Consider the following 288,358-nt stretch of genomic DNA (forward strand, 5'->3'; position numbering starts at 1 on the left):
TATTGGACTCAAATTTACGTTTAATTTTGAGTCCAATAATTGGTTTTGGATTCACAATATGTTCACATAATGAACAGATCTCTCAGTGGGGCTTGTCTACAATACATGGATAAACCATGCTTGTATACCCCTGCCATGGCCTCAAACCTATGGGCTATTAGGGCCTAGCCGATCCCTGTGGAGAACACCCCCAATGGTGGTTACACCTCATGCGGTACCATTGAAAGTTGAGAGCTTCAACGCAAAACTAAAAGAACTAGGCCTAATATAGTAATATTATGTTGAATAAACCCTTAGGATCCGTGGTTACCCTGCTTGTATGGGTTACTAGGGATTGGCTAGGGTCAATAAACCTATATGATTTGACCGTGGGCTCGGGCCTAGGGCGTAGACATTGAAAGTAAAAGTAGGGGGGATATACCTCAGATGGCCTTGTGAGCTTTCGAGTGACAAATAACATCAACTACCCTGCACAAAATAACATCACCTTCAAATATTAATTAGTCTATCATCTACAAAATCTCTACAATAGATGAGAAAGAGAGTTCTAAAACTAACCTTGATAGCCACTTTCAGTTTTAATCTGAGCCGCTTGAACATATATTCAAGCACTTGTGAGCGAAAATTCCTGAAGATAGACAAAAAGAATGAGAATTAATAAGGAGGTAAAAAGGGTACTTGACAATGTGCCAAAAGAATTTCGAAACTAAGAATCAAATGTCCTCTACACACCGAGCATGATCTAGCCGCTCTGCGACTCCTTCCAACTCGGCTCTGAGCTTTGCTAGTAGAGGAAGTAATCAAAACTGTACAACGGTCTGAACAAGATGGTTTAAAACCCTCACACCCTCACACCAAGAACAAGACGGTTTAGACCACTCACACAGACCTTCTTTTCATTGTCACATAAGTTGTGACTCATAGAACATACATGCATGAGCCCCACAAACAAGAACATACATAAGCCCCAGAAATAGGTACATACTACATACATACACAACAGCCTACACAATCATGCATAAAGTACTCCAAAAAGGTCTTCATTCAGGCTTGTTCTAACACTTTTTCTGCATTGCCAAGACCTGGTCTAGAGTTACCACAAATCAGGATCCCACCTAATAAGTAAAACTTCTCTTAATGTCAGAAAATTTGATATAAAATGAATTACTTTGTTTACCTCACCCACCTTGTCTGTGAGACAAGGTGTATTTTCATCGAAATACACACTCATGTATCATACACACTTATGTATCATATAATATCATCACTTTATAAAACGTTAATGTTTTATATAAAAAATAAAAATTACTTGCATACTCTTGTTGTAGATAAGGTCGTGCCCTGAAAATTTTCACCATAGGATGATTTAAGCCCTTTATTTTTTAAGGGTTTATGTGGAGGATTTTAACGTTGTCTTTTTTTTTTACTTTCTAGGTCATCAATGTTACACTGAATTTATTATGTGTTTGAGGGTTTGTATCAACTTTTGGAGAATTATTGGGCCACGGCCAACAAATGAATGACATCTAAATATGAGGCCCCACTTTTAATTTTCTTTTTCTTTATATTAAAATAAACATCCATATTATATAAACCAGTTATATTATGTAAAATACACATCCATATTATATAAACCAGTTACTGAGGGCCCCACTTTTAATTTTCCTTTTCTTGTAGGGTATATTTATATTAAAATACACATCCATATTATATAAACCACTTATAGAACAATAAAGTAGTAGATAAAAAAATAAAGATTACTTGGATGCCCAAAATATAGGTTGTGCCCAAAAATCTATTCCAGAGGATGATTTGTGGACACTGCCACTTATGGTGGGACAAACAAATAGGTTGTGCCCAATATGAGGGCCTACCCAATCCAATGGAAAACACCATCAATGGTGGTTACACATTTCGGTCCTCACCAAAACCAAAATTTCGGCGAAATTGATCGAAACTAAATAAGGCAATATTTTAGTCGTTATCAAATTTTGACGAAATCTCTGAAATTTCGGCCGAAATTTTGGTAATTTCTGCGGTAATTTCGGGATAATATTAAATAATAAATAAATAACTGATTTTTTGGAGATATTCCTTAAATTTCGATCTAAATTTTGTAACGTTTACCCAATTTCGGTTTCGGTCTCCACCGAAACCCGAAATTTTGGATTTCGGTCGAAATTTAAACCTTGGTTACACCCCATGGAGATTGGCTGCCTTTCTTGGATCGGTTACTCTGCTTGTATAGTTATCCCCTACCTTATGTAGTGCCTTTCTTGGGTTAGGGCCTGGACCCATTGTACATATATACCTTACTTAGATGACCACTTGTGAGCCTTCAACTACCAAATAACTGCAACTACCCTGAGATAAAACTTTCAAATATTAGTCTCCTTTACCTGCAAATCAATAGAAAAAAGATGAGAAGAGAGTTCTTAAACTAACCTTAATAGCCACTTTTTCAGTTTTTATTCTCAGCTGCTTGAACAACAAGAAGTTGTGAGCTAGAATTCCTGAAAATAAATGAAAAAAAGGAGAATTAATAAGGAGGTAAAAAGGGTACTTGACAATGAGCCAAATGAATTTGAAGATTAAGAAGAATGGAAACCGTACTTTTTTACAAACCACTTTCAGTTTACTCTCAGTCGCAGAGGAGTGAAGAAATCTTCAGCTGGAACTACTGTGTTACATAAGCTGATGGTTTAAACCATTCACATAGGGTTCCCCACACCATGAACAAGATGGTTTAAACCATTCACAAGGACCTCACACAGTGATACATAAGCTGTGACTCTGACAACATTTATATACATAAACCACTCACACTAAGAAAAAAATGGTTTAGACTTTAGACCACTCACACAGAACATACAGCCCCCCCATCACCACATCCTCCCCCCCCCCCCCCCCCCAAACAAATACACAAAGACATTATATATACATAGTGCTACATAAGTTGTGCCTCAGAGAACATACAGCCCCCCACAAATACACAAACCCACAAAAACATACATAAGTTGGGACTCAAAAGAACCTAGGGTAGGGTGCTTTAGGGTCTCCATCCAAGTCTGTCACTGATTACCACAAATCTGGATCCCATCTAAGTAAAACTTTTCTGGATATCAGAAAATTTGATATAAAATGAATTACTGTACATTTTTACCTCAGCTGCTCAAGTCTCCTTGTAATTGATTTGCTCTCTCACCCATGTACCGACTTTGTTTTTGAGTCCATGTATTTCGAAGTATCATATTTTTGGGTATGCAAGCAATCTTTCTAAGTATTTTTTATTTGCTCTCAGCCATGTATTTTGCTCTCACACTCACGCATCATAAAATATCATTACACATCCAAGTATCATATAAAATCTTCACTTATAGAACAATGTAGTAGATAAAAAATAAATATTACTTGAATTCCTTCCTTATACCATAGGTCGTGGGCAAAAATCTTTTACAGAGGAAGATTCTAACCCTGATTTGTGGAAGCTTTTAAGTAGTTGTTTTTTTATATTTTTATTGAGGTTTTTATTGTCATTTTTTAAAACTTCCTACGCCTTCTTTGTTACATTTAAATTTATCTAAGGGCTTGGATCATCAATTTAAAAAGATATTTGGGCACTGCCTTGGGGACAAACAAATGAATTGCATCCAAATATGAGGGCCCCACTTTACTTTTGTAAGTATACTGATGTATCATATAAAATCATCACTTATCAAACAATAGACAAAAAATATATAGACAAAAAATAAATAGACAAAAAATAAAGATTACTTGCACTACGCCATTATCGATAGGTCATGTCCCAAAAATCTTCTCTTTAAAATGATTTGTGGATGTTTTTTTGTTGTCATTTTTTATTTTTGTAGACTCACAGTACCCCGTTATCGATAGGTCATGTCCCAAAAATCTTCTCGTTATCGATATGTTGTTATTTTGAACTTTTTACGTCATCTATGTGACATAAATATATTTTGAGGGCATGAATCATATATGGAGATGGAATTTTGGGGCATGAACCACACTTTACATGTTTTTTGTTGGGCATATATTTATGTTGGAAGTATAACATGTGTGCCTATTCATTGAGAAGAGTAAGGACATGTTCGTTCAACCGATTGGACAAATTTACGTTTAATTTTGTTTTCGTAGTATCATATGAAACCGCCATTTATAAAAAAACACTGAAGTAGTGACAGATAAAAAATAAATAAAGATTACTTGCACACCCTCGGTATCGATAGGTCATGTCCCAGATGATTTGTGTATGTTTTTATGTTGTCATTTTTTTATTTTTATTTTTGTAGATTTTTATGTTGTTTTTTTGAACATTTTAAGTTGTCTATATGACATTGCATTTGAGGGTTTGAATCATCATACGGAGATGGATTTTTGGGACCAGGCCACTCGATAGGGAGCCCAAGAACCACTTTATTGGACTCAAATTTACGTTTAATTTTGAGTCCAATAATTAGTTTTGTACTCACAATATGCTCACATAATCTCAAACGAACAGATCTCTGTGGGGTTTGTCTACAATACATGGATAACTCTACATTGAATGGCTAGTAGGACCTAGCCGACCCTGTGGAGAACACTCCCCCCACCTCGTCTGTGAGACTCCATGTATTTTCATCGAAAGACACATCATGTATCATATAATATCATCACGTTAATGTTTTATATAAAAAATAAAAATTACTTGCATACTCTTGTTGTAGATAGGTTCGTGCCCCTAAAATTTTTACCATAGGATGATGATTTAAGCCCTTTATTTGTTACACTGAATTTATTATGGGTTCGTGCCCCTAAAATAGACATCCATATTATATAAACCACTGGTAGAACAACAATAAAGAGATGAAAAATAAAGATTACTTGCATACCAACAAACCACCCCCCCCCCCCCCCCCCCCCCGGCTCGCTCTTCTATAGATAGGTTGTGCCCCACCCTTTGATTTAGGGACCTTTTAAGTTGTAATTTTTATTTTTATTTTTTGGAGGTGTTTATTTTGTCATTGTTTCCATCTTTTCAAGTTGTCTATATTACATTTAAATATATCTAAGGGCTTGGATCATCAATTTAAAAAGATTTTTGGGCAGTACTTATGGTGGGACAAACAAATGAATCACATCTAAAATGGTGGTGTACCCTATGGAGATTGGCTGCCTTTCATGGGTTGAATAAACCCTAGGATTGGTTACTCTGCTTGTATGTATAGTTACCCCCCTATCTTGTATGGTGCCTTTCATGGGTTAGGGCCAAGACATACTGCCCAGGCCCCCGGACCCATTGTCCGTAATCACAGCGGATATACCTTAGATGACCAATTGTGAGCTTTTCAACTGACAACTAGCTGCAAATATTAGAGAAAAAACCTTCAAATATTAGTCTCTTATCTGCAAATCACTAGAAAAAGATAAGAAAGAGAGTTCTTAAACTGACCTTACCAGCCACTTTCAGTTGTTGTGCGAGTGAGAATTCCTGAAAAAACCTTCAAATATTAGTCTCTCAGCTGCTTGAGAATTCCTGAAAATAGACGAAAAAAAGGAGAATTAATAAGGAGGTGAGGGAGAATTAATGAGGAAGTGAGAATTCCTGAAAATAGACGAAAATTGACAATGCACGCCAAATAAATTTCAAGACTAAGAATCAAATATCGTCAACTCACCGAGCATGATTTTGCCACTGCTGCCCTTCCAATTCGGCTGTGAGCTTTGCTGCTAGGCTTGGGTACTTTTATCAAACCACTTTCAGTTTACTCCCACTAAGAACACGAGTGTTACATAAGTTGGGACTCATACATACATAAACCACTCACACATACCTTCCACAGTGTTACATAATTTGTGACTCATAGAAGACATACATAAGCCCCACAAACAAGAACATACATAAGTTGGGACTCATACATACATATAAGTCATAAACTACTCTCACATAACTTCACAGTGTTACATAAGCTGTGACTCATAGAAGATACATACATGCATATAATAAGCCCACACAAACATACATAAGTTGTGACTCAAAAGAACCTAGTGTGGTGCTTTAGGGGTCTCCATTCAAGCTTGTTCTATAACTTTTTCTCTATTGCCATAACTCTCACTGATCTAGAATTACCACAAAACAGGACCCCACCTAATAAGTAAAACTTTTCTGGATGTCGGAAGATTTGATATACAATGAATGACTATATATTTACCTCAGCTGCCCAACAAATCTTTGAGTCCATGTATTTGATTTACCTCAGCAGCCCAACATAACTCTCACTGATCTTTGAGTCTCCTTGTACCGCACCTTTCTCTTTGAGTCCATGTATTTACGTTGATATACACACTCTCGCATAAAAAAATATCATTATCCAACAAATCTTCACTTGTAGAACAATATAGTAGATAAAAAATAAAGATTACTTGCCTTACACACCATATAGGTCGTGCCAAAAAATCTTTTCCAAAGGATGACCCTTTGATTTGTAGAGGCTTTTAAGTTGTATTTTTTTAATTTTTTGAGGTTTTTATTGTCATTTTTTTAAAACTTTCTAAGCCATCTTTGTTACATTTAAATTTATCTATTGGATCATCAATTTAAAAGATTTTTGTGGAGGGTTTTAAGTTGTATTTTTTCAATTTTCTTGAGGTTTTTATTGTCATTAATTTAGCTTTCTAAGCCGTCTTTGTTACATTTAAATTTATCTAAGGGCTTGGATCATCAATTTAAAAAGATTTTTTGGCACTGCCTACGGACAAACAAATGTATCATATAAAATCGCCACTTATAAAATAATAGAAAAAAAAAATAAAGATTACTTCCATTCCCCGTTATCGATATAGGTCATGTCCCAAAAATCTTCTCTTTCAGATGATTTTAACCCTCCTTTGATTTGTGGGTATTTTTATGTTATCATTTTTTTTTTCTTTTATGGAGATTTTTATGTTGTTGTTATTTTGAACCTTTTAAGTTGTCTTTGTGACATGAAATTTGAGGGTTTGAATCATCACAGGGAGATGATTTTTGGGACACAACCTACCTATGGTGAGGAACAACAAATGAATGGCATTTTAATGTGAGGGCACACTTCCTTTTTTGTTGGGCATGTATTCATGTTGAGGTATACATTCCAAATAATATAGGGGTTATAATATATCTCAGAGCTTGTGAACTTTTAAGTGACAAATATAACCACAACTGCCCTACACATCAGAGAAAAAACCTTCAGATAATGTCTATCATCTGAAAAATCACTAAAAAAAAGATGAGCAATAAAGTTTGTAAACTAACCTCAGAGCTTGTGAGCTTTTAAGTGACAAATAACCACAACTACACAAATAACCACAGCTACCTAGGATCGGTCGGCAGATCCTAGGTCTTATAATCAAGGTTTAAAATTTTGGTTTCGGTAGCGGTTTCGGACCTTGAAATTTCGGTCGAAATCTGGTACAAAACCCGAAAATAATATTTTATTCAATATTAAATTTTGGCCTAAATTACCGAAATTTCGGTGAAATATTAAATTAATATTAAAAAAAAGAATTTTTAGGGCAAATTTAGGAAAAAACCGAAATTTCGGCCAAAATAAATGACCGTTCGATTTCGGTGTCAGTCGGATTTCGGTCGAAATTTAAAACCATGCCTATAATTACATTAGACATGTAAAATTTAGTACAACATTAGAATTTTGAATCATGATATGGTAACCGATTTTTAGTATGCATTTTCAGTCTCCTAGAAAGAGAGAATATGATGTTTGTTTACAAACCCCTACGAAGCAGTGTGTCCATCGGCTACTCTCTAATGGAGACTTTGTGTTTAATGCGGTTACTTCGAATGACTTCCCTTTATATATATATACTAGTTGCAGACCCATGCGATGCACGGATCGGCGAGTAAATTAGATTGGTTACATGTAAGTCCGCCACAATGGTGCCAATATCCGTGTTCTCCTGTATAATTTAAAAAGGAAAGATTTTCCGGTAATTAGACCGTCTCAAAGGAGCATACCAAACGTAGAAAGAAAGATTCTTCGTAATTCGACATTTCGACGCACTCAAAAGAGTATACCAAACGTTTTAGACGTAGCTTTAGCTTTAGACGGACCCATATAGAATGCTAGATTATATTTATACAAGTCCCATGTGGGACCCATGAATATGCTTAAATTGAACGTTGTCCTTACTGATTCTAAAAAATAATAGTTGACTTCAATACAAACCATTACTTCTAAAAGCAAAAGTAAGTAATTGGTTACATTCAATGGATAGAAAGGATTCACATTGAGCGGGCAAAGGGACAAAAATTAAACTTAAGTATTCAATTCAAAAATAAAAACTTCAAACAACAATAATTAATGTCATAAAGCAATCAATAAATTGAAAGCTATAAAGGTTAAAAATCACTTACGCCAACAATATCACCAATTTTGTGGTAGCCAACATGGTTTTAAATTTCGACCGAAATCAGAAATTACCGACACCAAAATGGACCAAACCGAAACGGTCATTTATTTCGGCCGAAATTTGACCCAAAACAACTGTTTTTTTATATTAATTTAATATTTTACTGAAATTTCGACCGAAATTTTGACCGAATTTAATATTAAATAAAATATTTGTTTCGGGTTATGTACCAGATTTCGGTTGAAATTTTGAAATTCCATGGTCCGAAACCGGTACCGAAACCGAAGTTTTAAACCTTGTTAGCCAATTACACCAAATTTGTTGTTTGGCGTGTGGTGAAACTGAAAGCCACTATAAGAATATTATAAGCCCAAATAGAGGAATGGAGAGACTAAATTGGAACCTGTAAATGTAGGTAATGCAGTTCGAATAGTCATTAAAATTTGGATTTCCATATAGTCTGTATCAATCATTGCCGCACCCATGTCAATTGAATGCTTCGAAGCCAAAACGATCACGGTACGTTAAATATGTGGTAGCAACACTTCAATTAATTCTTTTTCTTAACCTCTAAGGTTTGAATAAAGTCGTAGAAGCATAAACCAATATATAAATTAATTGCAAAAAAATGCCTTTTTCTTTAAGGATTAAGACATAGCACAATAAAAAAGAGTACCTGGTGTCTGATATAATGGTGGATTTTGAGCAGAAGATATAGGGAAAATTGCAGAAATGGGATGGATGAAGGGTAGAGGCAAGGAAACTATATTTAAATAGGTGGAGTTCAGGAGGCATTTTTGAAAAGACATAACGTATGGGTGGGTATTTAGAAATTATGGATGGAAGGGTTGTGATCCTTCATAGGGTTTGATTGGAGAGAGAGAGAGAGAGAGAGAGAGAGAGAGAGAGAGAGAGAGAGAGAATAAAACGGTTAGAAAAGGTTTGTGAATAGATGTGTTAAAAAAAAGGGCTGAAATTATGGATTGAAGGGTTGTGATCCTTCGTAGGGTTTGATTGGAGAGAGACGGATAGAAAAGCTTTGTGAATAGATGCGTTAAAAAAAAGGGCTGAAATTATGGATTGAAGGGTTGTGATCCTTCGTAGGGTTTGATTGGAGAGAGACGGATAGAAAAGCTTTGTGAATAGATGCGTTAAAAAAAGGGCTGAAATTATGGATTGAAGGGTTGTGATCCTTCGTAGGGTTTGATTGGAGAGAGACGGATAGAAAAGCTTTGTGAATAGATGCGTTAAAAAAAAGGGCTGAAATTATGGATTGAAGGGTTGTGATCCTTCATAGGGTTTGATTGGAGAGAGAGAGAGAGAGAGAGAGAGAGAATAAAACGGTTAGAAATGCCTTGAGAATAGATGCGTTAAAAAAAAGGGCTGAAGTTAAAAAAAAAAGGCTGAATGCGGTATGCAGAGGGGGTGCCACGTGGCACACCCTCAGCGTACCACATCCAGCTTTATATATATATATATATATATATATATATATATTTGTGAGATTTCAAATGTCATGTGGCCTTTCAGTCTAGTACTTTTCATTTGTTGGGCCACAACGTAAATAGGTTGTACCCCAAAAATCATCTCCATAGGATGATCCTAACACGTCCATCTGTAGTGGCCACAATATTATAGAAACATTTATAGATTGGAGGGTTAGGATCATCCTATGGAGATGACTTCCATGACTTCCAGGGTGTAACCTATATATGTTGTGGCCCAACAAATGAACGGTTTGGATCATCCTATAAGGTGGGTCCCACTGTTCTTTTTGAAATATATAATATATGTTGTACACCATAATAACCCTCATGTTTTTCATATTGTAAAGAAAAAGATGGGAAGCGTAGTTTTATAATATGGCAAAACAAATTCGGACTAAAAGATTTTTCTCTAGTATCGAGATCCCATCCGAATAAAATAAAGCTTGTGTTTATGTCGCACGACACTCCAATGGAATATATCATCTGTTTATGTCCTATACTCCTATCCATTCGAATCCCATCGGACCGGATATTTATAGCCCTAGTAGATACTCTTATACCCTAGAGGTGGCTGTCTTAAGTAAAAAAACGGGCGAATATATCATTTCCCTTAGAACATAAGGACTAGATCAAATGCCACTATTTATCTGGACCATTTATCTAAGAAACCCTTTTTGGTTGGTAATATAGGTCAAATGCCACTATACTGGACAATTCTAACTCTCCAATTTTGTTCGGCAAGGTTTCTCATTCTCACCTGAATAATCAAGTGGAAGCCGATTAATGAGAATTTGCCTAAGGACTCTGAGTCGCTCTGCAGAATCTCATTTTCCAATGGTACAAAATGGAGAAAACTTAAAAACGGGCTTTGCGGGTCGGGCTTTTCGGGATTCTAAGCACTTAATTTTCATTTTCTACACCTAAAAAATACGTTGAATCTATTATTATAGTGGTTGCTGAACAAGGCCTAAATGGATGGTAGAAAAAAAAAATGTAACTATATGTATTCATCAAGAAATCCAAGGGTTAGACTTTTCCAAATTGGGTGGATTTCGCTTCATGGCCCATCCATAGCAACCCTAAGGAAATAAATGGTCTGGAAAATATGTACATGCATAGTAGAAGAACCCCCAAGAAGAGATAGGAAACAAAACTTTATATGGTAACATAAAAATTGAAAATTAAAGTATGGATTTTAAAAATCTAAAATGAATAGTCACGATTTTACAAAATCATCTTTCTTTCAGTTAAGATGTGCCTCCCCACAATGAAATCAGTTATCCCATTAATTGTATGATATTTTTCATTAATTGTGAAATATATTTGAGAGAGTAGAAAAAGTTTATATATGGTAAAAAGAAGTTGAAAGTTGAAAATTAAAATAAGTATGGATTTGAAAAATCGAAAATGAATAATCACCATGTCTTGAAGGATTTTACAAAATCAGCTTTCTTTAAGTAGAGATATGCCTCCCCACAATGAAATTACTTATCCCATTTATTGTAGGGATTTGCTAGAGTCCATCGCAAAAGGCATTTCACAGATGGTATATCAACCGTAGAGCAGCCAGGTCGTGAATGAAGACAAAACATGCCAAAAAGTGAGCCTGTGTGGCTGCTCTGACGTGTGACAAACCATTTGCGAAATGCCTTTTGCGATGGACGCTAGCAAATCCCTTTATGGGTGAAATATGTTAGAGAGTGAGTTATGGGGTGATTTCCTGTTTTTTCCGCTTGGTAGTCGAGAGCATAGTTAGCAAAATTCCGTTTTAAACACCGTTTTTTTTTGTTTGTTTCGAAAAAGGTGTTTTATTGGTTTGCCGTTTCATACTCCGTTTAAAACCTTTGCAATTAAAAAAAACTCTGTTATTTTGAGAAAAACATTTTAGTCATATTAAACTCCATTCCCTCCCCCCCCCCCCCCCCCCCCCCCCCCTTATGTTTTTGCAGAATCATATTTCGCTAACTATGGTTGAGAGTTATAAATGTAAATGGATACCTCAATATGGTAAGATTTGACGGCTGGATCATTTAAGGGTGACATTAGGCTAGCCAACTTGATTAGGTAGTTTGGTTATATTAGGCTACAAGCTAGATTAGGCACGTAGTTTAGATTAAGTTTAGGGAAATGATATTTCCCCTCTAACGGATAAAATCCCCCTTAACGTTATTCATTAAGTTTTAAGGGGAAAGAAAAATGTTAAAGGGGGTGAATTTATCCTCAAGCAGTGTACCATTCTCACAAAACTGTTAGGGGGATATCATTTCCCTAAGTTTATCTTTTCTTAATCTTATCTTTATCTCTTTCTATGTTTATCCTGTAAGTGCTTATTTAAGCACATATTACTGTTAATGAAAATTAATCCGAGATTAGTGAAAAACACAAAATTTATCACAACCTTCTTAAATTCAAGCAAGACAAGCCTCCATTCCCTACCCTCTCTCTCTCTCTCTCTGCTATCCTTTTTGTTGTCTTATATCATATTTTTCATGTCTAGAGCCTCATCTTCTCATTAATCACAACATTTCCTTCATGGGTCATGAAGGTTGGAAAGAAGAAAGAGAAGATCATCTTTATATTGAAACAGTTACTGTGATATTGGCCCGGTTTAATCAGAGCACACCCACAAAAAAAAACAGTAGTGTTTTTTGATTTAGCCGTGTCAATATCTTAGTTCTCTTTCATTCCTTCTCTCATTCCAATGCACAGATAACACTATAACAGGTTTGTATAGCATTCCTCTTCTTCTTCTAATATTCTTACTTGCTACCTCTACCTTATCTAGCGCAGCACTATTTTCCGTCGCGGAAACTCTTTTTCCACTATGGTTGTCATAGACTCCGTCGCCACTAACCATGGGATTTTCAAAGTGCAATTATTACTGACAGCCCGGGTTACGATTCCTTTTTCGCGACGGTTTCTTACAACTGTTGCTATTTATATGACTATTGTAATTTCTTCGTCCCAAGAAAATAAATTTAATTGTAGCGCCAATTCCACTGCAAGAAACTGTAGTATTAGCATTTACCCCAACCGTTTTTCAGCTACCCAATTAAAAAGGGGTTGCTAATAGTACTAATTGTGATTCATTTTCTAATGTCGTCTCCACAAATTAAAAAGATACATATTTTTTGCGACTCCAAAAACTAGCGACGGTTTTTCTCATGGTAGCTGATACTTGGTCGCAAAAAGGTGAGTTTTTTGGCGGTAAGAATTGGCTGTCTCAACGAATTTAGAATTAGAGAAAATAACACTTTTAGCGACAACTTATGATTGGGTCGCTATAGTTGTGTTATCGACGGTTTTTAATGGGGCAGCTAATAAGTGGTTGTAGAAAGTAAATATTTTAGCGCCAAAAATTGGTGCCTTGTGGCGCAATAGTATTAGCAATGAATTTTAAATTAGGGTTGCTAATAATACTTTCAGCGACAGCCTATCTTGGCGCTTGTTATTTACAGTCTTAATTAATAATTTACCACCATGGTTTTCCATTTCGGTCCTCATTTAATAATTTACCGCCATGGTTTTCCATTTCCGTCCTCATAAAAAACCAGAGGTTTTGCAACATGTTTTCGTAAATAAGTCTCATAGTATGTGTATTTTTTTCAAAGCATGTGTAAAATGATTGTAAAGTGAGACACTCGTTAAGGTGTATTGAAAATGTAAATGTACACATTTTTTTAGAAAAAAAGACTCAAAAGCCATGTAAATCCCAATGCAAATTTATTGTAAATTTATATTTTCAATGCACCTTATCGAGTGTCCCTGGAGCACTTATTAACAAAATCCTTTCTTTAACACTTTACTCTAAACTGTGGCTAACTATAAAAATGCAGGCTATTACTCTCTTTTAGCGATGGTTAGATAGCAACAACAATAATAATTCTGTCGCCGAATACTGTTTTTCTTGTCGTGACCGGACCGTCTAGGTTTGCTGACAGCTCTAGTTGTAATGCATATACAAGACAAACATGCATTGAACTTTATGCTCTAGTGGTACTTGATATATTGTTAGGGGCTTCATATATGATGGGGTGCAACTTGGGTCGGGTTGGATAGGGTTGAGGCCAACCCTAACCCAACCCGAGATAGTATTCCCTCAACTCTAACCAGACCCAACCCGAGCCTCGGGTTGAGGATGGTCAACCCTAACCCAACCCACCTTTAAATCTCTCAACCCTAACGCAGCCCAAAATCGGGTTCGCTTTTTAGGACCCTAACGTAGCCCAAAATTGGGTTGAACCTATCAGGTTCGGGTTGAGCCCGACCTAAGTTGCACCCCTATATATATGATCGATTCATTAACATATAATATGAGCTTACAAATGTGTGAGTGGGGCCGTACAAATGTGTGAGTGGGGCCGACTAGGTGAATATTCTAAAACGAAGTCCATTTCACTTACATTGTAGGTGTGTTTCCAATCAGCCCATTCACTTTTCCATTAATGGCTGAGATTAAAAAGTGAATGGGCTGATTTTGGGAGTGCGTCAGGTAAAATCGACTCTCTAAACCATTGATCTTCTAGTAAGAGTTTGCTATGGTGGGCCATAGATCAAAATCGACTCTATTGGACGATTCTAACCCTCAGGGTAGATTTTGCTCCATGGCCTATATCCATATAAAGGCCTAGGAAAAATGTGCATGCATCATATAAGAATCCACAAGAAGAGAAAGCAAACAAAACAAGAAAAATGTCTTTACATGGTAAGATAAAATTTGGAAATTGAAAATTAAAGTATGGATTTGAAAAATCGAAAATCAATAGTCACCATGCCTTGAAGGATTTTACAAAATCAGCTTTCTTTAAGTATAGAGATACACCTCCCCACAATGAAATCAGTTATCCCATTAATTGTGGAAAAAATAATTCCCTTCTTAGAAATATCTTAGAGAGAGAGAGTATTATGGGGCGGTTTCCTATATTAATGGTGTGGCCTGTTTTTCTGGCTTGGTAGTCGAGAGTTATAAATGTAGATACAGAACCCAACCTCCTTAAATTCAACCTAGAAATTCTCCCATTTCCCATCTCTCTCTCTCTCTCTCTCTAGCATTGGTGTTTCATCCTTCTTCATCTTCTGATCTTCCTCCCTCCTTCTTCCTCTCTTTGAGCTATTATTCTACTCTCCTTTTTTTGTTTTGTTTTGTCTCATTTTTTCCATAGTTTCATGAAAGTTGGAAAGGAGAAGAAAGATTCATCTTTATATTGAAACAGTTACTTTGATGTTGTCCCGGCTCATTCAGAACACACTTAGAGCCAGAAGGAAAAAAAGAAAAGAAAAGAGAAAGATGAGTGTTTTTTGATTGAGCCGTGTCAATATCTTAGTTCTCTTTCATTCCATGTCTGTCTCTCATTACCCATGCAAAGACAGCAGGTTTGTGTTGCATTCCAATTGAAGAATGTAGAGGTATGAACTATTATAATGTTGATTAATTAACTAATTATATATACTTTTATATCTTACTGTAGTTAACTTTCTTATTTGCTATTTTCTTCCTTAGTTTTTCTATTTCTTTAATAGATTTCACTTCGTCTTTTGATAATGACACTCCCCACTGTTACTTTTTTATATATACTGTGAAAAGATAAATGGGTTTTTGTTTTTTGTTTTTCTTTTGCTTTCTCCATCTGATTGGGTCAAAGCTCTCTAAACTTTAAGAAGCAGTTGGATGAGGGGCTTGTTTTTTTTTTTTTTTACTTGGATTAATATTTCCTTGGTTGGTGGGTGTGAATAAGTACAGAAAATGGGGTGGTGGTTTTTTCTTTAAATGAGGAGTAATTGCAAAAGAATCAAAACTGTAGCCATTTATTTACTAAGATTCTGCTATTAAATGTGTAGTCAGACAAAGATTCCTTGGGGTGAAGACGGTAGCGAATTTTTTTCTTCTCACTGACACATTCCTGTAATTACTGTTCACATCTCTTCTCTAAAACTAACCTTGGATACATGGATTTTATAATCCTGAATTACAAAATCCTGGATTTTATAAGGATTGAGATGATGGTGAGTAGACCTGGCAAAAAGTGACCCGGACCTGCGGGTCCACCCGGCCCGCCCGTAAATTTACGGGTCCGGGTCACCTATTGGTGACCCGTTAGAAATTGACCCGCGGGTCCACCCAGCCCGTCAAAAGTGGGCCGGGTCGGGTGGACCCGCGGGTGCCCGTAGAAAAGTGCAAAAGACGGTTTTTTTCTTATAATTGTCATATGATTTTACTTTTTTCCGTAGTTTCCTCGGTAATTGTCATATTTTATATGTAATTTTTTTACTTTTGACCTTTTTGCGGTAATTTTTCATTTCAAACTTAAGAATCTTTCAAAAATCCGTAATGATTACTTCTCTCTATTCTCTTTATTGCTAGCCACATTTGCCCAGACCGTACTTCACCAATCTTTGCAGCAAAGGAGGGGCTACAAGCCGAAAAATAGCCCAGGAGAAGGTGGCTAGCAAATCCCTAAATAAAAAAAAAACTCTTAAAAAATACGTCAAAAATCCGAGTGACCCGCGGGTCGACCCGGCCTGTACGGGCCGGGTGCGGGTCCAATGTCAATGACCCGTAGAATTTTCCGGGTCACTTTGACCCGGCCCGTTTGACCCGGACCCGTACGGGCCGGGTCAAATCCGGCCCGGCCCGCCCGTTTGCCAGGTCTAATGGTGAGAACCAGTTAATTTTCAGGAAAAAGTCAATCCTATTGTTAGTGTTTTTTGTTTCCTGATTTTTAGCCACTTCTCACCACTTGGAGCAACTAGTTTACGGGGTTGTAGCCACTTCACCCACACTCCCGCTTCTTGGAGACACTAGTTTAACATGAAAAAAAATAAATATAGGGCAAGTTTGGCTATCATGAATTTTTTTTCACGATAAATTTGTGCTCCAAGTGTGGATGAGCGTGAAGTCGCTAAAAATCAGGAAACAAAATCCGATGAGATGTGACAAAAAATCATGAAACAAAAAACTCTACTCAAAACCGGTTTGACTTTTTCCCGATTTTTAGCCACATCTTATAGCCGGAGACACTAACTCTACTCTAAATCGGATTGACATTTTACAATTTTAAGCCAAAGACTTCACCCTCATCTCCACTTTGAGACACCAATTTATCATGACAAAATATTTCAAGATAAACTTATCTAATAAGTAAGACCAATGCTTGTTTTAGGGCAGTGATATCCCTCCCTCCCCCCTCTTAAACAGCCACCGTTACCGTTTACTCCAAAAGGCTTAAAAGTTAATGAAAATGTCCATGAGAGAGAGAGAGAGAGAGAGAGAGAGAGAGAGAGAGGATATCACTGCCCTTATTTTGTCCTTGGATAGAATTGCTTTCTTATGCTTAGGCTAAGGATGAGAAACCGCTCCTAGAAAGCTCGAAATATTTGGGAATGCAGCTTCTATGGAAAGTTGTTGTTACATGCTTATTTGGGTCCCACTTTGACTGAAATAAATCGGTTGAGATATTTGTTATTTTGATATTTGCTTTGTAGTTATTTAGTTAGTTAGGAGTCTTAGAGATAAGGCTTATCTAGGTTAGGGATTTTTAATAAATAACTTGTACGTAGCTTTTCTTTGTTCAATGAGAATTTTATCCCCAGAATAGTGTGTTTTGTGCAAAAAGAAGAACAACCCTTCCTTCGAAGTGATGGAATGATTGAATTGGTCGACATCATCAAGATGAGGCTTTAGAGAGGATAAGTCTCCTACGTGTAATCCACGCAGAGTTTTTGAATTCTATTATTTCTTCATACCCAAAAGAGAATTACAGCAGCGATATAAAGACTATGCATCCCTACAATAAAGGAAAAGATAACACTCACCTAACAATAGCATCTCTACCTACCGGGATAAGATACATAGTTATCCCTTATTCAAATAACATAACCGAACTAAATAAGACTCCAAGAAAAGTAAAAGACCCAAACACGTCATGCCCATTGAGGCTGTTGCATCCCTCCCTGCCTTCCCTCTAAGAAGGTCAAAACCGTTGCGAACCGTTCCTTTGTAGAAGGCTTGGAAGCCCCATTTTTGGAAGCTCGGGAACCCAAACCTCTCGTGGAAGTCCATCGGCACCTTCAAGCTTCGGTGGGAAGCTCGAAAGCCTAATTTCACCTGTCGGTTGTTTTACGATAGGCATGTTTAGTGTTTGTCTGTTGATTGATGCTAAAGGTTTGTAAATTGAGTTTTTGTATATAGTCCATATGCAGCACTATAGTATTAAATAATGTATTCTTGGTTTCTCAAGTTTGGTAATTTATGTATGAAAAATGCTTCAATCAAAGAAGATGGGAGTTTCACCCACTGATATGTACACCAAAATTCTATATATGATTTCTCTGTAAAATATTTATATACTCTATGAACCGATAGATGGCAATGGTTTTAAGCATAGTTACTAGAGTAGGAAGCAAGTGCAAGAAGCGATTCGGGAAGCAAAAGAGGGAAGTGAGGGGTTTAGAAAAGAGAAAATGCAGGAAGCGAAAATTGCTAAAGAAATTAAAGAGAAACCGTGTGGGAAGCGTCGTTGAAAGTCAACTTGAAGCATGTAACGAGCATCATTCGAACTAAATAGAATTACTAGTTTTAGGAATTTACAATTACACAAGATTTATCTTTGTACATTTAATGTAAAGTCTTTTGGAAAAAGATACACAATTTTTATTTGAAACTTACGTGTTTTCAAGTTTTAAATACACTATTTTTTTAAATGTGTGCCTTCTATATTATCAAAAGGAGAAAATATTCTTTTAGGAAGAATTAATCACCTAAATATGAAGCATACTCGTAATTAAGAGGAAACACGTAAGAAGGTGAGAAGAACTTACCATATGAAGTGAACTTCTAGGGAAGCAAGCTTCCCATGCAACTATGAAGTTCTCGGTAACTATGCCTTTAAGTACTCTGTCAAATGGCAAAGATTGTAAGCAAGTGCTCGGTTCGTGCTTCAAAATGTTCGGTTCGTGCTTCAAAATGTTCCGACATAAGTTAGGTCAAATGTTTCATTCCGGGAACACACATTTTCTTATAAATCGAATGATGATGTTCACTCTTCCAATGAAAAAATATTTCAAACATCACACAAAGCTACTTTTTTCACAAGATTAGAAAATTTTACATAGTCCAAGTAAGCTCCACACGCACGCCCTAGCCCTACACCATCCAATCAGAAGTGTCAAATCCGTAGACCCACCCACTTCCGAGTTGGGTGATGACCCATGGATTATCTTAATTAACCATCATATGAAGTGGATTTTTCTAGGTCAATAGCCACTTACGATAATCATTCAAATCAACAAGACCCATAAGATGATTCAGACCATTTGATTGACAAGGTTTTCAGGCGAAAATGTTAGGTTTTTTCATCTGTATGAATATTGAGATCGGATTTGACCAAAGAAACGAATTTATATTGTATGAAATAACCTTTAATTGCTTATCGGAATTCATGTCTTTTTTGTGGTGCTTGGATTTGCTTTTGGCTCTGGGAGTTTCGCCTGGACATCGGGAAGCACTACTCTTCCCTTGCACTTTAGCTTGGGTGATCAAAAATTCTAATTGGTCTTAATTCACAACTCTACCAGTTGACAACTTGCCCTCTACTCTATTAGGAGATCTCCAGCAGACAAGGAAGACAAATAGTCTCCCAGTAGTTTGAATCAAAACATACAACCAAACACTAAGATCATGCCAAGTGTTTCCCCCATGCTTAGCTTGGGTGATAAAAATTTATAGTGGGTCTTAATTAACAACTCTACCAATTGACTACTTACCCACTACTCTATTAGGACATCTTGGTTCATCCAAACACACTCAATGGGCAGATAAGGAAGACAAATAGTCTCCTAGTAGTTTGAATCAACACATACAACCAAATACTATAGACGAACATGCCAAAACCGATTAAAACACCTAGTAAACCCTAAAAATTGTGAAACCAAACAAACTTAAGGATAATACCCTTATGCAAATCCAACACTGGAAGAGAGAATGAGCTGTGTATATAGGTGCTAAGACTTCTCTCAAATGTTAGAACACATGGTGGTGGCCGTCTGAATTTGCCGTTGTTTAGCGGCAAGAAATTGTAGCTGCTGAGCCACAACGGCTTAAACAAACAAGCGGATAGCAGTTTTAACGCCAGTTCCTCATGTTAGGTGCATTGCCACCTAATGCACCTACCTATATGCCTTTCTGTTCGGGTTCTGCAAAAGCAAAAGATCCACCTAATGCACCGACCTATATGCCTTTCTGTTCGGGTTCCGCAAAAGCAAAAGATCCCCCATCGGAAAAGTAAGGAGATGTGGATGGCCTTATAAAGGCTTGGGCACTCTCCCCCCACAACGGTCGAACACTTTTTATGGGGAATTTATCTAGGAACCTGTCATACCTGAAATTTTATTGTTGAATAAAAGACAGGTTTTGCTACACTTGTTAAGGAGCATTTAAATGCTCCTGATGTTTCCAGGAGCATTTAAATGCCCTTTTAAGACATGGGTTTTGTTAACGACACTCGTTAAGGTGCATTGAAAATGTAAATTTATTATAAATTTACATAAGGATTAAGAGTTTTACATGGCTTTTGAGTCTTTTTTTCTCAAATAATGTATAGATTTACATTTTCAATGCATCTTAACGAGTACCCCAGGGGTAATGGGGCACTCGTTAACAAAACTCTTAAGACGTACCACCTAGCCTCAAAACCAAAATAAAAGGAAAATTATTTACAAATGATTCTAGGGATGCCAGGACCTATTTGCCTATGTTTAAAACAGAAAACCCATAGAAACCCCAGGAAGATTGAGATTTTTACTTATGCAATATCTGAGATTTCCTCATAAAAGATGTGGGTATCTAAGTATTAAACTGGGTTCTCTCAGAAAGCATCAGTGGCATTAAAAACACATGCTGAGAAAGAGATAGTAGTCATTAAAGGCTGAGATTTTGACGCATCAAACGAGGTTGGAAATTAAATTCGAGGGTCACGAGGGAATTAATGGTAAGGCATGGGCAGGGAAAGTGTGTGGTGCAGATCGTAGTACGAATTGTTGTTGTGATATTCAAGGATATGAGCTACTACCATCATCATCAAATAAAAGTCACCATAAAAGGATGATTAAAATAGATTTTGCAAAAGAGGTGTTTTATTACTCTTACAATTCTGAACTTAATTGTGTGTGTGTGAGAGCTAGGATGGTTTTTGGGGGGCTAGGATTATCCTATGGAAATGATTTTGGGGAACAGCCTATTTACATTGTGTTCCGGCCCGTACAGTACTTTTTGAAAAATAAGGGACTATAAGGGCTTACACCATATAAAATCTCTTGAGAGAGAGACCTCAATTGCTTTCTCCAGATTGATGATGAAATTAAAAAAAAACTACACTTTAACACTCATATAAAGACTAGAATTAAAATCCTGCTAAACTTTCTAAACTTTCTAGCAATAAGGAGAGATTGTTTCACATTCGTCTGTTTTTCAGTTAGATCAATTACAATCATTCATCAAAAGTGAATGTGCTAATTTGGGGCTCGGCGGCTCGCCCGAATCAGCACATTCATTTTTTTGGCAAATCGTTGTGATTGAAAAACCTGTTATTCAGTTAGATCAATCACAATCATTCATCAAAAACTGAATGGGCTGATTTGCGTAGAGCACTTAGTCGCGACGAAGGTGAAACGACCTCCAGAAAGAAAACCAAGAAACTTCCAACCAAAATAGAAACAATCTAGTAGACTAGAATCCCCCAGACTGAAACAACTTTCTACAGAAAAGAAAAGAAGCCAACTAAAGAAAAGCTAAAAAAGGGAAAGTAACTAGGAGAGTACAAAATGAGAGAGTAGCCCTCCAACCCAAATGTTTTTTTGATTCAGCTACTACGCTAGCTAACTTGTATAGAGCTATGTTTCAACCTTAGCAGATCGTATCTCTCTATCTGCAGGATTTTGATTCCAAAGTTATTGGCAAGGATTAATTTGAACTAGCGAGGACAGAGGGCAATCCAGTGAACAAGTTTCAGGGATAAGTTTTTAATCTTCAAGCACTTTTGGTTCCATCTGTTGAGGAGAGGCAAATAGGTTTCCTTTGTTTCGAAGTGGGTGTCCATGGTATTGCAGGATTCCTCGCAAGCTTCCACTGCTATATGCCATATTCTTTTGACTAGGGCTTGGGATTGATTGAAAATTCATGCATTACAGTCCAGCCATGCATAAGAAAAATAGGAATATATGCAAACCATTTATATTAAAGTCCTTGCTATGTATGGGCCATAGAGCAAAATCTTCCCGCATTGGGAGATTCTAACTCTCCAATGTGCCCAGTCAGTTAAAAATTACAAAACAATTGTCCGTATTCACAACAAAGCAACTATATATTGTGCTCGAAATCTCTTCATCTGCAAAGAATTCTCGATCTGAAAACACAGAGACAGAGCTGAACATTGAACAGGAGACCTCCACAGAACCATAGTACGAAATCATCCCCAAATATCTGGGTCAAGGCAGGCATGAATCTGGTCAAGAGAGGCATGTGCAAACCTGAATATGCCCTTTTGTTCCTGCTTGACAGTTGGGCCTTGTAGCAAAACTCCCTTCTGCCTATGCACACGAGGGCAATCTCGTCCGGCCCAAGGAAACCTTTGCACTCCTCCGTTACCAAGAAAATCCACTTACAATGCCTTTGGAAATATTAAGCGATTGTACTTCTTTCTCGTATTCAAAATCCTTTATACAGTACCCAATAAGTTAATGGGAGATTTATGAGACATGACCAATCATATCCGGAAAAAAACAATATCAAGGTCAACTCCTTCCGGCACCTGACGCTGTGCCGGGAACTTAGGGAGGGACCTAGCGACATTGCGTGCAGTCTCAAGGTATGTTCTGTACTTGTGTTCCATGCCCCTACTATGAGACTGACTGAAAGGAGGTGAAGGCAATGAGTTGTGGTAGTTGAGATAACTACCTCCACCAAGCATGTGTGGTGCGCTGCCTAATGTCAATTTATCGAGGGCCAATGCTCGCTCCTCCCCCACCGCCTCCTTCAATGCAGTCTTACAGAATGTCCAGTCACCTGTTCTCCAGTTGAAATGGTAGAGAGGAAGGAATCGTTGGCCATAGAGAGCTAGAAACTCGAGTGCGGCAAGGATGAACTCAAACTCGATGAGGGACATGTAGTAAGAGAAGCTAATCCTTGTCCACCCGGGTTTAATCCCGATGTATCCCTGCAAATTGTTTATGAGTTAGTAGTCATGGAGTTTGAAGTTCTACAAGAGGCCACAATAGAGTGGGATTATAAACACGGAAAATAAGTGAAGTGAGAATTAGGCATAAGAGAGATGGATAAATATATTTGAAAAATTGTTTGGAAACCTGAAGCTAATGGGATCTTTTCTTTAAAGAGTGCGTGGAATTCAATCAGGAAACCTAACCCTAAACCTCCATGGACTTCCTCAGTCTGGTCTTCTGGTCATATTCCTAAATTTAGTTTCATCACCTGGCAAGCTTTGCAAGACAGGCTGACCACTAAAGATACTGTATGCTTTCTTGGACCAGCTAGAGATGTCACCTGCAATCTCTGCAATTCTGAACCTGAAAATCTAAACCACCTATTCTTCTCTTGTAGCTACTCTGCTTGGATTTGGAGATCAATTCTCTGGCGTATCTCCAAAAGGGAAAAAGCAGTTAAGATCACTTAATGAAGAAGAAGCTTGGATAAGAAATAATTTCAAAGGCAAAGGCCAATCAGCTACCCTGGTGAGAATTCTATTTACTGCTTCAATATACTTTATCTGGTCCGAGAGGAACGCAAGAATTCATGAGGGGAAAAAATGCCATAAACAATATACCCTGAGAAAAATTCTCTCTGCAGCTAGGGACCGAACTCTCCACCTTGAACTGGATGACACTCCAAGTGATCAGAGCATCACCATTGCTCAAATGATGAATCTCCGTCTCTACTCAAAGACCATTGCACCCAGGTACTGCCAATGGATGCCGCCGTCTAATCAATTCATGAAACTGAACTCTGATGCCTCCCTTCAAGACGACAAAGCCAGCATTGGAGGCATAATTCGAGATGTTAGTGGAAGACCAATTGCTATGTTCTCTTTAGATTGCCAGCCCTCCTCTATTCAAGAGCTGGAACTGGAAGCAATCTACAACGGGATTCGGATAGCTTGCAATCTCAACATCACTAGACTTTGGATCGAATCAGATTCCCTCTTAGCAGTCAACATCCTCCAAAAGAAGTCTCCTTGCCCTTGGAAGAAAGTCCCGATGCTGGAAAGTATTGATGAAAAGCTAACTCACATCCACTCATGGAAAATCTCTCACATATGGAGAGAAGGCAACAAAGCAGCAGACTTTTTATCTAAGACTACTTGCCCATGCAAAGGGGACCCTATCCCTTTAGATTCAATTCCTTCCGAGCTTTGTAAAATTTTGTTTGATGACTCCTCTGGAGTTACCTACTTGAGATTGTAATCATGTTTTTTTTCTTTTTCTCTAATGAATCTGGTGGGGGTCTGCCTAACCCCAAATTACCCATCAAAAAATAAAAAAATAAAAAAAAAATATATATATATATATATATATATATATATATATATATATATATATATAAAATAATTTTTTTAAAATGGTAATATATTAATAAATAAAAAGAAGAGAAACAGAGCCGACAGAGGGGGTCGACGAGAAAAGAAAGAACAAAGAAGAGAAAAAATATCGAAAACTCTCGACAAAAGAACCTCATGGGGGGAGGAAATCAAAGAGTTCAAGCTCTTGCCTCCCAACTCCATCTCTGGCCAAACTATTTGCCTTGGCATTTGCGGACCTTCTCACGTGATAAAATTATTTGAAAAATAATTTGTGAGCCACTGAAAAGTAGATATGTTAACGAACCCATATGGTTCGACGGATCAAAAGGATCTCAATGTTAATAGAGAAGATTTGAGCACAACAGCTGTATTCAAAACGAGTCAATTGAATCCATATCCTAAGGATGGAAATTCTTACAGATCGTGACCCAGTCGTAGCTACAAATGCGACGGCTTAAAACTCAATGCATGAAAATACCCTTTGTATTATCGTTCATTTATGTCTGTTCATAAGCCTGGCTATAAATGGGCCATGGAGCAAAATCCACCCAATTTGCCAACTCTAAGACTCCAATTTATATAAGCTTTCTTGATGAATTCAGGCCGTTGCTTCTTTTCTTTTCTTTTTTCCTTTTCTAACCATCCATTTAGTGTAATAGACGCGCATGCAGACACACATACATATGTGTAGACTGCATACATGAATGTGCAAATGTTTGCCGAACACCTAAGGTCATCTATAAAAAGTATCCATTTTACCTGTTGAATTGCAGAACGTATTGCCAAGGATTGTTCCATGTTGATGCCGAGGAGAATATGACCATATGGTCCGGCGCAAGTGCAACCACCACGTGCTTGGATACCAAAGAGATCATTAAGGAGCCTCGTTACGAAACGTCCATGGAGAGGCTTGTCCTTCTTGGTAGCATTCTCTCTCCATATGTGCATGCCTCTGTCTCCAGACTCTGTCGGTTGAGCGAGCGAGGTAGTGGTGACGAGGAAGGAGAGAATCGGCTGTCGCTTCACCAAAGTGTTCCCCAGAACATGAACATTTCCGTTAGGCAAGAGTCTCTGAAGCGCCCTATTGATCCATAGGTTCTCGCATGTGTCAATGAGATGATAACCCATGTATTCCTTCACCCAGAATGCCAATGCTGCACGGATTTTTTGAATGATCGCCGGTGTTCCGGCATCCTCTCGCTCCTTGATTTCATCATAGTAAAGGGTATTCTGTAAATCTCAAGTTAGTTATATTACTCAGCCGTTCTATTATAACATAGTAAAAGCAAGAAATTCGTGTTTTGTTTAGAGGTGTGAACTCAATGGATATATTCTGGATTTGATCAAGGTTGTAATTCTATTTTGGATTACCATAGTTATGTAAAGTACCAATAAGACAAAGTTAAATTGTTCAAGGATTGTAATTATCTTGTTGAATTCTATGAATAGGACTTTAAATAATTCACACAAACAATTGGGGGTCTAGATCAAAGTAAGCCGTTAACAATGATCAATCTAGTGTAATCTTAGAGTGGATGATGAAAGATGCAAGTTCTAAATGATAAATCAACTACATGATAAGCAAACACAAAGAAATTTTGTATATAGTAATGTCAAGACGAAGAGTTTCCACATGCAAGTTCCAAATTGGTTGTCTAATGAAGCTGAAGTATTTCTCACATGAAATTTCTGTTGAGTGATGGAAAACTACTTACTTTTTCCTCTAAATGCAAAATATACTAAGCATGAAGGCATGAAAAAAAAACTATATAATGGGAAGAGAAAAAACACTGGAACTAGTCTAGCAAAAGCTTCCTCTATGAGAATAATGAGAAGATTCTTCTCTAACCAAGGCTAATGAGGATGGAGTACAACATCATCAAGAGCAAAAAAAACTCTTGGATTTCGACAAAAACTCACCAAATGTCGCTGCAACAACTTTTCAATCAATACCTGATTGAATTGTCCAATCAACAAATTGATTGCATGAGAACCACGAGCTTTAAATGACTTGAAATCTTCTTTCTCCAAAGGATGATAATCCAAAAGTCCATTGGTTTCTTTCTTTCTATTTTGCCGCTCTCACTTTAAGACAAAACCCTCTTCCCAAAAGAGATGGTGAGTCGGCCCCTATTCCAAGTCAAAAATAAATATAGTGGCAATTAATACACCACTAACCCACATCTCAAATGAGACCAAGGGCTCTTAGCCTAACTCACCTGAACATCAGGAGGGAACCCCAGGTCTCAAATATAAGCATTTCTCAAATAATATATAACATGTACCCACAAGTATATGATTGACAGTTCTTACCAGTTAAGTAATAATCAATGAAACCATGTGGACAATTAGTTTCTATCTAATGAAAGAATGTGAATGAAAGTGATTAGAGTAATTTGCTCTTAAATGCATACATAGAACCAAATGAATGATTGACTAATATTTAGTCCTCTTTAAGTTGGATTCAAAATAAAGATTTACATGGAACCAAATGAATGATTGACTAATATTTAGTCCTCTTTAAGTTGGATTGGAAGTAAAGATTTAATGATATAAGGTTAGTCTTAATTTAATGGTTGAGACCACAATAGATCTAATAGAGCAAATTTGGAATTTAACTTCACACTACCAATAAATGAGAGAAAGAATGTATGGGTGTAAAACACATGATAAATGAAAAAAATTGTTCATAGCAGAGTGGTTTTAAGAAATTGCTTTTGGACCAATACAATATATTCAAATGATGAAAACAGAATTTGCAAGTAGAAAATATGACACTTGATTTAATTGAAATAATCTGAACTTAGCACTGGATTTTTGCAACAGATTTGGAAAGCACAGAACGAGAGCTGATTGAACAAGAGATGTTCAATTCATCTAATAGGCAATGAGGGACCTAATGAAAGACATTTTAGAAATAGACAAGTCCACAATAATTAAACAAAAAAATTGATAATATACAAATACAATGGGTTCCATAGAGATGTTTAGAAAGACCAAAAGACTATAAGGGTCAGTTTGTTTGCACAATTTTTGGGGTTTACTACGTGTTTTGGTTGTTTTTTGGATTCCACATGATCTACTAGTGTTGTTTGAATACTTGTTTTAATTCAAACTACTAGGAGATTACTTGCCTTGTCTCTCCCTTGTCTGCCCATATGGCATGTTTGATCTTGTTTTTGCTAAAAGTCTTGGGATTTAGCACTCTTCTCTCTTTCTCTCTCTATGTATTGGTAATGACACCCTTACTGCCCCTTATTTTGGTAATGAATCTGTGCCAGGAATATACTTCAGTTGACAACCAAACACTACTTGCCACTATTCTATGAGGACCACACAGCTATTACACCTGTTGAGTACTTCAGTTCTACTTCACCACTACTCTACAAAGCAACTACATGCAACCAAACTGACCCTAATGATTCCTTGACTAAATCGGACCTATGTCACAAATATCGTTCTCGGGAATTTCTCGGCAAGGGAAAATCTCAGGATATAATTATCTTTTTTATTTTATTTTCAGGTTTATATCGGGGAAAAAACGATAAAAATAAAATTATCTAAAAAATATGTAAAAATATAAAATTTATGAAAAAAGATAAAATAAAAATATTGTAAAAATATCGAGATATTATCGCGATATTTTACGATAAAATAAAAATATCGCTATATTTTTAAAATCTTGTTGATTATTTCGGGATTTTGTCGTCTTATCAACATGTCGTGATAAAAACGTGATGTTTTGAAAATATTGGAGATATTTGTGACATAGAATCAGACTTATGGTGAAAAGGATATAAATTCAACACGGAAGACAATCAAACATGATGAAATTTGCAGAAATTAATGAGTATTAAGTTTAAACATAAAGTTGGTTTGATAGTCTGTATAAGGTAGTGATTTTCGAGTCAATCTATTAGAAATATGAGGTGCAACTGCAGACCTTTTGTCTGCAACTTAGCATTCCTCTGGTGGTGATATGCAAAGGCATAGTTGAAGAAGGAGACCTTTTCGTTGAAACCATCGACAAAGATGACTGTTCCACCTCCACATGTAGAAGGAGCTGCAGACCTCAAGTAATAGAGATTCTTGCTCATTAGTAAGATCCCTGGGGTTCCTGGGCCTCCAACGAACTTGTGGGGACTAAGGAAAACAGCATCGTAGCCCTCCAATTCTCCAGATCGCATGTCAATCTGCACGTATGGCCCACTGCATGAAAATCCATGCCAAATTGGTTCAATATGAAAGAAGAAATGAAGAGAAAATTATCTTCCTAACCCAGGAATTAATTGGGTCATGAAATAAATCCTTCTCTCTCTCTCTCTCTCTCTCTCAACACATTATTGAAAGATTATGGCTTTTATTTGGATACCTCTTAAAATTATTAGCATATAACCATATGTGCAAATGTTTTTTCAAGTTACGTATGATTATTTGCAAATAATTGTGATAACAATTTTAAAAGGGAAGATGATATTTGATAAAAAAAGATAATATTCCATGTTTGTTGTCAATCACAGATCGCCTCATAATCCTCTCTCCTTCCAATCTTAGAATCCGTATTGGATACAATCTGTTACAATGTATATTTTCTTCTTTTAAGTGATTGGAATACTCCAATCATGGTGACTCTTTTTTTATTAAATGAATGGACAGCACCATCTCTTACCATGTATATCAGGATTAGCACCAACCTTAGTTGGTTACAAATTCTTACATTGTAAATTGATTTATATATATAGACATGCTCCAACCCAAAGGCATAAGCAGCAAATCACCAAACCATGGGCATTCTCAATTCTTTCTTGGTTGCTTTACAGATATTCAAAATTCTTTCTTGGTTGCTTTACATGGTATCAAAGGGCTCTCCGTCCGCTTGAGTGCCAACCATCCCCCCCACCCTCCCCCACGCCCCCGGCACTCCCTCCCTCTCTCCCTCTCTCTATGCTAATTAAGCATGGCCGGCAATGAGTCCTCACCTTTATATCCCTACCACATATTCTTTCACTCCAACTCTAAATAATATCACCCACCTTTTTTCCATCATGTTGGACCGCAACAACTTCCTCCTCTAGAGGAGTCAACTACTCCCCATTTTGTGCAGCCATGACTTATAGAAGTTGGTCGATGGATCCACTTCCCCTCCTCGCTTTCTCCCTTCCTCAGAGAGATTCATGCCCATCTCAAACCCAATGTACCAAGCTTGGGAACGACTCGAACAAATACTACTCAGCTGGCTCAACGCCACCATTACTGAATCTGTCTTAGCACAAGTCATCAACCTTCAGACGGCTCGCAATGTCTGGTGCACCTTGGAGTCCACCTTCTTGTCTCATTCCACATCACAAATTGTCCCTCACCGTAGTGAGTTGTAAGACCTAAGCCAAGGATATCTCTCGATCAACGACTATCTAAATTGTATCAAAGTCATTGTCGATGCTTTGGAAATAGCCAAATGCACCATCTCAGACTCTGATTTAGTCATGTATGCTCTGGCTGGGCTAAACCCCTCTTACTGCAAATTCACGACTGCCATCTCCATATGGTCTCTCCTTCCCTCCTTCAATGAGCTTTATTCTCTCTTGCCCAGTCATAAACTCTTTCTTGAAAGACTACTAAATTCTCTCAAGAAACAATTCACTCGATGGCCTTTGTGGCAGAACGTGGTCGTTCCCGCTATCCAAGCCATGGTCGTCGTGGTCGAGGTTCCCCTCGTGGCACTAGTCGTGGCTCCTCTAATCCACGAGCTCCTCCTACGAATCCTCAACAGGGCATCCTTGGCCCACCCCCTTACTCCTATTCAGTATGGTGTCACTTGCCAACTCTAAAGTCGACAAGGTCATGAGGCACCTCAGTGCTATAAACAATTTGATCCCACATTCCAGAATGATGATCTCTCTCAATCATTCACCGCAATGAACCTTGGGAGCATGGATCGACAATGGTTCCTTGATACTGGTGCAACCAACCACAACAAATCTTGGCAATCAAGTTGAGTACACTAGTAACTCTATTTATGTTGGCAATAGCTCTGCTGTCCCTATTACTCACAAGGTTTTAAATTTCGGTTTCGGTGTCAGTTTCAGCCACCACCGAAACCAAAACGTTTCGGTTTCGGGCCGAAATCATGTAAAAATATGATTATGATTTCGATTAGTTTTTTAATTTCGACCGAAATGTCTAAAATTTCGGTGTCGATTTCGGCGATTTCGGCTATTTCGGTGGAAATTAAAACATTTCGGTGTACATTTTTAAAATTCAGTGGAAATTCTATAAAAAAAAGTCCAAAAATGAAATTCGGTAAAATCTCGGCGAAATCTTGTAAAGAAACGACTTCATGTGAATATCGTTTCGGTATGTGCCGAAACTGAAATATTTCGGCCGAAACATTTCGTTTCGGCCAAAATTTAAAACCATGATTACTCACACTGGATATGTTGACCTCCACATCCTCAACTCTTCTCTTCCTCTTCGCAGTGTTATATGTGTCCCTACGATCACCAAGAACCTGATTTCTGCTGCACAATTAACCTGTGATTTAGATCGTACCTTCATCTTTGATGCACAGGAGTTCATGATACAGGTTTGACTAACGAGGAAAGTGCTTTACAGTGGACCGAATAAAGGAGGGCTCTATCTTGTTTTTCACGGATATTTCTGTTATTTTGTAAAAGTGATGTAAGCACCTGTTTTATACACATTATAACGTCCTGCTGAAAATGCATTCTCGCTAAAAATCAAATCTACTCAAAGCAATGGCGGTGGTGAATAGATGGGACGAGCCTTCACGTCGCTCCTCTCCGCCTATGGGATTCGCTACTTCATTTCTTGTCCTCACACACCCGAGCAAAATGGCCTTGCTAGGCATAAACATCGGCATATGGTCGAAAAAGGGGTTATCTCTCCTATGTTGTCAGTCAGGTTTTCCAATTCATGCACAGACCTACTACCACCCACATGACAGATGTCAAATGCATACTTCGCAACGTCAAAGGAATGGCCAATCACAGCCTCACAGGATTTCACCCATCATGCTAATTGAGCTGGGTTGCCAAATGACCGGTTATGATTTAGCTGACACTTAATTTATTGCTGAAACAAGTGTCATGTCGACACGTGTGTCCACACATGTCGACACTCCTTGGGACACTTTTAAATATATTGCTAGGAGTGTTTTAGTTAATGTGAGTGTGTGGACACACATTTGTGTAGTAATCAATAATTTTATGTGTATGTACGAGTCAACATTTCTAAATTTTTAGATGATGCCATGTCAGACTACTCATATCCATGTCGAAACTTGACACACAAATTCATATCGACTGTTAACTTACCAACTTCTCCAAAAGCTTCAGCTGTTGGAGAAAGGTGTTATTTATCTTTTATACTTTAACACCCCCCCGCACATGTGGCCCACTTGGCAAACACGTGGCACATGCGGGTCCCACTTTGGGCCGACCATTGCATGTGGATTTTTGCTATCCGGGAGGTTTGAACTCGAGACCATTGGCTCTGATACCATGTTTAACATACCAACTTCTCCAAAAGTTTAAGCCGTTGGAGAAAGGTGTTATTTATCTTTTATACTTTAACACCGACAAACAATGATTATATATGCTTTCTATTTTAACCGTGTCCCTGTTTCTAAATTTTGGGGGTTTACCGTGTCCGACACCGTGTCAGTATCGACATGCGACACTCGTGTCTGTGTCCACAAATCATAGCCAGTTCTCTACCAATGGTGGGTCCATATTCCTTGGCCCAAATCTTATCCTATGGTGTTCTAAAAAGCAGCCAACAGTCGCTAGATCCATCACTGAAGCCGAATATCATTGCATGGCCACCGTCACCGTCGATCTATGTTGGGTTCATGATATCCTCACCGACCTGGGAATCCACCTCCGAACACATCCCACTCTCAAGTGACAACATCAGTGTTACATATCTCATGGCGAACTCTATCTTTCATGCCCGTACCAAGCATATTGAGGTGAACTATCACTTTTTTTAGAGAAGAGCTGCTTGCGGTGCCTTACATTTACAACAATGGCCAAATCGTCGATGGCCTAACAAAGGGTCTTCTTATCTATTACTTCGTCTGGTTTCGTGGTAAACTTCAGGTGTTCCCCATGCTGGGTTTGAGGGAAGGTGATAAAAGATAATATTCCATCTTTGTCGTCAATCACAGATTCCCTCATAATCCTCCTTCCTGCAAATCTTAGAAACTTGATTGGATACAATATGATACTATGTATATTTGTCTCTTCTTTCAAGTGACTGGATTACTCCAAGTCAAATCATGGTCACCATCTCTTACTATGTAAATCAGAAATAGCACCAACCATAGATGGTTATTGACTTTTTGGAATGATATTCAAGAAAATAACATTCCAGAAAGATTCATAGAATTAGAACTATTCCTGAATTCATTTTGATTCTACATTTACACATGTCGAATCCTAGCAAGTACATATTCCATAGATATTTGGGCTGGAACTGCAACAAAAAGGAGTAAGCAGCAAATCACCAAACCGTGAGCATTCTCCATTCTTTCTTGGTTGCTTTACAGTATTTTCACTTCCTTTTGTTAGTCTTTTCATGAAAATAAAGCCATTTTCAGGAAATGACAAACAAGAGGGTAGAAATATCATTTCACTTTTAGAAATGTTATAGCTAATGACTTCGAAAGAGGCCTTTAATGTCTTGGTTTTCAAGTTAAATGTGATTATTTGCAAAAAATGGTTATAATAATTTTAGAAATGATAAACTTAATGGCTTCCAAAGATGACTCAGTCTCTCTTTTGCAAAGAAGATTAACTAGTAAGCATTTATTTGCATAAGGATCAGCTTGGTGGCATTCAAAGAGGCCCAAAGCAATTCTCGCTTACCTTGCCGCAAAGTCGAAGCAAGCAAATGCCTCATGCTCGTGTAAAAGACGCGCTAGAGCTCTAGTATCAAAATAGATCCCGGTCACATTGCTACATGCGGAGAAAGAGCCCAACATGGGACGATCGGAGTACTTCGGAGACTTTAATTCTCTTCGAAGCATGTCGAGATCGATTAGCCCTTCCGTGTCAACTCCAATCTCCACCACCTCCGCCAGGCTTTGGCGCCATGACAAGAGATTCGAATGGTGCTCGTAGGGGCCGACAAAAACCACCCATCTCTCTTCCAACCGAAGGCTCTTCACCACCCTCGACCTCATGGTGGAGGGGATTGCAATGCCCATTACCTCTTGTAGCTTCTTGATTGCCATGGTGGTGCCAGACCCGCAAAACATAAGGGAATCCTCTGGCCCCCCACCCAGACAACGTTTAATGTACGTAGCAGCCTCGTTGGTCATTTTCGTCATCGTGTGCCCCAGGAAGCTATCATCGGTGTGAGTGTTACCATAAAAAGGGAGCACATTTTTTAAGATGTAATTCTCTATGTACTGCAAACACCTTCCGGTGGCCGTGTGAACGGCACACAACAAGTGTCGTTTGCCAAAGGGGGTATCAAATTCGACATCATCTCCGATTATTTGAGAACGAAGCCATGAGCACTTCTCTTCGAGAGTTTCAGTTTCATTGGGCGGCATCCTGAATGACACCTCCCCAATCTCAAAATCATCACCATGGATGGAGTGTTGGAAATTTATTGAGGGTACTGTTGATGATAGAAAACAGAAACTTGTTGCTTCAAGGCGTGATATCACTTTCCTTAAGACAAGATTCGCCCCCACTAGTAGTGTGCAAAGGGGATCCGCGAATTGCCTCCAAGATACAATGAAGCCTAGTAGGGAAGCCCTACTAATGTTTGATGACGCATAGCACTAGCGGAATCAAACCCGAAATGCCCTTCCGAAATTTCAAGCCTTAGAGAAATCTCTAGATTCTGTTTCTGCAGAAAAACAGTATCTAGAACAGTAAACAAAAGAAAAACAGTATGTAGAAATACTTGGGGATTTTTGTAGGAGTGTAGAAGAGAGTGTAAAATCAGTCAGAATTGCCAATTCGATTTCTATATTAAATGACTGAAGTTTGCACATATTTTATAGACCATCTGGTGACTTTTCAGTGTGAAAAACACCTCTACACATGACCGTTGGGGGAAGGGACACAACCCATTTGATCACACCCTTTGACCGTTGGAGTCATGGGCCCGTTGGGCCGACCGTTAGGCCCGAACCGAAGCCCAACCCAACTGAACCATTCGGCTTGATGGGCCTGCGAACCATTTGACCCACCCATCCGACCGGTCCACCTTCATCTTGATCCAACGGTGCAGATCAAATCTGGAAAAATTAAAGGCTCCAATCGCTCCTCGCGACGTTGCGTACGTGCGCCTAAAAAAGCGCCCTATAGCCCATTGCCCACGCCGCGCGCGCGTGCGCGTGTGCGAACGGTGCGTTGCACCGTCCCGCGGGTCCAACCATGGGTTCAACCCAATGTGCAATCAACAAGAGTTAGAAAAGGTAGTGCTTTATAAGCCCTTCTCTTTCTTTTCTCTCATCCGATGTGGAACTATCTTTTTCAACTACACTTCTACATCCTTTTGTAAAAGCAAATATTTCCAAGAAAACATTTTCTTTTTCCCAAACGTTTTTGATAAAACATTTTCCAAAACACTAAAACATGTAATATACATGATTTTGAAAATGCAAAATCACTAACATGGAGCTCATCTTTTATGAACTATCAAGAACATTGTGGGACTATAAATGGCTCACACTCCTTACCAATTACCTCTCTTATAAGAGTCATTCTCCCTGTCTATCACTCTCTGTTGGATGATGATACACCAAGAAGTGAGTAATTGTGGGAATACTAAGAGCAATCAAGACCTAGTTCTTGTATCATGCGGCAACCCACATCATTTTGGTCTCATGCTGAATGGATATCCCATGAGAAGGTGTTCTTGGTGTTTGACTGGAGTTATGATCTCTTGTCGATAGTAAGTCTTTTGTTTTCCAAGTGATAAGGGAAAATTTAATGTGGCTCCACTCCATTGAAGAGAAAGCACCCAACTAAAAGGCGAAGAAATAAAAGCGAACTGCACCATTAAATGTGGGTCCACACCATTAAGGAGGAAGAAGATAGCTAAGACGAAAAGTAAGAAAAGGGATCTACATCTGCAACTAGGGGTGCAAGTTGCCCTGTCAGCCCTGACCCGCCCTGAGCCCGAACAGGGTCTGCGTTGGATTTTCCAACGCTGAGGGCGGGTCAGGGTTCATTTTTTAGGCCCTGACTGAGAGCTCGGTCAGGTTAAGTGTTACCTCAGGTCGGCCAGCCCTAAGTTTTCTACTATGGAATTTAACCATCTGTGCATATTTCTTTTGCAAATGTTTTCTATTATCTTGGATTGATATTTCTTTAGATTATTATTATTAATTGTCTCTATTGTCCGTCAAGTTGTTGAATTCATATTGTCTTATTTTGTTCTCTTTCTCGGTTTATTGATCATTTTGTTCTATATGATATGTGATTGCTTTATTTTTGGGACTCTTAACATGTATTTGCACTAGGGTCAATCAGGGCCAGCCAGGCCCGGTCCGACCCAATCAGGGCGGGCCAGACCGCGCTAAGCCCTGTAGGGCGGGCAATGGGTTGGGGTTTTCCGGCGGCCCTGACTCAGGGTCAGGGCCGAGATAATGGGATCCGGGGGGGGGGGTTGGGCTAGGGTTTTGAAAAACCCGACCATGTTGCAGCCCTATCTGCGACTGAATATTGAAAGTGGTGTTTGGATTTAGGGAAAAGAAAACTTACGAAAAATAATTTTTTCTTGGGAACTTTTTTTTATGGGCTTTTGTGCACCTTAAATTTTTTAATCTTGGAATTGAGAATGCAATTGTGCACCAATAAGTACTTTTTTCATTGGGTATATTAGATGAAAACACAAAGTGCAAAATCACATAGAAAAATAAGTATAATAGTCAATTTAGGGAAAAACAACTTAAAAACAAGGGGGGAACAGAAGAGAAGAAAAGAAAATCGATACGAATAAATACCATTTCGTGAAAGCAATCCTAAACACGTTGGAGCGAAGTAGCCTCCACTTCGATTTCGAAAGGCGCCATTGGATAAGGGATGAAGAAAACTACGAGTGTCATTCTAGAGGAGTTTCTACAGTGGACTGATATCTGCACGATAATGTTTTGATAATGGGACGAACGACTTTTGTTTTACACTTCTCTTGGTTGCGGCTAAGAAGGCATTTGGCGGCATTGTTTTACATTTTTTTTTTTTTTTAGGGATTTGCTAGGAATCATCGTAGAAGGCATTTTTGCGGCAGGGATGTTGCATGTGAGAACAGCCGCACAGTGACACGGGCTTAGATTTTGTCTCATTCATTTAATTGGGTCCCATTTTTTTTTAAAAAAAGCGTTTTGCTAACGAGTGCCCTAAAAGCTCTCTTTTGTTAAGGAGCATTAAAAGCTCTCTTTTTTACTCGTTTTTAGATGGCAGCCCCCCTTTTCCCACGTTTCATTAAATGCCCGCTACTTTTGTCAACATCAAGAAAAGATTGAAGCTTTAGAGGGGTGTCTATATCAAAAATAGCTTTCTATTATTAGCATAGTTAAATAGTAAGAATAGTTGCTTTGATATCGACACTCCTCAAAAGCATCTCTTTTCTTACCCCTACCTATAATAGAGTTAGTATACGAAAAGACAAACAAAAGGGTGGAAATTCAGGGAAAGGCTTAGAAGAGAAATCATGTGATGGGTGGCCATACACCCGTATTTTTCAAAATGTACGGTTTGGCCCACTCCATAGGATGTTCCATTCATCCATTTGTTGGGCCACAATGTAAATAGGTTGTGCCCCAAAAATCATGTCCATAGGCTGATCATAACCCTCCGATCCATAGGATGATCCTGAACCTTCAATCTATTAAAGTTTGCTATGGATCGGAGGGATTTGATTATCCTACGGAAATGATTTTTGGGGCGCAACCTATTTACGTTGTGGCCCAATAAATGGACGGTTTGGATCATCCTATGGAGTGGGCCGCATCGTACATTTTGAAAATTACGGGTTTGTACTGCCACCCATCACAGCTAGAAAAAATGGAAAATAATGACAATAGATTTTTGGTCCATTTTTTTACTTTTTACAGCCCCGTCCAGTGCATTTATGACTCATCTTTTACACTAAAGTTTCAGCTATATATATGGGGGGGGGGGGGGGGGTCAAGTGCCCCCCTCGCTCGACCCCCCCTGGCTCCATCACTGGACTCACCTTTCACTCCGATAGAAAACTCCCGTAGAATATGATCCAGCTATATATATGGGAGACCCACTTTTGTTTTGATATGGGCACTCCTCTCTTTAATAGATAGGGGTAAGAAAAGAGAGGCTTTTGAGGAGTGTCGATATCAAAGCAACTGTTCTTACTATTTAACTATGCTAATAATAGAAAACTGTTTTTGATATAGACACCCCTCTAAAGCTTCAATATTTTCTTGATGTTGACAAAAGTAGCGGGCATTTAATGAAACGTGGGAAAAGCGGGGCTGCCATCTAAAAACGAGTAAAAAATAGAGCTTTTAATGCTCCTTAAGGGCACTCGTTAGCAAAACCCTTAAAAAAATGTAAAACAGGGTCAAGGTAATCTATCCCATCTATCTACTATAATAAGCTGGGATGAAAAGAGAAGAGTTTTTTCGATTTTTTTGAAAATTACGTGAGAATTACACCTCACATTTTTTGATTTTTTTGAACAAATGCACCCATTCAACTCATATAATTTCAATCCTACCCCCCCCCCCCTCCTTTATGCTTTTAACAAAGGCACCCATTAAAGCCGTATAATTTCGATCTTACCCCCCTCCTTTATGGTTTTTTAATTAAAAAACTATAGGGTGATCTTAACCATCCGATTTAAGATAAGAGGAATTATGAAAACATCTATAGATTGGAGGGCTAGGATCAGCCTATGGAAATAATTTTTGGGGCAACATACACATGGACGGTTTGGATCAACCTATGACGTGGTCCGTACCATTCTTTGTCGGCCCGTGCATCGAACGGGTTTTTTACTAGTTCTATTAAAGAGGGAGGGGCATTTTACTGTTCATGCCTTACGTGTAAGAGATTTTTTTGAAAACCTATTAATGTAACACATGTACTTTGACCACTTTATCATACGCGTCTCTCTATGAACTCCCCACGCATGCAGTAGTAAGTCTCTGTCTAATTAAAGCACACTCAGAAGCGAAGATGTATTAATTACTGAAATATGTTATGGGAGATCATTTTTTCGCCCTCCTCTAGGATAATACACCTCTTTTAATGTAATGTAAAAAAGTGTTAAAGTAAAGGCGGTGTACCTTAAACTACTAAATTGCTTTCTAATCCCCTTCTACGTGTCCCTCTTTCTCTCCGTCCCTTCTCATGCAAAACAAAAGTATTAATTATTTCTTTTATCTCAGCTTTGCTATATAACAAAATCAAGAAACTCAAAACATCATAATTTTTTTTGGATTTGCTAGCGTCCATCGCGGAAGGCACTTCGCCGATGGTATGTTGCACTTGACAGCAGCCACATAGGCTAACTTTTCAGCAGAGTTTGTCTTCATTCATTATTCATCTCACGTGGCTTCCCTCACATCCAACAGACCACCTACGAAATGCCTTCCAAGATGGACGGTAGCAAATCCCATTCTTTTTTGTCAGCTTTCAATAGCTTTATTCAAAAAAGAGAAAATGACCAAAAAAAATGGCTTTAATGTGATAATTACGTGTCAAGGGGGGAGAGTTCTAAATGACTAATGTAGAGTGATAGTGACTGGTTTGGAATTTTTAAGACAAATCTACCCCTCAGTTCAAAATCGTAGTTTTTACCCCTCAAAAGTTAACTTTTTTATTTTCACCTCTCTCTCTCTCTCTCTCTCTCTCTCTCTCTCTCTCACCGGCCGTCGGTGTGATCTCTTCGGCCCTCTCTCGACGACGTTTCTCTCTCTCGACGACACCCTCTCTCTCGACGGAACCCTCTCTCTCTCCCTCTCTCCTGCCCTCTCTCTCAACGGCACCCTCTCTCTCCCTCTCTCCGGCCCTCTCTCTCGTGTAGCCTCTGATTCTGAGCAAACCTCTTCTCACAGGTTGGTAGTCTCTCCTTCTCAGTTAGTTTTTGATATTTTAAGTTAGGGTTTTGAGAAAAGCAGTTTAGAAACAAAAAATTAGGGGTTTTGAGAAAATCAGTTTAGGGGTTTTGAGAAAATCAATACTCTCTCTCTCTCTCAAAACCCCTATTTTTTAAAAATCTATGGTTTAAAGCCCTAAAGTTTGGTTTAAAACCCTATTTTTTTTAGAAATCTATGGTTTAAAGACCTAAAGTTTTGTTTAAAACCCTATTTTTTTTAGAAATATATGGTTTAAAGACCTAAAGTTTTGTTTGAACCATTAATTTGTTAGAAATGTATGATTTATAGCCCTAAAGTTTGCTTTAAACCCCTAATTGCTCCCAAATTTTTCACAAATTATGTGTTTAAAGCAATAATTTGTTAGAAATCATTAGTTTAAAATTGAGAAAATGAGTTTAGGAAACCCTCTATTTTCCCAAATTAGTTGAGAACACCCTATATTTTGGAAATCAGCCCCTAAGTTTTGAAAAATAATGGTTTCAACCAATATTTGATAGAAATATTTTGTTAAAACCCCTGTTCAGTTTAGAGAACCCATAATTTTTCAGAATTATATGGTTTAAACCAATAATTCTCACACATTATTGGTTTAAACCCTTAAATGTTGAATAATAAATGGTTTAAACCAATAATGTTTGAAAAATTATTGGTTTGAATTCCTTCTATTTCGGAAAACAGGTTGTATCCCTTCTATTTCAGAAAACAGCCCTTAAGTTTTGAAAAATGATGGTTTAAACCAATATTTCTTGTAAATCATTGGTTAAAACCTTTATTTTTTTGAAAATCAGTTGAGAAAACCCTTAATATTTTGACAATATATGGTTTAAACCAATAATTTCTCCCACCTTATTGGTTTAAACCCCTAAATCTTGAGTAATAAATGGTTTAAATCAATAATTTATGAGAAATCATTTGTTTAAACCCCTTATATTTCAGAAATCAGCCCTTAGTTTTGAAAAACAATGGTTTAAACCAATATTTGATATAAAGCATTGGTTTAAACCCCTAAATCTTGAAAAATCAATAGTTTAAACCAATAATTTATGAGAAATCATTGGTTTAAACCCTTAAATCTTGAATAATAAATGGCTTAAATCAATAATTTATGAGAAATCATTTGTTTAAACCCATTCTATTTTGGAAATCAGCTCCTAAGTTTTGAAAAACAATGGTTTAAACCAATATTTGATATAAAGCATTGGTTTAAACCCCAAAATCTTGAAAAATCAATAGTTCAAACCAATAATTTATGAGAAATCATTGGTTTAAACCCCTAAATCTTGAATAATAAATGGTTTAAATCAATAATTTATGAGAAATCATTTGTTTGAACCCCTTCTATTTCTGAAATCAGCCCTAAGTTTTGAAAAATAATGGTTTAAACCAATATTTGATATAAATCATTGGTTTAAACCCCTAAATCTTGAAAAATCAATAGTTTAAACCAAAATTTTATCAGAAATCATTGGTTTAAACCCGTAATATTTGAGAAATTAGTTGGTTTAAATCAGTTGTTAACTTTTTTTCATCACATTATGTTTGAACAGGTCCAAATCTGATTTAGTGGATTTGATTCCATCTTTTTCCCCTAGCGATCATCTCATCAAACCATGGTAATGCATCTGTTACTCTTTTAAGCCTTGTATTTTTTAAAATGTTGTATATATCTAATAATGGTTTGTTTTGTAGGCGTCTTATGCTACGTCGAGATGCTGTCCCTCTAAGTTTGACGACTTCTTCAGGTCCCTTAAGTTGAGGAAAGCACATACTGATATGCTAGAGAGCGGCCTATTTGGGGCCTTGCTTAATCTGGAAGGTCTGAAATTGCACAAGGCAATAGTGACCGTCCTCGTGCGATCTTGTATACCCAAGTCTAGGGCATTTAAAATATGTGGCATATTAGTCCCCTTTGAGGTCAGGGATTTAGCATTGGCATTGAGCCTAAGCCTTATAGGAGATAGAATACGAATAGACTGGCATTCGACAAAGGAGGTCGAAGGTTGGAGGTTTTCCAGTGCTTGGGCGAGATTTGGTGAGATTGCAGATGTTATAAGGGCAGAGTCCAGAGCGAATGAGATTGCATCGGTCCAGGCAACAGTGAAACACGTGTTGCTGCTTCTGTGCTGCTCTGTGCTTTTTGCCCGGGCTAACGCTGTGGATCACAGGACGAAATCTTGCCTCTTCCCCTACTTAGGAGCAGAGACCATGGGAAGAATTGCTTGGGCATACCCTGTCTACGACTTCCTGGTAGAGTCATTGGATTCATATTCCAAAAACGGGAAGACTTGATATATCACCGGATGCGCTATTGTGCTACAGGTAAAGAGTACATATATTATATACATGATTACTCTTTTGTAAGTTTGGTTTTTTGTTCTCTAAAGGCTGACTGTCTGTCTTCATTCCAGGTGTGGCTCTTTGAGCATACTACCTTGTGGGCACCTTCAGCTCCAGATGCACATCCACGCCTATCAAAGTGGATCACAGGGATCGATACACGGAGGAGTGAGCAGGCAGCCCTTATCAGACAGATCCGTGATGGGAGGTTAAAGAAGACCCAGTTTAGACCTAGAGCTTCTGTACTCCCCTAGTACTCACTTCTTCTTACCGAGATTAACTGTTCGATTTCAGGTTGTGAGGTGCCTACTACCTCTTCCTCGAGAAGAGGGCCTCCTATCCGTCACAATTACTCGAGAAGAGGGCCTGGTATTTGTCACGGCAGATGAGGTCGAAGAGGCTGATACTTTGATGGGAGAGGTAACGAACATCACTCTCTTTCTTGCATAGGGTCATTATATTCAGATCATCTAAATTTCATTAATTGTTCGTAGGTTGGTAAGACAGAACATGTCGTATCCGCCGCAGCAGATGAGGATACTCTCATCACAGTGGTAAGGAACAACCCCCGTCTTTCTTACATAGGCTCGTCATATTCAAGTTATCTAAATTTCCTCTATTGTTCATAGGTTTATAAGAAAGAAGCTTCCGTGACTGCCCCAACAGATGAGGAATGCCTCCAAGACATTCGGATTTTAGAGGAAGAAACGATAGCGTCTCTGAGTGATATGTTAATAAAGGAAGAGCATGTGTCTATAACCAAGGCTGATTTTGATTTGTTAGTGGAGAGGGTTAGAGAACTTGAAGAGAGGTCAGTACGACATGAAAATGAAATAGTCGAGCTTAAGAGGATCATTGCCTCGGGTGGAATGGAGGCTGAATGGGAGGATGAAGGAGAGGGGGAGATGATAGGAGGGGATGACCGAGGGGTGGTCGTCATTGAGAGCCAGGATTCCTTGGAGGAGGGAATACAGCGGAGTATGATTTCCATCCCCGAGAGTCCACTGAAACCTGTGGGAAAACTGATTTGGAGTATTGAGAGAGGAGTGAAGCTGGGTTTGAGGAAAAGGAAACGCTCTCAATACACTAGTTCGCCGTATACGGCTTTTGGGACTAAGAAGGTGAATGATAAAGCATTAGTGGTGGCAGAGCCGCAATGCCATCCGTTGCTCCCAAAGCTTCTTGTGCTTCCCCCAAGGTAAATCGGACTGAAGCCCTTTTGCAATATAATTATCTAGCCTTTGTAAATCCTAAACTATCAGGTGTTTTGTAGTGAACGAGTTATACAGCTCAACGACGAGTACCTGTTTGCTGAGGACTTGCTTATCCTTAACAACCCCATCGAGTGGTTAAGTTCTCCGGTAAATGTCTTGGTTAAGTTCTCCAAATTTGTTTTGCTCACTCAATTAACTTCTCTTGTATTGCTTTTGTAGGATTGTTTAACTCGCAAAGACTACACCGGCCCCGATAGTGTTAAGAAGTTCGTCAAATGCTTAAACGAGTACCCGCCGGATAGCCTAAAAAACGTCCTCTTCCCGGTGCATGTACCTCAGCATTGGATTCTCTTGGTCCTCGATATGGTGGATGAGAAGTTCTACATCTTCAACTCCTTGAAAGAGCAGGTCTACTATAAAGATGTTGTACCATTGGTGAGTTCGGGTCCCACTTTCCTTGGTTATATTTCAATGTATATAAAATCCTTAGCCTGTATGGATTGTTTTATAGATACAATACCTTGAAGGGCTATACTTAAGTAAGTGGGAGTTGGATGTAAGCAAGTTTAGAGTGGTAGAAGTCGAGAAGAGGCCCTTACAACTCAACATGTATTAAATTTCACTTAAAATCAATTTGGAAGTTTAAATTTATTGTGGAAGAGCGTGGTCAATGATGTGTTGTTGTTTTGCAGCAATGATTGCGGGCTGTTTGTGCTTAAGGAGATGGACTGCCTAGCACGTGACGTTCTGCCAGAGTTCACTCAGGCGGATATAGAGCTGATGAGAGGACAATTGTTGGAGGATTTCTTAGAAGGCCGGTGTGGCATGGTTGTGAACTTGTAGGAGTTGATGAACATGCAGGCTTGGCGAGGATGAATTCCATTTCAAATTAAGGTGTGTAAGTTAAGTTTGATATAAGAAACAATCTCCTTGTAATGATTATATTTTTTAATACTTTTAACACCTTCAATCAATGGTTATATTCTTGTGTTTCTCCAGGTTTAATTGTTTTAAGGGTTACAATTTCGTCAGCAACCAATGGCTCCCCCTGGCAAAGGTGTTACTATGTCTAGCACTTTTATTACAAACTTTTTTAATTTGCTTTTTATAATTCTAGCAGAAGACCATTACACTTTAGCATGCACCAATTTTTCTGCTTTCTCTGACCACATTCTCTTCACTTTGTGATGTGATTTTAATTTTCTGCATTACTCTGCAGCTGCTGCTCCAAAGAAAGCTGATCCAAAGGCACACGCGAAGGCTGTGAAATAGGGTGCCTCAAGCTTAAAGAAAAAGGCCAAGAAGATTAGAAGCGCGGTCACATTTCATAGGCCCAAGACACTTAAGATAGAATTGCGAGTTTTATTTTCTTTGCGCAGATATTTTCACATTGAATTTGGATCATGGGACTCATGAAGATGGGCATTTACTGAGGCTAAAGACTGGGAAGATGCCAAAAATCATTTTTCATATCAACATTGTATTTGGTTTGTCTTTCTGCATCAACAAGCAGAAAAGGCTGTTGTAAATAAGATAGGCTTTACTCGGATATGTATGTGGTACACATTCCAACACGAAAACATGTGTGTTCTTCTATATGTGGATCTTATGAAATACATGGATGATGGTTTGTACTCTGTAAATTTGTTTTAGATTTTGAGAACCAATGTGAGCCGAAAGTTGATTACTTCACTCGAAATTAAAAAAGTAAATTTCTGGCCAATAATCAGTTTTGAACCCAGACTTGGTTGCCAACATGCTAAAAAAAAAAAAACCCAACCTACAGACAATTCTCGGAACTTCTACAAAATTGTCGGAATTCCGAGCAATTTCTCGGAATTCCGCAGCAGCCATTAAAAAAAACCCAACCTATAAACACTTCTCGGAATTCCGCAGTAGCCCAGGGGTAAAAAATTAAACGCTCGGAATTCCGCAGTAGCCCAGGAATCGAGAAATTGCCTCGGAATTCCGAGAAATTATCTCGGAATTCCGAGAGTCGGCCCAGGCGCGTATATTGCCTGGACCAACTCGTTTTTCTCATTTTTTTTCTTTCTCCCTTTTCTCCTCCATCTCAAAAACCTCCCTTCTTTTTTCTTTTTTTCCCCCTAAATCCACCCATGTTTCGTCCTCCATCCTCTTCTTCCTTAGCAAAGCCTACATTTCTCTCCTAAACCCTACCCACACCATTTTTCTTGAAACCCTTTCCTCTTTCCCTCATTTTTCATCTTTTAGGTGTCCCTTCCTCTTCTTTTCCCCAATCTCTCCTCTCCATCCTACATCCAACCTTTTTTTCTTCCTTCTCTCCCCTTCTTTCATCATATTCTTCCATTTAGGGCTTCAAATCCCTCTTTTTCTATCTTTTCGTTCCTTCTCTTCAAACCCTAGTTTTCCACCCATGCCTAGAACGAAAAATCCAAACCCTGGCGGTTCCTTCGGAGGGCGAGACGATGAAGGACCATCAAGAAAGAAAGCCAAGGCTAAAGCTCCGATTCCGAAAACTGAGGTTATTCCCAATTCATACTTCTCCTCCGCCCAAGCCAAGAAGACATGACCAAAACTGGCTAATCGGGGCATCCTCACCGGTCGATTCATTGAGCCCGACGTTCTCCAACATTTGGACCTTCAAGCGCGATTTGATGCCCTTGGCTGGACCCAATTTCTTCATCTTCACAAGCTTGTCTACCCTCGGTTAGTTCCTCTTTTCTATACCAATCTCACTATCACTCCCTCTTACTTCCAAATTGAATCTTGTGTCAAGAACACCGCCATCAAACTCAATATTCATCAACTTGCTGAGATTCTCGCAATTAGTTCCGACGGCTTTGACCATTACTTTTGCCAGGCAATGGGATCCATTCCTTCCCAGATCTTGATCACGACACTGTGTTAGGCCGAATTACCAAGCGCTATCGGCCCAACATGCTTGTGCAAACTTTTGACCTCATACCCATGGCCAAAATGCTTCATAACTTCATGTTCAACAACTTCACCCCACGCGGTGGCATGACCGATGCCATCCGACCCTTTCAGGCATACCTCATATATTGCATCCTTGAGGGTCGCCGGCTTTGTCTACCATACATCATCTTTCGCTTCATGTTCCAGACTCTTTCTCGATATCGCGCCTCACTGCCGTATGCCATGCTCCTTACCTATGTATTTTGCCACTTCGGTATCACTCTGGAGGGTGAGGCCACCGACACTCCCACCGCTCCTTTTGATGATCGGACCTTTCAGCGCATGGCACTTGCGAAAGAAGTTGTTGCCGTTGACCCTGATGAAGAAATTGCCGTAGACCCTGATGAAGAAGAAGACGAGGAGGCTCCGAACACTGAGGCCCCTGCGGCACCCTATGCCTCTTCGGATTTCTCTCAGGGTTTCGCAGCCATGCAGGAGGCCCTTGAGCGATCCATGACTACGCTATTTGAGCGGCTCACTACCCATGTTGACACAGAGATGTCTACTCGTTTCCAGTGGCTCTCCACTCACATTGACGCCCAGTTCTCTACCCTTTATCAGTACCTCTCCGGTGATCCGTCGAGTCAGCACCCGGGCAATTCCTCTTCTTATCCGCCACCACCTCCTCCAGAGCAGTAGATGGATGCAGTTATTTGCTGATGGCTCTCTTTTTTGGGTCCGACTCCTTTGCTATATTCGGAGTCTCTTTGTGGATGTTTTGGGCTGTATTAGCTTTATATTTCTATAGCTGTTATATGATGGTTGGATACTTTTTGAGCTTTATATTTCTATAGCTTTATACTTTTTGACAGTGAGTGTGCTTGATCAAGGATACCCATTTTAGGCACAATAAAACTTGGTTTCATAATTGCCCCCAGTGCAATTAAGATCAAGGATACCCCATTTGCAAATGGCATGAAAGTTTTGTTTTGAGCATCTAAAATGAAACCTGTGTTGCAAACTTCATTCATGGAGAGAAATATAGAGAGTAAACAATTTTCTTACGCGCAAATCCAATGCCGGAGCTATTATATAATCAACCATTTTCTAGGTACAAATTGAAGGTTGTACATTATAGGGTATATGTGGGACCCGATCCCGCGAGAGGGTCGCGAGCGCGCGATGCGCTACACTCTCTCTTGGTCTCTCGTACCATGCGAATGGCATGTGCTTTTTGTTATTGATTTTAATTACCCAACCAAGCAGGCAGCAACCAAGCCATAGGGTGCAAACAAACGTACAACCCAGTATCCATAAGGACAGGGGTAAGCCGCCGAGCCTAGTAAGGTGTGATTTAATTCATCTTTTCCGTAAACTTGTGATCACTAAGGCAATCCGAATTTCACGCAAAAGAGAGTGACAGAGTCGCCACCTAGATGAGGGATCTAGGACCCATAATTGACCAGAAATCTAGAGTCGTTACCTGGTTACGAGAATGGAAGGTATGGGGAGTTACCACCACATGCACCATTCCTGCCCGATAATCGGTCTTCAATTCTATAAGTTAACTCTTTTGAATTTCTTTTAAATGGCTCATTTAACTCTATATTAATGTGCGAACTATGTGACATGCATCCTAAGATCTAATTTCAATGTAATTCCTAAATGTGTATCTTGATTTTCTTAATTTGTTTGAATTCAATCTAAATGAAAGTTCTCCTAAAATGCTAATTTGAGGAAAATCCTACATATTTTAATTAAGAATTTATAAGAAAACTAATATACAAAACCCCACCATTTGTGTGTGGGGCCGACTCGTGATTGGTATGCCATCAAGCATCCAAGCTGCCTACGTACCCAAGCCTCACTAGGATCAGAGTCGACGTAGTTCGGTGCACCTAAGCTAAGCTACTTATGCCTAACTCATCTAAAACACCGATCTAGACTGGATTGAGTGTTTCAACAGTTTTAAGAGAAATTATTTAGTTCAAGTTAAAGATTTTATTATCCTAGGACTTCATCTAAGATGCTATATGGTCCTAGCTAAATGCAAGACGTCCCTTAGACTAATGCAGGTTAACCTACGTCCTAGGTAACTAGGCCAGTCCTATGGGAGAAGTGGGGTAACTAGTGTAACTAGATCTATGGCACGGTTGCTATGCATAGCAAACGTCCGTGATGAGGCTGGACTCCTAACTCTAGGACTCCCTAAAACCTAGGACACGACATGACGCGAGTGTTCTTAAATGGGGCTCTAATGGTTCTTACGATTGAAACCGCAATCCAACGGTTCCTAAGACATGGAGTGAGTTAGTTCAATTTCTTGAACTTGATGATTTTCAATTTCAAGGATTTTTTATTTCTAAACATCTAAGGAATACCAAAGGCTCTATGGTTCGCAAGCTTCGGCCTTGAGTCGCAACCATGAAGGGGAATCGTGCTCTCAACACTTGTATAATTTAGCATATAAATTATAGTATGTTATTGCCTGGCATATTTCTCAGGATTTTCGTGGACAGTGGACCTCGGAGCCAATAACATACTATAATTTACACACTCAAATTATACTTGATCGATCGCAATTAGCATACGATTATGGTTACGATCTCGGCATCTAAATTATCCTAGCATGGTCGTTTTACAAAGGAAATCTAAGACTCCTAAGATTTCTGTTTCAGCGGCTTAAGGAATGAATACGTGACAGAAATTTAAAGTTTCATAAAATTTTTCATAATGATTTTGGTTAATTTCAATTTTTAATAGATTTTATCAGTTTCAGATCACATGAATGATTTTACAAATAAACTCATTGTAAAAAACCTTGAAATAAATTGAAATTTCTACAGTAACAAGATATGGATGAATATAGTCTACTGTGAAAATTTCATGAATTTTAGATACGATTTACTATCAATTTCAGATTTTTAAAGATTCAGATCAGATTATGAATTTACACAGCATCCCCTAGGAAAAAAATTCCAAATCAATTGAAAATTTTAAAGTAACATGATATTTATAATATAAGCCTACTGTAAAAATTTTGAAAATTTTAGTTATAATTTGTATTAATAAAAAACCTCACAAAATCTGGTTGTTTCAAAATAAAATATAAAACGATATACCAAATAGAATCCTAAAATCATTAAAAATTCATGGCAAAATATATCAGCATCATATTATTTTACTACAAAATTTCATTAATTTAAGAACTTATTTGGTATATTTTCCATTTTTCTTCTTCAAAAAGATGTCTTTTAAGAGTTCTCTATTTTTTAAACATGATTTTTGAGAAAATTATGACTTTGAAAGATGTCCTTTAACATTGCTCTGATATGATGAACATAAGAAAATTATAATATTCCAAGAAACAGATCATCCTAAGGTAGCTATTTTTTCCAATTTTCTAATATTCCGGTCATTATTTCAAATTAAATTTCAAACTTCATACAAATTCTAGAAATCCTTAGATCCAACGTTTGATCCAATCCGATAGTTCTTTTAGTCCCACTAAATAGATCATTGCATTAAATTTTGAGACGAATCGGACTTCGAAACACTCATGTAAACCCGATTTTGAGCCAACCCATATATTATTGGATTAAATGAGCGTAAATATTAAAACCATGCAAAAATACGTAAAAAAATACGGAATAATTCTAGAAAAATCTGAGAAGAATGAACCTACCTTTGGTATCGATCCGAGCCTAATCCGAAAGCGCGAGAATCTGAGGATGATTATTTGATGCCGAAATTCCGAGATGGAATCCGAAAGCTTCTTCCAATGTTTGTGAAAAATAACCTTTCCTGTTGAGAGAGGGAGAGCCGAAAGCTGTTGAGGGTGGGAGAGCCCTGTTGAGAGAGGGAGAGAGAGTGCTGCTCCAAGAAAAACGTGAGATGGGAGAGAGTGCTGCTCCATGTGGGACCCGATCCCGCGAGAGGGGTGGGGCGCGAGCCGCCACGCTCCCTCTCTTGGTCTCTCGTACCCACGCGATTGGCGTGTGCATTTTAATATTTATTTTAATTCGTCTTTTATGTGAACTTGGAATCACTAAGGCAATCCGAATTCCTTAACTTGATGATCATAACAACATTGGTTGTTAAAATAACCTTCCTGAGATCTTGACTGTTCCCTCGATGGTATCTCTATGCATTGGATCGAAGTAGGTTAAAAACTCATTTTCCATTAAAACGATGCGGGCCCCCCAGTTGATCCAAATTTAAACAAATGCTCGATGTGGGCCCCCTGAACGGGTCCAAATTCTCCCTTGCTCGGATTCTCGTAAATAACCCTTTTCAACACTCAGCGGAAAAATGCGAAACATGGTAGAAAAGATCGGAAAGATTAAGGAAATATAAGAGACGGACACGGGAATGAAAAATACCGAAGGAGACTGATAACAAGAACCCTAACTTCTTTGTTGATTAAAGCAGAGCAAAATGGGGTGTCTACACTCCAAGAAAAATGTGAGATGGGAGAGAGGGCTGCTCCAAGAAAAACCATGAGATGGGAGAGAGGGAGAGAGAGAGTTCTCAGAGCCAGAGAGAAGGTCCGGTCAAAGGTTCCTTTGGCAACCTTTTGAGTACACACTTGGTAAGAGTTTGCTAATTTCAGCCACCTCTCCGAGTGAGGTAAGCTTCCAATCTTATAAAACACACAAGTAGCATGTTGCTTCTCTTTTCTTTTCTTTTTTTTTTTGCCCAAATACTTGCCACGTTTCTAATTAAGCTAAATTCCTGATATTAGCACCAACTTTCCATCCATTTCAGCCCCTCCATGTTCCTATACGAGTCAGCAAGGTGGATAAATAGTAGGAACTATCAACTGTGATGGGTGCAATTGCTAATTCAACAACTTATAATTTGAGACATTCCTTATTGCCACTTCATCCGAATCATCCCTGAGAGATGTGTGGTCAAAACACTAGGATATTAAGAAATTGAGTTGCCAAATGTCAAAACATGTGGAATAGAAATTGCCATACTTTAAAATATGGCAATCCACAACATGACCGAATGCCCTTTGTGTTGTAAATGCTGCCCAAGAAAAAAACAAAACGAATTTTATTGGTGGACACCACTATGGTATACGGATATCCATGAGGGGGAGAAAGAGGAATTTGCACCATGCTATTAGAAAGAGAATGAGATATCCAGATGAGCCATTTATTTTTTTCTTTTCTTATAAAAATCTTCTCCCAAAAATAACGACACATGGCTTTCCCAAAAATAGTTACTCGTTAGGTTGGGTGGGAATTAATTGCCTAAATCTTAGAATGAAGAGAGTTTTCATAATAAGGTTGCACATGTAATGGTGGTGCCATACATGGATAATGGTGGATCCACAGACGCATAGATTGATGGTGACCCCACCCACGTCCAGTACAAGTGAAGTTGGTGGACCCTACTATAAATCATGATGTGTAGAATATGATGCATCAAAAGGTGGGTCCCACACATGACCGAATTTCCCATTGTGATTAAAATTTGCACTTGCATAAAATAATATGCCCCACTCCATAGGATGATCCGAACTGCCCATTTGACTTTCAACAATATAAATAAGTTATGCCTCAAAATCATTTCCGTGAAACGATCCAAACTGTTCATTTGATAGGCAACAATGTAAATTGGTTATGTCCTCTCAATCAACCCTATGAGCTGATCCAAACCGCCCAAATGGGTCACAATATAACTTAGTTGTGCTCCTAAATCATTTTCGCCTTGGTCGTTCCAAACCACCCAATTGATAGGCTGCAACAGATATTGGCTAAAACATGTATGGACCCCCAATGCAAAGCGTTTTTTATTTGTCGGATCCAAATAAGTTCAAAAGTCATGTTTCCCATTAAAAACAATGTGGGGAGCACTTGCTCGATCCAAATCAAATCAAAATGCTCAATGCAGGCCCACCAAATGGGTCCAAATCTCTCTTATTTAAGTTCTTGTGAATAACATTCCTCAACTCTTAGTGGAAAAATGCAAAACATGGCGAATGACCGAAAAGATTGTGAAAATGTAAGAGACGGACACGAAAATGGAAAACAGTAAAACCAATAGAAAAAACACTAACTTCTTTGTTAATTAAAGCAGAGCAAAATGGGGTGTCTACAGTATAAAACAGTAAAATTTCTCAAAAAGCATATCTACACATAATGCTAGGCCATTCCCATTTAATTTCATAATCTTCAGATGAATCCTCACTGGTTGAATTGCGCAGTGGTTCATTGCTCCTTAGACCAGAAGTTTTGGAGCTGCGTCTAGATGATGACCCTCGAAACAGTTTCTATCAACGAAATCCAAGTCCCTTCAATTCAAATGATCCCAAAAATACAAAAAAAGAATCGTACTTAAAAGAACGGAGGCGGACGGGATTGGACGGGCCTGCAATAAAATTTACAAGAATAGTTTAAAGCTGGGGCACGGATTGTATCGATGATCATAATATAAGAGAAAACATAAGTCAAAAAATTACATACTGGTTTCCCATTGGTGCGGAAGGCCCGATTGGGACCGCGTTTGGCTAAGGAATTACGATGGGCGGATTCTTGCACGATCTCTTATTATGTCCAAGTTGACCGCAAGTACCGCACTTATGGTGCACTCCTCTTTGCATCCCTCTCTCCATTCTCACTTTTTTCGGTCGGCCTGGCTGTCGTCTTGATTTTGGCGACAATACCAACGACAAAGGATGGGTAGGCTCCGGCCATTGCGATCGGTCTAACGTGGGATAAATTGCTCCATCGTAAGTCCTCCGATACGTATCGGCATGATACCATTCCTCGCAGTAACTGTATGGGTCTCGTTGGTCCAGTCCCATGGCTGCTATCGCATGGGAGCACGGCATTCCCATCGTTTGGAACAAACGACACGTACATGTTTTCTTTTCTAAGTCCACCTCATCAACGTGGTACTTGGACTTGACCTCATATACGGTCCAACCACACTGGTGCGCCATATAACCACCTGTAAGAATACATTCATCGGCCAACTAGTCTTCCGCGTTTGGGGTCAAACGAGTCGTCCACTTGCTACCTGCCTTCTGACGGTACTGAAAGAAGTCGGATAGTCTCCATCTTGTCTGTTCGACAAGTGCTGCAATAGGCAGCTCCTTTGCGCCCCTTAAAAGTGCATTGAAGCTCTCAGTTGCGTTAGTTGTCAGCACGTTATATCTAGAACCTTCAAAATACGCGTTGGCCCAATTTCGTTTAGGAATCTCCGATATCCATTTCTCTGCGCTTTTACTCATGCTTTTAATACTCTCCATCGCATCCTTAAAAGCACCCTCCCTTAGGGAATATGCAGCATTCATAAAAAAATTTCGGGGATCTTCAATCTTAAAATTTTCATGGAAGTTGGCACTGAGGTGGTGGATGCAATAGAAATGGTGCGACCCTGGCAGACCTTCCGCTACGGCTCTAGGCAACCCCTTCATCCGGTCGGACCCAATCATGATGACATCTCGTCCTGCCGAAATGAAATTCCGACGGAACAAATGCAGGAACCATATCCAGCTATCATACGTCTCGGCCTAGACTACTGCAAGTGCCAGCGGGAATAACCCATTGTTGCCATCTGTCGCAGTTGCGGCTAGCAGAGTCCCCCTGTACTTCCCTCGCAAATGGGTCCCATCAACTAAGGCAAGGGGCCTAACTGTTCGGGTTGAACGCACTAATGCTAGGGCCAAATGACCAAAAGAAACGCCTAAATGTATCATCCCCTCTTGGCCGCAGCTCTCGAGTTCGGCACAACCGCACTATTGTGCCAGGATTCCTTCTTACCAACTCATCAGCATATGTAGGCAGGATGCGATATGACGCCTCGGCATTCCCACACATAATTTCCTGTATGATCATCTTTACCATGTGGGCTTTTCGATACGACATTGTTATACTCCAGTGGGCCTTGATGTACCGTCTTATCATAGGAGCCCTAACATCTTCTGGGCTTTTGAATAAGGCTAGAGAGCACTCAGCAGCCCACTTTGTAGTGGCGATGGGATGATCGTTCCCTTTCATTGTGCTTGAGCATGTGTGCTGAGGGATAAATGTTTTTACCTTAACATAATATGTATAAGTGGTCCTGTAGACACCCCATTTTGACAAGGCCCTAAAGTCCCCAAAATTGAATAAGAACTTCAAAAATTCAATGAAATTCCCAAATTCCGAGTCCCAAAGTATTCCAAAATTAATCTTAAAAATTCCTGGGGACTGGGCCCAAAATGAGAAGAAGGCTCGGGTTTTGGGCATCTTGTTGTGCGTACTCCTGGGTACAAATTCCCCAGGAGGTTGTTAGTATTCTCAGGGATCCCCTGCAAAATTTCATGGCAATCGGGCGAAAAATGTAGAATAAGACAGGCAAAGTGTGTGCGATAATCAAAGTTGGGTTGGGATAGGGTGAATTATCAAAGCTTGGTTGTGTAGATATCGCCCTCCTTTTTTCATAAAAGGCAAGATATTTGTGCTGTGTATAAGGGTGATTTGCCATCCTTAGAAGGGTGATTGTGGAATTCTAATTTTACTTAAGGTGTAAGCAAACCTTAATGGCCCTTGGATCAAATCAAGGGGTTAGGATCATTTGAACAGAAAAGAATTTGTTACCCCATTTTCTACCCGGACCCCCCCCCTTTTGGTTCAAAATTGTCAAAAAATGCACTAGGTGGTGGCTGTCCATGGAGAATGGGGGGGTAAAATTTTCATTTCCCTTCTTATATATGCCATCAAATTAGGTCTCGGAGGGAGGGTTTTTTATTTCTGCAAAAGAGAAATAGAGAAAACCAAGAGAGAGAGAGAGAGAGAAGAAGCCGGAGCTCCACGTTCGTTCCCCATCTCCGGCGGGCATCTCCACCACCCTCGACCACTCCTTCTCCGGCCACGGCTCCACCTTGCTTTTTTTTCTTCCCCATTTCTCTACCCTCTCCTCAAACCCATATCCACCAAACCCACCTTCTTCTCCGGCAAGCCTATTCAACCTCCACCACCATCAAACCCCGTTCTCAGCCACCATCTCGGCACCATCAACTTCCCCACCCACAGCCACCATCTACTAAACCCATCTCCCTATCGTTGCCTATAACCTCCACCAAACCCACCACCACCATCAGCCACCGCACCCATTTTCTCCACCACCACCACTACCATCCCATCCTATCTCTATCATAGCCACTGTACCCCCCATTATCTCAAACCCATTTCCTCCATTTCTCCATCCCATACCAGCAACCCAACCACCCAAACCCACCTCAGATATCCTACCTTTTTCAGGAATCCGGTCCCATCTCCGGCTAGCCCAAGCATCTCCGGCCGGCCACCTCCACCATCCCCTTTATTTTCGCCCCAACCAGCTCCTCCTCCATTTTCTCCGGCAAGCCTATCCCAACCGTTCATCTTCTCCTTCGTTCGCAACCACCGCCAGCCGGAATCCGGCAAGGACAAACCCCATCTCCGGTAAGCCATCTCCGACCCCAACCTCTACAACCCACCTCTACCCAAAGCCCATTCGGTTTCCACCAAACCCACATTTGTAAACCCCTTTCATCTCCACCATCTTCACAAAACCCATTTCGTTTTTTTTTCCACCATCACAGCCACCGTACCCCCCCCCATTTCTTCCATCTCCACCACCTCCACCACCTTCGTTTATCCCCATCTTCCTCAGCCATCTTCTCCATCCTCTCCTTCCTTCACCACCATTTTTGCCACCCAATCAAACCCATTTTCATCTTCTTTGCCCAAAAAACCATTTCAAAAAAAAAACAGAGAGAAGGAAAACGAGGGAGATGGAGCCGCCGGCCATTCTTCCTTTCTTCGGCCTCTTCCCATCTTCAACCTTCGAACCCCACCACCATTGCTAGCCACCTTCTCCATCATTTCCACCAATCAACCCAAACCCATTTCATTTTATACCTCCACACCCTTGCTAATCCTCTTCCCAAAATCCAAATCCGACCCCATTTTCCTCCCCATAGCAGCCACCTCCATCTGCTCCTTCAAACCCTTTCCCTATAACCCATATTCACCTCCACTATCCCTATCAGCAAAGAGACCTTCTCGGCAGCATCCTTCTCTAGTAAAATCGCTCATCATTTTCATTGCCTCTGCCTATCGTCAAGGTGAGATACAGAGGAGTACTCGAAATTCCCATATTCAGGTAGTCTCTGCATTCTTTTCTAATAATAATCTAAGACTAGTATGTTTGCTCTTGTTTAATTTCTTCCATGACTGAATGGGGTTTGATGTGCGATTTGATTTCCATTCGATTTATTTTGACATGGCTTTAACCTGTGGTAACAGATTTCTCTTATCAGTTTCGGCTTTGCTTGGCATTTTGGTGGTCTATGATTTCCAAGTTTTTTTTTATTTTATTTTTAACAATGCTCTGTGTTAGAAACTGTTACATGGTTTGGGTTTACTCAGTAGGTGTTCTTGATGGTTGTATGAGGCTAGTCCCCCCCTTGTTAAGGCAAACAATATGTTTCATGATGTGAAATGCTTGTTTGATTGGTAATGAGATTTGATAAAGGGATTCGCCAAGACAAGTAGTGATATCAACATGCCTATTGTTTTGTGTGACTCGCGCATAGTATTAGTTTGGGTTCTCTCATTTCTCCTTATGGTAGATGCAGTCGAGTGCAATTCAATACCTGATCATGTGCATAGCTCCCATCTGAGCTCATGTGTTCCAACTCCATACATGTTTAAGTTTTTCTCCAATCATTTCTTAGAAGGCTTCTCTTTTAAAATTTTGATGTATTTGAATGGCAAAGGTATATGGAGTGAAAGGTAGGCCAGCATATCATCCTTAACATGGGAATGTTGTTGGAGGATAAAAATGTAATCCCTGGACAGGAATGTGAGCCCATGGAGTAGCTGCTCTCGAAGCCGTATAGCTGAAATTTATCTTATCTATCAGCTTGTGTTCATCTCAATGAAAGGGCTGCATTTGGGAGACATTTCTAATATCGTCGAGACATGGCAAAAAGGTTTAGAATGGGTCTCGCTGGTCAAAGTTCGTCCCCTTAAACCCATATTTGTTAAGGACTTTGCATCTTTCCTCCTTCATCAGTGGTATTTTGATCGCGATACAGATTTTCTGTCTTAATATGACTCCAATAAATTTTATCTGCATGAGAATGTGCAAATGAGAGCATGAAAGATCAGCCTGAGTAGATGAAGTAAAAGGATCCCTTGGATTCAAGTGAATATTCTTCTCGTGTAAACCCTCTTGGCAGTTGATTAAGTGACCAAGCGATCTAAATCCATGCCAAGTTACCAGTCGTTCCATCGGCCTTTTATCTTTCTTGTAGATAAAGGACATGGTTGTCACTAGTGTAGTCTTACTAGCTTTAAGATCCGAAAAGTTCATTTTGGTCTTGGCCCTGCCGCATCATCCTGTAATTTTCAATATGCGTATCTCAATCAATCCCAGAAACTGCCCTCGGAGTTCGGGCTATGACGGAATGTATCTTGAGCCAACCCCTTCCCTTCCTGCCTTAGAGTCTTCGCAGGTTAAGGGATTTCTTCCTCTTTAGAGTCACTACTAGGGTTTAGGAGTCTGTCCTACCCTTGTAGAGTTTAGGATTCTGTCCTATCCCTTCATAAAGTTTAGGATTCCGTCATTCCATCTTTCAGAGTCAGTCTTCAGCATAGGAGTCAGTCATTCAGTCTTTCAGGAGTCTGTCCTATCATCATAGGGGTTAGGATTCTGTCCATCCCCTCATCAAGTCATGTGATTTTATCCGCTCCTGCAAGGTATAGGATGCTGTCCAACCCTTGCAGAGTTGTGATTCTGTTCATTTTCCCCGCAGAGTATAGGATGCTGTCCAACCTTTGCGGGATATCTGGAGTCTATCATACCCTTATGATGATAGGATTCTATCCTCTTAAGTCAAAAACATTAAAAACATATGAAAAAACCAAAAATCTCAAAAATCTCGAGTCATTAGGAGTAGCTAGGAAAATTTCGTCCGAACTACGGATGGCTTGATCCCTAACTGAGGGGTACGTAGGCAGCTCAGGCGTGCAGCTGGCATCCTGAGTCCAGTCACCCTTTTTTTTCATCACCCTTTTTACACCATTTTTACAAATATTTCTCGCTAAATCTCGTCCGAACTACGGATGGCTTGATCCCTAGCTGAGGGGTACGTAGGCAGCTCGGGCTTGCAGCTGGCATCCCGAGTTCAGTCACAACTTTCATAACTTCACAATTTTCAAAACTTCCATAAGCTTCAAACCTTTCAAATCTTCCCAAAATATAAAAATTCTTCAAAATAACCTTGCAAACCATTTTCAAAAGATCTTCCCTTAGAGTCAGGAGTCTGTTTTAGGCGTTTGGGGTGTCTTAGAGTTAGGGGTCTGTCCTGATTGTGTTGCTTTACCGTGTCTGGTCTTGTGAGTCTCTCTAGAGTTAGGAGGCCTCGAGTCGTGGTCGGTTAGACACTTAGTCGAGCCGATGGCTAGACTAAGGTACGATTAGTTAACCCATGGTTTTCCTTAGGACACACAGCCTAGTCACACATAGGGTGTAGGGCCCACTTGCATTAGTTAGGACATATAGGGAGTCCTAAAAATCACAATTCACTTGAACTTAAGTAATGGCGCAAGAAGCTTTAAAAACTAGTCAGGTCTAGTTGATCGAGTCTAGGATAGCGGTCCTAGAGCGTTAAGCATTGTAGTTTAGCATAGGTCGCCGAACTACGTTGACTCTGATTCTTCCCGAGGCCGGGATACGTAGTGCAGCTAGGATGGATGACCATCTTGGTCCGAGTCAAGTATCGCATTAGAGTCTAGGGTTTCTCATATTGTATGTTTTGCTGTGTTTTCTTACTTTCATGCACAGATCATATACCTTTAGCTGTAGTATGCATGTGTTTGTCCACCAGAACTTAGACACCAATTAGGCATGACACTCATAACCTAGCTATTCTTAGGTGGCATGTCTTTCATTTCCTTTTGTGTGTGCTTCTTATTCATCTCCGAGACATGCATGATTAGCTAGACGTTATCTCGAGGATATTCGTTCCCATTTCGCATGATTTTTGCCCAAAATTCTTCAAAGTTAATAATAAATGGCATAAGAGACCAGGTGCTTGCACTTGGGCGAATTGGGGGCGCCTAACCCCTTCCCCATTCGTCATCAGGCACGGACCTTTTGTATCTCTGGTTATCTGTTGCGACAGAGCACAGCATGGGATCCAGGGCCTACTTCCTTGGATGGCGACTCTTTCTTTGTTTAAGGTGCGTCTCGAATCCGGGCTAGTCCCCGAATCGAGAGGTATCTCACTTTACATCGCCACTCATGCTGTGAGGGGCACTCTTTCGAGAGTTCCTTGGTGGAGCTCTCCTTCACGTGGATGATCCTGAGACTCGCGTGGGGGGCTCGTCCCCCCGCCTCTCTCGGATCGGGGTCCACCGGTCCCTGTGATATGCCATGGGCAGGTACGATCCTTGCATCTAACGCCGTACTTTGTGGGATTTGTCTCTTGTGGGACAAACACAAACCGATGCCGGATTGCGTACTCTGTGACTTTCTTTTGAAAGACTTTAAGATTTGGGAACATTGCCCCGACCGTGAAATCCTCAGGTCCCACGATCACATTTACTTCATCACCCCCTACAACCATTTCATCTGCTTCCATCGGCTGCCTTATATTGGTATTTCCCAAAGCATCGCCTAAATAATTAGTAGGTTCATCCTCCTCCTTGTCACCCATCTCATCATCGTCACCGAAGTCCTCTTCATCATAACCAAAGTCCTCTTCATCGTCGTTATTACTTCTATCGTTTGGTCGAACCAAATCAATAGCATGAATATTACCTCCAAAATTCCTACACAAGTCCCAATCGTTTTTGCCTGGTTGGGTTTTCTCAAACTCGGTCTCAGTCGCGTCGGTCTCATTCAAAGTGGGATCTTCAAAATCCTGATTCAAGTCCACTTCATACCTGCAGATCGGTAGCCAATTAAAGTTAAAGTAATTGATTTACAAATGAAACGAATGAATATTAATCGCACCCAACAATTGTTCAATACTATAATTTACCGATGTATGGTATGAATACCGCCAAGCGTTCTTTTCTCTTTTCGAGCAACGGCCGTTAGAATCGGTGATGCAGGAACCACGGGGACAGTACTAATATTCGGCCTCGAAGCCTCTGCAAATGAGGAAGGAATCGTAGGCTCCGGAGAATTGTTTCCTCCGTATCTGAACTCTTTAATTACATATAGGCTCAAAGTGTTAATGACCGTACTATCAAAGAGCATTATTACTAGATCAAGGTCGTCGTCATCTCGAATATCATATAAGATGATCTGAGATGAGTCGAAAACATATCAACACTTTATAGATAGAGAAACCTCACTTCGATTGGTCCCAATTTTGCTATGAATTAGATTGTCAAAATCTCTATATTTTGTTCTCCGACCCACAATAAGAGGCAACATCTTCCCACCGACGTATTCAAATGATACCGCATCCTTTAGAATGACGTCGAGGTGTAAGACAAAAGAAGCCATTCGTTCCTCTCTCCTGTAAAGACAAAATTAAACACTGATTAGAAGTTGTTTAAAGCAATTTAAACGTGCTAAAAATGGAAAAAGAAGAGAATGGAAAGGGAACTACATACCTTTCCATGGAAGGGAGGTTAGTATTAGTGCAATGCAATGGAATGGTACTTTGGAGTGAACCAATTGAATGGTGGTTTATGCCCCTACAAAGGAAGCAATGGAATGGTGGTTTAAACCAGTGATTTTTTAACAATTATGGGCTTTCTCAACTGATTTCTCAAACTTCTGTGTTTAAAACAACTGATTTCTCAAAAATTATTGGTTTAAACCATTATTTTTTTGTTTTTTTCTAAACTTTTGGGATTTAAACCGATAATGTGTCACAAATTATAGGTTTAAACCATTGATTTCTAAAAAATTAGAGGTTATCTCAACTGATTTCAGAAATATTATGTTTTTAAACATATAATTTCTGACAAATTATTGGTTTAAACCATTGACCTTTCAAAGTTTAAGGGTTCTCTCAATTGATTTCCCAAATACTAAAGGGTTTGAACGAATGATTTCTTAACAAATATTGGTTTAAACCATTGATTTTCAACAGTTTATGGGTTTAAACCAATAATTTCTAAGAAACTATTGTTTTAAACCACTGATCTTTGAAAAATTACAACTGATTTTAAATATATTAGGGGTTTTAAACAATGATTTCTCACAAATATTGGTTTAAACCATTAATGTGTGAGAAATTATTGATTTAAACCATTGATATTTGAAAAATTAGGGGTTTTCTCAACTGAGTTCTAAAATATTAGGTGTTTAAACCAATGATATCTCACACATTATTGGTTTAAACAATTGATTTTTCAAACTTTAGGGGTTTAAACCAATAATCTGTGAGAAATTATTGATTTAAACCATTGATATTTGAAAATTAGGGGTTTTCTCAACTGAGTTCTAAAATATTAGGGGGGGTTTAAACCAATGATATCTCACACATTATTGGTTTAAATAATTGATTTTTCAAACTTTAGGGGTTTAAACCAATAATCTGTGAGAAATTATTTGTATAAACCATTGATCTTTAACAAATTATTGCTTCAAATCATTTATTTCTCAAACTGTAGGGGTTTAAACTAATAATGGGTTAGAAACTATAGGTTTTAAACCATTAATTTTTTTAAAATCAGAGGTTTTCTTAAGTGGTTTCAGAAATATTTAGGGGTTTAAACCACTGATTTCTCCCAATTTAGGGGTTTCAACCAATAATGTCTATGAACTTATAAGTTTAAACCATTGATTTGTGAAAATGTAGGTCTTTATCAACATATTTATAAAATACTTGGGGTTTAAATCAATAATTCGTTATCAATTGTTGGTCTAAACCATTAATTGTTTAACAATTATGGGTTTTCTCAACAGATTTTTGGTTTTAAAGTAGATATTTCACCCAAAGTAGTGGTTTAAACCATTAATAGTTCAAAACTTAGTGGTTTAAATCAATAACTTGTCACAAACTGTAGGTTTAAAATATTGATTTTGTAGAAATTAGGAATTTTCCAATTGATTTTCTAAAAATTTATGGTTTAAACCATGCAGATTATGGGTTTAAAAAATAATTTCTGAGAAACTATTGGTTTAAACCATTGATCTTTGAAAAATTACAACTGATTTTCGATATATTAAGGGTTTTAAAAAATGATTTCTCACAAATATTGGTTTAAACCATTTTTTTTTCAAAACTTAGGGGTTTAAACCATTAATGTTTCAGAAATTATTGATTTAAACCATTGATCTTTGAAAAATTAGGTGTTTTCTCAACTGATTTTTAAAATATTAGAGGTTTAAACGAATGATATCTCACAAATGATTGGTTTAAACTATTAATTTTTCAAACTTTAGAGGTTTAAACCAATAATGTGTGAGAAATTTTTTGTATAAACCATTGATCTTTAAAAAGATTAGGAGTTTTATTAACTGATTTGTTGTATATTACGTTTTGAACCCAATGAATTCTCAAATATTATTGCTTCAAACCATTTATTTCTCAAACTTTAGGGGTTTTCCAGACTTTATGGGAACAATAACTGAAAAAACTGAAGGAGAAAGTCACAGTGAGAGGGGTACCAACCTCTTTTGTGCCGGTGACGGGGAGAGAGAGGGCCGGCGACAGAGGTAGAGAGAGTGCCGGAGAAGACCACCGGAGAGAGAGAGAGAGAGAGAGAGAGAGAGAGAGAGAGAGAGAGGTGGGTGTATACTGTAAAGTGGTTTGGAGTTCTCAAATTTCAAAATAGAACAGCTGAAGGTAATCATACCCTGTAATTTGATTTGATATGGGGAGAGAGAGAGAGAGAGAGAGACAGGGAGAGGGAGAGAGTAAAACGTATGGTAAGGGTATTCTTGTCAAAATAACTCTACATTAGTCATTTACAACTCTCCCCCCTTAACAGGTCATTGTCATATCAAAGCCCTTTTTTTGGTCATTTTCTCTTAAAAAAAATATGCTATTTACGTTAATTTTCTTTTTCCCATAAGCAACTTCCCAAAAAGCTACGTTTTGAGGGGCCATCAAATGGACGGTTTAGATCATCCTTTGGTGTAAGCCACAGTATATTTTGAAAATTACGGCACTATACGGGCTTACCACATATAAATCATCCTTTGGTGTAAGCCACAGTATATTTTGAAAATTACCGGACTATACGGGCTTACCACATATAAAATTTACATTAACTTTCTTTGTCCCATAGGCAATAGCCCAGAAAGCTACGTTTTGGGCCCATCAAATGGACGGTTTAGATCATCATTTGGTAAGCCACAGTATATTTTGAAAATAACAGGACCATACGGGCTTACCACATATAAAATCGTGGTGTAAGCCCTTATAGTCCCATATTTTTCTCAATGTACTGTACGGCCTGCACCATAGGATGATCCAAACCGTCCATTTGATGGACCATAACATAAATAGGTTGTGCCCACAAAATTATTTACTTATGATGATTTCAACCCTCCCATCTACAGAGGTTTACATAATATGCATTTCCTCTATAGGTCGAAGGCCTATGATCATCCTAAGGAAATAATTTTTCGGCATAACCTATTAAATTGTGGCCCATAAAATGGACGGTTTGTCTCATCCCGTGGTGCAGGCAGTATAGTACTTTTAGAAAAACCGGGACTATAAGGGCTTGCACCATATAAAATCTCTGAGATCTTATATGGTGTTCTCTTTTGTTTTGAAATGGAAAGATTTTATATCGCCTAAGCCCTTATGGTCCAGTATTTCTTCAAAAAATACAGTGCTGACTGAACCATAGGATGATCCAAACCGTCCATTTGATTGGCCACAAAGTTAGTAGGTTGCACCCCAAAAAATCACTTCCATCGAAGTGCAGATATCATTTTCTATCTATCATTAACAATGGTCCTCTAGATTTACATGCTAAAGTTTGAATGGTGATGGCTGCCATCTTAGGTCGTCTTGAGTCAATTTTACGGCATGAAAAATGATATCAAAATACCATATCAAATGTAGGGACAAATTTTTTTGCAAAACTAATTAACATTCTTCATTATATACGACTGTAAGGAATTGGATTTCAACGTAAATTTTTTCCGCAGTGATCCTGGGGTTTTACAACTTCTGCTATCAAACGTAACATTTATATTTTCTACTTATGATGAATTGTTTAGAACTTCATTATATACTATTCATGCCATTCAAACTGATTGAGAAAGTCATCCGTTTCGTTGAAATAATAGAAGTGGATTCTTTTTTTTAAATGAATTCTAAGTATATGTTTTCATTAGTCCTAATTTGGGCCTTAATATATTGGAATTGGTAATGTTGCTGCTAAAATAAGGAATGAATTATGGCTTTCAATAGTCAAGTCACATTTTCCCTTCCCATCTTTGGCCATTTTCTTGCTTTTGGTTACCATTTGAAAGGCTTTCTTATGTTATAATCATGTGCCTTGCCCCATTTTAACCTCTTTGGATCAAAATTTCCTTCATTTATATTATTTCTGATTGAAATAATAATAACCAGTGAATTTATTTTCCTTTTTTTTTTGTTAAAGAACAATATTAAGGCTTCATTTTATAACCATTAAGTTTTTTTCATGCCCGCGCATCACGCGGGGTGCTTTATTATATATAGGACCAATTACTAATGGGGGACAAACATTAGGCAGAATTATCAACTGGACCCAAGCTTTTCAGAAATTACCAATGGGGGACAAAATCTGTCTTGTCAGTAAAAGCTGGACGAAAATACCTTTGGCATATAAAACACGTTTTGACTTTGAAAGGGGGTTTTCAAGTCTCTACGATTGGGGTTATTAGGTATCAAAACGGGGTTACCAATTTCAGAATGGGCTTATTAAGTCCCTGAAAATTGGCCGAGAGTTCTGGAGTTTTGGAAGAGGGTTTTCAAGTCTTTAGGAATGGGGTTATCTAGTATAAAAAATGGGGTTACTAATTTCCGAATGGGGTGATCAAGTCCTTGAAAATTGGCCAAGGATACTAGAGTTTTGGAAGGGGGTTTTCAAGTCTCTGGGATTGGGGTTATCTAGTATAAAAATGGGGTTACCAATTTCTGAATGGGCTTATCAAGTCCTTGAAAATTGGCTGAGGGTACTGGAGTTTTGGAATGGGGTTTTCAAATCTCTAGGATTGGGGTTATCAAGTATCAAAATGGGGTTACCAATTTCCGAATGGGCATATCAAGTCCCTAAAAATTGGCAGAGGGCACTAGAGTTTTGGAAAGGGGTTTTCAAGGGACTTGATAAGCCCATTCTGAAATTGGTAACCCCATTTTGATACCTAATAACCCCAATCGTAGAGACTTGAAAACCCCCTTCCAAAGTCAAAACGTGTTTTATATGCCAAAGGGTATTTTCGTCCAGCTTTTACTGACAAGACAGATTTTGTCCCCCATTGGTAATTTCTGAAAAGCCTAGGTCCAATTGATAATTCTGCCTAATGTTTGTCCCCCATTGGTAATTGGTCCTTATATATATATATATATATATATATATATATATATATATATATATATATATATATATATATAGCAAAAGAGAAAATGAGAGAATTATTTGAATTTCTTTCAAAATTCTAACAGAATTACACATCACTTTTTTTTGCTTTTGTTAACAAAGGCCCCCATTAAAGCCCCATATTTTCAATCATACCCCGTTCACAATACCTATTTTACCCTTCTTTATGAATTTTATTATACATTTTGTCCACAAAGTCAACATGGTAGTGTTTTTTCTTTGCAAAATTACGGATTGGGTGCATATGTTACATAATACTACGAATTTTTGTGAACATATTACATAATACTATGGATTCAGGACACCTTTAAAAATATTGACAAATTCTGGGTACCTTAAAAGGAGCAACAATTATGGGCACAACCTATTTATGTTGTGTTCCATCACATGGACGATTTAGATCAACTATGATGTCGTCCGTACAGTTCTTGGTTGGTCTGTGCGATGCACGGGTGTGGACCCCGATCCGAGAGAGATGAGGAAACGAGTCCCTACATCCTCTAGATCTCCACATGAAAGAGAGCTCTACTAAGGAACTCTCGAGACGGTGCCACCCTCATAGCATAGCACGAGTGGCGATATAAAATGAAGTACCTCTCGATTCGGGAACAAGTCCAGATTCGAGACATATCTAAACAAACTCAGAGTCGCCATCCATGGATAGGCCATGGAACCCAAAACCAAATCCTCTGTGCAATGGATAACCAGAAATATATATGGGCTCGTGCCTGATTACGAATGGGGAAGGTCCGAAGAGCACCCCCAATTCGTCCGAGTGCAAGCACTTGGTCTCTTATGCCATTTATTATTAAATCCAAAGAGTTTTGGGCAAAATCACGTCAAATGAAAACAAATATCCCCGAGTGGACGTCTACCTAATCATGCATGACTCGGGGATGAAATAATAAATACATACAAAATAAAATAAAAGATGTGTCACCTAAGCACAGCTAGGTTATGAGTGACATGCCTAACTGGTGTCTAAGTTCTGGTGAACAAACACACGCATGCTACAGCTAAAGGTATAAGGTATGCGCAGGAAAATAAGAAAACACAACAAAATACACAACAAGACAACATAACAAATCCTAGGACTCTAAACGATTTAACTCAAGTCCTTGGATGGTCAGATGTTCATCCAAAGAAGCCTACGTATCCCCGCCTCCCCAAGAATCAGAGTCACGTAGTTCTTCGCACATATTCTAAGCTATGATGCCTAATACATCTAGACCTCTATCATAGACTCGATCTAAAAGACCAGACTGATTATTAAAGCTTCTTGTGCAATTATTTAAATTCCAATGGGTTGTGGATTTTAGGACACCCTATATGTCCTAACTAGATGTAGGTTAGCCCTGAACTAATGCAGGTGGTTCCTACAACCTATGTGTAACTGGGCTGTGTTTCCTGAGGAAAACAAAGAGTTGACTAACGCATCCTATTCTAGTCATCAGTCGGCGATGTGGATCGCCAACTGACCGGACGGAGGCGCTCCTATAACTCAACACAAACAGAAAAATAAACACAACAAACAAATAACAAATCAAAGAGAAACTCCTAACTCCAAAACTCTCTATCTATGACCAAATCCTAACTCTAGAGGGAGATCCTTTTGGAAACAAGGTTTGAGAGTTGTTTGAATGATTTTTGTACTTTTTTAAAGAGTTTGAATGATTTATCTACAAAGTTTGGCTGGATTTAGGACACGGATCCCAAGCTGCACTACGTACCTCATGGAAGACGATCAAACCAACGTAGTTCGAAACGAACTCTCTCACTACGCTCCTAAAACTCGACACTTTAGATTTTTTTAATGTTTTTTATGTTTTCAAATGCTTTTGATATTTTAAGATATTTCAATGTTTTTTAGAGATTTTAAAGCCTTTTCAATATTTTTGATATTTTTAAAATATTTTAGATGTTTTTGGATTATACTTTTTTTTTATAAATGCTTTCACCCTTTTGGTCAAAGACCTAAGGGAACACGAAAGCAACCCCTAAACCAGGTAAGCTAACTATTAAGGATAATGAAATTATCTAAGATCCCAAAAGATAAAGCTTTAATGAGAGCGGGCAAGTCTCCAAAGAAGAGAAACGACGACAACACTAAGGAGAAACTCCTAAGTGAAAATACTAAAGAAAAGGGGGAGAAATGAGTCAAAGACTCTCTAATATCGTTATCAAAGGATGAATGAGCCAAAGACTCTCTAATAAAACCACCAAAAGGGCAAACGAGTCAAAGACTCTTTAATAAGGGCAAATGAGTCAAAGACTCTCTAATAATATCACTAAACGGACAAATGAGTCAAAGACTCTCTAATAACTCTACCAAAAAGGGAAACGAGTCAAAGACTCGCTCAAGAAAAGGGGGGACTCTAACATTGGGCTGGATAAGTCTCCTAAAAGAGGGATTCTCTAAATGAGACAAGGCTTGTCTATAAATAGGAGCCTCCATAAATGAAGCAAGGCACACCTCCTATGAATAAACTCTCTATCAAACTAAAACAGACTCCCTAAGGGATGGGCTCTAAATGACAAGGCATGTCTCCAAAGGAGGATCACTTTAAAGAGACAGAGTGTGTCTCCTAGTATAACTCTCTAATGAGACCACATTGGTCTTCTAAACGAGGGCTCTAGTATCTAAAGATATCTAAAAGACTGGGCAAGTCTTTTAAACAAAGAGGGGAAACTCTAGTAAAACTGAGCAAGTCCCCTAAAATGATGGGCTTGGGCTAATACATTTTTACCTTGTCAAGAAATAATGATTATTCTATTTGATCCACTATCACTTCATAACTGTTATTGAAAATATTTCACAAATAAATGCCCATGAACATGCAGACCCAAATAATTCATTTGGCCCTTCAAAAGATATATTCTACTATTTATTTGGAAAACTACAATGTAAACAACATCAACTATTAATCTGAAATCATACAAAGGCAATTTCTAGTTACAAGATAAACTTTCGACCTATGCAATATGATCAAGGTGTCTTAAAAAGACATGCTCAGCTAATAACCATGAACACATCATCAGTCCTTCGCGTATGAAGCCAACAATTACCATTAGGTGAATCCTTTCATAATAGACATCTTACATTTCACTTCCAGGTTAGAACTAAACTTCCAATAAGGTCTTTTAGGATTTTATATTTGCAAACTGTCAAATTAAAATATTATATCCTTATATAAATGAAATTAAAAATCATTTTGCAAATAATGGCATATCTAAAAACATTCTAAACAAAAGTGCCTTATAACATTTTTTATTTTCAAGCTAGGATATTGAAGACTAATACATAATTTATGAAACACATAGTGCATACACACAAAGATACATCTTGTTATGTAATTGTCCTGCTCTAGCACAGAGAAAACACTAAATGGCATCTCTATTCCAAAGCAAAAATATATATACATGTGAATCACTACAACTGCCATATTTTGGATTACAATTCCTTTGATGCAAGGGCTGCTATTAACAAGGATGCATGTTAGCCACCAATACCAAAGGAGTGTGATGGCTGCCATTTCTCAAAAGGGGTTGGGGATGCTAATATCAAGGGTTTTAATGCTGTTTGTATCGAAAGGGTGCATAGGCTGATTCTAATGACTTTCAGCTCATTCAAAAAAACAGAGAAAGGTCCAAAACAGGGGCAAAATTATGGTTGACATATGCTACACATGTACACGCACACTCACATATGAATATACACATGCTCTCATACATATATATATGCGCTCACACAGACCCACACCCACACAAGTACACACCCACAAATATATGACAATACCACCCAGAAACTTACCAAAATTGTTTGAATCAAACAACAATAATCTCCGGAATATAACTATGGTATAAATCCAACTCACAGCCCAAAAGCCCTTGAGGTTATTATTCCAGCCCTAGAAAATAAAAGATACTAAACTAAAGCATGATAGAGACAAATCATTATCCAAGTTTATATCTAGTATCTTAAAATTCTCTCATGGATAACCAAAATTCTCATCATTGATCAACAGAATATCACAATCTTTTAGTACACAAAAGTGAACACTTACACAGCAAACAAGACCTCTACACTCCAGACTTATCAGTTACAAAACCCAATAGGGGGGATAGCTCTATAAATGACTACTCTACATCTCATGGAACAACAGATACATGCAAATATACACTTCCCCTTTACAAAATATCACAACATCCAGAAACATTTTATCCAATTCCAAAAGGAAAATTCATTCATCCAACTATAAAATCATGACATATTATGCAAAGCGCAAGTGTTAATGGCAAGAGAATGGGCCTTGATAATCTGCTATATAATTGACGAACCTAATGAATTGACATTGCTAATGCTCTGCTTCGACATATCAATGATAATTAAAGATTCTTATGAAAAAGACCCCTTGTACTAAACTGCTTAAGCTACTCAAACATTACAAAGCCAATTGCTATTCACTAGATTTCCACTATAAAGAAATAGTATAAACAGGCTTAACTGGACTTTATTCAGGATTTGAAATTTACTATCACAAACTTAGATAAGAGTGCAAATTAAAGTATAAAATTCAATGTAATAACAAACTACAAGATCATGTCTTATTAATAAAAGTAATAACATAGAGACTTACCTAAAGCAAGCTAAAACTCTCTTTCCTTTCTTCTACCTTCAGCTCCAATGGCACTTTCTTGTTCCTTGACCTTAGATCCCTCTTCTAAGGGAATTAAGGTCTTAAGTGTTACCTCCTTGATCTTGAGAAAACAATGGCGAATTCTTCTCTGAGATCCTTCGAATCTCCCTGCTAGACCTGAAACTCCTGATCTACAATTTCTAATCTACTATTACTCTGAATTTTATAAGAAAATATTGAATACCCGGCCAAGCAAACAGAGGAGATAATCAGATTCATAGAATATTTGGCACCAATTTGAGTTACAATTGACCAGATTTAGAGTTAAAGGCCTTGATTTCAGGTTTATGGGCTCAGATTTGTGGTTTGAAAACAGATCCAGAGCTTCCAAAGCTTAAACAAAAATCCAGCAAGATCACAATCAAAAGAAGAAGAACTTATGATTAGGGTTTGGGAAAAACTAAAATTCGAAGGTTATCAAAACAAACTATAGGACAAATTTAAGGTAGAGATCAAGGTGAAGAAGACTATAACGGAAATATCACCAGAAATTGACCGGAATCCGATCGGATTCTCGCTGGAGAAGAAAACCAAAGCCAGATCTCTCTCTCTCTCTCTCTCTCTCTCTCTCTCTCTCTCTCTCTCTCTCTCTCTCTCTCTGCAGATTTTTGCTAAAAATGGAATAAAGTTGAAGAGGGTTTGATGAGATTTGAAATGGGTTTGGGTTTTGGGAGGTGGAGGTGACAATGGTGAAATGGGTTTCGCGCGAAGATGATGGTGGAGAGGGATTTTAATGGAGGTGGTTTGCGGGTAAGGATGAGGTGGCTGGCCAGAGATGGGGTCGGTGGTGAGAAGATGGTAGGGATGGTGGTTGAAGAAGAAAATGGGTTTTTAAAAAAGGGGTGGAGATGAGAGTTAGTGGCAGATTTGGGTAGGGTAGATTGTGGAGATGGGGGTGATGGAAGAGGGTTTTTGGTTGGATTCTGGCAAGATTGCCGGAACAATGGAGGTGGTGGCTGGAAGAAGAAGAAGATGATGGAGATGGGGGTGGTGATAGAAATGGAAGTGGGGTTTGGTGTGGCTTTGATGGAGGTGGCCGGCCGGAGTTGCAGAGAAATGGGAGGTGGGTTTGGGGGTAAAGATGAGGGTTGAAATGGTGGGGAAGAAGATGATGATGGGGGTTGCTGGTCTCGGAAAAATGTGGCTGGCCGGATTTGGGGGTTTTTCCCCAGAGAAGATGGTGGTGGTGGTGGAGATTGGATTGGGGAAGATGAGCTGAAGCCTCTCTCCCTCTTCACCTCTCGTTCTCTATCTCAATGTATCTCTCTCTCTGTATCTCTCTTTTCTCTGCTTTTTCTTTCCAAAACCCTATTTCGCTGGTGGCCTATATAGGGCAGTGATAAATTCGACCCCTTTGCTCGTAGGACAGCCCCCTTCATGCATTAGCACCCACTCCTTGATTCCACAAAGGAGGGTACCTCGGGTAAAATAAGCCCAGGTAAAAAATAATAATGTAATTGACCCCCCTCCCTTTTCATGGACAGCCTACCTCTAGAACATTTTTAAAAAAAAAATTTATACCGCCAGGGAGTGCCCATGAAAAGAACAAAGGGGAGATTTTTGGAAAATATCTTCTCTTTGCTTGATCACAACCCTCCAAATCACCTTTTTGTTCAAGGGTTGGGATCAAAGGAAGCCTAACCACCTTGGAAGCTTCCTAAGATGTCTCCTAACTAATCATAGTCCTAAGCCTTTCACTAACCTAGCTTAGGGCCTAATGGTGACTTGGAGGGGAAGAAAAACATCTTTACTATTTACGAAATTGCCCTGGCTCAGGATAATACACACCCTAATTATGTTACACACAAATCTGCACACCCCTATATCTCCCTGGACAGCCTATTACAGTAAATTTGAACTGGCTTTCCAGATTCCAGCGCACCCCATTTTCTGGCTAAATCGCTACACTTATTTCTATACTACATTACTATACAAACTTCGCTCGTTTGCTAGGCAAACCGCGGACGGATTTCGATGAAATTTTATGGGGACCTAAATGAGACCCTAAATTATTCTAGGAATAAATTGGGGACATCAAAATACTAGTTTGATAGGGTTTCTTTCATAACGACTCTATTAGGGATCGGTCGAAATGGGGTGTCTACAACGGGGTTTTTCACTAGTTATCAAAATATGGTTGCAAAGATATCAATCTATTTTTTTTAGGCAAATGTTATCAGCACTACTATATTCTTTATTAAAAGTACGGTATGTAGGGGTGTAAACGAGCCGAGCTTGGCCAGGCTCGGCTCGACTCGTTAAGCTCAAAAGCCAGGCTCGGCTCGGGCTCGGGCTCGAACCAGGCTCGGCTCGGTCAGGCTCGGCCAGGCTCGCGAGCCTTATCGAGCTCGAATTATTTTAATTTTACACCCCTCATTTTCCCTGGACAGCCCTATCTAGTGTTTTTTTACTACTCTTTTTACACTAGGGGGGTGATCCAAGTAACAAATGGGGTTCCAAAAAAGAAGTGACATATTTTGCCTCCCCCTTTCACTCCCTAAACAACCCTTTTAGTGTATATATTAATATAATATATATATATTTAAACATATTAAATTCTTAACTAGCCGAGCCGAGCCTGGCCTAACTCAGGCTCAGCTCGGCTCGTTAAGGATTCGAGCCGAGCTCGAGCGAGCTTCCGAGCCAAAATTGACACCCTTAACCGTATGGCCCTTGCCATAGGACGATCCATAGATGGGCCACAACCTAAATACATTGTGCCCCAAAAATTATTTCCATAGGTTCAACCTAACCCTCTGATCTTACTGTTAAAGGGTTGATCCTAACCCTCTATAGATCGGAGGGTTAGAATCGACCTATGAAATAATTTTTGCGTGAGAAAGAGATGATGATGAATAAACAACTAAACAAGCCTCCTCTCGTCTAGAGAATCTACCCTATGCTCTTCTTCAACGCCGTTCTCTCTCTCTCTCTCTTCCCTTCGTCCCCAATTTCCCTAAAAAGAGAAGAACCCTAAGAAAAATGTCTAAATCCAAAACCTCTGATGTGGAATCTAGTCCACAAAAAGGCCCCTCCCGTCTGGAAAATCTACCTTGTGCCCTTCTCGCAATCATCTTATCAAAATTAGATAACCTTTCCCTTTGTTCCCTTGCATCCACATCTAAATTCTTCAATGCTTGTGTTTCTCTCCCCTTTCTCCCTAATTTCTATCGCCCCTCTACCACTTCTAAAATCCCTAAAAAGAAGAGAACGCAGAGGATCAGACATCCATTTGCGGAAAATTTAATGCCCTAGTGTGAAGATTTTGGGACGGATTTCGTTTCAGGCGACTGTTGATCTGCTGATTAGATTCGATTTTTGCTGGATTTTGATGCCCTAACTTGAAGATTTTCGCCGGATTTTGAGGTTCGTAGGATTGGATTCGATTTTTGCCGGATTTCGATGCCCTAGCGTGAAGAGTGTCGGCAGATTTTGTTTAAGGTCCGTAGTGTAGCTTCATTTCTTGATCGGATTTGATTTCTCATACAGATGTTTTTTTATGTTAGTTCTAAAGCATATTTTCTTTGAAAAGTCCTGATATAATGATAAGATCCTGCACTGAATCAAAAGAAGATACACAAAATAGAAGAGAAAAGAGTTCCACTTCCAGGGGAACAACCTCAATAGTTCTGTTTTAGGAAAATATTTCTCTCCCTTTTTCCAGTACAAACTAACTACATAAACATCACTTTTCCCAGATCTGAGATCCACTCATCACAAATAGTAACTACCTTGCCACATCACCCCACTACTATAAGCTGTAAAACAGTTACAGCACCACTAACTATACACATGATTGTTAACAATACACATAACCTAACTACGACATATCTAACAACAACAGACACAATAAACATAAATAAAAACAACAGACTCATACTAAGTATGGATACGTAACATTGCCACCCACTGGGCAGCAACCTTGTCCTCAAGGTTGAAAGCTTGAATATATGCAGCTCGTCCAATAATTCATCTATTATCGGCATCGGAAATTTATCCTTTACAGTCACCTTATTTAGCGCACGATAATCAACGCACATGCGCCATGATCCATCCTTTTTTTCGTACCAAGATGACAGGTGATGAGAACGGGCTAGTGCTTGACCGAACAATTCCAGCTTCCAACATCTCCTTCATCAATCTTTCGATTTCATTTTTCTGTACATATGGATATCCACCCGTGATTGGATCCCTGAATGGCCCACTTGGCTCATTAAAAACATCAGAGAACTCACTTAAGAGCTCTTCCATCTCCTTGTCAAGCATGGCGTCTTCATGACTGACTGTGGTTGTAAAAAGTTGGGCCATAGTGGCCATATTTCCCTTCTTCAATTCATGACTGGCTGTGGTTGTAAAAAGTTGGGCCATAGTGGCCATATTTCCCTTCTTCAAAATATGGTTCATGCGTTGAGACCCAACCACCTTAACTGGCCTTTCCTTGCCACCTCGTAATGTATGCTTCCGACCTTCTAATGTAAACTCCATTCTTAACCTTGCGAAATCCCAAACTACTGGTCCCAAAGTTGCTAACCATTGGATCCCTAACACTAGATCACAACCCCCAAGTGGCAACAGCTTGACGTCCGCTAGAAAAATAGTTCCTTGCATCACCCATTTCAACCCTTTGCATTCAGCCACGCTTGTAACTTTTCCACCATCAGCCACTACAACTTTCAATGGTTGAGATTTTTGTACTTCGCAAGCTGTCCTTTTTGCCGTTCCCGTATCTAAAAAATTGTGGGTGCTCCCGGAGTCTATCAAAATAATAATAGGCTGCCTCTTAATGTAGCCCCGAATTCGCATTGTTTGATGGGATGTGGACCCAGAAAGAGCATGCACAGAAATTTGAGGTTCCTCCGATTCACCACTGATTTGTTGTTCGGGTTCGACCAATTCTTCACCATCACTTCCATCTTCTTCAAGGTCCAACATAAATATCTGTTGTCTTTTGCAACGGTGTCCCGGGGTGTAGCGCTCATCGCAATTGTAGCACAACCCTCTATCTCGCCTTGCCTTCATCTCAGCATGAGTCAACTTCTTCATAATTGGAGTAGTAGTTCCAACCGGTTGTTTGTCTTGACCGCTAATCTGCCCCACAACTTTGCTTGCTCCTATTCTTTGCTTCTTTGACAATGCCTCATGATTCTCTTCTTGCAACTTAGCTAATCCAACAGCTTGCAACACCGTTTTAGGCTTAAACATTTGCACACTAGTCCGTATTTCATCTTTGAGACCGCTGAGGAAGCAACTGATGTAAAACGCTTCCGGTAGATCATTGGTCAGATTTGCCAGTTGTTCAAAACGATCCTCATATTCTGCCACCGTCGAAGTTTGTTCAAGTTTCGTAACCGGGCCGATGAAATCCTCGTACGTATTCGGACCAAAGCGTGAACGAATAGCCTCTACAAATTCTTTCCATGGCACTTGTCCTTTGAGTTTTTCAAACCATTGGTACCATTGAATCGCCTTCTTCTCCAAGTGGATGGACGCTAAAGGAACCTTTTGTTCCTCCTCGGTGTTGTTGTAAGTGAAAAACCGCTCCACTCTTGTAACCCATCCGAGTGGATCTTCCCCATTGAACTTTGGGAAGTCTATCTTGGTATATTTTGTATAAGCAGGACCCCTTCCCGTCTGTATTTTTGGAAACGAATCATGTATAGACTCTTCTTGATCTCCATTTTTGTGCATTGCCGATGCCGACAATGTCTCATATTTGAGGTCCAACGCCGCTACGAGTTGCTTGATCTGATTTATTGCCTCCATTTGTTGTTTACTTTGGTGTTCGTTGTTTTCTCGCAATTGTTTGAATTCTGCTTCCAATTTCTTCCTATCCTGTGATCTAGTTCCATCAGCCATGGTTCCTCGGTATCACAGATAAGATCGACCGCTCTGATACCACTGATAAGATCCTGCACTGAATCAAAAGAAGATACACAAAATAGAAGAGAAAAGAGTTCCACTTCCAGGGGAACAACCTCAATAGTTCTGTTTTAGGAAAATATTTCTCTCCCTTTTTCCAATACAAACTAACTACATAAACATCACTTTTCCCAGATCTGAGATCCACTCATCACAAACAGTAACTACGTTGCCACATCACCCCACTACCTATAAGCTGTAAAACAGTTACAGCACCACTAACTATACACATGATTGTTAACAATACACATAACCTAACTACGACATATCTAACAACAACAGACACAATAAACATAAATAAAAACAACAGACTCATACTAAGTATGGATACGTAACATATAACAAGATGGTGATGTTGTCAAGAAATTGGTTTACGTCTGAAACAATGCAAATTCGATCAATGGGGATGGTTGGCAGGGTATTTAAACTGTCATCTTGATGACGTGAGGCTGTTTATTTTAAGCATACCATTTCGAGTATTGCTTTAAGTGCTTCAATCTTTACACGCTTAATGTTGTGAAAAAATTGGTTTAGGTCTTAAACAATTCAAATTCGATCAATTGGGATGGTTGTCAGGGTATTTGAATTTTGATCTTGATGATGTGAGGCTGTTTATTTTAAGCATTATCATTTCAGAGTGTTCCTTTAACTGCCTCAATCTTTGTTGTAATTGTTGGACCCATCTGTTGTATGTGAAGCCTTGATTTAGAATTGTTTTCTTAATCCCAATGGTATCCCTTTTGATTTCTTCCTTTATTTCAGTTAGTTGACTGATTTTGGATTTTTTCTTGGGCTTTTCGAATTTGAGAAAGATTTTAAGACTTTATAGATTCTTGAATTCCTTTCTTTCTGATAGTAAATGGAAAGATCATGGTTCTTACTCAAAAAAAAAAAAAAAAAAAAGAAAGAAAGAAAGAAGGAAAGGCCATGGTTAGAAAAGTAATTCCAAGGAGCAAGGAATGCTCTAGACCTTCCATTAGTGGATAGTCTAAAGTATAGTTTGAAAACTCCCCTGCGTTATCGTGGACTCCTCCAAGCTGACTCCCTTTTAGCCTTTTACCTTGTCTGTGTTCTGCATTTTGTTGTCGCGTTCCTCGTTTTGCCCTACATAGTCAATAAAAACTCATTTGACTCTCCTGAATTATGACTGCGTCAACCGAGTACTTGACCGCGCCGTGCCGAGCCGACTAGGATTTTCTTAGGCCACGTTCCGCGTCACATCCGTGTTTTTCAACACCATAGTTTTAAAATCCCCGCGTCCACGTCGACTCCATTTTACCTAGGCTACGTTTCGTGTTGTGGCTCATCCGCATTCCACGTTTTGCCCTATAGAGTCAATAAAAACTCCTTTGACTCTCCCAAATTATGACCGCGCCAACTAAGTACTCGACCGCATCGTGCCGAGTCAACTAGGATTTTCTTCGGCCACGTTCAATGCCGCATCCACATTTTTAAACAGTGCAGTGAAACTGTAAAGTCCTTAAACGTATAATTCTATTGTTTTTTTTTTTAATTGCCTGCGCCAATCCTTGAAACCTCAACCTATAAGGTTAAAGAAATGTTCCAAGACATTGCGGCAAAGGAGAGAATTGGTAAAATGTATTATTCTAATTAGTCGCAAAGTCTTCTTTTCTACTTGTAATCCTTACCGATAATAACTTTTCCTCTCTAACCTACTACAATCCTACTCTTTCTATGTACTTGTTTGCTTCCAATGACGCTTGCCACATGATTTATGTTGACTTTAAATGATGCTCCCGACACATTTCTTCTTTACTTCCTTTAGAACTTTTCGCTTCCCGCATTTTCTCTTTTCTAAACTGCTCACTTCCCACATCGCTTCTTGCGTTCGCTTCCCACTCTGGCAACTGTGGCCCACTGGTCTTATCATAGACGAAATCAAATCCTTTGCTTCATGGTAGAAAACATGCAAATTATCATGTGATAACTCAAACTGTGTAATGTTGATGTACTTGAAAATTCTTATGAAAGAGATGTGTTTTACCTTTTTCAAACACATTGAAGTGGATTGTCACTTTGTTCGTGAGGTCACAAGCAATATAATATTCAATCCATGTTTGATTTCAGGAGATCGGATAGTGGACATGTTTACAAAGAATCTTGGTCAATGTCAAGTTAGTAGTGTGTGTTTGAAGCCGAGCATGGATTACAATCCACTTCAATGGTTTTGACAACTGATCCTCATCAATTTGAATCATCAAATTCAGGTACTGTTCCTAATTTCATCATCTATTCCTAATGTCCTAAAACTACTACTGCCTTATACAAGGGTAAATGCTCTTGTACTTTGTACCTTATCTCGAATGTTATCTCCTATGAGTATTTGTCGCCCCTCTTACAAAGCCTTATTTATTTTCCATTGTTGCAGATTCTGTCCTTACCAAAGTTTCAGATTTAGGGGTGCAACTTGGGCCAGGTTGGGTCGGGATGAGGCCAACCTGAACCCAACCCGAAGGATCATTGGTTCAACTCTAACCTAACCTGACTCGAGCCCCAACCCGAGGAAGGTCAACCTGAACCCTAACCCGACCTGAGCCCCAATTCGAGGAGACTGCAAAACAATATCCTAGCATCATAAAACCCTAATCCTTGTTGTAGAAACACTAATCCTAACCTATGGTAGAAATTTCATGAATCTACTATTTTTCGTGAGAATTTCTGGAGAAATCTACTGACAGAACTTATAAATCAGCAAAGGAAAGATGAAATTTGAAGTAAAATCAGTGAAACAAATCCTGATACGAAAGAGGAAGATGAAGAAAAATAGAAAAATGAAGAAAATTCATACATGGTTGTGATTTTATCTTCTGTCCTCTTCTTGTCCTTATTATACCTCTCCTTTCGATATAAGGCTTGTAGTGGGTTGCTAACTCGTCGCGCTGTTGCGGGTGGGCTTATCGTGTAGTTCCTATTCTCCTTCTTCCAATGTAAAGGTTGCCAATGAGTTTGTAGAAAGCTGAGAAATACCTTCTCAAATAAGGATCAAACACGATTTGCAGCAGGCAACAAGAAAAAGATGCGAGAAATACAATCACACAAAAGAGAAAACGCGATTTATGTGGTTCGACAGTGTTCCTTCAACGAGAGAAGATTTTCACTATTTCGGTCTCGGGTTACAAACTCTCTTACTAAAGAGAACCTTGCAAACCGTAACCCTAATATGTGGCTTATATATCAATGCCACTACATCACAAAATTACCGAAATATCCTTTTGCAGAAAACACAAAATTAAATTTTCCTTCTGGGTGCTGTCCTGGAAACCATGGCAGGGGTGCACTACTCCCCTACACCCCCAGCTCGCACACATTAGACAGGGTCATGTGACGCACACATTAGTCAGGGTCTTGTTTAATGCCAGAATACATGACATCTGCGCAACAATCTCCACCTTGGCTTGAATTTTGCAAGCACATGAAGATCATCTCTACTATGTACTCTCTGAAGAGCAGCTCCACACCTCTTGCACACGAGGTGCCTACCCCACCACATGGGCGGGCGGCTTCGTCAATAATCAACAACTGCTGATATTTGCCAAGTCCAAGCAATTCTTGAACTTGGTTGTTGTAACTAACTTTGTCAACATATCTGCTGCATTGTCATTTGTATGTATTTTCTTTAGGTTGATGCTTCCATCTAATTCCCATTCTCTTCTCTTGTGATGTCTCGAATCTATATGTTTCGTCCTGGCATTATCTACTTGATTCTTCGCTAAATGTATGGCACTTTGGCTGTCACAGTGCAACAAGACTTCTTCCTGCTTAGCCCCATTTCATGAACCAATCTAGCTTGCTAGATAGCCTCCTTGGCATCCTCACATGCTGCCATGTATTCCGCCTCAGTCATAGACAAGGAGATTGTTCATTGAAGAGAAGCCTTCCAAGAAATAGGCCCTCCTGCTAGTGTGAGCCCATAGCCTGTTGTGGATTTTCCCGCATCCAGATCTCCCACATAGTCTGAATCTACATAGCATGTCAACCCATCTTCAATTTTGCCCATGCCATACACCTAGCTAAAATTTGTAATGCCCCGTAAGTATCTGAGAATCCATTTCATTCCATTTCACTGCATTCCAATGCTCATTTCCTAGATTCGCCATTTATCTACCTGCTACACTCACTACATGAGTAATATCTTGTCTTGTTCATATCATCACATACATGAGAGATGAGACAACCAATGTCACTCTCATAAGGGAGGTTAGACACGCATGCTCGTTCCTCATCAGTAGATGGGCATAAGTATTTACTCACTTTGAAATGGCCTGCCAAAGTTGTGCTAACTTTTGCATTTTTCCCTTTGAACCTCTGTAGCACTTGTTCAATGTACTTGGCCTGCGAAAGCCAAAGCACTCCCTTTTTCCCCGTTTAATTTCCATCCCAAGGATCTTCTTAGCGGCGCCTAGATCTTTCATGTTGAATTCCTGGCTTAACATTTATTTTAGCCTATCGACTTCCTGCCTGGTGTTAGCAACAACTAGCATATCATCAACATATATATAAGGGACTTTGTGGAGGACAAAAATGGACAGACTTGTATTTTTGGTACACCCCCCATCTATGTAAGGGACTTTCAAATGAATGGTTTGGATCATCCTAACAAAGTGGGCTCCCATGTGATTGGGCAAGTTAGCTCACCATAAGTTTGGTGAGCTTAAGCTCACCAAACAGTTTCCTCATATATATATATATATATATATATATATGAGAAAACGGTTCCTACACATATGTGTAGATAAGTTATCTACACACTAGCTTAAAATACAGTGGGGGCCACATTATTTGGGTGATCCAAACCATTCATTTTTAAGGCCCTCACATAGATAGGGTGTCCACAAAAAATTAGATCCATAGGATCATCCTAACCATTCGAACTGTGGAGGCAAAAAATGGACTAATTTGTGAAGGTTTAAAGACATCCATTTTACCTCCACAAATCGTAGGGTTGGGATGATCCTATGGATCTGATTTTTTGTAGACACCCTATCTATGTGAGGGCATTTAAAATGGATGGCTTGGATCACCCAAACAATGTGGGCCCCCACTGTATTTTAAACTAGTGTGTAGAGAACTTATCTACACATATGTGTAGGAACCGTTTTCTCATATATATATATATATATATATATATATGAGGAAACTGTTTGGTGAGCTTAAGCTCACCAAACTTATGGTGAGCTAACTTGCCCAATCACATGGGAGCCCACTTTGTTAGGATGATCCAAACCATTCATTTGAAAGTCCCTTACATAGATGGGGGGTGTACCAAAAATACAAGTCTGTCCATTTTTGTCCTCCACAAATGGAGGGGTTAGGATGATCCTATGGAGCTGATTTTTGGTACACACCCTATCTATGATAAGGCCTTGCAAATGAATGGTTTGGATCACTCCCCAAAATGTGGGACCCATGTGATTAGGCAAGCTAGCTCACCAACAGTTTCCTCTATATATATATATATATATATATATATATATATATATATATATATATATATATATATATAGAGGAAAAGGATTGTACGCTCGAGCGTACCAAGCTTATGGTACGCTCGAGTGCCCCAAGCACATGGGTCCCACATTTTTTGTGGTGATCCAAAGCGTTCATTTGCAAGGCCCTATCATAGATAGGGTGTGTTCCAAAAATCAGCTCCATTGAATCATCCTAACCCCTCCAAAAGTGGAGGGCAAAAATGGGCAGATTTGTGGTCTGTCCATTTTGCCCTCCACAAATGGATGGGTTAGGATGATCCTATGGAGCTGATTTTTGGTACACACCCCATCTATGTAAGGGCCTTTCAAATGAATGCTTTGGATCATCCTAACAAAGTGAGCCCACATGTGATTAGGCACTCGAGCGTACCATAAGCTTGGTACACTCGAGCGTACAATCCTTTTCCTCACATACATATATATATATATATATATATATATATATATATATATATATATATATATATATATATGAGTTCATCAATGGATAATAAACGCAGCAATCGAAGCTACCACATATATACCCATCCCTTTTTCCAATCCCGTTGAATCGCAGATACCACACAGTCACCTAACTGCCTAGGTGACTGCTTCAACCCGTAGAGGGACCACTTCAGCATACACACATGGTCATCTTGTACCTATTCCTCATATTCTTGCTATTCTTAGAGTTTTTTTTTTTTTCATTTGTTTAGTTTTCAGGGTTTTATATTTTATTAGGTTAATATTTAGAACCTGGATGTAGGGGTTGTCCGCATCATCTAGGGTTCACAGCATCCCTTACCCCACCTCACCACCTACATTGCCCTTAGTACCGCTAAGTGATTATTATCTTCTTTATACTTAAAGAGGGGCATTTAAGTCATTCACCAATGACTTGAAGTGTGTTATAACTTATATCGAGGGTTTTAAATTTCGGTTTCGGTTTCCGCCGGTGGAAATTTCGGTGAAAGTTTTATAATTTCGGTTCCGGCTGGCCGAAATTTAAAACCGTGGTTATGGATATTGGCCCATAGAATGGACCCACTCATTTAACACTTAAATGGCCTTTCTCTTGTTTTATTGGCCAATAGAAGGGGGCCCACCTTAACCTTTTATATAAAGTGAGAAGGGGGAGATAGGAACCCTAATTTTGGAGTTCACATGAAGCATCCCCAAGCAACCGCCCAAGGTCTGCAACTTTTCCCCCAACCCCTTCTCCTCCTCCTCCCTCACGTTTTCTCTCTTTCTCGTTCTCTACTACTTCTACTTCTCCTTCACCACTATTTCTACTTCTCTTCTTCCTATCTTCCTTCCTTCTCCATTTCTTTCCCTCCCTCCCTTACTTTCTCTTCTCTCTCCTTGTCACCTTCTTTTCCTTCTTTTCTTCTTCTTTCCCTTATCTTTCATCTCCTATCTTTTCCCATCATTTGCTCCCTTTTGTTTCTCTTTCATCTCGGTTCCACCCTTAGGCAGACACGACTGTAAAAATAGTCCACGACTGCCCTATTTCTCTCTTCCCTCTTCGTCAAATTCTTTCCCCTCTTAGCTCCCTGTTTCTTCACTCCCATGTTGTCCCCATAGTTTTAAATTTCGGCCGAAATACTGAAATTTTGGTCGAAATTTCAGATTTTGGTTGGAACCGACACGGAAACCATCTAAATCTGAAATTTTGGCAAAATAATGAAATATATTTTTTTACCAAATTCCGGCCTAAATTTCGGTTTCGGCTGTGTCTGAAACCGAAATTTTAAACCTTGGTTGCCCCTACGTACATCTAGCCCTCCCCAAACCACGCAATGGCGGGAGCCTCATGCACTGGGCCGCTTTTCAAAAGCTGACCCCAACTAGTTTAGGACAAAGGCTTAGTTGAGTTGAGGTTGTCCCTGCAACTTTTGGCAGTACTGAAACCAGCAGGGTAAGTTCTTGTCCCTATTCGACAGTCTGTTTTCTTGTATAAATGATCTTGGGCTTGACAACGCAAAATATTTTGAATAATCTGGGATTTACAACTGAAATTTAGCTTTAAAATATTTAGAACTTGCAGATCTGTTAAGAAGCTTCTTCTTCATTGAAAAATAGCTGGAGAAACAAAGTCAGCTGCAAATAGCTTGATATCATTTACATTAAAACGATGATAGTACTGAGCAATAAATAATTTCTATGCTCAAATCTAGATTTGGTGTCGCAGAGGCCACAAGCTGCCGTGTTTCTATAAAACCCTAAGGGCCTCCCTAGCATAAGTATTCCAGACACCTCACAACCAAGTAAAACTATATTTTTTGGGTCTACTGTTCTTTTCTAACACCATATACTAAAACACAATTATTCAGCAGGTCAATGTAATAAATATTTTCTATAAAACGCTAAGAGCCTCTCTAACATTTGCAATTCGGGATGCCTCACAAACAAGTAGATTATTTTCTTTGGGCCTATTGTGCATCTTTAACAGCATACAATTCAGCACAAGTACTCAACATGTCAATGCATAGTTTCATACCCAGGATACTTTTGCGAGCAGCTTAGGTTTATATCTATTCTAACATTATTTGGTCTTACCCGGTAGGCAATGTCTTAAGATATTGGTAGGTGTGGCCATATTTGAGAGGATGAGAGTGAAAGTTTCTCCCAAGTGGAAACCCCCTTGCCTGGTTGGATAAAATTAGCTTTGATGGGAGTGCCAAAGGAAACCCTGGGAGGACGGGAATGGGGGGAGTATTTTGAGATGAGAAGGGTAACACTGTTGAGTCTTTTTCCGGACCAGCTGGTGTTTGTGGCTCTAACGAAGAAGAGGTGCATGCCCTATCATGGGGTCTCAGATGGTTTATAAATTACTGAATAGGGCCCTTAATCATTGAAGGTGGCTCGTCAAATGCATTGGCTTGGGCTCAAAATAAATCATTGGCCCGTAGGGATAGGCAAATGTCATCATAGGCAAATGTCATCAGAGAGGTAATAGACCTGTGCACACAAATACAGCCTCAATTCTCGCATATGAAACTGTCAGCAAATGGCATGACAGACTGTATGGCTAAGGATGGTGTGGACAAGATCGAGGTGGAAATAATTGGCTCATAAGCAAAGCGTGGAGATGGTTAGCTTCTTGGATGGGTTATGTTTGCTAGGGATAACGGCTTTGTAATTTGCATTACTGTTTGCGGTACACCTTATTCCCTTCTGATGTACTACAATCTCACTATTATTGAATAAAATCGTTACTTTCTTCCCAAAAAATATTTGGTTTTACTGATCCGTGGAATGTGGGTCATGCTGTAATTTTCCCCAATTGGGAGAGGACAAGGTCGAGTAGGTGGCGAAGTTTTGAAAGTTATCCTCTGTGTGGCGATGAATTATCGCACCAGCTTAGGGAAATGGAAGGTTGAAAGTTGAAACATCATGTTGGTTTCCTCACTTGAGTAGTGAATTGTTGGGAAAGTTCCGTTATTTCCCACTACAACTTTCCTATTTTTGACTAGGATTGTGGGCTGCATGTGATGGGAAGGAAAAACGAGAAGTCACAGAGCCATCTCCACAATGCGAGTATAGGAGACACAGATCTTTCTCCGGTGTAATTTTTTGGTTTGATCTCCCCCATTAAGGGGGTCGGATAGTGAAGCCATCAAGGAGGCAGCTTGGTGGAGTGGAGTAGGTCCTTGGCTTGGACCGCACCACTATAAATCTGGCGCACTCTCTTCTATCTGTTTCCTTTTCTTTTAGTTGTGCATTTGATTTGAGGTTTGAAATTGATTTTTTCATTAAATTTCTAATTCCGTACTTAATTTTGGGCAAAAATTGTTAAACCCAATTCACACACCAACACTCCCCCCCCCCCCCCCCCCCCCGCGCCGTGGTTGCCACCGTACCTGGGATTTCACTATGGTTATAGAGAAGAGTACACTGAAGACCTCATCACATTTGCCCATCTCACCACTATTAAGGTCGTGGGCATTCGATTGGAATTGAAGGTTGAAGGTTAAGTATTGAAAGGATGAGGTGAGCCCGCTCTTGATCCCATTGCTTATCGTCAGGTAGTGGGAACTCGACTAAGACACGTCCTAACATAACTCATGAAGTACACAATGAGACAATTTGTAATGGATCCCCATTATTAATATCTTACTATTGTTAATCATACCATCCAGGTATCTTTGAGGTACCTAGACTGTGGTCTTCTATTGTAACTTCATCTTGATTTGATTTGGGTTGGCTACCATGATGTCCAATGATCTTCTACTTGTTGTATATCTCTGGGTAATGCCTAGTTTTATTGGAAATGCAAGAAGTGGTACACTACATCAGAATCTTTTGCAAAATTTGAATATCCTTTGACATCCTCTGCATCAAGTGAGATTACATGACTATCCGATCTTGTTGTGTTTGGTGTTTTACCTACTTCGCTCAGTCCACACTTTGTTGTGGTGCTATCCAGATTGCTTATAGCTCGTCTGCCATGAGTGCACTAAACACAATGAGGTGGACTTTCATGCTATCGAGGAGAAATTTCTTGATGGACGTATCACTCTTTCTCGCATCTCTTTCAAATATTAACTTGTTGATTCTTCACGTATGAACAAAGCACATCACGCGTTTTTAATCTGCAAGTTGATGCTCTAGCATCCTCTGCATCAATTTGAGGGGGATTGAGAATAAACTGTGGAGGGTACACTGAAACCTCAATGCATATAGAAGCTTAGTTATACAGTTTGCATATGTTCTTAATGTAGATTGAGGTTTATGACCGACATTCATAATTGGAATAAGAAAATAGCTGCTAATGTGAGGAAAGATCCTAGCTAGTATTTCAATCATCACAGTTCCCATAGGCTATCAAACTCATTCAATGCATTAAGGGCCCGTTTGGATACCTCCCCTTTTGTATTTGGATTTGGAATTGAGTTTTGAATTCAAATTGAATAGATCCAGCAGCTCATTTAGAGGGAAACAGAGAGCAAAGGGGGTAATTCCTGCTGCAGGGAGAGGTTGAGGAGCAAAGATGGTGACGGAAACTGCCACATCTGTGGATTTCCAATTTCTTATTTCCACAGCAAATTTAGAAATCTATTTTTTTTTACAGTCAGCTGCTGAATTAGAAATCCAAGAATTTGATCCGATCAAAATTATAATGCAAAAAGAGCTGCAAATGTGAGAAATCCAAATCAAAATCTTCTCCGCATCCAAATGGGCCCTAACAGATAGAGACTGTGTTTCCATTTGCTGCGCTTCAAAACCCCAAATCTAAATTATGCAATAGTATGAGGCCGCCCAAAATGTTTCTTAGTGCCAAACACTGCACATAAATGATAAGAAACAGGACTGATGCGCGGGAACCCAGAAATTTGGCACAAAAGTAACTTTCAAAGCTTGAGTTTGTCATCATTAAAAGTAACTTCAACTAAACTTGAGTGTTCATCCACTGTTCTTGTAAATGTGAACTAAATGAATATGTCATCATTAACAGATACAAATAATATGTATAGGAACAAGAGTTATAGGGTAGAAGGTTTTGCAGAAAAGGAATATCAAAAAGCAGATTTGGGTTTTCTTATTTCTAAAGGAAGACAAACAAAACCCACCTTTCTATGCATCATCATCTCTGGGAAGAAGACAAAACCCACATTGTCAAATGGTGCTGTTTTAACATGAACCTCTACGAATCGGAGAGTTAGGATCATCATATGGAGATGAATTTTTAAGAAAGCCCTAATTATAATGGTGTGGATGGAGGATAGCGGAGGGAACACGTCGTCCTGGGAGAGCTGCCCTATCTCTCCGTATCTCCCCATACTCCGGTATTGTTTGCTTATTGTTCTCTTGTTCCCTTTCTTAGGGGTGTGTTTGTATATGCATTTCCTCTAAACTTGGGGCAGAGATCCGACTTCCACTGGAAAAGAGAGGTTTTCTGATTTGCCACATAGGTTAGGGCCTAGGACCCATAATCTGTGTTTTTGGTGAATTTGGGATTGTAGATGCCCTATTTTGCTAGGTTTTCGCAAACATAGTTGTTTGTTAGGTTTCCAAAGTCTATAGTCAAGTCTCTGTGAAGTCAAGTGTTTTTTCCCCCTCTTTTAGGATAATTTCCCTTCTTTTTTAGTATTCCACCACTGTCTTTATTATATGTCATTTGATGTTTTAAGTAGTTTTGCATAATTTCTAATTTTAGAATTTCTCAGGGTTATTCTCCATTTTCATATTTTTTCCACTTTAAGGGTAGTTTGGTCATTTCCACCATGTTTTCCATTATTTTCACCGATCATTGAGAGAAATTATTCATGAAAATCCAAATGACAGAGATTTGGGCTGATTTGGTGGGCCCACCTTGCTACTTTAATTAGATTTGATTCAAGCAAATGGGCCCACAACATGGTGGGCCACCCTATGATTGGCGCAAATCCCAAAAAGGGGAAGATATGGTGGAGGATTTTTGGAAATTCAAGAAAAGACAACATGCAATATTCTCCAAGAGTTATTGGTGGGCCACATCAATTAATTTGTTTCAATCATTGAGTAAGGTAGGCCCCACCCATTTTTTCAAAATGAAACGTACGCCCCACTCCATAGGATGATCCAAACCATCCATTTGATGGGCCACAACGTAAATAGGTTGTATCCCAAAAAATCAAATGGACGGATTGGATCATCCTATGATGTGGACCGTACACTTCACATAAGTTCACAACAAAGAAACTTCCCATTCTTCTCACGCTAACCTTTCTCTGTATAAACACAACTCTACACTCAATCTTGCTCTCTTGGAAAATTCGACCACCTCTCTCCCCTTCCATTGGAATTCGTCCACTCTCTCTCTTGCTCTCTCATCACTCAATCTCTCTCTCCCTTGGTCGAATATCCATAAAGTGGGTGTTCTTCACACTTTGCACGATATTTCTTCCATCTTTGGGATTTCTACATAATCTTGGAGCATATTTGGAGTCAAAATTTGGGATCTTCATCAACACAAGATGTCCCGGCATGTTAACAGTCCGTAAAATTAAATCATAACATTCATAGATATAGTCATGCATAAATATTAGTTCATACCAGATAGGAAAGGGCATTAAAATGGATAGGCATATGTTAGAATTATATGAGTAGAGCATGTCTAGAAGACAAAATAATTAGATAAAGATAATAAGTTAAGGTTCTTTCTGATATCCACGTCAGCATCAGCGCAAATGCTGACAGATATGCAGATTTAAGGACACAGAAAACTTTCATTAACATGAGCTTCCTCAATGTGCAGCGAACAGTTGATGAACTACAAATAGTCTTGTGGAATTTTAGAAGCTGACTTTATGGGTTTTGAATTACACATTTCCAAGGTTAATACAGCTTGAAATTGGGAATTCTAAACTCTCTTTCAATCATGCAAGTTCTCAGACATGGAGGATTGGTTTCTGGACATAACATGCAATTTGAAAGCAATCAAAAAGAATAAATTCTACTTTTAGGAGTTGAGGCTGCATTGAAGAATTTTCTAGTGTCTTCATGGAGCGGTCTCTTGTTATGATGGTTTATATGATAGTCCCTAATGTTTACATTTAGCTTTTGATATTGTTCTTTCGTGTTTTGCTTTGCCATTGAAATCACATATTGCTATTTGGGGTTTTTCACAACAAACCGGTATCAGAGCCTTGGGTGTTCCGTTTCTACATGGGTTATGTTCGATTAACCTAGAAATAACATTAAACGAATTGCTTTCCACCTCATCTTACCTTCCATTTATTCCCTAAATATGCACATGCCAAGGTGAATAGCCCGAACCTCGGCCTCCATGGAATCTGTTAAGCCAATCAAACCTGAAAACGCAAGAATGATGACGCCATTGTTTTCTCTGAACACGCCCCCAATTCTTGCTTTGCCGGGGTTGACAAGGGAGCAATCATCAACATTGAGTTTAGGAGTAAAGGGGGAAGGAGGTTTCTGCAAAGCTGGTGTCTTCTTCTTTGCAATGGTTCCTGACGAGATCGTCTTCCAATTCCTAATAATGCACTCAACAGAATAACCCTAAAAATCTTGATGACGACTAGCTCACACAACCACATGGTATTTGATCTTCCAAGCTAGAAGGTAGGAGGAAGAACACTTATCCTAAAAAATCCGAGCATTTCATTCAGGCCAAACCTCCCAAATAACTGCAAAATTGACAAGGCACCAAAGAATCTTTCCCATTGAGCCTAAACCAACAATGTTCCAACCTAACATGAGGTTTTTGATTGAGTCTGAAGCCACCAATTGGTAGCCAAACCATTCATAAACATGGGTCCAAAAATTATGTAAGCTTCTCTACAATGGATGAATATGTGGATGATAGACTCTTCCTCCAAGCATAGAATGCACCATCGTTCAGCATCTAACAACGATCTCAGGGTCTTGGACTTCGAGGGATTGCAGAAATCTACTGGATGAGGCCCTGAGAGTCATCAGTCATCTCTGAATTTGAAGATTTTACTATTGGATAGCTATGATACCAGGGATTTGGGATTAACATATTTGGGGCGTGAACATGAAGTGCGAATGTGCTTGAACAGTGGCTGCTAGAGGGAGAGTATCTGGTTGGGGAAGAAATGGAGTGTTTTCAAAGATCAGGGAAGTGTTGGGTTCGTATCTATATTCATGGCTATTAACTCTGTATGCTTAAACTTGCAACCCTCTACATTGATCCTTCTAATCTATTACCTGGTTCATTGGTTCACCTCGTTTGGGTTCGACTTCGACTTCATGGCTTCTTTTGTTCACTTCTTTTAATTAGTTTGACACTCTTGCACTGTCTCTGGTTGTATTTTTGAACATCATTCAAATCCTACTCAAATCCCCAAACCTACTCAAATCCCCAAGAGAGAGAACTAGGCAGATAGTATCCTCGGAATCAATGGTGACAATCAATTCTAGGGTCCTATGTAGAAATATGTATGTAATGTGCCATTGACACTGTTGACCCCACATGGTCTTGGTCTTATGAAAGAACCACAAAAACCTCCTGTTTAACTTTTGTTGGCAGAACCCTAAGGCCCCGCTTGTCATTGTTTTTGAGAATTGATTTCGCGTCTGAAACTGATTATTGGACTCAAAATTTGCGTCTTGATCCTAAGTCTAAGTCGAACAATGAGCTGCCACACTATACTTTTCCTCTTGATCCTACATGGCATTACCCGATATTTTCCTTATATATTTTTGACATATATAGATAGATAACCTTGTGGTAACTGTTTATCTTCCCCCCTTGAGGGTGTTTTCTCTTGAGTTCTAACTGTTTATTTCTTATCTGTATTTTCCGACCATCTCCGGCTTTTTTTTAATGAATTCTACCATTCAAAAAAAAAAAAAACAAACCTTGTGGTGAAAACAACTAGGATGGCTACATTTCCTTCCTGTTGTTTTTGGCTTATTCTTAGTTGGCTTATTCCTGTTTTTAATACACATACAAGTTGATATTGATCTTGTTGACGCAAATCAAGATAACATATTTTAACTTGCTCTGAGGAGAAATCAAAGCACACCAATATATTTGTTTACTAAATTCTACCATTAATCTCCTTATTAAATTTTAAGAATTTTCCTCAGTATTATGTCTATATACACATTGTGCAGGCCGCAGGCCATGTGACCTACGTGCGAGAAAGGGGATAGATGATTTTCCTTCTTGTTGAAATGTGACTTTAGGTGAGTAAAATTTCAAGCAGATTTACACAATTTCCATAGAAAGAGAGATGACGAGGAAGGAAAAGGTGATTTCAGTGGTGGTTGAAGTGTACCTGCAGTGTTTTAGCAGATGCTAAAACTATTTTCTTATTAAGAAAATACAATTACCTCATTTATTTGGAGTTTTTATAAGAAAGTCCCCATGAACATGAACAATATGTATTCTATTAGAAATTATATGGTGTAAGCCCTTATAGTCATTTGATGGGCCACAACGTAAATAGGTTGTGCCCAAAAAATCATTTCTATATGATGATCTCAAGCCTCTTATCTATACAGGAACTGTATATTATAGAAACCTCTACAGACTGGGGGGCTAGGATCATCCTTTGAAAATGATTTTTAGGGAACAACCTATTTATGTTGTGTTCCATCACATAGACTGTTTGGATCATCCTATGATGTGGTATGTACAATACTTTTTTTAAAATACGGGACTGTAAGGGCTTACACGATATAAAATCTCGTATTCTAATAACATCCTTTTAAACATGAGGATTGTATATGGTGTTTACGCCGATGAAGTCCAGTATTCTTCAAAAAGTATAGTGGGCCCACTTCATAGGATCTATGATCCTAACCATTCATTTGTTGTATCCAAAGCATGAGAACTTTAATGCACCGTATTTGAGCATATCAGCTGGATCTGAACGTGTCCATTGGATCTTAATCCTATGGTCCAATTTTTTGGATCATGGAACAGATGGAGTGTCCCAAATCAAAATAGAAGGTGCCAATGTACTCAAATAGCCTCATATTTTCATTCATTTATGTATTATTCATTAATGGTAGTTTTGTAACATGGAGAAACCTACTAAAAATGACAACTATTTTTTTTTTTTTTTTTTTTGCACTTTGGTTCTAATGACTCTCTCTCTCTCTCTCAACCTTAAGATGTAACTACCTCAATGCAGGTAGGACCTAGGACCCAGATGGTTTGATTCAAAATGGATCCTGTTCCAGACTAAAAAAGTAGGGTCCAACAAGCACTTAAGAAAATAATCCAAGGGATAAGAGATATGAGTGAATCATGACCAAGACATAGGTGGATCTGTTCGGACGTAGATCAGTTGGCATCCCTAGAAACCATATTGAAATGAAGTGGGAAAATGAAATGTTGTTTGTCATTCCTTAATCGGATCTTTTAATATTACTAAAACACTCCTCATGAATGCATAAATGAATGAAAATATGAAGGGTATTTTCATGGATCACGATCCTATATACTTACAGATCTTAGGATATGGATCCAATGGATATAGTTCGGATCCATCTCATGTGTCCAAAATCATGTCCATTAATTAACATTCGGATCCCTTGGATCCAGAGGACCTTGTGGGTTCACTGACACCTCTACTTATTCTACACTTCCTAGAAGCAACCCATAGCTAAGAAACGAACTATTTAATAAGGTAAGGACTGAGGGGTGCCATTATTAAAACATGAGTGTTTTCCTAAGTCATATCATCCTATTGGATCAGACCTTCCTCAGGTCCATGCATGCTGACTAAATAGTCAGATGTATCCAGCTTTCGTATGTAGGAGACCTGTTCTTAAATACCCTCTGATATTCTGCTTTTTCTTGGGAAACCCAACAGCTTGTTTTAATCTTTTTGTGGCCCACTTTACACTTCTATCTGTATTCTGTATCTTAAGTCCCGGCACCTAAACAACAATAAGTTATATGGTGTGAATACAGGAACAAAAAAAAGTAAGTGGGGCCTACCTATTGGGATGATCTAAGCCGTTCATTTGTTGCCCAACTGGTAGATAGGTAGTCCAAAATCTTCTTCATAGGATGATCCTAACTCTCTATAAACTGGATTGATCAGAGTTCGAAAAAAATACAGCGTGGAAAGCTCTGCAAATCTGATACTGTATTTTGATAATGGCACTCCTGATTTTTGGGGCATTACCTACTTAGGCTGTGACCCATCTAATGGACGGTTTGGATCATCCTATGGTGCGGGCCATACAGTTCCTTTTAATAATGTGAGGAGTGCGATCTTCAAAATACGGTAGTGATGATATTATTTCCCCTAATCCAAATGGTTCCTGGATAAGTTTTTTGTTTAATGATTTTCAAAATATTCTTCCAACGGTGACCATTTGCCACTTACAAAACCGCCTAGCTGGCAATCGCATCTCCCTAGGCATATCCACCTCTTCAGCCTCTCAAGGAGCCGTTTTCTCCACGTGGCACTCACATTGATCTCCACGTCAGTATTAGTTTAAACCCAAAAAATAATCTTGATTAGCTGAAGGATTAACATAAAATGAGAATTATTCGTCTGCAATACGAATCTTCTTATTTAAAAGCTTTTCCTCTTCCCGAACTCATCGCCGCTTGCTGATAGATAGTCAATTTTTTCTTCTTATTTTAAAAATGAGACTCGTTTTGGTTCAATGTACAAGATAAAAGTAAGCCTCATGCTGTTGGGTTAAATATCAAGGGTGGTGCCTTCACCGTATAGTTGTAAGGCCTTACACCATATAAAAACTCATATTGTAGTGGATAAATGTATAACTTTTTTACAGGGAAGTGATATATCCACCCCTTTTGATCACCAGGAACCCCCCCCCCCGTCAGTGTTTGTGGCAATCAGGGGCATTGAATTCTTCCGACATAAGTACAACAGCCTCTCTTTTGTCATTGATACACAGGGGGGTGTTTCTGGTGATCAAAAGTCAGATATATCTATAGGATACCTGTTCTTAAATACCCTTTTTCTTGGGAAACCCAACAGCTTGTTTTAATCTTTTTGTGGCCCCACTCTACACTTCTATCTGTATTCTGTATCTCAAGTCCGGGCACCTAAACAACAGTAAGTTATATGGTGTGAATACAGGAACAAAAAAAAAAGGTAAAATGGTGGGACCCAGCCATCCCATACATGGTTGCAAAACGATAGGCCTCACTTTATGTAAATGTGTTGTAAAATGATTGGCTCCACCCATCAATAAAACCATTTTACCCATGGTAAGAATGGTTATAAATTGTTGGGCCCTACTTCACACTAAGGATAGATTTACACGGTAGGGATGGTGTATATACAGACCCACTAAGGATAGAATTCAGTTGAGGATGAGTGGGGGAGACAATGAGAAGGATAAGGATTGGAGGAATCCTGAGAGTGGGAAATGGCATCAGAGATTCCAAATGAGTAGAGCAACAAAAAAAAAAAAAAAGAGTCTCTCTTTCTTAGTAAAAGAGATTAAGAGAAAAAGCAAGTGAAGGTGACAAAAGAGAGAGCGTGTCTTCAGTAGAATCCACATCGACATGTGCGGGGGTGCACTCAACCCATTAAAACTATAAACATTCCAATATTATATACTCCATTTTGATATCTACACTCCCCTGGTTTTTATTTTTATTCCCTAGCAAGAAAACCGCCTTTTGCAACAGAAATCTTAGGTTTCATCGTCTTCTTTTGCGAGCGAGACGAAACCCTAACCTTAATTTTCTTCTGGTTTCGAGTTTTTTTTGTCTTGTTAATGGCTATGGATGATAATGAGAGTTGTAGTAGCAGAACAGTGGAATCATCTCCTACTCATGCTAGACAGCAATGGCATAAAATCGAGGTTTATAACGAGGTTTTTCGTAGGCTTAGAGAATCTGAGAACGATGAGGCAAATCTACCTGGATTTGAAGACGAGCTTTGGGCTCATTTCAATCGTCTTCCTACTAGGTTTTCAATCTCTCTTTCTCTAGTTCTGATTCTTGTGATTCTATTTATCTCATTTTGATTATTTGCTTAGTCGCCTGGTTGAGTGATTAGTAATCCATGAACTTTATTTTCTTTCACCTTTTTTTTTTTTTTTTAAAAGTTTAATTCTCTCTCTATGTTTTTTTCTAGACTGAAAGTAGATGTTAGAATGGATAGATGTGTAGAATTTTTCTTTTGGATGTTGTTTACTCTTTATTGTGTTCGTTTACATTGGTGAAAACCTGCCTTCGAATTTCTGCTTCACTATATGTCATTTTGATTATTTGCTTAATTGCCTGATCTATATCGTTTAATTAGGGGTTGAATGATTGGAACTACTAATCCATTGAATTTGATTTTCTTTCGCCTTTTTTTTCTTCTTTTTATTTAATTCTCTCTCTCTCCCTCTATTGTTTTTTTCTAGACTGAAAGTAGATGCTAGAATGGATAGATGTGTAGAATTTTTCTTTTGGATGTCGTTTACTCTTTTAACGTGTTCATTTCAGCTCATTCTTCTGCTTCTCCCTGTCATTTCAATTATTTGCTTAGTCGCCTAGTCACGATCATTAAATTAGGGATCGAATGGTTAGAATTAATAATCCATCTAACTCAATTTTCTTTTACTCCCCCTTCCTCTTTAATTCTCTCTCTCTCTCTCTCTCTCTCTCTCTCTCTATATATATATATATATATATATATATATATATTATAGTAGATATCAGAATGGAGGGTAGAATTATTTATTTGGATGTCATTCACTCGTTTAATGTGTTTGTATGCTTGAATGTGTTCTTTTACATTGGCAAAAATCCACCTTGAAATTTCTGCTTATATAATTTTGTCTTAGTCAATTTAGCCTGTGTTTTTGTGTGATCCTCCTTTTTTTTCTTAAATTATTTAGTAGTTAGTTGAAGTTTTGGGATGTAGGTATGCGTTGGATGTGAATGTGGAAAGAGCGGAAGATGTTCTCACGCACAAGAGATTACTACAACTGGCACATGACCCAGCAAATAGACCGGCAATTGATGTTCGTGTAGTTCAGGTGATCGATTGTTGGACAATTTTATGGATTTTTTTAATGAATTCTGTGCCCTTCGATGATTTAATTATTTGTTGATTGTACCGTGACTTAGGAATTGTATTTGATTATCTTGATTTCTTTTGGGTTCATTGGAATGAAAATTTGGTGATTGTGGTTTGAGTAATGTGGTGTATTTGAGTCACCTGATAATTATTGGGGCTGTTTGTTTATTGCTCATTGTGTCTGCAAGCTTGATGATTTTTAATTGTATGACTTTGCGTGCATGCTGTGAAAAGGATTTCTTCCTCTATATTCTGGGAAGTTATATTTAACTTTCAATAGCGACTTCCCAAAGGATTCAAGGAACACAATTCATGTCTCTTCGCTATCAAATTGGCCATTTGGAACTAGTCAATTTTAAAAATATTGGAGTCTTCATTACTTGAAATTTGGATTCGTATTGGTTATGATCTTGAATTTTATGTCGTTCTTTTTCCCGACGTCCATCTAGATCTTCCTTGACTATATTACAAGCACCACTATTACGTTTCTTTTGGGATCTGTTTGCACCATCGGTTTCATTCCAGCACCATGCCATGCAACCTGAAACATAGGGTCTCATGGCAGCTTATAGTGGATTATTGTAGAGTAGTAACATAGATGAACAGCCTATTTCATCCTGGCTAGTTCTGTTTTTTATGGAGGTAAATGAAAGGAATGGGAAAATTCTGTTATGCAGGTTTCTCCAGTCAGTGATGGAAATATGGTTGATTCTTCTCCATCGGACTCTCCAAGAAAAAAAGATGGTCCAAATTCTTCAAGTTACCTTAGCAAACAGAGGTAGTTACTTTTATTCATGCAATTGTCTTTTTCCATACAATTTATTCATAAGTTCTCTCTCAGATTTGTTATCTTATTTTAGCTTTGCCATAAATTTCATTAATTATGCTGGTCATTGTATGTCCTCATTTGGTCTTCAGTATTCATCCTCCTCCTGCTTTTGGTTCATCTCCTAATCTGGAAGCCCTTGCTCTTGAAGCCAACAGACCACATGTACAGGATGGAGATAGTGCTGTAAACAGCAATCCATACTTTGCTAGGTAATTTCCTTATATAAATTGACCTCATGGTTGCAAGTATTTTCTGTTGAATGGATGGAATGATTGATTAGGTTAACTGCTTTTGTAATGGAGGAGCATTGGGTGGAACATGCAGATCCTTTTTTTTTGTTGTTGGTAGAAAATGCATATCCATAATCAAATGTTACTGTTCTGATACCATATGTTTGTGAAAATATATATATTTTTTGTTTTTTATTGTCTATATATATATATATATATATATGTATGTATATATATGAGCATGTAGGCAATTTCACAATGTGTATTTCACGGCCCCTCTTTTAATGAGACATGCAATTTCGCAATTTGTTTCATTATGCTACTGTAGATCCACCAGTAATTAGCTTTAATAATTTCTGTCATGATTATTCTTTTTGCATTTCCTAAGGTTCACTTTGTTAAGCAAATATATTAACCCTTGACTGAGGCAGGATTTCCTACTAATTCTTTCTTAAATAATATCAACAGTCAACACTACTCATATCATTGAACTCTGGATTCATTCTTCTGTTTTCTAATAATCATGTAGGCCCATGCATGAAATCACTATTTCAACAGATGACAAGCCAAAGCTTCTCAGTCAGGTAGTGGACCGTTTTTTTTTTTGTTGAATGGTGCTGTTTTTATTCTATGAAGCCATTTCTCTTTTGTACGTTTATAAGTTACAATATGATTGTATATCTCTTTATATTTCCATAGCTTTTACTTTAATAGAATTAATTTATGGATTTCATTTTATTTATAATCATAGTTGACCTCCTTGCTTGCCGAGCTTGGTTTGAACATCCAAGAGGCACATGCTTTTTCTACGGTGGATGGCTACTCATTAGATGTCTTTGTTGTTGATGGTTGGCCATATGAGGTACTTTTTACATGCTTATCATTTATTAATTTTGCTACTTTATGGGCCTAATCGTCCGGGGAAAATTTATTGCTATGATTTCGTGACACACCTAGTTGTTGCAGTGTTTCTTATTATTGATTCCCAACAGGAAGGAACTAGTCTTAGGGGGAACCATATGCATAGTTGACGTGATTGAAATACTATGACAGATATTATGAAACTGCTATTTCATTTAAGCTCCGTTTCTTTCGACGTAAAAATGGATGTAAAATTTGTTTTTTGTTCATGTTTACAACATAGAAACAAATTTTCCGCCCATTTTTACGTCGAAAAAAACGGAGCCTTAGGGAATTTGGAACCCAACTGAACTAATTCAGCTCATGGTGTGATGCAAGGTATTTTGATGTTTACACTATTTTCCAGTCTTCCCTCAGAATTGGCTGTGTCAAATAGATTTCATTTGGGCTCAAAAAACAGGTTCTTCTCCTTTCTGCTAAATTTCAGATCGATGTTGGATATCTAATTAATTTTAACAACCTTGCGCAAATAGTACTTGGTTGAAGTTTAGACCAGTTACCCTTGACACCTTTGTAGTAAGGTCACCATAGGCATGTCAATCCCATATCATGCAGACATCATTCTTGGACATCTTTCAGGTTAGAGACTTCCTGTATGTAATTAATTTCAGACTTATCATGCACAAAATGTTAGCTACATATGGTACAACTATATAATTCATTTTATTTTTCTTATGGTATAACCACATTAGTTATATTCTAAATTGGCTAGTGGTACCAAGGTTTCAAAATTTGGGAACAGGAATAAAAATGCCCAGGCCCAAACTTTGAACTCAGCAGTTTAATGAGGTGCATCATTTTATTAATTTTATTTTTGACTCGGTAAATAAAAACAATAAAAAAAGTCAAAAGTTTCGAAGCAATACAGAAAAGGTGAATATAGGAAGTACTAAATAGTAAATATTGAAGAAAAAAATATATTTTTTGATTGGTGAGCTGGGATCGAAGGAAAAATATATTTTAAAAAGTCAAATTGAAATACTACAATCGGATGACATGAAAAAAGTGAATTCATTACAAAGAAGAAAGAATTCAAACAATTAATTTGTTTCTTTATTATTTTGTTGATATATTTTTATATTTTAGTTGATTTTTTATTTGATGCCCCCCCCCCCCCCCCCCCCCCCCCAAGCACGTCAAACATGAACTAAAAAGCAGCCACATCACTGAAAAATGAGGTGGTGTGTTCGTATCGCATGCCATGGCCTAGTTAGCTCTTAATGTGCACATGGGATGTTCCGCGACTGCAAATATCCTCCTCATCTATATTTGTTCAGAATTTTCTTTTCTAAATTCATTTTGTAGTTTCTCCAACTGTTTATTCATGGATAGAATTGATAGTTGGAGCTGATAAAGCAATCTTATATCGTGAATATACTCATACTCCAAAATAATCTTATTACAAATATCAGTGGTTTGTTTGGAAAAACGTGAGCAGTCAAGTCTAGTTTCTTTTGTGATATTCACCAAATGTCGATATAATCAAAGAAATCAGTTTTATTTGAGACACTGTAGACCTTTGTTTATTTTCCAATTTGAATTCACATCAAACTGCTAAGGAACTTCCCGTTTAATTTTTAGGAGACAGAGCAGCTTAGACATGCACTGGAAAAGGAAATTTTTAAGATTGAGGTAAATTTTCTTTTCTGTCTATTCTAGTTATTTTTTATCTTGCGTTTTTTCCAGTTGAAGTATTATGGACAAACTAGCAATTGATGCATTATGCATGCTTCTATTAGTATACTGATAATTTAGGCCCTGTTTCTTTCGGATTTTGAAAATTGATTGTAAATCCCAAACTGATTATTGGACTCAAATTTATTTTTAATTTTGAGTCCAATAATCAGTTTGGGACTCACAATCAGATCTCTAAATCCAAAACGAACAGGGCCTTATCATTATCCTAGAGCCTATTGAACTGAAGATGTGCGCGCTAAAATATCCAACCCCAAAAGACTTGTAATACAGATTAACTGAGTACCCATTGGTATCGCTGACTCCATTTTGGCAGCGGTTATGGCGCTTAGGGAGGGCATTTTGTATGTTGACAGGACATAGCTCAATAATTTATTTCTGGAAAAAGATTTACTCATTGTTATTAGGTTACATGTTGGAGTGGAGCGGAGATTGGAGAAGAAGAAGTTGTGAGGGAGAAAGAGAGAAAGAGAATACGAGAATGGGAGATCAGAGAGACTTCGTTAGTTTCTCTTCTCTCTCATGTTATTATATTTATATGGATACATTTATGAAATGTCAATAATACCCCCAATATATGTCTAACACTCCCCCTCAAGCTGGAATGTATATATCAAACATTCCTAGCTTGTTACATGCGTCCTTTAATTTTGCAGGCCCTAACGCTTTGGTGAACACATTAGCAAGTTGATATGTGGATCTAGTAAACATGGTGCAAATCTCTCCTCTTTGGATCCTCTGACGAATGAAGTGATAGTCAACCTCAATATGCTTGGTTCGTTCGTGGAAAACTGGATTGTTGGCAATGTAAATAGCTGACCGGTTATCACAATACAATCATGATGGTCCCGAAGGAGGAAAACCAATCTCTGACGGGAAGGAACACAGCCAAATTAACTCTCCAGTTGTATATGATATAGCTTTGTACTCTTCTTCTGCACTAGATTTAGATACAATATCTTGCCTTTTACTTCTCCAGGACACCATATTACCACCAATGAATGTACAGTAACCAGTCATAGATCTCCTATCTACTGGAGAGCCTGCCCAAATCAGCATCAGTGAATCCTTCTATAATCTCATGACCATTCTTCGTAAAGCATAATCCCTTTCCTGGTGTGCCTTTCAAGTATCGAACAATCTGGAGTACTGCAGCCCAGTGAGACGTGTAAGGAGAACTCATAAACTGAGACGTGTAAGGAGAACTCATAAACTGACTGACCACTCCTACACAACATATGAGATATCAGGTCGGGTAACAATCAAATAAATCAACTTTCCCACTAGTCTCCTGTATCGACCTAGATCTTCCAATAATTCTCCTTGCTCAGGAAGAAGCTTGACATTAGTGTCCATAGGATTAGACGCTGGTTTTATTCCCATGGAGCCTGTCTCTTCTAGTATATCTAAAGTATACTTTTTTTGTGATAGAGGAAGACCACGTTTAGAGTGAACCACCTCAAATCCAAGAAAATACCTGAGGAGACCTAAGTCCTTTGTTGCAAATTCTTCCTGAAGGAACATCTTCAGTCTATGTACTGGATCATTTCAGTCTTGATCATTTCCAGTAATAACAATGTCGTCAACATAAACAATTAGGAAAACATATCCCTTACTGGAGTGATGGCTAAACATAAAATGATCAACTAAGCATTGTTTCATACCATACCACATAATCACACCACTGAAATGACCAAACTACGCCCTCGGAGATTGCTTCAACCCATAGATTGCCTTCCTAAGGTGACACATTGATGAACCCATCTCCCCCTGAGCAACATACCCAGGAGGTTGCTCCATGTAATCCTCCTCAGTGAGGTCGCTGTGAAGAAAGGCATTCTTCACGTCTAACTGATAAAGTGGGCAGCCACAATTAACTACAATGGAGATCAACACTCTTACAGAAGGTATTTTGGCTATTGGGGAAATTGTCTCCTGATAATCGACACCAAACATCTGAGTATAAACCTTTGCAACTAGCCTGGCTTTGAGGCGCTCAATTGTCCCATCAGGTTGATACTTAACAGTAAACACCCATTGATGTAAGACCCGGGAAGGGAAATAGAAGAAAGAAGAGAAAGAGAAGAAGTAGAAGAATAAGAAAAGAAGTAAAGAAGAATAGAAGAAGGGGAGAAGAAGAATACGAGGAGAAGTGAAGATTTAGAAGTAGAAGAGAAGAGATAGGGGAGAAGTAGAAGAAGAATAGAGGAAGAAGAGAAATCTAGGGGAGAAGCTCTCAATTCAATAATCATCAAAGTTAATAATTCTTAATACAATGAGGCCTATATATAGGCAATGGAATGGAAATAAAATTCTATGGAAAATAATTAACTTTCCTAATTCTAAAGAACATAGAAAATAAAATTCTAGAAACTAATAATATGGAAATAAAATTTCTAGAAACTAAATAATACGGAAATAAATCCTAATATCTGCATCATTCTCCCTCGCTTGATAAGAACTCGACCCGAGTTCTAGTCCTCCTGGATTAAATATGTACACGACCCAATCAAGCAGCATGAGTCACAATCCGTCGAACTCCGTAATGATGTACAATGCTTGTGATGTCTGTGAAAGTGATAGGGAACGCGAGCGTAGTGATATTGAAGACATCATCCATGGAGAACCATAAAGAAACGAACCTCTCCTGACAAGTAATGTGGCTGGGAATATAGCAACGTACCCCTCCTGTACTGGAGTGATGGCCATGGGTAGCATCAATCCATGCTCCATAAGGTCAATCTCTAGCAAGCCTTCGCAAAACTTTTCTAGAATACTTTGCTCGGTAGTTTCATCTGGACCAACTGAACTAATCGCTGCAAATAATAAAGCCTCATGATCAATCTGCGTAACAAGCTCCTCTGTCTCAGCACAAATCTCAATAATCTGCTCAACCGGCTCAAAGATAGGCAATCCTTAACAATATGCTCTTGATCATCCATCTCAGGTAATGGCTCATCAGGCAGGTCACTCGCTTCTGACGCATGACGGTGCTCGGTCGACTCTGTCAAAGAATCAGCCTCACATGGCTCTGCCACAATAACTTTTTCGACTGTGGAAGTGTCAAGCTATCTCTCTAGATGCTCGGCAACTGGTGCTGGGGAAAACTCTGAATCATCATGCTCGTCGACGTCGGCCTCAGTAAGCACTAGACTCTCTGGCTCTATATCGGAGATCTTTGACTCAGTATCTGCCATCATGGACTCAGTATCTGACATCCACAATGTCATCTGTCGGACTAATAACATCATCTGTGTGTGTTTGGCTTGTCATTAGAGTTAGCAAATTCCTTCGTTGCTTCAATTTTGGCCTCTCGTGCACGACGGGCTGCGATGTTTCGTTCAAGGCGAGCAAAGGCTTCATGTTCGTGACGGGTTATGGCTTCACGTTCTCGTATGAATTTCCTCTCATTCAAGTCACGCACTATCCTTTCCAAGATTTTCTGAAATTCAGCTTCTTGTGCAAGTCGAGCAACTTCTTCTCGTCGAGCGGCTTTTTTCACGCATCAATATTTATTTACATATTACCCGCTCACGTTTCAATCTCTGCTGATAATGATATCCATAAATGTTCATAAATTCATAACAAACTTCTTCCAATAGACGGAATCGTGGCTTGCCTAAGTCACTGCGCTCTAGCACGAAGAATTGCCATTTTGACTTGGCGTCTCTGCAAACTGAATACTTAACACAACAAATGGTTATTTCATGATTATAACCATTATATGCATCATGTGCCTCGATCCATTCTAGAAACGCATCCTCGACATCTCTATAGGGATAGTGGTGTTCATCATAACCATAGAAATATGGAACAAATGGTGGAGCCATAAGGATCGGTGTCGAAAACTGAAATCAACTATCTGATCTGTCTGTCATGACTAATGGGAGACTTTGCTTTTCGTGGATCTCAGATCGGACTCTTGGATAGCTAGGATCAATTAGGGGTGCAACTTAGGTCGGGGTTGAGGCCAGCCCGACCCAACCCGAGGAACCCATTTTTCCAACCCAACCCGATTTCCATCCCGACTGAGCTCAACCTGATTTGCAATTTCCCCAACCCGATTTCCAATTTGGGTCGGGTTGACCCGCCCATCATGCACATGTTTTTACAAAACAGAGATAGCACATAGTTATTTTTATGAGAAGGCAAGCCACCTTTTAAAAGCCTGTTTAAAAAAGAGAAAAGATACTCAAACAAAAAAGAAAAAAACATTCCTTTCTTACTGAAACAGGCATTGATAGTTTTTTCTAAAAATCTGCAATAACCATAAAAAAAGGGCATTGATATTTTCCCCCCTCTGATGGATATGCCCCCCCCCCTCCCTTAACAAAAATCGTTAACTTTTAAGCCTTTTGGAGTTAACGGTGGCTCCTCCACCCCTTTGTATATCCAAACGATATCTGTTAAAGGGGGGGAATATCATTGCCCAGTGCCCACGAGAGAGAGAGAGAGAGAGAGAGAGAGAGAGAGAGAGAGAGATTTTCTATTTACAAGGGGGTTAAGAGGCTTACCTGCAACTCTGCAAGTGCAAGGAGGGGGGAGAGGCGGAGAGCGTCGGCGTCGATGGAGGTTTTCTAACTTTTCAGTTTTTGCCTTTTTGGTTCTTAGGTTAGGGTTTTACTTTTTTTTACCTCTTATCTTATACATATATTTTTTATTGGTAAAGATAGAAATTAGAAAGAGTAAAATACGGGAAAGATGGACGAAAATCCAAAAAATCAGAAATTGAATATTCACCCGTTTTAAAAATTTTTATGTATCGGAATACTTGTCGGGTTTCGGGTCAGTTTGCCCGACACCCCAACCCAACCCAACCCGATTTCCAATTCGGGTTGATTTTTCCCAACCCAACCCAACCCGATTTTTGAAAAAGCTTAACTCGACCCAACCCAAATTCGAGTTGAACCCGTCGGGTTTGGGTTGAACCCGACCCGAGTTGCACCCCTAGGATCAATGGTCGGACCAAAACGGACAGACGGTCAAAGTTGGTTGTTTTAGTCCTTGCACTAGTTTAATATCCTAACACTTGATACCACTTTTCTTTCATGCCCAAACCCCACCCTGGGCGTAGGACGTGGCAGCGCCGATGTACACCTGCAAAGCAAGCTCTACAATATACAAGGCTAGCAAAACAATATCAGAACCACTCATAACATAAACTAAACAATACTGTCTTACATAAATTTAGAACAATATCTTACTATTACACAATACTCACTATGCTAGATTTAACAGACTCCAATAGCTGATGATGCAACTGCACTCTCTTGAGATTTCTATGAGGATTCAAAAAGCTGAAAATTGTTAAACCACAGTCAGCTGAAAAGCTCAGTACATAATGACGCACCACAAAAGTGGGGTCGAAAGCATGCTATATAGAGAGGGTCAGTAAGTAAACGAAGATGGTAAAAGCTACACATGAGGTGACTAATACAAATACAATATCTGAGAAACAAAGCTTACAAAGTCATATTTTAAAGTATCACATTAAAGAAGGTCTCAATAAGAGAGGTCACAAAGTCTTAAGAGATCACTGAAAGCGATCAGAAAGGTACGAAATCACCCAAAGGTCATTGACTTAGCCCAAAAAGCATGTTATTTTATCCGACTTCCCGCGGTTCGAAACAGTTTCTAATTTCATATACCTATTGACAGGGTCAATGAATAGCACCCACGGACGGGACCTAAAAGCCAACGTACAACCCCCATTGGTGCGGGCCCTTATAGTTCACATATAACCCAAGTCTCTACAAAAGGTGTTCACATATTCAAAAGGTCAAAAAGTACTTATAAAGTTCCAAAGATTGTGGTTCACATGGGTTCCACGAGATTTTCCAGAATAGTTAGGTATACAATGATCAAAATGTTCCTATATTAAGAAGGGTCACATATTCAATGCAAAATCATTGATTATCAAAGAGTACCAAATTCAATAGGTTGTAATCAATGAGGGATAAGCATGCCAGACCCAAATCAAAGTCTAAGGCTATCAGAGGTTTTATATATTCAAAGAGAATAGGGAGTGACAAATCAAAATGGCATATCATTCAATGACAAATCATATCACTAAAGTGGTACGAAATTACGTACCTCCAATGACGAATACTTTCATTTTCAAATTCACCTTAATTGTCTACAATCAAGAGTATGAATATTCTCCATAAGTTTCATTATTTATTTTACTCCTATCAGGCATATATATCCTCCTACTGACACAAGACACCATTTGGTGCCTCTTCGAAAAAGAATCGGTAAACCGTCTTAGGGTTCTTTTTAGTATTTTGGAATTATCATCATTATAGAGTCTCCAAAAAATTTTGAAACTATTTTTAACAGAAAGTACTCATTTCCGGCATGTCCGTAGAGTAAAAGAGCGTCGAAAACGGACGAGAAACGAAGAAGTTATGAATTTTCGAAGTTTCACAATTTCTTTGCGAAAGTTCTAGATTTGTTCCCGATTTTACTAAAACTTCTACAGCCAAACTTTCTCGTTTTAGCTCCGATTCGCGCGTGGTCTGATCCGTTGGATTTGTATCGACGAGAGGAATCCAACTAATCAAATTTCACGCTCGAATCGACACATAATTATTGTAAAAATAATCTAAACCTTTTGGTTCGACCCTTGAAGACAAACTTTTCTAAAAACCAAAACGATCCGATCTTGGTCTCGTTAGGGATTCCATAACAAAGCGAATCCTAAGGAAACCGAGATCAGTCCTAAGGCATATATTAAACGAAATAAAACTTTCGCTTTCATCTTTTTAAGATCGTAGAATTCTTGTTTTAGGGTTTCTAATAATATAAATCAATAAATAACATAGTTCTTACCTTGATCTTCGTTCTCTAATTCCAAAACTTAGTTTTATTCTCTTCCCACACGAAAATCTTCTCGTAGAGCTGTACAAGAACGTCTAGGGTTTGTTTAGATCCCTAATTTTCCATAAAGGGTTGTATTTATAGGCTTTCTTAAAAGAGCTTTAATCTAATCCTAACACTTGATGACAAAAACGACCCTCTTTAATAATGGGAAAACAAATTTTTAATAAGGGTATTTTCGAGTATTAATGACTTTTCTGATAATTAAGTGATAATTCGTGAGCGCCTTCGCGCTGCACAAAGTCGACAGAAGAGCTATGCTGACAATAGAAGAAGAGAATTGAAATTTGAAGTCGGGGAGAATGTGTTATTGAAAGTGTTACCCACTAAAGGTGTGATGCGATTCGGAGGCAGAGGGAAGCTTAGCCCAAGATTTGTGGGACCCTACGAAATTCTGGAAAAGATTGGGAAAGTGGCCAATAGACTTGCCTTGCCACCATCCTTGTCTGGAGTCCATAATGTATTCCATGTCTCGATGTTACGAAAGTATATCGCAGACCCCAATCATGTCATTGACATAACACCTTTGAAATTGAGAGCTGATCTGTCTTTTGAGGAGCAAACAATACGTAGACCAAGTTCTCAGGCGACAGACTATACCTTATGTGAAGGTCCAGTGGCAGAATCATTCAGAACGAGAAGCCACATGGGAACTGGAAGAAAAGATGAGAGCCAAATATCCGTTCTTATTTGATGATTCAGGTAAGTGATGAGTTAAGAATTAAATTTCGAGGACAGAATTTTTGTAAAGGGGGTAGAATGTAAATACCCAAAACGCCTCAAACGAAATTTCGTTTCTCCCTTTTAGAGAGGGGAGTTTTTGTCTTCTAGTGTTTTAGTTTAATTAGGGCTTATTAAAGAAAGCTTATGAATACATCTTTTTGGATTTTAATCAAACCCTAAACTCGTTTTGTTCGGCCCCAAGAGAGGATTTCGTGAGAAAGAAAGAGGAGATCGAGTTTTGGAAGAAGAAAGCGAAGATCAAGGTAAGAACTATGTTCTTTATTGATTTATATTATTAGAAACCCTAAAACAAGAATTTTGTGATCTTAAAAAGATGAAAGCGAAGGTTTTATTTCGTTTAATATGTGCCTTAGGACTGATCTCGGTTTCCTTAGGATTCGCTTTGTTATGAAATCCCTAACGAGCCTAAGATCGAATCGTTTTGGTTTTTAGAAAAGTTTGTCTTCAAAGGTTGAACCAAAAAGTTTAGATTATTTTTACAATAATTATATATGTCGATTCGAGCGTGAAATTAGATTAGTTGGATTCCTCTCGTCGATACGAATCCAACGGATCCGACCACGCTCTCGAATTGAAGCTAAAACGAGAAAGTTTGGTCCGTAAAAGTTTTGGTAAAATCGGGGACGAATATGGAATTATCGCGAAGAAATTGTGAAACTTAGAAAATTCATAACTTCTTCGTTTATTGTCCGTTTTCGATGCTCTTGTACTCTACGGACATGCCGGAAACGAGTACTTTATGTTAAAAATAGTTTCAAAATTTTTTGGAGACTATATAATGATGATAATTTCAAAATACTAAAAAGAACCCTAGGACGGTTTATCGATTCTTTTCCGAAGAGGCATCAAAGGGTGTCTTGTATCAGTAGGAGTATATATGTGCCTAATAGGAGTGAAATTAATGATGAAACTCATGGAGAATATTCATACTCTTGATTGTAGGTAATTAAGGTGAATTTGAAAATAAAAGTATTCGCCATTGGAGGTACGTAATCTCGTACCACTTTAGTGATATGATTCGTCATTGAATGATGTCTTTTTTTATTACAACTCTCTATTCTCTTTGAAAATATGAAACCTTTGATAGCCTTAGACTTTGATTTGGGTCTTGCATGCTTACCCTCATTGATTACAATTTATTTAATTTTGTATTCATTGATAACCTATGATTTTGTATTGAATATGTGACCCTCTCAGATATAAGAACCTTTTGAGCATTGTAGACCCAAATATTTTTGGAAAACCTTATGGAATCATTGTGAACAACAATCTTTGGAGCTTTGTATGAACCTTTCGACATTGTTGAATATGTGAACACTTTTGGTAGAGGCTTAGGTAATATGTGAACTATAAGGGCCCGCACCAATGGGGGTTGTTCGTTAGCTTTTGGGTCCCGTCAGTGGGTGCTATTCGCTGACCTTGTCGACATTTATATGAACTTAGAAACTAGTTTTGAACCGCGGGCAGTTGGGTAAAATAACTCGCTTTTTGGGCTAAGCCGTTGACCTTTGGGTGATTTCGTACCTTTCTGATCGCTTTTAGTGAGCTCTTAAGACTTTGTGACCTCTCTTATTGAGACCTTCTTTGATGTGATACTTTGAAATATGACTTTGTAAGCTTTGTTTCTCAGATATTATATTTGTATTTGTATTAGTCACATCATGTGTAGCTTTTACCATCTTCGTTTACCCATTTACCCTCTATATAGCATGCTTTGGACCCCACTTTTGTGATCCGTCTTTATGTACTGAGCTTTTTAGCTGACTGTGGTTTACCATTTTTCAGACATTGACTCGTGGTGCGGACGAGGGAGCGCAGGTGTGATTTAATGACTACCAGCTTTAGTTGATTCTTTTAGTTTCATTAGATAGTGAGTATTGTTTAGGCATTATTGAGACTGTTATTTTATTTCTTTGTTGGTTATTTGGGGGAGTGAGAGAAGGATTAAATATTGATTATTTGGATTATTTATGCAACTTTGGACCTTTATTGATGTTATGTTGTGGATGGTTTTGTTATCGCTTTGTTAGCCTTGTATACTTGTAGGGTTTCCTTGCAGGTGTACGGCGCTGTCATGTTCCTAAGCCTTATGTGTGCGGCTTGGGGGCATGACAGAAAAGTGGTACACACTCTGATAATTAAGTCATTAATATCCGAAAAATTAAGTTACGTTACAGAAGGTATGTGGGCTTGGGTTCCTTTTTGTCGATAGTTGAAAAAATGGGTATCTTATATTCTTTCCAAGTTAGTCACGTGTCCTTTGCATAAAGGCAAGTGATAATTAGCAATATCCACCCCCTTTTTTTCTCAGACAACCCCCCATCTTGATTTCATTTACCTTATGATATAAGGTAAACATCCCACGTCCCTTTATTTCCCAAAAGGTAAACATTCCACCAGTGTGTTGCATATCAAAGAAAAGAGAAAAAATGAAAGAGACAAAAAAAAGAAAAAGAAAATAGGAATTTCTCTCTATAAAATGTTATATCTTGGCTTTCGGGACTTGCAGCTCCTCCCTAGAGGTTCCTATCTTTAATTGAGGAAATCTCTGATCTAGTGTTAGGTTCCTCTATTATTTTTAAGCATGTAAGGAGGTCTGCTAATAGTGAAGCAGACTCTCTAGCAAGAGCGGGTGTGAATATGTTAGAATTGGAGTGGTTTGACTTCCTTCCTCCTTGATTTTTTTTATTTTTTGATTGCCTAATGTAATCTTTATGGACCATCTCGGTTCAGTATATTAATATATTTAATGTTGCCATTTTAGAAAAAAGAAGAAGGAATTTCTCTCAATACTTTCTCTCTCTACTCCATCTCATTTTCTCTCCTCACCCGAGTCATTTCCGCTCAAAATTGGGTTTGGCCATCAACACGAAAGTTGATCGGGACAACTTTTAGCGTATATCCTGCCTACTTTCAACAGCCAACAGTGAGTGCAAGCACTGCAACGACCAACTTTAGGCGTCCGTCCATTTTGGTCCGACCATTGATCCGAGCTATCCAAGAGTCCGATCTGAGATTCGCGAAAAGCAGTGTTCCATTTGACATGAAAGACAGATCAGACGGTTGATTTCAGTTTTCGACACCGATCCTTATGGCTCCACCATGTGTTCCATATTTCTATGGTTATGATGAACACCACTATCCCTATAGAGATGTCGATGATGCATTTCTAGAATGGATCGAGGCACTTGATGCATATCATCAGTACTATGGTTATAATCATGAAATAACCATTCGTTGTGTCAATGATTCAGTTTGCAGAGACGCCAAGTCAAAATGACAATTCTTCGTGCTAGAGCGCAGTGACTTAAGCAAGCCACGATTCCGTCTATGGGAAGAAGTTCGTTATGAATTTATGAACATTTATGTATATCATTATCAGCAGAGATTGAAACGTGAGCGAGCAGTGTATAAACAAACGTGAAAAAGCCGCTCGACTTGCACAAGAAGCTGAATTTCAGGCGATCTTGTAAAAGATAGTGCGTGACTTGGATGAGAGGAAATTGGTACGCGAACGTGAAGCTGTAGTCCGCTGCGAACATGAAGCTTTCGCTTGCCTTGAACGAAACATTGCAACCCGTCGTGCACGAGAGGCCGAAATTGAAGCAGCGAAGGAATTTGCTAACACTAATGACAAGCCAGACACAGATGATGCTATTGGTCCGACAGATGACATTGTGGATGAGACCATTATAGTGGTTGAGCCTATGATTATGTCAAATGCTGAGTCCATGATGACAAATACTGAGTTAGAGATGTCAGATATAGAGCCAGAGAGTCCATTGATTGATGAGGCCGACATCGACGATCATGGCGATTCAGAGATTTCCCCAGGACCGATTATCGAACATCTAGAGAGAGATCTTGACACTTTCACAATAGAGGCAGATATTGCGATCGAGCCATGTGAGACTGTTCCTTTGACAGAGTTGACCGAGCACCGTCATGTGTCAGAGGCGAGTGACCTGACTAATGAGCCATTACCTGAGACGGATGATTGAGAGCATATTGTTGAGGAATGCCCTATCTTTGAGCCGATTGATTAGATTGTCGATCTTTGTGCCAACACAGTGGAGCTTGTTACACAGACTGATCAGGTGAATTGCCCGCCTCCACCTGATATCACTATGCCAAATACTATTCTAGCCGATGACTTTGTTGTTGATTCCATTGCGCCAGATGAGATACCAGTGGGTGTTGATCTTTTGGAGGATGGTCATAGCTTGATACTACATGCTGCTATCATAGTTGTCAACCCGTGACTCGACTCGTGTCTCGATTTCTTAATTTTATGACTCATGATTTGACTCGACTCGTGACTCGTAAGAGTTTTTGAAAAGAGTAGAAATGTAGTTGAAAAAAAACATCATTATATCTCAAAAGATGAAGCATGTAAAAAAAATATATAATCTAATTGCACATAGATAAAGCACTAAGCCAAAAATATCCATCTATCCATAATATATACTAATCACGTAACTTTCCAAATGCCATTCACCTTTTTTAGAAAAAGTTTTTCCTGGAAAGTATTTTCCCCTACATCATGTTTTGATCTTTTGATTGGGTGGGGTGGGGCCCATATTCTATACCCAAGAATAGCATGGGTAGGGTCCCACTATTTTACCCTTGATCTGATGAGCCCACAAACTCTATCCAAACCCATGCATACACCATGGAACCAACTTTTTTTTTTGAATGGTTTGGACTAATTATTTTACACCTCATGCTATGATGGGGTGGGACCCAATATTTAATGACCATGCCTAGGATTGGTGGGGCCCACTGTCTCTACCCAAACCAATGCAGAAAGTGGGGCCCACCATTTTACCCCTAATGTTATTGACAAGGTGGTGTCCACCGTCCCTACCCAAACCTATGCATTTGACTAGAGCCCTCCATTTTACATCTCATGTTTTGATGGCGTGGGGCCCACCATTTACTAGCAAATAACTACATGCTTGTAACTTGCATGAACAAAAATAATTAAGTTTTAAGTTCATACTTTCAAGTTTTCAACCATCAAAGCAAGAAAGCCCAAGCCCAACGACTTGATTCGACTTGTAAGAGTCATAGTTTTTTTACTCGACTCGGAGCGACTCGTAAGAGTCACTGGATGACTCGTAAGAGTTTTCGACAGAGGCGACACACATGAGCAACTCGACTCGAAAGCCCGGTGACTCGACTCGACTCGAGAGTTGACTTGTATGACTCGTAAGAGTTTGACAACTATGGCTGCTATCACGATCCATGAGGAGTACGTTGCCATCTTCCCAGCTTATTTGATTGTCAAGAAAGGTTCGCATCTTTATGATTCCGCATGGATGATTTCTTATGTATTACTATGCTCGCGTTCCATAACACTTTCACAGTCATCACGAGCGTTGTACATCATTTCAGAGTTCGAAGGATTACGACTCCTACTGCTTGATTGGGTCATGTACATATTTGATCCAGGAGGACTAGAACTCGAGGTCGAGTTCTTTTCAAGCGGGGGAGAATGATGTAGATAATAGGCCAATAAGTGGCATATTTGCCCATTAAGATTTATTTCCATGTTATTTAGTTTCTAGGATTTATATTTCCGTGTTTTAGTTTTAGGATTTTATTTTCCATGGAATTTTATTTCAATTGCCTATATATATAGGCCTCATTGTATTAGGAATTTTAACTTTGATGATTATTGAATTGAATTGAGAGCTCTCCCTGATGCATATAATAGGCTAATAAGTGACATATTTGCCCATTAGGATTTATTTCCATGTTATTTAGTTTCTAGGATTTATATTTCCATGTTTTAGTTTTAGGATATTATTTTTTATGGAATTTTATTTCAATTGCCTATATATAGGCCTCCTTGTATTAGGAATCTTAACTTTGATGATTATTGAATTGAATTGAGAGCTCTCCCCCAGATTTCTGTTCTTCCCCTATTCTTCTTCTACTCTTCTTCTTCCCCTATTCATCTTCTCTTCTTCTCCTCTTCTTTCTTCTATTTCTCTCCCCTTTCTTCTATTTCTCTTCCCGTTCCTACATCAAATTAAGTTACGTTAAGAACGTATGTGGGCTTGGGTTCCTTTTTGTCGATAGTTGAAAAAAAGGCATCTTATATTCTTTACAAGTTAGTCATGTGTCCTTCTTTGCATAAAGGCAAGTGATAATTTGATGTAGGACCCGGGAAGGGAAATAGAAGAAAGAGGAGAAAGAGAAGAAGTAGAAGAGAAGTAGAAGAATAAGAAAAGAAGTAAAGAAGAATAGAAGAAGGGGAGAAGAAGAATAGGTGGAGAAGTGAAGATTTAGAAGTAGAAGAGAAGAGATAGGGGAGAAGTAGAAGAAGAATAGGGGAAGAAGAGAAATCTGGGGAGAAGCTCTCAATTCAATTCAATAATCATCAAAGTTAATAATTCTTAATACAATGAGGTCTAGATATAGGCAATGGGATGGAAATAAAATTCCATGGAAAATAATTAACTTTCCTAATTCTAAAAAACATAGAAAATAAAATCCTAGAAGCTAATAACATGGAAATAAAAATATTAAAAACTAAATAATATGGAAATAAATCCTAATATCTGCATCACCCATCTACAACCAACTGGATGCGCACTAGAAGGTAGTGGAACAAGTTGCCAAGTTCAATTTAAGTGTAGAGCATCAATCTCTGCATCCATCGCAGCTCTCCAGCCAAGGTGAGCCATTGCCTCTGTAACTGATTTTAGAATAGAAAGAGTAGAACCACTGGAAACAAATGAGCGAAACTTGGGTGAAAGATGATCATAAGAGACAAATTTAGAAATAGGATGGGCAGTCGTACGTGAACTAGTACGAGTAGCAATAGGAGAATCAACGATAATAAGGGGATTACTTGAAGGATGATCATCAGATAGAGAAGTAGGATTGTTTGGTTGAGGAGATGAAGGCAGAACTACCTGTTTCGGACGTCAGTTGTACGCTTTTGGTGCATGCAGTGTAGGAGCTTCTGGAGAATCTGGCACAAGTTCGGCTGAAGTGGAAGAATCTTGCATATGCTCTGCCGAAGGTGACTCAATACTACTAGTAATAACATCTGGAGCAGGTATTGGTAAAAATGAACTCGGTGGCTCAGTGGTAGAAATCTGAGAGTCTAAAAAATAGGGAGTATCCTCAAAAAAGGGTACATCTGCCAAAACAAATGTTTTTCGTAGGGTAGGACTATAGCATTTATATCCTTTCTGAGTCCTTGAGTAACCCAAAAAGATACATTTTTCCGAACGAGGGTCTAATTTATCCGGTCCTTGGGCTAGCTTGTGAACAAAGCAAGTACATCCAAACACACGAGGCAATAACGGGAAAGGATTACCCAGAGGATAAAGGACTGAGATAGGGGTCTCACCAAAAAGTACAGAGGATGGCAGTCGATTCCCTAAAAAACATGCCGTGAGTACGGCATCACTCCAATAGACCTTTGGTACTCGCATTTGGAACATGATAGTGCGAGTTATATCTAAAAGGTATCTGATGTTGCGTTCTGCAACATCATTTTGTTGGGACGAATAAGCACATGAAGACTGATAAATAATGCCTCTAGAGTCAAGAAATTGATTGAAATTTGAAACCACTACTACTGGAAAAATACTCCTTGGCATTATCAGTACGCAAATAAGAGATAGAACATTTAAAGTGATTCTCAATTTCACAATAAAAACTACGAAAAGCAGTAAACACTTCAGAACGCTGCCTGAGAAGATATAACCATGTAGTGCGAGAGAAGTCATCAACAAATAGAACAAAATTCTGATAAAAATATAAAGTAGTTCGTGCAGGACCCCATACATCTGAATGAATAAGTTCACAAGGTTTAGCGGACCATCTACCACTACGCAAAGGAAAAGACACACGATGGTGCTTTCCCAACTCACAAGACTCACATGAAAAGGACTCAATAGACTTATTAATGAAAGAAGATTTCCGCAATTTGTCCGCAGGAGGATGACCCAGACAACAATGCCACTTATAAGCGTCAACATAAGTACGAAGTGCAACGCTAGTAGGAACTGAATCAAGGTAGTATAAGCCACCCATCTTACGGCCCCAACCAATCCTCGTCCCAGTCTTCAGATCCTGAAAGGTGCAATAAGAAGGAAAGAATGAAACAGAGCACATCAAAGATTCTGTTAGGTGACGCACAGATAATAGATTAACTGGGAAGGAAGGAACATAAAGAACAGATGATAGTAAAAGACCATTAGATATGGACACCACACTAACCCCAGAGACAGGCGATGTAGTCCCATCTGCTATTGTAACAGTACGAGGCGGACACCACACTAACCCCAGAGACAGGTGATGTAGTCCCATCTGCTAATGTAATAGTACGAGGCGCAGTAGGCGGTGTTGACTGGAAAGAAGAAAGAAGTCGAAAATTACCAGTCATATGATGTGACGCCCCTGAATCAATGAGCCATGATTCAGAGGATGAATGTGAAAGGAAACAAGACGAGTTACCTAGCTGGGCAAAGGTGGCAGCAGGTTGCTTGCCTTTATCACGCAGGCGGATGAGATCGTCATATTTAGCACGACTAACTACCATCTGATTAGCAGTCAACAAAGTGGCAGAAGACAAATGTTCAGGAGTAGCAACAGTGGAACCACAACCACCAGACGTAGCAACAGAAGCAGTAGGGCGTGAAGGACGGAGCTCTGGATGTAAGTCATAAAAGTAATCATTGCTGTGGCCCTCCAACCTACAGTGGGTACAGAAGTGAGACCCACATCCACGACCACTCCAAGATTCCTGACCACGGCCTTGTCCAGTAACATCCTGCCACGGCCATGACCCCAACCCTAACCACCACGGCCAACACGCCCAGATCCTCAGCCACGATCAGTACCATAAGAGGTAACAAGGGTAGAGCTATCAAGAGTATTATTTGTTGTTGGAGGAGCCCTCATACGCTGAACCTAAGAAAATTCTCCTGAAGCGATGGTAAGCTACTAGAACCAAAAATCTGCTGGCAGAACTGCAAGAAATCCGACCCTAAAGAATCCAGATAGCAAACAACGCGCATCTCCTCCTGACGGCGCGCGAGCTCAACAGGGTCGACAGTAAAGGGCATGAGTAAATCTAATTGATGACAAAGAGACTGATGAAAGCTAAAATGATCTTACAGAGACATATCATCACGCTGGAATTCTAACTAGTCAGAGAACAGGTGACACATTTGTGTGACATTATTAGCACCATAATACGAGATTGCAACATACTCCCAAACTTCCTTAGATGAGTCAAGAAACATCATATTCGCTGCCACTTGAGAATCCATACAACTCCAAAGAAAAGATCTCACTACAGCATTCTCCTGTTCCCATTCCTCAAATGATGGATCCTTGGTGGGAGGAGGACGGTCCAGAAAGCGTACTTTGCCACGACCATGAAGGTAAGTACGAACGGCTCTCCTCCAACGAGGATAATTCTTCCCATCCAGTCGAATCGAAGTCATCTGAAGAGGGGCTTCCACATGGGAATAGCCAGTAGAAGAACTAATTGCAAGGAAGACACAACATCAGTTTTCAAAGACGCCATCGGCAACGAAGATGTGTCAGTGGGTTCCATAAACAATTACGGAATGGTAGAGACTGATACCACCACTGAGCATCAAAACAAGCACAGTCCACCAATAAAACTATCACAATCACGAAGCACACCATCCATCAAAACACCAAGGCCACCACTAGGCACACCACCGACCACCAACCATAAATACAATCAATCAATTCATGAGAGCAAGCAACCAAAGCACCAATAACATACCCCACACTATCAGCGAAACGACAATAGCACCAATCACCACTCCTATTACCAATCATTAATTCAACTAACAAACACAGATCAACACCAACTCACCAAGAAACACAATCACCAATCGATTATTCTGCCACCATCAAGTTTCAAGATAAGTTGAGCAAAAAATAGGATTTGCAGATTCATGTAGGGAGGAAGGAAGCCTACGGCACTGTTTGGGAAGGTTTCAGTCAAACAGGGAGGAGTTGGGGAGTGCCGTTATACAAGAGGGGCTGGAGATGGAGGGTCGGCAATACAAGAGGGGCTGGGGAGTGCCTTAATACAGCAAGAAGGGTGTGAGGGGGGGTCACGGCAACACCAATAGCCTTATGGGTTTCTCTTATTTAATATTTTTTTTATGATTAGAGAAAAAAAAAGATGAGTTAGAACTTCATCATGACAGTGAAGTGAATTACATGCTTTTGGATATTTTTTATTTTTCGTTGAGCAATTCACTATGATAACCATATACTTGTGTAGGCCCAATGTACCAAATCCGAAGTGCTATGATACTGGTACTCGAATACTTCATTGATATTTCTGTTTGTCAAAGTAACCATAATGTTTGAAACATATGTTACTCCCTTTGTATTAATTATGATGTTTTTTGCTTGTTAGTTGCACATATTTTCAATTATAATTTTGAACAGGTAAGTCTTTTTTTTTTTGTTGAATGATAAGTCTTATAGATGCTATTTTAAATTTATTACTACTTCCATCTTCTTAATTATATCTAGTTGTGTTTTATGATGTTTTATTTATGTCTTATCTCAGGATATGGGACACCTGCATCTATATCTTATAATTTGTAAAATCTCGATTTGTATGCCTGATTTTGTGTCTGTCCATATCCGTATCTATATTTGGGTATCATAGGATATTTTCATTTGATATAAGGTTGAAATCTTCTAAATGAATTTTTTGTTTGATGTGCTGGGAGGTGCAGAAAATGTGCTTTTTAAAGTAAGAAAAATCAAATCATTTCAGTCATTCAAGAAAATATCTCTGTTTCATTCCACATCATTGCTATAAAGCATCTACAATCACCCCTATGGAGCTCTACAGCAACTAGGTATTAGCCGTAAAAAAATTCCAGAAAACAAACATGTGGAATGCGGGATCAAACTTGCTTCGTATGAGCAAAAAAGAAATTCCAAACAAGTCAACAAGGTGGAGAAATTACGAACATCAACAAATCTCCATCACTATTCCAAATCTCGCGGAGTCTGATCCTAAAGTTCCAAAAAGTTGGATCACACTAAACTTGTAGTCGCTCAACAACCAATAACCCCTACCATATAGCCATAGAGGATCATCCACTTTGAAGCCAAACTGATTTTTCTCATTTTTTAGAGAAAAATTAAAAGACTCCTTCAAAATCGCATCAGGAAATTATGAGAAATGTCCATAAGTTTGTAAAAACCTCCATCAAACCTTTTATAAGATCCTTCACATGTTCGTACGTCTGCTGATGTCAGCCATAATGCCTCGTGACCTCCTTTGGGACCGAGAAAAGCTTTAGAATTTCCTGATTGGATTGTGCTCTAATACGAAGATGAAAGTTAGCCAAGAAATCTGTTGAAATATGTGGGTAAATGAAAGACAGAGAGGAGATGAAGAGACGAGAGGGAATAGGTTTGAGTGCTCAACAATGAGGGTTGGAAACCTAACCCTCATTACTTATGTATATATATTATTTCAGAATGACATAAATACACAGAAGGCATGGTTTTAAATTTCCACCGAAATCGACACCGAATGAACAAAATTTTTACGTTTACATGCCCACTAAAACATATAAAAAAAAGGCCGCCCAGTGCACAAGGCTCCCACCATTGCGAGGTCTGGTGAGGGCTAGATGTATGCAGCCTTACCCCTGCATTGCAGAGAGGCTGTTTCCGTGACTCGAACCCATGACTACCAGGTCACAATGGACCAACCTTACCGTTATGCCCACTAAAGCATATACAGAACTAAAATCATTAGTGTTTATTAGTATACTATATCAATTTGTGTTACAATATTATATTTATATAAATCACATGTGAAATGTGGTTATGCATTATGCACATGTGAAATGTGGTATGCATAGAATCATCAAATATGCAGGATAACGCATTTCGGTATTCAATGTTGTTAAGCAATTATGGGTGATTTGTTTTGTTTATGTGAGTTTTTTAATGTGTATTTGTGGTTATTCTAGCACTCCCTGAAGTTTCATCTTAAATGTCCATCGTTTGCATATATTTCTATATGTTTCTATGATTTTACCAAATTTCCACCAAAATTTCCATCCGAAACCGACTTGTTTCCATTTCTGTATGAAAGAAACACATACCTACACCTGAAACCATGCCTAAAGGGGCTTAATACATACCAGAGGATAAAAAACAGATGTATTTCAACAACTACCATGGCTTGAGTGGCAAGAGGGGGATCAGAGATGGAAAAGCAGTGGCGAATGTGCGTAGGGAGAGAGTACTATAAGTAAAATTAAAGCTTTGTTTGGCATTATGCCATCTTTCAACAATTGATATTAATTGGCAGCATGCCGGAGCATTTCAGTCTTAAGCTATTCCATGTTGCATTACTCATGGTGCTGGATTTAGTTGCATGGATGACCTTTTCTTATTGTTTTTCCTTGGTTTTATTCTCTCTTTCTACTAGTATGCCAATATACTAGAGAAGAACCTAATCATCATTTTGAGACATTGGGCGGGATCCACTTCACAGTGCTATTTATTTCCTCGCATTGTTAGCTTTCTGGACTATAGATGTTATTTGTCCTATTTGATCTTGTGGCTCTTTGATTTTTTTGTCAAGCACGAGCAAAAGGGATGTTTTTAATCAGTTTTTTGAAGTGCACTGCAGAAACAAGCATGGTCGAAACCTCATTCATTGTCTTCAATCACTGAGAATTTGCAATCTGGAATCGAATCTGTTCCCGAGCACGTAAAAATACCCACTGACGGAACTGATGTCTGGGAAATAGATGCCAGGCTGTTGAAATTCGAAAATAAAGTGGCGTCTGGTTCTTATGGTGATCTGTATGTTTTCCATATAATATATCTGGATTTTCATTTTGTGAGCGTAATTGTATGGGTCCTTGCTTAATTGATTTTTTGACTGATTCAGCTACAGAGGGAGTTATTGTAGTCAAGATGTAGCAATTAAAGTCCTCAAGCCCGAGCGTGTAAATGTGGATATGCAGCGAGAGTTTGCCCAGGAAGTCTATATTATGAGGTTTGTTAAATAGTATGAATGCTATTTGTAAATGATACCAAGTTCCTTTTTTTTCTGTTGCTTTTAATATTGTTTGATCAATCAACCCAAACAAGTATAGTTTTCTTTCATTAATGTAGTCACAGACATGTGCCTTCTGCCTAGACATGGGGTGTCTAATCCAGAGATGCTGGCAAATCTGGTACATAGGTTACATTCGTACAATTAATTGAAAATTTTATAAGCTATGACGCCTAGATATGGATATGGATATGAGGAGCGGAGATATTAATTGACATTTTTTGAGATCTAGGGCAAGAAATTTATACGGATATCCCGTGCAACTAGATATGAGGTGAGTGAAAAATTAAAACTCAACTAGATTTAACTTAAAAAGGATTTAATAGTACATCGATTGTCCATCTGTAATACGCATGGTAATTTAAATTGCGAATATGCAACACTAACAAATACGAAGCACGATAGTCAATCACGATAGTCAATTTACTCACTGTTCCATATGATTTAAGCATGATTGTTAATTTTATTTACCTAAGTTTCCATGTAGTATCTCATACCAGAATCGGCATCTTACTATGTCAGACACAGCACCTTGGGCCTATATAAGCTACGGGAACATAAATTATAAGTTGAACTGTCATAGAAAAAATTAATTCATATAACGTGGAAAAAAAAATTCATCCATATAATAGGTGGTAAAATAGTTAAGTTACTATTTTTCCCCAATAAGTTTTTTTTTTTTCATTTGTCTGATCTGCCGAGTGTAGTGTCTCCCTTTTTCTTTTTGGTAGGCATAGTATAACCACTCAATTGGACCATCATACAATGGGCCCATCCACATGACACCAACCTTTTTGGTTACATGCGTGGACATACGCATAGCCTCAAATATTTGTCTCCGGAATTTCTCGAGAAGGGCGTATCTTGATAGTTTTTTATTTTATTTTCAGGTTTATATCGGGAAAAAGTGGAAAAATAATTTATTTAAACTTGGAGAGGGTTAGGTGCTGCTGGGGCATTTGGGTATATTGGAATTGCATCATTCTACCTCGTACACTAAGTTATGTTGTTGAAAAATAGAACAGTCCAATAAAACTTTGCCCCAGTCCTGATAGGGTGATTTTGTCCCTGATTAATTGCACATATGTGTGGCATTTGTAACATGGCATAGACACATTACATCAGCTTTTAAGATATTCACATTCAGGTTTAGCAGTCCACCTTGTTGTATTGACCAGTGGGGTAAAATGACAAAATTACTTGACTCATATGGACGAGGTGTCGGGTACTAGTGGCTTTAAGTCTGAGGCATGTCAACTTGTGCATATGTGTGAACTCATGAATCTGGACCCCAAAATGAGAGTCTGGTTATTTTTTCCCGGGGGATCCGGATGTGCCTCTTTCTGTTGAACGATTCTCTGTTACTGGCTTCCTGGCAGGGATTTCTTCTTTATCTAATTCATCTCCTCTTTTGTCATTACAGGAAAGTTAGGCACAAGAATGTCGTGCAATTCATCGGTGCATGCACCAAGCCTCCAAGCTTGTGCATTGTGACAGGTATAACAATGGAATGATTTATCTGTCTCTATATCTTTAATCCTTAGAAGCTTTTTTTTTCATTTTGTAAACATGAGATCAGAATTTTCTCATGGATATTTTTTTGGTGGTGGTTATTTCCCCTCTATGTATTTTTCCCTCTTCAGAATACATGTCTGGTGGAAGTGTGTACGATTTCTTGCATAAACAGAAAGGTGTCTTCAAACTCCCATCGTTAATCAAAGTGGCAATTGATGTTTCTAAAGGAATGAACTACTTGCACCAAAACAATATAATTCACAGGGACCTGAAGGCTGCCAATCTTCTAATGGATGAAAATGAGGTACAGAGTATCAAATATTCAGTTAGATTAGCTCACTATCAGAATTTATCATTTTCCTCAATTATAACATGCAATGCATTTGTTAAAACAATATTGCTGACTGCACTTTCAAGTTGGTTTGTCTTGTGATCCATAAATTATTACATGTGATATTCTAATGAAATCCATGTCAATCAGAAACTAACAATTTTCAAAGTAGATAATATGCGACATTTGTTGATAGTAGTTTTGCTTCTAAATCCATGATCTCTCAGATATAGCATCAGCACTTTTTTTCTGGGAGCTTTGTCCTTCGGCTTCTACAGTTGCAGGGCTTTCTATCTCTTCAATAATTTCATACAACTATTGGAATCACTTCTCATTGCTTCAATGGAGTAAAATTGCTAAGTTTTGATCAAGGTGCTTCTTCCATTACATTGAAGTTCTGCATTAAAATTTGCACATTAGCTCTCTCATTGCTGAGGAGAGCTTAGAATCCTATGTTAACCTGTGAACAAAAATAGACAGTCAAGATGGTCATCCCTAGACAGAGTCCCCCACGTGTAGATGGAATAAAGTTGAACTTTGATGGGTCCATCTTGGACAACCCGGGACCAACTGGTACTGGGGCAACCATTGGAGATCATGAAGGATTGATGAGGTTAGTATTCTTTGGACTGGTGGGGAGAGGGTTCAAATGAAGTGCTAACATTGGCCTTAAGTAGCGGTCAAGTTGCTCATTTTATTCTTGAGGTTTTTACTATTATTGAGGGCATACATACATATTTATTTCCTTTTGTTTTGTTTCATCAATTTCGGATGAAACGATTCGTACCGGTAAAAAAACCAGCACAATACACATGAATGAAAACCCCCAGTCCAATTTCATTCCGTATTGGGTTGTTTCATTCTGATTTTTCCGTTTTAGACGAAATAATATGAAACAGGGCAAAACACCATACAGGGCAAAACACCATATTTCGTCCGAATGACTCTTTTAAGCCTATAATAACCCAGTTAATCTCTCATTTTCTTCACTTCTTTGTCTTTCACACTATTATCTTTCTCAAATCCTTCTACTCATCTCTATTCTCATTATTAAAATCAATCCAATTCCCCATACCAGTGGGATTTATGAAGTCATCAACTACTAGGGACCTCATTAGTCTAGTGAACATTGATGTCTTGATGGATTGGGTAACAGATGATGCTCCTATTGTTGTCACCATGGATGATTTAGGTTGACAAGTAGAAGAACCTACCGGTGTTACTGCTACATATGACGAAGATGAATATGTCGATCCTGGTGGGCAAAAGTGATTGAAAACAAGTACCGCTCGTGTTTTGGGCATTGGGAAACGGAGGATAAATTCAAGAAAAAAGGTAAAACTCCAGGGAGGGATATACTATGTTTTAAAGCAAAATTTCTAGAAGGAACAAAGTTCAGACTTCAGAGTATATGATGAGGACAGAGTAAGGATTTGGTGGGACAAGTGGTGCACTGATAATCCTTTAAGGATGGAGAATCGGTGGATCACCCTTAGAGAAAGGAATATGTTGATAGTTAATCATTGTGCTCTATGTACGAAGGATGGAGAATCGGTGGATCACCTTTTAGTTCACTGTAAGGTGGCTAGAGAGATATGGGGCAGATTACTGGCTAGATTTGGGATAGCATGGGTATTTCCAGCAAAAGTCATAGAGCTATTTGAAAGTTGGTCTATGGCACCATGGAAGAAAAAAGGCAAGATACTTTGGAAAGTTTGTTTCTTAGCTTCAATTTGGGTGCTTTGGAAAGAACATAACACGAGGACTTTTAAGGGATACACAAAGGGAGCGCAGTTTTTATTTAATAAGATGATTGCTCTAACTATATCTTGGGTTAAAACACTTGAGTCCTTCTGATTTGTATTGGCATATGATCTATGGCATGGTTGGAAAGAGATTTGCAACGAATCTAGCAATATTCCCAAAGTAGTTCAATGATGGTCGCTACTGAATCATGGAGTATTGAAATTGAATTTATTTTTTTGAAAGATATTTTGAAACTAAATTTTGCCGGATCCAGTTTGGGGAATCAGGCCCCTTCAGAAATGGGAGGTCTACTAAGGGATGATAATGGTATAGTATTATGGGCTTTTAGAGGTCCCATCGGAGTTGCAGACTATGTCACAAATATCGCCGATATTTTCAATTTCTCACGATAAATTCGCGCAATTAACTAAAAACATTTAAAACCCGTTATATTGCAATTTCTCGCCGGAAATTAAAATATCGCAATTTTATTAAACCAACGTCGCTCTTTCGGAAATCAGTTCCTTGATACTTTCTTCTTTTTCTTTTTTCACTGGTTCTAGGGTTTCTATTTTTTTTTGGAACGTTTCTAAGGTTTCTGCTTCTATTCTTTTCTGTTTATTTCATTTTTCTTCTATGGTTTTATATTTTTAGGATTTCTCTTCTGGTTTTGTTTTTGTTTTTTTCTGTTTTTCAATTTTTAGGGTTCCTGTTTTCCAGAATTTTTCAAGTGGCAGCAAGGGATTTTTTTCATGATAAATTGTTGTTTCCTAACGGTGAAAGAGAGAGATTTGAGAGGGCCGATTCAGATGAGAGCGATAGTGGCTAAAAATCAGTAAATAGTCATCAGATTTTGAGTTGAATTTTTTGTTTCCTGATTTTTAACCCCTTCTCACCACCTGGAGGCACTATTTTATTGATTTTCAGCCACTTCACCCGCCCAATTCCTCTCTGACTACTTGGAGTTGGAGGCCCCAATTTATCATTAAAAAAAATTCCTGGTAACTAAATGTGCCCTAAGCTCTGTTTGGATTGCATGAGTTTTTTGGAAAAGTTTGGAAAGGAAAAATATTTCTATAATTCCCTACTTTTTCAAGGCATGAAAAAGATAGTTTGAAACAGCCCTATTCAATTTTTATTTAAGAGGGAACTTCAATATATGATAATATCCCTTTAAATTAATCATAATCACATTATATTTCCCTCTTAATCATTGAAAGGAAAATTTTCCCAAGAAAAGTTTTTTCCATCAGAATATTTTTATTGAAATCCAAACAGGGCTTAAGGCATCAGAGAGATTGTGCCAATGGATTTTGAGTCCAAAACCAATTATTTGACTCAAATTCATGTTTAATTTTGAGTCCAACGATTGCTTTTGGACTTGCAATTGGCAAAATCTGAAACGGACAGGGCTTTACTAATTTTTTTTGTGTGCATAAAACTTTATTGTAGTTTAAACCAAGGTTTTAAATTTCGGTTTCGGTACCAATTTCGGACCCTAACGAAATCCAGAATTTCGGGCCGAAATTTGGTATTTCAATTCGAAATTTCGGGCCGAAATTCCAAAATTTTGTAACAATTTTTTTTTAAAAAATAAAATGGCATAAAATCGAAATTTCTGACTGAAATTACTGAAATTCCGAAATTCCGGAAATTTGGTAAATGGCGAAATCTGAAATTTCGGAAAATTTCGGTTTCGGTCCCCACCGAAATCCGAAATTTCGAATTTCTGCCGAAATTTAAAACCATGGTTTAAGCTGCCCCAACTTGCCTGCAAATAATTTTATAGTTTAAATTACCACACCTCTGCTCCTTTTGTTATGATAATTCCACTCCTCAATATGACATTGTTTTCTATTTAGATGTTAGAGTTGCACTTGGAGCAGCCCTACTGATTCTGACTAAGTCCCCAGGTGTAACTCTAAATAGATAACACTTGGACAATATAATAAATAAATCTGCAGCTTCTCTGTTCTTGCAGTTATTTGAAGTTCTTAAAAAACTTTGTTCCATCAAGAAAAAGCATTTTAATAGCTTCATCTCTGTAGACCTGCAATCATAAATGATTACTACTAACATTTACTAGACATATCAAACTCATGATTACTTTTTAATTTTTATCAATTAGGTAGTTCTTTTCCTATTTTTATCTTTGTTTAATTATTTATATATCTTCAATTTAGATTAATGAGCATCCACCTTATATTTGTAGTTACATTTAATATACAATTCCGAGAGAGAGGGATCAAATGTGGGAATATGCCGACGAAGAGGGCTCAACAGTTCATTGCAAGTTTTGTGGTGCAACATATTCTGGTGGGATTTCTCGTATAAAGTATCATTTAGCTCAAGTCAAGATGCGTGATGTTGCGGTATGTCCAAGCGTCCCTAAGTATGTGAAGAATATTGCTGCTGCCTCTGTCCGAGAGATTGAAAGAAAAGGGAGCAACAAGAAAGCTAAGATTTTAGATTACACCATGAAATCATCAAGTTCGTCATTCCTTAGTGGAGATTCGATACAAGAAGGTTCTCCTCCTCATTCCACTTCTTCTTTAAAAGGACAACCAACTATTATTAGTATGGTTAAGAAAAAGGAAAACGAAGTGGTAGATTTATTAATAATGAAAAGTATTGTTATGAATAATCTACCTTTCAACTTACTAAGGTCCGATGAATTTAAAGAGGCACTTGTTGCTATTGCAAATCATGGACCTGGATATGTTCCTCCTAGTAGTGAAATAGTGAGAACAAAACTATTAGGAACATTGAAGGAAAAGTTGAAGAATACATACAAGAGGTGAAAATGTCGTGGACAAAGACTGGTTGTACACTTATGTCTGATATTTGGACTGATGGAAGGAATCACCCACATATTAATCTTTTAGGTGCTTTTCCAAAAGAGGCTATTTTCTTGAAATCAGAATGCTGTGTGGGAAAGGTGAAGGATGCCAGCTATGTAGCTAATTTCATTTCTTCTGGCATTGAAGAAGTTGGACCAAACAATGTAGTTCAAGTCGTGGTTGTAGTTCAAGTTGTGGTTGATAATGGTTCTAATTATGTGGCAGCAGGTTATATAATAGAGACCAAATATCTAAATATTTTTAAGACTAATTGTGCAGCACACTGTTTGGATTTGATTTTGGAAGATCTCTATAAGTTGCCTTTTGTGCAAGTTGTCGTTGTAAATGCATGAAAAATTGTTAAATTCATCTATAAATATCATGCAACAACGGATGTGATGAGGGTGCATAGTAAAGGAAGAGACTTACAAAGGCCTGCAGTGACACGATTTGCGACACACTTTTTATGTTTCTGCTCAATTTTAAAGCAGGAAGATGGATTGAGATACATGGTAGCATCTCCTGATTGGAGGAATTTAAATCAGGCCAAATCAGATGAGGGGAGGGAAGTTACAGAATTATTACAAGGAGATAAATTTTGGCAAGATGGAAAGGAGATAATTTGTTCCATCGTACCTTTGATTAGGGTATTAAGAATGGTAGATAGTGATAGATCTACAGTTGGATATTTATATGAATCAATAGATAGAGCGAAAGTGGGAGACTTGATAAATACGTGCCATTATGGAATATTAGAATGATAATTTGCATAGCCCTCTGCATGCAGCCTCTGCTTATCTCAATCCTCAATTATTTTATAATAACATGGTGAGCATGGATCTAGAGGTGAGGACTGAACTTGATAAAGTTATTGAGAAGATGGTTTCAGGAACAAGCCACAATAAAGATTTAGCTGTGGAACTCACAAGGTATCATGGACGAGATCCTAAGGTATTTGGATGCCTTACATTGGCATGTCTTGATACAGCTCATCTAAGTAAGTTTCTATTTGATTTATTTGATTAATGACATTAATTTTATTAGAATGATTACTAATATTATTATTTTTCCTTTATGTAGGACTTTGGTGGGATATGTACGGTTTAGAACTTCCCATTCTTCAGGAGGTAGCTGTTAAAATATTAAGCCAACCATGCAGTTCTTCGGCCTGTGAGAGAAATTGGAGTGCATTTGAGGCAGCCCACACCAAGAAGAGAAATAGATTAGAGCCGGAAAAAACTACATGACTTAGTCTATGTGCGGATGAATTTACATATGAAGAAGACCAGTGCAAAGAAACAAATGCGTGATGCAATGCCAATATCTATGAAAGATTTAGAAGCATTTGTGGATGGCGATATAGACCCTTGGGAAGGATTAGAAGTTCATCCGTTCTACGCCAATGAGAATGAAGATTCAGGAGAAGAAGACGATGACTCTGAAAATGTTGAAGATTTTTTATTTGATGCATATAATTTGTAATGATCTTAATTTGAGTACTCAGAGACTTTATTTGATAATTGATTGTTTATAGCGATGCGAATTTTATAACTTTTCTTCACATTAATAGAATTTAAGGTGTTGACGCGGGTTCCTAGATAAAGTTCAGGTTAAAAAAGTTACATATATATATATATATATATATATATATATATATATATATATATATGTGTGTGTGTGTGTGTGTGTATATATATATATATTTATTATAATTATTTTTTGAATGGTTTTATCCCATTAAAGAAATATCTTTTTATGATTTTTTTAATTTAATATTTAATATTTTAAAATAATTTTATTTTTACCACTTTTTCCACATAAAAACCCGAAAATTTTTTTTTTTTAATATTTCCCGAGATTTTCCCTTACCAAGAAATTCCCGAGAACAAGATTTGTGACATAGGTTGCAGACTCCAATAAGATAGAAGTTCGGGCCGTACATCAAGGGATCAAATTACTCCAAAACTTGGATCTAAATAAGGTGATCATCGAAGGTGACTCTCTTAATGTCTTCATATGGTTAAGAAGATCAAGGATTGTTCCATGGATATTTGCATCTTTATTCGACGAGATTCACGATAGGATTGGGTCAACATCTATTTCTTTCAACCATGTAAGGAGGTCATCAAATGACGAGGCGGATAAATTGGTCTGAGATTGGGTTTCAAGGGAGAGCTTTGAGTTCTTTGATTTTCTTCCTCCCTAGTTTTTGTACTTCCTTTCTTTTTTGGATTTTCTCTTTTTATTGTATCTCTCCTGTAATTGAGGGGATCGCCTTGGTCCTCTTCTTTTCCAATATAATCGCCTTGGTCCTTTTTTTTTAATTAGCTGACCCCAACTAGTTTGGGACAAAGGCTTAGTTGAGTTGAGTTGAGTTAAATTGAGACCATGCAAAAAAAAAAAAAAACGATTTGAATCCCATGATTGAATCTTACTTCGTATGAATCTTACAATTTTTTATTGAATCTTACGATTCGGTCTTAAATCATACGATTCATGCGATTTATCCAAAATAATTTTTGTATAAAATAAAATTAGACTTTCTTTCGAAATAACCCATTTCCTTTATACATTACAAGAAGCCTTTGAAATCCCTCTCACTAGAAGGAAGACGACGGAGGAGTAGGGGTTCGAATGAATCGAACAAGTCAAGCATAGTGCATGTGCTTGAAGGCATTACTTACATCGTGGTGGGAGACGACCATAATGAGCACAACACTGGTGACTCCGGTAGATTGATATTTGTCATTTGATGTTTGAAACTTTGAGAATTGATATGATCTTGGGTCTTTTTTTTTATTTTTAAGATTATTATCCAATATGTATGGGTTTGGATGAGAAATAGATGATTAGTGTGTCAGGTTTGTTAGCAAACAATTAGTATTACGATATTGAATGACTAATTACTGTAATTTCTATTTGAATTAATGAATTTGGGTGAAAAATGAATAATTGGCTATTTTTTATTCTTTAAATTGTTTATAGTTTTTCGAAGCATAAAAAACTTCTTTATTGTTATATATATATATATATTTGGAAAAGGTTTATGAGCTCAAGCTTAGTCTGAGCTAGAGCTCAGAAACCCTACCTCCCATTGTTGGTTGAGTCATCCAACCCATTAGTTGTATAGGTTATGGTTAGGGTTAGGGTTATGGGTTATGGTTAGGGTTATGATTAGTGGATGTTTAGAATGGATGGCTAGGCTGCTATAGATCGGATGGTTAGGATTATGGTATGGAGCTGTTTTGTTAGGAACACTCTATCTATGTGAGGTAGTGTCAAATGGATGGGTTGGATGAGTCAACCTACCATGGGAGATGGTGTATTCTAAGCTCTCGGCTGCGCTAGAGCTCAGAAACCACGCCCTCTATTTGAATGAATCTTTTGATTTAAGATTTGGTTCCTATTTTCAAAACCTCAAGACTAACAAATCAGGTTTCAAAAATAAAAAAACTCTATCTTGGTTTATGAGTGGAGCAAGTATTGCAAGTTTTCAGTAGTTATTTTTCTTACATAGCATTATTACACATTCACACAATGTTATCAGGTGACGCCAAGTCCAGCTCAAGATATAGGCTTTTAAAAAAATGTTATGGGGTCAGAGTGGCTCTCTATAATGAGGGCCGCCTTGATATGATGGGCCATGCCTTCTCTCCGTATCTAATGGTCCCACTGTGATTGAATATTTGAATGATTCTTACCTCCATTACAAGGCCTTCATCAAATAGGCATGATTTTATGGGCTTTGGAAAGGACAGCAAAAGTTGATTTCTTGGGTGTGTTGATTGGGCTGACCGGGTTGGCTTTGGGTCCAGGCCAAATATACGCCCTAGTGGCTGCCTAGTAGATAAGTGTCCATGTTGCACATGTGTACGTTGAAGCACATTGCCCAAATGATTGGACTTTATGTGGTCCTAGAAGATTTCTAGCTTTGTCTTAAATTCGAGTCTTTTACGACATGATCGAATCTAACATGGCGATTTTGACATGGTTCACTGAAATCTATAATAAGTGCCTCAAACTTGCTGTGAAAGCATAATGAATAGGTTCAAGTGCCCCAATGCCTTTCAAAATTCATTGGTATCGCTTAATGTACTTGTCTCCTTTTATGTATCATTTCTTGTTATGTTTTTCAACTTTTCTATTTCTTTGTTAAACTCTATCAGGTTTGTGTTGAGATAGCTTGTAGAATTTTATTATGCTTTTGATGCTTCTTTTACTTTGTTGAAATACTCTGAGCACTTACTGCAGGTTGTCAAGGTTGCCGATTTTGGAGTTGCCAGGGTGCAAGCTCAATCTGGAGTTATGACTGCCGAAACTGGGACATATCGTTGGATGGCCCCTGAGGTGCAACTTCTTGGACATTCTATTTTAATATTTTGACATGTTCATCACATTTCTGATCTTGAAATTTTACTTATAAATATTTAGATTTGTTCAAATGTTCCTCACGCTTCTCAAAGTATGATTACTCAGTGCTTTACATATCTTTTCCTTTACAGTCTCCGGTGCATAGATATATTTTGCCTCAATCATTATTAACATAGTATTCATGTATGTGTTTATTGTTTAGAATACTTGTGTGATCACTCATTCTCAATTTTAATCTCTTCTCACTTTAGCCTTCTGTCCTTTTCCATCAAGCATTTTCTTTGAAATATGGATAGTTCTTTTTCTCACTTGCTGAATCGTGAACAATGTTGTTTAACTATGAGCATAATATGTGTGCGAGCTGATTGTGGAAGTTTCACAGTTTAACTAAAGATATTTGTATCGTTCTAAATCTACTTCCATATGGAGCGGATTTACACCTTGGATCTTCAAAAGAAATTCTTTTTCACTTGATTCCACAGAAATCTCTAGTTTTCCATCTATTTTTGGCCCTTTGTGGTATTTAACACTTAAAACACCACAAGAGGTTCTCAGTCTGCAAAAGGTGTGCTTGAAATGGAAATGCCAACAAATATTCAGGGTGTGATAATGGATCATGGACTATCGAGGTGCACATTGTAGAGAGGAAGCACCATTTCCCAAGAGATGTGGGATGAAAAATATGGTGTGGAGAAGAATCCCCTACAACATTTCAGTGGTTGATAAAGGAGGTTAATGCAGAGGCTGGGTTTAATTAATTGTGGTTGTGCATTAGAAGATGATAAAGATTATAAAGAAGACTCCGATAATTTGATGTTGTGTATTGTGTTCATGCAGATGTTCTTGACAGTGTTGGTTCTTATTGGGATTTAAGTCTTTAACTGCAATGGTTGTGGTATGGGTTTCGCTTGTGACAAAATTGAATCATGTCGGTTTCGGGTGAAAATTTCAGTGGAAATCCTGTAAAAATCTCGAAAACGTATGCAAATCATGAACATTTAAGATTTTTTTTTTTTTTGAAATGGCTAAATATATTCAATAAACAGGGGGAGGACCGAGAAGGACCACCCCAAAATACACAATATAATACAAAATTACAAGATAACAAAAAACCATCAAGGAGGTAAGAAATCAAACCACTCCAATCCCACTCGACTAACCCCTTCCCTAGCCAAGGAGTTAGCATCCCCATTAGCGGATATCCTCACGTGGTTAAAAACTATAGAAGATCCCGAAATAAGATCATCTATTTCATCAAAAAGAGAAGAGAAATGCCACGGAGGCAACACCAATCTACGCAACCATCGAATCACATTAAGTGAATCACCCTCCGCAATGGTGTAATCCATAGCACCTCTATCAAGCCTTTTGATACCCTGATAAACCGCCTTAACCTCCGCCTCCGTAGCGTCACATATCCCTAAAGGGCTAGAATAGGGCCAAACAACATTCCCACCATCATCACGACAAAGTCCTCCAATGCCTGCAGGCCCCGAGTTCCCAAAACTCGGCCCATCGAAGTTTAATTTGAACATACCAATAGGCGAAGCCTCCCATCGCTGAGCAATTTGAGGCCGATCCTCCCTTCTGAAACACATTTCCCGCCACCCCTCCCATAGGGTCAAAAGCCGACACAAACCAGAAAGCCAGAAGAGTTCCCGCCCAAGATATGGTAAGAGTGATAATTTTGATGTAAAGCTAATAAAGGGACTTAGTCGATCCCCCAAACACTCTAGAAATTCTCTCCTTCCAAATCACCCACCATGTAGCAAGGAGGCAAATTCTCCACAACAATTTACCTCTCTTTTTCCACAGCACCATGACCCAACTGAGAATCAAATCGGGAATAGACATTGGAAATATCCAGCAAATGCGAAACCTCAGTAGAATATAGCTCCATATCTCATGGGCAAAAGAGGAATGCATGAAGAGATGACCCACAGATTCACCATCTTCCAAACATAAGGGGCAATGATCAACAAGCCACATACCATGACTCCGTAGGAAGTTGATCGTTTGAATCCGATCGCGACATACTGCCCAACCGAAGATACAAACTCTAGGACGGCATGGAATTTTCCTCAATGTGATGGTTTTTAATGTGTATTTATGCTTATTCTAGCTTTTACACACTAAAAACCATCACATCAGTAAAAACAACACCACTCATAATGGTTTAATAAACATCGAACGCCTAGTCACATACGTTATCGCGCATGTTTGTTAATTCAATGCATACCACGTTTCACGTGTAAATCCTATAAATATTCATACATATCATATACATTACGTTTCACATACAATTCATATAAATATAATGATGTGACAAATATTGGCATAGTATGTCGCCGATACACTTCCGGTTTTGGTTTCGGTTTCGGTATGCGATGAAAGCGGGAACATTTCGCTCCCTTCATGTTATTTCCATGGAAATTTGAAACCATGCCCAGCGTCTGTTCCGTTACCACGAAACTCACAGAAAAGAAAAGATAAAGAAAATAAACTATGTAGCAAAAAGAAAAGAAAAGAAATTAAAAAAAAGGACATTTTGTTCTCAGGAAAAGAAAAGAAAAGGAGTCTACAGAGCCATCTTAAACCTCAAGACGATCGACGATTCGGAAAAACCCTGATAAGTTTTATCTGGAAAAAGAAAAACCAGTGCGTCTCTTCTTCTTCTTCTCTTCTCATATCTGGAAAAACGAAGACACGATTGTAGGTAGATAAAAAGGGAGCGTTTTTGGGTTTTATGGATCTGAAGAAAGTTTGCTGTAAATTGCCCAGCTAAAGTAAATTCCCAGATGAGGAAAAGGGGCTCGCACTATTTCCTCTACAACTCATTCTTTTTAATGAATCTGAAGCTAAGAAAATTGGAGCCCCGAAATCGACCAGATTGTCACATATTTCCCGTTATGATCGACAATCCCCCCTTCACCCGCTCACAGCAGCTGGGAGAGAGAGAGAGAGAGATAGAGCATCATTTTTTCTTCTCACCAGAAATCATCTCTAGCCATGATCGACCGTTTTCTTCTCTCCTTTTTTCCTTTTGTTTGCTCTGGCCAAACGCCGCCAGCGACACAGCAGCCGTTGAGAACGAGAGGCAATATATGAGGTTGTGCTTATGTTAGAATGTTAGATCGGGAAGGAAAAGTCGAAGAAACAACCCATTTCCATTGCTCATCAACGGAAACCGAAGTGACAGAAATGTGATGCCACATCAGTCGAGACAGCATCCACACAAGCAATTTTTTTTAAAAAAGTTTCTGCAGAAACCAAGAAAATGTATGTTCAACTTTGAGAGAAAAATGAGGGTTTTCACCCCGTTTCTGCTGAAAAGAAAGCAAGTGAACAAGATCCCAAGCAACAACAGGAAGGGGACTTGGACCAAGACTTTGTTACTTGTGCAGTCCCTTTAGGCTGAGCATGAACTGACCTCATGAAGCAGTCAACACATATAGAGGCGTACTAGGAGCAATTCTGAGTTAATTTTTCTATGGAAACACCATTAAAACAAACATACAGAAGTGTCCTCTCAGAAACATCAAGAATAATGCCCATGGCGATGTCCCTCCAACCAAAAGTGCACCAATGGATGCTCATGCATTGCTCCAGCCATATGAAATCACCACATCCTGTCCATGGCAGGAATGCATCATCAAAACCATGTTGTAGATCCATGACTGTTCTATGATGGGCTTGCTAGTAACAGAATCACTGGATCATGTGAGGTGTAGTAAGGTCAAGTGGTCGCAACCCTTGGAATTTTGGTCCATTGTCCTTAAAACAGATAGAAACGATCCTCGAAGCATGGTTCTCAAAACAATGATCTATCCTGATCAAATATGCTAAAGCTGCAAAAATATTCAGCTGTGGGATCTTACAAGCCTCAGTTTTGGGAAAAAAGAATTATAAATAACAATAATAATTTTAGAAGTTATAATTTTATACCTCTATAATTATCATAGGGGAGCAAATTAAATCTAAACTCAAAAGCTAATTTATGTACTCTGGTACTAAAGCACAAGGTTTTAAATTTCAGTTTCGGTCGAAACATTTTGGATTCGGTGGAAATCTTGTAAAATCGCATAAATGTATGGAAGCATATGCAAATGATGAAGTTTTAAGATGAAACTCTGGGAAATGCTAGAATAAGCACAAATACATACTTAGAAACCTTCGCATAAGCAAGAAAGCCATCCATAATGACTTAATCACATCCATCACCCAATGACATGCGTTGTCGCACATATCTAGAACATTAAATGAAATAATGTACAATGTAATGAAGTATAAGTACAATGCCCCGCCTCCCATCTAAGGACCCCAACTCTTTGTCAATACCACATAGAGTTATGACATGTTATTGGTTCCATGCTGATCTGACATCCCATGCGTAAGATATGGTTACTTTGCTGTGCAGTTCAATGATGTTGTCTACCAAATATCATTCTCTGCATTAATGAAATGAAATGAAATGCAATTAATATCTTTTCAATTTTTGTCGTTCCGATCATTTTGGTCGAAATTTTGGGGAAATAATGAGGTGGAAGGAATTCATGCAGATTTCGTTTAGGTGGGAATGGAAATAGAAACATTTTGGTCATTTCGGGGAAATTTCCGAGAAATTTAAACCATGCTAGAACACTGTTTTGAAATGCTAGAATACTGTTTTGAAATGCTGTTGATTTATTTACAGATGCTTGCTGACCAATATTCGAGTGGAGGATAGTGGAATCCCACCTTTTGGTTGGAATTACACCTAATTTCATTTTTTGAAGATAATATGCTTTTTTCGGTGATGTTATGTTGGATAGCATGCAACAAACAATGGGTAACTTGTATAATAGAATAGATCTTATCCGTGACAATCTATCTTACAATCAAATAGCCACAGTAAGTATTACATGTCCCAAAGCATGACTTAGATTGTGTTTGCACCTCAGTTTGTATAGAAACTTAGTGTTTGATGCCATTTGATATTTTTGTTCTTCTTAATGTCGTTTAACCATGCGCATTTTACTCTTCTAATGGAATGGCTGGACATAAGTGCGTAATTTTACTGCTAATTATTGTTAACTATGTTCAAAGGTTTCTTTCTCCTGGCATTTTCTTATAACCATGGTTATCACTGAAGGTCATAGAACACAAGCAATATGATCACAAGGCAGATGTTTTCAGTTTTGGAATCGTGCTATGGGAGCTGCTCACAGGGAAGGTGACTACTTGTAACATTGTCTTAGAACTTAAGCTAAATCTTCGGTTTAATATTTGGCATTCACTTTTTATTTTTGTTAGATTGTGATGGCTTAATTTTTCTGTAAGTCTGACCAGCTTTATGTTACGTATGATTTGTTTATTACTTTTCCAGCTTCCTTATGATTACTTAACCCCATTACAAGCAGCTGTAGGCGTAGTTCAGAAGGTATGCATCCGTTCCTAATTATTTCTAAAATTTTCAAAATATTTAAGTTTGTAATCACTTGTGAGTTTGATTTTACTTTTAGCTTTATATGTGATATAGCTGAGGTCGTTTAGCTTTATTTTCATTTTTATTTTTTGAAAAGTGACAGAAATTTTCATTGATACTATGAAAGGTACATTTGGGACCAGAAGTCCCAGCCATGGTTTTAATTTTCTGCCGAAACGCTTTGTTTTGGCCGAAATATTTCGGTTTCGGCAGAAACCGAAATGAAATTCATATGAAGTCATTTCTTTACAAGATTTCGCCGGAATTTCGCCGAAATTCCGAAATTTTGGTTGAAATTTCATTTTTGGACTTTTTACAAAACTTCCACCGAAATTTTTAAGATGTGCACCGAAATGTTATAATTTCCACCAAAATTTATGAAATTTCCACCGAAATAGCCGAAATTGACACCAAAATTTTAGAAATTTCGGTCGAAATTAAAAAAATAAACGAGATCATAATCATATTTTTACTTGATTTTGGCCTAAATTTTGGCCCGAAACCGACACCGAAGCCGAAATTCAAAACCTTGGTCCCAGCTAGTATTACAAAGCGCATCAATAAAGCATGGCTGGAAGAATTTCTAAGCCATGAAGAGATGTAAAAACTAAAAGTTGTAGAGAATGTCAGACTGCTTCTGACCAGCTTCAAACTTCCCTTTCTTCACTAAAGTCACTGCCAAGATTCTTACAACATCCCGAGCATCCTTTCATAAAAGATCTAAGGCTCCCACTTAAACAGTCACTGGATGGTATTCTGGCAAAAGATCTTGCTAGGCGAAAGATCAAGGTCTCTCAAGCCTATGGAGAACTCTACAATTCATCCCACCTGGAGGCCACACATGTCCACCTTCTAAATCAGTGAAATCTCCATAACAGCCCATCAGGATAAAACACACCACCTGGCTAAAGTACCTCCACGAGCGAAAGACCGGAGTCTCTCAAGCCTACTCAGGATTATAACATTTGGTATCACCTGGGGAACTTTCAAACATCTTCTTGTGATGAGGAAATCTTACAACAAACATCAAACCTTCTAAATTCAACTTCAACCATCCCCCTAACTACATAAAGAAACGCTAAAATCTACCAGATTGAAACTTCACTAAGACAACAAACCCTATAAAAAAACCCTTCTTATCCCATGAAACTCCTTCACCTTATGAAGCCAGAAATCCGAACCTTCCAAATCCAATAACCGTAAAACAACTTCGTCAAGATCCCACTGAGGATTTCACACCTAGAGACAGAAAAGCCGTAATGTAGAAAAAAGAAAACACAAAAGACTAAGCCCAAAAGATATCTACAAGTACAAAAGGAGGGGGGGAAATTTCTAAGAACTGGGGTCAGGGGACCCATCCTTTTCCTGACCCTGATTTTTGACTACTTCCTTTTCCTTGTCTTTTTCCTTTGCCGGTTGGTCTTTTTCCTTTGCCGGTACATTGGGGACACGAAAGACCGGAGGTCGTTTAGCTTTATATGTGATATAGCTGAGGTTTATTTTCAAAAGAAATATGAGAGTGAAACAAATGCATCTACAGTGACACCTATACGTACATATCAGGATTTGCTAGGGACCATCGCTGAAGGCATTTCGCGAGCCGGCTGTTGCATGAGAGAACGGCCACATTGGCTCACTTTTCAACAGATTTGTCTTATTCATTTAATTCATCTGAGGTGGCTGCTCTCTCATGCAACAGACGGCTCGCGAAATGCCTTTTGCATTAGTCCCTAGCTTGAAGATCCAATATATCTACGCTAACTGCTCTCGAAATGCATTGGCCCACCTTGTTTTACAATAACGTTAGCAGGTAAACTTACCTGCTAACGTTAGCAGGAACCCTTTCCTCTCTCTCTCTCTCTCTCTCTCTCTCTCTCTCTCTCTCTATATATATATATATATATATATATATATATATATATAGAGAGAGAGAGAGAGAGAGGAGTTTCTACACACTAGTGTAGATAAGTTATCTACACACTAGCTTAAAATACAGTGGGGGCCACATTGTTTGGGTGATCCAAAGCATTCATTTGATGGGCCCTCGCATAGATAGCGTGTGCCAAAAAATCAGCTGCGTAGGATCATTCTAACCATTCGAATCATGAGAGGCAAAAAATGGAGAGATTTGTGAAGGTTTATACACATCTTATTTTACCTCTACAAATCGTAGGGTTGGGTTGATCCTATGGAGCTGATTTTTTGGGCACACCCTATCTATGTGAGGGCCCTATCTATGTGAGGGCCAATCAAATGAATGCTTTGGATCACCCAGACAATGTGGCCCCCACTGTACGGACCACATCATAGGTTGATCCAAACCGTCCATGTAATGGAACACAACATCAATAGGTTGTGCCCGTAAAATCATTTCCATATGCTGATCGTAGCCCTCCTATCTATAGAGGTTTCCATAATTAAAAAAGCATAAAGGACGGGGGTAGGATTGAAATTATGTGGCTTTAAGGGGTGCCTTTGTTAAAAAGCATAAAGGAGGGGGTAGGATTGAAAATATGCGGGTTGAATGGGTGCCTTTGTTAAAAAAGGTCAAAAAAAGTGGTGTTATTCTCATAGAATTTTCGCAGAAATTCAAATAATTCTCTCCTTTTCTCTTCTGCTATACACACACACACACACACACACACACACACACACACACACACACACACTAGTAAAAAAACCCGTGATGCACGGGTCGACAAAGAACTGTACGGACCACATCATAGGTTGATCCAAACCGTCCATGTGATGGAACTAGGGGTGGACATGGTTCCGGTTCGAACCAAGGAACCGAACCGAACCGGCACATATGGTTCGGTTCCATATCTATATGGTTCGGTTCCGGTTCTGATATCCCGGAACCAATGGAAATTCGGTTCGGATCTGGGTTTGGGATCCCAGAACCGAGAACCGACCCTCACCTTAAAACACAATGCCTCCTCATTTGATAAAATCACGCCACCCCCTTTTATTTCACCCATCTTTAACGTGTTGCTTTGCCTTTAAAATTTTAATTCACCCCCCAAATTTGTGCCTAATTATCCCAAATTTGTGCCTGTTTGTATTTCATATATAATTTTTGCATTGCCCAAATTTGTGCCTGATTATCCCAAATTTGTGCCTGTTAGTGTTTGTAGTTCATATATAAACTGAACCGAACCGATTATAAACACGATTAGGCAAAATATCTACATTTGGTGAAGGTTGGGTAAACCCAGAACCGAACCGAACCGAACCGATTATATATGGTTCTGGTTCGGATCGGTTCCAAACATATATGGTTCTGTTCTGGTTCCAATTTCAGGGAACCGATTATATATGGTTCGGTTTTGGGTATACCCCAAAACCGAACCGAACCGAACCATGTCCACCCCTAGATGGAACACAACAGAAATAGGTTGTGCCCGAAAAATCATTTCCATAGGCTGATCCTAGCCCTCCAATCTATAGAGGTTTCCATAATTGTTGTTCCTTTGAAGGTGCCCGCAATTCGTCAAGTTTTGCAAAAGGTGTCCGGAAGTTGTAATATTATGTAATATGTTCACAAAAATCCGTAGTATTATGTAACATATGCACCCAATTTGTATTTTTGCAAAGAAAAAACGTCACTATGTTGACTTTGTCCATTTTTTTTTAATTACAAAAACATAAAGGAGGGGGGTAGGATTGAAATTATGTGGCTTTAATGGGTGCCTTTGTTAAAAAGCATAAAGGAGGGGGTAGGATTGAAAATATGTGGGTTGAATGGGTGCCTTTGTTAAAAAAAGTCAAAAAAAGTGATGTGTAATTCTCATAGAATTTTGGGAGAAATTTAAATAATTCTCTTCTTTTCTCTTCTGCTGTATAGTATATATATATATATATATATATATATATATATATATATATATATATATATATATATATATGTGTGTGTATATGTATATGTATGTATATATATGCATACATATATGCATATATATGCATATGCATATGTATATATACATACATACATACATACATATATACATATACATACATACATATATATGTATGTATGTATGTATGTATGTATGTATATATACATGTATATACAAAATCTGCTGAAAAGTGAGCCTGTGTGGCTGGTCTCACATGAAACAAACCATCCATCAAATGCCTTATGCAATGGACGCTAGCAAAACCCAACAAAGCTTTTGTCCCAAACTAGTTGGGGTCGGTCTATGTTTTTCACCGCCTGTCCCAAGCAGGGATAAAGGAGGAGGGTTGGCGTCAGGTTGGCACTCTTCTATGAAATGAATATCTCTGCGTGTGTCATGGTGTAGACACGCCATTTTGCTCCGCTTTAATCAACAAAGAATTTAGTGCTTTTCTATCAAATTTTCCATTTCTAGGTCCGTTCTCCATTTTGCCAAGTCTCTTTTTACACTTTCGGATATTTCCCAGGACAATTCCCTGATCTATTTAATCCCCAGAATATACTTAATGTTCGTCTCAGACCTTCGTTTACAATTTCCCATCATTATGGCATTTTTCTACTTGTTGGGAAATTTGCTAATTTTTCTATTTTCCATGGGTTTTCCTTATTCTCCATTCACCTCTCTTTATAATTTTTTGAAGAGAATTCATTTTCAGTGGAAAATTGAAAAGTCCTAATTCGGCCGAGGAGTGGACATATCATTTTTATACTCGAGTTTCAAAGTGGGGACAGTTGTGGGCCTATCAAATTCTCGAAATTGGGTATTATTTCAATTTGTTTCGGTCGTTCAAATGGACCCACCCAATGTTTAAAATTTCATTCTTTCAGGTTGTGGAGGAGTTGTACACTTGGAGATTTGGCAAATTCAAGTGCGACCTACTATTTATATTTTTCGATAATTGTGGAATTCTATACAAAGTGGAGTTTCGGCCAGATTGAAAGTGGGGCCTGCCATTTTATATAAAAGATTTCAAATTCAACTTAAAAAGTGGTTCGGTCAAGTAGATTCAAAAGAGGGGACTAAGGTGATCTAATGCAAGTGGTAATTAAACACTATGATGGGGCCCATTTTAATGGATTTAATTTTATAAAAGAGGATTCTTTTAACTAACCTGTTGGATTCAAGATCAATGGTCCAAAAATATATTTCTTTTATTGTATCAAAGGAAGAGTGTGTGTTTAAAAGAAACACAACAATAAAAGGGATATTCGGTCACTTTTTGGGGGAGATTTCATGGTCAAGATTTGTTACCCTCTAGTGGGCTGGGTGGAAAATCCGAATTTAACTTTCTAATTCTTTACCCATACCTTCCATGCATCCGTATCTATGTCATCATACCTTTCAATATATAAAAGAAATGATCTGACATACCTTTCATATCTAAGACAAAAGATCCAACAAATCTCCCATCTCCAAAAATCCTAAGCCGTTTCCCAATTCCTAAATTTTAGCCGATCCTTTATCTTTGAAAAGAAAGAATATTGATAGTCGATCATGGCATAATTTCGGTAACTCTCTCCCCTAACTTTGGAAAAAGCAACTCTCTCTCACCTTGATTACAAGGTCACGGAAAATCTTCTTAATATTGTCAACTTGCTCTCTCCTCTATGTGTGACCCTCACGTTTTCCAACATGGGAAAATGTGCCCCGCATATATTTCCAGCCCATGTTATTTTCCGAAACACCACTTTGCATGCTTTCCAAAAACCCCAAGAAGTTGCTCAATTTTGGTGAGACAGATATCATTTTTTTTCCATTGATTAAAGATTATCTCCTCAAAGGCTTTCCAAAATATCAAAAAGGTAAGCTTCCCTAATTGTTTTGGACGGTTTCAGAAAGAGAAATTTTTTATAAAACTTTATTGCTGCATGGTACACTCTCCACCATTAATAGGGTTGCCCAAAACTAACATTAAAATTAATCAATGCCATCAAAGGGGTTTCTTAAATTTCTCAAATCGATCTCCGCCTTCCATGTGTCCCTCATTGTTTTAGCAAATCTTGGAAATCCTTCCCTATAAATACCTCCTCACATACCCCAATAGAGGACACCAAAATCTCAGCTCTCTCCCCCCCCCCAAAATCCGTCCAGCTCACTCCCTCTTTCATGATCTCTTATCTCTTCCATCTCTCTCAAAGCAAAAAGGGAACCGAGCATCCCTCTTGTTGCCGAGATCTTTTGGGGACCCAAAGCCTTTGATCGAATATCCTTTTTAAAATCCAAAATCTTGGGGTAGCTGACTCCTCTATGTTTCTAAGTCGGTGTAAGGTGTGCGGATCAACCTCGGTTAGCACATTCTTATCAAATTTCATCTTTTCAAGCTTGGATTGAATTTTCTACAAAAGAGGTATGTCATTGCTTTATTTGACTCTTAATCGCATGCCATAGAGTTTCCAACAGTTGCTTTGCATGTCTTTTTTTTTTTTAGATTTGACATTCAATAATACCATATTTAGCATTTAATTCTTGTCTTTTTTTTTCTACCATGTATGATCCCATTTTTATGCATTTTTTTTCACCACATGTTCAATTAAACGTTTAGGCGTTTAAGCATGTAGTTTAGGCACCTTAAGACGGAACTACGTGTGGCTTGATCCCCACCATGGGGTACGTAGGCAACTTGGCAAAACCAAGTTCAGTCGCACCTTTCTGCACCTTTCTCCATCCTTCACACCCCTCTTCATCTCTTCCATACCCTTGTTCACCCTTTCATTTTCCTTAAACCTTTTTGCATGTTAGATTTTTCTTCTTGCCTAATTGCATGATTAATTGCATGTTTGGATCTCTTTAATTGTTCTTATCGTATGCTTAGAAATCACATGCTAGTTGTTTTGCTTTGCTTTCTCTTTGTATATTTTGTTACTTTGCATGCTAGTTGCTTTCTTTGCATGATTAGTTGTGTCTCAAAAGAATTCAAAATTGTAAAAGAACTTAAGAACTTACATTCATTGGAAAATCACTAATTCAAAATTTTAAATTCCAAAACATAAAGTTGTAGGTTCGAAACTTAGAAATCACACTCTAGGTTTCCCAAAATAGAATTCTTGGAATCCAAAGTTCACAAATATACTGAAAATGCAACATAGGAACACTGCATCAGTCTTAGGAGCATGTAACGTAGTTCACATAATTCAATCAATCTAATCCAAATCAAACCAAATCTCATCAATCTCATTAAACGTAAAAAAAATAAGCATGTAGTTGCATGTAGGATGCACTCTTGGCCCGCATGAGTCTAAACTGTGAACGGGTAAACAATTAGAAATTCTTAGGTTAGTTCAAAAGAAATACACATTTACCCCTTTAGTTAGAATTTAGACAATTAAAGCTTCTAAAAGGTAAAGACCGAATTTTGCCGAGCTGTGCCTAACACCTTCCCTTCTTGTAACCCGGTAACTTACCTAATTTGGAATCCTAGACCAAACATACAGAGTTAATTATGGGTCTTAGGCCTTAACCTAGGTGGCGACTCTAGTCATGGCTTCTTTCGTAAAGTTAGGATTTTCATCTCAACTTTACGAGACACCATATTCAAAATCACTGGACTAAGGCGCTATCGTAACACACACTCTCGTGGGTCACGGAAGGGGACGACTCTCCGGACGGGATCCACACATGGATGATATGTTGCATGTGAGAGCAGCCACCTCGTGAATGAAAACAAAATCTACTGAAAAGTGTGCCTGTGTGGCTGCTCTCACATGCATCATCCGCGAAATCCCATCTGCGATGGACGCTAGCAAATCCCCCCCACCCACCCACCCACATACACGCACACGGCACACACACACACACACACAGAGAGAGAGAGAGAGAGAGAGAGAGAGAGAGAGAGAGAGATTTTATATGGTGCCCGAGCAGGCATGCTCATGTAAGAGGCACCGCTCTTGATATTTGATCCAAGAGCAGCCTCTTAAAAACTATGCTAGCGCCTGGGGACCAACCTCTCCAATACACTCACACACTTCTTAGAAATGACCATGCTCCAAAGGCTGTCTGTCTCCACAAATATCCAAATCCATTTACCTAAGAGAGCCTAATACATTTTTCTCAAGTTTCCGAGTCCCATGACTCCTTCAGCTTATGTCTTCCCACTGTACCAAGTGGTATTTCCTTCTATCATCTCTATTATCCCGAAGAAGATTTTTTTGAAAGCTTTCCAATCAATCCATCACTTTGGCAGGGCCCTAAGTATGACACATATTAGATTGGTCTATTAATAAGCGCTAATTTGATTAGCACCATACCTCCCCCAAGAGACAACAAACCTGTTTTGCATGTTGACATTTTCTTTCAAACCTCTCCACCATGTGATTTCCCATAAGGCTTTAGATAGCTACCGATGCAAAGATGAACTCCCAAACAACAAAATAGGAGCAGAGAACTGCTGCAACCCAAGATATTTGCAAACTCCACTCTATTGTCTTTTTGGATGTCTGTACAAAGACCAAGTCCTAAGAAGTGTTTAATTCTTGTCGCACGCAGCAACTAGTCATTAATGATGAGGAACCGAGTTTTGGAAGGCCCTTTGGAACTGTGAGTCGAGTTTGGCAGTCTCGCTGGTTGTTGTTTTCATCTGGCCTTCTTAGAGATATAAGCTGTATTTTTGGTCAGCAAACAGTCATCTATTATGAAACCAATGGGACTAGGTGAAAATTAAGGGGCGGAAGAGAATGTCTGTTCGTGAATTTTTTAACCCCCGGCTTGCAAACCTAACGTCATGCTTGAAGAATATCACAAACCAGTGCATTTGTGGTTCCAGCCTCGACTAGGTAACCCCTTCCTTTTTAGATCTTGTGGACTGTGGATACTCAGCTCAGGAAGCTTTCTATATACTAGGCATCTTCCAAAGTTGTTGCCGGAGATCTCTTATTTTTATAAGCCAAGGGGGGAATAGAGAGTCATCATGGCTTCCTCCCAGATCTTTTCCTCGGTCTTTAGGGAGCCAAGAGGACCTGGACATGGTGACAAGGAGGTTAGATTTCAGAATGGTATCGATAAAGGCAGGAGGTTTGGCCCAAATCAAAGCGAAAGCGACTGGAAATGCTTGAAGTGCAGCTACAACAACTTTGGATCACCTAGTGTTTGCAGGAAATGTTTAGGGCCGAAGAATAGCAAAAAGGTAGAGGTGGCTAAAACATGGGTTCCTAAGACCATGGTTTAAAATTTCGGTTTCGGAACCTTGAAATTTGGTAATAATTAAAAAAGAATATTTAATTCATTTCGAAATTTCGGCCGAAATTTTCTAACTTATTTTTTTTAAAAAGAAATTACATTTTCTCATAATTTCGAAATTCCGAAATTTCGGCCGAATTTTTCTAACTTATTTATAAAAAAAAAAAGAAATTACATTTTCTCATAATTTCGTACTGAAATTCTCAAAATTCCGAAAGAAGGCCGAAATTCGAAATTTCGCCAAATTTCGGTTTCGGTCTCCACCGAAATTCTAAATTTATGTCCGAAATTTAAAACCATGCCTAAGACGACCCCCAAGGAGAATTTCACTCTTAGAGTGGATGAGAAAACCCCTTCGTTCACTATCCCAATCGATGTGGTTAATGACAGGAAGAACCTAAAAAGTTGCTTGATAGGCAATTTGAGGAATAGGTTCCTGCTGGAAGAAGTTTGGTCCTGGGCGAAGAGACAATGGGCTCTCCCGCTTCTTAGCAAGCCTTTTTGTATCAGCCCCTCAATGGTGCTCTTCTATTTTGAGTCTCAGGGTGAGGCTACATCCATTCTGAGGCTTTGGGTGATGATGCTTTGGGGGGTTAGGTCTTATTTATTGGAAAATCAAGGAAAACGTCTATTGAGGACAGAAGGGCACTAGATTGAACAAGCTTCCAGCAACTTTAATAGTACGACAACTGCTTTCTGTATTACCTGCCAGGCATCCTCGCTCAATCTGATAGAAGAATCAATCGGATCGCCTTCTCTCCTTTCTTCCGTGGTCCCCGGCTCTAAATACGGGAGCAAGAACAGTGAGGCTTAGGTTTTTTAATATTCCACTTCAAGCTTGGTCTCTTTCCACAGTGGAGGTTTTGCCTCATGCTCACTCTGAATCTGCAATGCAGACTCGTCTTCTTGACTGGCATCTGTTAACTGTTCATCCAGAGTTGATAGAACATCATGTCTGGTGATGTTCATTAGCATTTTCATGTTCCAAGCCGAGATATTCTTCTGGTTGAGCTTATGAAGATGGTCAATCGTTATTCCCTTGTCCTCCTGCTTAGAGACAGTCCCAGAAGCCCTATGACTCTTACCGATCCGAGGCTTCCTCTGCAATCCACTAGTCCCATCACCCTCCCACTCTTCCTCGGGAGCGCCGCAGTACTAAGGTCAGCAGGCATCTTAGCACCTGCATTCTGAAGATTCTGCACTTCAGCCATGACCATAGTTGTAAATTCCGTTTCGTTTCGTCCGGAATGGACGAAACGAACCGGTTTCGTTCAAATTCCGGAACGAAATTTTCCGTTTCGTCCGGAATGGACGAAACGAACCGGTTTAGTTCAAATTCCGGAACGAAATTTCGTTCCATTCCGGACGAAATTTTTCTAAATCCGGAATTTCTTTCGGAATGGACGAAATTCTCCATTCCGGCCGGAATCATGCATAACGGCTAGTTTGACTGGATTTTGCAGAATTTACGACAATGCCCCTGCAACGGCTCTTTTTGGTTTTTGACCATTTTAACCACAAAATGTGACCGTTTATAGCTGTTGGGAAAGGTATTTTAGTCATTTTTAAATGCACAATCAATTAAAAACTCTATAAATAGCCTTTTCCCCACCTTCTTATCCTCCACCTTCACATAAGTGATTCTCCTTCTTTCTCTACTTTCACTTACATTATCTGTTCTACTAAATTTCCTACAAGTTTACCCTCTTCTTCAACTCAATCCAAGTCTATTTTGGAGCAACGGGAAGGCATACATTCAACTTACCACTACAAGAAGTCAAGAACTATTTCCAAAGGCTTAATTCAAGTGAGTGAAGGCTAATTTTTTATTCTTCTCTTCAACTCAAGTTCAACCTCAAGGTTCTCTTTATTTCTTTCCATTTCCTTTCTTTTATTTCTTACTTCATTTGTCCCCTTCTACTTCATTTTTTTGTAATTTGTTTCAATTTTCTTTCTTCTAATTCATTTTTCCCCTTCTTCTACTTCATTTCAGAATGAGTGGGTCGGGCTCGGGACCTTCTGCAGGAGCATCCTCTATTGGTTCGGCACCCGCTAGATACGGATGACCCGACATGGGCTTACGGTACATTGGTTCCGGGTCAAAGAAATAAAATAACTTGCATATTCTGTGGCAAAGTCATATCGGGTGGAGGTATAACCCGCTTGAAAGAACATTTAGCGGTTGTTCCTGGTGAAGTAGCATCATGCAAAAAAGTGACTGAAGATGTAAAATATCGAATGAAGCAACTTTTAGATGCAAAGAGAAAAGAAAGGGCTAGGATGAGCCTATCCAGAGCAGAGGTTGGAGGTTTTCATGGCACACCAGACGAAGAAGAAGAGCAGGATGAAGAAGACATTGGCACACAATTGCCTCAAGTCCCTCAACGAAGAGGTAAGGAAGTTCTTGTAGAACCGAGTGGTACAAAAAGAAAGAAGAAGGGAATCACAGGAGGGATCTGGAATTTCTTTGCACTACGAGCAATCCCTGGAGCCCAGCCAAGCATTAAAAGTGCTTTGGCTACTAAAGAAACAATAGATAGAGCAGACATGGCGGTTGGCATGCTTTGCTACAATGCCAATCTCCCTTTCAACGTTGCCAATTCACCTTTCTGGCAACCTATGTTTGATGCTGTAAATGCTGTGGGTTCGGGTTATAAGGCACCTACTTATCATGCTTTAAGGGGTCCCATTTTGAAGAATACAGTGGATGAGGTAAACAACTACTTGGAGAAGATTAAGATGTCATGGAGATACACTGGCTGTAGCATTATGGCAGATGGATGGACAGACACCAAACAACGTTCCCTAATCAACTTTTTGGTGTACTGCCCTAAAGGAGTCATATTCCTCAAATCCGTTGATGCATCTGGCATAGTGAAGAATGTCGATGAATTATACAATATCTTTGCAAAGATTGTCGGAGAGGTGAATCCGAAATATGTGGTGCAATTTGTAACTGACAGTGAGCCAAGTTACAAAGCTGATGGGAAAATACTAGAAGCCGCGTTTGGTACATTCTTCTGGACTCCGTGCGTAGCTCATTGCTTAGATCTCATCTTGGAGCATCTGTGCAAACTGACTGTATTTCCTCACATAGCAACCACAATTGAGAGGGCTCGAACGATTACAAAGCTCATCTACAACCATGGAAGCCTCTTGAATTTGATGAGGAAGAAGTTCACAGGTGGGAAGGAGTTGTGCCGCCCTGCTGCAACCAGATTTGCTACAAATTTCATTAGCATACAAAGTCTGGTGTTGAATCGAAAAGCACTTCTGCAGATGTTTGTGTCTGATGAGTACAGTACTAGTAGGTTTGTCCAACACCCACTGAGTGAAGGGGTAGTTAGTACTGTGTTGGATAAATCTTTTTGGGACCAATGCAAGTACATTCTAAACATCAGCGAGCCTTTAGTGAGAGTGCTGCGTTTGGTAGATCGGCAGGACAAACCGGCGATGGGTTACCTATATGAGGCCATGGATAAGGCCAAAGAGAACATCAAGGAGAGGTTGAAGAGAAAATCAGATTACAATCCCATCTGGAGGATCATCGACCAAAGATGGGATAAGCAACTCCATAGTTCCCTCCATGCAGCAGGATATTTTCTTAACCCTGCTCTCTTTTTCACTCCTACCTTCTCTAGGCACAGTGAAGTAACCAGAGGCTTGTTGGCATGCATCACTCGACTGGTACCTGATGAAGGTACACAAGACCTCATCACCAATCAAATTGAGGATTATCGAGAGGCTAAGGGTATGTTTGGAATGAAGCTTGCAATCCGCAACCGAACGAAGTTGGGACCAGGTATATTTGAGTTGTTTGTTTAATTAAGTATAATTCATTTTAACTTTCAGTTTCTCAACAAATAATGCTTTACTATTTGTTACTTTACAGTTGCATGGTGGAATCAATTCGGAGGTAACGTGGAAGAATTACAGACATTTGCGATCAGAATCCTTAGTCAGACCTGCAATGCGACTGGGTGTGAAAGGAATTGGAGCACCTTCGAACACATTCACTCTGCAAAGACAAATAGGTTGGAGCACCAGAGATTAGATGACTTGGTGTTTGTCCATTACAATCTTAAGTTTCGAGAAAGGTATACAACGTAATATAATGTTTTCAACTCTCACCTCATCACTTTAAGCTTTTAAGTTTAACCTTTGACATTAAACTTAATGTCTTCCTTTTCAGGGACTTGTTGAGGAAATCATCTACCACTAGTGACCCTTTGAGCATAGACCATCTGGATGTCATGATGGGTTGGGTTGCAGAAGAAGATGTCATATTCACGCCGGAAGACATTGGGTGGGAAAATCTTGAAGCACCTACTGCTGTGGTTGGGGCCGGGGACGACGACGACGACTTTCTCATGCCTCTTGAAGAAGATGTCCCTACTGGTGGTCCAGGTGGTGATGACGACGACGACGAAGGAGACATTGAGTATGATCATCCGGGTTATGATGACTGAGAGTTGTTGCTACTAGCTATTGTCTATGTTTCACTTTCATGTATCTTTTTTTTTTATGTTTTTCTATGTATCAGACTATCAGTTGGACTTGTGCAAGACTTTATGTGTTTAAGTAATGAATATGCCTTTTGAGACACATATTTTGGACTATTTATTAGTTTTTCATCTTTTTCTATTTATTTTTTATTTTTTTGGATTTTTCTCATATTTTTTAATATATTTTTTGTGTGAACAAAAAGTTTCAACCGAAATGCACTGAAATGACCGAAATCCCACCAAAATTTCGTTTCGGTGGCCAAAACGAAATGGCGACTGAAACGGAATTTACAACTATGGCCATGACCTTCTCTTCCTCTTCTTTGTTATGTTGAATTCCGATTATAAGTGGTCCAGAAAGTGTCTCAATCACAAATTGATTAAACAGAGAGTCCTGAATCCTATCAAAATAAGTACTGACATGGAAAGAGGATGCCAACCTTCACAAGAAGTGTCTTTACAAGCCATATTACAGTGCTCACTAAGAGACAGATCAGAACCTTATTCACATATTTTAATGCATTGCTTTGTGTTTCCCTTTCGACCTTCTTATTAAAAATATAACTCCAGGCAATCAAAACCAAACACAACCATAGGCAATTTTGGACCGCCTTCCTCACACCGTACACGAAATGCAACACCCTCTTCCTCGAGAAAATTCCTCTCTATGAAGAAGACAGCAATCCTGATTACACAACCAGAAACCAACTGACCCGCATATCAGAACCAAAACCATCACTACCCATTTCCAAAGATGCAATTTCCAAACTTTCTGCCTCTTAAAGTATGACACCGATAGACTCCTAAAGTATGACACTGATAGACTGCATACGAATACGGCCAATATCACAATCAAATTGGCCCATTGTAAAACAGTAAAGAAACCAATAGGATCTTTCTTAAATTCCTCTGGTAAATCCTCATCGAAAAACGGATCTTCATCATCCTCTAGTTGGGTAATCGGGATTGCTGTCTTATTCATAGAGAGAAATTTCCTCTTGAGGAAGAGGGTGTTGTATTTCGTGTACGGTGTGAGGAAGGTGGTCCATAATTGCCTATGGTTGGGTTTGGTTTTGATTGCCTGGAGTTATATTTTTAACAAGAAGGTCGAAAGGGAAACACAAAGCAATGCATTAAAATATGTGAATAAGGTTCTGATCTGTCTCTTGGTGAGCACTGTAATATGGCTTGTAAAGACACTTCTTGTGAAGGTATTGGCATCCTCTTTCCATGTCAGTACTTATTTTGATAGGATTTGGGACTCACTGTTTAATCAATATGTGATTGAGACACTTTCTGGACCGCCTAGGATCGAAATTCAACGTATCAAAGAAGGGGAAGAGAAGGTCATGGCTGAAGTGCAGAATCTTCAGAATGCAGGTGCTAAGATGCCTGTTGACCTTAGTACTACGGCGCTCCCGAGGAAGAGTGGGAGGGTGATTGGGACCAGTGGATTGCAGAGGAGCACTCGGATCGATAAGAGTCCTAGGGCGTCTGGAGCTGTCTCTAAGCAGGAGGACAAGGGGATAACGATTGACCATCTTCATAAGCTCAACCAGAAGAATATCTCGGCTTGGAACATGAAAAGGCTAATGAACATAATCAGACATGGTGTTCTATCAACTCTGGATGAACAATTAACAGGTGCCAGTCAAGAAGACGAGTCGACATTGGAGATTCAAAGCGAGCATGAGGCAAAGAAGATTTTCACAAATGTAGCTAAGCCTGGTTCCAAGTAAGTTTTTTTTTCTTCCTTCCCTTTGGCTTTATGAGTTTGTAGTATTTTCACTCATTTGTTCTCCACTCAATCAGCAGAGAACTTTGCAATATTTACGACTTATTGGCATTGTAGTTATGCTCCATAGTGTATGAACCTCACAAATTAGTTCGCTACTTTGGCGACACTTTTTGACATGGGTAATCACCATTACTGAATTTATTCACTCCTTTCATGGGTAACTTTGTCGTTGAATTTTGAATGATTGTGTTCAGCAAATCTTTTTGGTTTGTGTGGAAACTTCTGTTATCCTCACTAGCCAGTTCATTCTTCTCTTTGGCTAAGAAGCTCTAAACTGTCTTTAGCTAATTTATCTGCAAGGTAGAAAGCCTTATTTCCTAAGGCAATTGGACACCTTATTTGCTTCTTCTTGGTTAGGAGCATCTAGACTTTGCCGTAAATAATGACTTCATCCCTCAATTTTTCTTCAGTTGAAGAAAGTGCAAGAATGCATTGGAGTCAGGAGCATAGTTTCCAGAGTGGGAAGTGAGCGCGTGAAGCGATGTGTGAAGTGGGTGGTCTAGAAAAGAGAAAATGCGGGAAGCAAAAAGCTCTAAAGAAAGTGAAGAGAAAATATGTGGGAAGCATCATTGAAAGTTAACATGAAGCAATTAATAAGCCCTTATTGGAAGCTAACAAGAAATACTTAGAAAGAGTAGGATTGTAGTAGGCTAGGGAGAAAGGGTTAATGTTAAGTTTTTCTAAAAAAATCCACATAATTTTCGTTTGAAACTTAAGATGAGTTTTCAATTTTAAAACGCACTCTCTTTTTAAATACGTCATTCAACATTATCAAAAGGAGAACATATCCTTTTAATGTCAAATTATTTTATCACCATCACCAGCTTGTTCCTAGACCTTGACTTTCGCTTCTAGTCAGAGTGTTGGGTAGCTATTACCATGTATAAACAAATTGGACACTCTTGACATGACATTTCTCTCTTTCCACAGTACCCATATTGTGGCTGGCAGAACCTTTTTCTAAAGAATAATACCTTTTTTACTCCATGGGGCAAAGAGCATTCCAATAGGTCGAAGAGTCTACAATGGAATACTCATGACATGCTAAATCTGCCGATAATTCTGCTCCACCTCTCTGTCCATCAACAAATGGTCCACTTTCTCTTCAGACTCCACACATAGGGCACAATGATACACAATCAGCAAGTGGAGAAGCCATCCTCTAGATGGGAACCGCCTAGTCCGGGTAGGATGACGTTTAATTTTGAAGGATCTAGCCTTGGCAACCCTGGGTCTGAGGGAGTAGGAGGCCTACTTAGACATGAGCACGGAGAAACCTCATGGACATTTTCAAGGCCTCTATGGACAGCAAATTATGATGAGTGGAGGTTAGAGCATCTCTTCAAGGCATGAGAAGCATAGAGCGCAATATCTTCAACGGCCTGATTGTTGAGGGTGTTTCCTAAATGTTATAATGTAAGCCCAATGGTTCAACGATCGCCCGTATTTTGATTGATCCCAAACCCAAATTGATTGAAATTTATAATCTAATGATTTGCTTGTTAGTACTGTGGATTAAGTTCAGGTCAATATAAGATTACTCCACAAGCAACTCAAATGGAAAGCCTCCTGACAAGCACGTCAACGAGTGACAAAGAACTGTCGATGATGAATTAGAGAGAGAACAAACTTGTGAAGATTCAAAGTCCAAAGCATTCAAGGCTCACAAGTTGAAGACCCTTAGATCTAGGTTGTATCTTCACACTTTAGATTGTAACTCAATTCCTCTTAGATCTTAGTGGTATTCAAGGTTCAAATAATAACCTAAGTAGGCATAACCCACCCTAAGAAGTCAATAGAAGACTCTCCAAATAGGCCAAACAAGTCCTTAAAAAACACACACAAAGATGGCCTGTTCGGACGCCCGAAGTCCAAGAGTCGGGCGCCCGAATATGAAGAGGAAAATCTATCTGAGAGACCCAAATACTCAGAGACGCCCAAAGATCCCTTCGGGCGCCTGGGTCCGACGCCCGAGAAAAATCCTTCGATGTCTGAAGATTGTATTTTTCAATTTTCCAGTTTGCAACGACTAGTTCTTCGGACTTCCGAATGGCTTCCGAGAGACTTCCGAACTAGCCATTGGAAAGACAAAAAAGGCTAGTTTTGTGATTTTTTTATATAAATGCCTCTCACATCTCATGTATTTTTCTTCCAACCATTGATTATCATTTACAAAGCCTACAAAAAACTTGTGATTCATTAATTTGGCATTAAATACCTCACAAACCCTCTTGAGCCTTGACTTTACCACCTTGGTTTTTTAGAGTATTTGAGCTAGGATTTGTCTAATCTTTTGAGTTTGTGAGAGAGTGTTATCATTATATCATTAGCCTACTAAGAGGCACACAAGAGCTTTTCTTTCATCTTCAAACACATGTAAGGAAGGTTGTTACCCTTGGAGAGTTTCAAGACTCGGCATTGTAAAGAGGCCTCGGATCCGGCCGTTGTGTGTAGTCCAAATAGTGGAAGAGCCCAAGGAGATAAACTTGGAAGAGTGGAGTAGGTCTTTGGAATAGACCAAACCACTATAAACTCGTTGTCTATTGTTGATGATTCACTTATTCCTCTCTTCTCTTGGTGATTGGTAATATCTTACTTTGCTTGTTTTAAATTTCAAATTAACAAGGGTAAATTTTTTTATTTTTTTTAAAACTAAATCACACTTGCAAATTTGTAATTACCCTATTCATCCCCGTCTTGGGTTGCCTTTGGGATTTCATATAAGATGGTTGAAGGAGAGTCATCCCATCCCATGGGAATTCGTGCACTGGTTGATAAGATCCAAGAGCGTGTGGTAGGATCATCTATCTCCTTTCAGCATGTTAGAAGGCCGGTCAATAGTGAGATGGATAGGTTGGCAAAGGTATGAGTCGGAAGCGCAGCCCTAGGGTTCTTTGATTTCCAACCTGCTTGAGGGTTTTATGCATATATATGTATACATATTCCTTTTTCTTTTGCCCTTTCCCATTCTATTGACCAGACCGGTTGCGGGGTTCCTTTTTCCCTCTTTTGATTAATATAATTCCTCATCATTCCAAAAAAAAAGTGGAGCAAAAAAAGGAATGCACTGGATGCTGGTTAATGGTGAATGGATGATGGAGGTAAAAAAAGAGGTGTTTTTGTCTTTTTGAAGAGAATTTGTGTCAAGAAATGTCTCCAAGCGATATTTTTTAAAAACCCTTGATGGGAACTAGAGGACATAGGAAAGGAAGAACCAACAATTATTGATTACAAGGAGCTGGACGATGGTGAGCACCTTTTTGTGTTCACATCATATGTAGATGCGGAAAAGATTTTTAAATCTACCATCTTTGTTACATTTAAATTTATCGGGACTCAATCTACCGTCTTTGTAAATCATATGACATATGGTGAGACATCCCTCCCTCCCTCGGATTGGTAAGAATCCTAGGGCCCCTGTTTCTGAAGCTTCTGCTGACCCATTGCCGGTGATTGTTCCTCCGGTGGCTGATCCGTCTCCTTCTGTCCCTAGGGGTAAATCTGTCATATCCAAAGGAAAAGAGCCGTTAGACAGACCTGGCCCAAATTTTGAATTATCCTTTACTTCGGGAATGGAAAAATCGACAGATACTCTAAAAAGGTTAACCCCATTATTGAAAGGGAAATCTATAGTCCTGGGAAAGGGGCGTGTCAAAAGACATTAAAAGCTAAATCTTGTATCAACCCCGGAAAAGCTTTTAGAAAGGATATATCAGATTGTCTCAATCTACAACCTGTGTCAATAGAAAAGGCAATAAAAATTAAAAATCGTTTCTCCAGAAACAAAAAGTAAAAAGGGAGTCCAAGAGTCTTGAATGATGACACTGGTAATTTCAAAGGGTTTTGTGTCAACTCTAGAAAAGGCACGCCGATCCAGAGAGAGAAAGCAGGATAGAAGGGAAGAGGCATCCATCTCGAAAAGCATTTATTAGCCATGAAAGGGGCCTCTCTCTCTTCAAAAGAATTCTCTTGGGTTTTCGGAGGAAAGAAGAACGTAGCAAGAATTGCTTAGCCTCCAAGTTCAGCCTTCTTTTGAAGGATTTTGATAAACCTTTCCCCTCCAGGATCTCTACCATGTCTGATGCTGGTCCCTCTAGGAAAAGGAAGGCAGACTCTTTTGAGGTAGTCAATCTTCAGTTCCTTAAAGAGCTGCAATTTGATGAAAAAATAGCGGTAGAGGAGTGCCCCCACACCAAGGGAAATCTCTATGGGTATCCAGAAAAGGCAATGACAAAAATTCAAGAGGGACGCTTTGGCTAACTAGTATTGTCTGCTAAAAGTATCGGGGACAACAGACCCTAAGGAGGCTTTTGTTAGAATCTATAAGCTTTCTTTTTTCAGGAAGCTCTGGAGGAGGAGCGAAGAGCCCGCCGACAGCGTTGGGAGGAGGTTAAGGCTTCGGAGATTAAGAGGCTGGAAAAATTGAAGGCTACCCTAGCCGTTGAAACCCAGGAATCAAGGGATTCCCTTGATCGGGAAGTTAGTATGGAGGTTCGATCCCGGATGGGTTTGGAGGTGGAAGATCAAGAAGAAGTTTCGAAGTTGGAAGATACCTTGGAATCAGGGGAAAGTAGAGCTAGTCTTTCCGAGGAAATGGATGAATTGTTGGCAACTATGTCACAAATATCTCCGATATTTTCAAAATATAGCGTTTTTATCGCAAGATTTTGATAAAACGACAAAATCCCGAGCTAATCCTGAGATTTAAAAAATATAGCTATATTTTCATTTTTATCATAAAATATCCTGATAATATTGCGATATTATCCCGATATTTTTACAATATTTTTTTTTTATGTTTTTTCTTAAATTTAATATTTTTATATATTTTTTAAATAATTTTAATTTTACTGTTTATTTCCCGATATAAACCCAAAAAATTAATAAAAATTACTATATCCCGAGATTTCCCATTGCCGAGAAATTCCCGAGAACGACATTTGTGACATAGGTTGGCAATAGGGGATGTCTTTGGCATCGGTTTCGATGATGGTGAAGAGAAGGGGGCCGAGGGTAGTAACCCTAGATGAAAGGTCTTCCGGCCCCGAAGAAAGAGAAAAAAGAAAAAGAAAGAAAGGAAGAAATAAGAGAGGAAGGAAAAGGAATGGAAGGAAAAATGAAAAACAGAGAAGAGAAGGAAACAGAATTTTTGGGTTTGTTCATTGCAATTGTCTTTCTAGGAGGAAGTTGATTCCCTCTGGCATGAGAATTCAGTGTTGACTTGCAAGTGTCTCTCGCTTAGGGTTGACTCCTTCCTTGGTTATAAGCTTGTTGGTGATAGTGTTGTTCTCAACTATTTTGGTCTTTCGTTGGAGTCTCAGAATCAGGATGGAAGGTTGGTAGATGGTATACTTTTTTTATTATTAATTCAAGATACTTATCGTTTAAGTAGCAATATGAAATGCTTGTTGTTATCCAGAAGTACTCAATCTTCAATAGCCATGGCTTGAGAGATCCGTTCTTTCACTTAGGCTTCCTGTCTGGATATTTTAGCTTTGCTATATCTTCTTGGAGTTTTACGTTTGATTTAGAGTTTTAGAATTCAGAGTGTAGGTCTGGTTCGCCAGTAGAAGTAGTCCTTCTATAGCTTCCAGAGGTTCTTGTTTGGTGAACTATATGTGCAGTTTCAGAAAGGTACAGATGATAGCTTTGTAAGAATGCCATGGAATTGTATAGAAGGCATGCTACGGAATAGAGGAAAGGATGGTTTACGCTGTACTTCAGCTTTTTGGTTATTTTTGCATTGGTCTCGGGTATGCTCGTACCAATATATATTAATATTTTGTATTGCAGGCTGGCACCTTGTCCTGAATGCTATCTGAATATTAATGAAATATGTCAACTTTCAAAAAAAAAAAAAAAAAGAAGTCATCTACTATAATCACCATCCACTAATGTAGGGGACTATGCAAAGTTCATTTTTTCGTTAAGGGTGTAATTCTAATGAAACTTGTGAATCTGTGCTTTGAGTTTTACTTTGCTTTTTTCTGTCCTGGTATTGGACAATTGGTCGTAACCTAGGCAAGAAAAGAGGTGATTTGATGGATCAAGAACTCCCGATGCCTTTATTTGTGCATTCTAATTCAAGAGAGAATGAATCTCTGGGTTTTCCATATTCAATCTCACAGGTGTGAAGTTATTTTCCTCCTTAGTTTATGCAGAGTAATATTGTTGTTCAAAATTGCAATTTCCAAAAGAGAAATAACCTTGTTAAACCTAGCAGAACTAGACCAAGTCCTAGGCTAGTTGGGGCTTGATGTAACCTGGTTTATGTATTTTTATTCAGTTTCAAATGAATAAAGAAGTTTTTGCCGTGTCTAAAGTCAACCTGGATTCACGACGTGATGAAGTACAACTTGGATCTTTAGTTTTTGAAGCTTGTCATGCAATTTGGTTGCCTTCCTCACTCAATGGAGAAAATATTGATTTTTCATTTTTATCTACCTTTCCTTAATTGCTTCATGTTGAATGTCAAGATAAATTACAACCATGCATTTATGAATTATGATTAATAAATTACAACCGTTTTCTTTATGTGTTTCTCAGGGCCTAAGACCTACAATTCCAAAACATACTCATCCAAAGCTTGAGGAACTGCTTGAAAGATGCTGGCAGCAGGATCCAACTCTAAGACCAGACTTCTCGGAAATTATAGAGATCCTGCAACTTATCTCCAAGGAGGTATGGCTTGTGGACTGCATAAGTTTTCTCCTAACAGCTTCAATCCCATAAGTTGGATATTTGTTTTTCTTTTGTTTTTGACATAGGGTATCCCCACTCCAATTTTTAGGGCGGGATGGATATTTGTTTTTCTGATATATATTCTTCCTACAGGTTGTGGAGGGAGATGATAGGCGCAAGGAAAAGTCATCAGGTGGGTTCCTTTCAGTCCTCAGACGCAACCACTGAAGTATCAGGTGGGTTCTTTAGGCACAAGGAAAAGTCATCAGGGATAAGCCTGCCCTCGTCGTGGCCCATTTTCCCATCCTAGGTTTTTTTTTTATTTGCACTGTACAGTATTTTGTTCCGATAATCTAGCCTTAATTTTTTAGGTTTAATTGTCTTTTTCTTTTTCTTTTCTTTTTGACCTTGTATATCTGCCAATGCTTTTGCTTTATGAGATGGACAAGTGATGTAACATGGTGAATTGGTGCAAAAAATTCTGATCAATTTTTTGACAAGGTTATTAATCACTTTAGGTCAATGTCGTCTTCCTTGAAATTTGGGGATGAATGAAGTAATAATTGTGTGCAGAAATTTGTAAGTTACATTGTTAAAAATTTCAGTGCAAAGTATCAGCATTAGAGTAAGGAATGGTTATTTACTGCCCACTGTGATTATTCTTGCCAATTCAAGAATTACTGGTAATTTGTAGTCCTTCAATAAGAACCTCTTATACCCTTTTTTCTCTCTTACTTTTTGATTCTCTACAGGGTGCAGTTGTGCTAATTTTCAGGTTTTGGATTGAGCTTACCTTCTAAATTTCTAATCAAGCCTCTGGTTCAAGAGGATTCCAATTCTTTATTTTTTGCATTCTTTTTTACCCCCTCTGTAGCCCAACTTGTACTTCCCTACCCTTAACCACCTCCTTTGTCAACAATTAGATTGATCTAAGTTCTGTTTATATTTTAGATTACTCTCTCACCATTTATCGTTTTTTTTTTCTTTCTTTTTTTTGTTGCTGTGAGTTTTACTGAGTAAAACCCAAGAAAAAACATAATCGAAAGCATCTGTATTACGCAATGCTGGTGGATTGGATATAATGCATCGTCAACGCACTGCGGGTCGGTCGGTATACCAGTTCTAAACTCGAAGCAACTTCTGGCATGCCCTTGTTTTCTTTAACCCCTTCATCGTACAGACAAAATTTAGATTATAACAGCCTATTTCTGTTGGTAATTTATGTGGTTTAGCTGAAATTTGATTTCTAAGTGTGTTCATTAATTCATTTATCTACCTGCTAGTGCGTTATACTTTGTACAAGTGAAGATAAAAAGTACAGTGAGCAGAAAGTATTCTGAGCTCTAATGGATGTAATGCATTTCTCTCTCTTCCACCAGCATTGTGTACATGACATGGGTCCGGTGTGCTGATCGGGGCGCTTCATCTGATGGGCCACGATCAAGGTGGCAAACGGGCCGTGCCGGGCCGGCACGGCACGACCAAATGAGGCCCGGATAGGCCTGCGGGCCGGGCACAGCACGGCACGGAAGGGTTCATGGGCTGTGCCGGGCCGGGCTGAAATCCTCGAGGCTAAGCACAGTGCGGCACGCCGTGCCGTGCCAGCCCGTGTTTTTTATTTATTTTTGAATTAAAACATTTCTCGGAACTCTGTGGGATCCCCACGGAGTTCCGAGAAAGTTTTTTTTTGAAACAGAACATTTCTCGGAACTCCGTGGGGATCCCATGGAGTTCGGAGAATTGTTCTTGGAATTCCGTGGATTCCCACGGAGTTCCGAGAAATGTTTTGTTTTAAAAAAAAAACATTTTTTTTTCAAATTTTGTGAACAATTTTCTTGGTCTCCTTTTGTCAATTTTTGTTATACAATTTTCTTGGTCCCCTTTTTGTCAATTTCATTTACAATTACTTTACAATAGTAATTTAGAAACAAAGATCAATTGTGCCCGGAATATTTATCCAGGAACCCGGACGGCACCTTTAAATTTTATTAATATCAAATATTATAACAAGAAAAGCTGAGCTGAGGAAGACATAGAACCTTGCCTCTAACCCTTTAAAGGAAAGAAAAGAAAAAAAATAAATACAACTTTGAAATTACATTAACTTCTAAATTAAAAGTCTTCAGCAATCTTCAGATGATGAGCTTGAGCCTTCCAGTTCTTGTATCCTAGCATCTGCATCAAGCCAGTCTTTCAAGCACACACATACCTCCAATGTTTTTTATGACATTTTGGTTCTTTTGTCTTCTAAAACCATGTTATATGCACTAAAAGCTGACTCTGATGCTACTGTAGACACCAGCGGGTTAGTAGATCACGTGCCATGACGGATAGTACTGGATATGTTCTCTCATTTGCTTTCCACCAAGGCAAAATTTTAAAAGTTTCCTATTCGTCGGGATTGATATAATGTTCATTTTTCAAATACAATGATAACTCATTGCAAGATGCTTCACCAACACTACTAGGTTTTGCTCTTTTTAGGCTTATTGAAGTAAAAATTAGATTATTTTAGGCCCCGAGCTCGTAGAAGAACTGGGTCTTCTTTGTCCATGTTCACCTCATATATAAGATACATAGACCTTAATAATGATTTAATTTCATTTATACTATTCCCTGAATCTTCAAGATCATTACCGAGGTTGTTATTGCACTCTTCTAACAAGACTTCTAAACCTTGTAACTTTAACCTAGAGTCCATTACTGTAGTGAAGAAATATAAAAGTGGAATTTCATTAAAATATTTTTTAAATTTAGCCTCCATGATTTCAATTATTTGTTCATATCTTTCAGTTCTATTTTTTTTAAAAGTAAGCGTGATGTTATATAAGTTACTCATAATTATGTTTGAGGTTGGTTTGTAAACAGCGGAAAAAGCATTAGTTGCAGTATAAAAAACTTCAAAAAAACTCATGAAACCCTCACAAGTGTTCCAATCTGGGAGACCTACAGTGTAACGGAGAGGTTGAGGTATATTTTCATTGCCAAATGATTGAATTAAATTTTTATATGGGAGGCAATGTTTCAACATTAAATAAGTTGAATTCCACTTATGTCTAACATCTAATTTGAATTTAGAAAATTCTTTTCCATAGTTGTTGCATAATTTTGCAAATTCTTGTCTTCTAGACATTGAAGAATTAATAAATGTAATATAAGTTTTAATATTTTCTATTTGTGGGTCAATAAGAGCTAAACCATCTTGCACAACCAAATTTAAAATATGGCATGCACATCTAATATGAAAAAATTTTCCACTTAAAATAGGTTTCAATTCAGTTTTTGATAACTCTACTGCGGAAATACTATTACTAGCATTATCTAGAGGTATAGAAAAAGAAATTTGTAATATTATATTCACGAGCAGTATTTAAAATATGTGTTGATATAACATTTCCAGTATGTGGGTAATCAATACGACTAAAGCTAATAATTCTTTTTTCTAAACACCAATTAGAGTTGATATAGTGTGCGGTTACACAAATATATGAATAACCCTTTTTGGTACTCCAAATATCGGAAGTAAGTGCAATTTTCCCATTAAATCCTTCAAAATATGAAATCAGTTTTTGTTTACGTTCATTAAAAAGTTTACAACTGTCTGATTTTAGAGTGTTTCTAGGTACCCTTTTAAAAGCAGGATTTAAAGCTTGTTTAGTATATTTTTCAAAACGTTTATCTTCTCCAAAAACAAATGGTTGTTCGGAGTGTATAACGTATGCAGCCAATGTTTTGAAAATCGGAATCGAATCGTAAATCGTAATCGGGGTCGAATCGTATCGGATTGTAAATCGTATCGTAAATCGTACGATTCAATCAAAAATATAAAAAATATGTATAATAAAAAATTATAAATAAATTAAAGAATAAAAATGGCCAATTATTCATTTTTCACGTAAATTCATTAATTCAAACAGAAACTACCATGATTAGTATTTAAAATCGTAAAATGAATTGTTTGGTGACAAACTTGACACATGCTAATCATCTCATTCTCATCCAAACCCATGCATCTTGGTTAATAATCTTTAAAAAAAATACACAAGATCATATCAATTCTTAAAGTTTCAAACATAAAATGACAAATTTAAATCGTAAAAGACGGGAATCAATGTTGTCCTTATTATGGTAGTCTCCCACCTCGATGTGAGTAATGCCCTCAACAAATGCTTTGTGCTCGACTGGTTCGATTCGTTTGAAGTCCTACTCCTCTGTTTTCTTCCTTCTAATGAGAGGGATTTTCAAAGGCTTCTTGTAATGTAGAAAGGAAATGAGGTCTTTTGAGAGAAAGACATATTTTTTTCTTTTATACAAAACTTAATTTGGATAAATCGAATAAATCGTATGAATCGTACGATTACTATCGAATCGTAAGATTCAATAAAAAAATCGTAAGATTCATACAAATTAAGATTCAATCATAGGATTCAAATTGTTTTGCCTAAGAATCGTAAATCGAATCGTAAATCGAACCGTAAATCATAAGATTTTCAAAACAATGTATGCAGCTAGTTCTCTCCTATTATTATCATGAGAATAGGAAAATATTCCTATTGAACTAGACGGGCGACTTAGTTGGGTTTGCTTAGGGTCTAACGGGCCATGCTCTTTACGACAAGCGTCGGCATGCCTTTTTAAGTGGCTCGTTCCACTCGAAACATTACAACTAAAATCCATTTTACAATGTTTACAAATTGCCCTAACTTCTACTTTCCCATCGGGACGTCTTATCTCTTCACGAGTGAAGATAGACCAAACAGTTGAAGTTCTACCCAAGGTTGCCAGGCCGGGATTCGAAATCGGGATTCGATTCGGGAATCGAAAGCGGGATTCGAAGGTTCCGGGGATGGTTGGGAGCGGGATTCGATTTTTCGCCGGGGAGTCGCAGGGGAGTCGCCGGGAATTCGTCAGGAATTTGCCGGGGATTCGCCGGGGAGTCGTCGGAGAGTCGTCGGAGAGCGATAAAAAATAATAAAAGATAAAATTTAAGGAAAAATACCTGAAAATCAAAATCTAAACATTTAACTGTACACCATTAAACATAAACATGATTCTCCAAATACTGAAATTATAACAGTTTTTCATTCAGGAGCCAGGAGGCCCAGGACTCCACCATTAAACAAAAAATTCAGTTTCCAAAAAGCGAAATATCAAAATTATTACAGAATTTCTCCAGTATTTTCAAATAAAAAAAAATAAAGTTTGGCTTTTCTCTTTCCCTTCGAATAAACATGATCAGCTCGCCATCTTCCTTCTCCTCTTCCTTCTACATTTTCTGTAAAGGAAAAGTTTAAATAAATGAATTAATATTTATAAGACTAATATCTTCATTGGAAAATTGCAAGTGTTAAAGATTTTGTACCTCCCCTTGTACGTTCTCCACGCCCCAGAAAACTAGTAATACGACCTTGAGTGTTGGATGGTCGTCCAATTTCAAGTTCCGAGCTACTGACCACTCTTGGAGTCCCAGATCCTGCAGCTTCGTCATTGTCATCTAAGTCACGAATAGTGAGTGAAGGACTTGAAAGTAATGACTGAGATGACGCACGAAATGTAGAAGGTCTAAGAAAATCATCATTGAGATCCTGCCATCGCATATCCTCCATTCTGATAGAGGAGTCATCCATAAGTGGGAGCTCTGGGTTGATGTCCGATTTTCTATTTGGTCCTTCTTTGTATGCAGCCGCATTAAATCTAAATAATAGATTCGAAATTAAATAAATAATCTGACATAAATAATAAAAAACAATTATTGCATGCAAAAACGAAACAAACTTAAACCTGGATAGGAGTTGAAGATTTGAGTGGATGTACACAAGGGTATCAGCACGATGTGAATTTAAGCGATTACGCTTTACATTGTGAATGAAGCTATACGTGCTCCATACTCTCTCTGCAGAAGATGTGCTGATAGGCTGTGAGAGAATTTTGATGGCCACTGACTATAACTCTGGTACATGACTTCCATGAAAGTTCCACCATTTGGTCACACACACATTGGGATCTTTCGCATCCTCCCTGGCAAATTTACTGGAAAACCTTCCAACCTTTCCTATGAAATCATATAACTGACGTCTAATCGTACCACTCATCTCATCATCAGGGGAGAGATCCGTAATGGCTTCATATACAGCATCCATGATTTCAGGGTCTTTATCTAAAAATAAAATTGAATAATCGATCAGTCGATAACATAAATGAAGATAAATACAATTACATTATGAAAATTCACAATATGAGAAACAATTACATACCTGGGATGACTCGTTTACCACCGCCTGGTGCTGGAATATTGAGATATGCAGGGTCATAATATTTTGGAGTGAGTACATGAGCCAAGGCATGCATTCGAACATTCATCTTCCCCCAACGTCCCACCACAATACCATGAATATGATTGTACATGTCAGGCACATCTTTCAAGTAGGGGTGTCAACGGATCCACTTCGGGTCGGATCCACCTATGTCACAGTCACGATCCATTCAAATTCCTTATCGGTCGGGTCGGACTCGGATTGTTCTTCGGATCCTAATTTCCAAGTCATGATCACGATCCATTTTAATTCGGACCGTCCATCGGAGTGTCCTATTATGTCCCACTAAGCTAAGTAAACAACTATTTTTTTTAAAACGAGTAAGAATGGCAGTCCACTATTAGTGTGTCTCTATGCATTTTCTTCTACTAAATTAAAAATTTATCTATGTTTAATCTATGTGTAAAATAATGCTTGTAAACAATAAAACTAATCAAAATTACATACACAAAAATAATGTATAACTATTATCAAGGAATATGATTCATAACAATAACATTCAGTAATAAAAACTGATGAACTAATAATATATTCATGACGGCATATATGTTCAATAGACCAGCATAATGAAAGTAAAAACTGAGAAAATGAATCAAGAAAAAAAAAGACTCACCATGATAATCCTCACCAGCATGAAGCGGAACCATCCAAAAATAGTATTGCTCTTCTAAACCATTTCTAAATTCCTGCAAATTCTAAGAATTGTGTATACTTTTAACTGAAATAGTGAAACTTATAATAAGAAAAATGAAGCTTGACCAAGACAACAAATCAAATGAGTCATTTGTAAATAGTTCACTAATATTAACATCAATCCACCATAAATACATAGGTCTGCAAAAGTTGACAAGATTCGTGTAACCACAAAGTAATAAATAAAAATATCAAACTCAAAAACACAATGTTGCCATGTTGGTTTTGCAATTGGCACAACTAAACCAAAAATATCTCCAATCCATTGTTTTTGCGATTGGCACAACTAACAAAAAAATCTCCAATCCATTGTCGATATACCCTACACCAACATACAAAGGAACAAAATAATTAATTTAAATATATGTGAATCATAAATTCAACAATGCAAAATAAAAAATTAAGCAACATCTAATAAGTAACCAACTATTTACCTGTCTCAGAGAAAATACTATAAAGACCACCTCTAGTCTTCATCGCCAATTGTGATAGAATTCGTAGAACTAGCCAAACCTTTCACAAGTATACGAAGCAAATGTTAAAAATTAAAAACCACATTTATAAACTACAATTAGAATAATAAAAAACTTAAATTGAATATATATGTACCATCAATTGAAGCCCGCAACCAATCTTGCCCACAAATGAGAGCCTCTACCGTCTCTGGAAGTAATGAACTACGATACTGATCTAATACTCTACCTCCAGTACTGAATGCAGACTCAGAAGCTACAGTTGATATGGGAATCCCCAAGATGTCACGAGCCATTATAGAGAGTGTGGGATAGTTGAGTACATTGCTCTTCCACCAACTCAATACATCAAATTCATTCGTGGGAGGAACTATGATAATGGCTTCATCCAAATAATGATCTAAATCCCCCTTCCTTTCCACCATTGAAGAACTTTCTATAGCAAATTGGTGAAAAAGATTCATATTATCTTGTCGACTTGGATTAGTGTTGAGCCCTACCCTTTCCTCATTTGCAAAATTAAAACCTGAGAGAGATGATCTCTCGGTAGACGAAGCTTGTTTTCTTTCACACTCTCGGTAAAGGTCTCTAATGGCATTTTTGGCTTTTTTGATTTCCATCTCACTTCTTTCAAAATAGTAAATTTTAGGATAATAATACTCCAATAGCTTCAACTTGTACCTAGGATCTAAAACTACTGCAATCGATAAGATCAAGCTGAATTCTCCCCAATACTTATCAAACTTGTCTTTCATTCTCTCAACAATGGATCTCATAAACAATTTATCGCACACATATGCCTCATGCAATGCACGCCGAATTGATACTAATTCAGGAAAAAATATATTTGCAGTAGGAGACTTGGTAGCAGAAAAAATATTGGTAGCATCATAAAAGACTTTCAAAAAATTGCAAATAATTTTAGCATTTTCCCATTCATCTTTTGTAGGTGCTACTTGATAATTCAGATCACGCTGTGTCATTTGAAGAAATGCATCTTTATATTCTAGTGCAACTTGTAACATAAGGAATGTCGAGTTCCACCTAGTTGGAACATCAAGGCAATTCCTGAAAAATTTGTTGACGTGATTGTGAAGCCTTCGCATACTTCACACTCTCACGAACCTTGTGGATCACATTATTAATCACTTCCAAGCTACTCTGTACAACCAAGTTTAAGATGTGTGCACAACAACGAACGTGAAAAAACTTACCCTCAAGTGGAAGTGTGTCATGCAATTTTTCTTTCAACCTGGCACACATGCTATCATTTGTTGTCAAATTATCTACAGTCATGGTAGATATCTTTCCATCAAGTTTCCACTCTAATAACTGTCGATAAATTGTGTCACATAAATTTATTGCAGTGTGAGGAGATGGTTCCACGGCAAAATTAATTATCCTCTTGTTCAACACCCAGTCATGATCAACAAAATGTGTTGTGAGACATATATATCCAAGTGTTTGGTTGGATGTCCACATATCTGTTGTAAGGCTGATACGACCAGGAATAGTTTCAAATACTGTAGAGAGCTTTTCTTTCTCTTTCTTATAAATCGCTAAGCAATCAGACTTAATAGTGTTCCTAGACACCATCTTGAATAACGGCTGAAGATTCTTAGCAAATTTAATAAACCCGGGGTGTTCTACCATTTTAAAGGGGTACTCGTGCAACATTATCATATGAGCAAGATCTTGTCGGCTTTGATTTTGATCAAACTTAAAGTTACTAATACAAGTACTCCCATCTGTTTTTGCTTGACCCCAAGACAAAATTTTTTGTCTTACGTCCTGATTTTTGTTTTTAGGACAATGCGCAAGATGTCGTTTTAAGTGAGTAGTTCCACTAGTACTTGAACCCGTGAGATTCCTCTTACAATGTTTGCATTTAGCCCACAAAACCCCATTTGAATCTTCTTCTTTTTCAAAATCATTCCAAATGACTGACCTTAATTTACATCGTCTAGGGCTAGGTGGTGAGTGATTTCCATCATTAACATTATCATCCACAATATCCTCAGACATTGTTGAAATAATTTCCTGTATAACATGTAAAAATAACCATAGATATTGTTTAGCTAGTTTAGCATCATTCATTACAATCAAGAAAGATACAAGGCGAGAGTAATACAGGAGAATGTAAATGAGTTTCTGAATTGTACATAAAAAGCATTCATAAACAAAAGGCCATGTTTGGAAACCATGAAAACTTATAGAGCGAGGATTTTTTCACCCCACGTCAAAAAGTGTTAAGTCTGCCCACAATTCCGCTAAAAGGGGAGCGCAATTAGATGGGCCATAGGATGATCCAAAACCATGAAAACTTATTGCCTTCACTTTATTAAAAGTACAGTATTATTGCCTGCACCATAGGATGATCCAAACCATCCATTAGATGGGCCACGGCTGAAATAGGTTGTGTCCCAAAAATCATTTCCATAGGCTGATCCTAACCCTTCGATCTGAATGTTAGAGGGTTGATCCTAACCATCTAGATCATTTAGCCCATTAATATTTAAGAAGGCCCAGCCCAATTCAATGTATAAACATTGCTTAAAACAAAGAGATTCTAACTTCACAAGGGGTGAGGAATAGTTCTTAATCCTCACCATCTGCAAAAAGACTCTTCTACAAATTCCAGAACCTTTTTCCAACACTATTTCAAATTCAAAATTTTCATTTCTGAAATTTAATCCTCCAACAATCTGACAAATGGGTCTCAATTTATCTCTTTAAAGCTAACGAAAGCCCTCAAAAAGGTATGCTTGATGCTTCAAAATAACTTTCTTGATTTTTCGGTGTTTATTTTTTGGGTTGTTTTTTGGGTTTTGGAGAATTTCTATCTAAAACCATTTTCCCTAAAAAAAATTATGTTTTCTGCTTGAAATTCATGTATTGGATTTTGGGTCTTTTCCAAAACCCTTAGTTATTCACTGTAGGTTTCTTTCTGAGAAGGGTTTGGATGTTGCAGGCTATGCTATGGTATTTTGGGGAGATTGAAAAAAAAATCTGTCATTTGAGGCAAGTGGGTCTCCTTAATTTTACCCCTTTTCGAAGTCTTGGATTTGGTTTGGGCGGGCTTTGAATATTGGGAATCAAAGAAGCTGATATCAGGTTAGAGATTGGGGTTTTGATTTGTCACTATTTTTTGTGGATAGGGTTTATGGGTATCTCATGAAAAAAAAAACGCAAAATCCCCAAATTTAATGCATGTGTTTTCTAGGGTAATATGTGAGTTTATGAACTAACATAATCAAACCTTACCTTCAAAGCTTGAGAGATACACACCGTTGTTGTTAATGGTAGAGAAAAGAACAAAACCCTAAAATCCCTTTTTCTTTCCTCCGTGAAAAGTGAAAACTGAAACGGTGAAAGACTGAAAGTAAAAGTTAAAAAGGAGGAATGAAACGGCTGAAAAGTGAAAAACTGAAAGTCTGAAAATAAGGAAACCCCGCTGCCTTATCCTATTCATTAGTGATAAGAGATGTTTTGACCAAAATACCCTTCATAGAAATAATAGCATTTACAAAATTTGAAGGGTATTTTTGTCAAACATTTCGGATCGTGACTATCCAATGGGCATCTCTGCCGTGCCCATACCCAATCCGAAATTTTTCGGATCCCAGATTTTAGGGTCCGAAATAAGCCCATGGATCCTATTCGTATGTTTAGATCCCGTTCATTAACGTTCGGATTCGGACGATCCATTGGACCGTCTGGATCCATTGACACCCCTACTTTCAAGTTATCTTTTATTTGTCCTAACATATTGTCCATGCCTTCGTACACTTCTGATATCAGACAGCCTTCCTGATCAGTGAACTTAATCATTTTATAGACGGGCTTCGTAATTAATAATACCAATTTTATGTTCGTCCAAAATTCATCAGAGACTACACAAGTAGTTGTCATCTCGCCCCTCTCTATCATCACTTTGTCGGTGCAAGCATTCAACCAATCTTTCCAAGCATCTGTTAATACTGTCATCTGCAACGCCTCCCTTACATCAAGAAGTCTCTTAAGTGTAGTATAATGAGTTGCAAATCTAGTCTTCGCAACTTTCAGCAACTCAAACTTCGAATTGCTTCTAAATATAGCAAGAGCCTGCGAATGATTGGTAATATATTTGACGACATCCTTGCAGGAACGGTAAGTCTCTCCAATCCAACCTAGGTGTTTATGCTTGGTCAAGTCTTTGAATATCATATTTAATGTGTGAACCACACAAGGAGACCAAAATATGTGGGGATAAACTTTATTAACCTCTTCCCAGCAAGCTTGCAATTGACTGCATTATCTGTCAGCACTTGCACAACATTAAAAGGCCATACTTCTTCAATGGCATCCAACAAAAACTTTGCAATGTTTTTCCCTTATTTCTCCACGGCAGAGAAGTCATGCGCATAGAGAAATATTGAACCGAACATATTCGATGCCAGCACATTAATCAGGGCTTTGTTCTTCACGTTTGTCCATCCATCAGAGATAAGGGTGTCAATTTTGGCTCGGGCTCGGAAGCTCGCTCGAGCTCGGCTCGAATCCTTAACGAGCCGAGCCGAGCCCGAGTTAGGCCAGGCTTGGCTCGGCTCGGATCGTTAAGGCTCGTCATGTCAACATCATCTGCAAAAACGTACTGAGGGTGCTTATGTCATGTCAACATCATCTGCAAAAACGTACTGAGGGTGCGTATCAAACGGTTGTGAAAAATCGGAAATTAATTTTTTCCCCGTAATTGTCATAACTTTTAACCTTTTTTGGTTTTTTTCTTAATTGTCATAACTTACTGCCTTTTCTTGGTAATTTTTCATTTTAAACTTTATAAATTCAGCTAATTTACTTTTTGTTTGTAATGATTACTTTTTTTCCTTATTTGCTTTTGCTAACAACCTTTGCTGTGCGAAACTTTATAACCCAAGCTCGATAAAGCTCGCGAGCCTGGCCGAGCCTGACCGAGCCGAGCCGAGCCCGAGCCTGGTTCGAGCTCGAACCGAGCCTTTGAGCTTAACGAGCCGAGCCGAGCCTGGCCAAGCTCGGCTCGGCTCGTTTACACCCCTAATCAGAAATAATAGAAAGCCCATGTTCAGGCCATTTTTCTCTCACAACACCTAGATCTTTTGTTACATTCTCTTTCTCATGGTCTAATAAAGTTGTTCTTGCTTTCTCATAAGAAGGCAACTTGTATCCAGGCACAAAATTGGCGGCAGTTATCATCTCTTGAAAATATGGAGATCGGAGGACGTTAAAGGGAATCCCATTGGCGGCAAAAAATCGCAGCACTTTATGATCAACATCGTCTCTATCCTTTGCTCTAAAAGACTTGCCAATTGTTGATTCACCAACCTTACTTGAAGAAGTCGCACCGGAGCTGAAAGACTTGCCAAGCATGTCTAACCATGATTTCTTCACTGGCAGTCTCCCAGGTAAATTCTCTGCTCTTTGGACTTGGCTTCTGATGTCCTCTTGTAATTGTTTGTCTTTTGCAACTGCACTGCAATATGCTATTCCTTGACCTTGACCTTTTGGTGCTTTCACAAGGTGTGCGTGCACCCTTGTATAAGTCCCAGTGTAAACCTTCTTACAGTGCTTACATTTCCACTTTTTGGTTCCCCCATGTCCTTCGCCAGCCTTCTTTCCTTTGACTACGTGTGACCATAAAACTGTCGCTGACCTTGCGTTCGGACCCAACACTATGTCCTCGTCATAATCTTCTTCCACATATTCTTCATCATAGTTGTATTCTAGGTTCCCTTCAAAAACTATGTCATCATCACCTACACCTTGGCCTTGAAATTCTTGGTTGATAGTCTCGTCCATCTTTCCTCAATTGAATCCATTGGATTTATATCCAACAGACCGTCTTACGTGGGAATTCCCAAGGGTATTCACTATTTTGCAGGGGTAGGGTGAGGGTTGGGTTTCCCGTGGCGCAGTGTTGAATCCATTGGATTATATCCAACAGACCGTCTTACGTGGGAATTCCCGAGGGTATTCACTATTTTGCAGGGGTAGGGTCAGGGTTGGGTTTCCCGTGGCGCAGTGTCGAATCCATTGGATTTATATCCAACAGACCGTCTTACGTGGGAATTCCTGAGGGTATTCACTATTTTGCAGGGGTAGGGTCAGGGTTGGGTTTCCCGTGGCGCAGTGTCGAATCCATTGGATTTATATCCAACTACCATTACATAAGCCCTATTTGAGAATACAAAATAGTAATCAACTAATTAACTATTACATAGATCTGATACCCGTTCAGCAAAATACATCATCAAAATACAAATAAATCACCCCCTTGCACCGCTCATAGAAGTAGCACTTGACTCAGGAGCACCACTTGCCTCACCAGTCCCATACCATTCCCAAAAATAGCCTTTCACCTCTCCAGGGGTGGGGTTGTTCTGAACAACAACGATGGTTCGCCGATTCCAGTCTCTATCAATCGCATTCACTGTCCTCTTCTTCAAGGATTGAGGGCGAATGGAGTCCGGTACCAAAACATCCATCATTGCTATTTGATGTTGGGCTCCAAAGTACTGTCGGAGAATCCGAAGAGGCAAGTAAAAGGAAGTGCTCTGGAAACCCATTATCCGAACGCACTTCTGACCAGAAGTCTCGAGGACTGCAGAGGAAATGGGAGCCCATGGGAGAGTCCACTCAATGTCCTTACTTTCGCGACCCTTAAGCCATATAGCCCAACTATCGTGATCATCGAATGAAACCAACACCTCCCGAGTATTAAAACTCCTCATCCAGGCTCGTCTTGGCAAAGGTGGTGGAGCCAAAATTCGTAATCTCTCAACTAGCCAAACCTAAATAAAAAAAAAGTTATAAACAATAATTATCCATAACCAAGTACATCATTCAAGCATTTTTAATAAACCATCCAATAGTTACATAAAGAATGACGGAACTTCCCAAGAAGTCAGATCCAGTAGATCGGCGAGCACTATCTAGGCTATCAAAAAGTTCCGCTAAGACAGTAGGAGCTAGATTTGCACCTTGGCGAACTTGATCAACCAAGTCTACAAAATATAATGGAATCAAGTCTGATGACTCTGATCGGCCCGGAAAGAGAAACATTGGATAAGCACATAATGCTAATGCATTTTCACGGCAACGACGATACTCCATATCCAGTTCTCTACTTGGTGAAAAGACTTATACTAGCTTATGCACGAAGATACTACTTGCCTGACGGTAGTGACGTAGGGACTTCAGTGGCACGCCAATCAGACGGCTCAATGCCTTATCATAGTCTTCCTTAAAGGAAGGCTTGAACATGGGACCATCAGGAGAAATGCGGAGCATCATGCAAATATTTTCATGAGTCGGACAAAGCTCTTGCATTCCAAAATGAAACACATGCGAATCTGGATCCCAACAACTGATTGCGGCACGAATCAAACCCCATTCAACACAGACACTGGCAATATTGTGTAAGCTGCATAGGCCCACCGTGCCAAGATTAACTCCTTCCACTTGATGCAACCTATTGATCCATGCCAGTAAACCATTGTTGGAGACTTCAGCCATTCCGCTCGACATCACTCGTAAAGGCCCCACGTAGGCTCGTATGTACTCTCGTACTTTTATCGAATGACAAAATGATAATATCTTATTAGCTCAAAAGATAAGCTAATAAGATAGGCCACCGTAAGCTGCATTGAATATCAAATTATGGCTGGGCTAAAATCATTTCCTTTTAATAATTTTCAACACATATCTAGGGAAATGACTGGGCTACAATCACTGCCAAATGAATGGCTGTACAGAGATACTAAGTCAGAGACAATTTGAGTTTGTACAACTACATTCAATTTGAGTCAGAGACAAAAAAGTCAACAATTCAGCACATTCAATCATAAACAATATTTGATAAAAATATTTTTGCACAATGCTACAATCAGCTCATTCAATCTAACTAATATTTAATTTTGAACTCAAACTCAATTCTCAAATTCTAAAATTAATTGGGCCTAAATGCAATTTTGAATCAGTAAACACTATTGGAATCAAAATTCACATTTCATGTAGTGTGTGTCAACTACTCAACTGTCAAGTATAGTTTTTTTCAAAAAGGATAGTGGGGCAAACTTCTTAGGATGATCCAAGATTCCAAACCATTCATTTGTTGGGCTACTATGAAGAGGGCTCCACTGTACTTTTGGAAAATGTTGGACTTGATATAAAAATTCAAGAAAATTAAATAATTCTCAAAAGCCAAAAAGCTATTGAAGTTGGATAATTGCACTAACTCATCTTAGCACTACCATGTTTTGATAATTGCCCTAACTCATCTTGTCTTTTATTATTTAACGAAATTAGAAAAGAATTAAATGAGAAAAAGACAAGGTCAGTTGTGCTAACATTGTAGTGCTAACATGTTTTCACAGTTTTGATAATTGCACTATCATGTCAGTTTTGATAATTGCACACCAAAGTACCAAACCCTTTTCACAGAAACCATTTAACAGGGGGGTTTCATTTTCACAGAAACCATTCTCACATAAAGTGAGAATGGTTTTGTGAGAATGGTTTCTGTGAGAACCATCCACAGAAACCGTAGAGAGAGGGGATTCATTATTTCATTTTCTTTCTTTCTTTTAAAAAAAGGAAAAAATAAAATAAAATACCTGAGTTCTTGTTCTTGTTCTTGTTCTTCTTCTTCTTCCGTCGGATGGTCGTCGGAGTCGGACGGCGATGGTTTGAGAGAAGGGTTCTTTCTCTTCTTCTTTATTCTTCTTCTTCTTCTTTATTCTTCTTCTTCTTCTTCTTCTTCCGTCGGATGGTCGTCGGAGTCCGACGGCGAGGGTTTGAGAAAAGGGGTTTGAGAGAGGGGGCGGTGGAAGAGGAGAAGAAGAGATAATAAGGGTTTTTAGGGTTTCATCCAAAACCCTCATTTTATACGAAATTAAAAGGTTTTTATGGGAAATTACAAGAAAGCCCCCACTCAAAAGTAACCCATACCCTTTGATAGCTGGTTAAAAAGTAATTTCATGTCGAAATATGGGAATCGCGATTCACATCACTTAAAGGAACGGATTTTACGTAATGGGAATCGCGGTTTTAGATATTGTGATTCCCGAATCTTAATTATGTAAAACCGCGAGTTTGTTAGAAATGAAACGCGTATTTATAAATTACGAATCGCGATTCCGGTGGAATCAAAATCGTGATTCCCCAATTTGGATTCGCGTTTCCGATTCAATCGATTCGGGACTCCCATAGTTTGGGGAATCGAATCGAATCACGATTCTGATTCGCGAATCCCCAACTCCAGGAACGAATCCTGCTTCCTTGGTTCTACCCCTTTTAACTTTAGAGCGAGAAGGAGCTTGGCTCCCACTAGCACTAAGGTTGGGTTCATTTTGGACTTCAAATTCAACATCGTCTTCACTCCACTGACCTCCAAAACAAACTTCCATTAGGTCATCATTGCCCATGACTTGGTTGTTGTCATGGCTAATGTTGGATAGAAAACTTCTTCCGAATCGGCCATTAAGAGGTTTTAAAAAAATTAGTGAAAGGAGAATTACAATTAAATATTTAAATGGGTACCAACCTCAACCTATTTGAGCAAAATTCCGCCCTCTTATTAATCGCCAATCGCCGCCCTCTTGATGAGTAGTTAGTGCTACTAACTAGAGAGAGAAGTATATTGAAGATAGAGAAGGAGAAGTTGATTGGGAGAGAGAGAGGGAGAACTTGATTAGGGAGAGAGCGAAGTTAATTGGAGAGTTTAGATAATAGAGAGAGAGTGAGCTTTGGTGAGAAATGATGGGGGTGGAAAGTTGTATTTATAGGATTGGGTGGGTTATTTTTTGACTTCCCAAAATACCCCCCAAAACTAGTTATTGGGGGGGTTAATTTGGCAAAAGACATGAAATGACTTAAATATGCACAAAAAAGAGTTGTTGGGGAGGGTATTTAGGGAAGGTAAAAGATTTAAACAATAAAAATCCAAAATACCCCCCAAAACTAGTTGTTGGGTGGGTTAATTTGGTAAAAGACATGAAATGACTTAAATATCCACAAAAAGAGTTGTTGGGGAGGGTATTTAGGGAAGGTAAAAGATTTAAACAATGAAAATCCAAAATACGCCCCAAAACTAGTTGTTGTTGGGGTGGAGGGGTAATTTGGTAAAAAGCTTTTAACTTCCCAAAATACCCCCAAAAAGAGTTGTTGGGGGGGTATTTTCAGGATTGTATGAAAATATATGTTTTGGACTAAAATACCCCCCAAACTAGCCGTTTGAAACAACTTTTAGGGGGTATTTTCAGGTTATTCAAAAAAAAAAAAATTGTAAAGGGGGAACCGGGCTCGCGTGCCGGGCCGCCGTGCCGTGCCTGGGCAAACGGGCCATGCCGTGCTAGCCCACCGGGTCGCCCAACCAAGCCCGGCACGGCATGCATCACTGTAGCTATCTGTGGCGTGCCGTGCCTTGCTGGGCCGCGGGCCGGCACGGCCCGTTTGCCACCTTGAGACCACGACATCGATGGCATACCAAAAATATCACATCGGACTATGTTAGCCATCCGATCAATGGAGACATTTTACACAGATTGGGTGGTTAAATCTTTTTTTTTTTTTTTTGCTGACCCATCTATATTTTGACCCTTCAGATTGATGATCCTAATCGCAGGATGAGTGACATTTGAATGGTGGGGATGTCATGGAATGGAACTCCATTTGTTGGGCTGTGATTGTATCATACATTGATTTTCACCCCCACCACAATTTCAGTTACCTCTCAAAACAATTCAAATTGATGCCATTAGTAAATCGTCACAAAAACATAAGAAATTTAAGGAAATGATAACCCTCCTCCCTTGTTTTAATAATGACATACCACTCCTTACACGTATTTCTGATTAGCTTTTAAAGGGTATCAAGGTTTTTGAGATGCTCTCAATTTATGTTACCTGGTTCACTCAACGTCATGTTGTATTACAATTTACAAACCGGTAGGCTTGAATTGGTTTGTAATATGGTTCACAATAATTTGCCAAAACTAGTGAAATCCAATGGCCAAAAGCTAATTTTGACTTCGAGGTTAATATTTTCTGCCCTAGTATGTATTGCAGAAACACACACATGTTCTAGAGAGGGTCTTTACACTGTTAACTCAAACTAACAGCCTATATTTCTCACGAGAAACACATTTCTGGTGGAAATTATTTTCTTTCCACGATTTAGAGGAACGTGATATGATTATGGTTAATTTAGGAGTGCTCCTAGGGAAACTGCATGACAGTGGAACTGAACTAATTGAATAGGATTTGTTCAAGTTATCTTACACAGACCTACAACCAAACCATTGAAAGAGGTGAAAACCTGAGATTCCTGAATTGGCATGGGAGTTCAGTAGTAGTGAGCGAACAGTTTGGAAATTTTCAAACTGGTATCCTGTGATGTAGGAAAAGGAAAAAAAGGAGGTGAGGTAACTGTGGGGATTTTATTGTTTTATTATGGTCTTGCCTTTCATTTTCTTTCTCTGCCTTGGAATAATTTATGGGTTTCTATTACATAAACACTCAAACACAATATTATTCCTTGGATCTTCTAAGTAATCAATTCAAGTAATCCAGTATAGTCATGGGTTACAAGGAAAGCAGGTAGCAATGAGGAGGATTTGAAAAGGTGATGTTTTAGATCTGTTCTTTGGTTGGGTAAATTGTTGAAACCATTAGATTCTTTGGTGGTCTATTTTTTTGTAAGATCTTACACTTAATTCAGTTGTGATTTCTTGGGTGCAGATTCAATTGGGTCTGCTGATTTTTGTAGTGATTTTATGTTTATAATATCATCAAAACATATTGGAATGCACATGGGCTAATTTTTTTCCCATTAAATGCATGTTTTATGTTGGAATATTTAAATTTCTATCACTTGCATTTGAGTTAGCTGTCATGGAGAACATGGTTCAGAATATTGGTCTGAGCCACCATATTGTCCGTATATTGATGAATATTGAACCCTAAATAGTGTCAGTCACATGCCCCATGCGATCGATATTTCATTCCAAGATGGAGAAAGAGCCCTTTACTTCCCGTGGTCGGGATCACTCTTGTTTGGTGGGCCCAATGTGGCCCTAAACCCAATAATTCCATTAATCGAGCAATCATAACTGTTCGATCGGCAGACTTTCGCACTTTTTGCACATATAGGGCCCGTTTGGATATGCGAATTTTAGAATCTTGGATTTCCTCAAAATTCTAGATGGGAGATGAGAGAAGGAAGAGACAAGCCGTCGTTTTTTGATTTATCGCCCTTCTTTCTGACAGCAAGAGAGCAGGAGATCGTCTGATGTTTCCGAGTTTTAGAAATCTCAGGATGTGGGAGAGATTTCTTAAACATGGATTTGCTTAAAATCCAAGAAATGTTGTCAGGACAGCATACAGCAGCTTGATCATGAACCCTCTTCTAAGTATTTGCGACGGGATCCACCAGACTGTCCAACATACACCTGGTCATATGCATTGTGGGGATGTACCCATCAATGCAATTATTTAAAGGAGAACGAGAAAGTCACTTTCAGGATCAACAGTAAAAGGTAATTTTTGGGCCCTACAAGGGGCATGCATGTGAGATTAAGACCCTTGATCTTTTAGAACATCATGAGATGACCCATCTGATCTTGGTCCCATCCTGAATGAACATTCCATGCGAGTCACAAATTAAGGGTCCCACAATCCACCAGACTTTTATTTTCATTTATTCTTCCTTTATAAGCTCTCTTAGAGTTGGGTTTGGTAGATCTGTTCTGTATATAAGTAGTCTGGGATTCGCTACCCAATTCCGGCGAAAACGAAAAAGCCATTTTGTGGCTTCACTTTTGCAAGAGAGAATAGCCACCTAGTAGCAGATTTTGTCCTATTCATTTATTCATCTGATGTGGCTGTTCGGGGAAATTGCCTAGTAATTCCCAAGTAGGGCCTTTTCTTGCCTGGCCCACCCCCTGTAGTGTAAAAAGAGTAGGCATAGATAGACTGGAGGGAGAATTTATATGATGAGTGGCCGTGAAAACACGTGAAGTCTCAAAAAGTAGATACGGCCCACTTTTTTTGATGATCCAAACCGTTCATCTGTTTGGGCACAATGTAAATAGGTAGTGCCCCAAAAATCATTTCCATTGGATGATCCTAACCCTCCGATCTGAACTAATATGAATATGAAGATTTCCAAAAACCATTTATGGAATCTTCTACAGATCGGAGGGTTAGGATCATCCTATGGAAATGATTTTTGGGGCACAACCTATCTACGTTGTGCCCAAACAGATGAACGGTTTGGATCATCAAAAAAAAGTGGGCCGTACCTGTTTTCCAAGACTTCACGTGTTTTCACGGCCACCCATCGTATAAATTCTCAGGGGGTGAGGAAGAAAAGGAGTGAATATATCACTACCCAAAATTGCAAGTGAGTTCATATCTTATTCGTGTTAATACAGAATTTCTGGGTTTCTTTATAGACGATTGAATTTGAAAAGGGAGGCAACAATTCAGTGCCAGTTTCGATTCCTAAATATAGCAATCCTAGAGAGGCCATGTTATATAGCATTTTTAAATTTCTCTAGGATTTAAATTTAGGGAAATGATATTAACACACAGATGTTTTCACTAACTCATCTTATCTTTTAGTATTTAAAGAGCAGTCAAAGCTTATTACAGTTCCCAAAAAACTCTCACAAGCCAATTAAAAAAGAAAAGACAAGATGGGTTTGTGCAATTATTAAAACATGGTTGTGTTGATATCATTTCCCAAAATTTATTGTTTAGTACTTTTTTTTCAAATAACACCCGTATAGGAATTATATATGTTCTATTTTCTGTATTTAAAAATAACAAAATTTTAAAAATAAAAATATCGGCTGATATATCGGCATCGGGAATGGTCCAATATGGCCAATATATGGGTCTTTTCAAACCCTTTTTTTGGTGGGTAAGATGGGGTTTGACGGACTCCTACCAGTATATTAAAATAAATTAAGATTTCAGTCTTACATAGCTTCTCCCAGTATTATCTTGATTTACAATCTCTAATAGAGTAAAAGGAACAATTGGGAACGGGATGTTATTCCCTTTACAAGGACAATAAAAGAAAATCCGTTCTTTCATCAATGTAAGTAGTCAATAGGGAGGAGACAAACATTTGATTTACCTTGTAGAATAGTGATAAGTAGTGTTTGGTTGCCAACCTCGTAGAGCAGTGAGAAGGGGTCTCATTACCAAAGTAAAAGGAGAAGAGAGACAAGGAAGTGAGAAGGATAGGAAGAAAAATGCATCATTTTTTAAGTCAAATTCCTCCTTTTTTGAGAAATTTAGCCGGAAAGGCATAAAAAGGAGACATTGATGTCACGCCACCAGACATGCAATTATTACCTTTGAAACTGATTTCGATGTTACATTAGCAACTGAGCATCATTAACTTTTGAAGAAAAGTACATTTTTTTTGCTTAGGAATTGCCCGCAGATGCCGGGCATGTGGGCATCCAAACAGACGAGCTTCTTCCATCTTGGCAAGTGTTGTTCTTTTCCTCCACCAACTTGTGTAATGGTTCTTGAGATGTTTACTGCTACTTCGGAGACGGATGTCTTGGAGTTCTAGGGCATAAATCTCTTCCACCTCAGCATTAGCGGAGAATATGCATAGTTTGAGTCCCCTCCGATGGATGCTCCACTATTCTCCAAGGAAGCATCAGTGTTAAGTTCGTAATAAACTTAACCAAAGCATCATTGTAGAGGAGAAAAACTTGACTAACACTGGTTACTTTGCCCTGATCTTTTACCCAAGGTATCCTTCCTTTTGCCACCAAATCATACTCAAATTACAAAAATACCACTCAACGAATCACCTTTCCTAAGTACAAAATCGGCATTTGAAAATCTTTCCCACGTAAGCGGCAAAAGCAAAACACTGTAAAGCAGAAAATCCAACAATCCTGCACAACATATGCCAAAATGGGACATTCCGTAGACAAAAAATGCTTAATTATAGCGATGTAATTAGTAGAAAATTCTAAGGGTACTCCCGTCATTGTATCTGCCGTATTAAAACCTCGGCAGACAGAGACGTCTGTCAACATTGATGGGCAAAATTTTGGAACCATTAGGTTCTTTTGTAGGCAATTTATTAGTAAGATTTTACACTGGGCAATGATAAATTCACACCTCCTGTAGGATAATTCGCACCCCGTCTCTAATGTTAAAAAAGAGTTAAAAGTCTACCACATACCCTCCTTTAAAGGGGGGCGAATTATCCTGCAGAGGGTTTGAATTCATAATTGCCCTTAAAACAGTAGTGATTTGTTGGGTGCAGATTGAATTGGATTTGCTGATTTTTGTAGTGATTTTATGTTTACAAGATCATAAAATAAAAATTGGAATGCAGATGGGGAACAATACCTTGGGTGCAGACCTTTTTTCCATTAGATGCATGTTATATGTTGGAATGTTTGAATTTTATATCCTTTGCATTTGAGTTAGGTGTCATGGAGACCATGGTTTAAATAAAATATTGGTTGTATGGGTCAACATATTGGCATATTGGCCCCTAAATATTGCATCAGTTGATATTGCCGATATGGTACCGATATTTCGTTATGTGATGGAGATAAATGTTATTATTTAGAGGGGGACTATGCAGAAAGTCACTTTTACAATCAACGGTAAAAGGTAACTTTTGGGTCCTACAAGGGTCATGTATGTAAGATCAAGACTGTTGATCTTATAGAACATTATGAGTTTACCCATCTGATCTTGGTCCCACCCTGAGTAGACATCCAATGCAAGCCACAAAGTAAGGGGTCCCACCACCGACCAACCTTTTTTGGGTCTTCTTTTATGTAAAGCAAAGAGAGGGAGTGGGAGCTAACATCATGTGATCTGAAATAGCATTGCCCTCATGTTAGGTTTTTTACACCTTACCTTATTTCATTGTCTCTTTTTTTTTTTCATGTTGTCGTAGAGTGGGGTTTAGGTAGATCTGTTTTATATATAAGTAGGTCATTTAAAGCGAAATGTTATATTCGCACCTCTTATTATCAACAAAGTGTTGTCTTGACATTTGATTAGAATGACCACAGTTTTTAATTATAAAAAAAAACATCTATTAATACATGTTGAATTAAAGAAAGATGTTACAGTCAAGAGCACAAAAGCACTAATCTTATCCCTAGAAACCATTTAATTCTTAATGAAAGGGGAGAAACAAAGGATCTCAGGTGATCCAAATCATCCAATATATGTTGTGGATGTAGCCCAACACTCAATGGATGAGTGATGAGTTAGATAATGGACTAGCTTGATGGGTGCATATTGGGATCTAAGGGAGCATCTTCGGTAGGGAGTGCGGGGGTATTTCTTCTTTGGAACCTCCTGTCATGGCTCACCTTTGAAGTTTTTGTGGTCTGTCAATAATTCATCTTCTGATCACATTTTCCTTGTTTTTATTTTCTTATTTTTCTTCCGGATATTGCATGATTCATTCTTTTCCGGGACTGAGAATCTAATTGCCCGCAAATCAACTCTATAGTCTTTGCCTTGGATCCCCTTGGAACTGAGATCTATCTACTTATCTTCCATGGGCTCCCCCCTCATGGCTTGTCCATGAGTTTTGGGTTGGGTTCTTCTGGGTTGTCTCCCTTATCTATACTAATACTAAATATAATGGGAAAATTTGACGGCAGTGAATAATCACTGAGTCATTTGAAACCATAGGATAAGAGGTACCCATGGATCCATTTTGGGTCGGGCAACTATGTCCTGGCCACGATATGATTAGATTCCTCAACACAATAATCAGCTGCGAATGCCTCTCTGTGATGGTCCCTAGCAAATTCCTATAAAATTATATAACTTTATATGATCAATTACTGTTACATGCTGGACAGTTGAAAAAATGACAAGAAAATGTTGCTTTTTGAAAAAATATTAAGAAATGCTACTTTATTAAAAAAAATGATTTTTTAGGACAAAAATACCCCTAACCTTACTTTATCTTTCTCTTCTTTGTTTTTACACTTTATCTTTCCGGCGATAGAAGCCTTCTTCTCCGACGAAACATCCTCATTTCTCCGGCATATGCTCATTTGTCTTGAGAGGTTAGAAGGAGTTCTCTAGAGACGCCTGTTTCTCATTTTCTTTTTCCTCCTCCAAATATCTAAAATCTCATTATCTTTGTAAGTATTTCCCCTTTTCTAGTGACTGTAGCCAAAATCAGTTGCCCAAAGAGCTGTCACTAGGCAAAAGGGTAGTGGAAGCCAAAATGGTACTCGCACGGGTTATTCATAGCCAAAAAATAGGTTACTTGAAGCTAAAAAAATGTAACAAATATAAAAACTCGATAGCTCAAACCCACAAAAGTGATAGTCAAAGCCAAAATAAGAAGCAAGGCACTCGAAGCAAAATGTAAGTTAGGTAAAAATGATAGTCGAAGCCAAAAAAAAGTTACTCCAAGCCAAAAATGATAGTCGAATCCAAAAAATGATAGTCGAAGCAAAAAAAAAAAATAATCGAAGCCACCAAATATTTCTCGAAGCTAAAATATATTAGTTAAAGATGAAAAAAGTTCCAAATGTTACTGGAATTCAAAAGTTTAAGTCGCAGCAAAAAACATGTTAGTCAAAGCAAAAAAAACCAGTTATTCGAAGCCTAAAAAAATTTAGTCGAAGCGAAAAACACAACGCCGAATGTTACAGGAAACACATTTTTCACTTCGACCAAGTAATTTTTGGCTTCGACCAAGTAAAGTTTGGCTTCGAATATCCTGTTTTGGCTTCGAGTACTTGTTTTTGCGTTGAGAAGAAGAGGGGGAGATCTCGAAATACTTAGAAGTTAAGAGAGGTAGTGGAGTTTTCCATTAGCCACGGTAACACAACAAAAAATTATCAAATGGGGTTTCTCAACATGTCCATAATCCAATTTCTCCTTCTCATCTTCCCATTCTATTTTATTCCTCTGCTCACATGTCCATAATCCAATTTCTAGAAAGGCATAGTTGTTGATCCTCAGAATCCCTCAGGACAAAGGAGCATCTGCTGCCAGAGAAATGAGATGTTTCGCCGGAGAAGAAGGCTTCTATCGTCGGAAAATGAGACCGTTTCACAAAAAATGCGTCGGAGTAAAACCTAAAAATGAAAGAGTGTAAAACCTGCAAGTAAAACAGTAAAATGGTTAAAACCAAGAAGAGAAAGATTAAAGTAAGTTGAGGGGTATTTTCGTCCTAAAAAGTCTTTTTTTAATAAAGTAGCATTTGTTAGTATTTTTTCAAAACTCAACATTTTCTCGTCATTTTTTCAACTCTCCCGCATGTAACAGTAATTGATCCAACTTTATATTTATAGTATGGGATTTGCTATGGACCATCCCAAAAGGCATTTCCCATTCCATTCTTTCAAAGGACGGTGCCCTGAATCCTTTTCCCAAAGTATTCTTCCTTTGCCACCAAAGGCATCCCCAAATTACAAAAATACCACCCTCCTTTCCCAACTCCAAAATTATTACACCGATGTAATTAACATCAACTTCCAGGGGCATTCCAGTCATTGCATGTTCTGCATTAAAAAAACCTCGGCACACGACGACGTATCTCTACAAAATTCTCAGTCTCCTTTCCTTCTCGAATAGTTTCTTCCCACCTGTTCTCTCTTCTCACTACTTTTCCATTCCTTTGTTTAAAGCTCTCCACAAAACCCTGCTAAAAATAGATATAAAACCCAGAAAGGTAGAAACGCTAATCAAAATCCCAGTTTGATGAAACCCTAAACAAAACCCACTTCCTGGTTTATGAAAATAGATTTGGGGAATGGATTCTTTGAGGAAATCCTTCGATGGGTATAAGAATTTAGTTCAAGAAGAACATAACATGCTGTTGAAACACGAAGAAATAGCGGCGGAATCTATTGATCAGAAGGGGGTGAATGTCGAACTTTCTGGTAATAATGGGAAGATATGGAGGGAATCAAGCTATGATTTTTTTAATGACAATGTGGGGGGAATTGGGAAAGGGAATTCTATCCCTACAGATCAGAATGGTAGTGGTGGATTTAATTTTCAGAAGCCGAAAAATGATGATCCACCATCAAAGCTTATTGGGCAATTTTTGCATAAGCAAAAGGCTTCTGGGGAGATTTGTTTGGATATGGATTTGGAAATGGATGAGCTTCAGCAAGATCAGCATTTGGGTTTAATTAGAGAGAATTCGACTCCGAAAAACCAACAGTTCACTTCAAAGGAGCTTAGAGTATCATTCCAAGACCCTTCAACACATCATATAGAGGTAACACAAGAAGAGGTGAGAAGGAGGCATAAGGATTCCTCAGATTGTGAAGAAAATGATGGAAATGAGGGGGTGAAAAGTTCGGAAGAGGTATTGAAATGTACTTCGAATTCTTCGTTCCAAAGGAAATCAAACTTGTTGAGTACCAAGACGAAATCTAGGCTGATGGATCCGCCCAAAGAGCAGAGGAAATCGGGGAGGACGATGAAATCGGGGAAATTGAAATCTGGGTTGGTGGGAAAGATAGTTGATGAGGATGATGAAGATCCGTTTTTTGACGAGGATTTACCAGAGGAATTTAAGAAAGATCCTATTGGTTTCTTCACAGTTTTACAATGGGTCAGTTTGATTGTGATATTGGCAGCATTCGTATGCAGTCTATCGGTGCCATACTTTAAGAGGCAGACAGTTTGGAAATTGCATCTTTGGAAATGGGTAGTAATGGTTTTGGTTTTGATATGCGGGCGGTTAGTTTCTGGGTGGGTAATCAGGATTGCGGTCTTCTTCATAGAGAGAAATTTCCTCTTGAGGAAGAGGGTGTTGTATTTCGTGTACAGTGTGAGGAAGGCGGTCCAGAATTGCCTATGGTTGGGTTTGGTTTTGATTGCCTGGAGTTATATTTTTGACAAGAAGGTCGAGAGGGAAACACAAAGCAAGACATTGCCATATGTCACCAAGGTTCTGTATTGTCTCTTGGTGAGCACTCTAATATGGCTTGTAAAGACACTTCTTGTCAAGGTATTGGCATCCTCTTTCCATGTCAGTACTTATTTTGATAGGATTCAAGACTCACTGTTTAATCAATATGTGATTGAGACACTTTCTGGACCGCCGATGATCGAAATTCAACATATCAAAGAAGAGGAAGAGAAGGTCATGGCTGAAGTCCAAAATCTTCAAAATGCAGGTGCTAAGATGCCTGCTGACCTTAGTACTGCAGCACTCCCGAGGAAGAGTGGGAGGGTGATTGGGACTAGTGGATTGCAGAGGAGCCCTAGGGCGTCTGGGGCTGTTTCTAAGCAGGAGGACAAGGGGATAACGATTGACCATCTTCATAAGCTCAACCAGAAGAATATCTCGGCTTGGAACATGAAAAGGCTAATGAACATAATCAGACATGGTGTTCTATCAACTCTGGATGAACAATTAACAGATGCGAGTCAAGAAGACGAGTCGGCATTGCAGATTCGGAGCGAGCATGAGGCAAAAGTTGCGGCAAAGAAGATCTTCACAAATGTAGCGAAGCCTGGATCCAAGTAAGTTTTCTTTTCTTCCTTCCCTTTGGCTTTATGATTGTGTAGTATTTTCAATCATTTGTTCTCCACTCAATCAGAGGAGAACTTTGCAATAGTTATGACTTGTTGGCATGATAGTTATGCTCCATAGTTTGTGAACCTCACAAATTAGTTCGCTATTTCGGCAACACTCTTTGACATGGGTAATCACCATTATTGAATTTATTCACTCCTTTCATGGGTAACTTTGTTGTTGAATTTTGAATGATTGCGATCAGCAAATCTATTTGGTTTGTGTAGAAACATCTGTTATCGGTCACTAGCCCGTTCATTCTTCTCTTTGACTAAGAAGCTCTAAACAGTTTTTAGCTAATTTATCTGGAAGGTAGAGCACAGCCTTATTTCCCGAGGCAATTGGACACCTGATTTGCTTCTTGGTTAGGAGCATCTAGACTTTGCCGTAAACAATGACTTCATCGCTCAATTTTTCTTCAGTTGAAGAAAGTGCAAGAATGCATTGCAGTTAGGAGCATAGGTTCAAGAGTGGGAAGTGAGCGCGAGAAGCGATGTGTGAAGTGGGTGGTCTAGAAAAGAGAAAAGGGGGGAAGCAAAAAGCTCTAAAGAAAGTGAAGAGAAAAAATGTGGGAAGCATCATTGAAAGTTAACATGAAGCAATTAATAAACCCTCAGTAGAAGCTAACAAGAAATACATAGAAAGAGTAGGATTATAGTAGGCTAGGGAGAAAGGGTTAATATTAAGTTTTTCTAAAAAAATCCACATAATTTTCATTTAAAACTTGAGATGAGTTTTCAAGTTTAAAGTGCACTCTCTTTTTTAAATACCTCATTCAACATTATCAAAAGGAGAACATATTCTTTTAATGTCAAATTATTTTATCACTATCACCGGCTTTTTCCTAGCCCTTGACTTTCGCTTTTAATCAGAGTGTGGGGTATTCCAGCAACCCCCAGGGTCTACACCTTCTTGTCAGGAACCTCACAGTTGATCACCTATGGAGCCACCTTATGCTGATCGTGTATCATTGTGCCCTATGTGTGGAGTCTGATGAGATAGTGCACCATATGTTTGTCCACAATCCTTTCAAAAAAAAAAATTGTTTGTCCACAATAAGATGGCCAGAGAGGTGTGGAGTAGACCTATCTGCAGATTTAGCATGTCATGGGTGTTCCCGTCTAGACTCTTCGACCTATTGGAATGCTCTTTGCCCCATGGAGTAAAAAAGGTATTATTCTTTAGAAAGTGGTCCCACTGGCCACAATATGGGTACTGTGGAAGGAGAGAAACGCCATGTCAAGAGTGTCCAATTTGTGTATACATGGTAATGCCCTAACCATAACGTGGGTTAAAATCCTTATGAACTTCATGTTTGTTTTGTTTTAGATTACGACCTCCGGCATGGTTGATTAGAACTATTCTCCCATCTTCTTCTTCTCTTCACCCTCTAACACCAACAATATCGTGTGCATCATATGTCTCTTATAAATAGAAAGCAGGAATATGAAAGTAATCTATTGTGAGATAACAACCATAGTGTCTTGTTAATGTTCGATATTTAATACTGGCAACATAGTAAACTTGTAAAGGTCAATAAGAAACATCAAACTTATGTTTGTTGTAACACTACGATTGTAGGATGAAGATTGATTTGGTTCAGTTAAAGGAACCTTAGTGTCTAAACATTAATAATAATAGCACTTGCCATGGTTGCTCACCCAAAGTTCTCCTAAACAAATGTGGGTTGCAGTTGTAGCTAGAGCAAATGACATTGGATGATGTTGCTTAACAGATATCAAAAGTAGAGCAAATGACATTGGATGATGTTGCTTAACAGATATCAAAAGTCACAGCGAGTCTGGTCATATTATGGTAATAGTAATAGAGCTTGATTATTTACTCATCTATAAATGGCATAGCATACTGCATTAATTAGATACTACCAAGTATGGTGCTGTTATTGTTTTTATCAGGTCACCATTTTCTAGTCAATCACTTATGTTTGTCTTGTAGCTGAAACAATTTCATGTGCTATGACGTAAATAAGTAATGTTTACTTAACAACGGTGACACATATATTCATGGAATTTGCAGGCATATATACCTGATCGATCTGATGCGCTTCATGAGAGAAGATGAAGCTCTGAAGACTTTGGGTCTCTTTGAAGGAGCAAACGAAAGCAAGAAAATCGGCAAAAGGGCTCTAAAGAACTGGGTGGTAATAAAATTTGTTTTTTTTTTCTATCTGTTTTCCAATGCAAGGATTTATGAATTATGTGATGTGAATGGAAACTGAGAGAATTTGTGTGAATCTAATAATCTCACACATTTTTCAGGTCAATGTATTCAGAGAGAGGAGAGCCCTATCATTGACACTAAATGACACAAAAACAGCGGTGAACAATCTGCACCAGATGGTGAACGTTGTTGTGTCCATCATAGTAGTGGTTATCTGGCTGCTTATTTTTGGCATTGCAACTACCCATCTTCTGGTCTTTATCAGCTCTCAGCTCTTGTTGGTGGTCTTCGTCTTCGGTAACACCTGCAAGATGGTCTTCGAGTCAATTATCTTCTTATTTGTGATGCATCCCTTTGATGTGGGTGATCGCTGCGAACTGGAAGGGGTTCAGGTAGAAAATGAACAAAACTTGAATGCTGATTCATTTGACCTGTTTTAAGAAACTAATGGAGTTATTACCACTGTGAATTTCAGATGATAGTAGAGGAGATGAACATCCTAACTACAGTCTTTCTGAGGTATGACAACCTGAAGATTGTCTATCCGAATAGTGTGCTTTCTACGAAACAAATAGGCAATTTCTATCGAAGTCCAGATATGGGAGATGCAATTGAGTTCTGTATTCATGTTTCAACTCCAGTTGAAAAGGTTGCTATCATGAAAGAAAAAATAAAGGAGTAAGTAACTGATTGTTCTCTTGTTTTATCTAAAACATCCATCCAATTGATATCAAGGTGACAATATCATTTTATTTTGTGGTTTAGAATTATATTATCTCTGTTTCACTGTTCATCTTCTCAAAACAATTGAGCAGGATAAATGTTGTTCTGAGCAAGAATCCTTTACTTGGAAGTTTTTCTAAAGTGCAAAGGTTATGCTGTTTTTATCTTGACCTACCAAAGATATGTAGTATTTTAGTTGATTTGTAGGGGTTTATTAGATGTGTAGTAGGGCTCCTTGGTGGAGCACTTTGGTGCTGCAATACTGTTCTCTATACTTGGTATTTGCTCATGTTTCCATATGTTTTATATATAGGGTTCTCTATTTATCTCCTTTTGTGAGTTGCTGTCATGTTTCAGCATGTCAGAGTTACAAGAATTTGTTAACTTGTCGATGTGTTAAGACTTGGCAATTGGTATTAGAGCCAAACTGTTTTTTCAATAGAGATCATCCTCAGATGTGTCTAAAAATGCTCTCATTTGCTATTGGTTAGTCAGAATGTTGTCTTTAAAGAAGCTGTTATAGAATTTTCCAATGGTAGATTGCAGTCGTCTGTACTCTGTTCAATCTCAATGACATTTTTTTTTCTCAGAAGTAACAGAAACCTCTTATACCAAACAAGAAACAAGAAGAACAAATAGATGACCGCATGGACATGAATAAAAGACAATAAAAGAAACCAAAGAACACCTATACATGCTCCTCAACAATAGGGAGATGTTTGTTAACAATCAAAACTTCCCTCCCACACATCCCCTCACTAATGAGAGCTCTATGCCTCTATAGAGAACATTATTGCAAACAGATATAGAGCATCTCAGTAAGATCCATAGACACATCCTCCTGAGCAATGAACGTTGATGGTTGCTCCATAAACACATCCGCACTAAGATTCCCATTCAAAAATGCTTGTATGATATCAAGCTGATATTACGGCCAATGCTTATTGACTGCAACCAACATTAGCACTTGGACCAAGTTTAAGCGAGCAACTGGAGAGATGATCTCAAAGTAATTTATAGTTTACCCCTTTGCAACCAACCGTCCTTTCAATCCTACTCTATTCTGTCCTTCGCCATAATTAGGGAGAAAGTAATACCATTTTAGGTCTCCTTATAGGATCAATCAACTGAACTTTATTTCTAAGCTAAAACTCAGAAACTTAAAGTTTCATACTCCAAACCACATTAAAATCCATATCAAACTCCCTAGATCTACTTCTAAAATTTTAATCTGATTCTTGCCCTAACAGCTTGTTCCTATAATAAATTTTTGGATTTCCTCGAATTCTCTCCTTTGCAAACAGTGTTCTGATTCCAGAAATCCCCACTTGCAGGCCATACAATTAATTAAGGTAGGGGCTTTTTAACCCTTCTAGAGTTATCCAGAAAACTCTGGAAAAATAACTATTATTTTCAGGAATTCGAATTGCAGGAAATCCTCAAATATATCATTTCTGAGAAGTTGGGGTCCATCTGATGTCCTCAGAAAGTGCTGGATCTATGTGAGAAGAAATAAGAGGATTCAATTTCTGGGGTGTCAGGGAGCAGTACTGCTGGCGACAGCATGATTCATAATAGAGTAACTCAATCGTCCTGGTGGAGATTAGATGAATTTGTGAACCTCTTATTGCTGATTTACTTACTAAGAGTGATAATGACCATTCATTAATTATTAGATAGATTCTGACCATGCGAAGTTTTCAGATTCAGCAGTTTGGGGTCAAGTTGGGGAGTATGCTCTACTCACCCCCAGAATGAGATAGGTGAAAGCGGAAATAGGCCAGATACAAAGGATATGGTTCTTCTAATTTGCTAGGTGCTAAGACAAGTGTTTAAAAGCTTGAAGTCGGGAAAAGAACTCGGCCAAGGTAAAAAAGAGTCGACTCGTTCGAGTCAATGTTTTTTTCTTCTTTTGAATGGCACGAGCGAGTCAATGATTGACATGGTCAAAATTTTCATTTAACTCAGGCGAGTCAAGGAGTTTTTGATTGACTTGGTAGGGCAAAACTCTGACGAAAACTCTCCGAAGGTAAAACCGAGTTTAATTGGGCAAGTCGATTATTAGCTTGAAGAGTTTTAAACAGTGGCTAATGGCACAAAATTGGGTTGTACTGTATCTGAGATGCTTTCACAGATTTAGGAGACAATAGGCATGGATGTCAATCAGGTCAGTGTTAGATTTTCTCGGCATGTGGAGTGATGTTGTGCATGAGCTTATAAAACTTGTTAGTCATGAATCATGATAAACTCAATTTTCATAATGAGTAATTTGTAGAAGAATGGAATCCTATTACATGTGTGAGCGGTAAAACATGTTATTGAGGTAGTGGGCCCTTGGTAAATTTCCATGTGATTGTGGATACTGCGCAAATCTATGATTTAGCCGACACTTTGAATTTATTGCTGACAAACGTGTCCTGCTGTGTCCGACACGGCACGTATGTCCACACATATCAACACTCCTCTGGACACTTCTAAATGTATTTCTTGGAGTGTTATAGTTAATGTGGGTGTGTGGACATGTATTTGTATAATAATCAATAATTTTATGCGTGTACGTGTCACCATTTCTAGATTTTTAGATGTGGCCATGTTAGACAACTCATATCTGTGTCAAAACTCGACACACGAATCCATATCGACAAATTATGATTACATACTTTCTATTTTAGTTGTGTCCCCGTTTCTAAATTTTGGGGGCTTGCAGTGTCCGACACTCCGTGTTAGTGTCGACACGCGACACTCGTGTCTGTGTCCACAAATCATAGACGAAAACTATTCACAATGGGGAGGAATGATTGGGCAAGCACATGTTTTTTCATTTCTGATTTGACGCTTACGGGCGGGGGTGAGCGGATAAAATATGAACTTTATCGACATATGAGATTGAGATGGATGATAGGCTGTGGTAATTGGATGACTAGGTGACTATATGTGTTTTATTTTTACTTTGCTGTACTTGAGAAGACACTCATAACTGGTACTATTGATAACTTAGATGGGCTTGGCATCACCTGTGTAGGCTAATTGCTAGTGTGTTTTGGAAGGGGAGACAGATAGTTAGAGTGTTTTAAGAAGCTTTAAGAGGTTTTTTGGAGTATAAGTCCAATTTAGTAGGTGAATTATCCAGTTGTCTCCGTAGTGGTCCTCGTAAGTTTCAAGAGGTTGCTGGTAAGGACATTGGCTTTTTTGGAAGAGGAAGGTACTTTCGACGGAAGGGACCTGTTTTCATTGGGAGTAAGGTTGTCTGGATGATGGTTATTCTGCTTTTGAGGCCATTAAACCCCTTTGGAATGACAAAGTGAGCAATTAAACGATGGAGATCCTCGCTAGGCTTGAGTGACTTTTGGTTGTTCGCTTTATGAGGCATTTTTCTATGGATTATCATCTAGTTAAATTGACCGACCGATAAAATATTCTAATGAACAGGAGTGTAGGAAGCAAGGTAGATTTTCATCAAGCTTATCAGAAATGACGGGGAGTCCAGTTGCTTTGATAGCTCCGAATTATTCCCATCAGAGGCCTATGAAGTTGAGGAAAGACAGTTTATAAGCTTGATAGAAAAGTGGTAGTTTTACTAGTAGACCTTTCTAGTAGATCTGACAAGGAGGGGTAAGTAGTATTATTACTTTTTGATGTAATGGCATGTATTTCTGAAGGCTTCTCTCTTTATGATTCAGAAGTATCCCCTTCAACAGATTTTGTAAATGTAAGATGGGACCCCTGGTCCCCACTGTAACTCTTACACATACATATATAACATATATAAATTTTTATTGTCACCTTTCAAAAAAAAAAAAAAAAAGAAATCCATTGGTTTGAATCCCTTAGTAGGTTCTCTAGAATTAAGTCCCCCTAACCCTTACATCATAGTTTAGGTCAGGGTTTCCCTTCCATTAAGGTAGAAGAGATTGATTTAATCAATAGGGTAACAATTTTTGAGTTTGAGATATTTATGGTTCTTGGAATTTAGTTGGTTAGGGATATCTGTTTCAAGTTTGAATAGGCTTTAGACTAGAGGTATCGCACCTTCTTTTGTGGAGTTAAAATGGAGTTCAAATAGGTTTTTAAGCTTCACTCTTATAAAGAGAAGATCATGGTATGGTTTGGAATTTGGAGTATGGTCTGAGTCAGAAAATTTAGGAGATTGTGAAAAAAATTAGAGTTTTTATTATTTTTATTTACTATTTGTTATGTCTTCTTCATCAGTTTTTTTTTTCTGCTGCTTTTCATGTGCTTTTGTCACTTTTATCTGGCTCTCTGGGTTTCCACTTTACAGAGTCTAAACATAGGAGTGGGATTCACTGTAGTTAGATCATACATTTTTCTTATATTAAAATTGAATTAATATGATGCATGTTTCTTCGAAAATTCATTGATTTGTTTTAAACCACTAGATTGAAATTCTTACATCCTGAATTCATGAATAGATGAGGATTGATCAAAGAAGTTCTGAAGTTATGAATCAGCCGAAGAGAGAAAAAGAAAGAAAGAAAAAGAACAGTCCAATGTGCAAATGGCTACAAGTTTTTGAATGGTCTTTTTGCTTCCTGTGTTGCAGGTATATTGAGAGCAAGAAGGACCACTGGCACCCGAATCCAACCATTATTATCAAGGATGTAGTAGACATGAACAAGGTTCCAATGGCAGTCTGGTTAACACACCGCATGAATCACCAGGACATGGGGGAGAGGTGGTTGAGGAGAGAGCATGTGGTTCAAGAGATGATCAAAGTTTTCAGGGAACTTGACATTGAATACCGAATGTTACCTCTCGAAATCAACGTCCGAAACATGCCCACCTTGTCTTCCACCAGGCTTCCTTCAACTTGGGCAACATGAGCCTGTTTTACAACTTACAGTTACAATTCCTACTGACAGGTGACTATTTTGAGCAGAATGGTAAGGTGTGCAGATAGATTTTGGAGAGCATACAAAACTATGAATGGGATTATAAGGATTATGTTTGATGTTACTGAATAGGTAAAACACTTCTTCTTTTTAATACTCTTTTTTCTTCTATGCTATAACAGTGTAGTTTGTTGGAATCTATAATATCTGTATTGTCTCATTCTAGGTTAGCTGAGACCAAACCAGTGATATCTCAACCTTAATGATGCAAAGACATAACCTCTCTACCATCGATGTGCGACTTGCGACACATTGCCACTGCGAGAGCATGGGGCTTGACCTAGGTTTGAAGCATTACTCACCCAAAGAGCAATAATTATGTTGCAATGCAGCTAAATGTCGTTAACTACTTAAAACCAATCTAGGTGTTCTTATCCTTATGAATTGGAGCCTACACTGTTCAAGAAGGATTGAAAGTTGGAAGGTTTTGATGGGATCTTAGTTCCAAACTTACAGAAATATCAAAGAAAATGGAGTTGAATTAACAAATGTAGAAACATTTTAGGGCAAAACTTCTGATTTTGGATTGATCTTTCCTATAGATCCAAGACCTGGAACTGCAACCATAGGTGGGTTGCATGAATTTTCTGAAAAAGTTTGAAAAGGAAAAATATTTCTAAAATCTACTGCTCTTTCTGCTACCAAAACACTGGGATATTGAAATCTAAGACTGATGTCTTAGATTTCAATATCCCATTCTTGGTCCCTTCTCTTCTCCTCTTTGCCCACCTGAAACCAAAGATGGGTAGTCCAGATTAACGAAAGGTGGGCCTTAGAGCACACTAAAGAAATTAGGTAGGCCCCATATGGACTAGCTAGAGGATCTTGTCTTGATGAATGAAAAAGCAATGGTTGGAATTTGGTTGGTGAAAGCTGTTCTTCACATCTAACGAGCAATGCTTTTAGTATGCACCAACCTCACTGGCTAAAGCAATGTGCCCATTCTTTCACTGATCAAGGCTTGCATCTGACCATGTCTCAGTCCTCAAACGGCCAAAAAAGCACTCTGACTAGACAATCTTGTTCCTTTTTAGGTTTTTTATTGGGCAGTGATAAATTCACCCCCTAGTTTTCAAAATGGACTGTACAGCCCACACCATAGGATGATTCAAACCGTCCAATTGATGGCCACAACGTAAACAGGTTGTGCCCCAAAAGTCATTACCATAGGATGATTCTAACCCTCCGATCTAAAGAGAGACTCACATTATGGAAACTTCTATAGATCGGACGGTTAGGATCATCCTATGGAAATGTTTTTCAGGGCACAACCTATTTACGTTGTGGCCCATCAAATGGACGGTTTGGATCATCCTATGGTGTGGGCTGTACAGTCCATTTTGAAAAATAAGGGGTGATAAAAAAAAAAAAAAAGGGGTGAATTTATCACCACCCTTTTTATTCCATAAATTGGCGAAACTACCCTTTTCATTTCATGTGGCATGTGGAATGTTGAAAATTGCATGTAGCCAATGCTTCACATTTAGCGGCAGAAGGTGCATGTTATTGGTAGGCCTGTGAAGAGTTCTAGTTAGACGGATCCTTTACTCCACATCAAAATGGGTGGGACATAGACAGGTGATGTGGGACATAGACGCAATCTTATTTAATCAGATGGAACCTAGTCAAAAATATATCTCCTGTCTGAAATCTGAATATATTTTGAGGGATTTGCTAGCGTCCATGGCAATAGATATTTCGCGGATGGTCTGTTGCATGTGGGAGCAGCCACACGCGAATCATGACACAGACACAAAAAGTCGGATCAGGGCCCACCCGAGTAGGACCCAGAAATTGGGAGTCAGTGAGTCACATAGATAGTGAGTGATACAAACATAGACGATCCTGTCTGAATTGGGTCCGTTGACAACCCTAATGATATTAGCACCTTCTGATACGACAATTTTATCTTATGCATAGGAAAACCAACAATGGTGTATCAGATGGACTGTCTTACTTCCATATGGAGAGGATAGTGGAAGTTTCACAGTTCAACTGAAGATCTTTGCATCGTTCTAAATCTACTTCCATATGGAGAGGATAGTGGAAGTTTCACAGTCCAACTGAAGATCTTTGCATCGTTCTAAATCTACTTCCATATGGAGAGGATAGTGGAAGTTTCACAGTTCAACTGAAGATCTTTGCATCGTTCTAAATCTACTTCCATATGGAGAGGATTTACACCTTGGATCTTCAAAAGAATTTCCTTTTCACTTGATTCCACAGAAATGATCTCTAGTTAATTTTCCATCTATTTTTGGCCCTTTGTGGGATTTTTAACACTTATTATAGCACCACAAGAGGTTCACAGTCTGCAAATGGTGGGCTTTAAATGGAAATGCCAATAAATATTTAGGGTGTGATAATGAATCATGGACCATCGAGGTGCACATTGTAGAGAGGAAGCACCATTTCCCAAGAGATGCAGGATGGAAAATATAGTGTGGAGAAGGATCCACAACAACATTTCAGTGGTTGACAAAGGAGGTTAATGCAGAGGCTGGGTTTAATTAATTGTGGTTGTGCATTAGAAGACGATAAAGATTATAAAGAAGACTACGATAATTTGATGCTGTGTATTGTGTTCAAGCATATGTTCTTCTTGACAGTGTATTGGTTCGTATTGGGCTTTAAGCCTTTAACCGCAATGGTTGTGGTATGTGTTTCGCTTGTGAAAATATTATTAGCTAACAATTGTATCTTCTCTCTTCTGTTTATAGAGCGCTCTGCCGATTTTCTCTTATAGTGGGAGAAGCCTCATTTAGTAGTCTCTAGGGTTAAGAACCTGTAATAATGACTCCTATAATGATGACAGCCGTGCATGGGGTTTCCTTTTCCCATATGAAGTTTCCTATTAGGATATCACCTCTCTAGATCTCTCCTATTCAAATTCCAAGATTGCTTTTTGAGGCTAATTAATTCCTTTCTCCCCTTCGAGACAATAGATGCCTTATGATTTCCTCCTTCCCCTCAGTTTTGAAAAGTCCTTTCCGGTGGTGCCACGTGTCCGTGCATTAAAAGCGCATCGCTTATGCATCTTAACTAGCCGACCTTCTTCTGCTCGAGGTCTCAACATGCCAGCCAATGACGTCTCAAGCTAGTCAGGTCCTGGTTCAAATTTGAATTTGGCCTCTGGCAACGATCGAATTTATTTTTCCTGGCCATAAGATAGAATTGCTTTTCCTTTTCTTTCCTGTTCATGGATTGAGTTTTCTGCCGGTTGCATTTCTCTAGAATACCGCTGGCCTTAATTACCTTGAATGCTTACGCAGCCCATATGACATTAATATCCGAGGAATGTTCTTCATTAATACCATTGTCCTCAGGCACAACCTTTGTTAGTGATTTTTTATTTTCAAAATCTTGGTTTTTTGCCATAGTTAAGTATTTTGGAAAATGTTTTCTCAAGAGTGTTTGGGAAAAAAAAAATTTTTTTTGAAAAGATGTACTTTTTACAAAAGGATGTAGAAGTATAGGTGAAAAGATAGTCCTGTACCGAATGAGAGAAAAGAAAGAGAAGAGTTTATAACGCATTACTTTTCTCTATTATTTGTTTGGTTGCACATTGGGTTGAACCCATGGGTGGACCCGCGGGACGGTGCAAATGCACCGTTCGCACACACGCTCGCGGCGTGGGCAATGGGCTATAGGGTGCATAGTAGTGCTTTTTTAGGCGCACTTTACACGTATGCAACGTCGCGATGAGCGATTGGAGCCTTTAATTTTTTCAGATTTGATCTAAACCGTTGGATCAAGATGGAGTCACTCCAGGATCGATCAGGACCGTTCAATATCAAATGAGGGTGATCTAACGGTCATATTTCAAACATTCTGGAAAGGTGCGAGGAGCGATTGGAGCCTTTAATTTTTCCAGATTTGATCTGGACCATTGGATCAAGATGAAGGAGTCACTCCAGGATCGATCAGAACCGTTCAATATCGAATGGGGTGATCTAACGGTCATATTTCAAATTGGAACCTTTAATTTTTTCAGATTTGATATGGACCATTAGATCAAGATGAAGGAGTCAGTCACTCCATGATCGATCAGAACCATTCAATATCGAATGGGAGTGATCTAGCGGTCATATTTCAAACATTCTGGAAATGTGCCCTGAAGAGGTGCTTTCACATTGAAAAGTCACCAGAAGCTCTATAAAAAGAGCAGATTTCTATCATTTCGGTACAAAAACAAATTTGCAATTCCCTACTACTATTCTGACTGATTCTAAACACACTTCTACATTCTTACAAATTCCCCAAATATTTCTACGTATTGTTTTCTTTTGTTTACTGTTCTTGATACGGTTCTTCTGCAGAAACAGTATCTGAAAATTTCTCTAAGGCTTGAAATTTCTGAAGGGCATTTCGGATTTGATTCCGCTAGTGCGAGACGTCTTCAAACATTAGTAGGGTTTCCTACCAGGCTTCATTATATATTGGAGACAATTCGTGGATCCCCTTTACACATTACTGGCGGGGGCGAATCTTGTCTTAAGGAATGTGATATCATGCCTTAAAGCAACACATTTTTGTTATCTCCCCAACAACGGGATAATTCAAATCTCAACCTTAACCTCCACTAAATAGCTTTTCCTTTATCTTCAAGCTGATAAACAGTGGCAAATGCTTCCTGTCTGTGGTGAGGACTTTTACAAACAGAAAAGAAAATAAACTATTCGGTGAAAAAGAAAAGAAAATGAAGTATAAAAAAGGACATTTTGTTCTCAGGAAAAGAAAAGAAAAGAAATCTACTGAGCCATCTTCAACCTCACGACGATCGACGATTTGGAAAAACCCAGATAAGTTTTATCTGGAAAAAGAAAAAATTCCTGTCTCCGCCCCCATGTTAAGCGAAATGATATATTCTCCCCATTGTTTTACTTGGGACAGCCCGGTCATGGTGTCAAGGTCGTCCCAAACCCCACTCAAAATTTTGCTACGCATGCCAACAAAGTGTAATCTTTGACATTTTATTAGAAAGATAACATTTTTTTTTATTAAAAGAACATTTATTAATACATGTTGAATTGACACTTGGCAAAATAGGTTTATAGTTCATTTAGTGGGCCCATCACGAATAAAGCATGAGCCAAAAAAAAAAAACGTTATTTAGAAGGTTTGTAACCGTTGAATAGATTGACTATTCTAATTGTTGAAAGCTTACACACATCCCTCTATTGCCCAGGTGTCGAGGCATACATTATAAACCACATTTTTATAATAAAAATTATAGAATTGATATGCACACCCTTTATCTTTACTTTGTTTTTTACAGGTAAGTTGGGGTTAGGCAGGACATAATTGTTGATAGTTTTTTAGTGTATTAATATGAAAGAAAGATATTAGAAACAAGAGCACAAAGCAATAATCCTATCCCTAGAAACCATTTCTAAAAGAAAGGAGAGAAACAAAGGATCTCAGGCGATCCAAATTCTTCGAACTATACCTAGAAACAATAACTAGGGAATTCCAAATATTCTAATATATGTTGTGGATGTAGCTAAAGACTCAATGGATGAGTGATGAGTTACATACTGGGCTAGTTTAATGGGTGCATATTGGGATCTTTGGGAGTGTCTTCAGTAGGGAGTGCAGGGATATTCCTTCTTTGGAACCTCAGATCATGGCTCACCTTCAAAGTCATTGATAATTTGTCTTCTGATGGATCTTGGGCTTTGGGCTTTGATAATTTGTCTTTTGAAGAGACCCAAAATTGATCAAATTTTTTAATAAGAATATTTTAAGTTAATTTTATTTGCAAATAGGAATCGTTGCACCTTAGGTGACATGATGAATCATATTATTTGAAGATAGAAAATAAACTCTAATAATCATTATTTGCAGGTGAGTTTATTTCTTCTTTTATGTTTAAAGAAGATATAAACTTGTCCTAATAATAAGATTATGAACTCAAGTGTAAGGCCTTGTTCATTTAAGATTATGATAACCGATTGTGATTCGAAAACCAATTATTGGACTCAAAATTATGGTGTATCTCCACTAGATGTATTAATTCAGAAAAGATAAAGAGTTACATTCTTACATACTCCGCTCGCACTATTTTGATATACAATGTTTAAGAGCATGTAAATTTGGGATTAAGGAATTTCGTGGAAAGGCATTTTGCGGCTGACTTTTGCACGAGAGAACAGTCACAGACACTCATTTTTAGCAGATTTTGTTTTATTCATTTAATTCATCTGAGGTGGCTATTTTCTCATGCAAAAGTTAGTAGCAGAATGCCTCTCGATGAAATTCCCTAGCAAATCCTTATAAATTTTTATATAATTTATATAGGGAATTGCTACCATACATCCATCACAAAAGGCATTTCATGGCTGGTCTCTCGCATGTCAGACCAGCCACCTCGTGAATTGAGACAAAAGCTTTTGTCTCAATTCACGAGGTGGCTGGTCGTACATGCAACAGACCAGTTGCTTGCTAAATGGACCCTGTCAAATCCCATTTATATAAAAATCATATAAATTTATTTTTATATTATAATATTTATAATGATATATTCACTTTTACACTGGAGGGGGCTGTCCTAGGTAAAAAAAGGTGGGCGAATTTATCATTTTCTTAATTATAAATATGATAGGGGATTTTGTAGGCAATTTCCCAAAAAGCCATTTTGGGGCCTTCCAATGAATTCTACTGTGTAAGTAGTTTTCTCGAGTGGGGAAACAGAAAACTTGACCAAAATAGATTACTTTTCCATTCTTTCAATGGACGGTGCCCTAAATCCTCTTCCCAAAGCATCCCTGCGTTGCCCCCCAAGGCATCCCCAAATTACAAAAATACTACCCTCCTTTCCCAACTCCAAAATCAAGCATTTAAAATCTCTCCGTCTCCACTGTAACCAATGTAATTAACATAAACTCCCAAGGGCATTCCAGTCATTGTATCTTCTACATTTAAAAACCTCAACACACGAAGACGTATCCGGTATCTCTACAAAATTCTCAGTCTCCTTCCTTCTCGAATAGTCTCCTCCCACCTGTTCTCTTGTCTCTCTTTTCCTGCACTTTTCTATTCCTTTGTTTAATTTAAAGCTTTCTAATGGCGGGATGAATGCACGTGTCACTCTAAGTCTTGAAGAACTCCCAATGTATCTAGTTGTCTTAATCTCCATCCATTCTAATTCATAACACAAGATCTTGAACCTAGATTCTCTCCACAAAACCCTGCTAAAATAGGTACAAAACCCAGAAAGGCAGAAACCCTAATCAAAATCCCAGTTTGGTAAAACCCCCACTTCCTTGTTCATGAAAATAGATTTGGGGAATGGAGTCTCTGAGGAAATCCTTCAATGGGTATAAGAACTTAGGTCAAGAAGAACATAACATGCTGTTGAAACACGAAGAAATCGCGTCAGAATCCATTGATAGAAGGGGGGTGAATGTTGAAGTTTCAGGCAATAATGGGAAGATTTGGAAGGAATCAAGCTATGAATTTTTTAATGACAATGTGGGGGGAATTGGGAAAGGGAATTCTAGCCCTAGTGATCAGAATGGCAGTGGTGGATTCAAGTTTCAGAACCCGAAAAATGATGATCCTCCATCAAAGCTTATTGGGCAGTTTTTGCATAAGCAGAAGGTTTCTGGGGAGATTTGTTTGGATGTAGATTTGGAAATGGATGAGCTTCAGGAAGATCAGCATTTGGGTTTAATTAGAGAAAATTCGACTCCGAAAAACCAACAGTTTAGTTCAAAGGAGCTTAGAGTATCATTCCAAGACCCTTCAACACGTCATATAGAGATCACACAAGAAGAGGTGAGAAGGAGGCATAAGGAATCCTCAGAAGACAATGATGGAAATGAGGAGCTGAAAAGTTCGGAAGAGGTATTGAAATGTACTTCGAATTCTTCGTTCCAAAGGAAATCAAACTTATTGAGAACCAAGACGAAATCTAGGCTGATGGATCCGCCGGTCCCCGAGAGGAAATCGGGGAAGATGATGAAATCGGGGAAATTGAAATCTGGGTTGGTGGGAAAGATAGTTGATGAGGATGATGAAGATCCGTTTTTTGATGAGGATCTACCAGAGGAATTCAAGAAAGATCCTATTAGTTTCTTCACTGTTTTACAATGGGTCAGTTTGATTGTGATCTTGGCCGCCTTCGTATGCAGTCTATCGGTGCCGTACTTTAAGAGGCAGACAGTTTGGAAATTGCATCTTTCGAAATGGGTAGTTATGGTTTTGGTTCTGATATGCGGGCGGTTAGTTTCCGGGTGGGTAATCAGGATTGCGGTCTTCTTCATAGAGAGAAATTTCCTCTTAAGGAAGAGGGTGTTGTATTTCGTGTACGGTGTGAGGAAGGCGGTCCAGAATTGCCTATGGTTGGGTTTGGTTTTGATTGCCTGGAGTTCAATTTTTAACAAGAAAGTCGAAAGGGAAACACAAAGCAAGACATTACAATATGTGAATAAGGTTCTGATCTGTCTCTTGGTGAGCACTGTAATATGGCTTGTAAAGACACTTCTTGTCAAGGTATTGGCATCCTCTTTCCATGTCAGTACTTATTTTGATAGGATTCAAGACTCACTGTTTAATCAATATGTGATTGAGACACTTTCTGGCCCGCCTATGCTCGAAATGCAACACATCAAAGAAGAGGAAGAGAAGGTCATGGCTGAAGTGCAGAATCTTCAGAATGCAGGTGCTAAGATGCCTGCTGACCTTAGTACTGCGGCACTCCCGAGGAAGAGTGGAAGGGTGATTGGGAGTAGTGGATTGCTGAGGAGCCCTCAGATCGGTAAGAGTCCTAGGGCGTCTGGGGCTGTCTCTAAGCAGGAGGACAAGGGAATAACGATTGACCATCTTCATAAGCTCAACCAGAAGAATATCTCAGCTTGGAACATGAAAAGGCTAATGAACATAATCAGACATGGTGTTCTATCAACTCTGGATGAACATTTAACAGAGGCGAGTCAAGAAGACGAGTCGGCATTGCAGATTCGAAGCGAGCACGAGGCAAAAGTCGCGGCAAAGAAGATCTTCACAAATGTAGCTAAGCCTGGATCCAAGTAAGTTTTTGTTCTTTCTTCCCTTTGGCTTTATGATTGTGTAGTATTTTCACTCATCTGTTCTCCACTCAATAAGAGGAGAACTTTGCAATATTTATGACTTATTGGCATTATAGTTATGCTTCATAGTGTGTGAACCTCACAAATTAGTTCGCTACTTAGGCAACACTCTTTGACATGGGTAATCACCATTACTGAATGTTTGCTACTTAGGCAACACTCTTTGACATGGGTAATCACCATTACTGAATTTATTCACTCTTTTCATGGGTAACTTTGTCGTTGAATTTTGAATGATTGTGATCAGCAAATCTGTTTGTGTGGAACATCTGTTATCGTCACTAGCTAGTTCATTCTTCTCTTTGTCTAAGAAGATCTATACTGTCTTTAGCTAATTTATCTGCATGGTAGAACACACCCTTATTTCCCGAGGCAATTGGACACCTAATTTGCTTATTGGTTAGGAGCATCTAGACTTTGCCGTAAATAATGACTTCATCGCTCAATTTTTCTTCAGTTGAAGGAAATGCAAGAATGCATTGTAGTTAGGAGTATAGGTTCCATAGTGGGAAGTGAGCGCGAGAAGCGATGCGTGAAGCGGGTGGTCTAGAAAAGAGAATGTGCGGGAAGCAAAAAGCTCTAAAGAAAGTGAAGAGAAAATATGTGGGAAGCATCATTGAAAGTTAACATGAAGCAATTAATAAGCCCTCAATAGAAGCTAACAAGAAAGAGTAGGATTGTAGTAGGCTAGGGAGAAAGGGTTAATATAGGCAAGGATTCTAAGTAAAAGAAAACACTTTACAACTAATTAGAAATACAAATTTTCAGAATTTACAGCTTCACATGTTTTATTCATGCATACTTAATCTTAAATTTTTCTAAAAATATCCACATAATTTTCATTTAAAACTTAAATGAGTTTTCAGTTTAAAATGCACTCTCTTTTTTAAATACCTCATTCAACATTATCAAAAGGAGAACATATTCTTTTAATGTCAAATTATTTTATTACTATCACCTGCTTGTTCCTAGTCCTTTACCTTTGCTTCTAGTCAGCGTGTGGAGTATTCCAGCAACCCCTAGGATCTACAACTTCGGTTGGATAGCCTTTCTTGACAGGAATCTCACAGTTGATCACCTATTGAGCCGCCATATGCTGATTGTGTATCATTGTGCCCTATGTGTGGAGTCTGACGAGATAGTGGACCATATGTTTGTCCACAATAAGATGGCCAGAGAGGCGTGGAGCAGACTTATCGGCAGATTTAGCATGTCATGGGTGTTCCCGTCTAGACTCTTCGACCTATTGGAATTCTCCAACCCCATGGAGTAAAAAAGTTATTCTTCTTTAGAAAGTGGTCCTGCTAGCCACAATATGGGTATTGTGGAAGGAGAGAAACGCCATGTCAAGAGCGTCCAATTTGTGTATACATGCTAACAGCTCTTAAGTCCCTAACCATAATGTGGGTTAAAATCCTTCTGAGCTTCATGTTTGTTTTGTTTCAGCTTATGACCTCTGGCATGATTGGAGAGAGATATACTTCAATAGTGAGCAAGTGGAGAAGCCATCCCCTTGATGTGAACCGCCTGGACCGGGTAGGATGACGTTTAATTTTGAAGGATCTCTAGCCTTGGCAACCCTGGGTCTGAGGGAGTAGGAGGCCTACTTAGATATGAGCACGGAGAAACCTCATGGGCATTTTCAGGGCCTATATGGACAATAAATTCTAATGATTGGAGGTTAGAGCATCTCTTCAAGGCATGAGGAGCATAGAGCGCAATATCTTCAACGGCCTGATTGTTGAGGGTGATTCCCTAAATGTTATAATGTAAGCCCAATGGTTCAACGATCACCAGCATTTTGATTGATCCCAAACCCAAATTGATTGAAATTTATAATCTAATTATTTGCTTGTTGGTACTGTGGATTAAGTTCAGGTCAATATGAGATTACTCCACAAGCAACTCAAATGGAAAGCCTCATGACAAGCACGTCATGGAGTGACAAAGAACTGTCGATGATGACTCAAAGAGAGAACAACCTTGTGAAGATTCAAAGTCCAAAGCATTCAAGGCTCAGAAGTTGAAGACCCTTAGATCTAGGTTGTATCTTCACACTTTAGATTGTAACTCAATTCCTCTTAGGTCTTAGTGATATTCAAGGCTCATAAAATAACCTAAGTAGGCATAACACACCATAAGAAGTCAATATAAGACCCCCAAATATGCCACTCCAATTTTCATGATTCTGATACTCTCTTGATTACGTTTTACTCCCTTGTTTTGTTGGACAAATGGTCCATTCATATACAATAATCATATTGTAGCCGAACAGGAGGAGTACGCCATGCTAATGTGCCTTGGCCCATAAGTCAAGAGTGAGCGCTCACTCTTTCTTTATGGGGAGAACGAACCGCATCTATTCAAAGGAAATGTTTCGGCCTGCAGGAGAGGCATCTTACTTTCTGATTGACTTTCCTACTGACTGAATCACTTGAATCAGTTTAAGGAGGTTTCTATAGGAAGAGTTGCGACTCAGCGTCGAGGCGGGCGGGGGTTCATGACGAGTGGGCATGAACTGTAACCAAAAGTGGTAAAAGTGTGATTCGTTCTATTAACAACTGAAATAGTTAAAGGTTCTTTCGGTTTTTTCCTATTCCGATCAAAAACTTTATTTCTTAAAAGGGTTTAATCCTTTACCTCTCAACGCCACGTTTGAGGAAGAATATACATTCTCGTGATTTGTATCCAAAGGTAAATTATAATTTGAATAAGCAAATTGGATTATGGAATCGCGAAACATATGCAAAGATGGCCTGTTCGGACGCCCAAAGTCCAAGGGTCAGGCTCTCGAATACGAAGAGGAAAATCTATCCGAGAGACCCAAATACTCAGAGATGCCCGAAGATCCCTTCGGGCGCCCGGGTCAGACTCCTAAGAAAATCTTCAGGAGCCCGAAGATAGTATTTTTCAATTTTCCAGTTTGTAACGGCTAGTTCTTTGGACTTCCGAATGGCTTCCGAGAGACTTCCTAACTTCTTTTTTTTTTGAAAATTGACAATTTATCGAATCTCGGTTGGACAAGTTGTCCCTCCCCAAATTATAGGATAAGGATCAATGATCCAAAAGCATACCCTCAAGGGGCTTACAAGGAACTGATAACCAACATTTCCTCCCTCAAAACTCATGCTTTTGCTAGTTTATCTGCCTCCTCATTTGCCGATCCACTTCGATGCTCGATCTTAGGACTCAACGACCTAATTAAATCAAGTACTTCCACTATTAGATCCTGTAGTCGCCAGAGTCCCTTTGAGTTACTCGATGCCCAAGCAACTACATTTGTCGAGTCTCCCTCAACTATTAATGGTCGTTGATTGTTCTCATATGCCAATCACAAGCCGAAGAGAAGAGCCCTAATTTCTGCCTCATTTGCATCACATATCCCTACTGGGCCTGAGAATGTCATTACAGTGATTTCTTTATCTTCTCTAATCAGACACCCAATGCTTGCCTTCCCCTGGTTACCTATAGAGCTTCCATCAAAATTGAACTTTAGCCACCCACATGGCGAGGCTTTCCATTTCGGTTTAGGCTTGGTTCAGATTGTTCTATCCCAGATAATTGACCACTAATTTCTTATCAAATCCTCCACACCGTAGGGGATTTTCTTCTCAATCTTGGCCCATGAGATGAGTTCTATCTTAATATCCAACACCAACCGTCTAGGTGTCCTGCTCTGATCTTCAAAAATACGTCGATTCTGTTCCTTCCATATATTCCAGACAATGACGTAAGGGAAAGTGGACCATATTAGCTTACCACTCTCCCCAAAAGGCCCATTTTGCCAGTTAATCAAGGTGAATTAATTGAACTCGGACAAACCCAGTTCATTCCAAAAGCTCCAATTTCCCTCGACCATAAGTGATATGAGAAAGGATAATGTAGCATCAGATGGTCTAGTGTTTCTTCATCCTGTTGACAAAGGACGCACATGCTTGCTAGTCTGAAATGTCTCCTTTTTAGTAGATCGCAAGTATTGATTTTTCTATGTACCAACGTCCATCCGAAAGCTACCACTCTTGGAGGTGCAAGAGATTTCCAAATGCGTCTCCTATCTATTTTCTGACCTGAATTTAATATCGCAAAGAAAGACCTGGCCGTGAATTCACCATTTGGTTCTGGTGACCATATCCTCTCATCATCCGGTTCTGGTGACCGGATCCGGCCGTTGTGTGGAGTCCAAATAGTGGAAGAGCCTAAGAAGATAAACTTGGAAGAGTGGAGTAGGTCTTTGGAATAGACCGAACCACTATAAACTTGGTGTCTATTGTGGATGATTTACTCCTTCCTCTCTTCTCTTGGTGATTGGTAATATCTTTACTTTGCTTGTTTTAAATTTCAAATTAACAAGGGTAAAATTATTTTTTTTAAAAACTAAATCACACTTGCAAATTTATAATTACCCAATTCACCCCCCTCTTGGGTTGCCTTTGGGATTTCATATAAGATGGTTGAAGGAGAGTCATCCCATCCCATGGGAATTCATGCACTAGTTTGATAAGATCCAAGAGCGTGTGGTAGGATCATCTATCTCCTTTCAGCATGTTAGAAGGACGGCCAATAGTGAGGTGGATAGGTTAGCAAAGGAATGAGTCACAAGGAAAGCCCTAGGATTCTTTGATTTCCTATCCCCTTGAGGGTTTTATATATATATATATATATATATATATATATATATATATATATATATATACATATTCCTTTTTCTTTTGCTCTTCCCCATTCTATTGACCAGACTGGTCAGGGGGTTCCTTTGTTCCCTCTTTTGATTAATACCTCATCATTCCACAAAAAAAAAAAAAAAGTGGAGCAAAAAAAGGAATGCGCTGGATGCTGGTTAATGGCGAATGGATGATGGAAGTAAAAAAGATGTGCTTTTGAAGAGAATATTTTTTGTCAAGAAATGTCTCCAAGGGATATTTTTTAAAAACTCTTAAGGGAACTAGAGGACATATGAAAGGAAGAACCAACAATTATTGATTACAAGAAGCTGGAAGATGGTGAGCACCTCTTTGTGTTCACATCAGAAGTAGATGCGGAAAGAGGCTTAGCTTGCAATGGTCGTGGTGATAGAGATAATACCTAACCTCTCTGAATCTCTCTGTTCCTATCCTTGCTGCGTGTTCCCCTCATCACTAGTCTACGAACTAATCTTGTTTAACCATTGCCGAGATGTAAATATCATATCTCATTTTTTTTGAAGTAACAATTTATTCCGTAATGAAAGTAATTACAAGTAGTAGGGACAAGATGTCCCATTAATTACAAAAATCAAATAGTCCCAGCCACCAGCTCATTCATCATTACAACCGTATTCAAACGGGACACCCCATCCTTTGCTAGCTGATCCGCCACCGTATTAGCCGAACGCCTCTGTTGTGCTAATGTAGGATGCAAGCAGCTGACCAAATCACGGATCTCATCAATCAGCTGAGCAAGTCTCCACGGCCCAGCACAACGATTGGTTGCCCAAGCAATCACATTTGTAGAGTCCCCTTCCACCATCAACGGCCCCAAATTATGATTAAAGAACAATCGGAGTCCATATAACAATGCTCTTACCTCCGCCTCGTTCGCATCACAAGGTGCATCATATATCTCTTATAAATAGAAAGCAGGAATATGAAATTAATCTATTGTGAGACAACAACCATAGTGTCTTGTTAATGTTCGATATTTAATACTGGCCACATAGTAAACTTGTAAAGCTCAAGAAGAAACATCAAACTTATGTTTGTTGTAACACTACAATTATAGGAAGCTGAAGATTGATATCGTTCAGTTAAAGGAACCTTAGTGTCTAAACATTAATAATAATAGCACTTGCCATGGCTGATCCCCCAAAGTTCTCCTAAGAAAATGTGGGTTGCAGTTGTAGCTAGAGCAAATGACATTGGATGATGTTGCTTAACAGATATCAAACGTCATAGTGGGTCTGGTCATATTATGGTAATAGTAATAGAGCTTTGATTATTTACTCATCTATAAATGGCATAGCATACTGTTTACTTAACGGTGACGCATATATTCATGGAATTTGCAGGCATATATACCTGATCGATCTGATGCGCTTCATGAGAGAAGATGAAGCTCTGAAGACTTTGGGTCTCTTTGAAGGAGCAAATGATAGCAAGAAAATCTGCAAAACGGCTCTAAAGAACTGGGTGGTAATTAAAAAAAAATTTCTGTCTGTTTTCCAAAGCAAGGATTTATAAATTATGTGATGTGAATGGAAAATGAGAGAATTTGTGTTAATCTAATAATCTCACACATTTTTCAGGTCAATGTATTCAAAGAGAGGAGAGCCCTATCATTGACACTAAATGACACAAAAACAGCGGTGAACAATCTGCACCAGATGGTGAACGTTGTTGTGTCCATCATAGTAGTGGTTATCTGGCTGCTTATTTTTGGCATTGCAACTACCCATCTTCTGGTCTTCATCAGCTCTCAGCTCTTGTTGGTGGTCTTCGTCTTCGGTAACACCTGCAAGATGGTCTTCGAGTCAATTATCTTCTTATTTGTGATGCATCCCTTTGATGTGGGTGATCGCTGCGAACTGGAAGGGGTTCAGGTAGAAAATGGACAAAACTTGAATGCTGATTCATTTGACCTATTTTGAGAAACTAATGGGGTTATTACCATTGTGAATTTCAGATGATAGTAGAGGAGATGAACATCCTAACTACAGTCTTTTTGAGGTATGACAACTTGAAGATTGTCTATCCGAATAGTGTGCTTTCTACGAAACAAATAGGCAATTTCTATCGAAGTCCAGATATGGGAGATGCAATTGAGTTCTGCATTCATGTTTCAACTCCAGTTGAAAAGGTTGCTATCATGAAAGAAAAAATAAAGGAGTAAGTAACGGATTGTTCTCTTGTTTTCTTTAAAATATCCATCCAATTGATATCAAGGTGACAATTATCATTTTATTTTGTGGTTTAGAATTATATTGTCTCTGTTGCACTGTTCATCTTCTCAAAACAATTGAGCAGGATAAATGTTATTCTGAGCAAGAATCCTTTACTTGGCAGGTTTTCTAAAGTGCAAAGGTCATGCTGTTTTTATCCTGACCTACTAAAGCTACGTAGTTTCTTAGTTGATTTGTAGGGGTTTATTAGATGTGTAGTAGGCCTCCTTGGTGGAGCACTTTGGTGCTGCAATACTGTTCTCTATACCTGGTCTTTGCTCATGTTTCCATATGTTTTATATGGAGCTATAGACTTGCCTGGTATAGGGTTCTCTATTTATCTCCTCTTGTGAGTTGCTGTTATGTTTCAGCATGTCAGAGTTATATGAATTTGTTAACTTGTCGATGTGTGAAGACTTGGCAATTGGTATTAGAGCAAAACTGTTTTTTCAATAGAGATCATCCTCAAATGTGTCTAAAAATGCTCTCATTTGCTATTGGTTAGTCAGAATATTGTCTTTAAAGAAGCTGTTACAGAATTTTCCAATGGTAGATTGCAGTAGTCTGTACTCTGTTCAATCTCAATGACATTTTTTTTTCTCATAAGTAACAGAAACCTCTTATACCAAACAAGAAACAACAAGAACAAATAGATGACCAGATGGACATGAATAAAAGACAATAAAAGAAACCAAAGAACACCTATCCATGCTCCTGAACAATAAGGAGATGTTTGTTAACAATCAAAACTTCCCCCCAACACATCCTCTCACTAATGAGAGCTCTATGCCTCTAGAGAGAACATTATTGCAAGGAGTTATAGATCATCTCAGTAAGATCCATAAACACATCCTCCCGAGCAATGAACCTTGATGGTTGTGCCATAAACACATCCTCACTAAGATCCCCATACAAAAATGCTTTTCTGATATCGAGCTGATATTACGGCCATTGCTTATTGATTGCAACCAATATTAGCACTTGGACCAAGTTTAAGTGAGCAACTGGAAAGATGATCTCAAAGTAATCCACAGTTTACCCCTTTGCAAACAACATTCCTTTCAATCCTATGCTATCCTGTCCATCACCATAATTAGGGAGAAAGTAATACTATTTTAGGTTTCCTTATAGGATCAATCAACTGAATTTTATTTCTAAGCTGACACTCAGAAACTTTTAGTTTCATACTCATAACCAAATTAAAATCCATTTCAAACTCCCTAGATCTACTTCTAAAATTTTAATCAATGTTCGATTCTTACCCTTACAGCTTGTTCCTGTAATAAACTTCTGGATTTCCTCGAATTCTCTCCTTTGCAAACAGTGTTCGGATTCCAAAAATCCCCACTTGCAGGCCATACAATTAATTAGGGTAGGGGCTTTTTAACCCTTCTAGACTTATCCAGAAAACTCTGGAAAGATAACTATTATTTTCAGAAATTCAAATTGCAGGAAATCCTCAAATTTATCATTTCTGAGAAGTTGAGGTCCATCTGATGTCATCAGAAAGTGCTCAATCTATGTGAGAAGAAATATAAAGAGAGGATTCAATTTCTGGGGCGTCGGGGAGCAGTACGGCTGGCAACATCATGATTCATAATGGAGTAACTCAATCGTCCTGGTGGAGATTAGACGAATTTGTGAACCTCTTATTGCTGATTTACTTACTGAGAATGATAATGACCAATCATTAATTATTAGGTAGATTCTGAACCATGTGAATTTTTCAGATTCAGCAGTTCTGGGTCAAGTTTGGGAGTATGCTCTAGTCACCGCCAGAATGAGATAGGTGAAAGCGGAAATAGGCCAGATACAAAGGATATGGTTCTTCTAATTTGCTAGGTGCTAAGTCCAGTGTTTAAAAGTTTGGAGTCGGGAAAAGAACTCGGCCAAGGTCAAAAGGAGTCGACACGAGCGAGTAAATGTTTCTTTCTCTCTTTTGAATGGCACGAGCGAGTCAATGATTGACACGGTCAAAATTTTCATTTAACTCAGGCGAGTCAAAGGAGTTTTGATTGACTTGGTAGGGCAAAACTCTGACAAGAATGATCCGAAGGTAAAACCGAGTTGAATTGGGCAAGTCGATTATTAGCTTGAAGAGTTTTAAACAGTGGCTTATGTCACAAAATTGCGTTGTACTGTATCTGAGATGCTTTCACGGATTTAGGAGACAATAGGCATGGATGTCAATCAGGTCAGTGTTAGATTTTCTTGGCATGTGGCTAGAGTGATGTTGTGCATGAGCATATGACACTTGTTAGTCATGAATCATGATAAACTCAATTTTCATAATGAGTAATTTGTAGAAGAATGGAATCCTATTACATGTGTGAGCGGTAAAACATGTTATTGAGGTAGTGGCCCTAGGTAAATTTCCATGTGATTGTGGATACCACGAAAATTTATGATTTAGCTGACACTTAGAATTTATTGCTGACAAACGTGTCCTGCTGTGTCTGACACGACACGCGTGTCCACATGTGTCGACACTCCTTTGGACACTTTTAATTGTATTTCTTGGAGTGTTACAGTTAATGTGGGTGTGTGGACACGTATTTGTGTAATAATCAATAATTTTATGTGTGTACGTGTCACCATTTCTAGATTTTTAGATGTGGCCATGTTAGACAACTCATATCCGTGTCGAAACTCGACACAAATCCATATCGACAAATTATGATTGCATATACTTTCTATTTTAGCTGTGTCCCCGTTTCTAAATTTTGGGGGTTTGCAGTGTCTGACACTCAGTGTCAGTGTCGACACACGACAATCGTGTCCGTGTCCACAAATCATAGATGAAAATTATTCTCAATGGGGAGGAATGATTGGACAAGCACAACTTTTTTCGTTTCTGATTTGACACTTATGGGAGGGGGTGATCGGATAAAATATGAACTTTAGCGACATAGTTATGTGAGATTGATATGGACGATAGGCTGTGGTAATTGGATGACTAGGTGACCACATGTGTATTATTTTTACTTTGCTGTAGACACTGGTAACTGTTAGTGTTGATAACTTAGATGGGCTTGGTCGTGCTAGTGTGTTTTGAAAGCCATCGGTTTGAATCCCTTAGGTTTTCTAGAATTAAGTCCCCCTAACCCTTACATATAGTTTAGGCCAGGGTTTCCTTTCCATTAAGGTAGAAGAGGTTGATTTAATTAATAGGATAACAATTTTTGAGTTTGAGCTTCTTCTTCTTTCTTTTTTTGAAAATTGACAACTTTATTGAACACCATAAATCAGGGGACAAGGAGTCCCCAAATACAAAGGGCCCGTTAAGGATTCCGGGAACTTTACAAAGGGAAATATAAAGATAACACCAAAAGAAGTCTAAGCTTCAGGATGCCCATTCACAGGTAATATGCTGACCATCATAGACTCCGCTAGCATGCCTTGCTTCGCCAAAATATCCGCCATTTAATTCGTTGATCGCCTTCTATGAATGATTTTGACATTCATCATTCCTACCAGACTCTTAATCTCAGAGATTTGATTTTGAAGTCTCCATGGCCCTTTGGACTTATTAAGGCCCCAAGCGATCGAGTTAGATGAATCCCCCTCGATAATGAAAGGTTTAGACACATTTTGATGGCACCATTTGAGGCCGAAAAGTAAGGCCTTAACTTCAGCCTCATTAGCATCACAGATTCCAATAGGTCCAAGGTATTTCATAATCACCTGACCGTTTGGGTCCCATACTACTCCACCAATTCCGGCTTTACCTGGGTTAACAAGAGCACTGCCATCAAAATTCAGTTTTAACCATCCCGGCGGTGGCGGTTCCCATTTTGGAGTCTGCTTGATTTTAAATTTCCTCTCCTAAACAACTGCATTCCAATTCCGGATAATCTCCCCATTTCCATATGTGACAGATCTACGGCTTTTGGCATCTGACCCTCTATAGGAGATTAGTTTATCAATTCGAATTGTTTATCAATCAGAAATTGGCATCTGACCCTCTATAGGGGATTAGTTTAAGCTATTTCTCATACTCCCCTTTCGGGAACATCTTGTCGCCGCTCTGTATCTGTCTGTTTTATTCCTACTATCAATAAAAGTTATCTTTCAAAAAAAAAAAAAAGATCTATGGCTTTTGACCCATGAAATAATATCAATCTTCACATCAGAGAGCACCTGCTCCACATTTTTTCTTTCATCAACAAAAATACGATTGTTTCGCTCCTTCCACACGCTCCATATGATGGCAACAGGCACTAGAGACCACATTAATTGCCCAAGATCCCCAAATATACGCCCCCAACCAATTTAATAGTACCCTCGAAATTGATTTTTGGAAGACCCATGACACTCCAAACAATCTAAGCATCATGTTCCATATTTTCGACGAGAAGGAGCAATGGAGCAATAAATGATTCAAAGTTTCCTCTGCCTGACCACATAGAACACATTGACTGGTCAGACTGAAGGATCTTCTCTTTAACCTATCGCAGGTATTTATCCTTTTATGGACAACTGTCCACGCAAAAGCCAAGATTCTAGGAGGAGCTTTGAATGTCCAAATCCGTGCTTGAGAGGATGCAGGATTGTCACCATTATTAAGGGCAGAGAAGAATGATTTTGCAGAGAAACCTCCTTGAGTCTCAGGAGTCCAAACCCGTTCATCTTCATCTTTAACCACACAGTACTGTGCATTCAGCAAATCAAGGAGTGCCGTAAATTGGTTGATTTCTTTGTCCTTCAAATTTCGCCATAATCTAATATCCCAAAAAGTCATACCATCCTCCATGTTCCTCTTCATATACTCCAAAACCATTGACCCTCCTTTTACAGCTAGGGAGAATAGGTTCGGGAATTTATCCTTCAAGATCTTTTCACCAACCCATAAGTCCAACCAGAATCAGACTTCATTTCTCTTCTCCACCCTGAATCTTATCAGCGGATCAGAGTTCTCTCGAACCGAGCATATAGACTTCCATGCCTCCGAGCCTTTTCCAATCGCCGGGTTTCTCGCCTCCCATTCTCTACTTAGTCTTCCATAATTTTCGCCGATTACACCATGCCATAGGGACTTTTTATCTCCCCCAAACCGCCACAACCACTTACCTAAGAGTGATTTATTTTGCAACTTTACTTTGCCAATTCATTACTTTTTAGCCCCCCCGTGCTTTTTAAGGTTCGAGACCTTCTTCCAATTCATTAGATCCTTGAGTTTCTTTGAGTTTCCATCTCCTTCCCACAAAAAATCTCTCTAAGCTTCTCAATTCTTTGAGCTACTTTACATGGGATTTTAAATAAGGACATATAGTATACAGGCATATTCGAAAGCGCAGCTTTGATTAATGTGATCCTTCCCCCAAATGATATATATTTAGTCTTCCTCATCGCCAATTTTCTCTCGATTCTTTCAACCACCGGGTCCCATTGGGCAACCTTTGGAACACCGAATCCAAGTGGAAGCCCCAAGTATGACATTGGAAATATGCTTTCATCACACCCAATAATCTCCGCATACTCCTTGATAGTCTCCTGTTGTAAGTGGGGGGACACGTTTTCCAATAGCTGGCAGCACTCCATGCCTTTTCCTCAATTCATTGTCATCCATCCAAGTAATGCCACGTTCTTTTACCGCCATAGACTTTTACGCCAGATGTCCTTGTTGATTGAAATTTGAATGAGTGGCCTGATTTAGATCTTTCCCAAACATAGCCGGATCAACAGCTATTTCTTTGCCTTTTCTATCCCATTCCATCTTCAACGTGTGAGTTCGCACCTCAGATTAACCGTTCGATTGTCGATCATCAGCAATGAACTGCAAATTAGTTGTCTTCTTCCTTTCTCTGTCTGAGTGCGAAAGGTTTCCAATGTCCTTGTTCTCTGGCCTTCTATTGACCCTCTTGTTTTATTCACCAGGTTCCTCCCATCTTTTTCCAAAGGTTGTGTCGGTCGAATATCAAACGGGTGATGGTTAACATCTTTATTGATTGGCATAGCTCCGGTGAGGGGTGCATCGGAGTGTTCGCCCACCACCCCTATTGTATACCACCGAGATTCAACCTTCAATCGAACGTAGGAACAGAGAAATCTCCATTCAGATGTGTGCACCTTCGCCACCGCATATTCATTGAAAAAGTCATCTTTTCCATCCATTTTTGTCTCCATTACCACCCCAAATAGACCCCAACGCTTCCACAGTTGATGAAGCCCATGCATGGAGTGGGATCCCATAGAACCGAATCCAGATTGCTTTAGCACCGATTTGAAAAGCAAGGTGCCAAGGACCGAGAGATGTTAAGAAACTCCCATACACTTGAGCACCTCTTTTGAAAACCGAATCGGGCTGATATTCAGGGTCAAAACCGAAGAGAACCTCACGAGAACCTATAGCGAAAGGTTTTGGTAAGTTGGGAAAATTCCAGAACCATTTGGCCCATTCCCACACTTCATGGATTTCCCATTTTTCAGATTTCATTCTACCGATAAGGCAAGACCTTAAGAGCTCCATTCTTTCAGATACTTCCTTCCCGGTGATGACTACATTTGGTATATCGCCTTCATCTTGAATCTCGATATTCCCCCCACCAGGCCAGTAGCAGTCCGCCTTATCGTCCCTCCCATTGTCCTCCTTTGGCCTCTGATGGTTTGTGGTTTTCCTCCCATCACATTCCCGACATGTATTTTTTTTACGGAAGTTGTGAGATCCGCAACTTCTACACAACCAATCTCCCGGTAATATGCTAAACCGGCATGTTCTTGGCGCTTTGCTATCTTTCCGAGCTTTGTAGACACTGTTTTTTTTCTTTTTACTCCAGTGTCACGTTCGCCCCATCGTGTTCGGAACATCCTTTTTCACCCCCAACTCGACTTGAAACGGGCGAGAAGGGAAAGGAGCTTGAAGGGCTTCGGCCCTCAGAGATGAGAGGAACTAGAAGGGCTTGGGCCCTCAACAGAGACACGGTCACTTTCCGGCAAGGCAAGCCATCAACTCCTCAGACTCCGTATCTGTCATCGGTGACCTTTACAAGCTCAAACAACAACGCTATTAGGTCAAACAACAACGCTATTAGAGGAACTAGAAGGGCTTGGGCCCTCAACAGAGACACGGTCACTTTCCGGCAAGCCAAGCCATCAACTCCTCAGACTCCGTATCTGTCGTCGGTGACCTTCACAAGCTCAAACAACAACGCTATTAGGTCATACATATACTGACCATTATCAAGAACCAACACCATGTCACTATCGAGAACGGATGTTATTCGATGCGCTATCGTGATGACTGTGGAGTGTGAGAACTGTTGCCTTAGTGTAATCTGAATAAGGTTATCAGTAGCAGTATCCACTGAAGCAGTTGCCTCATCAAGCACCAAAATGTTGTTTGAGCTATTTACGGTACTTGGAATTTAGTTGGTTAGTGATATCTGTTTCAAGTTTGGACAGGCTTTAGACTAGAGGTATAGCAGCTTCTTTTGTTGAGTTAAAATAGAGTTCAAATAGGTTTTGTTTAAGCTGCACTCTTATAAAGAGGAGATCATGGTATGGTTTGGAATTTGGAGTATGGTCTGAGTCAGAAAATGTAGGAGATATTGTGAACAAAACTTAGAATTTTTATTATTTTTATTCATTGTTTGTTCTGTCTTTTTCATCAGTTTTTTTTTTCTGCTGCTTTTCATGTGCTCGTGCCACTTTTATCTGGCTCTCTGGGTTTCCAGTATACAGAGTCTCAGCATAGGAGTGGGATTCACTGTAGTTAGATCATACATTTTTCTTCTATTAAAATTGAATTAATATGATGCATTGTTTTGTTGGAAAATCCATTGATTTTTTTTAAACCACTAGATTGGAATTTTACATCCTGAATTCAAGAATAGATGACGATTGAGGACTTTTCAAAGAAGTTTTGAAGTTATGAATCAGCGGAAGAGATGAAAAAGAAAGAAAGAAAAAGAACAGTCCAATGTGCAAATGACTACAAGGTTTTGAATGGTCTTTTTGCTTCCTCTGTTGCAGGTATATTGAGAGCAAGAAGGACCACTGGCACCCGAATCCAACCATTGTTATCAAGGATGTGGTAGACATGAACAAGGTTCCAATGGCAGTCTGGTTAACACACCGCATGAATCACCAGAACATGGGGGAGAGGTGGTCGAGGAGAGAGCACTTGGTCCAAGAGATGATCAAAGTTTTCAGGGAACTCGACATTGAGTACCGAATGTTACCTCTCGAAATCAACGTCCGAAACATGCCCACTTTGTCTTCCACCAGGCTTCCTTCAACTTGGGCAACATGAGCCTGTTTTACAAACTTACAGTTATAATGCCTACTGACATGAGCAGAATGGTAAGGTGAGCAGATAGATTTAGGAGAGCATACAAAAATATGAATGGGATTATAAGGATTATATTTGCTGTTACTAAAAAGGTAAAATACTCTTCTTTTTAATACTCTTCCTAATCTTCTATGTTATAACAGTGTAGTTTGTTGGAATCTATAATTTTTGTATTGTCTCTCACTCTAGGTTAGCTGAGACTAAACCAGTGACGTCTCAACCTTAATGTTGTGACGCATTGCAACTGCGACAGCATGGGACTTGACCTAGGTTTTTATCATTATTCACCCAAAGAGCAATAATTATGTTGCAATGCATCTAAATGCCATGAACTACATGCTCAAAACCAGTCCAGGTGTTCTTATCCTTTTGAATTGCTTACACTGTTCAAGAAGGATCGAAAGTTGGAAGGTTTTGATGGGATATTAATGCAAAACTTACAGAAAAATCCTTTAAAATTGAGTTGAATTGACAAATGTAGAAACATTTTAGGGCAAAACTTCTGATTTTGGATTGATCTTTCCTATAGATCCAAGACCCGGAACAGCAACCATAAGTGGGTTGCATGAATTTTCTGGAAAAGTTTGCAGAGGAAAAATACTACTAAAATTTTCTGCCCTTTTCTCTACCAAAACTCTAGGATATTGAAATCTCAACTCATGTCTGAGATTTCAATATCCCATTCTTCGTCCCTTCTCTTCCCCTCTTTGCCCGCCAAAAACCAATGATGGCCATTGAAGGGCCCATAAGATGAATAGTTCAGATTAACCAAGGTGGGCCTTAGAGCCCACTAAAGAAGTTAGGTAGGGCCCTATCGACTAGCTAGAGGATCTTGTCTTGATTAATGAAAAAGCAATGGTTGGTATTTGGTTGGTAAAAGTTGTTCTTCACATCTAATAAGCAATGCTTTTAGCATGCACCAACCTCACTGACTAAATAAATGGACCCATTCTTTCACTGGTCAAGGCTTGCATCTGATCTAGGGGTGCAACTTGGGTCGGGCTCAACCCTAACCCGACGGGTTCAGCCTGTTTTTGGCTTGGGTTGGGAAAAGCCAACCCGAATTAATTTTGGGTTGCATTAGGGTTGAGGCCTTGGCAACCTGACCCGACGCAAACCCGACCTCCATCCTCTAATTTTCTGATAATTTTTTTAGGATTATGCTCTTCTTTTTTTTGTATTTTTCTATGTGGCCCTAGATGAGCCTGAACAACCTGACTCAACCCAAACTCAACCTGATCCAATTTGGAGGTGGGTTCGGTTAGGGTTGACCATCTTCAACCCGAGGCTCAGGTTGGGTTAGGTTAGGGTTCTCAGGTTGGGGTTGGCCTCAAACCGACCCAACCCGAGCTGACTTGCACCCCTTATCTGACCTTGTCTCAGTCCCAAAGGCCAAAAAATCACTCCGACTAGACAATTCTACTATCTGATAGAATTATATTATGGTAACCGAACTGGGCCGAGAGTGGAACCGAATAAATAGCCTCTTCACACGTTAGCAATCTTGTTCCTTTTTAGGCTTTTCATTGGGCAATGATAAATTCACCCTTTACTTTTCAAAATGGACGGTACAGCCCATACCATAGGATGATCCAAACCGTCCAATTGATGGGTCACAACGTAAATAGGTTGTGCCCCAAAAATCATTACCATGGGATGATTCTAACCCTCCGATCTAAAGAGGGACTCACATTATGAAAACCTCTATAGATCGGACAGTTGGAGTGATTATATGGAAATGTTTTTGGGGGCACAACCTATTTACGTTGTGGCCCATCAAATGGATGGAGTGAATTCATCACAGAAGGGGGTGAATTTATCACCGCCCTTTTTATTCCTTAAAATAGCAAAACTACCCTCTCATTTCCATATAGCATGTGGAATGTTGAAAATTGAATGTAGTCAATGCTTCACATTTAGCGGCAGAAGGTGCATGTTATTGGTAGGGCTTTAAGAAGTCCAGCTAGACGGATCCGGATCCTTTAGATCCACATCAAAATGGGTTGGACCTAGACAAGTGATGTGATCCATTAGAGTGTCGTCTCATGTGGGACCCACCCGAGTAGGACCCACAAAATTGGGATTCAAATAGATTGTGGCACGAACATAGACGATCCTGTCTGAATTGGGTCCGCTCACAACTCTAATGATATTAGCACCTTCTGATAGGACTAATTTTATTCATAGGAAAACCAGCAATGGTGTATGAGATGGACTGTCTTCATCAATCAAAGGTGAGACCCACTATGCGTGGGAGCCCAATCAAGCAAGAGTAATTCATAGTCCTGAATTTTCGAGGCTCCCCCCCTTGATGGACTATAATACGTTTCCAAACATCCCATTGAAACACAGGCTTCTTGCCTGATCATAACCCAAAGAGCGAGCGTGTTTGGTTGCACAAAAACTTGGCAGCCGTCAGAATTTGACTTGGATTTGGAATGTCATTTCATATTTGTTTGCCACAATAGCATTGGACGTCCTTTAGAACTCCCTTGGATGTTTCTTGGATTTGGAATGTCATTTCATATTTGTTTGCCACAATAGCATTGGACGTCCTTTAGAGTTCCCTTGGATGTCTCTATATTACATGTCTGCTGAGGTGGATTCCTTTTTATCTCTATATGACTTTTAAACCAAATTCTTCTAAAAACAAGGTATTTTGCTTGAATTTCCTAGGGAATGATGCTCTCTCTTCTCTCTCTCTCTCTCTCTCCCAATATTTTGCTTAAAAAAGAACCAAATAAAGCAAGCTGTTGTTAATGTCGGAAGAGGCTATTTGCTGGAACAAATCCCACCATGCCACATCTCATACAAGGGGTAGTTTTATCCGTTTGGTTGCTGGATTTTTTTTGGTTCTTGGGACTTTTGTGGAATTTCCACAGGAAACCCACGTTTGGTTGCTAGGCCCAAAATAATCCCAGGAATCAAAATAACCCCGCACGAAACCCTACCTTGAAAACAAAAAAATACTCCCAGGAACCAAAAATAAGCTTGCAGAAGAAGTTTTTTCTTCCCAACAGTTCAAGCAACCAAACAAAGCATTTTTTTTCCACCATAGTCCGGTTAACCAAACATGGGATTTTTATTTTACCAGGATACTTCAAGGGAGTTTTTTTTTTCTACCAATCTCCCTAGGAGTTTTTTGTTCCACATAAATCTCAAGAACCAAAAAAATTCCGGCAACCAAACCGAAACAAAACGCCAAAAAAAAAAAAGAAAAAAAAAAGAAGATTGCTAACGTGAGTACAGGCCATTTGTTCGATTCCACTTTAGGTTACTATATCATTATTGTTCTTATTCAAAATTGCATTGGGGGAGAGGGCCAATCCTAACGATCCCATAATCTAGAAGAGAGAGTCCCACATTCAATGTCATTACAGTGGGTTACCAAAGCAAAAAATCTAGAGACCCCATTCCATGTCAATTCAAAGCAAAAATCTGACCTAAATCTAGAGGCCCCCATTCAATGTCAATTCAATGGTAGGGCTGCAACTCGAGCCGGGTTTTACCCGACCCGCATCGACCCGACCCGAAAATAGCCTGGGTTGGGTTCAAGTTTCATGGGTTTCGGGTCGAGCCGGGTTGAGCATTCAAAAGCCCGCATGAATCTCGGGTCGAGCCGGGTTTGAAGGGGCCCGACCCGACCCGACCCGAGTTACATAAGTTATAGTATGTACATTTTTTTCTATTGTTAGTTAAAAGTTAAAAGTGAAAACCCACGCACCCACTGTTATTGCGTGTGAGTGTAATTTCTGCTTCTATGAGTTGAGTTGATTCTAGTGTTTGATTTAGCATTGTTTGATTGTAATTACAACATTGTTTGATTCAAGTGTAATGTGAGTGTAATTACATCATTGTTTGTGTAATTTCTGCTTCTATGAGTTGAGTTGCCTTGCCAAACAAGAATTTTCCTTAAAAAATTGCGTCAACGTGAAAAAACCCTAACCGACCCGAGATTTATCATGGGTAGGGCCGGATTTGGGAATCGTGGGTTTTCTGAAAAAAAACCCGACCCGACCCGAGATATTTCTCGCGTAGGGTTGGGTTCTCTAAAACCCGACCCGCCCGACCCGAGTTGCAGCCCTATTCAATGGATTTCCAAAGCAAAATCTGTCCTCTTTTACTTAATCTTTTCTCTTTATTCGACCTCTCTTTTAATAGTTTAGAACCCAAGACAGAGAGATAAAGCCTCTGATTTTATTTCCTCTTCTGTGGCTGAAGATAAACAGTGAGAGCTCATCTTATTCCTTGCTCCAAAATCTCCAATGGCTACTGTTAAGGTGTACGGACCTCCAATGTCAACTGCAGTGTCTCGTGTACTAGCTTGCCTCTTAGAGAAAGAGGTTGAATTTCAGCTCATCAATGTTGACATGTCTAAGGGTGAGCACAAGAAGCCCGATTTCCTCAAACTTCAGGTAAAACAAAATGCCCTTTTAGGCCTCTGTTTTGCGTTATCATAAAACAGAGTCACTAACCCCTCTCTGTAACAGCCATTTGGACAAGTTCCCGCATTCCAGGACGAAAACACCACCGTATTCGGTAACAATGCTTAAAACCCACCTCCCAAAATCCGATTTTTCTTTGATTTTGATTTGGTATTTCACAAAACCAACTTATCAAAATCCGATTTTTCTTTGATTTGATTCGGTATTTTACAACACCCACCTCTCAAAATCCGATTTTTCTTTGATTTTGATTCGGTATTTTACAAAACCCACTTCTCAAAATCCATTTCGAATCCGTATTTTAACAAAACCCACTTCGAAAATCCATTTTTATTCGGTATTTTACAAAACCCACTTCTCAAAATCCGAATTTTCTTTGCTTTTGATTCGAATGGTATAAAACCCAGTTCCCTGAATCCGACACTCGTTGATTTGTTTTTGGTTTGGGAGTTTTGCAGAGTCGAGGGCGATATGCCGATACGTTTCGGACAAGTACGCGGACAAGGGGAACAAGGGTTTGTTTGGAAAGAATCTGTTGGAAAGGGCTTCTATTGAGCAGTGGTTAGAAGCTGAAGGGCAAAGTTTCAATCCGCCAAGCTCGGCCTTGGTTTTTCAACTTGCATTCGCTCCGCGGATGAAGCTGAAGCAGGACCAGGGAGTTATTGAACAGAGCGAAGCAAAGCTGGTGAAGGTAGCTTAAGATGTTAAGAGTTGTGTTATTTAATCATTTATACTTCAACACCGCTTCACATTTGGCCCTCGGTTTTGTTGGAAAATTTGTTGAGGGTACTGTTGATGATAGAAAACAGAAACTTGTTGCTTCAAGGCGTGATATCACTTTCCTTAAGACAAGATTCGCCCCCACTAGTAGTGTGCAAAGGGGATCCGCGAATTGCCTCCAAGATACAATGAAGCCTAGTAGGGAAGCCCTACTAATGTTTGATGACGCGTAGCACTAGCGGAATCAAACCCGAAATGCCCTTCCGAAATTTCAAGCCTTAGAGAAATCTCTAGATTCTGTTTCTGCAGAAAAACAGTATCTAGAACAGTAAAAGAAAGAAAAACAGTATGTAGAAATACTTGGGGATTTTTGTAGGAGTGTAGAAGAGAGTGTAAAATCAGTCAGAATTTCCAATTCGATTTCTATCTCAAATGACTGAAGTTTGCACATTTTTATAGACCATCTGGTGTCTTTTCAGTGTGAAAAACACCTCTACAGGGCACCTTTCCAGAATGTTTGAAATCTGACCGTTAGATCGCACCCATTGATATTGAACGGTCCTGATCGATCCTAGATGTGACTGTTGGCTTGAGTAAAACCTCTCTCCAACCCAGTCATCGTTAGATCAACCATCTATGGTGTGGATCGCACCCCCTTGGCACAGACCGTTGGGGAAAGGGACACAACCCATTTGATCACACCCTTTGACCGTTGGAGTCATGGGCCCGTTGGGCCGACCGTTAGGCCCGAACCGAAGCCCAACCCAACTGAACCATTCGGCTTGATGGGCCTGCGAACCATTTGACCCACCCATCCGACAAGAGTTAGAAAATGTAGTGCTTTATAAGCCCTTCTCTTTCTTTTCTCTCATCCGATGTGGAACTATCTTTTCAACTACACTTCTACATCCTTTTGTAAAAGCAAATATTTCCAAGAAAACATTTTTTTTTTCCCAAACGCTTTTGATAAAACATTTTCCAAAACACTAAAACATGTAATATACATGATTTTGAAAATGCAAAATCATTAACAATCCCCCACCATTTTCAAAATCAAAGAAAATTTTCTCATCAGGCTTGGAAATCTTATGCATAGATGAAGGTATCTCTCGATTTGAACCTTCACTTAGTGAGGACATATCAAAGTTAACCAGAATTGCATAGTAGACGTATCTTTGAACTAGCTATTCTATTTGGTTAACCGGATACGTCTCACACACAAGATTTCACCTCTTTGGGCAATTTCTAAAACCGACACATGTACTGGCCTTGTGTCTATATCTTGGTTTCATGAGCGCTCTAGAGACTAGCCAGGTCTCATAGGAAGCGGCACCACTTCCACACTCACATAGGTAGGCTTATCAAGAGTGCCCCTGTAACTAAAACACTCCAACACTATGTTATAAGCCTATTAAGAGTTTAAATACTCAGCCTTCTCCTTTTAAACATTACAGGTACCAAGCACTTTACCTTGGGATGGCATATAATACAGATTATAGTGCTTGCAATCACTCCATATGATGTACTTGGACTCATTGAACTCAAGACTTGATGTTTATTCAAGTGTTGAGTTGATGTTCCATCATTGGTGACTATTGGTTAATGGCTTTAACCCCATCCCTAATGATGTTTTACACACCAGATCTCTTGCAAGAGCTTTAGTGAATGGATCAGCCAAGTTTTGGCTCGATCTCACAAAATCAATAGTTACTACTCCATTAGTAAGTAACTCTCTTATAGCACTATGTCTAAGTCCTATATGTCTGGACTTACCATTATAAACATGATTATATGCCCTTGATAGTGTGGCCTGACTATCACAATGGACATAAATCGATGGCATTGGTTTAGACCATAACGGAATTTCCAATAACAAATTCCGAAGCCATTCCGCCTCTTTACAGCATGCTGCCAGAGCTATAAACTCTGCTTCCATAGTTGAAGTTGTTATGCATGTCTGTTTCTTAGAGGCCCAGGAGACTGCTCCCCCACCAAGGGTGAAAATCCACCCACTGGTTGATAAATGGTCTATACGCTCAGTTATCCAACTAGCATCAGAGTATCCTTCTATTACAGTTGGATACCCACTATAACATAAACCATAGTCTATAGTTTTCTTTAAATATTTTAAAACTCTATAGACTGCATTCCAATGAGAAAAACTAAGATTACTGGTAAACCTACTAAGTTTACCTACAGCATATGCTATGTCTGGCCTAGTACAAGTCATAGCATACATAAGACTACCAATTACACTAGCATACCCTAGTTGAGAGATAGTCCTGCCAGTATTAAGATACAACTTTATATTTGGGTCAAAAGGTGTTGAAATGGGTGAACATTCAAAATGGTTAAACTTTTTAAGAACTTTCTCAATATAATGTGATTGTGTTAGAATAAGACCATTGTCATGTCTTATGATTCTAATACCCAAAATCACATCAGCTTCACCCATATCTTTCATATCAAAGTTTTGAGAAAGATATGATTTAGTACTTTGAATGCTTGCAATATCAGTACCAAAAATTAACATGTCATCAACATATAAACAAATAACAACACCTTTGCCGCCCTTAAATTTACTGTATATACATTTATCTGATTCATGTATCTTATAACCATTTGACACTAAGACTTTATCAAATCTTTCATGCCATTGTTTAGGGGCTTGCTTAAGCCCATACAAAGATTTGATAAGCTTACATACTTTATGCTCTTGGCCTGGCAGAATAAATCCCTCAGGTTGTTCCATATACACTTCTTCATCAAGTTCACCATTTAAGAATGCGGTTTTAACATCCATCTGGTGAATGTGAAGTTTGTATATGGAAGCAAGGGCAATCAACACTCTAATGGTAGAAATCCTAGCAACAGGTGCATATGTGTCAAAGTAATCAATACCGGGTTTTTGAGTAAACCCTTTGGCAACTAACCTTGCCTTAAACTTTTCTATGGTCCCATCTACATTGATCTTCTTCTTGAAGATCCATTTACATCCTATAGGTTTAGACCCAGGTGGTAGATCAATCAAAATCCAAGTTTTATTACCCATGATAGAATCCATTTCGTCATTAATTGCTTCTTTCCAAAAAGCAACATCTTGTGACTTTATGGCTTCTCCATAGGTTTGAGGGTCACTTTCTATGCTTAAGTTTAACAAGACAGAACCTTGGAGTTTTTCCCTTGTCCCTTCTACCAGGTAGGTTACAAAGTCAGGGCCAAAATTCCTATCCCTTCTATCTCTTGAACTTCTTCTTATTTTACTAGGTTGTACACTAGGATCACCAACTTCTGTTTGTGATTCTAAAGGATGATCTACAGAAGTTGTAGGTTCAATTTCTTTAGGAATTGCAGTGAACCTATTTTCATAGAAAAAAGCATCTCTAGATTCAATTATGGTATTGACATCTATAAAATCATTGGGTTCTATAACTAAGAACCTATAGGCCTTACTGTGACTAGCATATCCCAAAAAGATACACTCAATACCCTTTTCACCTAATTTCCTTAACTTAGGTTTAGGGACTTTAACTATAGATCTACAACCCCAAACTTTAAGGTAACTTAAGTTTGGTTTCCTTTTCTTCCACAATTCATAAGGGGTTATATCAGATTTCTTACTTGGTACCCTATTCAAAATGTGACAAGCTGTAAGTAAGGCTTCACCCCAAAAACTTTTATTTAAACCAGAATTAACAAGCATAGCATTAATCATTTCAGTAAGTGTCCTATTCTTCCTTTCTGCTACACCATTTTGTTGTGGTGTATAAGGGGCAGAAGTTTCATGGACTATGCCTACTGATTCACAGAAATGAGGAAAGTGATATTCACCACCTCTATCTGATCTGAGACATTTAATGCTTGTTATACATTGGTTTTCTACTTCAGTTTTATAAATCTTAAATTTTTCTAAAACCTCATCTTTATGACTAAGTAGATAAACATAACAGTACTTAGAATAATCATCAATAAATGTAACAAAATACTTTTTACCTCCCTTTGTGGGAACACTATGTATGTCACATACATCACTATGAATTAAATCTAACAAGTTAGAAGTTCTATCTACTTTAGGAAATGACTTAGTGATTATCTTGGTTTGCATGCATGTTTTACATCTATCTACTAAGTCATTTTCATATTTAGGAATTAAGGTTAACTTAACCATATCATTCATTTTCCTAGTATTTACATGTCCTAAACGATTATGCCATAAAGATAAAGAAGAATCCAAAACATAAGCAAAGACATTCACTTTATTGATATTAAGTTTGAACATCCCTTCATACATATATCCCTTCCCAACAAAAGTACCCCCCTTAGAAAGAATGAACTTGTCAGATTCAAATACAAGTTTGAAGCCATTCTTGTTGAGAATGCTTCCAGACACTAAGTTCTTTCTAACTTCTGGTACATGGTAGACACCGGTTAGAGTGAGTCGCTTGCCGGATGTGAACTCAAGTTCCACCTTGCCCTTCCCTTTGACTTCTGCTGTCGACGAATTTCCCATGTATAACACGCTTCCATCTTCAACTGTTTCATAAGTTGAAAACAGGTTCCTGTCTTTACAGACATGCATCGTCGCACCAGAGTCAATCCACCAATCATTGCCATCTTCAAGCATATTTGCCTCTGAAATCATGGCGACAAACTTTTCTTTGTCTGTTGGTGCACCCGACTTCTTATCCTTAAGAAGTCGGCACTCACTCTTGTAATGGCCTGGTTTGCCACAGTTGAAACAAGCACCCTTTCTTTTCTTATTCTTATTAGTATTCTTTTCAGGGTGTTTGTTTCTCTTCCAATTGCCTTTTCTTTGTTGGTTCGAATTCTTGACATTTTCCACCAAATGGATCTTAGAGGATACAGTTTCATTTTCTTTCTTGTCTCTGATTCTTGACTCTTCCTCAATCCTGAGGCATTGAGCCAAGTCTTCAATAGACATTTCCTCTTTCTTGTGTTTTAGACTTTTTCTAAAGTCTTTCCAATTTGGTGGAAGTTTGTCAATAATTGACGGGACAATGAATGAATCATCAAGAAGGATGCCTTGCAAATGAATTTGATTAATTACATGATGTAATTGATCAATAACAGACTTATCATCTACCATTTTAAAATTTAAAAATTGACTCACAGTGAATTTCTTGCTACTGGCATCTTCCGCCGAGTATTTGGCTTCAAGTGCATTCCAGATTTCACTTGCTGATCCCATGCCTTGATATATGTCAAATAGTGTATCTGACATAGCATTTAGGATGTGCCCTTTGCAAATGTAGTCATCCTGTTCCCACTTCATCCTTGCACGAGCCTCCGCCAAAGTTTCATTTTCATTTGCTGACGGCTTTAGAGTAGTGAGAACATGGACCACTTTGAGTGATGTCAAAATGAAGTGCAACTTCTTCTGCCAGCGCTTGAAATTTCCTTTGTCGAAACGTTCGAGTTTGACAAAGTCTTGGGTCATTTGACGAACTGAATAAAGTGCCATTGAAACAACAGTAGAAAAATCTTGTCTTAAGATTGTTGGAAAATTTGTTGAGGGTACTGTTGATGATAGAAAACAGAAACTTGTTGCTTCAAGGTGTGATATCACTTTCCTTAAGACAAGATTCGCCCCCACTAGTAGTGTGCAAAGGGGATCCGCGAATTGCCTCCAAGATACAATGAAGCCTAGTAGGGAAGCCCTACTAATGTTTGATGACGCGTAGCACTAGCGGAATCAAACCCGAAATGCCCTTCCGAAATTTTAAGCCTTAGAGAAATCTCTAGATTCTGTTTCTGCAGAAAAACAGTATCTAGAACAGTAAAAGAAAGAAAAACAGTATGTAGAAATACTTGGGGATTTTTGTAGGAGTGTAGAAGAGAGTGTAAAATCAGTCAGAATTTCCAATTCGATTTCTATCTCAAATGACTGAAGTTTGCACATTTTTATAGACCATCTGGTGTCTTTTCAGTGTGAAAAACACCTCTACAGGGCACCTTTCCAGAATGTTTGAAATCTGACCGTTAGATCGCACCCATTGATATTGAACGGTCCTGATCGATCCTAGATGTGACTGTTGGCTTGAGTAAAACCTCTCTCCAACCCAGTCATCGTTAGATCAACCATCTATGGTGTGGATCGCACCCCCTTGGCACATGACCGTTGGGGAAAGGGACACAACCCATTTGATCACACCCTTTGACCGTTGGAGTCATGGGCCCGTTGGGCCGACCGTTAGGCCCGAACCGAAGCCCAACCCAACTGAACCATTCGGCTTGATGGGCCTGCGAACCATTTGACCCACCCATCCGACAAGAGTTAGAAAAGGTAGTGCTTTATAAGCCCTTCTCTTTCTTTTCTCTCATCCGATGTGGAACTATCTTTTCAACTACACTTCTACATCCTTTTGTAAAAGCAAATATTTCCAAGAAAACATTTTCTTTTTCCCAAACGCTTTTGATAAAACATTTTCCAAAACACTAAAACATGTAATATACATGATTTTGAAAATGCAAAATCATTAACAGGTTTTTGGGTAGTTTCTGACACATTCAACACTAACCCTTACTTTCAAAACGTGACAAGTACACCCTCTCAAGCTTTTTTAACGTGAGAGGGACGGTGAGGCGGAAATGACCAAAATATCCTCATCTTCCCCTCAGAAAATTAGGGTTTTCAGACTTGAAAACTTAAAATTAAGGTTTGATTCAAACCCTTATTTATTTATAAACATAAACCCTCAATTTAGGAGTTTAACTTGTCTTCATTCACACCCTTTTTTTTTTATAAAGGTAATGAGATTGCATTAAATCAAAAGAAGTACAAAGGGACAAGATGTCCCCATAGACAACAATGAAAGTGCAAGTGGCCCATCCGAAACAAGAAACAGGGCCGAAAAGAAGAACATAAAAAGTTACAAAACGGAAGGGGTGTCAACGACCAAAGAATCGCAATCCACCCTAGTCATTGCCAGATCGCCGCATATGTTTCAGCACAGGACGAAGAGAGGCCACCAAGTCCCTTATTTCGTCAATCTTGAAAGCAAGGCGCCACGGGCCAAAAGCCTTACTGCTGGCCCACGCAATAGCATTGGAAGAGTCACCTTCAGTGACCAAAGGCCCGAGAATATGCTTTGCGTACCACTGTAGACCAAAAAGAAGGGCGGAGACCTCTGCTTCATTTGCGTCACAGACACCCAACGGCCTCGAGAAAGTCATGCATATATTTCCATTATGATCTCAGAAGGCACCACCAATGCCGGCCCTTCCCGGATTGCCCCTTGAGCTCTCCATCAAAATTGAATTTGAACCATCCCTCCGGAGGAGGTATCCACCGTGGGGAAACCAATGACTCAGATTTCCTCTCCGAGATCACCGCCATCCAATTTCTAAGCATTTCACCTATCGAATAATGTACATGGCCCTTGATTTTTGCCCACTTGATAATCGTTAGCTTAAGGTCGAGAATAATGCTGAAGCAACTCCGCTCCTTTCCCCTGAATATACGATTGTTGCGCTCAGCCCATAGAAGCCAAACAATTGTATACGGGATAGAATGCCACATAGTGTCTCCGAGGCGGCCAGAAAAGATGCCCCACCAATTAGTGATAACATCCTGAATATCCCCCGTAGTACCCATGAAAACCCGAAGAAATTGAATATTCTCATCCAAACCTGAGAAGAGAAGGGGCAGAGAAGGAATAAGTCTTCATTCACACCATTATCATGATTTGCACATAAACCCTAATATTTTAGGGCATTTTTTTTTTATCAGTATTTTTTTCCTTGAAATGTGGGTTTGATGTAGCCATGGGGTGGGGTTCCATTGTCTATGGTGGAGATGATGGTGGCGGCCGGAGATGGCGACAGCAGCGGTGGCCGAAGGTGGCGGCATCAGTGGTGGCCCGAGGTGCGATGGGGGCGGTGGAAAATGGTGTAACCCTAATCCCTCTGCAAATGAGGGTATTTCTGTCCTCAAAATATTAACCATGGTTTGTTTTAGTCTTTCCGTCAAGTTAAACTGACATACCGTTGACGGAGGGGGTGTACTTGTCATGTTTTGAAACCTCAAGGGGTGTACTTGTCACGTTTTGAAAGTTAGGGTTAGAGTTGAATGTGTCAGAAACTAGAAGGGGTGTAAATGTAATTTTCCCTTTTTTAATATCAATGAGTTGTTGGGTTTAACCCAGGACATGTCATGAGGCAATATCTCTAATAACATGTGAAACAACCAATTACTCCAAAAGCTTAAGCTGTTAAGGTTGGTGTTATTTAATCATTTATACTTCAACATCACCTCACAATTGGCCCATCATTTTTGGGTTCATGCGAATTCTTAATATCAAGGAATTGTTGGGTTTTGAACCCAGGACCTGCCGTGAGGCAATCGCTCTGATACCATGTGAAACAACCAATTACTCCAAAAGCTTAAGCTTTAGTTGATTTTATTTAATCATATATACTTCAAACAGGTGCTTGATGTGTACGAGAAGAGGCTTGAAGAGAGCAGGTTCTTGGCCGGGGAAGAATTCACGTTGGCAGATCTTTCCCACTTACCCAACACCCAGTATCTGGTGAAGGTTACTGACAGAGGTGGGCTTTTTACGTCAAGGAAGAATGTGAACAGGTGGTGGGAGGAAATTTCGTCTCGCCCTTCTTGGAAGAAGGTTGTGGAAATGCAGAACCCCAAGCCTTCCAAAGTCTAGATTCATCCAATCTGCGTCTGTTCTTGGCGCATTTGCGTTTGTTCTTGTTGGGTATTTCTCTTTTGGACATGCTTTTACTTCTCTTCTGTTGATGCTGATAGTGGTGTTTTTTGTTTTTTTTTTGAGCTTGAGATGTAGAATTTTAACGAAAATGGAGTTATGTTGAATTTGATTGACGGATGTGTTATCTCCGAGAGCAGAAAATGATTACCTGAGTCTGGTTTTCTTTACATAATTTTGTCTCCTCCCCATGACCCATCAGCACCAAATATATGTGGTTTTTTCTAATACCTTATTGACATTGATCTTTGGTTGTTTTTGCATGATGCTCCTAAATATCAAATCTCCACTGCAGTTCCTCATTAAATGAAATTACAAGCTCCTTCTGCCTTTATAAAACCCATTTCAGCTTGTTGCTTCCTATTCTTAAACTCCCATTTTATGTTTTTTTAGACCAGTTATTTATTGAATCCTAGCGAAAAAAGGATCCTGCCAATGTAAAAGATAATGTCCCCCTCCCCACTATTCTTTTCTCCATTTCCCATTTCCTTCTTAGTTTTTTCTCCAATTCTAAGAGAATGGATCGACTCCAAGTCTTTTCATGCATATGACATTGATTAGTTCTTTTCTTAGATAATTACTAAATATCTATTTTTATCTCTTTGTATTTATCATTATATAATGAAAACCCTGCAACGAAATAAGTTCCACAGATATTGTTTTCATTCTAAATTCCTACACGGTATCAGAGGGAATTCGTTTCGTTGATCTTTCTCACTTTTTTTCTTCTCATTGGCCAACTCTAACCCCACTTTGGCTACTCCAACCTCCACATTTTTTCTCTCCATCCCTTATAAGTAACATCATGCATCTTGTTTCAGTATGCCTTGGTCGAAATAATTTTCTTCTCTAGCATAGCCAACTCTTTTCAATCATGATTAGCCATGACCTAAATAAGATGGTTGATGCCTCCACCCCTCCCCTCTCCTTTCTTCCAACATTGATTCTATGCCCATCCCAAATTTGGTATTAAATACATGGAAAAGGGTCGACCAATCTCTCATCAGTTGACTCAATGCCACCACGATGGAACTAGTACTTTCTCAAGTCATCAATCTCTTGAAGGCTTATATGATGATCGGCGCACCTTGAAGTTTCTCGTCCTACTCAATTGCTCAGATCGTTCAACTCCATAGCCAGTTGCAGACGCCAAGGATCCCTCTCGGTGAGTAACTCTCTAAATCAAAATAAATCTGTTGACAATTCTTTGGATATCTCCCAATGCACCATTTCCTATCCAATTTGGTCATTTATGCTCAGAATGGGCTTGGACCCAACTGTGGCGGTTTTACAACTGCCATTTCTGTGTATTCTCTTCTATCTTCCTTTAATAAGTTATATTTCCTTCAGCTAAGTCATGAGCTCTTTCTTGGGCAAACTAATCAACTCTCTCAAGATGCCCTTCAATCCATGGGTTTTGTAGTGGAGCAAGGCCTCAATTGCAACCACAGTCGTGGACATCGTGGTTAAGGCTCTTATCGCAGCAATGGTTGCGACAACCTATCATTTCTTCCTCCTCCTACGGATCACCAATCAGGTATCCTAGGTCTTGCTCCCATTCGACTTCCAAGAAGCACTGTGATTTTCCAACTTTGTACCTAACATTGTCATGTTGCTCCTCAATGTTAGAAAAGTTTTGATCCAACATCTGAAACAATGTCTCTCTTAGTTTTTTGTGCCAATGAATGTTGGAAGGATGGATCAACAATGGTTTTATGGTACCGGCGCAACAAATCACATGACTCCAGATCAAAATCAAATCAACTACACTTTTGACTCTTCTATTTATGTTGATAAATGGCTCATATTTCCTTATGGGATCGGTTCAACTATCTTCTCGACATTACTATTCCCCATCACTCCATCAGGACGTCTTACGTGTTCCTATAATCACCAAAAGTCTAACAAATGCATCTCATTTAACACATGATTTAGATTGTATCTTCACATTTGAAGATAAAGGATTCATGATACAAGATCGAGTCACCTGGGAACTACTTCACCACAGACCGAGTAAGGGATGGCTATATCCCTTCCCAACAGGTGTGATTTCTGACAATGGAAGCCCACATGCTCTTTAAGAAATGTGTGCCCCTAGTGAGATCTGGTACAACTGATTAGCACATCTAGAAAATAAGGTTTTGTAGTAATTGGCAAAATATGTTAGTATTTCCTTTAAACTAGCTTCTTCTTGATTGCTGATGATGTTAGTATTTCCAATTACTCCGTTCGGACTCGTCAGGCCCTTGCTTAGAGCCTTAGAGGGTTAGGATCAACCTATGGAAATGATTTTTGGGGCACAAGCTATTTAGGCTGTGGCCCATCTAATGGACGGTTTGGATCATCCTATGGTACGGGCCATACTGTACATTTTAATAAGGTGAGGAGTGCAATCATCAAAATATGGTAGCGCTGATAACATTTTCCTAAAAAAAATTGGAGTTTAAAACGGATTTTGCTAGCTATTGCAAGGTAGATTCAAAATTTATGTTTTTTTTACATTTTGAGGGCTAAAATCATATTAAAATCTTTGAAAAATGATACACTGATCTACATCTGAATCAGCCTAATATCATGTAGGTAGGCCTGGATAGGCTTCTCAGGTAGTTCTATAGATGAAATTTCAATTTGGGCAGTTGTGTCAGATTAATGGTAATGGAATCAATCAATCAAGCATAATGTAGTCTTTTTATAGTACATGAAAATGATAAAGACACCCATGACGAGTAATACACATTGTCCATGGGATTTCTTCATGGGTGAAGGGGAAGGAGTTGTGCGTCTCCGGCCCTGGTTAGCAGCTGCCTGGCTCGGACCTTAACGTGCAATTGAACGAGTGTGTGCATACAATGCAAAGCGATCCGCGCCTGCCTCCTCACGCACACCCCACGAACGAGCGCCTGTAGTTTCACTAGGCTCTTCAATGCGCGAAATGCATGTCTTGCCTGTTACATACACCCCCCATGGTGTTCATATAAAAAACATGACATGTGGTCGAATTTTAGCTACAAATCCATATTATTGTGTGCATTTTAGTAAAACCACCTATTTGATGATCTAAATCTTTCCTCCGCTAGGCCGGGTTATGGATTGGCCGTGCTGGGAAAAGTCTCTTAGGGCCCGTTTGGATACCTCATGTATTGTATTTGGATTTGGAATTGAGTTTTGAATACAAAATGAATAGATCCGGCAGCTCATGTTGAGGAAGAGAGAGAGCGGGTCCTAGTGGACAGGAGAGGTTGAGGAGCAAAAATGGTGAAGGAAACTGCCAGATCTGTGGATTTCCAATTTCTTATTTGCACAGCATATTTGGAAATCTGATTTTTTTCACTGTCAGTTGTTGAATTGGAAATCCAAGAATTTGATCTCGATCCAAATTACAATGCAAAAAGTATTTCGAAATCTTCTCTGCATCCAAACGGGCCCTTAGTGTTTTGAAATTAGAATCGGACGAGAGATCGCCAAAGATATGAGGGAGTCAACTCGGGCGAGTTAAGGATTGATGTGTTAGAGCCCATAAAGTCCAGTTGTAATAAAATCTGTGTATCCAAACAGCCCATAAAATCCAGGTTTTAGCTTGTAAAATCCAGGATTTTGCGATGCCGGATTATAAAATTATGTTTCCAAGAGAATTGTCATGGAAAGGAAGAGTAGGAAAATGAAATGCTGCTTGTCATATTGAGTAGGTTTTTTAATTTTTTTAAAACATACCTCATAAGATATACATAAATAAATATAAATATGAAGGGTATTTTTGTACATTCACACTGTCCATTTGCATCTAGGATGCTCCATTGCATTTTGTGGTTAAGTCAGAGTTACAATTGAGATAGGATAATGGATTTGATGGCCACGATTAAGACCCATCATACCATCTATCCGTCTGCGTCCACTGAATTCTTCATTTAATTGAAAATTTTCCTTAAAAAAATAAGAATTTTTTTTTGTTTGGGTAAAAAAATACATGAAAAATGAGTTCACACATTGGAAAATTCATTTGGGTAGTGAAATATTCAAACGTTTGATCAGAAACATACCAAATGACCCCTGGAAAAAGCTTGGATCTTGATGGCTGCGAGCTCCTCTTCGGAAAGCCATTTCTGGGATGAGCCCCCACTCTCAAAATCATCAGTAAATTCTGAAGTAGTTTTCTTCTCTTCTTCTTCTTCTTCTTCTTCTTCTTTTCTGATCCCTTGGCCAGCATTGCTGTGGATAATGATAACTGTTGTTTGAGGAGATACAACAAACTTTCTTCGAATGGTGGTCAGCCACTTCTTGAAAATGGCCATGTTTTTTCCTGTTTTCTTTGTGGGTGTTAGTGTTTTATGAATTTCATTCAAAGGCATGTAAGAAGGAAGCGTAAAGGTCCCAAATGTGCTCAACATGTATAAAGAATGTGAGAGAGAGAGAGTATAGGATTGACATTGTCAGGGTTGGGAACGTGGTTGGATGTATGGTGGGCTTTCTCATAGTAAGCTTGAAGCTTTCCACAGTCAACAGCTGGCGGACTGAATGAGTTAATGACCAAAAAGCCCTGGTGTCAATGGATCAGACGCTCCAATGGATCCTCCGAATCCAAACTTTAATGGACAGGATATGGGCATTCCATAAAGATCCATGGACGTGTTTTCCGAAAAATTTTCGGATCGGATCCAAACATACAAAGAAAATTCTTTATCTACTTGAAGGTCATTGCGCTTACCATCTCTTGGGTAAGGGCTCTCTCCAGCTTCAGGGTTGTCTTGGCAATATTAAGTTTCAAATTTTCAAATCCATACTTATTTTAATTTTCAAGTTTCAACTTTTTATCTTACCATATTAAGACTTTTTCTACAGTCTCCATCTCTCAAATATATTTCACCCATACAATTACTTGGATAACTGATTTCATGATTTCATCCTGGGAGGCATATCTCTATTATACTTAAAGAAAGCTGATTTTGTAAAACCCTTCAAGAGTTCAAGGCATGATGGCTATTCATTTTTTATTTTTCAAATCCATACTTTAATTTTCAATTTTCAACTATCATTCAAAAAAAATTTTCAAATTTCAATTTTTATCTTACCATTTCAATTTCAATTAAACCTATTTTTTCCAAATCATTTATTTCCTAGGCCTTTCTATGGACGGGCCGTGGAGCGAAATCCACATTCATTGGAAAATTCCAACCCTTCAATTTGTAGAGGATTTCTTCCCTTCAATATTTGTTAAGGTGGGCCCCACTTGGTCTAGTTAAATGGTCCAGATATATCTCAGGGGTATGTTTTTTTTTTTTTTTTTCCTATTTTGCCCTACGCTACACCCGAAACTCAACCCGGCCCGATTTGGAAAAAATAGGTTAGACAGGTCGGTTTAGGGTTGACAGATTTGGAAGGCGGGTTGGGTTAGGGTTGACCATCCTGTCGATGCTCGGGATGGATTGGGATAGGGTTGAGGGAATGCTAGCTCTGGTTGGGCTAGGGGTGGGCTCAACCCGACCCACCCCAGCCCAACCTGGCCCGAGTTGCAGCCCTAGCTTTTAATAGGTAACAAATCACTCCTCTCTTATTACTATTTTATGTGTTTTTTAGTATTTCAAGTATCCTCTCTTATTACTATTTTATGTGTTTTTTAGTATTTCAAGTATCTTCTTTTCTCAAACTTAGATGAAAGCTAACCAAGCATGTCTTGTTTCTTAAAAAACTTCTCTGATTCAAATAAAGTGTTCCCTAATCATATGGTGTTATGTAGACATCACTTTGATATGTTCTCACCTGGCGCTTGGTGCCATTATTTATGTTTAGTAGTAAATCAAGTTGATCATCAGAACTCAATATCACTTGGTTTGATTATGAGGACATTTAAAATATAACAGTGGGGAATGAAACCCAAAGCACCCATTTTCCAAGAACATTTGAAGGGCTCTAATGTAGTATCTCTGTTACTACTCTGTAGGAAGTCCATTCTGTGTCCATGCTGAATACCCACCAGCTATGTCAGTGATGCCAGTAAACCCCTGTAGAATTAAAAGTAAAAAGGAATCAATTCATCAACCTTCAATTACTAAAAATATATCATAAACTGCATCATCATAACAGCTCTTAGGATTCAGTAGCTAGATGCAGAAAGCAGATCTCTTTGAATTCATCCCTCCAATGAGATTGAAGATCATAAAAGAATTTCCATAGAACTTTTTCTTTTTCTTTTGAATTCACGCATTCGCTGTGTCAGTTGATCGTTGTTTTTTTTTTTTTTTTGGAAATTGTCAATTTCATTGATACTATGAAGATTACATTGGGGACCAGGGGTCCCTGCTTGCATTATATAGAATCAATTAAGGGTGGCCAGGAGCATACTCCTAGGCCAGTAAAAAACCAAAAGAAGTGATCTTCTGGGTCAACCGCTACAGTGAGGTCTACACTTCCATGCGCCGTCACCATGCCAAATAACTATTTCACTTCCCTTGTGTGCAGTTTTCTCCGCCAAACGAATTATACTATTATAGGTGTACTTGAGATGATAAAAGAGAGCGACCATAGTGGAACCTTGACAAATCACAATAGTTGGAACCTCTAAAACCAGATTCAGGTATTACTGTGGACCCTCCTATAGTTTCTTTTGGTCCTATTTCTATTTCTTCTAATCCTATTGATGTCCCTGTGCCCATTTCTATTCTTGTCGTAAATTATCTGGATGTTCCTATTACCTTGTGCAAAGGGATACGTGCCTCGTTTAATCTTACCACTACTTTATGGAAAGGAAAGCGCACTTAACGATCTCATGCGATCATTGAGTTTGTTTATCATTATTCCTTATCTCCTTCATACTGTGCATTTGTTCTGTTATTTCTTCTGTCTTTTTCGTGTAGTGTAGTGTTGCAGAGGCCATATCACAACCCAAATGGAAGGAAACGAAGATAGAAGAGATGAAGGCATTATTGAAAAAAAAAAGCATCTAGGAGATGGTTGACTCACCTAAGTACACACACACACAAAAAAAAAACTAGTGTAGTGAAAGCAAGGTTTTAAATTTCGGTTTCAGGAGGACCGAAACCGAAATTCCAGCTGAAATTTCGAAACTTCAGTCGAAATCTATCGACCTCAGATGACTTAATATTTTATGACGTACTAAATTTCGCCGAAATTTCGGTAATTTCAGCTGAAATTTCAGGATAATATTAAAGGGGAATGTTATCAGCACTACTGTATTTTGATGAGGGCACTCCTCACTTTATTAAAAGTATGGTATGGCCTGCACCATAGGATGATCCAAACCGTCCATGAGATGGGCCACAGCCTAAGCAGGTTGTGCCACAAAAATTATTTTCATAGGTTGATCCTAACCCTCAGATCTATAGAGGGTTAGATCAACCCTCTAACATTCAGATCGGAGGGTTAGGATCAACCTATGGAAATGATTTTTGGGGCGTAACCTATTTAGGCTGTGGCCCATCTGATGGACGGTTTGGATCATCGTATGGTGGGGCCATACCGTACTTTTATAAAGTGAGGAGTGTCCTCATCAAAATACAGTAGTGCTGATAACATTTCCCATATTAAATATTAAACAAAATCCATATTTTTCGAGATATTCCTAAAATTTCGGGGAGAATGAAATTTCGATCAAAATTTCGAAAATTTCGGTCAAAATTTGTTACTGTTTCGACTTTATGCCATTTCGGTTTCGCTTTCGACCGAAACCAGAAATTTCGGATTTCGGTCGAAATTTAAAACCTTGAGTGAAAGTGGGTGTTTATAGTCAAACACAGAATTGATGGGTCAATTGAAAAATTCAAGACATGACTAGTAGCAAAAGGATCTACTCAGACCCATGGAGTAGACTACGATGAAATATTTACTGATAGCGATGATGAACACCATTAGAGTGTTATCACTTGCAACGAACTAGAACTATTCTTGGCCACAACATTAATTGGATGGAAGAATGCATTTTTGAATGAAGATCTATATGGTGCCACCTCCAGGTTTCTGCATTTTTGAACAGGGATATCTAGGAGGAAGTCTGTATGATTCCACCTGCAGGTTTCTGTGCTCTAGGGTATCTAGGATATCTAAGCAGTCTCTTTGAGTCCTCGAGTCTGGTTTGAGATATTCAGTAAACTTGTAAAGAGAATTGGGTATAGAATAAGCTATGATGATCATACCTTGTTAGTTAAGACAGAGGGTGAGTTACAACCTTTATTATTTATGTCAAAGTTATAGTGGTGATAGAGAATCATCCTCCAAAAATTCAGTATTTACCAACGGCGGGTTGGCAGACTCCTTTATGTCTTTTACTACTAGGTCGGACATTGCTTATGTTGTAATCCTAGTGAGCCAATCGATGCATAAACCTTGGGTTCTACATTTGGGACTACAGAGAGGATCTTACGGAATTTGAAGGCATCTCCTAGAAAGGGATCTTTTTGTCCAAGCATCCTCACCTTAATATTGAAGCATACACTGATGCAGATTGGGATGGAGCAGTTGATGACTGTCGATCCAATTTTAGTTATTGTACCTTCGTGGAATGCATTTTATTGATGTGGATGGAGTAAGAAGTAGTCCACAGTTGCTCGATCTAGTTCTGAGGCAGAATATTGATCAACGGCTCATGGAGTTGCTGAACTTCTTTGATCGAGAATTTTTTTATGCTTGTAGGGAATCAAAACTGAAGGACCTACGCAATTAACATTTCTTGCAATCCAGTTCAGCAGGACAAGACTTTAAACACAGTAAGGTGAGGATCAATTGTTGATGTTCTATTGTTCTTACAAAGGGGTGTTAAAATTTAAACTTGATGATGCATTTGGAAAGTATGTCATGATGGTGAAACCTATGATGCCTAGATATGGATACAAATACACGGGCAAAGGTAAAACTTGGCATTTTTTCAAAGTCCGCGGGACACAAGTACGAATGCATGTATCAAGTAAAATGAGATAAGAGATAATACTCATACAAATGAAAATATTATAAAGCTTAAATAGGTTTTAACTCAGAAAAAAATTTAAGAATATATTCATTTACACATAATTAGGATATAATATCCAAACGTGCAATAGTAACAGACAAGAAGCATAATTCTTAATTCGACTAGAGTGCCACTTATTTGAAGCATAGCACTTAACTTGACAAACATAAGCATCTGTGATATTTAGTACCGTAATCAGTATTGTTTCGTGTCTGACATGAAACCTTGGGTTATACGTGTATGTATGGCTAACTAAGTGAGACTAAGCTCAAGCTAATGGTGCTAGAAACATGTTTATGTTAGATGGTATCCCTAATTGATGTTTGGTTCACCAGCCTAGGCCCTATGGTATAACAAGTGCAGAAAGTGCATCTGAAGAAGTAACGATTTGGTTATTTCACTTGCACAATATAGTAAAAAACTTTACTAGCACAAAATATAAAACCTATAATTAGGGACCAAAGCATAATGTATCCAACTTACAGCATATGAAAGATCAGTTGCAGCCATAAGCGACCTTTTACCACTCTGGCATCCCTGTAAAGGAAAGATATAGAATCACAATATGAAAAAGTTGTGGAATCCAATGGGCAGGATTGAAAGAAACTAATAAAATTCGGGTATGTGTACACACAACAATAATCTCATCGTCCTTTCCAAACTGTGATGATACTTCCTCCACAAAATTTGGGTTCTTTGTCATCCCTGTATAAGCAAGCAATACAAAACAATTCAATCATAAACACATCAAATCATGAGCAGAAACATTGTAAATAGATATGGTATTATCATGAAAAGTAATTTACATGGTATGAAGTCTTCAAAATATTAATGATGCGTCAACTTTGTTAACTTACTTTGATGTTTTCAGCAAGAGATGCATCCTATTTCAGATTAGTGTTAATTTGACAACATTGTCCGCCTCCAAAACATGCATCTCCCTAGACCGACTTCTACAACCGGGCGAGGCAACACCAATGATAGGCCCATGACTCCCTCCACTACTCGCCCCGTCTGTAAAGATCACCTCCGACGATGGTAAATTCATGCAAGCAACATCAACTCTTGAGTATGAAGCTCCAGAGAATCGGTGGAGATTTGGCTTGGCAACTCGTTGACTCGAGCAGACTCGGTGTTGGGTCGACCAAGCCCACAAAAGTGAGTTGACTAGCTTTCAAACCATTGTTTTAAAACACAGATGCAGGTCAAAACACGGCTGAAGAAAATCCTAGTCAACTCGGCATGACGCGGTCTAGTACTCAGTTGACGCTGTCATAACTCAGGAGAGGGAATTTTATTGACTTTGTAAGGCAAAACACAGAACACTGCCAAGGCAAAAGGGAGTTGATTCAGGGGAGTCCACGATGACACGGGGGAGTTTTGAAAGTGTGATTTAAAAATGACGAAAGTCTCGACAAAGCGGGCTCCAGACTCCCTGCGTTCATGGGCAATGCTCCGTAACTATGCCACTTGCACCTAAACAAGTCCCACCACAACCGCTAACATCTGGCATCTGCCCCCACCTCAGATTTCGTCTAGCTGTGGGTCCCACCCATCTCTGCTTGCAGCATGATGCCTGCCATATCACTGTCGAGGGGATACATCAAACCAACAGTTGTCCCCCAGTCTGCCATGTCGGTGTTGATTTAGATGACACCTTCCCTCTGTCAACTTGTCTTCGTCTGCTTGCCTCTGGTGCTATGATAGGTGTGCCTCCGTATAACATCATCCTTGAATTGCAAAATGACTTTTGTCCACCTACAACCATCTGACCTCCGTCTCCTCAATCGACGTAGTTGGCGTGCTATGGATCATTGATGCCATCAAGTCAGACTTGGTTTGCCATGTGGAAAGTGGCGTCAATGACCCAAGACTTACCTCCACTCTTTGAGAATCAGACACCATGTGTCTTTGGCAGTGTTGTAGAGAGCACAGGCCTCATCTACACATCATCATGCCTAACCTTCTGACCTACATAGGGCAAAGAGTTTTCACCGTAAGCAACTTCCCCCCCCCGCCCCCCCCCCCCCCCCCCAGCAAGCTCCGGGAGGGTCGAACACCCTCAACCACCATTCTATCTCCCAGCCCCGAATTTCCCTGGCCCATCTCTCTTTCAACAATCCAGTAAGTCATTGCCTCAATCTTCATATCCAGACACAAGGAATCAGGGTAGAACGTAGAGACCGTAGCGCGGAGACGGACTACGTTCCTTCTAACCCCCCCTATAGCATGAGCGGTCCAGCTAGACGACCAACCTAGTCTACTTCCAATCCTAACAAAGGTCTCCACAATCCACGCATGCATTAGTACTCCACGAATTTCCTACCAAACGCTTATCGCTAGCACCCAACAAAACTTGTTCCGACTCCTCGGGCTACTGAAAGGGCGCCCCGACTTCTGAAGAATACCTACCGCACTTCCTTTCGGCTCAACCTCTCTTGTAATAAGATAAGCACTTCAGACTGGCCCACTTTCACCAATGCCACCGCACCGTAGATGTCTCAACGGCCACCCCTCCAGGAATTCCATCTCCGCCACAGCCGCCAAAAGCTTGCTCACCGGCCAGTAACAACCCCCCCCCCCCCCCCCCCCCCCACACACACACACACACACACAAAAAACAAAAACAAAACACCACCACCAGCACCACCAAACACCCACACCACACACACACACACACAAACAAGTTGATCTTCCTTTGGAGCCTCTAAAGGAACGTCCTCCCTCTAGGACTTCCTTTTCACCCAAACCAATCCTACCTTTGCCAACAGTATCAAAGACCACCCTCGAAGGCTCTGAGCCTGAACAGCAGCCTCAGCTGGGATTTTGCCTCTGACCTCTAGCCCCCCACCTCTCGTGCTTGAAGCCTCTCTATCTGTCCTACTCCCCTACTTCCAACATCTTCGACATGCTATACGCATCTTGACGTTGCAATTTGATGTCGCCCTACGCCGTTACAATCCTTGCAGTACATATGGAACCCATCTCCCCCCCCCCCCCAAAACCAAAAAAAATAAAATCCATCAAATGTTCAAAAAGCTCATGACCTATAGAACCACCCTAAATATCAAATATCCCAAAGTTCACGTCCCTCACTTCCATACCCGGTTTCACCACTCCCTCTTTGCGAGCTTATCCGCCTCTTCATTTGTTGATAGCAGCACATGAGAGAATTGAGGGCGGATAATCCTACAACAATCCTGAAGCTCCATGATAATATTTAACATTTTCCACAGCCCCAAAGCAGAATCCTTAGCCCACGCTATGACTTTAGATGAGTCTCCCTCCACTATTAATTTGCAAGATAAATGCTCCAAAAACCACTTCAGCCCCCATAAAAGGGCTTTGGCCTCAACCTCGTCGGATTCGAAAACACCAATTAGGCCGGAGAAAGACATCCAAGTGCTGCCTGCAAAATTACGAATCAACGCCCCAATCCTTGCCAGACCCAGTTTTCCTTTTGCACTATGGTTGAACTTGAGTTTTAAATAACCGGATTTTATTTTATTTTTATTTTGGGGGGTGTGTGTGTGTCTTTCATCGGTTGTACGAGCCAATTTTTATTTCTCTCCTGCCTGAAAAATCACGAATCAACGCCCCAATCCTTGCCAGACCCAGTTTTCCTTTCGCACTACGGTTGAAATTGAGTTTTAAATAACCGGATTTTTTTATTTTATTTTTGGGTGGGGGGATGTCTTTCATCGGATGCACGAGCCAATTTTTATTTCTCTCCCCCAAATGATCGACCTCCAAATCTGAATAATCTCCGCTGAGGAATATGGAGATGAATGATCTTCAGATCTGACCCAAGCGACTAAGTCCATCTTAATGTCTGTCAATAACCTGCCGAGAGCCTTTTCATTGTTGTCGAAGGTTCATTGGTTCCTTTCTAGCCATACGTGTCACGTGATAGCGAGGGAACAAGGCTCCACAATGCATGGCCCATCTTTCTGAATGGATTGCTACTCCAATGTAAACCTATTTTCTTGATGGATTGATGAAACCCCAAGAGAAACCGAAGATCTTGATGATGACCCTCCATAGAGAAAGGAAGAAAGGGCACTGTAGTAAGACATGTTCTATGGACTCCTCTGCTGCCTTACAAAGCACACATTGACTTAGACCTTCCTCTTCTCCATTCACTTCCAACCCTTTCTATTATGACTCGATCTCTAGATCTCCTCCCACCGTCCATGAACTAATGTTTCTTGTTCCTTTCTTTCTCTTTTTTGTGGTTTTGTTTCAGCAATGTCACATATCTAAATGAGTCTTACATGTTCCAGCCCTGAGTCGACGATTGACCCTGGAGTATTTTAATCTGTGTTTCATGTAATGAATGAACAACTAAAACAAGATAGAACCAAAATTCAACAGTAATAAGAAAGACTCCGATGATTTAACTTTTTACTAAAAAAAAACTTCTTACTATTCTTCTGCTTGTGAAAATACATTCTTACACTTGAGCAGGTCCACTACTTACATGGCTAGTACATAAGAAGACTCGGTCAATATCCTCTTCTTACTCCATCACGTAAACGAATGAAAAATTCAGTGCAGATGTAAATTATGGTCAATGGAGTGAAATACTTAGTGCAGATATAAAATTCACTGCAAATATAAATTATGGTCATTAGAGAGAGATATTTAGTGAAGATATTCTGTCTATAATCTTTAGAGGTTGGTTGATGGTGTGCTTCATCTGAGAGTTGGAACACCATTCATAATCAAACTCGGCTAGAATATTGAGAGTTATGCAGTCACTCAATCGTCAGTACATAAGCTGAATATCAGGTGCCTCCTTTGCCATCTCAAAAATAACTTGGAAGTGTACACATAATCAGATCTAGAGTGGGTAAACAGGTTAAGCCCTGTCCGTTTGAGATTATGACAACCGATTGTGAGCCCCAAACCTATTATTGGGCTCAAAATTACATTTAAATTTGAGTCCAATAATAGGTTTGGGGCTGACAATTGGTTGTCATAATCTGAAATGAACAGGGCCTTAATAAAATAGACAAGAAAAATGCTGCAAGAAACAAAAGCTTGCTTCAGAGAGAATGCAGAATACTATGTTGAGATTTTCACCTCTTCTGAGCTAATTTGGTGTCACTATGGACCAAGGTGCTACGTAGCTAGTCTGGATCAATACTACCAGTGAAATGGGGTTGTACTTGACAAAATTCTAGTCAGGTTTAATCCAGTGCTTCATAGAAGGACAAAACAATAGGAAGTGGTTGCCACTTCATAAAAGAGAAAGCAGAAGGAGGATTGATTTTGAGAATATAGTTTCCACAACAAGGATTAACTAGAAAGTATATTTAAGGACTTGATATGAAGACTTTTCACTTCTTAAAAGCAAACTGGCCCATATGAATATCGGAGTTTCACTTCCTAACTGAAACATCAGCTACCGCATCAATTCTTTCAAAAAATGTGCATAAAAGAAATATCCCTCCCTTTGCATAAATATAAATTCGTGTATCAATGTCTCCAACACAAGGATTATAATGAAGGTCTCGTGTGATTGCATTAGCAGAGTCTCCCCCTACCCATAACTTCACCCCCCCAAATCATTAAGACAGATGTGAAGTTCACAAAGAAGACTGCATGCCACAGCTTCAATGGAATCCTTGAGATTCTAGGGCGAGATACTATCGTAAGTTTATCGAAAACAGAACCTTCACCTTTTCGCTTGGGAGTTCCATGAATTTACTCAGTCATTTGATTGGGAGTTGCATAGAATGCCTTGTATATATTTTTTTAGTTGAATAGAAGAACTTTTAAGTGGTCATTTTATGAGACCACACTTTCACATGACTGTCCGGTGTAACATCATGCATGACAGAATTAGAGGTACTAAATAGCTGCATACAATATTTCATGAGAAAAATTACAGTTTTTTTTAACAAAAATCACGCGTTAATATTGTAGCAGTATGAAATAGTGGTTTTAAATGTCTGGTTTAAAACAGAGGTTTTACAAGCAATGCTTTAGGCCTATAACTTTATTAGTTAAAATCAGCAATTTAAGCTAAGATACATTTGTTGTCAATAAATATTTGGCCTTGACTTCTGTGTCATGACACCACACAACTTCACGGCCACATGTCTTATGAAAATATAGATCAAGCTGTATTACTCATTCAAAGAGTGGGTTCCTTTGGAATGTGAAATGGCTGAATTTATAACTGGTACTTTCTGATCAATTGGCATTTTCTTAGCAAAAAATAAAAAATTGAATTCAACAAACATGTCTAAGCATACTTATAATTATAAAAATCAAGATATAAACACAAGTGGCGAATTACATGAATAGTGTTACAGTTCAAATGAAATGAAACTCATTATATAGAAACAAAAGATGCATAGAAATTAGAATACCTTAGGCATTATAAAATAAAGGAAAAATTGAAGAGTACAAACAGAGTCTTTGATGGAGATCAATGATCCGTCAGAGATCGTTTCTATCTCCATCCATAGACGAACGATAAAATCAACAACACTTCGAATATGATCAAATTAAGTCATAAAAATGACTAATGTATAAACAATCCATACCATTTCCAGCTCTGAACATGTAAGGAATGTTTGTAGCCCCCGCCGGATGCCCAGCGCTGAACTCTTCCCCTGTCCTATAAAATACACCCAAACACTGAATTAATCAATTCTAGGCTAGTTTCTCAAAATTAATCAAAATCCACAGAAACCCCTCTATCTACCTGACATCGAGATACCGGTGTCCTGCCAGAAGGAGCTCGTGGGCAACACGGACTGGCAGTGATTTTGGGACTCCAACCACTTCTGGGTTCCCCTCCCCAGCCATTATTGGCCTGAGACATCAAATCACTCATCAAGAAAAGAATCAAAATTCTCCTCTTTCAGGTTCTCTAATCTGTAAATCCCTATTTGGATTGCAAGAATTTTCTGTAAAAGTTTGAAAATGAAAAATACTTGTAAAATTCCATATTTTTTACACACAAAAAGAGATAATTTGAACCAACCCTATACAAGTTTTAAGTTGAGAGACCTTCAAATATCCCTCTAAATTAACCATAATCACATATTTCCCTCTACATCTCAGAACAAAAACTTTTTCCCAAGAAAAATGTTTTTCTTGCAATCCAAACAGAACCTAAGGGTGCGTCTGGATGTACACCCAAATTGCAATTTGGGTTGTACATTTCAAACAAACCCTGATTCTCCATTCTAGTTATAGAAACCTTAGTACCTGAAATTCAGAGGATGGTTTCTGTTGACTATACATCTGTTTGGGAGCTGAAACTTCAGCGTAGAAGGTGACAATATAAGCCTGCGAAGTGTATACATTTGAGAGAGACTGATAGAACACTGTTCTATCAAACAGAAAATAAAGAAGGATAGAATATGAGAAAAAAATGGGAAAAAAAAACTAGGAAATTTGGCCTCCCATATGACTATTTCTTGCATGTTATAGAAATTAGGAGGAGCAAAATAGGAAAAAGAAAATAAGGAAACCTACTCCATATATGGCAATAATCTAAATAAGGAAAAATAAACAGAGAGAGAGAGAGAGAGAGAGAGAGAGAGAGAGAGAGAGAGAGAGAGATGACCTGTTGGGGTGTGGAGGAGAGACAAATAAGGGTCGGAATGAAGAGGAAGAAATGAAGGAAGTGGTCATTTTGGGGGGTGTATTGAGAAGAAAATGGAGATGGGTTTATTTCCTTATTGTTCTTGTTTTGTTTTCTATATTTAAAGAAATGGTTTCTAAGCCTCGGCCATGGCTCCCTCTATAATCTTCTTTTGTTTTAGAGAGAGAGAGAGAGAGAGATGATGATGTGGGTTTTTGTCAGTGAGGTGTGTTTGTTTTTGCTATTTTTTTGGGTAAGGTTATCAACGGTTACATACAGGCAGTTGGAGTTTGGACTTTGGAGGCGAAACCGAGGTGGAAGGATAAGATATCTTTCAAGACGCGCATCGTTCTCCTAAAGAAAAACGATCATATTACGGCATGGGCCCACTTCCACGTTTATGGTGATCGGATCCATCAATACCGTTGGCCATTTAGTGGGCCCATTTTAAAATCTTCGGTAGATCACGAGGGGAAATGATGTATTCGTCCCCCTTTTCTTCTCCGGGACACCCCTTGTAGTGTTGAGAGTAGGGGTGCAACTCGGGTCCGGTTGGATCGGGTTGAGGGCCAACCTGACCGGACCTGAGCCTCGGGTTGAGGATGGCCAACCTCAGCCGGCCAGCCCAACCCACCTCCAAAATGGGGTCGGTTGGGTTCGGGTTCATGTAGGGAGAAAGTTGGGTTGGGTTTTGGGTTCATCTAAGGCCATACAGTGAAACCAGAAGAAAAATAAAAAAACATAACCCTAAGAAAATCATAATAAAACTAGAGGACGGAGATTGGGTTTGGGTCGGGTCGGGTCGGTTTGCTAAGGCCTCAACCCTAATCCAACCCAAAATTAAATTGGGTTAGCTTTTCCACAACCCAACCCAACCCGAGCTAAAATCGGGCTGAACCCATCGAGTTCGGGTTCGACCCAAGTTGCACCCCTAGTTAAAAGGCAGCCATAAATACACTAGATAGAGGGGGTCGGGGGAAGAGAAGGGGGTTAATATATCACTTCCGATCCAAAAAGGGGTACATTACAGTCATGCCCTTATGATTTGAATCTTGAGAACCGTTGTGAGTCACCAAATCTCTCAATGAAATTGCGAGGCCATAATTCATAACTTCCTCTCTCATATGTTGTATTACTTTCTACACATACATCCCCAAAACTCATTTCTTCTATGCATACGAAACCTTTCCACGGCCGTTTTCATCGATGCGAAATCGTGCAGTTCGATCGCCGATTGCCAAAAAACTCACGTCCGGGCAATCAAATCCGACCTATTCTCGCATGGATTTTTTGGCGATCGATTGGTCTCAGCTTATGTTTTATGCGGCCGTTCCGACTATGCACACCAACTGTTTGACGAAATACCAAACAAGGATTTGGTGTCTTGGAATTCCATCAGTTCAGCTTTTCTGAAAAGAGGGAATGCCACTGAGAGTTTGAAACTGTTCAGCCTAATGAGATTGGCCACTAATTTGAAACCGAACGACGTTACACTCGTTACTGTTCTCCCGGCTTGCGCCAAAATACAAGCCATTGATGAAGGCAAATGCATTCACAGTTATGTCGTAAAAACTGGCTTCTCGTCTGAACTTAAAGTTGTTAATTCTCTCATTAACATGTATGGCAAATGCGGGTCAGTGAACACAGCTTGCCAACTGTTCGAGATAATGCCAGTGAGGAATTTAGTTTCATGGAATTCGATCATTTCAATGCATACACAGAATGGGTTCGCAGAGGATGCGATCAATATATTTAATTCAATGAGAAGGAATGATTTCGAACCAGACCGAGCCACAATCCTGAGCGTGCTTCAAGCGTGTGCAAACTTAGCTGTAGTGAGGCAAGGGAAGGTCATCCATGGCTATATTGTGAGTTGTGGGTTTGGTTTGGATGTGCCAATTGCGACTGCACTTATAAACATGTATGCTAAGTCAGGGAACTTGGATACTTCCTATGAAGTTTTCTGCGAGATGATCAATCCAGATGCTATAGCTTGGACTGCCATGCTTGCAGGCTATGCCATAAATGGACAAGGTAGAGAAGCTATCTTTGTTTTTGCCTGCATGGTCGACAAAGGTTTAAAGCCCGATCATGTCACCTTTACGCACGTTTTAAGTGCGTGTAGTCATTCAGGCCTCGTCATAGAGGGTAAGAATTATTTCAAGATCATGGCTGAGATTTACGGAATTGAGCCAAGGGTGGATCACTACTCGTGCATGGTCGATCTTCTAGGTCGTTCTGGGCTTCTCAAGGAAGCACGACAGATGATAGAGAACATGTCGATTGAACCCAATTCGGCGGTGTGGGGGGCACTGCTTGGTGCCTGTAGAATCCACAATAACATTAAAATTGGGAAGGAAGCTGCAGAGAGACTGTTTGCCCTAGACCCCTCGGACCCCAGAAACTACATCATTCTATCTAACATGTATTCGGCCACTGGTATGTGGAGGGATGCCTCGAAAGTGAGGGCTTTGATGAAGGAGAGAGGCGTCCGAAAGAAACCAGGTTGTAGTTTCATCGAACATGACGGTAAGGTTCATAGATTCGTAGTTGGCGATCAATCACACCCGGAGACGGAGATGATATACATGAAGCTACATGAACTTACTAGGAAGATGCGGGAATCTGGCTATGTGCCCAAGACAGAGTTTGTTCTACACGATGTAGATGAGGTGGAGAAAGGAGATTTGATAAGTATACACAGTGAGAAGTTGGCCATTGCATTTGGGCTTCTAGTGATTAGGGGTGGTGTGCCCATAATGATTACTAAGAACCTCCGCATATGTGGTGATTGTCACAGTATGGCAAAGTTCATATCATTGATTGAAAAGCGTAGGATTGTCATTAGAGATTCGAAAAGGTTCCATCATTTTGCGAATGGATGCTGCTCTTGTGGTGATTATTGGTGATGATCTTCCATGCTTAATTTGGGCATATTAGATGCAAAGTGCTAAGCGATGTTATATGATTAACGATCATCCAATCATAGATGTGAAATTTGGATCGATTGTCAGGGCAATTCTCGAGCAATCCTCGTCCAAGGATCACAAGTATCTACAGTGAGTGCGAGGCAGAATGTGATGTGGATTAATCGAAGCCTACCATATATTTCATGAAATCAATGGTGTGGCTAATAATTTGTGTAAAACGCAGTGTACTATGTTGTGAGGGCAATTCAAAATGGACATCATACTTACAATTACCAGCAAGATGTCAACCCTTAAACAAGGAGGGGTACAAATATCAGAAGATAGGGTAAGAATTGGACCCCCTCCCTTCATTAATCCAATGATAATGTGTCATCTGGAGGGATTGCCTTCTTTCCCGTCTTTATTCTTGTTGTTGCTCTTCTAATGCTTGGGATCGTAGAGTTTGGACTCCAAACCCTTCGGAATCTTTCTCGGTCCGCTCCTTTTCCTACAGGTTGACATCTCTAAAGAGGGGAATCAAGGTTCGCAAGGGTATGGAAATCGCCAGTTCTACCATGGGTGGTGACTTTCACATGGTCATTGGCTAAGAAAAGAATAAACACCTATGACCGGCTCAAGAAAAGGAAAGTCCATATGCCTAGTTGTTGCGTGGTCTACAAGGCAAAGTAAGAATCCTTGGATCATCTCATTGCTCATTGTCCCTTTTCTCATGGCATATGGATGAGTATTATAAAAAGCTTTGGTAGAGCTTTGACAGTACAGGGTTCCACTATGTCTATTCTTATGAATTGGAATGGCGGGTTCTTTGGTGAAACGGGTTGCAATCTATGGCAATTGGTTCCTTATTCGATAATTTGGCATTTATGGAAAGAAAGAAACAATCGCATATTTAAGGATCAACATAGAGGCAGAGGAAGCATAAAGCTAGTCAGAGAAATCAATTGCATATTTAAGGATCAACATAGAGGCAGAGGCAGAGGAATGCTGGTGACTTTGAGGTAGGCATAGTTGATGTTTACTTGTGGGTTGAGTTGTCCCCTTATTTGTAAGCTCAGTAGTGCAATATCAATAAATTTATATAACATTCAGAAAAGAGAGAGAGAGAGAGAGAGAGAGAGAGAGAGAGTAAAGCTGGTGACTTTGAGGTAGGCATTGTTGATGTTTACTTGTGGGTTGACTTGTCCCCTTATCTGTAAGCGCACTAGTGCAATATCAATAAATTTATATACCATTCAGAACAAAAACAGAGAGAGAGAGAGAGAGAGAGAGAGAGAGAGAGAGAGAGAGAAGAGGAGAGCATCTCTTGGGGCTATTGACCAAAGAAACAGCCAACGTCTTAGGTGAAAGATTCCTTAGACTACAATTACAAATTCCATAACAAGCATCAAAATCTATATTTTATTGTACTTCATCTCATTACAATACAATACAATACATATTTTAGACTTTTTTTTTCTTCTCCTCACCCGTCACCACTCCCTTACCTTCTGCACACTATTCCCTCCCCTCCACCATTAACACCACCACATGCAACATTCAAAGCTTTCCCACCCTCACCTTCCTCCATTTTCGACCCAAACTTCGAAACCGCACAATTCATAGCAAACAGATGCGACACCGCAAACTTCTTAGCTCCTCCCATGATTGGCATTGCCGCCGCCATCTTGACTCGGGTTCGATAACTCGGCGAGTATGTCTGTCCCAACACCCCACTTGCACCTCCACTTAATGAGCTAAACTTGAAATTGAGCTCCAAATGCGCAAAGCAATCATCATCTTCCACATCATAGCCATGTACTATAGACTCCTCTTCGGTGATGGGGACCACACGTGCCGCCACCTCGAACAATCCTTCCGACTCAACTGTTACTGCATTTGCCTCGGCATGTCGCCGGATTCTTAACCCTGCCGCCGGAGACTCCCACATCTGACCCTCACCGGAGGGAATCATGATGGCGACTCCGTCCAAATGGATAAGCATGTGGTCCACTGATTCATCCCACTTGGCACTTTTTTGTGCAGCCAAGTAGAACCGGTGGGATCGGAATAAGGCGCCGATGGATTGGACCCAAGTGAAGTCCCTTCGATTCTTGCTTCTTTTGCCGATGAAGTGAGCATTGATGTGGATGTCGGAATCAGAGATGAGGCAGAAATCCTTGTCCTTCTTGCCATGGAAGTAGAACATGACACCATCGCCACCGATGAACCGCGGGTCCTGGCACACAGCGCCTGGCTTATCACATGCTGTGGTGCAACTCAAAGATTTCAAATTAGCCCTACTTAGCTTATTTTGATCATAGGGATTTTCCCTATAAATCCCTAGTCTAGAAAATATATCCCAATTAGACATTGAGCATCATGATATCGCCAAGATTATAAGGCCCTGTTTGGATTGCAAGAAAAACATATCTGATGAGATTTTTATTCTTTTCACGATTTAGAGGGAAATGATATATATGATTATAGTTAATTTAGAGGGATATTATCTTAAATTAAGTCTCTGAGTAAAATTTTTTAGTCAGACTTAATTTATGATAATATTCCTCTAAATATACCATTACCATATCATTTTCCTCTAAATCATGGATAGGAAAAAATTTCTCAAGAAAAAAAATTCCTCCAGAAATACATTTCTTGCAATCCAAACAGGATAGGGATTTATAAGAAAAAATCCCTAAAATAGGAACTTAGCACATGAAGAATAAAGAAACAGAAATACATACTCCTAGTTTGAAACATCAACCAAAAAACCATACTCCTACTTCAAATAATCAACTAGTCAAGCAAGCAACAAATATAGATTAAGCATCAAGCAGTGTTTGATGCTCTTAAAATCTAAAACCCATTTCTTTTTTCATCAATCCATTCTAGTGAAGGAAAGAAAAGGAGGAGAAGAGCTTACCACAAAAAGGTTTGCAGATTCTACAATCTACTTCACAAAGTCTAGGACAACCAGGTGGGCAGGTTTGGGGGATGCCATAGCAGTACCCAAAGTATGGGTCCTTGCAGGATGCTTTCCCAGCATTAACATGGGAGTGAAGAAAACTCAAAACTAGGATACAAGAGAAAATCCATGCACTTTCCATGCCTCTCATCCTCCTCTTCTATTCTAAATGCAACATAAAATCATTATAAAGAACTGAGCTAAGATCCTATAGGTTGAAGTTATTATTTTTTTCCCTCATCTTACATAAGAAATAGAAGTAGAAGACAAATGTTAGGTGACTACATGGTAGCAGATACTAATATCTTAATAAAGTCAACACTTCAAAACCAAACCCAAGAATAGTTTAGAGCAACGGCACAGAAAAGGATTGTATTTTGTTAATTACCTAGATGGATGATGAATCAGTGATTTGGCATTAGAAATGAATTTGCAAGATCCACCTGAGAGAGGGAAGGAACTGCACTTTACATTTTTGTGGAATATATGGAACAATGGAGGAAGTTCAAAGTTTTTGCTTATGCAACACCCAAACTTAGAAAAAATATTATTTTTCCGTCACACAAATCTATAATTATTTTAGGGGACTTATATCATATGGGCACCCCATCTATGATAGGGCCCACCCAATATCATAATCTCCATTCAAAATATTTAGAGATTGAATAATATATAGGCCCTCACTTCTACGATTAGGCGGGCCCACCCGATGACATGATCTTGATTGATTTTAGTGGGCCATTTTAAAAAAATTAGGGACAGGGGTCCCATATATGATTGGGTCCACACAACAATAAAATCTTGGATGATCACTGAGTGGGACCCATTCAAAAATTTTAGGTAGTGATTTAATATAGGCACCCATCTAGGATTGGCCCCACCCAACTACATGATCGAGAGAGAGAGAGAGAGAAAGAGAGAGAGAGAGAGAGAATGGAATAGATGTGAATATATTGAAATTTCATCAACAACAGGACCATAAATCATTCCTAAAGTTGATCGTGTTTTACACTTGAATTTTCCTTAAGCTAAGGGCAGATAAGAAGCTGAAAATTTGAGAATCTCTGTGGCCCAGATCTTGAAATTCAACTCCTCTTCAAATTTAATCTTGAAAACAAATTTAAAGCACCAGATCTGAAACTTGATCTCTAATAACTTTCAAATTCCTTGAGTTCAAAGGCTTCTGGCATAAGAAAATTACGTGGAATCTCTAATTCTTATGTTTTCCTGGACCAAACTGAGTTTGGATCTGATAACCACAACAATTGAATGATGCTCTAGAGATGAATTTGAATTAAATTAAAACATTTCACCAAAGAAGTGACTCCAATTAAATTTTACAGCTGAAAATAATTTTCTTGTAGATACAAATCAGGAGCTTTTAGCATTCAGATTCGCTCACAAATCCAAGAAAATGTAAAGCACCATGGTAGTGAATGATATTGCACTTGCAGAACGAATTGAGGGAGAAGTCACTTACCTTTGCAATTTGAAGAGAAAGTATTCAGAAACACCCGCGAAACCTTGAATCTCAGCAAGTTTGGACAGATTTTTTTAATTCTATCTCTCTCCAATCTATTGTTTCTTCCGTACTATGATTTGTAGACACGGACACGAGTGTCGCCTTTCGACACTGACAAAGAGTGTCATACATGGCAAACCCCCAAAAGTTAGAAATGGGACACGGCTAAAATAGAAAGCATATATAATTCTAGTTTGTCGATATGGATTGTGTGTCGAGTTTCGACACGGATATGAGTTTTTTGACATGACAACATCTAAAAATCTAGAAATGGTGGCACGTATATACACATAAAATTATTGATTATTATACAAATAAATGTCCGCACACCCACATTAATTCTAACACTCCTAGCAATACATTTAAAAATGTCCAAGGGAGTGTCGACACGTGTTGACACGGCATGACACATGTGTCAGGAATAAATTCAAAGTGTTGGCTGAATCATAGCTTCCGTAGAAATTATGATTTCTAGCGATGAGTCACGGGAAAATAGAACCTTGATGCAGCTCCTTGATTACAAGGATCAAATTGATAGGAAGCAAGCAAGGAAAGTTTACAAATCAAGCTTGAAATCCTCCTTGCAAGGGGCGAATTTTCAAGTAGAAATTCCTCTTTTGCAATATGATTTCCCTACAAATTTTCAAAACTAGATCCTATATCTATCCATGATTCAAATCCAATTTCAATTAGTAAAAATCTAAAAGCTAGTTAAAAAATGGTGGGAAATAGGCTATTTATTGAGCCCTTACAATGTAAATTACACAAATACTCTTACTCAAACTATCCCAAGTCCGATCGATGAAAGGCCAGTGGCATTTGATTTGTACCATTTCCGGATATCTACCGACACCAACCAATCGTCGGTCGAACAGTCAAATTTCCGGCGGTCTCTGAATTCGCAATTGCCCGGGAAACACCTAAAAAACTACAATGTTCACCGTTTTTCATGGTTTCTTCTCTGTTTCTCGCCTCAACCATGGCTCTGATACCACATGTTAATCTACAAACGCCTTAGAGAAGATCGGCATGGATCTTTGGCGATTCACGTCGAAGAAACCACGGATTACATGTGTTATCAAACGTAAACGAAAAAGACTCACCGGAAGCCATTGAACATGATCTTAAAGCTTAAATCTTGCGGAAAACCTCTCTTCCACAAAGTTTCTCCTTGCTCCACCAATTTCAGTGATGAGAACCGGCCTCGACCAATCTTTTGACGTAGATCACAAAAGAAAGATGATGCAACTTATGGTGAGCAAGCAAGGGACCTTGAGGATCTCTCTTATAGAGGATTGGGAGAGTGTGGGGAGGCTCCACATCGCCCAAACTGCCTCACACGTTCTCCCCCTCGACTCTCATTCACGTTTTCAGTTTTCAAAAGCCATGAAATCTGTTTTCTCAAAACAGTCAGGTTTGGCTTTATCTATTCACATTTTATCCTAGTGCTTGATTATTGCTTGGACATCTAAAGGCTAGGATAAATCCCAACAAAATACACCACATAAATTTGGATATTGAATCAATTCCATTAGTTGGGGAACATGCGGGCCATTTCAGATGAGAACCATGTGACAGAAATAGACTCCCAGCCCCACCATGGATTTGGGTGAAGATTTTATGGGAGTATGGTGGGTCCCACATATGCCATGCATGGGTTTAAAATGGTGAGCCACACCCATGAATAGCATGGTGTAAAATGGTGGGCCCTACATATGCTATTCTCTAATATGTGAAGCAAAATCAGATTTTGACTGTTAATTTGGAACTGACCCCTTTTTATCTCTTAAAGACACATCTTTCTTCTGTAGTTGCTGTATGTAGGAGGTCCTTATGCCATCATATACATGAACAATTAGAGCATGAAAGCAATTTAACATGATCGAATCAACTCTAATAGTGTGATCTATCAAACACAAAAACTTTTAGCATGATCGAATCAACTCTAATAGTGTGATCTATCAAACACAAAAACTCTCTCTTTCTGTTCATTTTTACTTGCCAAAATGGAGCTGAAACTAATATAAATATAAAGGTCATTGAAACTACTTATTTTACATCTTAACATTCATGCACTCCAGAAGCTTCTTTTCTTCACAAATTGTCGAAGTAAATGAGAAAGTGTAACTTAATATAGTAGTCTAATTTTATATTTTGTTTGTGTTTGAAGGTGTGTTGCATGTTAAGATTTTTGTACAGAGAAGTGAGATGTTGGAGGAAACTGACAACAGTGTGTATGACTTGATAATAATTTATTGCTTCTTCCTAGTGATATATTCGCCCCTTTTTTTCCACAAACTATTATATTTATGACTACTCTTTTGCACTAGAGGGGCTGTCCCAAGTTAAAAACAGGGGTGAATATATCATTTCCTGATCGTATGTAACACATTGCTTTGTTACAGGCACACTACCAAGAAGGAAGAAACTCACAAATGTGCTCTTTTATTTTCTATTTCCTTCCATTATAAAAAATTATCACAACCTAATCATCTTCACCACTAATTCAAATCCCTTTTTTCCCGTTTATTATCACCAATTTGAATCAATTTTTCTCGATCTAATCCTTTTTTTCACCACTAAAAGCGACTAACCTCAAAATTAATCTCTTTGTTGTCTATAAATAAGGGGTGGGGTTGGATCTTGAGTAGTTAACAAGTCATCTGTCTGCATACTTCGTCTTTCACAAGTGAGTCTGCTTCTTCAAATTACAAGGTACTCTCTCTCTCTCTCCTAGTGTTACATTGTAGATTGTTCGGAAATTATGGAGTTAAATTTATAGTCCTAACTAGTCCATGAAATTCTGTAGCCTTAGTAGTAGTCAAATTCATAGAGGAGCCTTGCTTTATATAATTATATGTCTGAGTAGCTAATTCTCAACACAAATCATACCATAACTGAAACAAAGACACTCTCATTGGGACATGGTTAGTCTATTCAAAGTTTTCATTCGTAAATGAGAAATTTAAAATTATATTATTCTTTCCTTGAACCACTTAAAATATTTTAGGGAAGTTACTGAAAGTTTTTGTTTATGCAAACTTGAAAAGGGTTTGTTTTTCCATCACAAAAATCTACTGTTATTTTAGGCGGGGATATTATTTTAAGAGGACTCACTCGGAAGCTTCATAAATCTCATGGTTACATCTGTCAGAAAAAAACCAACTGAATTCTATTACTTATCTAAGATGTTAATCAATCAAGAGTGACATCTAGAATTTGAATTCCAAGCTAAAGCAAACTGGCTGAAGTTTCGCTACAGAAAAATCTCCCCTAAGATCTCTTCCTGATCTATATCAAACTTTAATTGTAAAACAAACTAATTAACCAGTGTTTAAAAATGCGGATTTGACGCGGAACATGACCAAGAACGTGGATGACACGGTTGACAAGGTCATAACTCGGGAGAGTCAAAGGAGTTTATTGACTCTGGAGGGCAAAACGCGGAACGCGGATGTAGTGTAACACGGAACGCAGACGAGGTAAAAAAGAGTCGACTCGGGCGAGTTCCTTGCCGAGTCAAGGAGTTTTTAAACACTACCTACACGTCCTTTTTCTCTATATTCACTGTAAAACCGACTAATTCGATTCTATAGCACGTTTTTTAGTACGTCCCTCTCACAAGTGTCTCCCCTCTTCTTCTGTGTGTATAAATAGAGATCTTGAGTCTACCATTTTCCTGCCTTCTTCCTCTTCTAATCAAGTGAGTCAAGGTACTCTCTCTTTTTGTGATGTAAAAATTGCTAAGGGCTCCATATACCATGTGATGACTGATTTCATGTCATCCTTTACCCTCCTTGCCTTACGTAGTTACTTCATGTTTATGTTAATAAAACAATCTTTATCTGAACTGAGAAGGACTTTTTTTTAACAGGAGGGTCTCTCTCTCCGTTGTGGGGTATCTATGTTTAACTCCTTTCTATTGCAATCTACGTTCAACAGTGTTCAAAAATATTGGGGTCTTAGTGAATGGATGAAGCAAATTTTAGGGGTTGGATGGGAATCAAAAGTCAAAAACTCACCCACCCAAATTCTTAGGGGCCGTTTGGATACGCAGATTTTCGAATCCAGGTTTTTAGTTTGAAAACAGTGTAAAAGAGGGTTCATGATCAAGCAGCTCTATGCTGTCTTGACAGTGTTTCTTAGATTTTAATTGAGAAATTCAGGTTTTAAAAATCTCTCATGCATCCTGAGATTTCTAAAACCTTAAAATATGGGTGGATCTGCTACTCTCTTGCTGTCGGAAAGAAGGGCGAGAAATAAAAAACGAGTCAAAAATGACGGCTGGTCCGCTTCTTCTCTCGTCTCTTAGCTACAATTTTGAAGAAATCCCGGATTCTAAAATCCGCATATCTTAGGGGCCGTTTGGATAGGCGAATTTTCGAATCCAGGTTTTTAGTTTGAAAACGGTGTAAAAGAGGGTTCATGATCAAGCAGCTCTATGCTGTCCTGACAGTGTTTCTTGGATTTTACGTGATAAATTCAAGTTTTAAAAATCTCTCCTACAACCTGAGATTTCTAAAACCTTGAAATATGGGAGGATCTGCTACTCTCTTGCTGTCGGAAAGAAGGGCAAGAAATAAAAAATGAGTCAAAAACGATAGCTGGTCCGCTTCTTCTCTCGTCTCTTAGCTACAATTTTGAAGAAATCCCGGATTCTAAAATCCGTGTATCCAAACGGCCAATGTTTTCAAAACAGTGCAAAATCTACTTCCAATGAGATCAGCCATTGTTTTGGTATTTCAAGTCTCAATTTTAGTTCAAGTTTCTGAACTTCTCAATTTTAGTTATAATTTCTAAACTTTACGATGAACTCCAAAACAAGTAGAAACTAGTGCAGAAATTGGAACCCAACCTTCTTGCAGATAATCATTGTGCAAATGGAAAAGCAAGAAGTTCGATAAGAACGAGAATAATGCTAATGATATTTATATTTGGTTCCCATTTATTCTATGATTCAGAGTGTCTTTTATGTCAGAACTCTTTCATAAATATTTCTTCCTAAGTAAAGGTTGAGCTTTGGAATTTCTAAAATAACTAATCAATTTCATTGCTGGTTCTATTTCCAATTGTTGCATATCCTCTTAAGATACGCATATTTGCACAAGGTTATCTGATACCTCCAACAGTGCTATGTTATAAGGATATTTAGGTAGCACTGTTTTTCAAGATGCTTCCAATGAGATCCCAGTACCTTTTTCCTATAGAAACCAAGTACCTTCTCCCTGTACTAGTAGAAGCCGGTCTTGGGGAAAACTAACAAATGGAATTGCTAACCCTTAGAATTATGTACTTCCACACATCCCAGTCTCTTTACCGTCAAAGGATAATTTCTTATGCCATAATTACAAAAAGAATTCAGTAGATGATTTTTTTTTAATTATGTATATCTTTCTTTAAAATTATTTATTGTAATGTTCTTAACTTTTTTTCTCTATTCACATCAATGGAGTCTTGGAAAATGGGTTGCTTTCTTGCAATTATTGTGGCTTTCTCGGGGCTGACGGTCTCATCAGGACAAGATTGGGATGATTATATATCTGCTTTGGGTGATCCGGGAATGCATATTGATAGTATGAGAGTAGCCATTGAGTCATGGAATTTTTGCAATGAGGTTGGTGAAGAAGCTCCCTTCATGGGAAGTCCAAGAGCATCTGATTGCTTCAACGTCCACAATGTTTCTTCATATATTGGTGAGTTAATATTTTAGAGGATAAAAGAGATGTCCATTTCTTTTTTACATTAGTTCAATCTCTTATTGTACACTCTTTTGTTTATCTGTTTCGTTTTTAACTTTCAGGAGATAGGCCTTGCTTCTTTTTGCAAATGGTTAAAATATCTGCTAATACACAAGATCATAGAAGAGGACAATATGTTGGGTGTGGGTAATCCTTTTCCTAAAGTTACCCCTCAAGCTTTATCGAATGCAGACCTTTATGCAGCAGAGAAAGAGCTCTATTTGGGTTCAAAATGCCAAGTAAATGATGACCCAAATCCATGGCAGTTTTGGAAGATCTTGCTAAAGAAGGGAAATATGGACACACTCTAGCATGTGCCCTGAGAATGGGAAGAAGATGGGTCCATTTTCGGCGGACAATAGGTTCCCATGCTTTGGAAAAGGATGCATGAATCAACCCCTTGTGTTTCACAACTACATGAGCTTAGAGGGAAGCAACAAAACAACTCTCAGGGGAAGTGGGAAGTTTCTATGGCACTTATGATTTGGATGCTGATTTGAGTAAGGGATTTGAGGAGGACACATCTTATTTCTCAGTGACTTGGAAAAAAGAGGTTGGAAAGGGCAGTTGGGTATTCCATCATGTTTTGAGAACTTCTAATAAGTATCCATGGCTGATGCTGTACTTAAGGTTCGATGCAACTCAAGGGTTCCCCGGGGGCTACCATTACGAAACAAGAGGGATGACAAATATAGTAAGTTCTTATATACTCTTAAATTTGAAAACCTTTTAGTTTTATTACTTTTTGAAATTTACCTATGACAACATCAATTTGCGTTGCAGATACCAGAGTCGCCAAATTTTAAATTCAAATTTTCATTGAACGTGATGAAAGGAGGGGGTCCAAAGATGCAGTTCTACTTGATCGATATGGCGAGTTGTTGGAAGAACAATGGTGAATCTTGCGATGGGCAACGTAACAACTGATGGGACCCGCTATACCAAGATGATCATCAATCCAAACATTACTGGATTGTGCAAACCTGACATCATCAATTTTTGTCCACCATACCACACCGTCTCCAGTCGGATTCGCATACACCGTAATGATACTCTCAACTATCCATACGGTGCATACCACATGTATTGCTCACGTGGGAACGCAGAGTATCTCGAGGAGCCATATAACTTGTGCAATGGGTATAGTAACCCTCAAGCTCAAGAGATATTACAGATACTCCCCCATCCAGTTTGGGTGGAGTACGGATACCCGACTAAGCCAGGCGAAGGTTGGATTGGTGACGCAAGGAGTTGGGAGCTAGATGTTGGAAGGATGTCACAGACACTCTTTTTCTATCAGGTATTATCTCTTATCCCTATATATATCTACGACTATATAGCAGAAGAGAAAAAGAGAGAATTTTGTCCATTTAACACGTCAATGTGGATGATTTTTACTGATTTTTGCCCTCCCCACATATCTGTACATACTATCTATGTGAGGGTAAAAAATGTATGAATGTTCGAATTATTTGCAAAATCTGTGGCATTAAGTAATTTCGAATCTTGATTTGCTAGCCACCTTCTCCAAACGCTATGTCTCTCCCATCCTTTGCAATTGTATGTATTCAGAGATTTGTCTTACTAGATGTGATGAAAAACTGCACTAAAATACTATTTATTGAAAGGTTGCTAGTAGTAATCTTAAAGAAAGAAGTTAGCAATAATAATCATTACTTAGTATCTGGATATAACAATTACGAAAAAAACTACAAATAAATGTATCAAAATATGTGTGGACCCCGATCCGAGGATGATGAGGACGAATCCCTACATCCTCTGAATCTCCACATGAAAGAGAGCTCTACCAAGGAACTCTCGAAACGGTGCCACCCTCATAGCATAGCACGAGTGGCGATATAAAAAGAAAGAGATACATCTCGATCTGGAGCCAAGGCTCGAAACCAAGATATACCTGAAAATAACTCAGAGTCGTCATCCATGGATAGGCCATGGAACCCCAAAATCAAATCCTCTGTGCAATGGATAACCAGAAATATATATGGGCTCGTGCCTGATTACGAATGGAGAAAGTCCGAAGAGCACCCCCAATTCGTCCGAGTGCAAGCACTTGGTCTCTTATGCCATTTTCATTAACTCCAAAGAAGTTTGGGTAAAAATCATGTGAAATGGGAACAAATATCCCCGAGTAAACGTCTACCTAATCATGCATGACTCGGGGATGAAATAATAAGCACACATAAAGTAAGATAAAAGATGTGTCGCCTAATGACAACTAGATTGTGAGTGACATGCCTAACTGGTGTCTAAGTTCTAGTGAACAAACACATACATGCTACAGCTAAAGGTATAGGCCTGCACAAGAAAGTAAGAAAACATAACAAAACACACAATCATAACAAATTCTAAGACTCTAAACCATTTAGCCCGAGTCCTCAGATTGTCTGATATTCATCCAAAGAAGCCTACATATCCCCGCCTCCGCAAGAATCAGAGCAACGTAGTTCTTCGCGCCTATTCTAAGCTATGATGCCTAAGACACCTAGACCTCTATCCTAAACTCGATCTAAAAGACCGGACTAGTTATTAAAACTTCTTGAGCGATTATTTAGATTCCAGTGAATTGTGAATTTTAGGACACCCTATATGCCCTAACTAAATGCAGGTTAGCCCTAAGCTAATGCAGGTAGTTCCTACAACCTATGTGTAACTAGGCTGTGTTTCCTAAGGAAAACAAAGGGTGGACTAGCGCATCCTATTCTAGTCATCAGTTGGCGATGTGGATCGCCGACTGACCGGACGGAAGCGTTCCTATAACTCTAGGACAAACCCCTAACTCTAAAACAAGCACACAACAAATAAACAACCTATCAAGGAGAAACCCCTAACTCTAGAACTCTCTATCTAGGACAAAGTCCTAACTCTAGAGGAAGATCTTTTGAAAACAGGTTTATGAAATACTTTCGCTTTTTAAAAGGTTTGAAAAGGTTTTTATTTATAAAGTTTGGCTGGACTTGAGATACAGATCCCAAGCTGCACTACGTACCTCGTGGAAGAGGATCAAGCCAACGTAGTTCGAAACGAACTTTCCTAATACGCTAAGACCTAATACTCCAAATGATTTAAAGGCATTTGATGCTTTCAAATATTTTTGATGTTTTTGGATTTTTAAATGTTTTTGAATTTCTAATTTCTAATTTTTTTTGGAATTTAAAGCCTTTTCAAAGTTTTGGACCTTTAAATGCTTTCACTCTTAAAGGGAACACGCAAGTAACACCACAACTAGGGCAAAGCCCTAAATCTAAAGGGGAAACCCCGACTAAGCAACTGTGTCAAAGACACACGAATAAACCACAAGCAAGTAAACAAGTGCCCCAAGAAAAGTGAAAAATAATCTAAGATCCTTAGCACTGAAGGCTCTATATGACTAAGATAGTCTCTGGCAAAGAGGAGTGACGACAACACTAAGAAGATAAACTCCTAACTAAGCAACTCTAAAAGAGGGGTGGCAAATGAGTCAATGACTCTCTAATAATGCTACCAAAATGCGAGAAGAAATAAGTCAAAGGCTCTCTCTAAAAGACAGGGGGGCTCTATCATGAGACTAGGTAAGCCTCCTAAAGGGGAGTTCTCTAAATGAGACAAGGCTTGTCTCCAAAAAAGAAAAATATTCTAATGAGACAAAGTGTGTCCCCTAAAATGAGACTCATGGAATTTGGAAGGTCTGGACATGATTCGGAATTGATCATAGAAGTTTAGATGTCTAAGTTGACATATAGCACGGGTTCCACTCATTTAGCATTAAAAAAAAACATTGAAAGCACTCTACACAATAGGCAATTTTCGCAAATAAGACTCTAAAATATAAATTAAATCGTAAAAATTGATCAATATATGATTTGTGACTTGCTAGCATGCTCATCATATCCCAATACAAGCATTAGAATCAATATAGGCTCAAAACAATCTAAAAAAAAAAATGAAATTTCCACCCAACATGTAATTTTCACCAAAAAGGGTAAAAAAATGTCAAACACTTCATGGAAATGATTCCATATATGGTTTGAAACTTGCTACCAAGCTCAAAACATCCAAAACAATCATTAAAATTGAATAGAGCTCAAGTTGTCGGTGATTTTCAAGAAATAGCACAATTATGACATATAGTGTGAAAAATGCAACTTTGCACTGACTTTTGGACCCCTCAAACATCAAAACCATCAAAAACTCTACTGATCAAAATTGTAGATCACAGCATAAGAGACATTCTCTCAGTTGACCACTTCATTTGGATTTGTCCAGAAGTTGCCGGAAAATGGCCTCTTCCGATCTATCGCCATTAAAAGACATTAATGTTTTAACTGAAAGTTCGGGCTCAGCTTTGACACTCAAAACATCGTTTCTGAAAATATTCGCTTAAGGACAAAGTATTAGAAAATCTTGTGAAGAACATTTTTCCCTTCTACGACTTCAGACGAAACAGACCTGAAATATTCCAAAAATGGCCAAAAAGCTGCTGTTGCAGAAATGACATTCTTTTCAGAAAAACTGAAGCTTGTAAGTAGTTTTTGCCATATTAAAAAGCATTTATGGAAAAATTTGCTCAATAAGACAGTTTTAGGAAATATTACAACGAACACTTTTTCAGTTGACAGCTTCGAACAATTCCGACCAGAAGCCGCCCAAAAGTTACTTGACACGATAATTTCTAAAAAACTCAAACAATGTAATGGGCTGAAAACTTTAAACGGGCATAACTCTCTCGTCTTTTGGCCAAATTTGGGCCGCCATATGTCGAACTGACCGGCTCGACGAGATCTACAAGATTGATGATGTTTGTTTTTAAAAGTTTTCAGCGTTTGAGGTCGAAAAGGAGCAAATTCAAAACAGGACAGCAAGCATGTACAGTTTTTTTTTTTTTTAAAAAACATATCATCGAAGGCTTCCATGAGCTACTGATTCCATAAAAACGAAATAGTGAACATATATTTGAGTGGAAAATATTGATCAAATTGTATTTAAAACATAATGATGAGAAACAACATCAAAGTGTGCAAGGGCTTCCATTAGTTGAAACTCAAACATCTCTATCATTCTCACAGGTCAATCAAAAGGATGGAAGGGAAAGAGGAGCGCATGAATCATCAAAATGTGGTTATACAGATATTCCAAAGTAAGGGCTAGAACGGGGGCTGAACCTATGTAAAACAGGGCTGAAATGAGTGCTAAACTTGTTACAACAAGGCAGGGGGCTGCACATGTTAAAACAACGTGGGGGTTGCACATGTTAAACAAGGCGGGGCAGCACATGTTAAAACAATGTGGGGCTGCGCATGCCAAAACAAAGTGGGGCTGCCATTGTAAAGGGCCATGGGCTGTTAGCACCAAGAGTGTAAGTGCTGCCATTACCAAAATGAAGAAGTGGCTGCCATGGATATCATCATGCTCAGCCAACAAAATGAGGGCTAAATTGGTGGACAGAACTTGTGCCAAACAGAGGACAGATTTGGTGGACAGATTCTACTCCAAAACAGGGACAGATTTGGTGGACAGAATTTTGCCAAACAGAGGACAGATTTGGTGGACAGAATTTGTGCTATAGAGGGACAGATTCTAATCCAAAACATGGACAGATTTGGTGGACAGAATTGTGTCGGACAGAGGACAGATTTGGTGGACAGAATTTGTGCTATACAGGGACAGATTCTAATCCAAAACATGGACAGATTTGGTGGACAGAATTATGCCAAACAGGGGATAGATTTACATTTGATTCAAAATCCAAACTCTGGAAGTTCAAGAGATAAAACATTGCAGTGTTAACATGTGCGATCAACGGCACCCTACTTGTGATCTTTGTACTAGTTTCACTTTAATTTATTTTCATAAAAATGATAATCCTCAAATAACACTATAAGAAACTGTTTGAAACATGAAACACAAGCTCACCTCATACAATTACCAAAACTCAGCAACGTTAGTGTTAACAAAACAGGGAAGAAAAATAACTTCTGAATCTAGAACAAAACAGGAAGTTTAAATTGGCAAACCTACTATTTACAAAATCATATAAAACATACATACATTTTTTAACTCTTTTAACTGACACACACAGGCTACTCAAGGTTTGAATGCAAGAAGCAATCCAAGCAGGTAAGATTTACATTTGTTAACATAAAAAAAAAAAAACTCAAATTCTCATTCATTGAGATGAACAGACAATATAAGTCTTAAGTTCTCTAAGCTAAAAATAAATACAAATCTTGGGTTTTAATACACAGTTTTAGTTTACATCAAATTTGAAATGAATAAAAAGATAAAATCTAATATTCTCAAAGCTACAAATGCATCAAAAATACAAGTCTCAGGTTTATTTACTCCTTTTTTTTTTAAGCTTAAAATCAAATTTGAGATGAGCATATACTTAAATTCAAAATTGGATCAAACACTGACATAGCTCAAATCTCAAATTTCTTGCAGATCAGAGAGATCGAACAAAATAAACTCTAGAATAGATTGATAAATACCTTAATGCCTCAACTGTGAAGATCAAATCTTCTCCTTAGGCAATCGGCACTCAGCTTCGCTTCAACTGAAGATCAAATATCTTTGATTCGAAGGCGGAGCTCAGACGATTTCACCGGAGTGAATCAGAGCCTGTATTGTACGGATCTGAACATTACTTTATACAACCTGAGCTTGCTTTCCACGGATCAGCCGAAGTTTAACCGGAATTTGGCCAGAGTTCAAATACATCAACCGGAAAATAACGAACTCCTCTACTCTCTCTTTTTCGAGCAGCTAGGGTTTCAAAGCTAAATTTTAAGGTTTTGAAGTTAAAATGAGGAAGAAATAGTGCAGATCTCAGGTTTGCAGACAATACAAAGGAGAAATAGACATTACAAGGCTTGAAAGAAGAAGAATAAAGTGATCAATCACTTAGCTATAACTCGGCATTAATGGAGTTCGCCGAAGTTAGAATCGAGAAATCTAATCGAGGAAGAGATAAACTAGGTTAGGGTTTTAAAAGATGTAAGCTTGGGGTTTGTGCAAAGGAAAGGAAGAACAGTGAGAAATAAGGAAGAGGATAAGAAGAGTGCAACGTTCGGAGCTTGATTGGAGCTCCGGCGAGCTTGCCGAAGAAGATGATCAGAAAAAATGAGGGATTGGGAACAAGATCTACTTTCTATGTCTTGGAATTCTCTCTCCTTCTCTCTCTAGAAATATCTCTAGAAAATCCTCTCTTTAAATGAGCACCCCAACCTTCTATTTATAGAAAACTTTGCTAATTTTTTACACCCATTAGTTGTCTCAAACACCCCTTATTGCAATATATTTTAACTGTGCTTTTACGAAACTAGGTAGTCTACAAGAAAAGTCCTAATAGAAAATAATGAAATAAATTCTCTCCTTTAATTACCCAGGGATGACCCTCTACAGCAAGATACATTAACCTGGCCTACCCCTAAACCGGATAAAATACCCCCCTTCTACTACAATATTTTACATTGTCTTATGAACTACGCTCATCTCACTGGGCAAACATCGGCGGATTTCAACGAAATTTTAGAGGGGCCTACTTGAATCCCTAACCTACCCTATGATGAAATTTGGGATACTAAATCATTGATTTGGAAGGATTTTGTTCAAGCACACCTAATTAGGGTTCGGTCAAAATAGGGTGTCTACAATATGACAATTACGAAAAAACTAAATACGACAATTACGGACAACGGGTACCTGGATATGACAATTACGAAAAAAACTACAAAGAAAGGTATCAAAATATGACAATTACGAAAAAACTGCTATTCCTTATTAATATTTTGAGGATATTACGAATTCCGCACACCTGTAAAAAAATTTACAAATTCCGGGCACCTTCAGACGAACAACAGATTATGGGAACCTCTATAGATTGGAGGGCTAGGATCAGCCTATGGAAATGATTTTACTTGCACAACCTATTGATGTTGTGTTCCATCACATGGATGGTTTGGATCAACCTATGATGTGGTCCGTACAGTTCTTTGTCGGCCCATGCATCGCACGGGTTTTTTTACTAGTATATATATATATATATATATATATATATATATATATATATATATATATATATATATGAGGAAAGTTTTTCTAGTCGGCCGACTAGAGAAGCTTCTCTATCCGCCGACCAAAAACAAAGTGGGCCCATGTTGTTTGGATGATCCAAATCATTCATTTGATGGGCCCTATCATAGATAGGGTGTGCCCAAAAAATCAGCTCCATAGGATCATCCTAGCCCTTCAATTTGTGGAGGTTAAAAATGGACAGAGGAGGTTAAAAACACAGTGACCCCAAGTTGTTTTGATGATCCAAAGCATTCATTTGATGGGCCCTGACATAGATAGGATGTGCCTAAAAAATCATCTCCATAGGATCATCCTAACCCTTCGATTTATGGAGGTTAAAATGGACGCGTATAAACTCCACAAATCTGTCCATTTTTTACCTCCAAAAATCAAAGGTTTAGGATGATCCTATGTAGCTGATTTTTTGGGCACACCCGATCTATGACAGGGCCTATCAAATGAATGTTTTGGATTATCCAAATAATGTGGGCACACTGTGTTTTTTGGTCGGCGGAGTAGAGAAGCTTCTCCAGTCGGCCGAGTAGAAAAACTTTCCTCATATATATATATATATATATATATAAGAGATGATACCTGATAGAAAAAGAGTGTCTGTGACATCCTTCCAACATCTAGCTCCCAACTCCTTGTATATATTATCCTATATATATAAGTAAAGCGGAATCCTACAAACTGTGGTGCTGCCACGTGGCAGCCTCTCCTCTATCCCGTAATTTTAAAAATAAATCCAAAACGCATTCAATTTTTATGGTCAACAATTCCAATACGTTGTTGGAAGTTTTATTTTCCTTTTTCCACAGCTAACGATGCAGTTAATATAGGATAAGCGTTTTCTATTTTAAGGATTTCTACTTTTTCAATTATACAGCTAAAAATGATTGGGATTCTTACGCTGAGGGTGTGCCACGTGGCACCCTTATGTATCTATGGAATATCATGTTTTATTTGTTTCCAAAGAAACCCATTTGCAATTTCATCTTTTCAATACCCACGTGGCACCCTATGCAACGACGACTTTTCAATATCCTTCTGTTTGGCGTAAGCTTGCCAATTTCTCTCTCGCTTCTTGATTTTTAAGATTAATTAAGAAATATTAATATGGGAAGGTTGCCACTTTAGAATCGTTGGAATCTAATAATATCTAAGAATTCGAAAGGTCTCCCTAAACGGCGTAACTCTTTTCCTATTCCATATTTTCATACAACCCTATATATACCCAACGTTTCGTTATTTTGATGTGTTTCCTTCCACGCATATAATCCCCTTATGTTTTCTTTCTTGGAATTTTTACTTTCATGGATCTTTTTCATGATATGGTGTTAATTTTGCAGGGTTTTCCATCGGATTCACTATTATCAAACCCTGCTCTTACTAGATACAAAGGCAAGATATAGAATCTGCCCATTTGATTCCCTTTCGAAACAATGATGGCTCACATCGTCAAGCTTGGAGAAGCCACTCTCACCAACGGAGAGGAAGAAGAAGCTTAATTTATTTTTAATTAAGGTAGTCGATAACAAAATCAACTACCTTAATTTTGTTTTAGATTTTTCAATTGAGATTTTTTAATTTTATTTATGTTTACAAATCCCTCTGTCTGAGTAGGTCAAACTCTCGAGATTTGCTTCGTAGATTTTCCACAGTTGTTGCACGAAGTGCTCGATGGAATTACCAAGAGATGAAAGTGAGAGGAAGAACTCTTTTGATGCATTATAGACTTCGAACTTTAGAACATAGATGAGGTCGGCTCTTCATTCCTTAAGAATGACTATCTCTACTATAGACTGTTTTCTAAAAGAATGAATATTTATGATGAATGAGGAATTATTTTCATTGAAAAAATGACTGAAAGAATGCTTGCTTCTTTTGCCTTAACTTCTAATGGTCAGTAAACATGTTTCTAAATAGCTAATATGAACATTACATTATACTTCACTATTAGTTGATTTATGTTACTCTAAATAAAAATCAAATTTGCATGCGACCATCCAATCTCCATATTACAAAGCACAGACAAATTTTGTCTTTTGTCTCCATAACCATACCATATATAAAGGCCATACATTTGTTCGTCAGTCTGGGCTATATAGTGGTGTCTTTATTATTTAAGAAACCCAGATAAAAAGATGTCGACTATGGCAAGTTTAGGAGTTACATGGTCCTGGTAAATATAATGAGTAGATTAGCATTGGGTTTTGTTTTGGGGATTGAAGGATGGGTTATTGTCATTTGTCCTACATGTCTGGAAATGAAAGATATGGCATATATGTTTCTCATTGGTAATAAGATCATTTCCATCTGAACCCTAGGGTCATTTTGGTTTTTTTGTTTTTTTTGCTTTTTATTCTATAGGATTTCCTTAGTTTTTCTTCGCGCTTTATGATTTTCTTATTTTGCTTCATTCTTTCTAAAGTTTTTAAGTTATAAATCTTTCTTTTTTTGGGCCGCCCCGTGCATCGCACGGGTCCCTCCTTTATGCTTTTTAACAAAGGCACCCATTAAAGCCACATAATTTCAATCCTACCTCCCCTCCTTTATGCTTGAAACCTCTATAGATTGGAGGGCTAGGATCAGCCTATGGAAATGATTTTACGGGCACAACCTATTGATGTTGTGTTCCATCACATGGACGGTTTGGATCAACCTATGATGTGGTCCGTACAGTTATTTGTTGGCCCGTGCATCGCACGGGGTTTTTTACTAGTGTGTGTGTCTCCTATGGACCTCCGTGGAGGCAAAAAATGGAAAGATTTGTGAAGGTTTATACACGTCCATTTTACCTCCACAAATCGTAGGGTTGGGATGATCCTATGGAGCTGATTTTTTGTGGACACCCTATCTATGTGAGGGCCAATCAAATGAATGGTTTGGATCACCCAAACAATGTGGGCCTCCATTGTATTTTATGCTAGTGTGTAGATAACTTATCTACACATGTGTGTAGAAACCGTTTTCTCATATATATATATATATATATATATATATATATATGAGTATATGAGTTAAGTGAAGCTACACATACGTGTAGCTAACTTAGCTACACCGACGGCTTAAAATACAGTGGGCCCACATTATTTGGGTGATCCAAACCATTCATTGATAGGACCTCACATTGATAGGGTGTGCCCAAAAAATCAGCTCCATTGGATGATCTCAACCCTTCAAACTGTGGAGGCAAAAATGGACAGATTTGTGAAGGTTTTTACACGTCCATTTTCGCCTCCACAAATCGTAGGGTTGGGATGATCCTATGGAGCTGATTTTTTGGGCACACCCTATCTATGTGAGTGCCCATCAAATGAATGGTTTGCATCACCCAAACAATGTGGGGCCCACTGTATTTTAAGCCGTCGGTGTAGCTAAGTAAGTTAGCTACACATATGTGTAGCTACACTTCTCTCTCTCTCTCTCTCTCTCTCTCTCTCTCTCTCTCTCTCCCTCCCTCTCTCTCTCTCTCTCTCTCTCTCTCTATATATATATATATATATATATATATATATATATATATATATATATATATATAGGGAAAAAGGTTTCTGAGGTATCGCTCACCGTGAGCAGCCCTCTAGATACCCCATTTCCCATAGTTGATTGAGTCATCCAACCCATTGGTTATGTAGGTTATAGGTAGGATTAGTGTTATGGTTAGGGTTAGGGTTATGGGTTATGGGTTATGGTTATGATTAGTAGAGGTTTTCAAATGGATGGCTGAAAATTAAACACCTATAAATCGAATGGTTAGGATTATGGTATGGAGGTGGTTTCTTAGGGACACCCTATCTATGTGATGTCCTATAGAATGAATGGGTAGGATGAGTCAAACAACATGCAGGTGGTGTTTTATAGAGGGCTGCTCACTGTGAGCGATACCTCAGAAAACCTTTGCCCTATATATATATATATATATATTAGAAAACGAGTGTGCGGTCGACCGCATATAAGGTTATATGCGGTCGAGGGCCCAAACACATGGGTCCCACGTTTTTTGTGGTGATCAAAACCATTCATTTGTAAGGCCCCATCATAGATAGGGTGTGTACAAAAAATCAGCTCCATTGGATCATCCTAACCCCTCCAAAAGTGGAAGGCAAAAATGGGTAGATTTGTGGCAAACGATGTCTGTCCATTTTGCCCTCCACTTTTAGATGGGTTAGGATGATCCTGTGGAGATGATTTTTTGTACACACCCTATCTATGTAAGGGCCTTGCAAATAAATGCTTTGGATCATCCTAACAATATGGGCCCACATGAGTTTTGGGCCCTCGACCGCACCTAAGCTTAGGTGTGGTCGACCGCACAATCTTATTCCTCTTATATATTATATTTATATATATATATATATATATATATATATATATATATATTATATGGGCCCAAACACATGGGTCCCACATTTTTTGTGCTGATCAAAACCATTCATTTGCAAGGCCCCATCATTGATAGGGTGTGTACAAAAAATCAGGTCCATTGGATAATCCTAACCCCTCCAAAAATGGAGGGCAAAAATGGGCAGATTTGTGGCAAATGGTGTCTATCCATTTTGACCTCCACAAATGGATGGGTTAGGATGATCCTATGGAGCTGATTTTTTGTACATACCCCATCTATGTAAGGGCCTTTCAAATGAATGCTTTGGGTCATCCTAACAAAGTGGGCCCGCATGAGTTTGGGGCCCTCGACCGCACCTAAGCTTAGTGCGGTCGACCGCACAATCATTTCTCTCTCTCTCTCTATATATATATATATATATATATATATATATATATATATATATATATATATATGATCTATATATATATATATATATATAGATCATATTTTGGAGCTTATTTTAGTCTCTTTTAAATGTCGACTCATTTATCCTTCTACTTTACTCTCATTTAGGTAGTACGTCAATCAATCAATGTGTTGAATTTTCATAAATTGCTTATACTACAACCAAAATACTTCTTTTTAATTTACTTTTAAATACTTAATTTCTATATATGCAGGATCCAGATACTCCTTCAACAAGGAGACAATGGCCATCTTTAAACGTTGGTGCAGAGATAAACATCGGTCCAGGAGAAGTGGCCGAGTGGACGCTCAGCGAGTTTGACGTCATCGTTCCCGATCAAGGTGTGAACTATCAGTGAAGGTGGCATGAGATTGGCGGATTTTTTTAATGTATTTCTTTTATGTTGAGATATTCTTTTTTATTTTTTTGACATAGTAAAAAATTGTAAGAACTGGGTGTAGGCTTGATCCCACTTTGGGTACGTAGGCAGCTCTTAAAAGTTACCTAGAGTGCAGCCATTTTATTATAATAAAAATATTTTTGCATCAATCTTGAATATTCACATATCTTATGAATATTTCAATAATATGTGTTCCATTTTAGTATAATAAAAATATTTTTGTTTTGGAATTCGTTATACGTAGTTTGTCTGTCATCCATATATGTGAGTGAGATTGCTGATAATGAGAGAAAACCCTGCCAAAAATACCCACCACTTTTTTCTGGCCAGCTTGAGAAGCACTTGACCAGGCTCTGAACTGAGGACCTTCAAAGACGATCCATCGCCTGGCAGTTTGAGGAGCTGATGAAGCGTAAAATGCACGGAAGCGATATTCTAGAGTGACAGAGTGAGGTTGGATGTGAAGATGTTGATGTTAGCTAGTAAAGAAGTGGCTACAGGTACAACTGAATTCAACACAATTGGGGGTCTGATGTGTGAATAATTTTGGACCAGCTTTACACTTTCAGTAGTTCAAATTTGACTGTGTTTGTGAAGAAATTTGGCTCTCAAACCAAGCTTAACTCTGACAATAACGACAGCAAGAGACTCAAATGCACTAATGTGAGTAATGATAGCAAGAATCATTTCTCAACTTGGACAGCATCCCAAAAATCATAATGACTGTTGTTGGAAACTTTAACTTTCTCAGATTTATGGTTGAACTGATATGTAATTAAATGATCTAGAATTAAAACACAAGGTAGCTAATATCTGCTCTATATATTCAACATTCGAGCACATTTTCATGTTGGCAGCAACTTAAGCCAAAAGAGAAATTGCGAGATTGCATCACTAAATTCTGAGAGCAGAATTTCCCCAATAACTTTTCATTCTCGGCTGCATGTGAATATATTGAAATTTCATCAATAACCGGAGCATAAATCATTCCTAAAGCTAATCGTGTTTGGCACTTGAACTTTCTTTAAGCTATGGACGGATAGGAACCTGAAAATTTGAGAACATCTATGGAAGAGTTGTGCCATTAGACGTTCACAGACTCGGTCTTTATATAGACCTCATTGTAATACCTTCAAACACACAGGAACTTTCAAGGGTCCTAGAGTCTTCTGAAGGTACTCTAAACAGAGTGGATTCTAATGACAATCAGGTGATGATAGGAAAGCAACATTAACTCCGAAACCAAATTTTGATGTCACAAAACCAGAGCAAGTAAAGAAATGGTCCAGGATTCAACTCCTCTTCAAATACAATCATGAAAACAAATTGAAAGCACCAGATCTAAAACTCGATCTACATAGCATCCAAAATTCCTCGAGTTCAAAGGCTTTTTCACATAAGAAAATAACCAGCAAATAGGAATCTCTGATTCTTATATTTACTGGGACAAACTGAGTTCAGATCTGATAACTACAACAATTGCATGACACTCCATAGATGAATTGAATTAGATTAAGTGACACAGTTGAGCAAAGAAGTGTTACAAATTAAATTTTACATCTTGAATAATTTTCTTGTGGATACAAATCAGGAGCTTTAGCATTCAAATTCGCTCACATTTCCAAGAAAGTGTGAAGTACCACAGTAGATGAAGGAAATGGCACTTGCAGAATGAATTGAGAGAGAAGTCACTTACCTTTGCAAATTGAAGAAAGTATTCGGAAAACCCACATGAAATCTTGAATTTCAACAAACTTTGGACAGATTTCTTTTCAATTCCAGTTTCTTCTTCTATCTTTCTCCAATCAATGGTTTCTTCCATAGAAATTTATGATTTCCAGTGAGGAGTCGCCAGAAAATGGAGCCTTGATGCAGCTGATTTCAAGGATCAAATTGATAGAAAGTAAGAAAGGGGAGCTTGAAATCCTTCTTGCAAAAGACGGATTTTCAGATAGAAATTCATCTTTTGCAAGAGGATTCCCTCAAAATTTTCAAAACTACATTCTTGATCTAGACTCCAGAGCCACTTCCGGGCCACTCCTGTTAACGACAGTTGGAATAATTGCGACATCTGTTCTAGTGGCAAGCCTTGAGGTTGAAGTAGCCCAGTGTAAATCTTAAGGTGCATCTTTGGACACCCATTCCCATTAAAATTTTCAAATTCCAGACCTTAAACCCTGGGTGAAGGCAAACTTCCGGGAATAGGGAGGACTCATCTGGGTCCAAACCATTTGGGTCATGACTCTTAATAGCTATAACTTCTTGCGTCAACTGTTCAAATTTCTCATTCCTCAGACAATTCTATGTTGATTGGACGGGATGGGAGATGACCGTCTGAGGCACTAGAAGAAGCTTCCTCTGGTGGGCCAAACTTTTCACCCCATTGAAGTCGTTTGTTCTGTAAGACGACCAATCTGTTGCATCATGGTGTTGAACATGTCCCTAATTTCATTGGGCGGGGTTGACTCTGATGGTTCAGACATGGAAACAGGTGCAGGGGAAGTAGGATTAACAGGGTTTCTGACTAGCCTCAAGGAGGTGCGAGACCAAAGAGGGTGGGGAACAGCTTCCTTTCTGGGAGCAATGGTGACCTGACCTTGAGCCTCTACTGTCGAAAACACAAGACCACATTTCAGTAATGGAAGAAGAAGGGAAATTCAAATTATTAGAATCAGATCCCATTCCTACGACCAGGGAACGAAAGGAAGGGACATAGAAGTTGGTGGCATAGTTGTAGCTTTGAAGAATCTAAATACTCTTCAACTATAATGTAAGCAACTAGAGCATTTAAACAAGAGAAATGGATAAATTAGCATCAGCTGCAAAAAACATACACAGTTCATGAACATCGACTTGGAAAAGGATAAAGAGAAAAACGCCGATAAAAGAGACTACTCAACGTAAACTGGCATCGAGAACCTCTCATTATTTGCTCATCAACACTCATAACTTCGCAAAATAAGAATAAAAAATCTCATACAAAAAATAGAGAGTTTAGAGGAACCATGTTTTTTTCTCCAATTCAGGTTGTAAGCACAGATACACGAGGCCTTTCAGATATTCAACTATCTCAGATCCTCCAAGCTTTGAACTACGATAGACTTTATCAACAAAGGTTATGGGAACCTACAAATAAACATAGCACCAACCCTGTGGTTATAAGCAGGATCAAATACTGGGGGACCTAAAATTGGATATAACAAATAAACAAGTGCAGATAAAAGAGGGGCTACAAAATATAATGCAGAAAATAATAAAATATACAGAAACATATTAAAAAATGAGTAGAGGGATTCTAAACTCACAGGAGCCCTTGCCAATTTCAGCTCAAAGGGCGCTCCCATTGGCCGTTGGGTGAAAGCCACCAAAGTGCATTTATTAGGTAAAAGTCAAAGAGTAATAAATGCACTTTGGTGACTTTCACCCAATGGGAGCTCCCTTTGAGCTCAAATTGGCAAGGGCGCCTATGCGTTTAGAATCCCTGAAGGAGTAATATAGAAAAAGAAAAGTTAAAAATAGAATGTCGTGTTCTGATTCCATATCAATACCAAAAATTGACATTTGCATCTAATAAATATACCAAACTCATGATGCAATGCAGAAATCTTAATAAAGTTTCATTTTAAAAATGGTTTTAAGCCGCAACTCAACTCAGCTAAGCCTTTGTCCCAAACTAGTTGGGGTCGGCTAATGAATCCTTTAGAAAATTTTCATGAAGAAGGTGAAAGGATCTACTCAGCTCAAATTGACCTAAAAATGGTTTTAAGCCTACAAAATCTAAAGAAGAAATGTACTTTTAACAAAAGCAACAATAACGAGCATAATAAATCAATACCTCTTCAATATGGTAGCCTTTCCTCGAAGCCCGAACAATCATTTCCATCTGAAATACATACCCTTACTAACACATGAGTTAATGACATCTTTGAGAACAGATCTCCTATAAAGCCTTCAAACCAAAAAAAAAAAAAGAATGTTTAGTCTTTAACCTGAATCGTTAAGAGAAGAAAGGTGTTCCTTTTAAAAGTCTACTAGTAAGCGACATACCTGAATGATCCTGTCAAATCTGACACACCGGGCCAAAGAAGCGTTTGAGCAAGCACATTGGCTCCCCTACTTGTTAGTTTGCACATAAGGTTCCACCCATGCACGCCACCACCTCTTACATATCGAGTCCCGGTAACAATACTTGCACCAGTCTCCATCTGCTTCCTAACAAACGTGAGGCAGAAAACAGAAGGCTACTATGACATACAAATTAAAACAAAAAATCTTAACAAGTTTGTACTGATAGAAAGCCTTCTTAAGACTGAAAAAAGACCATGTGCTTGTTGACGGAAACATGCAAAGGTACCCCCTTTTCAATAAGAATGGTTTTCTTTTTCATTTTCCTCATTTACTTTCTATAGGTTAGTATTTTATAGGTAACGTGTGATTGAGCCCATGACCCAAGGTTGCACCATGCAGAACCGCCCAACTAAGCTAGGTTTAACCGCGAGAAGAATGGCCACTAAGAAAGATAATTTTCAAAAATAGAAGGATGTTTGTTCCAGATAATGCAAGGATGCTCCCATAATTTGTTAAAAAACAGCTCAAGAGTACGTATGAGCAGTTGAATATCTGAATCAATAATGATGTAATGGTCTTTGAGAGGAAAATTCTTACCTGATGAAGCTTGGTAAGTATTTCGGCTGTAGAACACAAAGAAAATAGAATTACATGCTGATGGGATCATAACCTCATGGAAATAAAATGAAATCAATGAGAACAGAAACATGGTGCGATAAATCAGCATCCATGATTACAATGAAATCGCCAGACGCATGCTTTAGACCATGAGAATAAGCAGTGCCTGGAATGTAACATGTTAAATGTAACATGTCATACATATACACACATACAGAGAGAGAGAGAGAGATGCATACCTAGACCAAGCTTCTTTGGTCTGGCTCTTAATAACTGTATTATCAAAAAAATAAGAATGACAGTAATTACAAGACAAATAACCTACCAATGTACTGAGCAGCCACAACACATTAAATGTAAATCTAACCCTAACACTTACAATGCGATCCTCACCATACACTTTCTGCAGCTGCTTTATAATTTCCTGAGTTCCATCAGGACTCCCATCATCTGCAACAATGATTTCAAAATCAACATCCCTGAAACATAGGGATTTAAGGGTCAATTCATGTGTAGATACAATGGTGGCTCAGAAATAAAATGACAATACTAGATGCCCGTGTATAGGTCAACCATTAAAAATGTCACATATAGCCATCCCAATCCCAATTGATTTAGCACTTTAGCTTCCTCGGTGTGATGGAGAAAATGCATAAGAAAATCATTATTTGATTGTGTTTTGTATTACAATCTCACTAACACTTTCTAAAATGCAAATAACCATCCTAAGCATGACATACCTATGATACCTAGTTATGGATACAAATATAGACATGAAAACAAAATACAACTCGCAGTTTCTGAAGTCTAGGACATGGATATGTGTACGGGTATCCCGTACCATAAGGCAAGACACAAGACATGCGTAAATAAAACATTATAAAATTAACTAGAGTTACTAGAGGATGAGATTAATAACTTATTGTTTATACTTTATAGCATCTATAATACTAAAATTCAAAATTATAATTATAATTGCAAATATGTGACACTAGTAAGCAAAAGGCATGATAGTTAATTCTAAAAGAGAGGAATGTGTTTGAACTATAATTATCATTTTGATCAATAGAAGCATCCATGTAGTATCAGGTATGAGTATTGGTCATGTATTGTGTTGGATATGCTACATTGAGCCTACACAAGTATCCAAGTATCATAGTGGCATACATGCCTCTCAGAAACTAGGTCTGGTCATTTTGAATGTATTGGCCATCTACCATAAGAAATGCATTGCCAAAACAAGGACAGTTAATGGATTTTGTTTTCACAAAGGGTGAGCTTTCACATTTCCTTCCACAAGACAAGAGTAAATACAATATATGTTCATTACTATTTGCTAGATAAGTACTCAGTTTCTGATATGGTCTCTATGTAGATTTCTCTTGACTACTTCTATAAATTTCTGACTAGCAATGAATTTGGGAATATTGGAAATGTTAAAGGATAGCTGCATCCATATTCTGAAGAAGACTTGTTTTTTCACCTTTTAGATCTACTTTCAGCCACGGCAATCGAACCTTTGTGAGAGCTAAAATCATGTTTTTCTATGTATATCATAAAGCATCTAAATGATGTAGTATCATTATCTCCTTTATCAAATTATTTTTCATTGCTACTAGTGCACCTTTTTTCAATGAAGCTTAGGGGCATTGAACATAGTTCCTCAACCAATCAGATTATATAAACAATATCCACTCAGAGAGAAACAATGAGAATGGGCCAATCATATATACTTAGCCATGGTCCTTTTGGAATTCGAGAATTGCTTTTGAGTCCAAAAGTGAATATTAAACTCCAAACCGCATTCAATTTTGAGTCAAGAAATCAGTTTTGGACTCAAAATGAATTCTCAAAATTCAAAATGAGCAGGACCTTAAGATCCTTCAATTTGTTTGGACCAAGGTTGCCAAGGCGGGAATCGAAAGCGGGATTCGATTCGGGATTCGAAAGCGGGAATTAAAGGCTCCTGGGATGGTTGGAAGCGAGAATCGTGGGTTTGCAGGAGAGTCGACGGGGATTCGTCGGGGATTCGCCGGAGAATCGCTGAGAGTCGCTGGGGAGTTGGGATTCGCTGGGGATTCGCAGGGAATCGCCTGGGAATGGGTTGTCATAAATTGGGAATCGGGGTTCCCAAAATTGGGAATCGGGGTTCCCCATAATCGGGGATTCGAATCGAATCACAGTTCGGATTCGCAATTCGGGGATTCGCGAATCCCCAACTCCAGGTACGAATCCTGCTTCTCTGGTTTTTACTTTGGATAAAAACCCTTTCACCAAACTCAGGCTCAATAAACTTTATCTTTACCCCAGTTGAGATAGGATCGGATCCTTGGGAAATTATTAGAAAGAACAGTTCTTTCTCACATTCTCTGATATAAACTCCTCCAATTGTGAAACAACCAATTACTCCAAAAGCTTATGCCATTATAGTTGGCGTTATTTAAAACATTTATATACTTCAACACTTTTTTTTGGGTTGGCTGTACACATAGATTTTTAATATCAAGGAGTTGTTAGGTTTTGAACCCAGGACTTGCCTTGAGGCCCTGTTTGGATTGCAAGAAAAACATTTCTCTTAGAAAACTTTTACTTGGGAAAATTGAAATTGAAGGTCCCTCTAAGTAAAAATTGAGGGAAATGATATCATTATTGTTAATTTATAAGGATATTATCATAAATTGAAGGTCCCTCTAAGTAAAAATTGACTAGGGTCGGTTCAAGTTATCTTGCTTTTGCAAGTAAAAAAAGAGATTCTATATATATTTTCCTTTCCAAACCTTTCCATCAAATTCCTGCAATCCAAACATGGCCTAAAATACTAAGACAATAGCTCTGATACCATCTGAAACAACCATTTACTCCAAAAGCTTAAGCAGTCACAGTTGGTCTTATTTAATAATTTATACTTCAACATAGACTACCTAAATAAAAAAGATAAAAAAACACATAAGGAACAATATATTATAAACAGAGAGAGAGAGAGAGAGAGACCTGAGATGTTTGAAGATGAGGTAAACGAGGAGGGCAATGTTGAGACGCTCATTGTAGGTGGGGACGATGATGCTGTAGTTATTATTTTCCTGAGAGCAGAGAATATGAGAAAAATGAAAAGGGATGAATAGGATAAAAACTGACAGGGGATTAAAAATCAAAACTAACCTTCTTCATACCAAATTTTCTGAAGAATCTGAAATTTCTTGCATGGGTTTTTGTTCTACCCACAAAATTCTCTTCCATTTCAGAAGTACAAATCTCCAATAAAGTCTCCAGATCTTCTTTCCCCTTCAGATGCAAAAAATAATAATTAAGAATTGGGCCCCACATTAGAATACTTACTTTGAAGTTTGAACCCTCACTATAAAGATTTGGGCCCCACATTGGGATATTTATATGTAATTGAAGCCATTGATCTTGTACACTCTCATCAGGTGACATGTAAGTGACTGCAGGATGATCTGAACCCTTGAATCCTATCCCATATCCAATCGTGACCCTTTATTTGGTGGGGTCCATTTCTAGAAAAATTGCACTTATCCGTAACGCTTTTCATGTTGTCGTTCTCCTACCCATTTTAGACGTATTAAATTCTAAGGAGGACTGAATTAGTTGCCATTAAATGGGCATTAACCCTAATAAGCTTAGTCAATCAAGATTGAAGGCAATTTAGATAGAAGGCCTCTTCTTCTTCTCTCCTACTCCCTTTCTCTTCTTCCTACATGTATTTTCCCATGAACTGTATTTTTTTTTCAGGTTTTGGGATCAGATATATGCAACGTAGAACATGGTATGGTTTATGAATTTACATGGGTGATCTTGTTTTGATGTATTAGTATGCATCTTTGCTGTTTTTCCTACATGGGTTTTTAATAACTGTCTCAGATTCTTTGATTTGTTCCATCCATGGAGTTGCAGGCACTTACCATTGCCTTGACAGTGAAGCTAAAGAGGAATCCCGTTAGCGAGAGCGAAACGCCAAGCAGTCACGAAAACATAGAATTCACAAACATGAAGCGCAATAACTCGAACATGGGTGAGTTTGATTATCCTTGTATAGTTTATAGATGTGATCTTCATACCCAAGACCCCATGTTGGTGATCTTGGCAATCTTGAGGAGCAACTGTCAAGAATAGATTAGAATATAATCAAATAGAGAGAGAGAGAGAGAGAGAGAGAGAGAGCTTAGCATTTTTCTTGTTTTCTCTGTAATTAATTTAGATAAAACTTCTCTTAATCTCTGTTTTGCCTCATTCAGTTTAGGGGATAATGGTAATTAAAATCTGGGTGAGTTTGATTATCCAATGTTTTGTCTCATTCTCTTAATCTGGATGACTTATGATCATCATTTTCTTGTACATCTTGGCATCCAATGCTGATTACTGTGTGGAAGGAAATATTCTGACTCCCTCATTAAAGGAAGGGTGGGCGAGGTCGATGTTTCATCGAGAATCAAATGGTGATCTGGTCGTGAGACCCAGCACATATAGGCACATCTGATTCCATTTAGCAAGTTTTAGGAGAGTTGGCCCACTCTATTTTATCAGCATCTGATCAGGTGGTGATGTAGACTGGTAAATTATAATCAAGAGATGTATGGATTAAGAGAAACAGTCCCATTTTCAAATACAAATCTAAAAGTGCTCATCAAACTTTCTACGGGGCTCAAGCCTTGACTGTTCTTTGGGCTGGAATTCTTTCCTGCTTCATGGGAGCTTCTTCTTACACCTTTAGCCATTTTAGCATGTGATTTGTACAAGTCAAGAGTGTCATTCCTCTCCTGCTCCCCTTTGGTCCCCTCCTAGTGCAGGAGAGCTTAAACTCAATTTCGATGGCTAAATATAGGAAATTCGAGTCCTGCAGAAATGGGAGGAGTCCTAAGGATTACAACGGTGCCATCAAGTAGGCCATTTTAGGGCCAATTGGTCAGGAAGACTCAAAAGAAGCGGAGGTACAAGCGATATTGCAAGGTATGTGTCTAGACAATTTCAGGTTGTTCGAAGAAATTATCGCTGAGGGATATTCACTAAACGTTATCAGGTGGATTAATAACAAAACCTATTATCTGTGGAGATTTACCGATGTGATTGAAGAAATTCAGGAGGGCATTGAGGGACATAGATTTGCTTTCAGCATGTGTGGAGGTCTGCTGATATTGACGCTGATTGACTGGCCCGATCAGGAGTCTCTAGCCTTCTCGTGGAGTTTTTTTCTTCCTTCCCCCCAGGATCTTCTTATCTTGTGTTCTTCTCTTCCATTTTAGCGTTATTTTTCTATGTTCCTCTTGTTAGCTTCCATTGTACCTTGACCACCTCAGTCTTAGGGGCTCGTCTCCTTTTTAGCTCTCAATAATACTTTCACTATCTTTCAAACAAAAAGAAAGAAAGATATGGATGAGATGTAAATGGCACCAAGAATGATGAAGAAGGTTAATCAAGGTCTTGTACCAATTACCATGTAGAACATGGAATTTTCCTTAAAAAGAGGCCTTGTTACATAAGATGCATATGCTGTATTGTTCATTGAATTTTTTGTGTTGCCTACTTCTACCTAACTTATCTTTTGTTGTTTGCCTATTCTTGCAGCATCTGATAGAACCCCAAAGCCCCCAAGACCGAGATATTCTCCACCTAAAGCAATTGGGTCAACTCACAAATCAGCAAGCCGGTCTCCTTCCTGTAATTTGCAATCTAAGGCATCCATTTCGCCCACACGGGGTGTATCAGTATGACCTCATACTTTATTTTCTGCATCTTACATATCTCTTTGCTCTTCAGAAAGAAAATTATACTGTTATGAAGTCTCTGTTTCCTTTATTGATTGTTCTAATTATCCTGGGCAGAAGGTTGATTTAAGCAAACTAGAAACACCGTCACTGTGGCGGTATTGCCGGAACTTCAACCTCGTGAGTTCTTTAACATATATGGCTTATCGGTTTCAGGCGCGGAAGAAAAAATGTTTCAATATACTTGTTCTCTTTACATATGTTATTATTTCACAATGCAGAAGACAAGTCATTACCCACCTACAAGAGAGCAACTAATCTATGCTGTTGAAAGGCATCTTGAGTTGCAGGTACTTGTCTAAACCTGTAATTTATATTCCTTTTGGATTTTTCCTTCTTTTCAATAAACCACCACTTGTGCAATTTCCATTTTTTATGCTCTTCATGCTAAGACTTATTGACACTCTTCTTGTGAAATCCAACTGCTTAACTTTGCTCTTAAAGCAATTGGATGAGTTTCAGGTAATCCCAGAGTTTGTGTATGCCGCAAGACGATTGAAGAGCCTCTCCCTATCAATCCTAAACTAGTACTGCATTCGGTGCTAATAGATTACTACTTAAGTCCTCACAATTCATTGTTGTTCTCTGCGATGTTCGTTTCCTTATCTCGATTCTCTTCACAGTGTACGTAACTTGAGCTTATTCTCAGAGTTTCCTTGTAGTCCTGATAGGAAAAATGGTGCCTTGCAGCCATTTTGGCCTTAATATTGCCTAAAGGCGCTTCAAGAAAATTGGGTTTTGATGTATAACATAGCTTCCAGCTATGTACTTTTAGCCGTCCCTTGGTCGTCTGCTCTGGCATTCATGTGACAAATCTACTTCAAACTCTGAAGATGGAATGCCCCAAATTGGGTTTTATCTGTTTCACTTTCTTTATTGAGAAGTTTCATATGTTTATCTATTTCATTGTTTATGATGAGGCTGGTCTTTGGCTTTTCGGCTAATGGCATGTATATGACTTTCCTCTTGAAGTCAAGCCCAAATTAAGCACGAGTGGTGAATTTTGACCTGTGACTTCAGAAGTCTCCAGAACATGGTCATCAGAAAAATTAATTACACCATGCCTATGACACTAACATAGTAAATTATCTCTGTAAATACTATATGATATTCTTCAGACTCCGCATACAGAGAAAGTCTGGCTTCAAATCATCTCCAATTAACTCTATGTGATGGCCGAGCCTATGTCTAACATGATCATCAGGGCCTCAGCTTCTGAACCATGACTGAATTTTGTAAAGTTAATTCCATTCTTTTGAGATAACTGGAACTAAGACAACCATCATTTTTATGAGAAAATAATATAACAGCTACTAGGACTAACCGCTTGAAGTTGTTTCTCCATCTCCTTGAGTCTCCTTAAGTTTCTAATATAGTGACGACCTATGATTTGTGGACACGGACACGAGTGTCGCATGTCGACACTGACAAAGAGTGTCGGACACAGCAAACCCCCAAAATTTAGAAACGGGGACACGGCTAGAATAGAAAGTATATATAATCATAATTTGTCAATACGGATTCGTGTGTTGAGTTTCAACACAGATATGCATTGTCTGACATGGCAACAATTAAAACTCTAGAAATTGTGTCACACACATACACATAAAATTATTGATTATTACACAAATACATGTCCACACACCCACATTAACTCTAACACTCCTAGCAATACATTTAAAAGTGTCCCAAGGAATGTCGACCCAAGCGGACACGCATGTGATGTCGGACATGGCAGGACACTTGTGTCGACAATAAATTCAAAGTGTCGACTAAATCATAGGTGACGACAGTCTCTTTCCAAATCATCATTGGCGCTTGTGAATTTACTAATTAAAATCAATA

General features: G+C 38.7%; 12 protein-coding genes, 2 long non-coding RNA genes and 3 pseudogenes across 24 annotated transcripts in view; 10 read left to right on the forward strand and 7 right to left on the reverse strand.

Annotated features, from left to right (window-relative positions):
- Window positions 1–17,569: 17,569 nt before the first annotated feature.
- On the reverse strand, window positions 17,570–20,011 carry LOC143886217 (uncharacterized). The gene is made up of 2 exons (XR_013253707.1): window positions 18,705–20,011; window positions 17,570–17,991 (listed from the first exon to the last, which is right to left on the reverse strand). It is a non-coding gene; the product is annotated as an uncharacterized LOC143886217 (long non-coding RNA).
- Window positions 20,012–22,099: 2,088 nt separating this feature from the next.
- LOC143886576 (uncharacterized) lies at window positions 22,100–35,437 on the reverse strand. The gene is made up of 5 exons (XM_077390626.1): window positions 35,128–35,437; window positions 33,361–34,092; window positions 28,480–28,681; window positions 25,232–25,702; window positions 22,100–23,095 (listed from the first exon to the last, which is right to left on the reverse strand). Exons 1-5 carry the CDS (start codon window positions 35,136–35,138, stop codon window positions 22,646–22,648), a joined length of 1,866 nt encoding a protein of 621 aa, XP_077246741.1. The 5' UTR covers window positions 35,139–35,437; the 3' UTR covers window positions 22,100–22,645.
- Window positions 35,438–73,174: 37,737 nt separating this feature from the next.
- Window positions 73,175–79,875, forward strand: LOC143886218 (uncharacterized). The gene is made up of 3 exons (XR_013253708.1): window positions 73,175–73,745; window positions 78,312–78,451; window positions 78,613–79,875. It is a non-coding gene; the product is annotated as an uncharacterized LOC143886218 (long non-coding RNA).
- A 14,643-nt stretch (window positions 79,876–94,518) lies between these two features.
- LOC143886579 (serine/threonine-protein kinase STY46-like) lies at window positions 94,519–159,527 on the forward strand. 3 transcript variants are annotated; one of them, XM_077390628.1, is made up of 17 exons: window positions 94,519–95,100; window positions 96,046–96,160; window positions 96,879–96,979; window positions 97,120–97,239; window positions 97,790–97,844; window positions 98,012–98,122; window positions 99,763–99,813; window positions 109,285–109,317; window positions 120,188–120,363; window positions 120,452–120,559; window positions 122,043–122,116; window positions 122,263–122,438; window positions 131,303–131,398; window positions 136,554–136,634; window positions 136,788–136,841; window positions 158,870–159,004; window positions 159,158–159,527. In XM_077390628.1, the coding sequence occupies exons 1-17, from the start codon at window positions 94,907–94,909 to the stop codon at window positions 159,230–159,232; spliced, it is 1,755 nt and encodes a 584-aa protein (XP_077246743.1). In that variant the 5' UTR covers window positions 94,519–94,906; the 3' UTR covers window positions 159,233–159,527. The 3 variants fall into 3 exon arrangements, with proteins under 3 accessions (XP_077246743.1, XP_077246744.1, XP_077246745.1); XM_077390629.1 differs by lacking the exon at window positions 109,285–109,317 and having other exon boundaries at window positions 94,520–95,100; XM_077390630.1 differs by lacking the exon at window positions 94,519–95,100 and having other exon boundaries at window positions 96,040–96,160; window positions 97,179–97,239.
- Window positions 147,307–151,226, forward strand: LOC143886577 (uncharacterized). The gene is made up of 3 exons (XM_077390627.1): window positions 147,307–149,822; window positions 149,913–150,117; window positions 150,213–151,226. The coding sequence occupies exons 1-3, from the start codon at window positions 148,259–148,261 to the stop codon at window positions 150,487–150,489; spliced, it is 2,046 nt and encodes a 681-aa protein (XP_077246742.1). The 5' UTR covers window positions 147,307–148,258; the 3' UTR covers window positions 150,490–151,226.
- Window positions 151,215–152,264, forward strand: LOC143886922 (mechanosensitive ion channel protein 8 pseudogene; annotated as a pseudogene).
- A 6,950-nt stretch (window positions 159,528–166,477) lies between the features above and the next one.
- Window positions 166,478–167,590, reverse strand: LOC143885978 (zinc finger BED domain-containing protein RICESLEEPER 2-like). The gene is made up of 2 exons (XM_077389998.1): window positions 166,621–167,590; window positions 166,478–166,524 (listed from the first exon to the last, which is right to left on the reverse strand). Exons 1-2 carry the CDS (start codon window positions 167,588–167,590, stop codon window positions 166,478–166,480), a joined length of 1,017 nt encoding a protein of 338 aa, XP_077246113.1.
- Window positions 167,591–185,087: 17,497 nt separating this feature from the next.
- Window positions 185,088–195,111, forward strand: LOC143886219 (mechanosensitive ion channel protein 6-like). 2 transcript variants are annotated; one of them, XR_013253709.1, is made up of 6 exons: window positions 185,088–187,015; window positions 189,105–189,228; window positions 189,347–189,640; window positions 189,724–189,926; window positions 194,533–194,953; window positions 195,048–195,111. XR_013253709.1 is itself a non-coding variant. In XM_077390164.1 (5 exons), exons 1-5 carry the CDS (start codon window positions 185,286–185,288, stop codon window positions 194,810–194,812), a joined length of 2,631 nt encoding a protein of 876 aa, XP_077246279.1. In that variant the 5' UTR covers window positions 185,088–185,285; the 3' UTR covers window positions 194,813–195,111. The 2 variants fall into 2 exon arrangements, 1 of the variants encoding a protein (XP_077246279.1); XM_077390164.1 differs by having other exon boundaries at window positions 194,533–195,111.
- A 6,713-nt stretch (window positions 195,112–201,824) lies between these two features.
- Window positions 201,825–219,289, forward strand: LOC143886580 (mechanosensitive ion channel protein 6-like). The gene is made up of 5 exons (XM_077390631.1): window positions 201,825–203,913; window positions 210,017–210,140; window positions 210,254–210,547; window positions 210,631–210,833; window positions 218,858–219,289. Exons 1-5 carry the CDS (start codon window positions 202,172–202,174, stop codon window positions 219,135–219,137), a joined length of 2,643 nt encoding a protein of 880 aa, XP_077246746.1. The 5' UTR covers window positions 201,825–202,171; the 3' UTR covers window positions 219,138–219,289.
- A 4,033-nt stretch (window positions 219,290–223,322) lies between these two features.
- LOC143886581 (glutathione S-transferase F11-like) lies at window positions 223,323–233,202 on the forward strand. Its single transcript, XM_077390632.1, has 4 exons — window positions 223,323–223,591; window positions 223,667–223,715; window positions 224,080–224,312; window positions 232,789–233,202. The coding sequence occupies exons 1-4, from the start codon at window positions 223,442–223,444 to the stop codon at window positions 233,020–233,022; spliced, it is 666 nt and encodes a 221-aa protein (XP_077246747.1). The 5' UTR covers window positions 223,323–223,441; the 3' UTR covers window positions 233,023–233,202.
- A 2,425-nt stretch (window positions 233,203–235,627) lies between these two features.
- On the reverse strand, window positions 235,628–238,627 carry IQD20 (IQ-domain 20). The gene is made up of 2 exons (XM_077390633.1): window positions 237,120–238,627; window positions 235,628–236,027 (listed from the first exon to the last, which is right to left on the reverse strand). The coding sequence occupies exons 1-2, from the start codon at window positions 237,465–237,467 to the stop codon at window positions 235,836–235,838; spliced, it is 540 nt and encodes a 179-aa protein (XP_077246748.1). The 5' UTR covers window positions 237,468–238,627; the 3' UTR covers window positions 235,628–235,835.
- Window positions 238,628–238,760: 133 nt separating this feature from the next.
- Window positions 238,761–249,923, reverse strand: STR16 (sulfurtransferase protein 16). The gene is made up of 7 exons (XM_077390634.1): window positions 249,624–249,923; window positions 249,263–249,343; window positions 248,754–248,864; window positions 248,593–248,666; window positions 242,670–242,740; window positions 242,519–242,572; window positions 238,761–239,078 (listed from the first exon to the last, which is right to left on the reverse strand). The coding sequence occupies exons 1-7, from the start codon at window positions 249,689–249,691 to the stop codon at window positions 239,007–239,009; spliced, it is 531 nt and encodes a 176-aa protein (XP_077246749.1). The 5' UTR covers window positions 249,692–249,923; the 3' UTR covers window positions 238,761–239,006.
- A 569-nt stretch (window positions 249,924–250,492) lies between these two features.
- LOC143886584 (Tetratricopeptide repeat (TPR)-like superfamily protein) lies at window positions 250,493–253,664 on the forward strand. Its single transcript, XM_077390635.1, has one exon. It carries the CDS (start codon window positions 250,766–250,768, stop codon window positions 252,548–252,550), a length of 1,785 nt encoding a protein of 594 aa, XP_077246750.1. The 5' UTR covers window positions 250,493–250,765; the 3' UTR covers window positions 252,551–253,664.
- Window positions 253,665–253,951: 287 nt separating this feature from the next.
- Window positions 253,952–258,433, reverse strand: LOC143886221 (uncharacterized). Of its 2 annotated transcripts, none has more exons than XM_077390167.1 (2): window positions 258,141–258,433; window positions 253,952–254,815 (listed from the first exon to the last, which is right to left on the reverse strand). In XM_077390167.1, exons 1-2 carry the CDS (start codon window positions 258,148–258,150, stop codon window positions 254,052–254,054), a joined length of 774 nt encoding a protein of 257 aa, XP_077246282.1. In that variant the 5' UTR covers window positions 258,151–258,433; the 3' UTR covers window positions 253,952–254,051. The 2 variants fall into 2 exon arrangements, with proteins under 2 accessions (XP_077246282.1, XP_077246281.1); XM_077390166.1 differs by lacking the exon at window positions 258,141–258,433 and adding an exon at window positions 255,474–255,743.
- A 4,050-nt stretch (window positions 258,434–262,483) lies between these two features.
- Window positions 262,484–276,005, forward strand: LOC143885979 (uncharacterized; annotated as a pseudogene).
- Window positions 276,006–277,417: 1,412 nt separating this feature from the next.
- LOC143886222 (dolichol-phosphate mannosyltransferase subunit 1-like) lies at window positions 277,418–284,016 on the reverse strand (annotated as a pseudogene). Its single transcript, XR_013253711.1, has 10 exons — window positions 283,893–284,016; window positions 283,725–283,813; window positions 281,113–281,212; window positions 280,973–281,006; window positions 280,823–280,899; window positions 280,713–280,738; window positions 280,095–280,259; window positions 279,883–279,996; window positions 279,052–279,173; window positions 277,418–278,655 (listed from the first exon to the last, which is right to left on the reverse strand). The product of XR_013253711.1 is annotated as a dolichol-phosphate mannosyltransferase subunit 1-like (transcript).
- Window positions 284,017–284,316: 300 nt separating this feature from the next.
- LOC143886223 (uncharacterized) overlaps window positions 284,317–288,358 on the forward strand; it is a 5,129-nt gene continuing 1,087 nt past the window's right edge. The window contains exons 1-6 of one of the 6 annotated variants that reach the window (XM_077390170.1): window positions 284,317–284,517; window positions 284,613–284,763; window positions 286,314–286,453; window positions 286,574–286,633; window positions 286,735–286,803; window positions 286,958–288,358. The exon at window positions 286,958–288,358 is cut by the window's right edge and continues 110 nt beyond it. In XM_077390170.1, the coding sequence (XP_077246285.1) occupies window positions 284,634–284,763; window positions 286,314–286,453; window positions 286,574–286,633; window positions 286,735–286,803; window positions 286,958–287,041 (483 nt within the window). In that variant the 5' untranslated portion in view covers window positions 284,317–284,517; window positions 284,613–284,633 and the 3' untranslated portion in view covers window positions 287,042–288,358. Of the gene's footprint in view, window positions 284,518–284,612; window positions 284,764–286,313; window positions 286,454–286,570; window positions 286,634–286,734; window positions 286,804–286,957 lie in introns of all 6 variants that reach the window. The other 5 variants (XM_077390168.1, XM_077390169.1, XM_077390171.1 and 2 more) reach the window with 5 other exon arrangements.

Source organism: Tasmannia lanceolata, unplaced genomic scaffold (assembly GCF_043159265.1).
Source record: "Tasmannia lanceolata isolate RefF3 unplaced genomic scaffold, GAP_Taslan_0.1 ptg000011l, whole genome shotgun sequence".
Classification (NCBI taxonomy): domain Eukaryota; kingdom Viridiplantae; phylum Streptophyta; class Magnoliopsida; order Canellales; family Winteraceae; genus Tasmannia; species Tasmannia lanceolata.

Excerpts from the sequence above, each read along its gene's own strand:
- STR16 (XM_077390634.1), bottom strand. The coding sequence starts at position 249,691 with ATGACCACTTCCTTCATTTCTTCCTCTTCATTCCGACCCTTATTTGTC. Across the intron at positions 248,667-248,753 it reads CACCGGTATCTCGATGTCAG|GACAGGGGAAGAGTTCAGCG; the intron begins GTAGATAGAGGG and ends TGTATTTTATAG. Across the intron at positions 242,573-242,669 it reads AGGACGATGAGATTATTGTT|GGATGCCAGAGTGGTAAAAG; the intron begins GTGTGTACACAT and ends TTTCCTTTACAG.
- LOC143886584 (XM_077390635.1), top strand. The coding sequence starts at position 250,766 with ATGTTGTATTACTTTCTACACATACATCCCCAAAACTCATTTCTTCTA.
- IQD20 (XM_077390633.1), bottom strand. The coding sequence starts at position 237,467 with ATGTTGAGCACATTTGGGACCTTTACGCTTCCTTCTTACATGCCTTTG. Across the intron at positions 236,028-237,119 it reads CTTTTTCCAGGGGTCATTTG|GCAAGACATGCATTTCGCGC; the intron begins GTATGTTTCTGA and ends TGTATGTAACAG.
- LOC143886221 (XM_077390166.1), bottom strand. The coding sequence starts at position 255,666 with ATGAGAGGCATGGAAAGTGCATGGATTTTCTCTTGTATCCTAGTTTTG. Across the intron at positions 254,816-255,473 it reads AATCTGCAAACCTTTTTGTG|CATGTGATAAGCCAGGCGCT; the intron begins GTAAGCTCTTCT and ends GTTGCACCACAG.
- LOC143886219 (XM_077390164.1), top strand. The coding sequence starts at position 185,286 with ATGGATTCTTTGAGGAAATCCTTCGATGGGTATAAGAATTTAGTTCAA. Across the intron at positions 189,229-189,346 it reads GGGCTCTAAAGAACTGGGTG|GTCAATGTATTCAGAGAGAG; the intron begins GTAATAAAATTT and ends CACATTTTTCAG. Across the intron at positions 189,641-189,723 it reads GCGAACTGGAAGGGGTTCAG|ATGATAGTAGAGGAGATGAA; the intron begins GTAGAAAATGAA and ends TGTGAATTTCAG.
- LOC143886577 (XM_077390627.1), top strand. The coding sequence starts at position 148,259 with ATGAAGCAACTTTTAGATGCAAAGAGAAAAGAAAGGGCTAGGATGAGC. Across the intron at positions 149,823-149,912 it reads CCGAACGAAGTTGGGACCAG|TTGCATGGTGGAATCAATTC; the intron begins GTATATTTGAGT and ends GTTACTTTACAG. Across the intron at positions 150,118-150,212 it reads AATCTTAAGTTTCGAGAAAG|GGACTTGTTGAGGAAATCAT; the intron begins GTATACAACGTA and ends CTTCCTTTTCAG.
- LOC143886579 (XM_077390628.1), top strand. The coding sequence starts at position 94,907 with ATGGCTATGGATGATAATGAGAGTTGTAGTAGCAGAACAGTGGAATCA. Across the intron at positions 96,161-96,878 it reads TTGATGTTCGTGTAGTTCAG|GTTTCTCCAGTCAGTGATGG; the intron begins GTGATCGATTGT and ends TCTGTTATGCAG. Across the intron at positions 122,439-131,302 it reads TTCTAATGGATGAAAATGAG|GTTGTCAAGGTTGCCGATTT; the intron begins GTACAGAGTATC and ends CACTTACTGCAG.
- LOC143885978 (XM_077389998.1), bottom strand. The coding sequence starts at position 167,590 with ATGCGAAGGCTTCACAATCACGTCAACAAATTTTTCAGGAATTGCCTT. Across the intron at positions 166,525-166,620 it reads GTTGCGGGCTTCAATTGATG|GTTTGGCTAGTTCTACGAAT; the intron begins GTACATATATAT and ends TACTTGTGAAAG.
- LOC143886581 (XM_077390632.1), top strand. The coding sequence starts at position 223,442 with ATGGCTACTGTTAAGGTGTACGGACCTCCAATGTCAACTGCAGTGTCT. Across the intron at positions 223,592-223,666 it reads CCGATTTCCTCAAACTTCAG|CCATTTGGACAAGTTCCCGC; the intron begins GTAAAACAAAAT and ends TCTCTGTAACAG. Across the intron at positions 224,313-232,788 it reads GCGAAGCAAAGCTGGTGAAG|GTGCTTGATGTGTACGAGAA; the intron begins GTAGCTTAAGAT and ends TACTTCAAACAG.
- LOC143886580 (XM_077390631.1), top strand. The coding sequence starts at position 202,172 with ATGGAGTCTCTGAGGAAATCCTTCAATGGGTATAAGAACTTAGGTCAA. Across the intron at positions 203,914-210,016 it reads GTAGCTAAGCCTGGATCCAA|GCATATATACCTGATCGATC; the intron begins GTAAGTTTTTGT and ends TGGAATTTGCAG. Across the intron at positions 210,548-210,630 it reads GCGAACTGGAAGGGGTTCAG|ATGATAGTAGAGGAGATGAA; the intron begins GTAGAAAATGGA and ends TGTGAATTTCAG.
- LOC143886576 (XM_077390626.1), bottom strand. Across the intron at positions 28,682-33,360 it reads TGCTTCGACTTTGCGGCAAG|TGGGCCATACGTGCAGATTG; the intron begins GTAAGCGAGAAT and ends ATTTTCATGCAG. Across the intron at positions 23,096-25,231 it reads TACGTTCTGCAATTCAACAG|GGATACATCGGGATTAAACC; the intron begins GTAAAATGGATA and ends AACAATTTGCAG.